This window comes from Mchenga conophoros, linkage group LG9 (assembly GCF_057382185.1).
Source record: "Mchenga conophoros isolate Kocher_MC1m ecotype Shallow Benthic linkage group LG9, M_conophoros_male_GT1.1, whole genome shotgun sequence".
Classification (NCBI taxonomy): Eukaryota; Metazoa; Chordata; class Actinopteri; order Cichliformes; family Cichlidae; genus Mchenga; species Mchenga conophoros.
Window position 1 is genome coordinate 30,425,525 of NC_140534.1, and position 288,358 is coordinate 30,713,882.

Here is a 288,358-nt window from a genome sequence, read left to right on the forward strand (position 1 = left end):
CTGGAATTGAGTGAAACACTTTAACCCTCGAGTGGTTGGAGCAAAAATGAAATGTTTGAAAGAACAAGTACAGAGATACGTGGTAATCTGTATCATGTGTGAAATTACTGTCACCCATCTTAAAATAATACATATTGATTTTTAAAAAAAAGTATATTTGCCCCTGCATGTGCCAGAAAGATGGAAGAACATGTTTTTCAGGACCTTCTTTATACGTAAAAGTGGCTTTCATAAGTTTTGTTTGTTTTGGGTTTCTTGGGGTAATCCATATGTGACTCGAACCTTCATAATGTGTGTTATGTGCGATGGTCACATTTTTGGGAGTCAGTCACTCCTGAACATCAACAGCTGCCATAATTTGCTAACCATATACGTTTGGGTCAAAGGGTAAAGCTCTTTTTACAATAAAATATGTATTTAGTAATTACAGCGGTGGTGTTTTCTTTTTCTTTTCTTTTTTTGTCAGCCAGCCCTTATTCTCTCCTTTTGCACCAGTTGAGAGAAGAATTGAAATGTTGCCAAAATGTGTGTGTGTTTATCCATCCAGTGGCCTTGGGCGTGTTTGATTAGGAGTCCTGAAAAAAGAGAGCACTGCTAGACGGAAAATAAACAGCAGTCTTCACAGCGCTGAGGCTGTCCTATTCATTTAGATCCATCGTGTGTGTGTGTGTGTGTGTGTGTCACATAAATACCAGTTCAGTTTTTCTAAATGATGGCATGATAAAGCTCACACCTGGTTCTTCCTCAGGCAAACCGCTGCTTCCCCTGCAGGGCTATTAAAGCATTTTTGGTCTGGATTTATATCCGGCTTTATTTTTTCCTCTTGTGGTTAAAAAGATTACTTGACTGACATTAGTGCGACTGCCAGTACATTCAGGACAGTGGTGTACTGCTGTTTTTCACACATTCATACAAACGCACACCCGTCTCTGAATCTCTGGTTTTAGCTTCATATCTGTGCATCTGGTTTTAATCCAGATTCAGTATCCAGTCATCACCCCGGAGATCTGTGCTCGTCCGGTCTTATTCACTCAGTATCGTGCTTTTAGCCCCTCTTAACCGCACGGCTCTTTTGATGTAAAGCACTGGATGATATGAACAATGCAGGTGTCTGTCAGTATTGTGGAAATATTGTGAGGCAAGTGTATCCTTTCATAGAGGTTTTATCATACCCTCTTCTGCACCTGCTCGCTTTCATTGTGCTCCACACAGGCTCCAAGGAGCTTGACGTTTTTCAGGCCTCATTCAGAACAAATAGACCTCTGCAGTTTTCACAGTTAATGTGTAGGCTTTTAGTCTAACAATCACATCTGTGCAAACTTTACAAAGTGGTTAGACAATGCAGTTGGACTGAGGATCATCCATCCGATCAGATGTTTCCCTTTCATTTAAAAGAATTGCACCGCAGTAGTGCTCATTTTATCGCCAATGTTGGTAGTGAAACCGTGGCCGCGGCGGTGTTTTAAGTAGCCTACGAACACGGTGAAAATGTTTGAGTCTGTCCCTCATTATCATTTGTGTTGTATGCGCATGTCTCCGGCGTGCTGTGAAATGACGGAGACTTGCCAGCTCAGCAGGAGACGGGCTGAGTGTGGCTCTCTCTGTGATCCTAATAGAGGTCCCGATATTACAGTCTCACTTCCAGGCGGGAAACCTAACGCTGGGCCAATTAGTAATTTGGTATTTCATAAAACTTGGCAGCTTGTGTGTGATGACAAACTGACAGAGCTCTTCCCTCCTCCGGGGAACCTTTGGTAGTGCAGCAGTACACACACACACACACACACACACACACACACACACACACACACACACACACACACACAAAGGACTACTAAGTTTTCTTCTACAGCAAAATGGCAAGTGTTGCGCAGATTGAGAGCATGTAACTCAATTGGAAAGAGAAAATTACTTTGGATGCTTTCTTGTTTGGCTGTAGATTTGAGTTTCACACAGACAAGAAAATTGGAGGAAAAACAGATGTTTTTTTCCCCTTTCTTTCTTTTTTTTTAAAGCCCGCCTTGCTTTAATACTGTCTTTGTATGATTGATGGGCAGCGAAACAGTCCATTAGAGGTTGAGGGGTCATGTTACGGGTTAAAAACATTAGTTTGCCATTACATACATTCGATGTGCGGCGTACAGAACTGCTTTATCGCTATGGGAAAGGCTATTCTCCTCCAGCTCCCTGAAAGGTCATTATGGGATGGGAAAGCCCAGTTGACCCAAGGCAAAGTACATCATTTGTCTTTTAGCACCGAGAGAACACACCTAACGAAGCCGGCTGACCCCTGTTAGAACGGTTAGGTTTTTTGCCATTTTTCAAAGCCACAGAGGAATTTGCCATCCACCGAAGTCAGCTATTTTATTTTAACTCGTGTACTTTTGCGTTATTTTGTTGTGCTGTCTAGTAATAAGTGAGTTTAGGTGGTTAGTTTTTCTTTAAACGTTGACAGGCTGTTTGAAATTCTAAATTTAAAGCAAACATCCAAGAACAGGAAACCGTTTCATTGTAAGATAAATGCAGCTGCAGTCATCTGGGATACTGCTTTTCTGTCTTTTTTTCCTCTATCCTTTACTCATTTCTTGTTCTTCATTTTACACCCTACACTTCCCAACACACACACATCCAACCAACCTCTGCTCTCGCACGGCTGAGGCCCTTCCTAATAAATAATGGGAGGTGTCCGCAGCTCATCATTCCCGCAAATAGGCTGCTATATAATATGCGGTCCACCTCAGATAGGTTGCTATATAATATGTGGTCAGACCGCGGATGGCCACATAGGGGAGTGCTGGCAGAGCCATTCATTATGGGTGCTATGTGTCAGTGAGGGCAGTAAGGTGGCGAAATGAGGGATATGCAGCTGCCCTCACACTGCTATTCACACACAGACACACACCAGATGACACAGTCCCTGTCATCGTGGGTTTAATGGGACACACACTCCCATTGTGCCTGTTGTGCCTCTTTTAAAACATGAGAACAACCTGAGGTGGAATAGGCCCTTTTCACAGGAGTCATTCTGAGAAGTCTATAAGCAGGGTAAACATGGGCGTAACTGGTAAAATGAATCAGTGTGTCGCAGATAGCTGTGCTCTAAGACAATCTTAATGGAACAACACCACCACAGTTAACGTTGTTAATTTCTGATGGGACAAGGGCCTGAATAACAGCAGTGTAACGAGATGATATGAAGATTGATTTCTAAAAGAAAAATGTATTTTTAAAGGAAACAGTTTAGCATTTGGGGAAGCAGCTTATTCTGCTAATAGTGCTCGTGATTGGTAAATGGACTGGCACTTATGTAGTGTCTTTCTACTCAGTTGAATAATCAAAGCATTTTCTTACTGCAAGGCACATTCACACACATGCATTCAGACAGCATTCATATATCTATGCCTACACACTGTAACGTTCACACATACTCAGGCTCCGATGGACACCACAGGGGCAACTCGGGGTTCAAGTACCTTGCCTAAGAAAACTCCGACACCGACCGTCTGATTGGTAGGATGAATATGAAGCTACAACTAGCAACTAGCTAGCAAGACTCTGCCCGAACTTAACAAAAAAGTGAACTACTAGCACCTTAATGTATAAAAACTTAGACAGTAGATGTGGAATGCAAAGCATGCCTGAAGCTTCATATTATTTCAGTGCATTTCCACAACCTCAAGTAGGATTATGTTACTATTTTTGGAAGAACATGCAGTACTTTCCTGTTTTGTCATCAGTGTGAGGTTGCCACAAAGCAGTGGAGTTTTTTTGTTTTTTTTCCCTTAATGCGTTTTCAAGGTGCTGTAAGGCAGATATTATCACCTTTGGACGGAGCTGACTAGCTGTTACTGCTCTTTGTGCTAAGCTGACCAGCTGCTGGCTGTAGCTGAAACATAGCCCCAAGGCTGATTCTCAGTAAAAGACCAAATTACATCTCCAAAATTCAAACTTCTGCACCGAATTAGAAATTTAAATGAGCTGAGGTTCGTTTAATAGCTTTCCCCCTTTTCTTAGGCCTTCTTTCTGTCGTTCTCTCTCATCTCCTCCTGATGCTCTCATTTCTTCTCTCATTATGTATCTTCTCTTTCCTTTCATTACCTTCCTTCACTCCACCTCCACCTCCCCACCTTTTCCTCCCTCTTTTCCTTCACTCTCCACAACAGCCTTGCTTCACACCTCTTCATCCTCCTACCTCAGACTCATTACACCCCACCCACCCGTACCAGCCAGCGCAAGAAGCTCTCCTCATATAATATGATGGCCATCTGCTAGGCTGAGCCATGCTTCTCAAAAAGCCCCAGGGCTGGATGTTTATCTGTCGTCCCCCTCGCAAACTCCTTTAAGGATGAGAAACATATCAGCAATCATCGCAGCTACAATTAGCACAGGTGCTCCTGAGCTGTAAAGTGATCAGGAGAAATGGGAGGAAACATAATTGAAGTGGATTAGAGCAGAGAAGTGGGAGGGAAAAAATGAAATAAAAATTCTGGAGGCTTGGACAGCAGCCCTCTTTTTTGTATACTGCTGTTTGAAATTCACTGTGCTGTGATTAAAACTGGTGCAGAGCGGCGGTGGAAGTCCTGGCAAGGAGTTTTGGTATTTAACAGCTGTCTAGTGTTTTTCTAGCCCACTGTTTTCTCAAATGTGGTCCTGTCATGTTGAAATATGGAGCTGGAGAGCGTGCCGGTGCCTTCTATAACCGAGATCGTGACTTTTTATGCGTGAACTGCATGTATTTTTTTTATCGTTTTACCTAAGGAGCTTGACAGGACTGTGCGCGTGTGTGTTACTCTTAAGAGTCTGACAAACCAAGCCTTCTTCTTGTCTTCATCTGCTGAAACATGGCAGCAAACATTTGCGCACACACTTACAAAACCGTACTGTACTGCGCGCACACGCACACACTCGCGCACACACACCATTTTGGTTGCTCAAGCACGGTCGAAATATTCCACAGCAGTCACTCATGAAGAGAAATTCTTAATAATAAATATCCAGCCAATAATGAATGTGCTGCTGGCTGCAGTTGTCTTGGGGGCATAATATCTAATTTCCTCCCAATGTTTCATATCCCTACTCCTGCATGTCGACACAGTCCATCATTACGCCCCAATGCAGGTTCCTATCACTTTTATTTATTTTTCAAATCAATATATAAATCAAAGCCTGGACAGATGAGATCCAATAAATTACAGAGTGCCGGACAAATGCAGAATGTTAACTGCGTGCCAGGAGAGGAGATTCCCATGGGTGCTGCCTGCTGCTGTTCTGTGTTGTGTGCTACAGCAAAATCTACTAAATGTCATATTAAATCACAGCTAACTTGAATATTACTCAGCGCTGTTTTTAATACAGGTGGAAAAACTCCTCCAAGGCCTTACGTGAATAAGTTTTGTGAAATTTCTTCCATCTGTTCTTATGATCTTTATATTTTATCTCATATCTTATTGAGTTAGTTATTTTATTTTTGCTAAAATAAAAAAAAATTAAGGATTAGACAAGCAAGTCACTGATGCTCTCTGAGGTTTAGGAGCAGTAGCGGAAACTGAGCCGTAGTGTAGCATTTGCAGCTGAATTGCCCAGTGAGGATCGATACCATTTTGCGTCCCGTACCGTCAGGCATTCGCTTAAATTTAACTGGGGGGATGCAAAACAGAGCGGCATAGTGATGATGCTCAGTACATCAGCCACAGTGTGTGAGTCACCTCCTCCTGGTCCAAGCTCAGCCACATGGAAAAACAGGAGGGTTAGTGTGAGAAGAGGACGAAATGGGGGCAAGTGCCCAGTGAAACAGAGCATAGAGAACAGTGGAGAAGACTCGCCTGCCCCATAAACCTCCGGCTGCCATGCTGAATTGTCACTGAGGACTCGCTTAGGTGCAGGGGGCTCACCAGTCAGCCGGGGTATAGACCCATAACATGAAGGGCGGGCTCACAAGACACACAGACTCAGAGCTATACCTGAGTGTAGCAATCTTCGCTATCAGCAGGGAATATGTTGCCATCAGGCCCCATAACATCAGAGCACACCTCGGCACTGACACCGCATGACATGCATATGTGCGGAGGCAGCGTGAGGTGATGCCGGGCCAGGCAGCAGCGGGGGTTTGAAGGAGATTCCCACTGACAGTGGTCCAGTAGAGGGGGATGGGGATCCCCACTACAAAGGAAAAAGCAAAGCCACATAGGAATTAAGAACGAGAAAGAAAGGCTGATTTAATACTTCCCTATAAATACATACCTCTAATATATAGCTGTTTCATTGTAGAAAAAAGATATATATATATATATATATATATATACACAGAGTACTTAATGTCGAGAATATTAATTATGAGCTTTAACAATAGAAACAGACCTCATGAGTCTATTACAAGGGATGGAAAACTGCAACAAATGCTTATTTTCCATCATTTATTATCTATTAATGTTTTAAATGTTTTCACAGTTGGTTAGCTTAATCATTTGATCATCTAGTCAAGGTTGTCTCAGAAACTCCCGTGCCATTCTGTTAATTTCCTGTCTTGCTAGGCCCTACTGTTAGCTCTAAAGCTAAAGACAATCTCTGACTATTACATGAATTTAAACAAATCCTCAGATGGTCCAGAGGCTTGAACTAGAAAAAAAAGTCAAATTGTCACTGTTACTTTGTGCCTCAGTCGCTCAATCTGATATCACTCATTTTGGCTTGCTAGTAGCCTTAGCTAACTTAATGGCTAATGCTAACAGAATTCTCTGACAATGTCAGTTGCGATGCTGATCCTGGACTAACATTGTTATGATGTCAGAACAACACCAACACAGGGATCTTCAATCTGCAAGGCTAATCAGTGCTATAAGGGTCTTGTAGGAATACTCAAATACACGAATACTCTTCGCCTGATGTGCAATTCATTTACAGTGTCCACATGTGACAAGACAGATCAGGATGGTGTTTTATGGGAAACAAAAGAAAAAGACAAGTTAAAAAAATTAAAAACTGTTTAAAACAAACATAAGTCTACTTAACTGAGACAAAACCCAAGGCTAGGCCCATTGTTACTGGACAACTGGCGACTGGGCAACTAGCCAGCACTTCAACCTTGCAGTACCGCCCCCGTCTCTTCATTATAAAGCTTTAGCTACTCCTTTCAAAACAAAGCATGAAAAATACAAAAGCTATCCTAAGATGCTCGATAAAGATTATTCGACGTAAACAGCAATCAGTTCCCACTCCCCACTTTTCAACCACACGTTGAACTCCCGACCCCTCCCACTAAAAAAAGGTTTGGAATCGCTCACTTTCTTTTCACCAAGATGGTGCCAACATAAAGCAGAGCGCCGAGCCCTCTGACACTACAGTAATGCTGATAATAGACATTAATTTGCAAAAATATAGGGTTTTGAAAGAGCAGGTCCTGTGTAGTTACTTTATAGTATGAAAATCATGAAAATAATCTCAAATGAATTCACATGGATTTAACTTGGTGTAGCTAAGATTTGAGGGAAATCAGTGAAGGAATAGTCAGGGTACTCTGCAATCCACCAATTTTCATGTCAATTTTAATAAAACAATCATACAGCCAGTAAACCCATATCAGACACACTCTTAATGAAAGTTTAAAAAGTAGAATAACAAGTAACAAGTAGAATTAGAACAAGAGTAATTTCCGCTAAAACACCTTCAACCATTTTACCTCTTGAAACAGTTACGTACAGTAGCTGCTAACGCTACACTAAGAAACGAGATCTCATTTAAAAACAATAGCAAAGCACAAGGCAGTTGTTCTAATATGGAGAGTATAAAGAATAAATAATCCAGTTGTCTGCAGTGCCCAACGCAAAGCAATTTAACGCATCAGTGGCAGCTGCCTATTAATTTCCTGTAGAAGGAGAGAGGGGGGAGTGTAACCACTGATTGGGGGGACAACGCAGCCCCATCATGTATCACTTCAGAGCCAAATAACACGCGCACGTGCAAACAATTGCCTGCTCGTACACACTCATACAAGCAAACACATGGGTGTCATGATTGTAATCGCGCCGTCGTTTTCCCTCACAATGTCAGCGGCTGCGTGGAAGCGAGATGGCACTATATGGCCCACAGTGAATTAAAAGGGAAAGCCTACAGATAGAGATGCCCATATGTGACTCCTGTCTTTAGGGTGTCGCATCAATAATGGCTCCCCCAGGGTTAGACGTCCCCGCTTCTTGTATGCATTTGTCGAAAATCCCTGTCTGCTTTAATTAGGCACCCGGATTCTGATCCCCTCCTCTGTTTCTCAAATAACTGCACCAATATTACTGTCTGGCTCTGGTCCAAACAGCAACACCTCTGACACGAGAAGGGGGGGGGGGGGGGACCACGATGCTATAAATCCAGAGGTATTTGGACAGGGGCCAGCACTTGTCCCAAACTACCACTGTGGTGGCAATACGCACGCAGGGGGCATGCTGGAAAAAAACAAATCCAAAGAACTTCCTACAGTTTTCTTCTGTCTCTTCCTTCTCGGGCCTTTTATTGTGAAAACGATCTCTGCTAAAAGTTTTAAATATTTCCCAGGAAACAAATTAAGTTTGCAGGTAACACACATATTTCTCATCCAGCAGCACTGACTGGACCGTCTTTCTGTCACTGCGCTTGCTATTCATTTGACCTGTCTCCTAGAATCAATGTGTTTTGTTTGATGCATGGTTTTTCATTATCACTATGGCCCATCATTACTTTCCTCTTATTATAGTCTGGGGACACTGGAGACAGTTCAGAAGAGCTGTGGATGAGGGACAACACACACACACACACAGAGTCATTTCTTTCTTTTGGGAAGAAAAAAATGTGCCCCACAGACATAGTGTCTATGTTTTCCTGCAATTAATTAATGGGTCCCCAGCTAGTTAGCAGTAGGCAGCACTTGTTTTACTGTGGCGACTGAGAGAGGGCGAAAGGGGTTGGAGCCAGGCTCGCCTCGGTAGCTGCAGGCTCATAGTTGTGAGCCACTGGATTTGGACTATTTTTAACGAAATCCTTTTATGGATAGATAAATCTGATTTTATGCAAGAAGAGTCTCCTGGGTTTCAATTAACTGGGGGTCACGCTGCAGATCTATCACAAAAAGAAGGAGGGAAGGGAAGAGGGAAAGAAAGGGGAGAGGAAAAGATGGAAGAGAAAGAGAAAGGCGAGAGGAAAGCCTCTAATTAATACCGTCTAATTAAACATTTGTGAAATGCATTATCTGCACTGTTTTGTTTGAGGTTTTTTTTAATGATGAGCCACGTTTGCCTAATTGTCCGCCCCCACCTTCCTCTCAAAAGTTGTTTTGCTGTTACATCACGGTCGTTAATAATGCAAAAGACGCTTTGGAGTCCCATTTAGCTGCAGTTTGTCTTTCCACAACTCGAGATTAAGAGGAAATTTGTAATCGGGAAAGCCGTAGCTCTCTGGGTGCATTTTGGAAAACATTTCGCTAAGCGCAAAGATTTGGTGGGAAAGAGCGGGGAGGGGTGAGGCCTCTGCAAACTAATTTGATTCCTAAAACATGCAAGATGACAGCTTCCTGCTGCACAGAGAAGGTAGATTTGACTTTGAATCATGCCGCACTGTTTAATCACGAGCCACGAGGCATGGCGAGTCGCCGGGGCTGAGGATAGTCGCATAAAGAGTATCGAGCATGCAGGGCGAGAGATAGTGAGAGAAAGAGTGAGGGCAAGAAAATCCATAACAGATTAAACAGTGTTTGGTCAAAACGCACACAGCATGATATGTGCGTCTATCACCTTAGTGCTCTCTCTGTCTCACTACAAAGCATATTTCTTCCCAGCCAGCCCGCACTCTCATTGCTAAACTACCCACAGGGCAATTCTTAATGTGAAGTTGATCTCAGGTTGTAGTCGCTTAAACATGCACACACACACACATCAGTTCCACCCAGCACACTCAACCCCCATTGCTGCCATGACATTTTTCTCCCCATTCAATTGCCAGCGTGTGCAGCCGTACCAAAGTGTATTACGTCCATCTTTTTTCTCTCTCGATCTTTGCATAGTGGAGGAATGATTCAGTTCACCAGAGCACAGAAATACAATCATATACTTTTCACTGCTTTTTTTGACAAACAGCCGAGCTAACACGGGGTATAGATCAGGCACATTACTCACCTTTTTAAACCTTATTAAGCTTTGAATTGGAGATACACAGATTGCAATTCCTGACTGTGTCACCTGCCACAAACAATTTTTGCTGAATTTAGTTTCTAAAAACAATAACGTCCATGCAAAATATTATTTTCATAATAAAAGAAATGAACAAACTTAACAATTAAACTGCAGTATTTTACAGGACCTTCTCTGCCTTTGACTGAAACAACTATAAAGTGCTCTTTTACTGGAAAGAGATACAAGTAATTAACAGAGAACGAGTTGCTCTACATCAACCTTAACCTCACCAAACTAAAGCAGGTACAACAGATATATGCAAAAAAACATATGTGCATTACATCATTTTTCAATATGTTTATAAATTCACACGATGTTTTTTGTCCTCTTTTTTTACTCTTATCCATTAGTTTGCTCATAGCTGTTTTGCTCTGTTGCTCATACCGAGGCTGCTGGCTTGTGGCCCGTGACTTTGAGCTGTGGATCTCGTTGGCTTTTGTCGCTTTCCCTTTTGTTAGCTTCCTTAAAATGTCCACGTTCAGCTGGGTGAGGGTGAGGTCAGGGTCTGATTAATCATCCAGTTCCTGTCCCTAGCCAGTAGATCTCTACTTTAAACAGATGTTGTTATTTAGTAAATTTGCAAGATTACCAACTGGTGACGTGACAACTTTGCCACGTGACGTGGCAAATTCCAATAATGTTATAGAAATAAATACAATGTAACTATGAATTTACATGAACTACATGAAGGTAACGATATTATATTAAATAGTATTTACATTGTCAGGATACATTTGACTGCGTGTTGTACTTGTATAACTATGCATGTGACAAATAAAGAATCTTGAATCATAAATCTTGAGTCATTCTAAAACCGTAACTTTTTTTGAATGTAAATGTAACATATCCACAACATTCCTGTGACTGGAGCTCTGTTTTTATGTTTTTATGTTATGTAATTTGAAATGGTTCAATAGTTTGTACTTCTGGAGCCTTTTAGAGCTTTTCTAACAAACAACCTTCCAAATATGGTGGCTTCCTGTGTGATTAATTGTACTTACAGGGCATCCAAGAAGTCTCCTCTTCAATTTTGGTGAGTAAAGTTCAAGTATTTTGTGTATGCGGATTGCACTCATAAAGTTTATAAAAGCAGCTTGCTAGCCAAGCTTGCTAGTGTTAGCTCATAATTTAGCACTCTACCCATGTGAGCATATAAAAATTGGCTCTGAAAAACCAGTATAGCATCTTCCAAATGTTAATGTTAAAATAATGAGCATGCAGGGCATTTGTTAGGCAGATAAAACGCTAAAGTCGAAGTTTTAAAAACGGGTTACTGCAATAGCTGATGTCATGTTGTCTACGCCCATCATTTTATGTAGTCTGTGTACACTTGGGGTTGCAGTACAGACCAAAGGTTGCAACCTGTTTTAGTTATGCTATGTTTTGTGCACTGGCACAGCTACAGGCAGAGACATAAAATCTTGAAGAAAGTCGGACCAAATTTCAGGAATTTACGAGCCACTTTAGATGGAAACATGTCTGCTACGTTTTACATAATTTCTTAATCTCCCTCCAATGAATCCCTTTTCTTTTTTTATGTCTCCAGTTCATTCTGTGGTGTCCTCACCTCCCACTCCTCCTCCTCCCTCTCCTATATTAAGCTTGTCACCTCTGATTCCAAGGTGTTCTAAGTGGCAGCAGTGCTAAGGTGACAGGAGGGTTTTAGCAAGATTTGCACCGAGCATGCCCAGAGAGCCAGCCTAACTAATTAGAGATCCAACCTTGATGAGTGCTCTCTCTCCCTTGCTCTCCTCTCTCTTTCTCTCTCCATAAGCATGTGTATCTCAGCCCAGAAATTACTTAATATGATATATTAACATATTTCTGGCAGGAGCGGCAGGAGGAGGGTGCTCGTTGGAGACAAATTATCCAAATTAATTTCTAATTTAAAATCCTATGCCTTTTATTATAATCTGTGGGCGCCCTTGGTACCAGAGACCAAGTGAGGAAAAGGGAATAAAGGCATAAGAGGAAGAGAAAATGGATAGTGAGGAGAGAATGAAGTCAAGGATGGAGGGATGGGAGAAGGAATAAAAGGATGTTTAATAACCTAGGCTGGTTTAAATGCCCACAAACCAATAAATGGAAGGGGGTATGAAGACACAGAAAGGATTTAGCTGTACACGGCCGGCTGAACTCGGCTCAGTTTTATTCAGCCATGAGAGAACGTCCCCGGAGACGAAGAAGCGAAAGAGGAAAATGAAAATGGGCCCAAAAGTTTGAGGCATACTTGGATCTCCTCTTTGCCCTAATTAGTGGCCTCACATCCTCGCTTAGCCTACGAGGGAGGGGAAGCCAATGGCCATGACCATGGGTCAGCCTTTTAGAAATTGTTATGAATCCGCACATAATAACTCTAGGTGCTTATGGGAAATACAGGCCCCAAAGCACGTCCACAAGGGATGGTACTATAAGTCTTCAGAAGCTCAAAATGACCAATTAGGCCGTCTCATTTTGGCCACTGAGAACGCTGCTGTTGGACATCCTCTGTTCATAATTCATGCCTATTACTGAGGATTATCTGCACCTCATCCTTTCAAGGCCTTCACAGCCACGGAACAATTAAATGATTCATTAAATTACAAGGCACGGGTGGAAATCACCGCGCTAGTTTGTAAAGAAAAGCAAAGCAAAACAACAAGCGGTCCTGAAAAGTGTAGCTGTGAAGGCACTTTTGTGTAATATATAGGTCAACATGCATGTCTTACACTTTGATTTTAATAAAACAAAGCTCATGTCTGGAAATCGAGTTAAAGTGAAAAAACTGACAGAAACGTCATTCCTCTACTAGAGGTATTATTAAGCATCGTGGTATATTGTTCTGAGTCGACCTCCTTCACTGTCATATAAGTGTCAGTTTGCATTTCTTTTATAGTGTGTTGATTCTCAAATGAAACAGGAAGCAGGGATGATGAGGTTCTGTCTGAAGTTGTGCCATTCTGCGCAAATACGTCTCATCCATCCAAAGATGAGACATGCTACTTTTTATATTCTATTGTTATTAACCAAAAAGTAATTTTAACTTCTTTTTTTAACACTAGCTGATTGCCCCCACCCTCTTATCACTTTCTGAAGGCCAAACTATGAGCGCAACTTCAACTTTAAAGGAGAAATGATAAGAAAACTTTATGGTCTACAAAGTATAAACCAAGTCATTCCCATCAGTATGTAAACACTCATTATATTCCTTATTAAGCTATTATCCGCTGTCATACGTGCACTTGTAACTGCATGTTTAATCACCAATCTACCCAGGAGCCTACAGCTTGTTTCAGCTTATATCAAATAATGGCACAGCTCACCGTGTAATGAACAAACACTCGCTTCCCTACACAAAGACGGGCATACGCAGCCTCGCTGCTACACCCTCCAAACATGGTGTGGCGGACACAGACGTGTGTCTTCGGTTTCGGCTCTCGGGGACAAAGAGGTTTGTGGTGCTTGTGTTTCAGCAGGGGTTTGCTGCGATACTGGGTGCTGTGTTGGCTCGGGGAGAGGCATAGCGCTGTAATTAAGGACAGAGGGAGGAGGATGTTCGTTAGATGTAGTGTCCTCATTAGTATAAGTTCCACCCGGAGGTGGTGCTGAGCAACGGACACCTAATGAGAGGCATATTGTAATGAAAGCGGGGAACCAACAATTGCCCAAGTGAAGACATGGGCCTTTAAATTGGCGTTTGTGGAAGGACTTCAGATTCTATTCTAGGCTGTATATTTTTATATCTTTGTGAGGAAGCTCTCATGGAGCAGGTATGAAACGCCATCTTCATCTCTTGCAGCAATTGGACCACATTTAAAGGTGTCCCGGTGTATCTGCATCAGGCTGCGAGGTGTTTGTGGGTACGTCTGTGCACATAAGAAACAGTTGTTTTACTTTTTCCCTCTTCCACTTTAATCAGTTCATTTAGGCCTCAGATTATAAGCCCCTCTGTGGCAGGCTACAAATCACTGTAACGCACTGTACTGTAAGCAGCCAGCCATACAGAAACTGTAGGGGCTCACCTGCCCTGTGGCTAAAGATGACTGTAGCTACTGTATCCCATGCACACACACACACACACACACACACACACACATACATTAGACAAACTGTCTCACAGCATGCTTCTCACACCAGTACTGTACAGGTAATCTCACTTAATCATCTCAGAGGTCACCGCAAAGCGAGGTGGGGCGATAATTGCTGTGCCGAACAGCCAAAAGTGAAGGATTGCAGGGAGAGAAAGAGGGAGAGGGAGGCAGAGATGAATAGAGGATGGAGGGAGGATGAGAGAACAGAGTGAAGATGGAGAGAAAGGGGCAAACTGTGCCCTCTCGCTAGAGGGCAGATTCATAGACAAAGCATATTTGGTGCTGCAAGGACAATTGTTGGCCCTGATGCCTGGACAGAAAATACTCGAGAAGAAGGTCCTCATTAGGAAGGAAGAAAGAAAGAAAGAAAGAAAGAAAGAAAGAAAGAAAGAAAGAAAGAAAGAAAGAAAGAAAGAAAGAAAAGGGGGAGAGTAATGTGAAGGAAACTGAGGGAGGCAGAGTGACAGTTCTCTCCCTCGGGGGTTTACAGGGTCTGGCCTTTGTCGGCCTGTGACAGCCGACCAAACAGGTACGCTGTGAGATGATTTAAGGCGATAATAACCTCCACTTTGGTGGATGGATGATGATGTCTCTCCTGTGGCTGCTGAAGCTTAATGAATGAAACATTAGTAAATACTACTAAAAACGTGATTAGAGGCCCCCCCCCTGCCGACAGCAGGCAAAGCAGAGAGAAAAAACGATGAGTTTGCAAATGCGTCTTCAGCACCATCACCACCTACAGACACACACGCAGAGACCACCTTCCTCTCCGTCACTTCATTCTGACTGGATTGTCCAATTCTTTTTATTCCTGCTCAGCACTTTTGAATAAAAGATGAAAGAACGGGGAGAAGACCTCAGGAGGCAAATATGTATCTCTGTGAATGTGTGTGTGTGTCTTTTTGAGAGTGTGATTTCTGTCTTCTGGCTCTGATGCCACCAGACCAAATGATATGTGTACAGCAAGGTGTGCCGCCTGTAGATATGCACGATCCATACAAAGTGGCTTTATATATAGGCAGTGAGAAAAGGAAAGCTCTACAGATGCAGGGTGAAAGGGGGGGAAAAGGAAATGACTTTCTGAAATAGATATTTGCTCTCACTGCAATTCTAAGCAGCAGGTGGAAATATAAAGTGGCAAAAGCTGCAGTTCCTCTAATGGCCCCTTGAGGCTGGCAGTCCCTGTAGATTTCAAAATGCCTTACCAAACTGCATCAGGAAAACATATTTACAGCCTGACACAAAAGCATTTCTGGGCTCTATGGGTAGTGTCTTTCTGTTTAACAACTATAAGGTGGCTGAATATTGTTTATAGCTTATCCTTTTGGGTACTTTTAAAGCTTAAGATTAGGGGTCTGGCTGCTCTGATTGGCAGGTCTGCCGGTGCAGGGTGCTATAGCCAATCACTGCCTGCTACGTGTTGTCTGCTATGTTTGTGCTGTTTGTGTTTTGTAGCTCGTCTAATAGAACTGTGCAGAAAAGAAAAGAATGGCAGCAAACAAAACACAAACATTTATTGTGTTTGTGTTTTGACACTAAGTTTCTAAGCTTTAGATACTCTTTACTTATCTTATATTTAGTACGCCCCCTAAAGCCCGTGAAGTCAGCCATTGGTTCACATAGGTCAGCTCAGAAAGACTTCTATAGAACCAGCAACTACAGCTATCGCCATCTGGTGGCCTTCAGACAGAACGCAGGTTCTGCATTAGCCTAATTTTTCTGACCCAAAAGCTATGTCCATGTTTTATACTGGCAATTGTTTGGACTGTGAATGCCACAGTGGCTGTCTCTATATCCACGGTCTATGAGCAGCAATCTGAGTTACAGAGAAATGAAATGTCACAGTTAAGGGTTAAATAATATTGTGCTAATTGTTTAAAGAATCCATTCATCAAAATGAAACTCTGACCCGCTTATTCCACCCTTCACAAAAAGATTTTCCCAAACAAATTTTCAGATGGAAAACAGCACGATGAATGTTTTAGAGACCGCAGGTGAATAAACCTGGTGTTTTTATAGTAAAAGAAAGATGTAATATATTAATTTATGATTTATTTTTTGCTTTATTTTCCTAGGTATGAAACCTGCACAGTAACTTTATTCCAGTACCATGTCATTCAGTAAGACAGCAAGACAAGTGTGCTCTTAATCCTGCTCTGAGGATGTGTTAGTTCTCGCTCATTCACCATGCATGAACAAAAACTTGTGGATTATGTTTCATATCAGCTTTTTTTTATGTACTGACATTGGTTTGTGTTTAACGCTCTATGAAGTCTGTGTACCTTATCTTTAGAGTAACTAGCTTATAAAGGTTGACTTGTGAGTTATAAATACTAGGGGTGCAACGATATTCGTATCGATATTGAACCGTTGGATACAGTGCTTTCGGTTCGGTACGCATATGTATCGAACAATACAACATTTGTAATTTATTTTATCAACTTTCCTTCTGACTATGCTGTCTGTGTTGAGCGCTCAGTGAATCTGCGTTCGACTACTCCGCCTAGGCTGCACTGTCGAGCGCAGATCCACTGAGCGCTCAACACAGACAGCATAGTCAGAAGGAAGAGCGCAGGGCACCTCCCCCACCCTCATTCAGATGTGGTGTTTGGAATTATTTTGGTTTTCATGTGGCGTATGACCCTGAAGGTAAGCGAGTCATGGACTAAAGTAAAACAGTATGTTGGATGTGCCACACAATGCTCAATTACATGGGTGGGAACTAGTGTGTTAGCGCAGTTAGCTCGTTAACGTGTTGGCCGTCTAGCCCCATGCACGGGGCGATCGGCGGTAGCTCGTTAACGGAGATTTGCCGTGTTGTGGCGTTAAGGTCATTTCAACGAGATTAACCTGAAAGCACTAGTGGGAACACAACGAATATGACTGCACATTTACGCCGACATCATCCTAGTGCAAAGACAAAAACAACAAGCATGCTACTAACTTTAGCCGAGTCATTTAGACAGCTGTTAGCACATGATTCTCCTTATGCTGCTGAGAATATAGCCCAGAAGAAGCGGATAGTATAGCTTTTATTTTGGAAAGAGACATTTCTCTGTAATAAACTCTCTTTTCCAAAGATGAGTGATTCCTCAATCAGATACAGGGCTTGCAATATCGCTAGCCCGACGTCCCGGAGCTAGCGATTTTTCCAGTCGGGCTATTGTAGGAAGAAAAATATATGTCAATGCTTTTGCATTCTTTCAGAAATGTAGCTGGGTAATTATGTCATTGGCATCGGTGAGCCACTGTCAATATGTGACATATTGAAATCGCGTTTGAATTTGCGCTTGTTTTTTTGCTTTCATTTTGCAATCGTGCGAACTGTGTATAGAGAGCGACAGCACTGATCTGTGAGTGATGATAATTTGTGCACCAATTCCTCTGACATCATCTTATTAATCGTTAGCTTACTATGCAAACATGACAAGTGAAATCTCCCGCAGCAAGCTTAAACATGTGAGAGGTTGATCGCGCAGAGAATCGCTGAGCTTATGTGAGTGAGTGTGTAAAAGCATTTCAGTTCTGCTGAGCCAAATAAGACAGGTCAGGGTGAAGAAGTGACAGCCAAAGAAAAGCTTACCACAAAACGGAGAAGTTATGACAAATCAGACTATAAGGCAAAAAGAAAGTGCAGCTTTATGGTTTCATGGACAAAATAATTTCTGTGGCTGCAATATGACGAGCTAAATAACCAGGGCTGCACATAAGTGGTCCGCAGGTGCGCATTCGCTGTCAAAATAAAAAACACGTACAAGGGTTAGGGTTAAATTTAAAAACTGTACTTTTGAGTTAAAATATATATTTATAATTTTAATAAATGACAAATTAAGAAGGCATGAACATTTTTTTTGTATCGAAAAAATATCGAACCGTGACACCAAAGTATCGAACCGAACCGAACCGTGAATTTTGTGTATCGTTGCACCCCTAATAAATACATATGCTGACATGATATTTCCAGGACTCAGACTTTCACAGTATGCTCCCCTTTTCCGACTAATTCTAAAAACAGAACTTCATCAGCTGTTAATCCTGTTAGATCAAATATTTAAACATAGAGTGTGTAAAGTCTCACCACTAGATTTCAGGAGACTGCAGAATGCAGTAAATTTAGTTCTGTTCTTTTACCTTTTAATTCAAATGCATAATCCTAGCTCCGGTACTCTGGAGGAGGCTGTAATACTAGTCGAAGAATCAGTGAAGCTCATTTTTAACTGAAGACAGCGAAACTGAGGAGAGTTGTTGAGGATATCCTGAACTTCTCTGTTGGTAAGCACTGCTGTTTTTGCTGCTGTTAGCCTCTGGTAGCTGTTGTTAGCCTCTGGTAGCTGTTGTTAGCCTCTGTTAGTCAGCATTAACTTTCTTTGAAGTCACTGTAACATTGTCACACTCACACACTTAGTGAATAAACTCTTGCACCATGTACGAATGTAATCAAGTAATCAGGGAAAGTGTGATTTTTAGGACAATCCAGCCTAGCATTACCTAGCATAATGTTAGCTTATAACCAGCTGCTCTTTAGCCATCTTGTCAGTTCTTCAGAGATGGGAGAAGCCCATGTCTAATCTGCTAACAGTTAACAAGTAACTGCAGCGATATTGTTTGGAATATCTCTAAAGTCAGAGGTATTCCCGCACTGAACACAAACTCTGTGGTGTCTAATTGTTCAATATGAGTGCAGCTGCTTAATTAAGTAGAAGAACACACACTGTTTTGGTTTTGGGTTTTTTTTCCAAGACAGAAATTGGGTTTGAGCTTTGCTGCATCACCATTAGAATCTTTACTGTGTCACTGCACAAATATACAGTAACCTAAATGCCTCCTCTACACAGACACACAAAGTGGCACGTTCACAGTAGACCAAACTATAAACTGCAGCCCGGCTCGGTGTGTGCAACAAGGTCGACAGAAACAGCAGTTTACTGTCACCAAGGGGAAACGCCAGAGTGATATTGTTGGCTAACAACACTAAATAGGACAACATTAAGTCAGAGGGGACACAACTAGAGGAAATGCTCGCTCACCTATTTCTAACCATGGACATGTCTTTGGCAGAGACAGAGGGACACACAAGGACACACAAACAGGCCAGACCTATCTTTGACTCTGGAAGGGACGATTAAAACAAACAAGGGCAGAGCAAAGAGACGGAGTACAACAGAGTTTGGTACACAAGGAGCGAAGGAGGTGAAAGTAAGGAAACAGTGTTTGTTCTTTTTACATGTCTCAGTTTGTATTTCATTGTGTGTCACTCATGCAGTACGTAAGACAAAAACAAGCTGAAACAGAGTTATCTGATAGAACAAGGGACTCAGTGCATGCTTAGGGTTGTGCATGTAAGCGGTAGTGTTCATTAATAGTTTTAAGTCCAGCCATCATCAGCCATAGATGATACGGCAGTGAGAAGTAAAGCTGAATTAGCATCAAATCCACTAATAACATCAAAGATAAAAAGATGAATTCCCACTGATGGTTACCATAATGCTTATGTATAACACAGTGTGACTTCAGAGTGGAATTAAGTTCACTGGGCTAAATTATGCCAGGCTGAATTTACCCATTTATATGACTCTTTTTATGGCTGATTCAAAGCCGCCTAGCTAATCAACACTCTATTACAAAGCTACTCCATGGCGGCAGTTTGATTGGCTTCAATTTACATAATGGCGGAACGCTGGGAAAGTGAGGCCTCAACTGCTTTTCCATTTCTCCGTTGTGCCGATTAGATAGGTTTATGGATTTGAAACATGTGTGAGGCATTGATTTTATTTATTTCATTATTCATTCACTGGTCTGTTGCACCCAAAGACAAGCAAGCTGTCGGTCTGTGACAATCACGGGAGAAACATTTCTCCTGTCCTGGACTATGCTCGGCGCCGGGAATCCAATTTACGCTGGGAATGAGAAAACCGTTTCATCTGCAGGTGTAGGCCTCTGGAAGCGATACACCCAGACACCCGCAAAAGCGCATCCACGCGCACGGCATTGTGGACACAATATTGGTTATTTGTGACACATGAGCTGTTTGAGCGATCAAATTAGCTTTTTTTTTTTTTTCCTTTCACGAGCAAAAATCACCAAATAACTGCTGATATTACATCGCAGTAGTTCCCTCCCCCGTTTTCCATTCTGAGGATTAGCTTGATCTATCTGTAATGGTGCTGTTATCACCTGTTATTATGTCGTTATGCTGCTGTGAAACAGTTGTTAGGTAGTTCTGCTTTCATGCTCACAGTGGTGAATACGTCCGTGTTGGGAAAATCTTCCTTTTTACTATGAATACAGTCTTCGTTTCTTGAGTTTGACTGCTAATAACAGCTAATTAGCCCTAATAAAAATGTCTTTAAAGCCATCTTGACTTATAAATGAGACATTCTGGCAAATCAGACTAAGAGTGGGATAAATGTTTGACTGACTAAATCTGCTTGAAAATGTGCTATAACCAGTCACTGGCTGCTAGATGTCGCCCCCCGTCATGATTACATGTAAAATTTCCATATAATCTTGTGACGTTAATACAATGTCAAAAGGAATTCTACTTAAACATGTAAGTTTACGGAGTCTGGTCCATAAACTCCGGTGAAGTTTACTTAAATGGTTAGTGTACTAAAAAAATACACAATAAAATACACAATAAAAAGAAATATTTGAGTTATATTTTTATATTTGAGGCAATGAAATGTTTTGAATGTTTCTCTCTCAGTTTGAAGTTCTAATGATTGTGCACTGTGTGTAACTTAAATCTGTTTTTTATTAAACGGGATTAAATCATTTGTTACCGGTTGACATATTACAATAATTTTCTTTTTTCAGTACAGGCAAACATTTAGATTGTACCTTTCAGCCATTCGCTGCTTACATTCAGCACCTGTGTAAAATCCAAAAAGGACTCAAATGGCTCGTCGCTGCTTAAAATTTCAGAGCAGCATTTTTGCATCTAACGCTTTTTTTAATCAGTCAGAGGACAGAAGGAGGGGGTCTAACAGCAGGTTGAACTACACTCCTTACATGTTTCAGTGTGCCCTTTGGAGTGAACGGCAATTGAGAAGAAAAGATAAGGTGCCGTCATTCCTGTTGCAGTAGGCCTTTTTATGCAAGATATGAAGTTTCAACAGCAGCTGCTATTGTAGTGTATATTATGGACTAGTAAAGAAAACTGGGTTAGAGAGATAATATTTCAATAACACAGTGGTCTGAACATAAAATACAGTGTGTGTGTGTGTGTGTGTGTGTGTGTGTGTGTGTGTGTGTGTGTGTGTGTGTGTGTGTGTGTGTGTGTGTGAATAGCTGCCAGAGGCACACCAGCAGGAATCTCTGCAGTCAAATGATTTCACATTCCCTTTTCTCCTTGGCTGCCTGTGCTGCCATTTACAAAGAGCACCAACAGAGGACGGTCATACATGTCGAGATTACACACACACACACACACGCACACACAGCCGTTTGTGAACGAAGCATTGTCATGAGGCTGGGGATGCTCACAGGTAGGCACACACATACCCTCACTGATTGTATTATAAGAGTCATTGTGGCAATGAGTCGATGCTTTCACGGGGTACACAACAGGAATTAAACTGCGGTCATTGGTCAGTTTTATTTAAAAAACACTCACCGTGGTCATAAATCATCTGTTAAAAGTCACGGCTATCGCACACGTGCGCATGCAGGCACAAACGAGCACGTGGCATCAAAGAGGGATGCCCGAGAAGCTGCACCTCTGCTTTGGTCTCTGTACTCATGAGCGAGCCCGAAGTCAAGTGGTGGGGGATATTAAAACGGGAGAAGAATAGCAAGAAGATCAAAATTACCAGAGCAGCAAAGCTGGAGGCGCAAAGCCCCAATGTGTTCCCCTCTTTCTCCCTCTCTCCCTTTCCCTCTCATCTGACGCCACATGAAGCCCTGGCTCAGGTAACTGCACTTTTTAATGATGCCATTTGCCTAATGCCTTCTTGTGCTTGTCAATCTATCTCACATTATCCCTCATCTCGCCTGTCTCACTGCATCACCCGCACCCCTTGACTTCAGCACACCAAAGAGCCTCGCCTGAAACGTCGCTGCAGCGGCCCATTAGGAGCATCCTCCAGATTAATTGGTGGGAGACGCCACTTAAAAAGGCGGGGGGAGAAACAACAACAGGCAACAACAACAAAAACAAGGGGAGAAGAGGACGGTGATGATGGGCAGATCTTTAATCCTTCTTCTTCCCCAGCTTCTCCTTTCGGCTGATGCAGGAGGTTCCACAAGGGCACAAACCGGGGATGAGAGAAGAAGTCAAAGACGGGGGGGATCTGTTAAGCAATAAGTTGACAGCTCATGTTGAAACTCTCGCTCTCTGTTGCTTTCGCGTCATCTCTCTTTCTGTCAAAGGAGTGCATCAATCTCTTCTGTACTCTCGTGCTTTCCCCTAACCTTTGGTCTCAGACTATACCTCCATCTTCTGCCATTTGTTCCTCCTTTAAATCCCTCTACGGCATCTTCCCCGAAACACGTCTTCAGTTCACGTGAGTGCCTTTTACTGATCTCTAACACGAGTCATCTGACAGCAGAGTAGATTTTCTTAAGAGAAGATGATAATTGGGATTGCCCCATTATGGATAAAGGATTTTTTTCCCCCCATCTGACACACATGCCGTTATGAGATTGGTATCCAAATGTTGTCACTGAGTTATGTTCCACTATGCCAGAGTGCAACATTTGCATCGTTTATGACTGTCAAAACGATCACGTCCTTTAACGTCAAGGACGGAGCGGCTGCTCTCACTTTCCAAGGAGTGACCACAGTTTGCAAAGTTACAGACACGCATAAATTCCTTCATTGCTACTAACACAAACATAAAGATATAGACATACAATCTCTTTCTTTTCACTACACAACGCAGCACACAATGAAAGCGCACCACTACAACCACGCACACTCACACATCCCCACCACCAACACGCACATAAACACTCCTTACGTGCACCGAGCGAGCAAACATGCACGTCTCCGGCACACATATCCCAACAGCGGCTTTTATGACAGGGCTGGGTGACATGAAGTTCGCTGGATGAATAGTTTGATAGCCCCGGGCGGGTAAGGGGAAAGGATAGGCTGTAAATAGGATTGAAGTTTAAATGGAATAATGCGGCCTGGAAAAAGAGCTGGGGCCTGAAGTAGGGGCAAACCCAGAGGTAACATAGAGGTGACAGGTTCGCCCGGAGAGTGACTCAGGCAATAATAAGGCTTCTTCTTTTTTGGATGGATGGATTGATGGATGGAAGTGAGAAAAAACAAAGAGGTGTTTTAGATAAAGTTAGAATATGATACAATGGCACAGGCGGGAGAGCAGATGAGAACGCTGGCTTGGCTGCAGCAAACCACAGAAATCGATGAAGACTTTTTCAGGTTTTGCAGTGGCGGGATCGCAGACAAAGAATAATAATCATAGCATAACTAGCGTGTTTTGAAAGACGAAGGAAAGGTTGTCCTTTGGAACTGATGAGTGGACAGCCTGGTGTTCGAGTATGGGGGTGATCCCGGTAGGCCCACATTAAGAACAGAGCATGCCTTCGTTACGAGTCATTAGACAGCCTTAAAGCTGATGGCATGGGCAGAGGGAAGATTAATAAGTAGGCAACAAGAAGGCCATTCGCGAGGATGTTTGTATAAGGTTTGCATGCATTATGCTGAATGCTTGAGTAAACATACAAGTGAATATCACCTCCTGGATGACTGCACTGTGTGTGGCATGGGCTCCATCACGAGAAGTAGAAATATTTAAAAAAACGAGAAGAAAAAAACACAAATTATGGGCGTAGTGTGAAATCCAGGAATATACAGTTCAAATTGGATTCTGACCTCACGCCAGATTTTGAATTGCTCCTTTTATAAATGAAAGAAAGGGAAAAAAAGTTAGCAGTCCTTTTCATTGCCTCACAGAAACTGCATATTTGTTGGATTTCTCACATATAAAGGCAATGGGAAGCTGGGAGAGATCCCTCTGTTATTTCTCCTACTTACACTGATATAAAATAAAGAAAAAACTAGCAGGCATAAAAACTATTACGTGTACGCTCTCAGCGACTATAGCTTGGGAGTAGAAGCTTCACAGTATATTAGCTGCAATTAGCGCTGCAGCAGACATCAACAAAACCATCCCTTGAATGCTATTAAATGCCCATCCAATCATAGCTGAGTTAGTACAGTCCACTGGATCATTTCTCAAATCAATGATCTCAGTGAGCACTGGGTTGAAAAAAGGAAAGGTCCACTATGCTTGATCAGCTGGATGTGGACAATTAGATTGGAGTTAGGGGACAGCCTTGATTAGCACTTTGCTGCAGGGCAGTGAAAGTCATTATTATGCAGTACTACACCACGCCACCTTGGTACTCCGTAACAGGAGGAGCTTAGAGTCCACAGTACGCAGGTTAGGTGTTTTTTATTTAACTGATTACATTACGTTCGGAAAGCTTAAGCTGGGGACTTTCTTTTCCTTCTCCGACTGTAATTTTAGGATTTGTTTGGTCATCTTGTAATGTGGCTGTTTCTGTTCTTCTTCCTAAGTTTTTTTAATGTACTGAAGCTGTCACAATGATGCCAGAACAAGAAGCAAGACAAAATATAACCTGAAATGTCTAGGTCATGTAACAGTTTCAGGCTATATGAAAAGCAAAGTTACTTGGGTTTTTTCAGCTTTGCGATCTGCTTTGAATTCATGACTGACTTCAACTTTTTCTTTGCATTTGTCTCTGAAAAACACGTTTTTTTTTTTTGCCAAAGAATAATTTCACATCTTTTTCTTGTCTTATTTTGAGTTGTCACTCTTTTACATTGAAGCACCGCATCTTTTCTACAGCGCCACTGTTCTCTTATTGTAACTGTGAACCTCCTATATTACTCGTTTCAGGGTTATGTCTCTACACAATCGCACTGTGCATTCACCCATGCCACTCAATACCACCAGCTGCAGCCAGGTAATAGTTTTAGTGCCCAAGCAGCATCAGCTATTACTCGCCTCCATGAAATTAGGCATAAAACATTCATATAGGTAGATTAAGTCTTAAAACCAGGCTAATGTAGCATGAAATGCTGCAGCCATGCACCGGCAATCAGGAACTCTGAGGACTGCCCTATTTTTAAATCAGCTGTCCAAAATCTAGTAGTTTGTGCTGTAATACACACATATGCACATATACACATCGGAAGGGTTATGTGTAGTTTGAATTATAATATATTTTTGGTAGTTTGTGAAACAGTAAACTTTTATCTCTTCATTTCCTAAAATTTATCATGCATATGGACACTAAAACGGTCACTTATACTCAAAGAAGAAAGCTTCACAGAAGCTTCACCCGATCAAAAACTGCATCGCAACATATTTCATTGTTTTTCATCCTTACTCACCCTTTTCTGAGATTGCTGAGAAGAAAAAATAGATCAAACGTTTAAAAATTTACTGTCACTTGGAATCAGTGATGTTGCTTTATTTGAGTCAGACAGCATTTGTTTGTGAAGGCACAGCGCTATCCTGAAGTGTGATTAGCAAGCTGCATCCATACTTCAATCCACATATACACATGCCTTCACAGAAATTAAAGGAGTGAGCAGCAGCCAGGTGCTGCTAATCAAATCCACTTAATTAATCATCATCGGTAAGTGTGAGCACCTTTCCAAACTTTTCCTGATCTGAAGCATTCAGATGTATGTTAGCAGAAGGCCACAGTCAGGATCAGGAGTGGATCTCTGCATAAACTGACCCCAGGTCAGACTTCAGTGCTTAGAAAACTAGCAAAAAAAACAAGACGTACATCTCAGAGTCTACAGGCCTCAGTTAGCATGATAAATGTTAATGTTCATGGCAGCAAAGTTAGAAAAACAATGAAGAAGTATGTTTTGTTTAAAAGGGAAGACCAGGAGAAAGCCTCTTCCCCTTTAAAACAACATGACAGCACAGCTTAGCTTTGCAGAGTTGCTTCAGCTAGCTTCCTCTGTCTTTAAAACTGTTAACTAAAGTGGCCACACGCCTAACTCTTAGGCTCAACAACATTCATATCTTTAAGTTACAGTCCCTCCCCTACTCTATAAATAGGGTCAGTGCCTAACTTCTTTACAGTTAAGCATCGATGCAGATGCTAGCATCGTATCAAAAAGTTCATGCTAACACAGGAAATGAGCTGAAAATCAATTATCGATGCACAATATAGTTTTAGCATTGCTACATGACTGGATCAGACCCACAAAATCAACTCAGGGGATAAACTGTCAGATTCATTTCTAAGAAGCTGTGGGAAAATTAATTGGATAGGACTTCAAATGCTACAAAGGGGAACAGACTAAAAAAGGTCAGGGTTTATTGATTTGCATGTTTCTATTTGTCAAGTATTTGTTTATCGTGTTATACTTTAGAGAGCGGAGTCTGCCCCATGAAGGGAAAGTGAACAAAGAGAGATAGGCAGTGAAGCAGGCAGCAGTACTGTCGGATGTGGCTGTTTATGCTCCCCGTCACGCACGCAAGAACCACAGATGCGCACTGCAAACACGGGGGGACACACAATTTGATATGGCGCTCGCACACACTTGCAGTGACACACACATCCCACACTCAGCAGTAGACAGCAGGGTCCTGTCTCCGATCACAGCAGAGCGTGGATCTGCAGCATGGTGAGAGCAAACGATTTGAGGCATATGTCAAGTCCTTGTGGATTCAAAACAAAGCACTGTCAAGAACGCTCTGCCTTGGCCGAGCAGCCAGCTCCCTGCTCTGCTGTGCTCGGCATGCAGCGGGCGATACAATCCTCCAAGTCCAAGACGAAACCCATCATCATCCTTTCACATCGTTCTGTTCTTTGCCCCTGCAGACTGCTGTAGACTTCGTGTGTGCTGCTCCCGTCTGAGCGGCTGCCGCAGATTTGCCTGCAAGGCTAGAGAGGGGGCCGCGACACCCAGGAGACTCAGTCCATTCACATTACCCACTGTGGGAGAAGCTGTGTGTCGGGCCGGGAATGGGAGAGAGAAGGAGGGTAAGAAGCAAAGAAGAGCTAGAAGACAATGGAGGAAGAAAATAAAAAGAAACTGTGTGTTTCTGTATATGAAGATATAAGGTCTGTGAAAGATTTTTTAAATTACTTCTAACAAGAGAAACAAGTTCCAGGTGTGTAGCTTCTCTTCATGCAACCAACATAGCTCTGACCAGGCCACGTATACAGCACTGTCTGTGGATCAGGCCTGTCCTGGGAGGCAAGGTAGAGTGCACAAAGGTTGTCAGCTTTGTATGATAAAAAACCGCCAAGTGGTCCAACACCCAGAATTGGAAACACAAGGCAGGTATTATAGCAAGTTTTGCTCGTGTTTGCACTCGTGTGTGCATTATGAGCTGAAGTTCTTTTTTCATTTAACCCTGCGAGGCCTGAACTGTGGAATAATTGCCAGAAAAATGAGTTTTAATTTGCTATCATTTTTACTATATCTGGCATTTTCATGCAATTTTTGCTTAAAGATCAATTGTCCAATTTATTCAGGGACTAATTACCATGATGACGTAGAAGTCTCAAAAACTCAAATATGACACACTTGGCGTTACAGGGTCAAAATATGAATTTTTATCTATAGACATTAGTGTCATTTCAAAGTGAGTCTACCCAGCCAACAATCAAAATTTCAAAGTAGCCAAATTGTGCAGGAAAAAGCCCTGGTACAACCCCGAAATGCTAGATGCTAGAAATGAGAAATGTAAGCAGCTCTTGTATAATAATTATGACACTGCACAGAGATAGGGAAATGTGAATGTGAATGTTGGAAAAATAAAATGGTCAATCATGTTCCAAGATATAAATTTAAATGAAAACCAAACTAAAAATTACAAATAAACCTCAGTGGTCTATTCCTCTCGCCCAGGAAAACTTCTTTTCTGCTTGTAGAGAGAGCCACGAGAGGAACATCAATTTTATTCTTTAGCTACAAACTATTCCTTTAAGGCTTGCTGCTTTACAATCAACTGGCAAGAATTATTTCATGTATCAGCTTTTTTTAAAGGTGCCTCTTTTTCATCATTACAATCAAAAGTGGAAGCGCGCAAGATATAAAGGGGACATAAATGCAATTTATAGTGCAATTAGTGGATACTAAAAATAATATGGATTAAGAGATGCATGCCCCACTAATGGCATTCCCTCTGTGTTTGGATCACAATGACAGTCGGCTGCTTAAATTAAAGTGCCCTTTGATAAAAGGGAATTAAATAATCTCTAATTGCAGTATCATAATAGTCTTAAACGTCTAATTCAATTATCCACACAAGTGGTGTAAAAAAGAGTGTAGAGGGGGGAATGAAATCTTATTGAACATGCAGTGCCATGTCAAATGACTGTCTCCATTATCCAGAGTCAGGAAGTATTTCCAGCGTGCTCCTGTGCAAAAACAAAATGGTAAAAAAGAGCTTTTGTGCGCGCGTGTGTGTGTGTGTGTGTGTGTTGCTTGCTCGAGGGCAGTGTTAGGCTCGAGAGTTTGCCTTAGATGTAGCTTACTAACCTCAATAATCATAATACAACATAAGCAAATAAACAGTTTCTCTATACAAATGCAAAGATATTAGTCAACACTATTTCCCTTATGAATCCATCCATGTGTATTTGTTCTCACCTGCCACTTTCCCTTTCCCGCTTTCCCTCGCCGGTGATCAGATAATTCTGCTCCTCATTTACATTATAATAAACTAAAAAATAGTCAAAGTCTAATTTTAGGAATGAAACAAAACATATAAATAAGCCCAAAGGTGCCTGAAGATAGGAAAAATGATCAAGGATATTGTTATGGCCCTTTCTTCTTTCCCTCTTTCCCCCAAAACATGATGGATGGTTTTTCTTTGCACCCCACAGGGAAATGTATAATGGAGTTAAAACCTTGGATTGTTGAGTACCATATAGACCTCTTCTCAAGACCCCGGAAAATGACTCTCATAATCCTTCACAGCAGGCAGGAAGGATCCACTCAGTGTGGACTTGTCGCTCCTTGAACCAATATGGCTGCCCAGACTTTTCTCTGTTTATTTACCAGTTTTCAACAGACTTGCAAATGAGATCAAAGCATTCGTGTTTACCACACACCATCCCACGTAACACGCATGCAGATGTTTTGTCCGCTACGCAGCCCCCCTGCCCTCCCTTAAACATGTTGCTAATAGTATTCATCCTCCTCGGTCTTTAGTATGTAAAACTGATATGATAGATGATCGCAGGAGACACCGAGCAGGCTGAAGCACACTTGTGGTGGCGATACACGACGCGCGGTTCACAACAGAGTCGACCCAAGGCCTCGGCTAACGACTCCTTGCCAAGTAAATGATGATAAACATAAGCTTCCCTTCCACCAGTGAGTGCGCATTACCTAATGATGTTCAATGGCGGTGGTGAGCAGTAAAGACAACAAATATATTATACCAATGCATCTTAAATGGGCATCCCTAAGGAAACCCATCTGAATTGTAAATTCATGCACGAGGCTCATTTTTCATATGCGGCAAGGGTAAAATTCCAAACAACTGTGTACTTAATGTGCAATGTTTTTTGCATTTTTACATCTTTATGGGCACTTACTGGCATCTGTATCTATTTATTTATATGAAATGCGCAGCACTTACCCATTGTCAGAAATGGACTAGGTTTAGATTGATGTTTCTATGCAGTAGTCGCCACAGGTCAAACTTCTCACAGTTTGTAACCATGTTCCAAATATGAGAAAAGGAAAAAAGAAATTAAAATGTGAAGCTTTTTTTAATGAGTCTTAATATATTCAGGCTACGCAGCTGTCACACTTTAGATTTTCCACCAAGGAACTGTATTCATTTGGGGCTCTGCCTTAAATTGGAGCAGCAACATCTCCTTTATTATTTTTCCAGTCCTCCATATTACTTTCAACACTAACTTATGTTTTGTCATGCATTCCAGTGCAGCGGATTGCGGTTTGGGTCTAAATCCACTTTCTTGGAATTTAAAGTTTAGTCAAGATCCATTACAGTGTATTTTGGGGGGGGTTAAGTCAGTTTGTACACTCAGGTGGCCACAAAGACCCTTTATACTAAGGGGCTAATGATTAGTCGGAACCAGAGACCTCGTGTAGGTTAATTTCAGAGAAATCAAGCTGCCTTTGAGAGACACAAATTACAAGAGACAGCAGGCCAGGCGGAGAATGAATGTTGGCTTGACTTGAAATGATTGTGAGATGGATACCCGGCCACTGCTTCGGTGTTGCGGCAGGTAAAGCCTCTCGAATGGAAGGAAGGGGGAAAGCTTGGGACAGAACAAGCATCCCAAAAGTGGAACATGATCTGATAAGCCTGGAAAAGGCTCAAAGTTGGTGACATCTCTGCCAAGGGCCTTTCAGCAGCTGCAATTGAAACTGCCAGTACGAGCAGGTCTCCTGGGACAGATGGAATGGAGTGTATGCGCACAACACCAACCGAGGCCATGTGCACGCAGCGCACATACATGACATTTACAGCTATGTACATACACCTCTATAGGCCACCAGGACACATAAACACAAACTTCCACAACTTTGGATATTCCAATCAATGATGTTCAGGTTAAAGTGTGAGCATATGTTAGAGTCAAACTACAGCACCTGAAATAGCTTCCCCCGAAAATCGTCTTCAGTTGTACGGTAGACTGCTGAGTTTCTGAACTCTGATCATTCATAAGCCGATTCAGATCTCAAGTCACTTACCTCAGAACGAAAGATAAAGAGAAAGGGAGAGAGAAAAAAGCGATGCTTTGATTCCCTCTGGGCCCACCCATACCAACAGCGTTGTAGGGACTGTGGATGAAAGCATCCAAAAAAGGGCACGTATATCTGCTCCTTAAGTCAAATATGAGAGAGCTGGAACCCATTCTATTTCTGACAATCTGAACTGCGGGTTGTCTGGGTGGGTGTAGCACTGAGAGCCTCTAATGGGGAGGTTTAAGTGCATTTCAAACACACACTGCCTCGTGGCCTAGCAGCCAAACACTGAAAAATAATTCAGTAAATAAAAGACAGCTGCAGAGCTGCCTTCTTACCAGAAATGTAAACTTGTGTTAAGATGGATATCTGTAACTTTCTGCTTAAATGACACAAAGAAATTCCTCAGCTGCAGAGGAGATTCTCCTGTAGATTTTTTTTGATATGTGAGGTCAATTATCTCCTCTCCTCCTTTCATAATAACAATGAATTAAATGAACTTGTGAAACAGGAGAGAGGTCACCCACAGTGAGACTTATCAGCTCTGCAGCTCCTTTAATCTCTGTGCCGTGTTTCTCTTTTTTTTAAAGATCTTAACGGTTTTAGTTAAAACTGCATCCTCATTTTCATCCACAAGTAAATATACTTGTTATTTGTGTATTATTTATTTTAGTTTAGCAAAAAAAAAAAAAGGAAGCACCAGACAAACATGGCTCGCAGCTAGCATAGCGGAGCCTTTAGCTATTTTTGAGTCAAATTTCTGAGGACAAGCGGAGACCAAAACCAGAGCTTAAAGGATAATTAATAATGAATTTACATCCACCACGTTTAGTGACCATGAACAAAACTCTAACTACATGTTCAACATTTGCTGAGGGTGTTAATGGTTAAGTATTAGCTTACAAGTTCAACATATTAGCTAAAAAAGGTCACAATATATCAGGCATATTTTCTGCTTTGTGAGGGACCAAAAACATGCAATAATGGAGAAGTTTAACAAATGGAAGTGTCGAAAATGATATATTTATCTACATTATTGATTTAATGTAGAGGAGATGGTGATAATGAACATTAGTTTGGATGAGCAAATTTCTTAAAATGCTAGTTTATTTTTTCTTTCGTCTGCTATAGCTTGTAAAACAAACTGAGACAACCCTTACATTCAAATGACCGTGAACAGGTAAATAAGCTAAAAAAAAATTCCTTAGTCCATCTTTTTTTTTTAAATATTACCTAAAACACATACACATGCATACAAACATATACATATTCACCTCTTCCTCTCTTCTTTTTCGAGGGCATGCCAGCAGGGGAGACCTGGTTTGTCATCTATGGTTCTGGGGTTGCTGCAGGGCTGCTGAGGCTTTCAGCCACCTTGAAAGTGCTTAGTATCGCCCTTCTGACACATAAAATAACACATAGGCACCCATACGCATGCACAAAAACACCTCTGTACTTTTCATTATTCCCAGAGTTGAAGGCATATCAAAGAAATACCAGGGGGCTTGCTGCTAGCGTGTCACCAGGGTGGACGCTGGCTGTCACACACAAATGCAGACACACAGAAATGGACGCCTGGCTAATGCCTTTTCTTTTTCTATCTGCGGGCTGCATGACAAACAAAGACCTTTACAAGAAAACAGAAGAAGGTGTGAATCTTTGTTGTCACTGGGATCTGTGTAGCTTGGAGAGAATCTGCTGAGGCAAAGAAACATCCTCAAAAGCAAAGAGAAGTCATGCAGCTCGTGTATATGAGTGTGTTTGTGTGAGCAGTGCATATGAGAAGGGTTTGCTTAAGACAAATTTCTCTTTTGCTACTTTTTTAAGTGTGTATTTCACAAAAATATGATAGGAGTAACAGTAATTTTGTTCCCATACTATTACAAAGAGAATCAAGCAGCATGCTTCATTAAATTATATGACAATGTAATCCCCTAGTGAATAATACTAATTACCCATGTCAAAATGTAACATGAAATGAAAGACTTCCAAAGTCAGAGGTTTGTGTACTCAGAAGTGCCTCAGGTAAATCTAGTAAACATCATGTGATGAGTAAACAAAGGGTTAATGAGAAGAACCTATGACCACCAGTTTTCATGCCAACATTTACTCCCTCCACCCTATGAAACATCCCCAGATGATGTCGTGTTGCTCCGTGTATGCATCCATCTATCCTTCTATAACTTCCTTCATATTTGCATCTCAATCTCTTTCATCTTGTTCGGATGGCTCCCGGTCTCACTTGCCTCGACTCCTTTTACCCAGCCCCCGTGGCCCTTGGATCTCCCAAACAGCCCTGCACGGGCCCTTCCCACCAGTCAGCCAGCAGCCATCTGTCTGTTCATCCGTCTCCGTGCCCGGCTCATTTGGCCGCTCAGTAGGACTGTGATGATTCTCCATCACTTGCGATCTCTTCTTATCAGACCCATGCGGTGGGCCTAATTAGTCGGTGGGCTTTTGGAAGTGCCTGGCGGGTCCTGGAGCAGCCTGACATACGCCAGAACTGGGGTTAAGAGGTGGCCAGCGGGGCCTAAGAGGTGGTTTGCTCTATCCCCTTCAGCAAAGCTAAATGGGAGTAGAGCAGATTGATATGGAAAGCATGAATATTCCTCATTCCTTCATTATGTTAAGAATGAAAGACAGAGGTGTGGAAAGAATCAGTTTTTCCACTTCTGCTTTTTCAGACATTTAGATTTTTGTGTCTTTTTTGCTCTAAGTGGGAACAAACAGTGTCCTTAGCAGGATGGTTCACTGCCCTGGAGCCAAAATAGCATATTGGAAAGGTTTTGTCAAATGATGGAGGTGTGTGGTGAAAAAGTGGAAGAACAATTGATTTTTGTTTTGAAGAATACTGCACTAGAATACCAGATAAACTGCCAATAGGCAAGTGTTTTGCTTTAACGTATTATGATTAAGTAATTACTAACTGTGCAACGTGATGGGTATAGAATAATAGGACTATTCACTATTGCTTTCACTATATAACCTACTTGTTATGAAATCTCTGATAATAGGAAGGCACCCAAAAGAAGATGACAATAGCCTTTTTATATTCTAATAGCTACCAGTAGCTTTGCAGAAAACAAAGAGACCTATGTTGGAGGAGCTGAAAAGGGTTGGTAATGAAAAATGAAACAAGACTGTGTTTCAGACACAGTCCAACTAATGCCTACTAATGTCTAGTATAATACAATCAGGCCTCGGAAAGCAATCCCATCTTTCCAAGGAGCGCAGAAGGAATTGGGGGCAGTGTCGATTGCCGCTTTGAACCCACAACATATTAAATTCATTCTTTCCATGTATACTCTATGTATGCATAAAGTTTTATGTTTTCTTGAATACTTGCATTTATGACATTTAAAGAAAAAGTGCTTTTTCATTATAAGCCAAAGGCAGTCTTTGTTTCATGTAGCTCAGTGGTGACAAGCCCTAAACAACAAACAGTTATTATAAAAAATAAAAACAGTTTTTGTCAAACCAAAATCCAGGAGCATGTTTGAAAAAGAAAAACTAATTACAGCTCATGATTCAGTAGTTTCTAAAACCACCTTTAGCAGTAATGCTACATGGAAGTATCTTTTGTGTATGACGTTATCAGCCTCTAACATTGTTGTGGAGTGATTTTGGTCCACTCTTCTTTACAGTGTTGCTTCAGTTCATTGAAGTTCATGGACATTTATTTATGCACAGCTGTCTCAAGATCCCAACACAGCATTTCACATACAAAGGAGTTCATGGTTGACTCAATGGCTACAAGGTCCTCAGGTCCTGTGGCTGCAAAACAAACCCAAATCATCACGCCCCCACCACTGTGCTTAATTGCTGGCTTAAGGTGTTTGTATTGATATGCAGTGTTTGGTTTTTGCTAAACATAGCATTGTGACTAAAGACCATTTTGATCTCGCCTGTCCAAAGGACATTGTCCCAAACGTCCTGTGGTTGGTTCAGATCCGATGGTGCTATGTTCTTCTTAGAGAAAAGAGGCTTTCTCCCGGCAACCATTCCAACTTTAAAATTTAACATGCTAACATGCTTGCAAATGCCTCAGTTAATTAAAATGCAAAAAAAAAAATTGAGCATGCCGTAAATTATGTGAAACCAACAAGGTGATGACAGGAGAGATGTATGAAGCTGGTGAAAAAAAGGGAAAGGGAATAACACAGAATAGGTGGAGGAAGACTCAGCAAGAGAAGAAAAGAAAAATAGAAGAGGACATAGACCTGACTGAATTATGTCAGTGAAGTGCCACGCAGACTTTGGGGTCATATTATAGACATTGACAGGAGTGTATTTATCAGTTACTGGAAATGATCACTGTAGCCTTTCACAAAAAATGAGAGGGTGTTGCAGGGCCTCCCATCCATGATGGATGCAGCTCGTTTGCTTCTCTTTCCAAGTCTGTGTGTGCGTTTTTGTTTTTTGTGGCAGATTAAATGCAGAGTTGTGTCCGTTCCTATCAGTGCTTTTTAAGTCATCTTTCTGAACACCTTGTGACACAAATCCAACAGGATCATCATTAGCTCCAAACAATTTTGAAGTGTACAGACAGGATTTTGACAGTCCATGTCAGCAAACCTAATGTGAAGTGATTACAGTAATAAAACTACTAAAACCATGTTAGCTTATTTTGCAGCATATAGACAGAGTATGTGCAAAGTGCATTGAAGTACATCAATATCTCAAATATTAAAATTTGGCGAAATCCAAGTCATAGTAGATGGCACTGTAAATTAAAGAAAGATGAATACGTCAGCTTAAAAGGATTCAAAAATAACATTCAAAACACGCCGTAATCATTTTCACTGAAGACACACAAAGATGCCGTTAGCCTCTTTCAGCTCTAACTCATTCACATCTTTATTGTACTGCAGACAAAGCAGATCTAGTGTCCTTAGGCGAGTTATGCATCCCTGGGTTGGAGCATCTATGTGGCACCATGTGTATTTGTCATACATTAGACAGCCTCTGAGCCATGACAAATTCTCAGATACACACTTACACACACACACTCTCTCACACAGGTAAACAGACTTCCTCCTTCGTCTGAGCCGGTCAGATCCGTGTTTGGCTTCCCCGTGACAGAGCCCAGGGTGAAATACAACACCGGCGAGGTAAATTAAAGTGTGGCTTAAGGTGTGTTTGTTCATGCAACAAGGTCGCCCAATTAAACCCCCGCCTCTCATCCGTCGCTCGATCTGCTTCTATCTCGCTCTCATTTCTTCTTCTTCTTCTTCCTCTGTTCTCCCAAGGCGGTCATTCTCAGGTGATTATCAGAGACCAGCTTTCCTCCAGTTTCAGAGATTCCCAATGAAAGATGACTGCGGCTGCTGAGGAGTTATAAGTGGTTCCTTTATCTTGGGAACAAGGGGTAGCTGATTTTTAAGGATTGTGGCTTTTGTGTCACGAGTGACACCATGATGTAGTGAGGAAAGCTGTAGGGTGAACAAACAATTGGGTGAATAAACAATGACAGTAAACTGCAGAGGTCTGTTATTGTGTTTCAAACCAGCACACACATACGCCGTGCTCACGGCATTTTTTTTTCTTTTTGTAGACTTTACTCATCCTCTGCACTGTCTTTCTCAAATCTTTTCCTTTGCACTGTGTGAAAGTTTGCTCCTTCAGATGTTTAAAGATAAAAGGGTTGCAGAGATCATGAGCTTTAAAGACACTCGGTGGATTTTACCTGAGGAACAAAAAAAAAGTTCTCACACCTCAGCTTTGGAAGCTGCAGCTATAAGAAGGACACGCGGGCACCATGCTGGCGAGGTCGGGATTGATTTAAAGGGAACGTCTCCCTTTCAAGCTTTCTCCACAAACACATGCGAGCACGCACAGGGAATCTACACGCGCACTCTCTTACGAGTAATCATTCAGCGGAGACGTGTGCAGGTGGCTCAGGAGAAGAGGCAAAGGAGAGAGTCAAAAGCTTGACTTAAATGAGAGAGAATGACCGCTGGCGCTGCTGTAGCGGTGTTGGGGTTTGACAGCAGCCCGAGCAGAGGCCACTTTGACTAATTGGGCTAATTTGGCAGCGAGGGAAGAAAAGGAGTCTCAAAGGACCGAGTGGCTACTCTTTTCATCATCTCCCTCGCCTCGTCTGAACTCACTCTCACTTTCACCAACTCTCCGTCTTTTCCCACTCACCGGCTCACTCGCTTGCTCCCCATTTCGCTTTCTCTTTATCTCCCTTTAATAACCGAGCTTCATCTTCCAATCAAGGGATAGATAAGCCATCTGAAGTCACCTGGCTGTCAAAGCCATCCCCATCCATTTCAAAGAGGCATATGGAAACGGCGCTCGCACCAGAGCGTGGCCCGCAGTGAGGATATGCTGCTCGGGGTATGTAGTTCTTCTAGCTTTGTGCCTATTTATCCTCCTTCAGTTTTTTGGGGGGGGTTGTTTTTTCCTCCATAACAAAGCTGCCAGCAATACCCCGCAAGCTCGGTGTTGATTGAAAGATTAGCAGGGCCAAGCCACCAAGTGAAACATGATACACAACAACATAAACAACAAAAAAGAAGCATAGAGAGATGCAAACACATACCCTCCTGGAAAGCAGCACCAAGTCAGAGTACATGCCAAAGAAAAGATAATCTGCTTTGTGAAGGTTCCTCAGGGCAGCGCAAAGACTATTCTCCTCCAATATCAATAAAACATACGGAGAACACATTACAGAGCCGTGTTTTAGTGGTGTAGGTACTCTGAATTTAATGCATTGTGGCTCCTCTTCTGGGTTCTGATGGGACGAATTTGTATTATTTTGCTACCTGACCGTGGAGATGAATGATAGTCTATGTGACATGTTTCCGGAACACTCTCTTCTTCCTCCTGCCTTCCCTCTTCATCCTCAGCCCTTGGCACTGGCAGACTCACTGGTCATCTGCACCAGTGGGATAAGGGGAAGAAGGGTGAGTCTGAGACACAACATATGTTATTCGCTTTTCCAATAGTGTGATGCCTCGCAGGGAAATTTGTGCTATCGCATTATGACACAGAAAATGAAAGAGGCTCCATTGTGCCCCTAAGATGGAGTACGGACAGCCAGAAATAATATCTAGAACGTAGACACTGGGGGCTGGTGACAGCCGGACTGCATGGAGACATCACAAACAATATATCTGACTTCAACTTCAAAAACAATCATGCCAAAGATAGAGAATGATAAAAAAAAACAACCAAAACAACACAACACTTGCAAGAATTATGCGTGTGTCTGTTTGGAGTCAAGGAGGGATGGAGAGGAAATTACATATTGAGTTCTTTTGTTCTTCTTTGCTCTTCTGCGTCTGTCATCTCGAATTTGTACGCAGATAAAAGAAAAAAAATCACATATCAATACGAGCGGGAGAATAATAGATGATGTAAGGTTTTGAGATAGGGCTGGAAAATGCCCGGAGCATACATTCCCAGCCCCAGCCAGTCAGTTTCTGGCAGATTGTCACTGTTTGCTATTCTTAGTGGTCGCTTTTCTAAAAGGCTAAGGAAGATTAGCCCACTTAACAAACAGACGCGTCTGCAGTAGAGCAAATGACTACATTTAAAGCATCAATTAAAAGCGCAGACCATATAACGAACAACATTCATAAATAAATATGTCGCTAAACGCATCAACCAACTATTGTCAGTCTCTATTCTGTCTTCACGCTTGTTTTGATCATAAAACAAGAGAAAGTTCAGAGTTGGGGGGGTGGCAGTCTGCCTGTATACTTTAAATTGCAAAGGCCTGCTATTGCATGCAAGTAATCCTCGTATTTTATGCACATATGTAATCAAACAGAAATGACATACGTGTACAACATGCAGGGGTTTTAGGATAATAGCTCATAATCACTCCTATTTGTGAGAAACATGGGGCGTGGTATGCGTTTACATATATATATTTATCCTTGGAATTGTTCACGCTCATGCATCAGAAAGCTCGACACCCGCACTCTGCATGTAAGCTCATTGTAAGACTGTCACACCCAGAAATTTACAATCACTTAACCGGATATTTCACGATGGTGTATGATCAGAGCGGGGCATTTACATCTCAAAGGTGGAGGTCTTACACGTGTGCGACTGCGGGGATAAATGCATGTAGAATTATTAAAAATGTATCTGCAAACAAAAACTGATCCACCCAGTGTGTGCTTAACTGTGTAGTCTTTGAATGCAAGATATAGCACCTACTGGTGTCTTCATGTTAAATAATATGCGCTATGAGAGTCAATCACACCCTGCATATAGCTTATCTGTCATGTGCATGCAGGGCAAAGGTCCTGTGTAGTATTACCTGGTCATTTTTCTATATTCTGCATAATTATTACTACTGTTCTTGTACAGTGTCTACATGTGACTCTGTATCTAGGTAGCTGTAAAAGAATATAAAAAGTGGAATCTGCGTGACCTCAGAGACACTTTCTAACCCAACACTGAAATAACATGTTTGTACACTAGCGCACAGGGAAGGTCAGGAAGGGCTGAGATGCACGCAGGAACAACAACACAGAAGAACACGTGTAAACATACAAGCGCAGGAGGTTCAGAAACAGCACGGGTCGTCAGCAGCGATCCCAGAGCTGCGCTGCCAGGGTTCTCGTGGCGGGGGATCTGCGGGGTCCGTTCAGTCCTCTGTAACAACACTATGCTGCCAAAAGTCTTCGTTTAGTGTCACAGCTCTGAATTTAGCAATGTCAAACAAGCAGGAGAGAAAGGAGAGGATACAGAGGGATAAGGAGAAGTAAAGAGGGAATGAGCAGAGGGAACCAAGAGCAGGTACAGAACAGCTTTAGCCTGATAGTGAATAAGGTAATAAGATGTTTAAATATTACTGAATTTCCAAAATATGGGATAAATAAAATAGTTATGATTATAATTCTTATTTTCTATTAAAATTTCCAAAGCAAGACAGGTTCTTTTACCATATATCTTTAACTAAAATGCCAAAAATAAAAAGTGTTGTGTAATGGCACTGACAACACATTACATGTAACTAATGATTTTCAGGAGCAGGACTAGAGCACGGGTTATATTGCTTCTTTAAATAAAATAAATAATATTCTGCATTTGTTACCAAAAGACTCAGTGTGTTCAAAATTACTTGAAAAAAGTAAAAAAATTAAAAAAAATAAAAACACTATGAAGAAGCTTTTTTTAACGCAAAGATAAATATCTATCTTCCAATCGCCCGGGCTGATTTTGGCTCCTGGAAAACTCAAGTATTAGTCCTGTGCAGAAGAGATAAGGAAGGATCTGGGGTGAAAATTTGGCTGCAGCTCATCAATTAAAGGAGCCAAAAAGTCAGGAGTGGAAAAGGAGCACAGAGAGCAAAGGAAGTGTTAATGGGAGACATTTCAGGAAAGTGAGGAAAAGGTTGCACACTTTATCACAGTTTATCAGACTAACTTAATGTGAGTGATACGTTTTTTACGGCTAACAATATTTTATTTCATAGCGAGCCTCTCATGTACAGACAGAGAAAAAAAATACATAAACATAATATTGCTGCCTTTTTAGTAAGAGAAGATAACCTGGAGTCTCTTTGAAAGGCCTCTGCACTAACATCACTATCAACACACACACTGAGTGAAGGATGCAGCTGAGCTGACACAGGCAGGTCTGGGTCACCCCTTCGCCCGGCTCCGCAGAGACGAAAGGGGCAGATTTGATTGGCTGTGACAGATCCTTGACGTGTAATTGCTCTAATCACTTGACGGCTCCCGACCGGAACCCCCTCTTCTATACCCTAATCTTCCTCACTCCCCCTGTTTGCTTGCTGGTCGGCGCAGCAGCATCACCAGGGTGTGAGCGGATAACTTCGCTGCCTTTCTGTGTTGACACTTATACACAAACGTCTCTAGTTAGCATGATCTCTTGGAGAAGGGTTCCCCTGTCACTCTATTTTTCCTTCTCTGTCCATCATCTTTTTCAGTCATCACGCCAGTTGTGTAGTTTCATCTTCAGGTGAATCACTGCCACGTTTTCCTCCATGGCTAAGATAATCTACTCTAGATCCCGCAAAGCTTACACAGCACTACAGTATCCTCTGTCTGTGGCTCTGTGTTGAGATTCAGCGCCTTTACCCACTCTCTCGGGCAAGAACAGAGAGAGAAGCAATGAGACAGAGAGAAAGAGAGCGATAAATGTGCCGGAGAAGCAGGACAACAGCCCATAATGCTAGATGGACCAAAAAGGGGGTGGGCTGACTGTCACAGGGAAAAGGGGACTGTCTAGATATCTAACCACCCCCTAATCCAAGGACTCCACGCACACCCATCCAGACCCACCCTCCTCAGAAAAAGAGACCATCAATTAGGGGCAGTGGGTTTCGTCCCCTAGCCAGCCCGCCGCTCCGCTGAGCTGCTGCTTAAACGGCTGCGGAGGAGCTGGAAGAGCAAAAAGGAGGAGGAAAGTAGCTATAGGTAGGTCTCTCGCTGTCAGCTCCACTCATAGGTAGCACTGCATTCATGGCCCTTAATTATATGTGGGTTGTCAGCACTGGTAGAAAATCCAGCCAGTGAGGAAGCAAGAGAGAGAGAGAGAGACTGGGCCACAGGAGAGTATAGTTAGTTAGATTGGCGAGCAAGTGATGAGACAGAGATGACAGGCAGGCTACCCGTCCTGCGACAACTCCTTTATCCATCCGATCGCCCCCTCACTCCATCCTTAGCTCGAATTGACTGAGAAGGTGAGGTGGAGCCTCCCTGCTCTGTCTTTCGGGGTAATGATGGGGGCTGTCTCGGTCATTTAGCATTCCCCTTCAAAACTGAAGAGCCCCAAAAACGAAATCGATATAATGCATCGCCATTGCAGTCCTTTTCTCAGATGATTTGTGTGCACTTAGTCACGGCCACTGCACACATCGTCTGGTTGTCTTCAGACAGGTCGTGGTGGATTTTTCTGGTCCAGTATTGCTTTATTGCTTCTAAAACACATGAAGGTTACTCTTATTACTGCTAGTTACTCTCTTACCCATCTCACTTCAACACAGGATGATATTTGAGTCGCAGAGCGGTGGTAGTGTTATTAGGCTGATGCTAACAAGACTGCCAATCTGGTTAACAACCAAAAGCAGGGTAGCTTAAAGGAGATTGTATTGTCAAGGATAGACAGCTGTGATCTAAATAATAATCTTATCTATATCCAGCTGGTGTTTTTATTGTACTATAATTACATTGGTAAATGAGACATTAGACCCTCTCTTTTTTGAATGAAAACTAAACATGGTCAAGAGTTGAATGCACACTTCTTCCTGTCCATAATCAGTCAAAAGCTAAACCATATTACCTGCAAATAGTAAGTGTAATAAAGGAGAGCTTTAACTCTATTTGACGCTGACCAATAAACAGGACATCCTGGTTATTAAGTGCCTGTAGGAAGTGAATATATATCCGCAGAGATAAACATCGAGACTCTTTGGCTATAAGTGGATAATGCGGATAGGAAATTAGAAGAGAGAGAGGCCCTGAATGCATATGTGTTTATGTTTTTAAGCTGTCTGGAACCCTCAGGGTTGCCCACAAATAGTCCTCAAGTTATTCCTACTATGTACAGTACGATTCACAGCACAATTTGAAGAGCATGATCTACATGCAGCACCGTAGTGAGGCTGTGTAGTACACTATCAGTAAAATCTACCTTAAGAAGTTAAAGCAGAGAAGTCCCAACATATCGGTTTGGCTTGGCTTTATGCTGTTTCCTCACCACTCTATGAAAAGAATACGGTGCTGCTTGCGGCGCCAGTGAAAGGTCCACAGAGCCACAGAGTTCATTTTCCTTTGCTCAAAGAAGCTACTGCAGATGTTTAAATAAAATGAAAATAGGTTACTTGTTGAAAACAATTTCTTTCCTGCCAAGCGTGAACTGAAAAAAGACCACTCTGCCTTTTCCTTTACATAGAAGCCTATACAGCCAGGAGGCCATTAGCATACATTAGCATGAAGACTGAAAGTAGTTGCTTGGGTCACCAACACGTCCAAAGCTTGATAATTAATGTGCTGTAGTGTAGAAATACAAGGCACTGGTGGGTGTATTTTTAGATTTATAACATTTCTGTTAAATTGTCTTTATTATATTTATATGTTTTATTTGGATAGCTTTCCCGTCAGTAAGCTAATCCACTGCTAGCTTGTTTTAGCTTGGCATACACAGACGTAGAAGAGGGAGCCCATTAATGTTCTCATGGCTCTAAAAAGGTACAATGGTGATTGGGCTTTTCAGACTGTGGCACCACGGTTGTGGAATTCTCTCCCACTGTCTCTTCGCTGCACGGACTCCATTGATTCTTTTAAAAAACAGCTGAAGACATTTTTATTGAGAAAAGCATTTGATTAATTTCTTCTTATGCTGTTTTTATAGTTTTATTGTTTTACATCGTTTTATTTACTGTTATATTGTTTTTATATTTCCATTTCCTGTGTTGTAAAGCACTTTGTGATTTTTATCTGTGAAAAGCGCTATATAAATAAATTTTACTTACTTACTTACTTACTTACAATAAGTTCCCAAAATCTCTGACTAACATTATTAACTGGTGATAGTTTCTTCTGTTCTTCTTTATTTATTCTGACCAGATTCTGTTCGCCATTCTTTTGTCGGACCTCCTACGCTGCTATCAAAAATAGCCTCAGCTGTTATTTTTAGTGACATAGACTAAAGAGTTACTCCTGCAATGCTTCCAAAAGGTGTTGAAGTTCATTTGGTGAAACTGATTCCTTGTCTTAAGCCAATGCGTCCAGCTCAAAGCCAGAACATGACCCAGTTGTACAAACTTGGATGCAGGTTTGAACGTTGCCTCTTGGTGGGTTTGGTTTGATCCAAAAAAAACATCTTTAATCTTTACTGGAACACACATTTTTTTGAGATAATAACTGATTTTCTTTATTCAAGTTAATATCAACCTGCTAGATACGACAGTAGCAAAGTAGGACCGCTGAACAGGGAATAATGATGAAAACAGGCATCTCTGCAGAGTCCAGTCAAAAAGGAAAGTTTCTGATAAAGGAAAGTTCTCTTGCAAAGAAATGTCTGAAGCCCATGAATGCGAACAACTTTGGTGTTTAAATCTGGTTCAGCAAACAGTTTACTGAGTATTCCCCCGGGTTTCTTCAGTAAACACCACTGGATCCTGCTGAGAGTGACGAGTGTGGTGATTCCACCTTAGAATAAATCTCCGCGCTCAGCCCTCCAGCCCAAACAGGCAATCTTCGTCATGTCCTTCAGGGCCTCGGTCCCAAAACAAAGAGCAGAGCACCTGGGACCCTAACAGCTGATTACGTCTACACACAAACGCACCATGCAAACCAGGGTCAACAACAAGAAAACAAGCAGGCACGCAAAGGCTGTGTTTCAGAAGCAGGTCACTTTATTTGTCAAATCGGTTGTTTGTCATCGTTTTCTAGGAAGCCTGGTTCCAATGTAGAAAGTAGCCACAAGCATCTTTCCACGAGATGTCCAGCAATTAGACCAGCTATGCAGCTTTGTTTTTCTTTATCAGTCAAGCAGACCCTTGTTTGAATAAATGTCTAGGACAGTTGACATTATCTTGATTACATCTTACTCTAAATAACCTACTCACCAGCCTTAGAAACATGTGGGGTGGGATAACTTTGATGTGCAAAGAAAGTCCACTAGAGACACACAAAAAAGATATAAAAACCGTATAAACCTTGAACTGTTTGATCATTGGTAATCTATTCTGTTAGTCCTAATAAAGCTTTTTAGCATTTGAGGCTAATAGTTCAAAACGCTGGAGCTGACACTGACCTCAATAGAGCCAAATGAAAGTTGTTAGTGCCGGGTCATTACACTGCTAAACTGGGGTGTCACACAGATGGCTATAGGAGAGATGACATGGGTGGACATGCCCTTCACTCTCACTCCTCACCCATGTCTGTCCATCTATCTATTTATGTGTACACATTTCTACACTCACCAAAGCATCTCATGGGTCTCAATGGATATATAACAGAGCTCCCGTCGTCTCCTGAGAAAAACAAATATAAAAACAACAGCAGCTACCCAAAATCAGAAAATAGCAATAAAAATAATGACGATGACGTAAAAGTCTGAGCGGGGTGGTGCTGGTGCACAAATGAAACTCGGTAACCCGAGGCTCCTTTGTCTTTTCGAGTTTCTGTTTTATGAGTCACCTTCTCTCAGCTGACATACAGTACGAGCCACAGATGAATCTCGTCTTTCGCCAGTGCTGTTGCAGCTCTGGTGGCTGGAACGGCTACCTGTAATGAAAGGCCTATAACTGTTCCTGCTAGAAATGAGGTGTGACAGTTAAATGACACAGACTCACAGTGAGGAACAACACATGTCTGCATTTAAACCACACAAACGCAGAATTCGTCACGTTTTCCTTTGCTTTCGGTGGTCAAACTTAGAACTACCTCGGGCAACAAGCATTGACGAAGGCTGATATAGAAAATGTAAAAACACACATTTTTAACTAACTCAGCACCCAGAAAACAAATTCAGAACTATTCTGTTAAACAAATCCATGTCTTTATAGCCTTACTGAAAGTTTCCCCCTCCTTTCCTGATGCTGTCCTACTTACAGATATCTGAGTGTATCATCTCAGGCTGACAGATCAGAAGGTCCTTGTGCTTTCACCTTTCCTTTTCTTTTTTCTTCTTCTGTGTTTATTCAGTGGCATCAACTGTCATCCAAAACCTTTTCTTTCTCTCTTTTCCTCCCTCTTGCACTGCAGTCCATGTGTCAAGCTTTTGATCTGTTTGTTTGTATGTAGAGAAATGCTAGCATGACAGCATGCTGATTACTAATTGCAGGCATTTAGAGTGATTCACTGACACGCGCAGCGGGGTGTATGTCTTATTAATCCGACTGTAGCTTTGCATGTGGACAAAATAGGAACGTTTTTTTATTTAACATTTTCTATTAGGGAATAAAGGCCCATTTTCTCACAGAAAGCCGACTCTCATAGAACGTTCACAAAGCAAATATTTAGTTTTTGTTTATGTAAATGAAAATGTATGAATATTTCTGTGCCTTCTATCAAAAAAGTTGGCCTTTTTATTTAAATAAAAGCCCTGAAATTTGTTTTAATCCCATTAACAGTCTTGTTGAGTCTGTTCAAACTTTTTTTTTTTGACATTACTAGGCTGGGTCATAGCCTGCCTGCTCATCACTGTAGCAAAGTGCACTGGCACAACTGTCCAGTGATCAAGATGGCGCCGAGTATGGCAGCCTCGTCGCGAGCTCCCCCAAGCAACGGCTTTCTTCTGTGTTTAATTTTACTTTTCCTTTATTTTTTCACGAGCAGCACTTGTCTCCTTGTGTACGACCGACAAACCTTACTGGACATAAAAGACGGTCTTTCTTATAACTTTCCGGAGTTCAAGTTTTGCAACACGGACGCTCCGTTTGCAGACCCCCCATTCATCTCACCTGAGACGCCTTTGTTCTCTGGCCCTGGAGGCCGCAAACGCCGACGCAGAGGGAGAAGATCTGGCGTTCTGGTTCGACTGAGACGGCGCACTTACAGACCACCGTTACCCAGTTTATTACTGGCTAATATGCAGTCTCTGGAGAACAAGCTGTGCGAGCTTCGGGCACGGATCTCATTCCAGCGAGAGATGCGGGACTGCTGCGTGATCTGCCTCACAGAAACCTGGCTATCGGACAAAGTACCGGACTCCGCAATACAACTGCCGGGGTTCTCTGTGCACCGCGCGGACAGGTCACAGGATCTTACTGGGAAAAGCAGAGGCGGTGGTGTGTGTTTCATGATCAACAACAGCTGGTGTGATTATGCGAACGTGCACCCGGTCAAATCCTTCTGCTCACCGGACCTGGAGTACCTGATGATTAAGTGCCGGCCATTCTGGCTACCAAGGGAATTTACAGCAGTGATTATTACGGCTGTTTACATTCCCCCACAAGCCGACACTGACCGAGCACTCAGGGAACTGTACAGCGCGATCAGCAGCGAGGAAACCGCACACCCAGAGGCAGCGTTTATCACAGCCGGAGACTTTAATAAGGGAAACCTGAAGAAAGTCTCACCAAAACTCCATCAACACATCCTTTTCAACACACGTGGAAACCGGCAACTCGACCACTGTTACACCTCTTTCCGGGATGCGTACAAAGCCCTCCCCCGCGCCCCATTCGGCCAATCAGATCACTGCTCCATCCTGCTCCTGCCCGCCTACAGGCAGAAGCTGAAACAGGAAGCTCCAACCCGGAGGGCGGTGCACTGTTGGACGGACCAATCGGAGTCTGCGCTGCGGGACTGTTTTGATCACGCGGACTGGGAAATGTTTCACGTGGCCGCCAGAGACATTGATGAATACACAGACTCAGTCTGTGGATTTATCAGGAAATGCGTGGAAGATGTCATCCCATCCAGAACAGTCAAATCCTTCCCAAATCAAAAACCCTGGATTAACGGAGATGTTCGCGCGGCACTGGCGGCACGGAACACCGCCTTTGCCTCCGCGAACACATCGGACTACAAACACGCACATTACCAACTCCGGAAGACGATCAAAGCAGCCAAACGTGAGTACAGGGACAGGGTGGAGCAACAGTTTGACAACCCTCGGAGTATGTGGCAGGGACTAAACACGATCACAGACTTTAGAGGGAAAACCAGCACACCGCAGACCACGGCCTCTCTGTGTGAGGATCTAAACGTATTCTACGCTAGATTCGACACAGCGAACACCATGAGACCGGACAGTGTGCGCACCGCGGATGACGTCAGTGCGCACACTGTGTCTGAGGAGGATGTGCGGAAGTGCTTCAGGAAGGTGAACGCACGCAAAGCTACTGGTCCGGACGGGATTCCCGGCCGCGTCCTCAGGTCATGCGCGGCTCAGCTGGCTGGAGTGTTCACGCACATCTTCAACCTTTCCCTCTCTCTGTCTGTAGTCCCAGCCTGCTTCAAAATGGCCACCATCGTCCCTGTACCCAAATCCTCCACCATCTCCTCATTGAACGACTGGCGACCTGTAGCCCTGACCCCCATCGTAAGCAAATGCTTCGAGAAGCTGGTCAGGGACTTCATCTGCTCTGCACTACCCGACTCACTGGACCCTCTACAGTTTGCATACCGCCACAACAGGTCCACTGATGATGCCATAGCCCTGACACTACACACTGCCCTGTCACACCTGGAGAAGAGAGACACGTATGTGAGGATGCTGTTTGTAGATTACAGCTCAGCATTCAATACCATCGTTCCCTCGAAGCTGGACAGGAAACTGCAGGATCTAGGACTGAGCAGCTCCCTCTGCAGCTGGATCCTTAGCTTCCTGTCTGACAGACGCCAGGTGGTCAGACTGGGCAGCATCACCTCATCCCCCGTCACACTGAACACTGGTGCTCCACAGGGGTGTGTACTGAGCCCTCTCCTGTACTCACTCTACACCTACGACTGCACAGCCACTAACAACTCCAACATCATTGTGAAGTTTGTGGACGACACTACAGTGGTGGGTCTTATCACCAACGGTGATGAGACGGCTTACAGGGAGGAGGTCAGCGCCCTGACCCACTGGTGTCAAGACAACCATCTCACCCTCAACGTCGCAAAGACAAAGGAGTTGATAGTGGACTTCCGGAGGTGCAGAGAAGTACACACCCCCATCACCATCAACGGCGCTGCTGTGGAGAGAGTGAGCAGCTTCCGGTTCCTTGGCGTACATCTGGCTGAGGATCTTACGTGGTCAGTACACACAAACAAAACAGTGAAGAAGGCGCAGCAGCGCCTCTTCTTTCTCAGGAGACTGAAAAGATTCGGCATGAGCCCCCGCATCCTCAGGACCTTCTATCGCTGTGCCATTGAGAGCATCCTCACTGGATGCATCACCACCTGGTATGGCAACAGCACCGCCTACAACTGCAAAGCTCTCCAGCGAGTAGTGCGGTGCTCTGAACGGATAATTGGAGGTGAGCTTCCCTCCCTCCAAGACATCTACAGGAAGCGGTGCCTGAGGAAAGCGGGGAGGATCATCAAGGACTCCAGTCACCCCAGCCATAAACTGTTCAGACTGCTTCCATCAGGAAGGAGGTTCTGCAGCATCCGGTCCCGTACCAGCAGACTGAGAGACAGCTTCTTCCATCAGGCCATCAGACTGCTGAACACGTCATAGACACCTCAGCTTCACTACTGGAACTTCAACATTATGCACGCCACACTGTATATAAATGCCACTTGTTTTGCACATATTCAACTCTGTATATTTTATATATTTTATTATTATTATTTTATTTTATTTTTTTACTATTTAATTTGTAAAAATGTGTATACACACACACACACACACACACACACGTAGGAAAATATTTAGTATACACATCCAGAAATGCATACACTATTATATATTGTACATATATTTATTAGTTTCAGGTTGGCCATTCTTGTATTTTGCTCGTTTGTGTTGTTGTGTTTGCACATCTCTGTTGCTTGTGGGGCTCGCACACAAGAATTTCACTCGCATGTGCTGTGCCAGTGTGCCTGCACATGTGATGTGACAATAAAAAGTGATTTGATTTGATTTGATTTGATTTGACACTATCAACAACAGCATATTTTTACTCTTAATTTGCTGGTTTGTTTGTGTTTGTTCAAGTCAAGTCAGCCAAGAGGACCTCAGTCAGATCCTGAATCAATAAGTCATACTAACTTCACCTTATTGCAAAGTCAGGGAAATAAAAACATTTCACTCTTGGCTATTATGTAATAAATAACTCCCATTCAGTGTGAAAAGCCTTGGAGTCTTATCTTTTGAAAAAATAAATAAATAAGATCTCTGGAAACAGAGCGGCAACTTTCAGTTTCCTTTATTGCTGCTGTTAGTCTACTTAGTTTGGTAGCCGTCCCTGTGAAAGCCCACAGCATGTTGGTGCTTTAAAGGCATCCCGGAATAAATCAAGACTACTCAAGATTAACTGTGGCAAATTATTCATGAAGCCAAGGTCTCCTGGCCGGGAATAGCACAGTGTCCTGGGTGACATGTCACAAAGCATAGGGCTTAGAGAGAACACGCACACACACACACTCTCAAAATCAAACCCGTCTCTCTGATAGCACTGCTGCCACCCAACACAGCTCCTGCTTAAATTAAGTGTTTTGATTATTCAGTAAGTGTACATACATTTCATTCCTATAAGCCAGAGGGAAGGAAGGAAGGCGTGAGTGACACCAGAGGTCAGCAACACTCACTGCAGCTATACTTACATTTTACAAGGATTACATCTGCTCAGTGATAAGTCAGTCTTTGTTTATGTAATCAATAAAGCAGCACAGTTTGGAACAGTGTGGGACTTCAGCAACCTGATTACCAGCTGTCTAACTGGCTGACTCGAGCGGCTGTGGGGGAACAGCAGCCCCAATAATGCAGTCGAGGCAGAGAGAGCTCGGAGGGAGTATCCGTTTAGCGGTGACCAGCCTCGGCCTGCGCTGATTCTCCCGTAATAGGCTTTGGGCTCGGCTCCCACCGGAGAGTTTGGTTGACAATCTGACAAAGTTATCTCAAGATAAATGGGTTACGGGTCGGAGGCGGCAGGAGGGGAAAGAGAGAGAGTGTGAGAGAGCGAAACTTGACTTCTCTGTCAGTGATGTTTTGATGGAGGATGTGTATAGCCGCGAGGGCTGGCACTAGCAGGTCCCCCCAGGTAGATGGGAAGATTGTCTGTGGCTATATCGCCAAACAGAGAACTGCTGTGTCTGTGTGTGCCTCTGTCTTTCTCTCTATTGGTAAATCTGATAGCTTCATTAAGAGGGAGATTTGCAAAGACAGAACACAGCTCATGTAAAGTGCCACCAGCAAGCCAGGAGGAAACCTGAGGCAAAGGTCGCCAAGCTGAACACTGCAAATGGACAGCAATGACAGATCTAAATAAGTGGGCTCCCTCTATCAGCCTATATGATAAGCCATTTAACTAATAACTAGGCCTGTCTCTCACTTACGTGCAAACAAATGCAGTTCACGCACATGCAGTCATAAAAGTTGTCCCTTTTCTCTCTCACAAACACACACGTCAAACAAGAGAGCACCTATCATTAAGCCAGGCCTCTTTTTACCCTTTAATTCCTCAGATAAACAGACTTTTCTCTGATCCTGTCAGTCCGCGTTATCTGCAACGCCGGTCAGCCGGTCTGCTACTGTGGAGCAAATTAGGCCCTTAAATGTCAAAATTGCTACACTTTATTAAGTTAATTAGGGGCTGAGTGTACGTGGAGGCAGGGAGGGAAAACACAGACGGGCAGAATGACAAACACTGAGAAGCAGTGACAGCCACTGGCAAGAATACGACACAACGCACAGGAGGTAAGTTTAAACCAGTTCAGACATATGGTATGCACGCAGGTAGCGGCGTATACGGTGCGCATGAATTCAGTCATTATATGCCGTATTTGTGAAATAAAGCAGATTGTCAAAAACATCAGCAGAGACCAGTTAGGTTATTGCAGCAGAGCAGAATGAAGCATTATAAGTGTGTGAGCCTGTGCACTGTAAGTGAGATGTAATGTGCAACGTTTTGGCTTACATCTACAGACCAGTATAATCAATACATGTGCGGTATGTCAGCTGAGTTACAACTGAAGAATACATTTTACATGTAAGAACATTTAACCGTAATCTCCAGTGTTTAAACAGCTGGAGCACAGTTGTTTCAATTAGCAGATCAAATGATGCATTTAAAGGTTTAAAAAAAAATGGCACAGCACCTCCGAGAGACATTGTGAAGCCTGGTATTTTGTTAACACCGGCTTTACATTCCTTAATGTTTAGTGTCCAGCAGTTGCAAAAACAATCAATCCATTTTTTTTCTTTAGTCTTATTGACCTCATTCAGCTCCAGAAATGTTTGTTATGGTAACCCTTCAGTGGATTTTAATAGTTGATTAAAGTGACAGAATGGCTTCCATATTTTGCGATGTTACGCATGCATTCAATGGGCCTCATTCATTTTGTGCACACAGTATGATTTCTGAAACACGCACTGTTCCCACTATACATGCACAAGTAAATCAGAGTCAGTTATAAACTGATAATCATGTGCTTGCTATCTTCAGTCTTAAATGCTACCATGCTATCCCCTTGGACACAGATGTTACAACTTAGACTAAAATTCAATTCAGTTTTATTTACATAGCGCCAAGTCACAACAACAGTGACCTCACAGCATTTTATATTATAAAGTAAAGACCCTACAGTAATACAGAGAAAACCCTAACAATGAGACAAGCACTTGGCGAAAGTGGGAAGGAAAAACTCCCTTTTAACAGGAAGAAACCTTCAGCAGAACCAGGCTCAGGGAGGGGCATCCTACTGCTGATGAGGGCAAAAGACAACCAGATATTAATATTAACTAATGATTAAATGCATGTATAAACACATGGTGAGTGATAAAAGAAATGAAGGAAGTATCCTCACCATAGCGACTCCAAATGCATCTCCCCTTCTTTGCTGAATTCAAAGCCACAAATGAAGATTTTAGCTTTCTTCTCTCTAAACCTGTTCGGCGCCCTTAAAATCTGCATTTTCCAAACCTTTCCACCGTCTCGACACTTGAAAGCGAACTGCTGATCAATGTTTTGCGGACTGTACTAATCGATTAGGAGTGAACAGAGGGAGACGGGTCTAATGGCTGTTCCTGACTTGAACAGGCCTCCCCCATATGAGAGCAATTGTTCATTACAGGGCTATTTCATGGTGTTCGTCACTTTGCAAGCTTCTGTCTTTCATTCAGCAGTGCGTTGGATGGAGGAATGGCCTCGGGATATATTGTCTGCTCAGAGCTTGAATGTTGTCATGCTAGTTCCCAGTGATTCGCCTGGTGCGATTCAGGACTTTGAAAAATGGGAAAATGTGTTTCGCAGACTTGGGAGAAAAAAGGGGGCTGAATGTGATATCGGTGTTACTCGGTGCAGAATGTTAAGAAGAGTCTGCGGGAGAATGTTTCAGTTCAGTCAGAATCAGAAAGTAATGTTTTAGCACTTATGGTGGCTTTAATGTTTTATTGCAATCATCCCAACATGCAGGACACTTTTTAACATTCCTCTGCGCTCGCTTGGAACAATACGCAGCTCATATGGCTCAGACCGAGTTTTATATTGTGCACATGCGGCGCGGTATTCGCTTTGTTATGAAATACGCATGTTCACAGCAGTGTTACTCCACACAGGCCAAAAGCAATAAGTCACGGACAGGTTCCTGACTGTTGCTCTGAGTTGAATTATTTACCCTACATTTCAACAATATGTAAAGTATCCAAAGCATCTCAATCGAAATCTGCCTGCAACACAGCTCAGTGATTCCCTCCATACTAAACAGAGACCTCTGGGCATGACAGCAGCCATACATTATTTCTACCACACACATTCAGGGCTCATACATCTACGGAGCACACACACATTGCACATAGCTCCACATATAACCTCTGATGCATTATTTCTCTAGCCTTCAGTGCGAGAGTCACAGGTGAGTCCTGGTTGCTTTCATCATAGTCTGCCTGTCCAGCTGGCTGGCTGGAGTCTCATCTGTCCCTGGGTTGAAATTGCCAATAAAGAGGGCCTCATATAGATCACCCCCAACGGGTGCAGGCGACCTGTCATGCAGCCCATGATTCCTAGCTCTCAGAGAGGGGAAGAGGGACAAATAACCCTCTGAATCTCCCTATATCTATCTCCCCCACCCGACCCCCCTCTTCTACTCTTCTTTTTCAGCCACACACACACACATACATGTCCCTTCCACCCCTCTCCAGCAGGCCATAAAGTGCCACACGAAAGGGATATAGTGGACACAGTCATAGGAGAGACAAGTGCCGGCCTGAGCTTTCACTTTCCCGCTCCAGAGGCAGTGAATCAAACTAATGGGTTAAAGACATGAAGACGGATGAGCGGGGAGGATTAGGAGCCGGTTTCCCAAATGCGTTCTCGCACGCCTGCGATTCTTAAACATTTCAAACTTTCCAATGAAAAAGACGGAGTTTCCTTTTAACCTTTCTGAAAATGGCAAAGGGAAGAGTCATTAATGTGCCCGAGTCAAGCATTTTATTTTATTTTTTTTACAAAAACCACAGAGCTCGTTCCTCCTCTGGTACTCCGGAAGATCGTGACGAATTGTGGTTGAAAAGGCACGCTTTCTTTACATTTTAAAATGCAACAATAAAGTTGTTTTAAGCACAATTATAATAAGTACAATATGGCAGGCATGTGGTCCATTGTTTTTAGTGTGGTTTCAATAAACTTCCTTAAAGTTTCAGTGATTTCTTCAGTCTTATCAGTTACCTAGCATCATATCTCCCTTTTATAGTTACTTTTTCCATTCCTGATAAAAAATAAAGAAAAAAAAGTTCATGTTTACAGGCAGTTCAGATGAAACTGGACTGTGAGCAGACGTGGACTTTGGGATTTTTCAAAGACCCACAGTGCTCCCTGCTGGTGAAGGACAGAACAGCAGCCAAACTTCAGCATGTGTGCGCCTGCAGCTTTAACCTCACGTGAGCTGCATGACTTTAAAACCTCCAACAACATGGGAGTCTCCCTCATCAACCTCCTGGCCACGACAAGGGCACCAGTTTTTCCTCCAAGATTTGGTCTGAATCATGGATGAGAGACACTTAAAGTAATCATGAGACAGAGGAGACAGAGAAAGATAGAGAGAGAGAGATGGAGAGAAACCTGCATGGCCAGTGGGCAACTTCAATAAAAAGACTATCTGACTTTTCAGAAGCTATAATAATCAAGATCCTCCCACCGAGGTTGTTTGTCTGAGGGGGACACGGTCGGCTATGAAGGAGGAAATTCAGAGCGGTAATTAATACTCCTAAGTGACTGCTGCTGGATGGAAGGCAGGGACGGGGTTTGTTGTTACTGTGAGCTGGTACTGTGACTCCCAGCATGTCCCACAGCTTTGTGGGTTGGCATGTACACAGAGGAGGAGGAAATGGAGAAAGTGCCTTTATTACTCGTTTGTTTGTCTGCAGGGCCCTTTTCTGATCTGGTCTCAAACGCCCTCCATCCACACACACACACACACCCAGAAAGACACACCGCGCAGCCTTCCAATGCTAATCTCGTGTCACAAATGTTAAGAGAAAGACACGAAATGCCACAAAAATGTCATCACTCTACCCCTGTCACTGGTTCATCCAGCCCTTCCCCTCCACCCTTGTAAACATATTCGAACATGCACTCATTTGCATGTGCGCGTGTGTCTGTGTGTGATGGAGTGTGGGACCAGCTTGTTGTTTGTAGCCTTTGGGTGCCCGCTCTGCGTGGAGCAGCAGGGTGGTTCCTATAATCCCATCACCGTTGTCGTCATGAAGGACCAAAGGCCGCGCCTGGAGGTGCGACATTTCTGGCATCCTCTGACTCTCCTTCACTACCAGAGCCAGCAGCTCCTGAGCCAAGCGGCACACTGTGCAGAATACCGCAAGTCATACACCGACTGACAGCGACTTACTGTATAGTGGGTCTGGCTTGGAAGTGAATAAAAGAATGTATGTCTTTGAGACGATATTTAGATTTTAAAGCCGAATATTTTCAAACCCCTTTTAATCGGTTTATTCAGTTATTTTTATTACCCGCCTGATCTGAACACATATGTGGTATTAAAAACACACAGATTCTTTGAGGTTTCTTCTTCTAATTGGAGAAAACAAGAAATTTAAAGAACATTTACAAAAACTTTTTAGGTATTCAATTATATTAGCTTTACTATAAATAATAATAATGATGAAAAAATATATATACCATCATTTTCCTTTTTGGAAGAGAGGATCTTGATTTTAAAGAAAACAAAACAATTCTAACTATTTTTCACAAAATTCTGCCACTTTTATTTTTTCCCTTTGGACAAGAAAAAAAAAATCATAAATAAAACCTGACAGGAGCCGAGGATACAGGCAGCATGCTGACTCCCATGCATCTGTCTGTCTTCATCTCACAGCTCCTCAACCTTCTCCCAAACTGTCACCCAGCCGCCTGGCGCCTGTCCCCATGTTCACTCTACGGTGGGGATCCGACCTAGCACCAATATGCAATTTCACCAATCTGTGCTGACAGCATTCACGTCCACTATTCACAACCAATTCCCCGCCCCACACCCCCCCACCTTCTTCTTCTTCTTCCGCAAGCATCTGTGTGGTTAAAATACAGTCAAAGAGCTTTCACAGGTCATGAACGGTAACAGAGGAGACAGGCAGGGGCCTGTAGGCCCCGCATCCAGCTAGACAAATCAGCATAACAGCATATTGTAAACTAAAGACTACGCAGATGGGGGGCGGGATACATGTACTAGGACTGAGGCTGCGTTTATGGCTATGCCAGGCTCAAGAAGCCCCACAGCACTATCTCTGACACCCCCCCCCCCCCGGGTTTCCTTACTAATGTGACCCCAGATTGTGTATCACAATCGGCAGGAGGAAACTCCCACAGGCTACAGTTAGTCCTAAGCACTAGGGATCGCTGTCCTCAGCCCGCCTGAGTACAGACAGAATGTGGCAGCTTCGAGGCATTTAGTTAAAGGAGATGCACTTTAATGCTGCAGGCATGCATTTATGGAAGCCCTACTAGGGTGAAAGCGCATGATGTGCTGGAGCCTATAAACAAACAGGAAAAAAAAAAACCACAAAAAAACCCAAAACAAAACTGAAAGGTTAGAGAATTAGGCTTACCTCGTTTCACGGCATCTAATCATTTGTGATAGTCTGCGTACTCATTCTTATAATTAATTTGTTTTCTGGGACAGCTTTTTCTCAGCAAATTGGGTTTAAAAATATCATCTGTTCTTCTATATTAAGCGTACGCAGTGAAAAGGAACATTGTGGATGCGCTGGATGTGCGAGGCAATAAACATCAGTGAAAGTAGTTCACATGAAGCACGGCTGCTGCTGCATGAGAATCAAAAAGGCTGTTGATATTAAAATACTGAAATTGGTATGTTAGACTACAGTGTGAACTTCTCTCAATACGAGCTTGACATCCACTCCTGATCTCTCTATGAATTTGATTCCTTTATGTGCTTAAAAGAAAGTTTAGCTCCATGAATTTGGGCGCTGCGTTCACTGTCTCCTTTGATTAAGAAGTTGATTCTTTCGCCCTGTCCTCCCTGTGGCTCTCTTTTATTATTGCACAGAAAACCACTGGTCGACTGTATCCCCACTTTGACGTGTCATTTATTGATGATTTTTATATTTTTTCTTGCCTGCGTATCTTTTAATTACTGCATTCAATGAATAGGAAGTAAAGCAAACGGATACTGAGTCACTGCCACTAAATGTAGTCCCAGACAAAAGCGGACAGCACTGGCTTCAGTTCAAAGTGGCAGCCTTTACTGCATTATCATTAAAGTGGATCAAATCCAGAGGAACAAAAAAAGATGATTTTGATTTGTATTGCTAGTCGCTGATGCAACCTTACGTCTTGTCATGGAGGTGAGTTGTTGCAGCGAGGATGTGCTCGAAAAGAAAAGTTTGCAGTGTGGCACCTCAGCACGGCTGTCACTCTCACTAAACACACGAGTATGTACTCAGACACACACACACACACACACACATAAACCTGCACAGTACATAGTTAGTAAGCCTAGTTTTGACTGACATGTGACATTTCATTATGGGTAAATCATATGCGCGCAGTATATATCCAAAAAGACACGCCACACACGATGTCACATCCAGGACACACTGCAGAGGCAGACGGACAGGACAGGAAAACTTTGCTGCAGGACTTCAGACTGGAACTCCAGACCTTCCTCTGTCATTCTGATTCTATTTGACCACATAGCATCACAAGAAAAGCTTTAGTGATAAGATGCACGCAACTAAGAATGGACAGAAGGATCATTTTTGATTAGTCCAACCTACATTGATGGGAGCTGGGAGAGTACACCAGGGGAATGCTGGGATACACAAATACTGTGCTTTTATTGAACTCAAACTACACTGAACAGCCACGCACTCATCTCTTTACAAAGAAATGCGCTTATAAATATTCAAAATCTAATAGTAAGGCACCAGCTTTCTGGCTTCAGCATGTACTCTGTTTGTAGTCTGAGTGGTTATTGATCATCGGACTAATAGTTTGGATTAGCTGTTTTTAATCTGTATTATCAATAGACTGGCTCAGAAAGCAATAAGTCTTAGACTCAATATCAGTTATCCAAATATTCAGATACACCAAAACATTTTTCACCTAGCACAGACTTATGAGTCATTCAAACATAAAAAAACACACCTAACCCTAAAGATGAACCAGTGTTGTGTCTACACATAACAGACAGCCTATCAAAGAACCAATTTTACATTGTATCTTCATTGGCAGCAGCCTGTCACAAAAACACATTGTTTGTTTCAGTTTCTTTAGTTGAATCTATGAAAACTACCAAAGATAACACAGTTTGACAGACATAAAACTACTTTATCAGCAATAACCGAATTTCCCAGAGGAACCCACCCGAGGGATTAATAAAGTTTTATCTTATCTTATCTTATAAGATGATAAAAAAAAAAGGTGAAAGAGCTGTTAGCTGAAAACGTCTTTCTCAGCATGGTGTGCACTGTGTCCTTAAATAGTTTGGGGCAACTGGATAAAAGAAAAACGGTCAGGCCTTAAAACTCTCTACAGCAGATAAACAGTATCTGACAGTCATGTCCTTAAGAAACAGGGAAAAATCCAGACATAGGGTCTGAGCATCTGGACCATGAGCTGATACGTCTACTGTTCACTGAAACCTCATCAGCCTCCTGGAGGAGGCCAGGACAGAGGGACAGCAGTGAGTTTCTGCAGCCATCTGTAAAACATGGTGGAGGCCGTGTCATGTTGGGGTAAGTAATGTATTACACGTCACTCATTACTTTTCTTAAAAGTAATGCAGTATGTTACTTAAATAAAGGAAGAAAAATGTTTCTTTCTAACTGCACTGCACAGAGATAACTGAAGAACCCTTTGTAAGGAAAGTAACAGCATAACTGTAACTGTAATCAAATTACTAAATTTAGTACAGTAGCAAGTTACATTACTTTGTTATTGAACTATGTAATGTTATTACAGTAGTGCACTACTATGTTACACCCAATATTGGACATGCGCCCATCGATATATTAAAAAAAAATGAAGGATGATTCAAGAATTTTGCACAATACTGCGGGTTGCCTTGTGATGCCATAATAGCTCTGGTCTGCTGGGGCTAAGACACAAGACCTCTGGGTGTGTACTATTGTGCTTGGCAGTAAAACGCTGGCATTCCTTTAGATCCTGTGGGTTGCAGGGTGGGGTCTCTACAAATCAGGCTTGTTTCATCCCATCCCATGAACGCTTGATTGGTCTAGAATCTGGGGAGCTCAGAGGCCAGGCCAGGCCAGGCCAGTGCCAGGTTCACTGAGCTGATTTTTAGCAATTTTTGCAGTCTGGTAGATGCACTCTCCTCCACCCATGGCAGCAACATTTATTTGGGTGTAAACGTGTGAAAGTCATAAAAACAAAATACCTGAACCCAGTGAATTTCATGCGACACCTTGCATTGTAACCTGCATCCACAGGTTGATCTAAAAAACATCTGCAATAAATCTATGATCAAATTAATGTATATGTAGGAATGAGTTTCATTGTTTCCTGAAATAAAAAATTATGTAATCTATTTGGAGATTATTATTATTATTATTATTATTATTATTATTGTTGTTGTTGTTGTTGTTGTTGTTGTTGTTGTTGTTGTTGTTATCATCATAGTTCCTTACAAAGTAATTTTATAGCAATTTTATATAATAGCCCTTACTAAATAAAACATAAAGGTATCTGTATTTTAATTTATTTTATTTTTTCACAGACTGGTTTCATCGGTTAAGTTGGGCGAAGCTCTGATGCAATACAATGAAAGGATTCGTATGCCAAGTTTTCTTTGGTTAAATCTTCAGTCAGTCAAGCGTGAGTGGGCGGGAATTGCGACTTTAAGCCAATCACATCATTCGCACATTACCCTGCCCGTCCGACAGTCACAAACATGGCGTTGCGGGAGCTATCTTCGCTGGAGAAATACCTTGGACAAAAAAAGGCGAATAAGTACAGTACGCAGGGGGATAAAAAGGTGATATAACGGTTCATTATTGTGTCATTTACTGTAGGTGATACAATTGCCATTTTAATTGAAAGGCGCCCTCCGAGCTGTTGTAACCGGGACACCTAGCTATAGCAGGGGAGTGCTAACACGCCATGCATGTGTGTTGGAAATAAAGCTGTGCTTATAGTGTGTCTATATCGGGCTGTTCGTCTGTTGTCAGCTAAGTTTCTCCATTACCCCAGGATTTCCACGCAGAGAGATGTGTTTGCCAGCGGTCTTGTTGGGAAAAGTCAGGATAGTGGATAGCATAAAGCTATAATAGACGTAGCCCCATGCTTTGTCTATAGCCGTCCATTGAAACTAAGCGAGGGGAGGAGTTAGCTGTCAGTACCATGGGATGGACAGAGCAAGTGAACTCTAGTAGTGTATAGAACTATGTTTAGAATAATATAAATTTAATTTGTAGTACTAATAATAGTAAATTCTTGTTATTTATTTTATGCAATTTATTTTCATTCAGGGGAAAATAAACATATTTGCGAAACGGAAAATTGCGAAAAATTATAGCTATTGATAATAATGTCTTATAAAGTATGAACAAATTAGAGTTTCAACATGAAGCCCTTATCATCGAATCATCATCACTCATTCATACACATTTTGCGTCCTCCTAAAAACCTTAAACCGTTTTTGTTGTATTTTTAAACAGTGTTTTTTTTTTTTAACATTAATTACTTTATCCTTTTATTCATATTTATGACCGGACGTATGTTTGTTTTTAAATGCAGCTACTGGATATTTGAATTTATCTATCTATATGTCAGTAAATAAAACAACAGTAAATAATGTTTTTGTAGAAGTGGGGGTAGCAATCTGCTCCAGATTTTTTTAACGGATGCTGTAGTGAAAGGTTAATAAGGAAAAGTTGTGAAAGTATTTTTTCCCACCCATATTAAATTCTTTCTTCTGGATATCAACCTAACCGTCCATCGTAATTTCACTAATCAGTATTTTCCAAATTACACATTGATAATCGGCGTGGATATGAGATCCAGACAGTCTAATAAAATAAATGCATTTATTAGGGACGTTTTGCAATCACTGGAAATGAAGCGTGTTATTTAGAAAGACAGTGCTGGCTTCTGATGCATTCAAATGATTGTTTGTAACTACCCCTCACTGTCACTCCTCGCCCTCCAGGTACCTGTGCTACAGAATAATAATGGTCCTCCGCTGGTGGGGTTGGTGACCATCGCCTGTCACCTGGCGAAAGAGGCCAAGCGCCCAGAGCTGCTGGGTGACACCGCAGAGAGCAGAGCGGTGGTGCAGCAGTGGCTCGAGTACAGAGTGACCAAACTCGACAGTTGCACAAAGGAAGACATCAAGACCGTCCTAAAGGTAAAAGAGCTGATTTTCAAGGAAATCCTTTCCTTTTCATTGAAACAGCATTTCTAGAGTTAAATGCATACGTACTTAAAATGATCCCAGATTTTAATCCTGATGTTTCCAAGCATGCTTAGAAGTCTTATTTTTTTCTTTGTGCTAAAATCAGTGTTAAAATTGTTCTCTTTCTTTGAGAGTTTCTTTGACAGTTTCTTCCACATTGACCTCCTGTGACCACCAGTTGGGTCAATGTGTGTGTCTCTTTGCCTTATTAAGGCGCGAGCGACAGGAATACGGGCTGATGTATGGCCCTTCAGTGACATGGCCCCACGCGACAGAGCAAAATACTCTAATGTGCCTGACGCCAGTCAGCGTGAAACGGATCGTCAGCCGCTGGTCGGCTGGATGCCGCGCGCCTCTTGGCACCGTCCTGTCAGCGTGAAGTGTCTGTGCATTTGTGTGTGTGTGTGTGTGTGTGTGTGTGTGTGTGTATGTGCGCACTTCTCAGCGTGACACGCTGTTGTGTCATGGCTGAGAAGTCATGCTGTGCGGCAGCATGTTATCTGGACAGGCCTCTTAAATATTTTAATGGTGCCACTTACAGACGGAAGTCGCCCTGAGCAGCTCAGCACTGGTGCCCGGTGGCCCCCTGTCCTGTCCTGCTGCTTGAGCCGCGTCCTTAACGCTCTCCTTTTAAGCACACCAGTCATCTCCCATTAAATTATGCTCAGATAAAAGTGTCATCTGGAGGAGTTTTTAAACTTTCTCACCCCAGGATGCAAATAAGACATTTTTGCTTCGCAAGCTGAGACTTGTTTCCGAAGTAAACATCTTGTCACTCATGTAATATGTTGATAAACAAGCCAGTTTGGGTTGGCCCTGAACCCAGAGACAAGCTGAGTGTTGGTGAAAGTCTGTCACTCCACTTTAAACAAATCAGGCCAGTATTGAAGACTTCCTGCTGCCACTCAATTTGACTATTATCTTTTGTTTCAGCATGCAAATGCTGTAGTATACAAATGATTGCATCTGCTAAGTACTTTGTCTTCAGTGAGTGGAGAGCACGATCATTCAGTTTTTGACAAAACTGTAAACTCTCAGTGTAAACAGAAATAATTTTCACTTATTCTGTTTTTTTGACTCCTGTTTAATGTTTTCAGGTGTTACAATTGAAAGTAAAAAGCCTCTCACACAGTGTCAGCCAGGACAGGCTTCAACCTCCCTCTATATCCAAGGCTGAATAGGCAGATAAGAAAATGGATGGATGGAGTACTGAGCAGAGTACTGACGGCTATGGTTGCCTGAAGGCCAAATGAAAGTGGTATAAACTCGAGAGATCACTGTGTCTGAGTCCAAGAATGGCAGCAACAATAAAAATAGCATCTGGAGCATCAAGTTTGTACAGAAATAATAAAGAAAAGGTGTGATTCATTAGTGCACCTGTATCTCCTTTTCTTAGTTATTCATCAGCTCGAGTTGACTGTTCTGTAGGATTTTTATCTGAATGCAACAACAGCACTGATGCACAGTTAGCAGGTAGCAAAGAACCCAGGTTTGAGCTCCATGTGCTGGGTGCAGGGCAGCAGGAGAGCTGCCTCTCCTCTGATGCTCGACTAGGCTTCAGCCTGATGGCTGTAGGCTACAGAAAAGCAAGGATCTGACTGTGGAAGGGGAGGAAGTCTGCAGTCTTCATGCCTTGTTTGGCATCACCCACACTTCCCGCACAATAACTCCATTTGCCCCCAAGATGCTCTGTGTGTGTTTGGAGTTTTCCCTCGCCTTCGCACAATGTACAAGTGCTAAAGATGGTCCCTTCCCCAGGGACCAGCACTTCCATGCACGACTTTGCTTGCACAGACACAGACTGAGGAGTGCACGACGTGCCGCCCAAGTTTAAGACGGCTTCATTAGATTTGCAAGCGAGAGTTGTAGTCATTTGGTTGAGAAGTAAACAAATAGCCCGTTTTGTACAGCATCTGTGCTAAGTCGCCAGTCATGGGGAGAGATGACATTCCCCCTCAGGTTACATATTATTCCTATCCACATAGCAGCACACAGACACGCACGCAAGCCATGAACCAGACTCGTGTACCTCACGCACCCACAGATATATAGGTTAATGAACCTGCTGATGTGCCCCCTTTAAGTCTATACCGTCCATCAAGACAGTAACATTTCGTAGTCCCAGCATCTCTTTTTTTAGGGATGCTTCTGATAGAGTTGTATTGTTGATTGTCATTCATGCTTAGAAACATTTACTCATTTATGCTTAGAAATATTTAACCATAGATGCTTAGAAGTGTATAATCAATTGTGTAGTGATAAGTTGTGTGATCTTTAACAGGCTACAGAGGCCTGGTGTGCATTCCACACTGGGAGCATGGGAAAGTTCGTACCTTGTTTAATTGTTATGGTAGGATTAACGTAGTTACATTTGTTTTAGTTTAAGTGCTTTTTTGTGTATAAATGAACTGCTAGACTTCCTTACTGTGTTATCTAGGATGAGGGGGGGTCTACCCTCTTCCTGACCAAGGATGTTTGCTTGTGTGCTTTTATGACCCTTTGATCAGCAGTAGCACACACACACACACACACACACACAAGGTACTCTTTGTGTATGTAGACGTCATATGTTAATGAACCTATGCATATTCATGTAACCTCAATAAAAGGACAGTGATACGGGAGAACGGACGAGAGCAACTGGGGCCAAGCGAAGGAACGGCGTTTGTCCGGTTCTCTCCCGTGCACGAGTAACATGAAGCTTGCCTACTTCGTGTCTTGCTTTGCGGTGTAATTATATTGCCTTCAACGTTCCAGCGAATAGGTTTATGCTACAAACCCATCAGCTTCATTAGTGATTCATATAATGTGTCCATCTGTCACATTAAGACATTTGTGTTTGCATTGAAATACTTACCATAATGCATAAATTATCATAAGAAATGACCTGATTTGCATAGCGTGTCTTATGCTCTTGAAATTTCCTCTTTCAGGACCTCAATCTCTACCTGCAAGACAAGGTCTATCTGGCCGGAAACCAGTTCACCTTAGCTGATGTTTTTATGTACTATGGAATCCATCCAGTCATAGTAAGTTACCTGTTTGAAGCTCCCTTATGTGCCGACTTCACTCGTAAGCCTCAATGTTTCTGCACATTTATCAACTTAATGTATTCTGGGGTGTTCACATTAACTTTGAATCTTTATAATGTGCTTCTAGGAAACACTTTGTAACAACCAAACATTTTAGAAACTTGTCTTTAGGTTTTTCAAAGTTATTTGTCTAATTACATTCTTACAATCATTTACCAAGGATTCATCTATCCACCCCATCTTTCACACTTTTCTCTCCTTATCAACAATCACTTCGGTCAAACCTCAACTTTAATAAGGAATTTGTCATCTTGCATAACGTACAATTAGACCAGTCACATGGCCACAGGGCACCGAGGTCAAGCTGGCAATAAACAAGCGATGTGGCATAAAGTGATGTCTTTACCCTCAGACCAGGGACAAGTAAGTTTGCTACGCCTTACAGGATAAAAAAACAAGCGAGTTCAGAAATGGGAAAGGCAGAATGAGACGGAGGCGGGGGGAGAGATCACATGTTCAGAGATGTCAGTTTTTGTGGCAAAGATGGAAGGCCCCCACCTCCTCCCACTCCACGCCACCAGGCAGAGGGGCGTCACTTTGGTTTGCAGTCAGTGTGGTTTTTAACCTCGGGGACAGAAGGTCAGCTAGTGCGACCCTTAACCACAGCCTGCGCTGATGTTCAATTCATGGGAAACTACTTTACACAAACATTAAACCTGACTGATGCTGGAATGGTTGTAGGCCGGATCGTTGTCCGTTTTGAGGAATTTCCATATTCCGCTTAATTATGTGATTTAAAAAAAACACGCTTAATAATGTTTTCCAAGGCCATTTTAGTGCTTCAAATATTCCCAGTTGTCCACCTGCATTATGCTGCAACTAAAAGAAAACCAGTGTAAAATTGGTTACCATGTGATTATCATCATGTGAAATCTGCTGAACTTTGTAACTGGTTTGTTTCAGGCTTTGATATCTGCTCAGTTGTGACAGCAGAGACAAATACATGTTTTATATCACATATGAGTGCCATATTAATCAGAGCACATCAAAAGTGCATAAAAAAGGCAGCCGTCATGAAGCTGTTCTTCAAGTGTAATTATTTTTAGATAAGAACATTCAAACCAACCTAAACCAGTGCATCAACACTTCTCGCATGTGATCTCATGAATGTAAGCATTGCTTACATGTAGCCTCTCTTTAGCGTTTTGTTTTCCTCATAAGAGTTTCACTAAAACTGGATTCCTTTTTTCCTTCTTCATTTAATGGGATTTCTAAATAGTGTAGAAGAAAGTATCCAGGTTTTCACCAAAATGAGAGTAAATTCTACTGATTGTATTCATCCTTATTTAACCAGGAAGTCAAACTCGTGTTTAAGAATCTATTTTGCGAGTGTATTTGAGACCCAGATAGGCAGCATTAACATGTTTTTGATAACAGGATAAAACTGAGGGAAGAGGGAAACGCACTGCTTTATACTTGTAATGGTTCATATTTGATTGTTTTTGGAGGAAACTCATGAATGTTAAACCATCTTTGACTGTGTTAAATAGATTTTCTGTCAGTTTAACTCGCCTTCACGATGCGGTTAAACGCGTCACCTCCAATGATCTTCTCTTTCCCAGGTTGACTTGGCCATCCAGGACAGGGAGCAGTATGTGAATGTTACCCGCTGGTTCGACCACATCCAGCGCTACCCTGGTGTCCGGCACCACCTCCCTCCAGTAGCTGTGCTCAGGAACAGAATTTACACCAGCAGACACCACTGAGACCTGACCACCACCCTCCGCCTATCCAGTCTCACTCATCACTATCCTGCCGCAGATCTGGACAACTCGTGTGCTCACCAAGACTGCGTCACATCACGATCATAACTTCCATACTGTAACACTGATATTCTGCGTTTCAGATTCTTATTCTCGCCTAGATGTTTTTGTTTTAGTCGCAAACCTGTACTCTTATCTTTGGTTATGTAGGATAGGCGAAGAACACAAAGTTTTTCTATGTTAGGTACTATAAAGGGAATAACTGCTACTACAAATGTAATTCAGTTCAATCATTCTTTCACACAAGGTCACTGTTTTTAATAAATATATTGCCTGATAGAGTAGGCTTTTTGTTTTAATGAAGCGTTAGGAAGGAAGGAAGTGAAGGAAAGAAGGGTGTCTGTCACTGTAACCCTTTGGTGACTCAGTAATGCTAACACTATGAGAAGTCTGGCACCTCAATGCTTACTCAGTGATGATGGGAGCGACGATTTGAGGCCGTTTGTTTTGTTTTTGACTTTGGAAAGTCTTGTGTGGCTTTGTGGGTTGCAGTAAAATGCTGCTAGCTTGGCTGAAAGGTGTTTCTATTTATGAATGATTATTTGTTTAATCTGAGCCTTGAACTCAAACATGTGATAAGTATTACAGTTTCAAAGAAGGTTTAAGATGTTACTTAACTGGAAGCACGTTATGTCCTTGGGGAAACGCTGCTTCCTCCGTGCAGCCTCACAGTCGGTCCCATTTCTAGGATGTTCCAGGTTCCATATCGTGACCCCACAGACTTGTGGGTATTGCCATCGTCTCCTTGTATCTGATGCTATTATGTTAGGATTTCGTTTTTCCGTGTGCATTTAGTGGACGGTTTAGTTTCTGTGTGTGTGCTTGTGTGCGTGTTTTTGTTCTTTTCCTGATTACATCCCCGCTCCGTGTTCCACTTCCTCACCACCAGCTGTGTGGGCAGCAGTGAGCAGTTGAGCGTCAGCCCCAGAGTCAGAGATCAGAGTGAGGCTCCAATCAGTCCCACTACCACCACTGTTGATGCTGCAGGCCAGAGAGAGGGCAGCGGGCTCACCAGCTGCCACACAGATCCAGCCAGCCAAGGCCAGAACCCAGGCCCCTGGGCGACAGTCAGCCACTGTGTGTCATTTCAACCCTCACGCTCCCATGGGGCTACTGAAGAGAGAAGGACGAAGGGAGGCAGAGAGTGAGCGAGGGAGGAAAGGAGAGAGGGCCACGCAGAGAAGAAGAGCACCCAGAGGCAGAGGGATCTTTTTGTGACATGTGAACAATAATCAGTGCCTCCGAAAGCCTCACTGCTGCTGACTGGCTGTTTGCTATTAGCACCATTTACAGGCCAAATCATGGCAGTGTTGGTCTAACCTGTGTTTTAGCATCATGAAGCTACGATAAAAGCAGAATGAGGTAGGGTTAGAGGAGTAACGCCATAAAATCATCCTTTACTTAAACCTTACAGCTCTTACATGGTGGGACTGACAACTTTATGTAATACTCTTCATAGCTTTATCGTTCTGTTTTTAGATGTTGACATTTCAGCCATGTTTTTTTGTTGTTTTAAATCCCCTTCCCGCCAGCATGTCTTGCATATTGTTCATTGCTTAAACCTCAGCGGTTTGTTATCCGGTGTAATCATGATGCTCATCCTGTGCCAATAAATCAAAGGGATCCGCAGCTCATGACCCCTGATTTCTTACAGAGTGTGCATATTCTTCATGAATTTGTTTTGCACAGCCAGAATACAGAGCTATTGTTCAGCAGGGTTCTGTAAGACTGCACGCTGTGTGTTTGTGGCAAGTGTTATAAAAGTAGATGTGAAGGATATAAACAGCTTGCAGTCATCTGAGTGAGCCTTGTGACTAGCTGGAGCATTTTTATGGTGTTCTCTACCATTAAAGAAGCCCTTGTCCTCCCGGTTATGTTAACATTAGATCGGAATGCAGTTTTGAACGCGTAGCATCTGACAGGCCTGCTAACTTCTGAGGTGTTAAAAAAAAAGTTATGCCCTCTTAACTTGCAGCTGGGCAAATCTAAAATTATGTGTGTGATGTTTCCATAGTTACAAACGTGGCAACAGTAAAATACTTTTATTATAAAAATAAAAACCTTTCAGTCACAGAGTTCGCATTTGAAATTGTTGTTTATTTAAATGCAGAATTCAGGGAGTGATGAGTGAACGCCCCTGTGGAGCTTACAGGTGCGAGAAGCAGGTTAGTTTGAAACAGAAACTGACAGCTGGCAAAAAACCCACTGCAGTTAATAAGGTGCATAAACAGCTTTGTTTACATAGTAATATATGAATCAAATTGACCCAAAAAAAAAGGCAGAAAATAAACCAATAAAAGTGACAAGCAAATGTTTCTGCACACGAAAGAGATGATCAAACATCACAGCTGAAAATTAAAATAACGTAATGAAATAAAAAGTGTTTTCATCTTGTGTGTTAATGCTGTGAGGTTGATATCCAGGTGATTCACATACAACCCAGTTTGATCTTAAGTGGGTCAGAGCAGTGAGACTTTCCTACCTATCGTTCTCAAGTAGTTGAACTGTACGTTTAATCCCTGAGATTTCTCGACACCAACAATAGTACGTCTCAGTTTTTCTACATGATACAGAGCATTGTCAAAAATTAAAAAAAATCTAAATTTACAGAAAAAAGTCTATCCTATTGTCAAGACTGTCCTGTAATTATAGAGCCAAAGGTTTTTTATAATTCACAAACAATGTATAATTCATCTTATTTTAGTTATTTATGTTACTGTGGACAGAGTATAAAAAATAACGATTTCTCTTTTAGATTGTGAAAAACATGAAACATTTATGTCATTAATCTGTTTATCTCCTACTTTGGTTTAGTATGAATGGCCATGGGGGGAAGTCGTTATCAGCAGGACAAGTTTTAAAATTTTATAAAGTTACAGTTAAAATTCCTAAATTTATGTCCTCCATATTTTCCAAAAATGTCCAGTTGGCCAGATTGAAATCTGGCAGTGCCAATTCTGGCCCCCTGGCCTTATGTTTGACACCCCTGAGATCTGTGACAATAAGGTGACTATCTATCGTTTAAAATCGGCATGGGATGGTTTTTAGTTTCCTGGGGGGGGGGGGTTTCTTAATCTATCCCAAGATATTTTTTGAAGCACGATGCTGACGAGTCAGTCATTTTTAAACTGTCTCTCTCGTCCTCGCTCTTTGCTCAAGCGGTCAGCCAAATCTCAAAACGCCGTTGTGGTAAGGCCTCACAGTTAGGCTCCTCGCTGATCAAACCTGAGTGCAGGCAGAGTGAGGGGGCCACAGCAGGTACACAGGACAGAGGCACCAATTAGGGACGACCTTCATGATGACTTCTGAATGCGAGGGAAGCAACTCTCTGCAGGGGTGACCCTCCACTGTGGCCCCAGATTGACAAGCTCAACAGCTTTCTACTATACCAACTGTCCCCCGCCTCTCCTGCAGCTTAATAATAGTGAAATACAATTTTCTTCCTTGTGAGGGACCAGTCAAAGGTCAATAATGTAAGGTCCTCATCAGAATATAGAGATGATTTATGAGCTGTGATAGGGAATGGCCCTGTTACCACCTTCTTTCTTTCTAAAGTCAGGCATAAAAAGAGCTTTAAAAAAGTAAAAAGAAAAATTTAAAAAATATAATATTTTGATTGGGTTGCTAGGAAACACGATTAGTTTGTTTGTTTTTATCTAAGATCATTATTTCTGCAGTGGTCCTGACTCCACAAAAGTCACAGTGTGCAAGGAAATGAAACACAAACTCTTTTTGGCCTTGCTGTGGCTCTGTTGCATTCCCTGCATCTGACATCATAAGCTCATGGCATGGATGCAACTAACATTTCACTAAAAGCTTGCAAGATGGTTTTGTGCAGGTATCTCAGAAGGTCTAAGACTCTCCACTGTTTGACATCAACATCTGTTGCCCCCCAATATTTTCAGTATTCTTCTATTGAAAACTTTGAAATAAGCTTGACTGCATTTGAGTTACCAAGCTGATGACTGTCCATCCTCTCCAGCCTCCAGAAGCTGCAGAATTACATCATTCACTGTATTGACTTTGTGATGCGGGGAGAGAGTCAAGCGTTTAGGTTTTACCTGTATCACCTCCTGCCTCATCTCCCCAACACCTTTGTCAGCTCAACTTTACGAACCGTACTAGATGGACAGCCCCCCCCCCCCCCCCCCCCCACACACACACACACACACACCACAGTCCACCTACGCAACAGCAAACAGCTACCCTTCATTAATTCTTATTAACAAAATCAGAGTGAGGGAACGGGATCGGCCACGACATCTGCTAAGAACAGGGCCCCGCCATCTCTCGCTGACTGATTCACTGGAACAATCAACACTGCGTGGTGGTGAGGGGAGCGTTAGCGCGTCGTAAGCTCTTTTGACAGGATTTATCGACCACGCTTCATCGTGCTCTTACACGCTGTGACAGTTGTACCATGCGCCTATAAAGATGGCATCTGATTGTCTACTGCAATTACATGAGTGCAGGAGCAAGGATGCAAGTATGAAGGACACAAAGGCACGGGAAGGGGGGCATGTGTTTTTCACAGCATGCTCTTCAATGAACTTAGACATGAAGGAGAGAAATGTGTCTTTGCCTTTGAAGGTGTGGGGATGTGTGTGCTCACGCCGGGGATTCACATACATGCCGCTGTCGAGAAAACCCACCAGTCACTACTTACCATCTGCAGTACAGAGAGACACATGTAAATATGCTTATACTTAACATCAGTTATGTAATAATAAAAACAACAAAATGTCACTTTTTAAAAAGCAAATTAACATTAACATCTTGGATGATTTGTATGACACAGCAAGCCATAATATTTGCTAAATAAGCACCAACAACATATAATGACTTAAAGTAGTGGATGAGGCCTAGCTGACACTAATGGACACCTTCTGCCTGTGTTGGGACACCTGTCAGTCAGTGTGGCCACACCCCTAACTCCAGCATCCACGTGGACGGGTTATTAAAAAATATATGCTGAGAGTTATGAAGGGAGAAACTATCCATAGGGCCCAAAATCATATTTGTAGCAGGCTGCAAATATGATTTTGAATGCTGTAAAGTTGAGCCGGTCTGAAGCAGCACCTTCAAGAACTGCAGTTTTTGCCACGTCTGCATTGTGTTTTTTCTCTCTGGAGGTTGCTTTATATGTTGCTGGAGTGTTTGTGACTTCGTTTCCATTTCAGCTGGATACTGAATATACTGAATGTAAACTTTTGGTGTCCTATTTACTTTGCATTCAAAGAATGGAGTTAAATGAATGTATACTGCAAATTAACTGGCAGCTTGTTGCCAGGTTTGCTGTTCAGCTCAATGCATAAAGTCTTACCTTAACTGATGGAAATGATTGCCGTAGATTAGAAATACTTTGATCAGGTGACTTCTATTCTTCCGCTGGTCCTATGGACACATGCCTATGTTGATCTCATGTTATTACCATCTGAGGAATTGGTGATATTTTACCACCAGGTGTGTCTATCACAAAATAATATTCATCCCAGGTTAAACTCTTTGTGTTCTCTCTCTTTTTTCTATTTCTGGTACGTCAGAGCCTAACCTTGGATTACATAAGGATCCCAGGTGTGCAGTTAGACCAGAGTTTTACGAGATGCAACCACTCAGCTCATCAATCAGAGAAATGGGTGGTTGATTCGGCACGTAGGTGCTAAACTACATGTGCGTGACCCGGGGCAAGGAGATTGCACAAGACTGCACCTTGAGTCTTTCTCTCACACACAGATGACTCTTCTTGAATTAACCGCCTCAATCGTTCCTCACCCTTTCCGCTGATCTGCCTCAGCTGCAGAGTCTTTGTATTTTTTCCATCCTAGGTACATGCATGCATGCGTGCGTGTGTGTGTGGTCATGCACCCGGTCCTGGGGTTATAGTTCTTGCTTGGGGGTTAAAAAAAAGCAAAGGGGAGAGTCGACCCATTTGGCTAATGTTGTGAAACATATAAAAAATTATAAAAAAGATTTACCCTCTCACTTATAGGGTCACATGGTTACGGTCGATGCAAGGACTTCTCTTTTGCCATTGTGTGGCCTTGTCGCACTACTCTTCCCTTTATTCAAATGTTCCACAAATTAGCCATACATTTATCCCCTCCTCCTGATCCAGCCAACCCACAGGTCATGCCACTTAACTTCAGCCAGCCCCCCTGCTGTAATAAGTTCTGATAGGAAGCCTCCAGGGAAGTTGACTTCTCACTGAGAAGTGATTCTAAAAGTAATTGCAGCTGAAACCCTGTGACAGCGGAGTGTGCTTCGAAAAAAGAGGGGGAAAATTGACAGTGCAGCACAGAGAGGGTGGCAAATGAAATGAGCACAGGGGATGGCAGAGAGGGGAGAGTCGGGACAGAGACCACTGCCCTCAGCCAATTCCTGTAATTTGACCTCCATGGGGGGGGAAACAGCAACAGTTTCCTCATTTGCATATTTCTTCAACTCATCTGCATACATCACCGTCTTTTTTTATTACAGCCGCTTGGTTTTAATTTGAAATGACTAATTTATTTAAAACCTAGAATTAATGCAGAGTACATTCTCTTTGTAATGCATCTCATTTCCCTAATAATTAACACAAAAAACAATTCATTGAGCATAAACAAGGTTCCATATCATTATCTTTGAATATGGGCGGCTACCTTAATGACCCCCTCAGTTTATTGTTCTTGTGTGAAAACCAGCTAGTTATTTTTAACGAGGACGCGGCTGTGGTGCCTGGTGGTTACGGCTGACACGGAGGAACACTGCGAGAAGCAAACTACTACATACTTTCACAATTATAAGAAAAGATTTTAGTCCAAACACCGACGGTTCCATCTGCAGACAATTTAAAACTGCACCAAAGTTCCCGTAATTTCAATCTAAACTCTCCATCGAGAATCACCGGTTTCCCCGTGGGCAGGGATTAATTCGAGAAGAAAAAGATTTTCTCTTAAACACGCTGTGAGCTCCTCTGTTTCCATTTTAGAGATTAATCTAATCACCATTATTTGCCAAACTTCTTCCCCAGCTTTGCGCCTCCGCTTCTTCTCTGCTCTTTGCATCGTTTTCATAAACAAGATTCACCCGTGTTATTTAACTATAATTCTATATTAATGCGGAAAGCAAAGAAAAGTAGGTTTCCCTTTTTTATTTTCATTGGAAAAAAACAAACAAAATGAGAACAGAACAAATGGGGACATCATGAACTTGCCTTGATAGAAAAATAAAAATCCAGATGGGCAGATGATTAAGTATACTGAAAATGTTAAATGCCAGCAGCCTTAAGCAATATCTGTTTGGCACACACGAGATAAAACCTCTGTGGCTGATAATTGAGTCAAAGTAGAAGTAGGAAACACTACACTTTCTTAAAATGAGCACTTGAGTTAATCCTTATATAATTTATAATGTGCCCACAGCTCCCCACCCCCACCCCTGCAGGTCCCACACCTGAAGTGGATAAGTAGCTATGAAGATATGAGTGTTCATTTACCCAAGACTTTTATGGCCTTGAAAAAAACACTGTCCATTCTTCATGAGGACTGTATTGTAGTATGATTTTGTGCAGAAGTTTTAAAGGTTTTGTGTGGGTGAAGTTCTTGTGTTTTAGTTGCTGCATTGCTTTTGTAAAAGCATGTAAAAGCTGGGAAAAAAAGATAGCAAGGTAGCACAATCCCTCACTTGCAATACAGTGTAATGCGTGTTTTTTCTGTGTGCGTGCTTAACCTCGCTGACACAGAGAAAGTAATTTCTTAGACTACATTCACCTTACTCTGCAAAATTACCTGAAACCTACTGTCTCATAATTACAACCTATCAGTCTAAACCTGACACTACAGTTTCACATGCCAACACAAATCGTACAACCTACCTTTTAGTTTTTAGGTATGAACAAAAATACCGACAACACAAAGCAAAGTTGAAAAGTAGCATAAAGAGACTCCAACGTGTTCACCACCACAGTAGAAACGGATAGAAATGGAGGCTGCAGCATGACTGCTCATCTCTTTTTTGTTCCCTGTTGAAGTTCGGGGTCTGGCTGCTGGGCTGGGGTCAGCATTCACTCAGTTTTAACATCATTCTGGGTTCTTGGCTAGTCTTGTGTTAGCGTGCAGAAGAGCTAAAGTTCTTTTAGCAAGCATTAGCTAGCAACTTAGCACTGTACCCTCTTCTCACTCGCAGCTCCAAAATACACACAAGGTGGCATCTGTCGCAATGCTACGAGGAACTATTAGGGCTAAATTAAGAAAAAAATACAGAATTAAGTGAAAAGTTGTCGTATATCCCCCATCATGATGTGTTGTGTAGATGAGTTAGTCAAATCGTACCTCAGAATGATTACCTTTTTTAGGGCACACAGTATAGTGATATACGTCATTATGAGCAGAATGACAGATCAGACAGCCAACAGTGCTTTAATTAATTTAGCATAATTACAGACCAGAGACACACAGCCCGGCTAACTCCTGCGTGTGCATTTGTGAGTTTGTGGCTTCACCGCTGACTGGTTTTCTACTGGACTAAGGGCATGAAGCTGCAATCTGGCAGAGCACGTCCCCAGCCAACACTGACTCACTCAGTCTGCTCAGATGACTGCCTTCTCCGTGCCTCGCTCTCATGAACAACAACACAGTTCAGAGATACGTGCACATGATACAAAACAGAGAAGTGAGGCAGTGTCATTACAGTCGTTTAGAGACAGAGATCAGAGAACGACTGAGACGTGCAAGGTGGGAAAGGACGATGAGGATAGAATACTTGCCCGTCAGTGAACCTGAATGATTTTGATTTTGATAAGTCAAGTTGAGACATAAGAAGATGTGCAATCAGTGAGAAGAAAGCTTTGTGAAGGGTCTCTATTTTCTTTTTGACTGTCTGAGTATTTGCTGCAGTTCTCTCATTCTCGAATCACCGTGTCTGGAGTGAAATAATTTGCTTTTATTACTGCATCTCACAAATAATGGCAGTTCTCAGCACTGGATTCAAACGCATGTCAAAAACCTTCAGTTTCTGGGTAGACTGAGACTTCTAGGCATTCAGGCGTGTGTGTTTAACAGTGACAGGCATGGATAAGCAGAAGACAAACATATTGCTGAAAGGTTAAAGGCAAACTAATTTAGCATTTTGTAGACTCTGCTGTTGAGGGATGCTTTTATTTTCTCCCGCTTCGTCCCATGAAATGAATTACAGCCCCGCTGTACAGTGCAATAGCCAGTGGGCCTCGTTATCAATGTGAGGGGGGCCAGAGGCCTCAATTCACACCCTCAAATCCAAGCACCAGTCTCATCTCAATACAAGGCAGTAAGCTCATAGCTCATTCACTAAGCTAATCAGCTGAATTGATACACATTTTTGATTAACTTCAAACGTCACAGAAACAATTCATGTCCTAAAAAACGCTTAATCTGCTGCGCAGTGTGACCCAGAGGGACAGTTCCTGATTTGTGTGTGTTTTTGCAGTTTAACTATAGTGTTAAAGCATTTGATCTCGGAAACCCCAAAAACCCTCCTTGTTCAGGCTAAATTTAACAGCACATGACACACAGCTGATCACTGGCCTCTTTGAAAAGAACCCACAAACAAGGGTTGCATGAAATCGACATTTGGACAGGAAAACACAAAGTCATCTCTGTATCTCCTGATCCTCTAACATTGTGCGTCTGAGGTTAAAACACACACACTACGCAGACTATCTATCCATCTCTAAGATGCCGCAACATTTCACAACTTTGACACAGCCAAAACCACCAGTCTTTGAAGTGAAATACTGAAGATATTAACACACAGTTTCTCACACACACACGCACACACACACTCTGCCTTTGCCTCAGGGGTGTAGGTGGGAGGATGAGCCAGCAATGAAGGATGCTGTTGATGAGGCGGAGGGACTGGTGAGAGGATAGAAGATGTGGGGCAGTGATAGAGTGCTGATAGTCTCAACAAGAGACTCCAGTGTGTTGCTTCAGGATGCCACACACACACGCACAAACATGCAAACACACAATGCATCCATATATCTTATCTCTTTTATTTTTGGGGTTTTTTTGTAAACTTGCATATGCATGAACTGTGACTGCACACACACACACATCCAGGTCATACCCCGAGGGAGGGAAACTTAGCCATTTTTATGGCCCTTGCAGACTCCCCTTGTGACTTTCACAGTTGTCATGCTCCTTTTTACAGCCTTCATTCATCCACTAACCTAAGGACAGGAGCATGTGACGGTGCCTCACACACATAAACGCCGACACAATTAACGTACACAAATGCATAGGCGCAAGTGAAGAGCCGAGGCCCTTGCCAAGTGCTGATACGGTCTTAATGTGTTGTGTTATTTGTCCTAATGTAATTTCACACTCAGCTCTGCCATTGCAATACTAATGACACGGGCTGTTACCAAATAGGTACTTCACGCTACGGCTGATTTATTGATATTGATGATATGGGGTTACGTTATAACAAGTTGTTATTAACGTAATAAAGGTGAGAGACCATTCGGAAACAATTCAAATCAGACTGATCTGATTAAAAACTTCTTCTTTATGTCTGAAATGTTTCAGGGTAAATAAAGGCAGATTTCAAATGAGGCTTGCAAGCGTTTGAAACTAGTCATATTGGATCACGTCACGAGGCTTTGATTTTAAAAACGCCCCTTTACGGCTAATGTGACACCACAGTCTTCGGTCCTTCAGTGACAGAGGAGGAACACAAAAATGAAAACGTCCCCTCTCTCCACGGCGTCTCTATAGAACAGTCGAGTAGTTTATTCCTTTTTTTTTCATCACCATAGCCAGAAGTGCAGATATGCACCCCGACAGTTGGTTTTTGTGCTTTTTATAAGTGACACAGTGTGATAGACCCTGCCCGCAAACCCTCCATTACAATCATATTGGTATCCTCTCAACTTTGTTCCTATGGGGCACTGTCACTGTCAAGACTGGCTGAAGTTTAGTCAAAGACATTAAGAGAGCACCTCCAGGGACAAACGTCGGCAGAGAGGAGAGCAGAGGAGAGGAATGCAATGCAGAACCACCTCAGAGCGGCAATCCATAACTTTCAGCATGCTCAACGATGACTGAGTATGCAGCATTTGTGAAGCTCCTTTTACATGCTGCTAATACGCAGTTAAAAACAATAAAATATAACTAAGTCATATACGTGCAAATGTTTATTTGTTAATGAAATAATCCCCACAGGGCAGCACAGACACTAACCACCATTCAAGTGACCTCTACAAGTTTCTGCACTGACAGGGAGAAGTTAAGACAGAAGATCATTTCTGCCCCTTTTTGGTTGTAGTTGCTTTTATACTGTTTGTCCACAACATTTTATGCCGCTGTCTTGTCCTGGTCTCCTTTGTGTAGTTATATCTGTGGATTTTATTCTGTTACCCTGTTGAAGATTCACTGAGAAGTGATGGGGATGGCACGTCATGAGCCTCAGATTTCTTTTTTTCCCCAACTTTATTCAATAGACACAGTCTAAGGAGCTTGGAAAGAAAAGCGTCTGGACTTCTTTGAGTTGCTTGAAGATGTTTCAGCTCTCATCCGAGAAGCTTCTTCAGTTCTAGGGTCAAATGGTGGAGAGTCCCAGATTTAAACCCAGTGGGAGAGTCCCCTCAAGGGGACAATGGACTCCCTAATGATCCTCTACCTAATCACACGAGCCAAGGTGTGAAGATGGGTGTAGGTCACAATCAGCGAAGGCTTCAGGTGAGCTCATTGTGAAACCTAACCCCACCCTATCATGTGATTTCCTGAGGTCAGATGACATCATTTTCATCATCCCCACTAAAACATCCACTTTACATTTCTTTGAGTGAGCAGAAATATTTGCTATGTTGGTTTTTCTTGGACTAAAACACGATCTCATGCCGAAATGTGTTTGTTTACCTTTTCAAACCTGAAGAAGTTTAGCCACCTCACACCCACCCTCAAATAAACATAAGAGAGTGACAGCGTCTCCCTCAAGCAGGGGTGCTGCCATCTCACGCCGTGGTGGCCATCAGCGCTAAACTCCTGTCAGGTTCTTTAACACACGCCCTCGTTGTGCTGTCTCGAGGCAGGACAGGCTCTCCATAGGGGTTAAAATGTTGTCTCACACTCACCAGGGAGTGACGCCGTTGTCGGCAGTCCACATTTCTTTACTGCTGCCGTTATGTCACCTCACATACAGAGAAGCCGCTGCAGCTATTAGTGGGTCAGTATGGCACGGACGCTTTGGGCCTCGAAGAATTTGGCCCTGGCTGAAACTTCACATGAGCTTTTTATTTATTTGTTAAGAATGGGTCCGTTCTCCTTCTGCTTAGTTTCCAGGCAGTGCCCTGAAGAGATCAAATAAAAGGTCTACAGTGATTCTGAGTTGCAAAAATTGATTAAAAAAAAGAGAACTCCATAATCTCATGAAAGCAAGTTAATTTTGGAGCAGTCGTAAAAAGAATAAGATTTACTTTCTGTGACTAGAGTTTGCCCAGAAATCAGGTAAAAGGGGAAATTCATATGAAAGAAAAGCTCCATTCAAATCTAAGCTGCATATTTATCAATGTCTACTTTAATAGAGGAGCGTGTATTTTTTCACATACTGCATGTCAAGCAGTGTGTAGATAAAGCAGACGCATGGTGAATGACCTCTCTTTAATGCAAATCTACAGTCAGCAAATCGCGTGGCAGCAGCCCAATGCACTAACACATAAAGTGAAGACAACCTGTTAAAGTTCAGACCGAGCATCAGAATGTGGAAGAAGGTGATTTAAGTGAGTGAACGTGGCATGGCTGCTGCAGCAGGTTAACACACACACAAAGCCCGAATCATCTCAAAATGTCTCAGAAACATTTCATGTCTTTCAGAATGAAAATTGCTGCACAACTGTAAGTTTTAATTGGGTTAAATCATCTTAAAATTTCTCATTCTTTGTATGAATTAATTACTTAGTTAACGATTTCCTCTGTGTGACATGACCACAGTATCTCTTAGCTGGAAAAGTTGTTGTTCTGCGTCTCTCAGCCGGAGAAGTCTCAGTACTGTCACGTCTATTCTTTGTGTTTCATGTGTTTTTAGTGTGTGTAGTTCCCCTGAATTTAAGTCGCTGCACTCCACAGTACCCCCGTGATCTAATTCGGGCTAATCTGACCCCTAAGTCTTTTTGATCAACCCCCTACCACCACCTTTTTTTCTTTTTACACATTCAACAGTTGCTGCAAATTTAGCTTTTTTAAAACAAGCTTTCTTCCATCGTTTCCCGTGAAGTTTCACTGTGGAAATGTTTGCTGCTTTGTTGAATGTCATTTCTGATTGTGTACCTGACAGCTGTCTAACAACTGGGACAGGAACAGATTTGAAAAAAAAAAATCTTGGTTGAAATGCCTTTCCACTCAGACATGGTACATCTCTCTCAGGTGACTGCTTAGCACTGGCAGTAATTGAAAAGTCGCCCCTGGCAACGTGTGTGCGCGCGCAAATCATGAGGCGTGTGAGCTTGCAGTGGCGTTCTTTTTGCCATGTTCGAGCATGTGCATCTGCTAGTATCAGCATGTGTGTGCGTGCATGCGAGTTTGTTGGTGCTGGAAAAGTGTGTGAGTGCTTCTTCACCACAGTGCTTCCCCCGGTCCACAGGTTCGCACTAGTAAGTCCACCTTGACTCATACGTTGTTGGAAGTTGAACCATTTTTCCCAACAGGAGGATGAATTCTAAACATTTTTTTAATACTCCCCTCCCCTCTTTTTGCTCTTCCGCGACGAGGGGCCAAATCTCTTCAGCATTTCCAGCCCTGTGAGCTAATTTGACAGCTCACGGGGGTGACGCTGATTCCACTTCGCAGAGACAGGTACCCTAGGGCTAGCCAGCTGGATCGCAGCGGATGCTTACAGATTTGGCTTTAGCTTCATGCTGGGTGTCATCTGTCTCTTTGGTCTGGCGCGGGATAATTTTTGTGTGTAAGTGTGTGTGTGTGTGCATGTGTTTCTGCCCTGACATCATGTGCCTGAGCAGTTTGTGCCTGGCAGGCCTTGTCTGTCCAGGTTGGCCATCAAACACAGCTAGCATGGCCCTAATCTGACGAGGCACTGCTCCAAACATGCCACAGCAGCCTGAGTGCATGTGTGTGTATGCGAGTATGAGTGCATGCTTGAGTTTGTGTGCGTGACCCCAGGGCAAACCCCCATTTTTCTACTCTTTGCCTTTCTCCTGAGTCCCACATCCAATATCACCCAGCACACACACACACACACACACACACACACACACACACACACACACACACACACACACACACACAACTGAAGAAAAACTTCAAAAACCATCAAGTGGAGCTGAGTCGATTCTTCCCCTAAACCTCACAGTTTAAACTCCTCCTCTGCTCAAGTTGTAGTGTGTGTATGCACGTGTGTTATTTAAATCTGTGTGTGTGTGTGTGTGTGTGTGTGTGTGTGTGTGTGTGTGTGTGTGTGTGTTCGAAATGCCTCCGACTGGAGAAGTGATTTGGTCCTCAACAAATGGAGAGATACCTTTGTCCAGTTCTCCCTCCACGCTACATCTGTCACTTTGATTGTGGACACTTTGCAGGAAGCTCTGCCTCAACAGGTTTGGAGCCTCCCCCAGCCTGTTGCCCTTGCTCGACCCCTTCACTGCCTCTTGGAAATAGAGGCGATCCCTACCCGTGCTCGGACGGGAGAGGACAGGGGGACAGCCCCCCATGGGAGAAATGACAGTGCAGTTGCCGTTGATCTCTGGGACGAGTCCCGAAATGGCAGCAGGAGCCTGCTGCAAATGCTAATCGCGGCCGACACACTGGTCGCCCCCTATCTACACACACACTTCCAGTCCCTGAATGTTTGAGTGCCAATCTCCAGCTGGAATGAAAAGAGGCAGGCACTGCAAGATGCATCTGACAATGTTCAGTTTGATTTTACTGCAAAAGAGAAAAGAAAAATCTTCTCCTTCCCTGAAAAGCGCAGAATGATGACTACATATGTTGATTTTCAGCCTGTAAGCCATGTACTGCCACTGTGCCTTCCCATCAGTCCACGGGACAGCGTGACAGCGGGGCAGTGTCATACTGCACACTGGCTTGTGACTTCTAAGTGCCACTGCATACATCTCCTAAGTGTTTTTATTTGGTTCTTTACCTTCCTGCTCTACTCCAGTCTTGCACTGCACTGACTGTCGCGCGTCTTCTCCACGGTGGACAGCTCTGAAGCATTCCACCTCCGAGCAAGCAGTCGCACAAGAGAGTGGTGGCGCCTGGACGAATGACCTGCTTTCTGCCCATGAACTGAGAGAGAGAGAGAGCAGCATTCAGTGGAAACAGGGTCTGGTTATGGAGAGAGAGAAAGGAAAAAGCACATAGGTGGGCTGCTGGGCAGCAGGTCCTCTCCTATAACCCTCCACCACCCCCGTCTTCATTCCAGCCCAGAGGCCTTAGCATCTAGTGAGTAGCACCCCCCCTTCCCTTCCCTTCTCCCTTTCCCATCAACCGCAGCCCCACCTGTTCAGAACTGTGTTGCAGTCAGTGGCATACAGCATGTTGTGAACACAAAGCAGCGGCCCCGCGGCCCTCCGCCTGGACCTCGGTGTCAAGACCCAACCAAGCTGAGAGAGAGAGACAGAGCGAGAGAAAACATGAGAAGGAGAGAGAATGGAGAGCAGCTAAGTGCAGGATAATTATACCCAGTGGGTAATGCGAGCACCGTTGTTACAGGGCCAGCGTGGTTGGTCCGGGAAAGAGAGAGAGAGACACAGAGGCAAGAGCGTCACCGGGGCGAGAGCTCGCAGGGCCAGTGGGCATGTTTGGTAAACCACACTCACAGACGTCCCACTGCACTGCTGAAGCACCGTTAGTGGAAGTGCTGCAGGAGATCATCTGGATACTGGCAAGCGTGCACTCACAGGAGGAGAAACACTGCTGCTGCTTCAGCCCTGCTTACTCTACACAATAATATGGAATACTTCAGCATCATAATAGAATATATAATATAATACTGAAGTGTAAAAAAATGACATTTATATTAATTCCTGAATTTAGTGTTATTGTATTTAAATGAATGATTATATTGAAGAAACACAATAATACATAAATACCTGATGGAAAGAGTATAATAATGTTTGATCTACTGATCTCCCTGCAATAGAATTCACTGTATTTGTCATTTACTGCTCAAAAGATTTGTGTGAAACGGCTCAACAATGTAAAAATGCTATAAATAATAACAGCTGGTTACTTTTAACCTGTGTTGAATAACCTCAAGTCCTGACATATTATTTAAAGTTTTACAAGACTGCAACTTTGCCTCTTCTTTTTTTTCTTTTTCTTTTTTAAGTGACAATTTTGGAGAGTGTCCCAGAAAGGCTTTGTGCTCTGCGCTGACTGGAGTGTCAAATAAAAAAGCAGAATTCCCTTAATAGACCTGCGAGACAGAAACACAGGGAAACCTGATCGTGCACCGAGCTCTCGCATGCAAACTGCGGCCCGGCGTCGCAGATAATGATGCAGAAGGACACATATTTCCTCGTTATGTTGATGCTGGCTGGGCTCTCCAAATTCTTTATTGTCGTAGCTTTTGACACGTGTTTGTTTACTTGGTATGATGGAACTTTTTTTCCGTGCTATCTACAGAAATGACCTCCAAACTCCAACATGTGAAATCTACATTAAACTACTAATAAAGTTAAATTATTAAAAAAATGTTTTGTTTTGTTTTTTTTACTGACTCCGAAAATCCAAAATCATTATATTAATGAATATAATTGAATCTGTTTTGGTTGCTCTGTTTATGTTTTTCTGTCATATGCTTGACTTATTAGGTGATATTTTAATCTAAACATAAAATATATATATATAAAATCTGAAAATACAGCCTCTCCACCATTCGCCGAGCTGATCTTAATGTTTTTAATTTCACCCTGCAGAGTCATGAATAAGTAAACAACAGGATGCACATTCCTGTCAGAGAGGCCTTTGCTGGTTCTGACATGTTTTGTTGTCACAGATCCTCTCAGCTTTTTCCCATAAACCCGAGGCGTCAGCAAAGGCCTTGTTTTTTTATCCCTCAGCTGTTGATCAATCATTTAATCTCTTTAATAGGCCCAACTCAAAACTAATGGTGCATGTAATGAGTGTTTAACTAAACAATGTGGACAGCGCTGGGACTTAAGTGGTGTCTTAATGTTTGTTTTCTCTTAACTGAGCATGACAGTCTAAGTGAATTTGGGGCTCACGAGCAAACTTATTTGCCCCCAAACAACACCTCTCCTCACTTCTGATGGAAATACTTTGCTCTTGCCACAAGTGCTGAGTTTATTAATACATTCATGCTCATATATTTGCATTTTATCAAGTGTGGAAAAAAGCATTTGCTTAGACAAGATAATTCAGGCACTGGTGTTTTTACCAGCCCTGGATTTTAATCATATGAAGGTCAGGAAAGTGGGAATGATATTTTTGGGGGGTTTTAAATTATTTTTCTACTTTCTGGTTTTTCTGCACATTTTCTTTGTGCATATCTTTTATTACAGGAGTTGTGAGCATTCCCCCAAAGAATATATAAAGAATATATATCAGGATAATCTAAATAATATTTTATCAAAAAGAACTATGGCTCTCCAATTACTAGACAAACTTAGCACAAACAAATTCAATGAAGATAAGTTGATTATTTTTTTTATTTTTTTATTACAAGCATTAATAGGAGAAACTTTTGGGTTGGTCTTGAACAATTCCTCTAGCTGCTGGGTATTCTTTCTCTTAGTTAGAACACAGTTACAAATATATGTTACTCAGTGTTTTCCACTCTCTAAGGTATATTTCTATAAATATGAATATGCTGTTAATAAATTTAACTGGGTTTAGCTAGCCTGCAGGCTTTCCAGGAGGCAGATCACAGAAGGTAAATTTGGGCAGTGTCTACCCAAAAAACGGAATACAGTTTAAGAATATTAAATCCAAATGTACAAACGAGCTAAATAGATTTTTCCACAACCTGGCAACCCGTTATTTTATTTATTATTATTTTATCACCGAGTAAAAGTATACAAGTACAGTCCTACTTAAAATCAATATTTTGACTGACTGAATTTTTATTTTATTTTGTAGTTGCTGCATAGATTTTGACATAATGAATAAATTTATATATAGCCTTTGTAACAGCCTGGCTTTTCTACTGATAAGGAACTGAGAGTCAAACAGCGATACTTAGAGCCGCTTTGCTCCACCGCAGAGTAACACTGACATCTGCTGTCCACAACCAGGCACCACACACCACACAGCCTCATACACAAGCCAGAGCCACTCATTGCGAGCCTGCGGAGAAAACACGTCATTGTCCTCCAACTTAGGTTCGTGCATCCACCTACAAAATTTCAAAAAAAAAATTGTAGTAGGAAGTCACAGTAACCCAACTATAACAAACCCTCAAGGAATGTAAATAAAATACACCTTTAAAGATCATGAACACCCCTCTCCGCTACTTTGATTCAGTCCAGAGCATTCCCGGAAGTAGCGTTTGTATTTTGAGTCATGTGATATGTGTTAGGATTTTGCATCGTTGTTGGTTTAAGGTTTAATAGCTAGTAGTTTTGCTATATTAACTACGTCTTCTGCTGTGAATTAGCTTAGCATTTGGAGGAAAGCTAGCAGTTGGTTAAGCTAACTAGCTGCCCCAAAGGGGAGGGATAAAAGGTAAAGGGACTCTGACAGGAGAGCTCAAAATAATGGACAAGATCGCTAAAGGTGAGTTAAACTCTTATCAGCCTCTCTCCTTGCTTTTTAAAGCACTTATTTAAAACCACCGCTGAGCTAATAAAGCACAGACAGTTGTTAAATGTGTCTGTTTTGTGTGAAGTGTGTTTATTCCAATCTGTGCTCATCCTGCAGATGTGGGTGATATCCAGTCACGACTGCTGGACCACAGACCGGTCATCAATGCAGAGATCCGCTACTTTATGAGAGAGTTTGAGGTACACTGTGAAAGCATGACAGAGTTTGATGACTGCTCTGCATAGAGTCACTCAGCCACACACTCCTCTGTGCCAACCCCTTGAAAACCTAAAAATGTAGCCTGGCTTGTTCCAGTCCCAATTATACCTGATATCAGCGATAAACCTTCACACCATTGTGACAGAGAACCAACACGAAGTTGCAAGTAACCAAAAACAATCAAAAGAAATACAGAGACTGTTTTCACATACAGAGCCAATTAGTTTCTACTGTTTGAAGCAGAGGTGGGAATCACCAGACAGCCTATGATACGATATTATTCAGTTTTGAAACATTTTGTAATATGCTGAGTATTGCATTAACACATACTCTTATTGATTAGCTTAGCTGAGATTGTTAAGGATACAGACTCTGTTACTAGCACCTGCTGTAAATGTTGCCATAAGACAGTCAGTCTGCTATCAGCCTGTGACTGAATGGGATCAAGTTGGCAATTACTTGCAGTCTGCGTCCAATATTACAGCAAATAATTGTCATAAATGGTCAAAAGTCACATATCTGTCGCTGTCTATGCAGACAGGAATTCAATTTTAACTGTCACATCTGCACTCAGCGACCTTATTTAATTATTTATTTCTTTGTTTTAGTGGCAAAAAACCCAGCTGCTGTGTAGAGCGTGGGCTGACTTGTTGTGCTGTCGTTCAGGAAAAGCGGGGGTACAGGGAGAGCCGTCTGCTGGAGAACATCAATAAAAGTGTGCTGGAAACGAACGAGCAAATGCCACCAGCAAATTTCGAGGACATGAAACATCAGCTGTCTGACATCAATAAACGGTGTAAGTTACTCCACCCGCAGCCACACGTGAAACCTTTTTTGTTTGTTTTTTGCTGAAATCTTATTTCATAGTTCATGAATCATTCACATAATTTAGTCGTTTGCCTTAATGTGTTAAGTATTTTCATTTTTTCTTTACTTTTCTGCAGCAAATTTGTTTCTGTGTTACCTCTTCATTTGTATCCATGGAGACAAGCTCTACAGCTTCAACGTGTGTGAATGAATGTTTGGAAATCCAAATAAGAAAATCTAGTCGAGGTGTAGCAGCAGAAGCTTGTTTGTATGATGTCTCCTCTGGCTGTTGCCATGACCACTCAGAGGAGGAAGTAACATTGTAACAAACATCATAACCAGTATTCAGTTGTTATCACCGTTGTACAGACAGATACTGTATCTGAGTTTATTCCATCCATGCTGTAGTTTACTGTGAACTTACTGTTGCTAAGATCTTGAGTCTCTAGGCATCCTTGAGAATTCAGTCTGACTCATGTGTGGAAATAATATTTTCGCACCTTTGTTTTGTTATGTCCAACAGTGGAGGCTGCTAATCACATGGTAGAGAGAGTCCAGCAGAGGGAGCTAGAGGCCCAACAGGTAAAGACACACACCAAGGCAACTTCTAAAAAAGTTGCTTTAAAGGCATTTAGGATAGTTTGAATTTCCCCTCCTTATACAGCACAGTGCATGATTCACTTTAACATTTAAATAAATTTTGTTGTGTTATTTTGATTTCCTCGTGTCATGCCAGGGCACCCGTCTAAAGGCAAACATGGAGCAGCTGAAAGAAGACTGGGCCGAGTTCCTGAAGGAGCAGCAGAGATTAAAGGAGGAGGTGGATGAAGAGCACGCACGGGCTGTAGGACAACTCAGCGCTAAATACAACGAAAAGAAGAAGGAGCTGGCCAAGTTTACCCTCTGATCTGCTGATGTTCACGTGAGGATGCGAGTGCACAATGTGCCCTCTCTTATTCAGTGAATACAGTCGGTCCTGCACGCCTGCGTTACACATGCTAAACAAAACTACTGACTTTGCTCTGTGTGCTTGATGAAATATGAAAGCGTGATTAACAACTTGTTGTTTTCACAGGCCCTCAAACTCAAGCACATGGAATATGTACAGCATTTAAAAAAAGAAAAGAAAAAGCCTGGAATATGTCATTTTTAAACAAGCAGTCATTTGATTGTTCGTTGGCTGTGAGATTTTCAACATTTTAGGGTTTTTAGTGGATGCCTGCCTGAAGAGTCCTGATGGTAAATTAACATCGTGTCGAAAGCAGCCTTGAGTTTGGCACCGCGGGGAGATGTTCCGAGCACTTAAAGCGAGGTCGTTAAACGCTCGAGAAGCCCTTGTGGGCAGGTGTGCATGAAGAAGAAACCGTCTCTCACCACCTCTGCTGTGTTTGGAACATGTGACCTCTCAATTTAGCTACAGGTCAACAAACTGTCACGATAAAAGTTTTTTGCTGAAACCGATATGCAGCAGCAGCTTATGTTGTTTTTTTCTTTCTCCTGCCACCTCAAATTGAATATTCTTATATGAAAACAAAGAAATTGTTTCTCTGGCTTTAATCTCCCTGTAGCCCTGTATGGTCGTCATGCCTTGTGTGTAGTGTTCCTAACAAGTGTAAGTTTGAGCCTATGAGCACAATAGCATATAACTGTAGTGATATTAACTGGAAAAGAACTAAAATACTTGACCGTGACCAACATGCTCTGCTTTTAATGAAGTGTTTTGTTTTCTCGCACGGTGGCACACTTCGGGAAAGGTTAATGGATGGGTGGGTGCACTTGGCACATTCTTGGCTTGGCTGAGAACAGAGTTCATCTCAAAGAACGTAGACGGAGAAATATTTAACAGAACCTCCCCTCAAACGCCTGCACTCCCTTCAAACTGCACACACACCGGACGTCTGAATAGCCAAGTCTAATGATTCCACGAGGAAGCGCGCTTGGACAACAGTTCACTCATCGACTGCAGCAACGCAGCGTTTTTGTTGGAACTTTTAAGAACTGAGACCTTCCGCAGACTTGTGACATTCTGGCATTCGGCTGGCAGAGAGCCGTCCCCACTGCTCTTGTGCAAGGACCCTCTCTGTGCTTTCTGCCCGAGTCTGTGCAAATCAGAGCAGGGCACTAAGCCGATGTTTGAGCAAAAGGCCGGCACTGCTCTGTTCAGTGCATGTCTGCATGCCGACGTATGCTTTCCCTCTGCCCCAGTACTGCAGATGTCCAACGCGGAGACAACCCATCATCAGCTGACAAGGAGTGACAGTACGGGAACGTGGCCGACCTCTGCCAGCGAGCTACCTTTTCACTGAGGTGTTTATGATCATGAGCTTACAGGCTCGGTATTTACACCTGCTGTAATGAGTTTTAAGCATTGTTGTATAATGTCAGGTTAAAAAATAAAGTTAATTCAACAAAACTGCATCGTCTCTTAAACTGACTTGAATGTAAAAAGAGGTTGCAGCCCTATAAAAGTCCCGTTGGCCTTGCAGTGACAGTCTTTGAACCCAGGCCTGTGGTAACACCAGACAGTTACCACTTTATGCTGGTGGAGCTCATCATGCTTTCACTCAGGATAAATGCAATGGTGAAAATTGAAGCCCTGCACCGCATGAGTCTGGTCATACCATATATGCGATGTGGGATTTGAACTTCATACTCCAGCTAATAATCATACCCCTGGATAAAAAGAGCAGTTCTGCCTGGATTTAAACCCAGATTGCAAAGATGCTCGTGTAGATTTAAGGTCAGACGTTTGACCATTCAATTGTCCATTGCAAGATTTGCTCTTTGCTCGTTCAAACCCACACACCCAGAACAAATCGGCCTGCTAACAAGGCTGAGACAGTGTGGGAAAGCTGAATTTACAGTAACTTTCTGCTGTCCCTTCCTGATTGTGCTAAAAGGCTGTTGCTGTCAATAAAAACATGCTCATTGCCAAAAGAAATGGACTTGAGGCAGTCTGGGAATTAGATCAGCAGCTGTTTGCGAATAAAGGATTGCAATAACACCGGGCTTTGACATTCATGGGAATTTTTGATTTTAAGTCAAAGTACAGCCAGAAACCTCAGCACCTGTCCAAGTAACTGCTTTGTCACTGCCATCGATCAGTGTCAATGAGTAGCTTATATTTCACGCTCAGGGCTAAGGCAAACAGAATTCTTCGATCTTTTTTTACACGGAGAAGATATGCGACAAACAACATTGGCCTATTAAGTATTCCAACCTCATAGGTTGCTGGGACGGAGAGATTGTCCACAGACGAGGGCATGTGTTCCAGTAAGACGATGCCAAGTGCAGAAACTGGCTGTGCACCAGCTCAAAATCTCCCGTTACCATCCTCCTCTGTCTGCCTCTGGATCGTTGCTGGCTTGTTTTCTGTCTCCAGTGTCTATCTGAAAGCAGTGCGTTCTTCCTGTTTTGCAGGCAGAGAAGTGCTCTCTGGACATGGTGGTGCTCCTGTCCGTGCCAACATAAATGGTAAAGGAAACAGCAGCACCCAGATGGAGCTCCTTTGAGCAAGGGACGGAGAAGAGAGTGTGCTGGTGAATGCAATCTGATACAGCATCTGAAAACGAGCTTTCCAACATCCGCTGGAACAGAATGGAATATTTCACAGGGATGACGTGCTCAGATAACACAGAGTGAGATTCACTAAGGAATGGGCTCAAATAAAAGAAAATGTCTCCAAGAATCAGTTTTCAGGATCTTGCTGTGTTTGTAAATCAGCCACTACAGAAAGCTCACAATGTCAGGGAAGGGCAAACTCTGTCATATCCAAGGAGTCTAGACTAATCTGATGTGGTGCTATTGCATGTAGGGAGCAAATCTTTAGTTGTTTTGCAAACTCACCATCAGTCTACACAACAAAACTTTAAGTCGAAAGGAAATTCTTCCTTCATATCTTGAGTCTGAAGGTGCAGGCACAATTAAAACTTGCCTCCTCTAGTCCAGGGGTGTCGAACTCCAGGCCTCGAGGGCCGGTGTCCTGCAAGTTTTAGATCTCACCCTGGGTCAATACACCTGAATCAAATGATTAGTTCATTACCATGCCTTTGGAGAACTTCAAGACATGTTGAGGAGGTCATTTAGCCATTTAAATCAGCTGTGTTTAATCAAGGACACATCTAAAACCTGCAGGACACCGGCCCTCGAGGTCTGGAGTTGCCCACCCCTGCTCTAGCCACATACATAAAACACAATTAGGTGGAACGTACCATCTCTATTCAAGATGGCGGGCAACATGGTGGCTTCCACAAACCGATGCCTGCTCCTTTTATTAGGGGATTAAGATGAGAACGAATCGGTTAGTTGGAAGATGTAATTACGCACTAATCAGTGTAGAGTACAATATTCTTTTCTTTTAAATAACACTAAAGAGAAAAAAGAACACTCACTTCTAAAGGTGCAGATATATTTTTAAAAACAGCATGATTAGATAGATATGCAAGAGGTGTTTGAGCTTCTGCTAACAATGCATATGTGGATTTTCACTAAAGCTCTGCAAATTGATTTGTAACACATATAGACTTTTAATGAGTGAGAATCAGATTAGAAGCTTATTTGCACATTTTCTCATGTACTGCTCTTTCTGGAACAAAATGAATGTAATGTAAACTTCAGCGAATCTTAGCGCTTGGTACAAATAAGCAATTTCTTTCTTTCAGTTTTCATTTTATTTGAGCGATGAGGGAAAAACAAGTCTGACATGAGCACAATTTCAATATTTTGTGCTGGGACAATAGAAAGTGACGAGGGAAGTTGCCCTCGCTTTCATGACAGCTTATGAGAATTTTCAGACTCTGCGGGCTCACTTTCTTTCTTTTGTGCAACATGACGGGCCCCCGTTATTCAGTCACTAAGAGGTGCGAAATGAAAATGCCAATGAACAAAAGCGCTGCGCTTCCAAGTTAATATCCTAACATAACAACACTCCAGGGAGTCGGTGATGGGTCTTGGGTGAATGGTAATTTAGGTGATAATATGAATTCTTTGGCAGTAGCAGACGTTCACCCAGCGGATCGCTAAATAAGAGCGAGAGAGCTCTCGAAGCTGCTCTATGAAATTGATATTTCTCTGAGGGGACTTTGCAAAGCATGCTGGATAGTCTCAGGCCCTGGCAGCTCTAGAAAATGAGCACTGGGTGACATAAAAAAAGCAATAATGGAAAGAAAGGGTTTGAAAATTAAATGCCTCACCTTTCAATAAAAATGCCAGTGCTCCTTATTAGCAAGCACTGACATGCTCTCCAGAGAAGGCAGAGACTGCAATATGCTGGCTTTCATTCTGTAAAGTGAGCAAAATCAGTTTTCTTTGCACATTCTTACAGTCGTGCCTGCTTTCTCTCTTTTTGAAAGAAACTTTCACCGTGGCCATTTTTTGAGAGTCTAATTAGCTGAACTGTACATGATGTTTTGCATCTGTTCAGTTTCATCAGACAGCCGTGCTAACGCAGCAGCCTCGCGTTCCTGCCAACTCCAAGAAACACAGATAAGGCTCCAGCAACAACAAACACCTTCCTCAGTCAATCACTTGCCAAACAATAGGCAGGGATGACGGGGAGAGGGCTGTCATCGACCAGCGGCTACCAGCAGCAAGAAAGGTTGTTGTCGTCTGGATTCTTGAACCTTTGAGGAATGTCTGGCTTCAATGCCAACAACATACCTCCTGAGTGGCTTTGACTTTTCCCTGTTTTCTGTACCAAGCAGGTATTTTCCTGATCTTATCTCTCTTGGACTACACAAACAGACGCACTCTTGAGCTTTCTAGACCTGGACTTGCATGGTGTATGTTAAATTTGGGTTAAGGGTTAACCTAATATTTTATCCAGCATGACACAAACCATGTCTGAACCCATAAATTTAACATGAAAGCATTTGGAGAGGTAGTCAGAAAGCTGTTTTCCTATAGTTCCACACTGGCTTTGCTTTTCAAACATTTCCATCTTTTATATACAGTCTATGATTCCAAAGAAATACTATAGAAATAATAATGCAAAGTGTTGTAGTTCAGCATTCATTTCTGGTTCACCGCTTTCACATATGTGGTCAGATACTTTAATATTAATATCAAAACACTTTCTATACCCACTTTTAAAAATACAATGAAGATTTAGCGGGCCCTATCTGAAGTAATCCTGTTTCCGTCTGTTCACCTGTCTCCATTGCTGACCTATTGCCAGCTCATTCAAGTCTAGACTTACATCTTTCCTCCCGTAAATGTTCCTGTTTTGACGTTGTGAAATAAAGGTTATGATTTAAATCGAACCCACTGGTCATGAGAACACATTTTCTCCTTTTCTCCCAGTCCTTGATTGGTAATTTATAACTCATTGTCTGGGTATTGATTTAAGGAAATAAGTTATGGAACAGAAAGGGAAATATAAAAGAAGATTCAAGGCCCCGGTGCAGTGGGTGGAGTTCTCTGCAGTGATTGGCCTAACAGAAACACTAAAAATACACCAGTAAAACAAAAACAATGAAAATAATGTGTTGTTAGTCTGTATCGGTGCTCAGTGTACTGCATTCCTGCCTTTGTGTGAACTTAAGCCATATCCCCAGGCTTGCCTGAGTTTTCATTTTCATCAATAATAGACGTACAGTAAAAAAAAATGATATAGCTGTAAAAGTTTAAATAGTACATGAAATCAGAAACCTTTCTCAGTGAAAAGACACAACATGTGGTCTCCAGATTGCAACCATAAGTTTTACGGATCAGCCAAACTGGATTGCCAGCATAGCGTCAAACCGCTGAGAAAAATGGACGAACTAAAGCTGTTAGATGCTTTTTCCACTGCCAGTATGTCCTTAAAGTGTTATGACAGACACCCCAACTTGAAAACTGAAATTATCTGTGAATGTCAGAGGACTACTCCTTTTTTCCAATATACACAAGGCTCTCAACCCCTTCAAAGCTCCCCGAGCTGAAAACATTTCACAACAGCAACGTTTCTCCCATTGTGAGTTTGGTGAAACTGGACTCAAGAAAGTGGAAATTCTCTCCTGTGTTGTTGTTTTTTTAAACCAGGGCTTTTGCTTTCACTAACCCACAATGAGATCCCCAAGGAGGATCTAATATTCCACCTACTTCAGCCCTCCGAAACCAATAAATCAATCAGCTTTGCTTTACAAACCCTGCATGTGTGTTGCCCATTCACGAAATAGAGATTCCCTGCTGTGGATCACAGTATTAAAACCATCCTGACTGACAGAACAATGAGTGAGGCAGGAGAAAGAGGAACAAGGTGCATTATTTTTTGTGCGTCAGTGTGTGTTTGGAGCAGCTCCAGCCAACAAACCCCCATCTGTATATGAGTTCAGCCTCTCATCCTGGCTTTCTCCAGGGAGGCCAGGGCTCTTGGCAGAGGAATGCATGGGAGTGGGCTTCTTAAATAAAGGCAACTCTCTCTTTCTCGAGGCCCCCAGAAAGCCCTGGGCTTTGCTTTTCATGGTTTCCCTCCTCTGTTCCTCCAAAGTGGGCTACCTTTTGGTGCTTCTTCTTTTCAAGCATAATGGCTTTACCTTGAGGCTGGGACAGAAAGACAGAGAAATGGAGAGGAAGCTCTAGAGCTGAAATCATGACTCATCTCCTGCATGCCTATGTTAAACTTTAAGTGTCATGACATCTTGTTATTTCTCAGTGTGGTGCTGTCGTTTATTCAAATACACACGTTTAGTCATATATTATAAGAAAAAGTCTGGATTTAGCACTATTTGACTTGCAGTAAGAGAGTAACCAGGAGGAAATACACAAGTGGAAGAAAGTTTGGCTTTACAACACAAGCATTCTTGTGTAGGCATTACCTTAAAGGGGTACTTGGACATTAAGTGTGATAAAAAAATTAAAAAAAATGCTTCCTTGCAAATAGTTATTTTTCGTCTTCACATTAAATTTAAAGCTAAAATTAGCAAGTTATTAGCTTCGTATTCATGGCTGAAAAAGGAACCAGATTACAAAAACCGAAGAAACAAACAAACCCAAAACTGTTTTTTCTGTCTCTAGTTTATTTTCCACATTTCACCTATAACAGGCAGCACGGTGGCACGGTGGTTAGCACTGTTGCCGCACAGCAAGAAGGTCCTGAGTTCAATTCCACCATCAGGCCGGGGTATTTCTGTGTGGAGTTTGCATGTTCTCCCCGTGTTTGTGTGGGTTCTCTCCGGGTACTCCGGCTTCCTCCCACCGTCCAAAGACATGCAGCTTGTGGGGATAGGTTAATCGGATAATCCAAATTGCCACTAGGTGCGAGTGAATGAGAGTGCGAATGGTTGTCTGTCCCTGTGTGTTGGCCCTGCGACAGACTGGCGACCTGTCCAGGGTGTACCCTGCCTCTCGCCCTATGACAGCTGGGATAGGCTCCAGCGCCCCCCGCGACCCTGAAAAGGATAAGCGGAAGCGAATGGATGGATGGATGGATGGACCTATAACAGCCTGGTAGGCCACAGCTTTTATTTGTATGTCACTTAGCCTTAATTAGCAGGTAGCTGTGATGCACCCATATAGTCTAATAGGGCACAGACACACAAAACATCTTCTGAAAGCAGTAAAGTAAAGGCTAGATGTGAAACAAGCAAGAAACTTTACAACAAAACACTGTTTGAGGTGAAAGAACAGAGACCACTTTCACTTAGTTGATGTCTATGTTTAGATGTAGCTGGGGAAGCACTGCTTGCCTTGCTTGTCCTTTTGATGGGACACCACTCCTTGTGGCTGATATATAATAGAGTAGTAAATACTTTACCGGTTTACCTACACTGGGGCGTGGAATGTCCACTAGTGACCAGTTGTCAGGTAAAAAGAGATGTGAAAGGAGCAAATCACATTATATGTGGACATAAATTAAGGATATGACAGGATCCATTCATTAACTATATGCTAACAAAGCTAATTAATAATTGTCAATAATAATTCTGCTAATAGCAATTGACACTCCACAAAATGTTTACCAGAATAACAAACTCAAGGCTCCAAAACAAATGTGTAGCAACATAATAGCTACATCCATCTTTTACAATCTAAAAGTAGCACCTCTAGGTTTCCTTAGCAACCATAAAGTTACAATGCAAAGTTTCCTGTCACTTGTAAAAGTCGCCAAGAAGTCACTTGCATACATGTGGTTGTTTAGAGTTGCTGATAACATTAAACTAAACATGGGCTACTGCCTGCTGGCCATAGCTTAATGTTATAATGTAGAGATAACACAAGAGACACAAGATCACACTTCTCATGTCACTCCGATCAAGAACAAAAAAGAAGCCCTTTTTTTTAATGTAACTCGACTTCTTTTTAACAACAGTTACACCGACCATCTTTTGAGAGCCCTGCCTACTAAATCTGAAAAATGTAATTGTTAGCAACTAGAAACCTGGCTTAAAGAAAGAAAACATAAAGGTTAAAGAACAACATTTAAACCCTACAGCAGAGACAAAGCAAACAAGGGCAGAGATAATGAGAATGGCACAGAAGAGGGAGGAACAAAGGGGAAGCAACAGGAAGACAGAGAAAAGATGGAAGGGAAAGTCACCAAGAAGGGAAGACTGGTCCCTGGCCTGTAGATCAAAGCAGGAAGGGGAGCAGGAGCTACAAGCCGGTCGTCCCGGCACCTGCTGCTTTGCTACAGCCAAGTCAAACACATTATTCCAGCAGAGGCACTGCTTAATGGCTTCTGTGGAGGGACCTTTACCCGGTCCATGACTACCTCTGCAGACGCATCAAAGCACATGCAAATACACCAAGGCTTCCTAAAAGTCATTCATACTCGCTGCTTATGCAGGGTGACACATCCAGGAGCGCGCAGACACAACTTTCCTACGTGTGTTTCATCCAATCATTTTTATTGCACATTTGCTTGAATTATGGACAAATCCGCTCACCTGTCAGAATCATAACTTTCATGAAGTTCCCATGGAATTTATGTGCATACAGCCCCACATTTACAGTGTAACATCATCACCTGGTTCAGCCATTGTGACCCCGTCTTCCCACTCTAACTCAGCAGGTGACCGAGGTTATAGCTGGACCTGAGTCAACACTGAGCAGAGAACAAATCATCTCTAGAAAAACAGTAAACATCTGTTTTGTGACTTGGCCACCTCTCACTGGCAATGACAGCCTGACCTCAAAGGCTGGGCCCCTTTTACATTTTCCATGAGAGCAAGCAGTAGTACAAGTAAGTGGGTGACAGCATCTGTAATTTTTTTTTAAAGTGGGGAAAAATAAAAACAAACCTTGATGCAATGAAGGAGGGGACGCGGGAGCTCTTAAAGTGTCTTGCAGCATGTCCAAAGAGAATAAAACCACAGACAGTCTTTATATACGGCTTTTGCTGAGGCAAACTGTAGCCTCTCTGGTTATTGATGACATTTATGGCTCGCCTCATATGAAATACTGTCTGCTGAAATATCAGTCTACTTTCCCTGTAACTTTAAGCCTTCCTGGCAGCTTCTTGATTTGTAAGTTGTCAATGATACCTGCGTACACCACACATGTAACAACAGCCACTTTACTTCTCTTGGAATCAAATCATATGTCGCTTTCTTCTGATCCTTCAAAGGAAGCCCCATTTTCTGCTTCAAACGCTTGGTCCAGCCACAAAGCACATATGGAGCAGGTAGTAATTCAATATCTTGCTCAAGGACATTTTGGATGTATGTGTATGCTTCACAAAAGACTGTTTTTGTTTATGCTAAAATATTATTTTGATAATGAGAATTATTGATTAACTGGACATAAAACACGCAAAAACGGGTTTCCAGAAGCATCGTTGGTCACACTGATCGACTAACTGAACCGCTAAGATGTCTAGGATGTCCATAAATCCCAGTTTTCTTTTCTCCTCTCATATTCCTTGCTCTCTTCTGTTTCTTTTTTTCTCTGCTGCACCTCAACTCCCTCACTCCCTGGTCAGTATATCCTGATGGCTTTACCAGAAGGAAGCGGGGCCTTTACAGAAAGGCTGTGAACCAAGAAGTGTCTGTAAAAGGCAGCCTCCTAGTCGGGTTTGGTCCCGTCATCACCTGCGATGTCTCACCTCATGTGACAGGTATAAATATTCATCAAAGTGCGGAGCAGTGTAGGTTCTTTCATCAGTTCAGACACTTTTGCAAATTAATCCAAGCTAGGAAAAAGCAACAGTCCAAAATAAAGCTGTATTGCGATCGGTCTGGGCAAAATTATCAGCATTTACACGGAATTGGAAATGCCGAGTTTTTGTTAGGTTTAGTCTAGGTTTACTCTGTCTAACTCCTCCCTTTATGACTGCGTAGGGACTGATCATGTTTACGGGGCAGGTGATTTTGAAGCATGTTAATGGCAAAATCTGACAGAAAGCAAGAATGCTGGTCATGTGTCTGTGCATTGCACACATGCAGAGATTCAAATTTTACAATAAGGTACCCAGAGTCAGATCTCCATCCTTTCTCTAATATAAAATTCATATTTAGAAGACTACAAAAGGACAAGTCCTCACAAATTTTCAATGGATGTACTTGAGGAGTTTTATTTATATATTGCCAAATCATAACAACAGTTGCTTCAAGGCGCTTAATATTTTAAGGTAAAGACCCTACATTAATACAAAGAAAACCCCAACAATCATATGACCCCTATGAGCAAGCGCTTTGGTGACAGAGGGAAGGAAAAACTCTCTTTTAACAGGAAGAAACCTCTAGCAGAACTAGACTCAGGGAGGGGCGGGGCCATCTGCTTCAACTGGTTGGGTGTGAGGGGAGGAAGAGAGGACAAAGACATGCAGTGTCTCTACTCTGAGCCATAATAAATATGATTGATCAGACTACTGATGATGTCATAGGTAACAGTTAGATGTTTAGCTGTGTATCACTCACCACAATAGCGTAGCATGTTGTCTTCCTAACAATTGCTAAATGAAGTTGCTGTTGTTTTGCAGTAACCCAGAACTTTAGAGAAATAAAAGTTTTAAAGGATCAACATAATTCATAGTAACCCGTCCAATTGTCCAGACATTAGAAGCGGCTGTGGTTCAGGTGATATACTCGATCATCTATGTCAGAATTAATAATTTAAGATTGTCATTTATGCTTAGAAATATATATTCATTTATATGCTGATAAAAATCATATCCTTATTAGGTCTGATTCTGTGTGCACTTGTGTACCATGAGATGAGAGGAAGCAGTCTCGACGTTATAATTCTATTAAAGCCTTTGAAACCAGACTGTTCCGTTTTCTTAAAGGTTCGAGAGGTCACACCTTTAAATATGTATTTGAGACATTGACCTATTGCAGGTTCCTGTTCTTATAGTTTAGCAAGATGCTTACTTCTGCTTGTCTGCATAAGTTTAGGTTCATTGAAAGGTCGTGTGTCTATGTATAGTATGGCTGGAAACACACACACACAGACACTGATGTTGTTCAGAGATGCCTGCTTAAGAATGTCACGTGTATTTGTAATTGCATATTCATGAATGATTGCTTGCTGACAATAAAAAGGGCTGTAGCGAAGGAATCAGTTGAAGTTGGTTGAGTTCAGGTGAATCTTTTCCTCAACTTTGACTGGTCATAAGAAGATGTTTACAGTAGTCCACTTTGTGTTCTTGGCTTTTCTCAATGAATTAATTTGTTGGTTTGTTCCTATATCATTTTGTGATAGCTGTGCAGCTCCACATCATGCTATTGTTAAGGTGAAATGAGCTCCTGTTTATTGTTTTATTGCTATTGGTTATATTAATTCAAACTTCATGTGGCCGTTTTTATGTAGATTCATTTTAATGAGATTTACTTGAAAAATCCTTTTGTCTGTCAAAACAAAAACAAAACAAAATCTTAGCAAAGACATTCTTGCTTTTGGTTTGTTTTGCCCTGTGATTGTTTCTTTTTTTGGAAAGCAGCAGTGATTTGCAGTCAGTATCCAACCTGTGCACAGCTTCTGTGTGGAGTTTCCAAAAGAGAGAAAACAGCTAGCCCTGTAAGGTCACAGGCAAATGATAGTATTTCCAGGCTGTATATTCCTCATGAGGCCTGGCACGCCTTTAGTCATCCGCCTGGATCCAGCAGAGAGCAGCAGAACATAAAAACACTTTGCATAGAGAGGGCGTTGTCATGGCAATCCACAACCACCACAGCCTCTCAGCCTCCTCTATCCTTTTATGCGATTTCTTTCTTTCCATTTTCTTTGCTTTCTTTCTTTTTGTTCACCTCTGACCTTCTCTTATGTCCTCCTCGCCCCCTTTTCAGCCACCCAGATGAAAAGTCAAGGTGCTTTCTGATTTCCAACTTTAATCTTTTTTTGTTTTTTACTGGAAGTCCGCCAATCATGTGGGAAAGCCCTTTCCCAACTGTTTTCTTTTCCAGCACAGGTGCGTGCGGCATGGGTTTAAGCATAAGCTGTCTGCAAATGACATTGGTTCCCCTCTGTTGGTAACATCCTGTGTCCCGGATATAATACAGCCATGAGTCTCAGTCTTCCTAATGGAAACACTTCTGGCTTTGGATTGCATCAGGTTCAGTAGTGGGAAGACAATGCTTTAAGCATTTTTACAGAAAGAGTGAGTGTCCAGAGAGGTAATTCCCATATGTTTATATGACAGAATTAGATTTGGTCAGAAATAGACTCTGAAATGTTCCAGAAAGTCTTCCTAAAGGGTTTCTCAGTGTTTCCCTTGGCACTGGTGAAAAGCAGACCCCAGTTTGGAACAGAAAGACAGTATGCACTCGCCGACCACATCACTGGATTCAACTGCTCGTTAACACAAATGTCCAGTCGGCCAATCGCATGGCAGTACGCCACTGCATTGAGGCATGTAAACATGGTCAAGACTACCTGTGAAGTTCACACTGAGCATTAGGAGGAAGAAAGGTGATTTAAGTGACTTTGAATGTGGCATGGGTGTTGGTGCCAGACTGGTGCTCTGAGCGTTTCAGAAACTGCTCATCTACTGGGATTTTCCTGCACAGTCACCTCTAGAGTTTACAGAGAATGGCCTGAAAAAAAGAGAAAATATCCAGTGACCAGCAGTCCTCTGGATGACAATGCCTTGTTGATGTCAGAGGAGGATGGCGAGACAGCTTCATACCAATAGGTAGGAAAAAGAAACTCCAACAACAAGGTATGCAGAAGAGCGTCTCTGAATGCAAGAGACATTAAACATTAAAGTAGATGGGCTACACTACACTTGGTGCCCTTCCTGCCAGCTAAGAACAGGTATGGAAAACGTTGTCTGGTCTGATAAATCTCCATTTCTGCTGCAACATTTGGACAGTAGAGTCAAAATTTAGTATAAACCACATGAAGGCATGGATCCATCATGCCTTGTATCAGCAGTTCAGGCTGCAAGTAGTGTAACAGTGTGAGGGATTTTTTTCTTGGCCCACTTTGGGCCTCTTGGTACCAAATGAGCTTCATTTAAACACCACAGCCTGCCTGCATATTGTTGCTGACCTTGTCCATCCCTTTATGACCACAGTGTACTATTTACTAAAGGACCAAGCTCAAATCATCTCAAACTGGTTTCTTGAACATCACAGTGAGTTCACTGTACTCACGAGTCATTCAATCTCAATCCAGCAGATTACTTTTGGGATGTTTTCAGCACTACTTTGAATCTGTGCAAAGAATTAAGGCAGTTCTGAAGGTAAAAGGTGGTTAGAAATCAGGACCAGTAGTGTGTTTGTAGTTTATAGGATATATTGATCATCATTTCACCATGCTGACTTTTATCTACAAGCAAGCCTGAGACAAAGACTGCGATTATGACAGGAAAAGAATCTGGTGTCCTCTCTAAGGCCTGTGCCTGACCAGCCTGTATTTAAAAACTGATTTTCCTTTGGTGTAGAAAAGTCTCAAATCCCCTGCCTTGAGTTCTTTCTCGCTCGTTAAACTTTGGGGCTGGGACAAAACGTAACTGTGGCATAAACAACTTTAAGTTCACACATGCAGCTTCTTTCGGTCACTTTTCACCCCGTTCACCACCTGCTGACTCTTTCACTCTCAGCCACCAACTTCAGGCAAATTAAGAGAATAAACAGAGTGTCCTTGGGTCCCCAGAGTCTATTCATCTTTCTTTTTCCCATTATTACGCTATGGCTGGCCTGGCAAGGTGCCTAGCAATCAACAATGGGTAACCAGCAGACACCCGCAAGTATGTGGCCTCCACTACAGCGGGATAAATGTAAAATATGTCGGCGCTAATTTGGTCATATTTACCACGGCTATATGACATGTTGAGATTAAATAGTGATGTGTGGTTGCTGGCTTGCCCTGGTAACAATAGAAGCCCCTTTGGGAGAGTCCAACCTGCACATAGAGGTTATTTATCATGTGTACAAGTCAAGGAAAATAACCTCATATATCATTTTTTTACTTTAAATTAACCATAGAGGCATTTGCGTTTCACTGAGTGAGCAACAGCTGGGACATAAGCAAGAGCAAGCGAGAGCTGTGGGTCAAGGCCATATTTTGATAAAACAGCTCAAATAAACTTTAGTGGGTGGGAGTTCTCATTCTGCCAACACCTTGGTGTTAGTACAGCAGACTAACTCATAGAAGGAATCTGATCAGAGCAATCATAAGAGACTAATAGGAAACATGAAAGCGTTTAGGATGGCAGCTCGCTGTGTGCGCCCAATCAGTAGCACACGAGGCTGCAGAGCGTCTTTCTTTTAAGAAAGAGTTTGACATTTAGTGTAATTTGCCTGTTTGCTCTTATGCCAGAAGTTCAGAGAGAAGATTGATACTCACGTCTATGGAAAGACATCCCTTGCCATGACAAGTAAATGCAGGGGGTACTTTTACTGTGAAGGGATAGATTTAAACCCAACCCACAATATTTTGCTAACCCAGCAGTGTTTGCTACCTAAGCCTAACTACACAGTGAGTTAAAGCAAGTAAAGCTCCCAGAACAGGAAACAAACTGCGACCTTGATGCATTTTATGAACCTGGATCTCGCCTATATTGCTGCCAACTGCTGCTTTATAAAAAAGGTGCAATCAAAAAGTTTTTCCTATAAAAAGATAACAACGTGCATTTCCTACCCCCTTCAAGGTTGTGTCCTTGGGAGGTAAAACACTGCTTCCAGTACTCCTGCTGCATTTCAATCACTGCCAATATATACAGGGTGTGATAGAAGGCAACAGGAAAAATCAAAACTGTTTTTATTCTGGGGAAACATTTGTTATATAGATATAGGTTAGTTCTGCTGCTGTTGTGCATTTTAAAGTGGGGGTCTACAGAGACTTGCTTTTGGAACCAGCCCAAGTGGCCAACAGAGGAACTGCAGTTATCTTTCTTTTTGAGCCGCGGAGCTTTCAGGTCATGTAAGTGCAAACTTGCAGTGGTCTCCTCTCAAAAAGGATGCAGCTGTCGGCAGACTGCTGACTCTTTGAATTTATCTGTTTTCTCTTTCTAAGGTAAGATATCTCCCACACGTCTTCAAAAAGATAGCCTAGTATATTTTTTACGGCCAAAGGTGAAAGATCGCTTCATGTCTGTCTTGAGGTCAGCGTACAAATCCTCCTGGGCAACGAGGTTGGCTACAAGTATGTGGCTTCTTCTTTCAGTGGATGTACTCCCTGTGGACAGAATAATCCTGTGTGTGTGTATTATTGGTGTTTAAAAGCTGGAAGTTCAATCATTGTCTTGGGAAATTACAGGAAAATCTCCTGCCACTGGCTGATTTTAAAGTACTGTCACACACACTCATACAGAGCACTTCATAAACACCTCAGCCTGAACTTATATCTAAGTTGTGCATGGCCGGATCATTTTCACCCATAGTAGACCATCTGAAAGAGCTCTGTCTCGCAGGCGACACCTCTGTCTGTTTCCATGCTGTGACCTCTTTGTTCCTTTTTCCATTTTTACTGTTGTCCAGATGAAAAGTTGGGGGTGTGGTGAGGTGGGGTGATTAAAGAGAAATACTGTTAATATGAAGGTTGTCTCCATTTGGTTTTCATGAAATCATGACTATAATAAAAGATGGGAGGACTTTCCAAAGAGCTGTCAGTTCACAGAGCCAGCAGGTACTTTCTACTCTGGGAACAGACACACGCAAGCAGCCTCCACCGTGGGAATATATGCATGATTTATATCCACTGTGGCCATTACGCAAGGCTGCAGCCCCCATGGGACGAGCTATTTAACCAGTGTAAAAAATTGGAGTAATTATGTTTGCTTAAAATGTTCTCACTTTAAAACATCATTTCCAGTGATGAGGAGGAGGCAACTCTGACTCATATCTGACCATCGGTGCAGAACACCAACAGTCTGTCTGCCATCTGAACCAGCAGCGATTTGACACCTGAGATGCTTTTTTTTTTAACAGCAAAAGCAAAAATATTAACTATTAATGTGGTCTATTTTCACAATATTTCATTTTTTTCATGGATGTCTTCTAGATTTACACCCCTGGGCATTAAGAGAGCAGCCTGTCTTTTCAAGAAAGAGAGCCTCAGGTGTGAAGGAAACTTCTGCTGCCGGCCAAGATGGAGCAGTCAACCCGAACTTACTGGACCATTTGTAATAGACCAATTTGGCTTTTCCTTACACTAGCAGAGGCGGAACAAACTCTCCTGAATGTCTCAAATTTGATTTTTCTACATGACTTCAACTTTCCTCTAACATTTAAAAATTTAACTTCACATTTATCATCTTAAATTTGCTGTCGAAGTGTTAGTGAAGTCCATAAAGTGCTGCATATGTTGATCCAAAATTTAAAAAAATATATGGGGATTTAATGAAGCTACACTCTCTGGACACTCTTATTAGGTACACCCTGCTAGTACTGGAGCCTCTTTTGCCTTAGTTGTTCATGGTACAGATTCATCTAAGCACTGAAAACATTCCTCAGATACTTTGATCCATGGATCCAAACCAAAAATAGCCCCCAACCATTGTTACAAGGTAAGAGGATCCATGTTGTTTACACCAAATTCTGACCCTATCATCCAAATGTTACAGCAGAAATTGAGAGTGATCAGACCAGGCAGCATTTTCCAGTCTTCTATTGTCCAGCTTTGGTGAGCCTGTGTGAACTGTAATCAGTTTCCTGTTCTTAGCGGACAGGAGTGACAGCCAGTGTGGTCTTCTGCTGCTGTAGCTCATCTGCTTCAAGGTTCAACATGTCATTCCTTTGAAATGCTCTTCTGCATTCTTTGGTTGAGCAGTTGTTTGAGTTACTGTTGCCTTCCTGTCAGCTCAAGGCTGATATCTCTGACATCAACAAGGCATTTTTACTCAGAGAACCGCTGCTCAGTATATATTTCTATGGTAATAGTGAACTCTTTGTTATACTTATTGTTATATATTATTATACTTGTTATTATATTTGCACACCTTTTATTATAATATACATATCCCCCCCCCTGGAGTCAGTAATACCTCACAGGCTTTCACACTTCTTTGTAAATTGGCACTTGTTTGAACCTGTCACATCTGATAGAGTTGCAAAGCGCTTGCGGGCCGCCACAGATCTACACAACACCGTGATTAGATGCCCATATGCTGCTGTGGTAAGCTCCATCTTGGAGCATCCCATCCAGGTCTGGCATTCTTTGAGTCAGAGGCTGCCAGAGGGGCGTGCTCGCAGAAAGTCAGTCCTTTCACACCAGCAGGGACACCGTTCAGCTGCCGAGATTCACCATGGCTTCATCTCTGCACCGCACACCCGTTTTGTTGCATTTTATTCACTTGTCGTTACTGCTTGCTGGTGTTTTATGCGAACTTGAAGTAGAAGAAGATGAGCATGCCAAGCACACGTACACGGTGGATATGTTCAACGAGGCGGTGCCCACTGCACCCCACTTTGTCATGTTTTACGCTCCATGGTAAGTAAACGCTCGCTAAGTTTTTCTTTTTTTACACACGGAGTTAAGCAAATTCCCCAAAAGTACATTGTCTATGTGTTTAATATTCTAATTAATACTGAAAACACAAAAGCGTTTCTGATACTGGATTGGAGCAAACCGGCAAATTAGCAAGCAAGCTAGTTAGCACGCAGGCTAGTTAGCACTAGCTCATTCCTTTCGCTCATTGAGTGATGTTAGCTTAGTTGCTAACTAGCAAAGCCAAAACAGCCAAGTGCAGCTGAGCGAAATGAAACGCATTTTCTTCTTTTACGCGGTTCTCGCTGTCGTTTATGCTAACACTTCGCTAGCTGCCAATATTCAGTGTGAAGGTTTGCAGTTGAAGGCTGTACTCAGACAGTTAAACAGCTTTTATTCACAGAGCAGGAGTTATTGAGCCTCCGTTCAAAGTTAGTTACAGGGCTGCGCTTACGTGGCACGCACTGATTGACTGATGTTATAACAGTTGTTGCAAAACTGAGGTTCACGGTCCCCCTAGAGGTCCTTTGCGGGTAACAAGAATTCATAATGCCATTATTGTTATGCAGTTTAATTTGGTCACCATGCACTGCATAATGTAAACAGGGAACTGACGCTAAAGGCAGAGATTATGAGATTATGTGAGTTTTTTTTTTTTTTGTACACGTGATCGTTTAACTTTTTCCTTAATGGAGAGAGGTTATGTAAAAGTGAAGATTATGCTAATATGTTATGGAAATTTGTCTATATGTTGGTTTTATTATCAAATAACAGGAAGCAGAAAATATTGAAGCAGTGTGCCTGTGTCTGCATCCAGAATACAGTGTTCACATACACTGTTATGAAAATATAAACTCTCAGGTTTCCCATAATGCATTAAATCCCCCCTGTTTGCTTCTCTTATGTCAAGGTGCGGCCATTGCCAGAGGCTACAGCCGACGTGGAACGAGCTGGCAGAGAAATACAACAGCATGGACGACCCCCCGGTGTATGTGGTAAAAGTAGACTGTGTCCAGGACACCAAATTTTGCTCCAATGACCACGGCGTTAGAGGCTACCCTACGTAAGTACTAGACTCACACAAGCTGCTGTCTCATATCTTGGCCTCATCAGCTTCACTTATTGATGTCCGATTGCTCCGTATTTCATTTTTGTCAGTTTTCCAGAAACACAACAGAGCATAACGCAGCAGCTGAAGCATTTAGGCTTAAACTCCTCTTAGATCATGGAAGTAAAAAGTCTTTTTCATCACTGATTGACAGAGGAGTGACACATTGACATGCATTTGGTGGAATATTCTGCCATTATCTTAATGGCTGAAACTTGGATGTTGCACCATGCACACTGTAACTGCAAATGCAGCAGTTTACTCCATAATCATTTACAGAATACCTGTATTTATGGGTAAAGTTATAGCTAAGATTTTCTTTAACTCTCTCGTCCAGCTGTAGATTTTAAATTATAAATCTGCCATGCCACGTCTCATGGAGTTGAATATATTGTCTTATGTGCAGGCTTAAGTTGTTTAGGCCCGACCAGGAAGCAGTGAAGTACCAGGGCCCCAGAGATCTGCAGTCTCTGGAGACCTGGATGCTTAAGACGCTCCAAGAGGAGCCTTCGGTTAGTGGTTTGGTGTTCATTCAGTCATAACCTCACGTCCTCAAACCAGTGCAAAACTGATGCTCATGCTTTTTGTTGCTGAATGTTTTGCAGGAACCAGAGAGTGAACTGGAGCCTCCTAAAGCCCCAGAGCCCAAACAGGGAATGTATGAGCTCACTGCCCTCAATTTCAAGACCCACATAGCCAAAGGTAAAGATGCATTAAAAGAGATGCTGTGTAGAGCTTCAGTTAGGCAACATAATTAGCCAAGCGACTTTGCGTATTTACGCAGCTGCATCCTGCTGTAACAGATAAGCCGTGTCTGTGTTGCCGTCATTTTTGATTCTGCTTTCAGTTTTCAGCCACACCGAGTTTCTGGATCTCACATTGGAGAATGGAAACACCTCATTAACTAGATTTACATAACTGACATTTCACCACCCGAGTACCCGAGCGTTAGTCAAAGCCAGCCGACTGTAAAAACCCTCGTCTCCCGTTGCCTCACGTTTCTGGACTTTGAGGCAACAACTGCAAAAATTAACGCTGCTCACGATAATTGTCTCGCTGAAATTACGCCTCTTGAGCTCCACTGAAGTTGAATGTTTTGGTTTTGAAGGAAAAAAAATAAATGATTTCTTGTTTGGAGATGAAAATCGGCAGGATATGACATAGGTATTTTTAAAACGGTGTTTATAGGTCCCCACCTTCACATCTTGGCAACAGGGCTGCAATAAACGTTGCTTAATTGGTTCATGTGAGCTGTAAGAGGTGTATATCCTTTTACAGTGTTGAGTTTGCAGTGAAATCAGCTTTCTTATGTTCATTTTCTGGACCAATAAACTTCAGCCTCGCTTTGGTAGATTTGTGTAAATGTATAAATTCCCTAAAAGCTGGTGTGCAAATGCTGCAAGGCTTTTCATGTTCTACCTTTCTTTCTTTTCTTCCTGCCTCAGGCGCCCACTTTATCAAGTTCTTTGCACCTTGGTGTGGTCACTGCAAAGCCATGGCCCCAACATGGGAACAGCTGGCCACCACCTTTGAGCACTCTGACGATGTGAAGATAGGAAAGGTGGGTTCAGATGTTAAAACAACAGAACAGATGGACACTCACTACAATGAAAGTTTACTTTCTTGAATTAGTCCCAGGTCCCCTTTGGGCAAACATTATTTACTCTTAAATGATTCCTGTCAGGATCCTGTGTGACAGAACAGATGTTGATCATATAAGGAGTTAACTATTTGCATACTGTGTTATAAAAACAGACCACAGAGCCAGTGTTTGCAGTGTTGCGACATTCCTGTTTAATAACACAAGTTTGTGTATTTGTGAACTAGGTGGACTGTACTCAGCACTACGAGGTGTGTTCTGAGAATGGTGTGAGGGGATATCCCACACTGCTCTTCTTCTACAATGGAGAAAAGGTATGCAAAAGGTTTGGGACTAGCTCTGTGTGTATGCATGTGCTTACACACATTGCTTAGGTGTTAGGTCAATAAACAGTAACTGTCAGGAAAATCAAAATATAAAAGGTTCAAATGGATGGTGCCTTAGAGACCGGCTGAGGAGTTCAGTCATTGAAGCTCAGAGCAGAGCTGCTAATCCTCATCGAAAGGACCCAGTTGAGGTAGTTTGTATCTGACCAGGATGCCTCATGGGCATCAGAATATTTTGTTAATTCCAGATGAAATTATGTAGTCACACTTGCTCCAAAACAGTAACTAACTAGACTAAATTCAGTAATACAAAATATATGCAATAATACTAAGTGCAATAATCCTTTCTGTCATCGTTGTATTTTTACTCAGTTGTATATAGTATTTGTATTTGTATTCTATTTTTATCTTATTGTATATTTATTTTATTTTATTCTACTGTATATAGTATTTTATTTTATTCTATTCTGTACAGTTGTGTACTGTATTTATTCTTATTGTATTCTAATTTTTGCCTCATAACTTTTGCACTGTCCACTCCTGCTGTGACAAAACAAATTTCCCACGTGTGGGAAATTTGGCACAACATTGAATATAGATGAAGTTGAAATTGAGGTGCCCTTCTTATTAGGGGTGCAACGATACACAAAATTCACAGTTCGGTTCGGTTCGATACTTTGGTGTCACGGTTCGATATTTTTTCGATACAAAATAAAATGTTCATGCCTTTTTAATTTGTCATTTATTAAAATTATAAATATATATTTTAACTCAAAAGTACAGTTTTTAAATTTAACCCTAACCCTTGTGCGTGTTTTTTATTTTGACAGCGAATGCGCACCTGCGGACCACTTATGTGCAGCCCTGGTTATTTAGCTCGTCATATTGCAGCCACAGAAATTATTTTGTCCATGAAACCATAAAGCTGCACTTTCTTTTTGCCTTATAGTCTGATTTGTCATAACTTCTCCTGCTGCTTTTACACACGCACTCATATAAGCTCAGCGATTCTCTGCGCGATCAACCTCTCACATGTTTAAGCTTGCTGCGGGAGATTTCACTTGTCATGTTTGCATAGTAAGCTAACGATTAATAAGACAATGTCAGAGGAATTGGTGCACAAATTATCATCACTCACAGATCAGTGCTGTCGCTCTCTATACACAGTTCGCGTGATTGCAAAGTGAAAGCAAAAAACAATCGCAAATTCAAACGCGACTTCAATATGTCACATATTGACAGTGGCTCACCGATGCCAATGACATAATTACCCAGCTACATTTCCGAAAGAATGCAAAAGCATTGACATATATTTTTCCTTCCTACAAAAGCCCGACGGGCAGGGCAGAGATAGATTTTGGTACCCCAACTGAAAAAATCGCTAGCCCCGGGACGTCGGGCTAGCGATATTGCGAGCCCTGTATCTGATTGAGGAATCACTCATCTTTGGAAAAGAGAGTTTATTACAGAGAAATGGCTCTTTCCAAAATAAAAGCTATACTATCCGCTTCTTCTGGGCTATATTCTCAGCAGCATATTAAACATATCAGGTCCCCATAAGGAGAAGCATGTGCTAACAGCTGTCTAAATGACTGATAAAGTTAGTAGCATGCTTGTTGTTTTTGTCTTTGCACTAGGATGATGTCGGCGTAAATGTGCAGTCATATTCGTTGTGTTCCCACTAGTGCTTTCAGGTTAATCTCGTTGAAATGACCTTAACGCCACAACACGGCAAATCTCCGTTAACGAGCTACCGCCGTTCGCCCCGTGCATGGGGCTGGACGGCCAACACGTTAACGAGCTAACTGCGCTAACACACTAGCTCCCACCCATGTAATTAAGCATTGCGTGGCACATCCAACATACTGTTTTACTTTAGTCCATGACTCGCTTACCTTCAGGGTCATACGTCACATGAAAACCAAAATAATTCCAAAGGCCAGATCTGAATGAGAGTGGGGAGGTCCATGTTGCAAGGAGAGCTTAACTTCTGTCTCGCTAGCTTGCCCTGCGCTCTTCCTTCTGACTATGCTGTCTGTGTGGAGCGCTCAGTGGATCTGCGCTCGACAGTGCAGCCTAGGCGGAGTAGTCGAACGCAGATTCACTGAGCGCTCCACACAGACAGCATCGTCAGAAGGAAAGTAGATAAAATAAATTACAAATGTTGTATTGTTCGATACATATGCGTACCGAACCGAAAGCACTGTATCGAACGGTTCAATATTGATACGAATATCGTTGCACCCCTACTTCTTATATACTGTGCATTAGATGGAGGGATTGTACAGGGTGATATCCACAGGCAGGAGTGATTTCCAGTGTAGTTCAGTGGTGCATTTGGGTAATCTCAACCTGTCACTGGATGTGCTCCTGTGACTGGCCAGCACGTCTTGGAATGGGTGGGAGGTTTTGTCCAGCATTGTCCTTATCTTGGACAACATCCGGCTCTCCAACATCACCTTCCAGCTACGTCCCCACAATGTTACTGGTCTTATTGTTGGTGCCCTCAACCTGCTGCCCCAGCATGCAACAGCATAGAGTGGCTTCATGAAGTGTGTCATGAAATGATGGTTCCCACATTTCATCTTTTATCCCCACGTTGTTGTCGTCTGCTCTGCTATGTTCTACACTTATTTCAATAACTTGATCAATAATCAGCGACTACTCAAGAGCACAGTGAAGTTTAAAAAGTCCATGCAGCTGTAAGGTCGCTGTTCGCTGCTCAGTTGAACCGTCAAATGTACAAAAATGTATGATTGTGGAATTTGTATAAAATAGTTGTACAGATGTTGGGAGTCGGTGTCATAGGCATTTGTTTTAGTGTCATTCATTCCACTTGTTTAGGAGACGTGGAACATGCAAACATACATGTGCTAAATCATTTCAGTGTGATGATGATGATTCATACTAAGCTGCTTAAATAGTTACAGAGACAAATGTGAAGGCAAGTAAAAACCCACCAATGTTATCACAGTGAAAATGGCTAATGTTTTTCATCTGTGGCATTAAAATTCTAAGTCAGAGTATAATCGGTCCATCAAAATGGTCTCAGAAACACACTATATATGCCTTTGATAGCTGGCTTGAAAAAACATCCTGCTTTTCTTAATAACAGCGTTCTGTTGAGGGGAACTCGTTCGGTTCAGAAGTCCTAGGAAGAAAAATAACACATTTGATGCGTACATCCAAGAAATATTCAAAATATTGTTACACTGGTTACAGTAACTCTTGTTTCTTGTCCTCTTGTCATAGACAGAACAGTACAAAGGAAAGAGAGACCTGGACTCCTTCAAAGACTTTTTGGACAACCAGCTGAAGGCTGCACTCACCGAGGAGGAAAAGCAGGAGGAGCAGAAGGAGGAACCAAAGGCAAATGAGATCCCTGCTGAAGAGCCAGCTGAAGAGGAAGCAAAGGTGGGTGTTCACAACAGAGAGGTGTTGTACTCGGATAATATTTTGGTCTCCTCTTTTTTATTTCCTGTTTTGTATTTTTAAGTGGGGACATTTGTGTGCCCCGTTGAACTGGTGCTCAGAGACCTTAGATACACAGCAGCTGCACATTGCAGTGATCGTTGATGCATTCAGTGGGGTCCTGGCACTGTAGCTGTAACGTTATTGTGATTCTTAAAGGGCTTGAATTGTGTATTTTTTACATTACACACACAGTGCACTTCTTCTGGATGCCATCACTGAGAATCTGCAGCACATGAGCAGCTGTTATTTCCTGTTGCAGTGAAACTGTTCAACACAACACATGTACACGCAGTAGTTACACTGTAGGTCTTTGAGCATGGCACCCATTCAGATTCCAGTTAGGTGAGAGACTGGCAGCTAAATTATGCCAGGATTTTGCATATCTTTTATTAATGAGATGATGTGGGCATTACTGGGGAACATAACCTGTGCACACAATTCAGAAGCTCTCACTCCAGTAACAGAATAATAAATACAATAATGCAATAATGTCGTCATGGTGAGGAAAAACACGGATCCATATAATTCCAACTTGTATTCCTGTCCTCTTTCTGTCTGTAGTCCAGTGTTTTGGTCCTGAATGAGGACAACTTTGAGGAGACTGTAGCCAAAGGATTCACCTTCGTCAAATTCTACGCTCCATGGTGAGATTATTGTTTGACATCTTCCTTTATTGTGTGTTGTTAATGCCAAATGAATCATGACGCCTCAGAAATTAGTTCAAGTATTAAATAATGCTGAACCTTTGTCTGCAGGAGAGGGTTTAAAACTACTACGAGTAAGATGAGTCGGAGTGTATCATTTTTAAACAAATATACGTTAAGTACCTGCAGATGTCTGAAGTAATTATTGTTCTAGTGACTAAAGTGATTAAACTCCTGATTTAAAATGTTGGCAGCCAGTGTTTGAAACACAATTTGTCAGTCAGTGAGAGTGATGTCACTCTTGTGTTATCCTGCTGTCTAGGTGTGGTCACTGTAAGAATCTCGCTCCAACATGGGAAGATCTTTCCAAGAAGGAATTTCCTGGTTTTACTGATGTCAAGATTGCTAAAGTGGACTGCACTGTTGAGCGCACACTCTGCAACAAGTACTCTGTAAGTGAAATTCTGTCCAGGCACTGAATGCTTTGCACTCGGAGACTGTTTCTGGCGCACGTACCCTTCTGTGAGCTTTATATTTCTGCAAGATTAAATGTGTTACAGTGTATGCAATAAACTAAAGTGGTGGATTATATCAAAGACATAAAATTCTATAACTGCTACATATTTTAATTAGATACTATGAAATAAAACCCTAAAGCAGATTTAACAGTCCTGGTGGTTGGTGCACACATGTTTTCAGCTTGGAGTGAAGCCATGGTTACCCAATGATGACAGTATGGTGATATTCTTTTTTTTTTTTTTTTTTTCTGTTATCCAGGTGCGCGGTTACCCCACCTTGATCATCTTCAGAGCAGGGGAGCAGGGTGATGAGCATCACGGTGGGCGGGATTTGGAGAGCCTGCACGACTTTGTGATGAAGCAGGCACGAGACGAGCTGTAGATACAGGCTAGTCGGCGCTCTCTCTCTCTCTCCACAACTCTACTCGCTCACACTGCATATCTGGCTAATAGGACACCACCGTCTCTCCTACAAAAGCCAGACCCCTACTCTTCCCCCTCTCTGTCAGTCATCCAATGACAGGCTGGCGCATTCATCTTTTTTTGGTATTCAAGTGCAGAATCATTCGGTAAGAGTGTTTGGAAGGTGATCGTACTTCTCATTGCTCTTGCTCAACCTTAAACCACGTGGCGACTGGTTGGGCCTGAAGATGAAGTAATATGTGCGACAACCACTTTGCAAGCTCTGCTCAGAACCAGAACTTTTCACAAGAATACAAGAAATGTTAAAACAGTGGCACTAAAGTTTCTACCTGTTTGTTTTTTAAATGAAGTGTTTCTGACGTCTCTGCCATTTGACTTCTTTTTTCCCCGATGCTAATTTGTGTACATGAAATTTTTTTTTTTTAAAATCATAAGCCATTAGTTTTCTATTACTGTCACTCACGAGGCTGTAAAAGTTTGTGACTCTCCAATGTGAAGCAAAGTGTTAAGTTGAGGGTGCTTCATAGTCATGCCAGTGATGGCCTGTCTGACTTAACTCTCAGGGAAGAAACCACACAGACTGGGAGGTGATGGAGAAGTCTGTGATTTTACTGAATCTGACAACTTTTTTTTTTCTGTTAATCAAGATTACCAGATCCTGACTGATTGTTTTAGTCTCAGTGATCGACCATCCCTTTCTACTTCTAGCATTGGGAGTGTTAGGCCTGGACCATGCTGCCCCATCACTCTGTTACTGATCTTTTGTGTTACTGCTTCTGTTTGGACAAGCCATCGTTGACGTGAAGTCTCCCCTAACATTATTAGGTGTCGATGTAAAAACGTGAATGTTTGTATTCTTCAGGCCAGGTTTATCCTTCCTATGTTAGAAGGATTTGGACACAGAAGGGTCGCTCATCGTCTGCACTGAAAGGTCGAACTGCTGCTCAGGGTGAGCTCAACTCCCATCGTATCCACGTTCTCACCGTGATTTCCATCTATTCTTACTGAAGCGACAGCCTAAGTTGAAAACATTGTATCGGGATGATTTAGACCTTTGGACACCAGAGCCATCGGCCTGAGTAAAATAGACGATGAGGTTCTGATTACAGTTAATCATTGAAGTGGGCAGGAACTGGCAGCATTAAAATTCAACACAAATAATTTTCGGGGGGATTCGAAGGTGAAGCCTTAGTGAAAAAGCATTTGCAGTGTTTCAGTGCACCTTTCTGCAATTAACCGCCGTGTAAACTGCACCCACCTGTTAGGCAAATGCTCTTTGACCCAGGTTACGTGGAAAGCATGTGTTGTGTGAATGCAAGGCACCATTTATTGTTAAACCCAGGTACTCAAACAGTCTGAGACACAGCAGTTTTTTCTCAGTAAAAGTTTTTATGGATAGCACATGGTCTAAGCAACTCCAGTGACAAAGTCATGTTTTTTTGTTGTTGTTTTTTTCCTTTTCATGGGTTATAGTTTGTGCACAACCCACAGATTTTGTACAAAAGAGTGAATAATGGCAAAATGTAACATGAGATTTCGTAATAAATTTTTCTCAAAAATAACTTTGCATTTTCATTTTGCTCTTGCATCTCTGTTAATAACGTATGTGATTTTTTTTTTTTTAATAAAAGGTGCAATAAATAAGCTGAGAATGTACAAGTATTTACAAAAAAAAACTAAACATGATCACAAATGTAAACAGCAGCTTACCAGAGGTATATTTTGTAATGTATGATTGGTTAGGCACGTAAGGTATTCTGATTCTTACTGGTATTAGTTTTTCATTAAAATATGCTCTAAAAGTACTCATGTCATTTAAAGCTCACAGTTACATACTCTGTTGGGAAGACGTTGCCACGTGACAGGTGACAAATTAAAAGAAAAACCAGGCACTGCTTTTCAGCAAAACTGCTCGAATGCACGTTTATTTTTAATTCTTCAGCTCTCTAAAACTTAAAGAGGTGATTGATTGGTCGAAAATCTACCAACCTGGGTTGAGATCTGGTGACTTGAGGGCCACAGGCTCTATGAAAAGGGCAAAGCTGTTATCCTAGAAGCGGCCATTCCCTTCAAGATTTAACACAGAACAAACTGATCCCGCCAATGAATGCTTTAAAAGAATAGTACGAGATACCCCCACTGTGCAGGGTTTGAGCATTCAGGTTTTTCCATTAATTTGTCACCTGTCCATATCCGAACACAGTTTCACCCTCGGGGTTGAAAAAGCAACCGGCTAATTTCAGAACGCTGACACAAACCGTTCTGCGGGATGTTTTTTTTCTCTACTATTTCATGATGGGCTGTCAGGAGTGGAAGCGTTTGTTAACTTTATGAGAGCAGCGACATGGAAATGGCCATTTGTGGTATGTCCGAGGGATAAGGCTGTATTCTTCAGTTCTTTGGAGAAAAACATCAGTTTAGCCACAACATGCATCATGTTGAACCAGCCTGGTGAATCGCAGCTCAGCCCCAGCCTGGCAAATATTGACATGGAGGAGAGGAGGTGGTGGTGTCGGGGGGGATATTTGGAGCGGTCCACTGCTAAAATAGCCTGCGGTCACTTTGGTTAAGTCCATATTATATTTTTGGGAAGGCAAATATGGCTCGAGAAAAAAAACAGCAGAGGGGAGGAAGGAAATATGAGTGTGCTGACTCCAAAGTATCATTCAGTTTGTATTAGATGGTTTTGGTTAACAACATTTTGCACAGAAAAAAGAAAGTCGGGCTGATTCACACCACTTGGAAATATGACGGGGGTGTTAGCCCTGCAGTGTCATGTGCTGTAGGGAAGCTGTTCATTATCTGAGCCTCCTGCGAGAACTGATGCACCTTGCTCTTTTTTTCTATGTTGGAGAGAAGACGGGAAAGAAAGCAGCACTCTGACTGGTCCCACGACAGTTCAGTTTCACCCTCTCAGGGAGGGAGAAGGTGCAGTAGCCTCTCAGGCATTCATACACACACTTCAGTAAACACATAATATACAAACTTAAATGCTTAAATGCCTCCCCCCACACATACACACACAGTCATTCATTCAGTTGCAGACCCATGAAGAGAAGACCCCCGTCCACAGCTAACAGGAAGGGTGGTAGACAACTTGGTGGCTCAAGACTGGAACAAGGTGAAGTTGCCTATGGATGATCCACATGTGGTGGGGAATACTTGCTACTTGATATGTTAGCAGGCTTAACAATTATGGAAATGGAACATGGGAATGATCTTTCAGGCTGGACGTTCCTTTGCATGTTGAAGATTTGGGCGGGAATCCGGTGTCTACCTGAGGTCAACGTACACCCAACTTTGACTGAAGCACTACCAGTCTTCATCTGTCTGTCAGTGGCAGCCGCAGGCCCGCACCACCATGTTCTTGTATTTCTTCAGTATGACGTTGGAGTTGTCGTCGAAATAGAGCACTGAAATGGCGTGCAGCTTGGTGGGGGCGCAGCACGGCTTGGGTACGTTCTCGGGGTTCATCAGGTGCACCTGGAAATAATGAGAAAGACCTTCAGCCTCTTTATGTGTCACAAATCCCCCACACCCTCTTTCTATTATCAGAAAAAGTAGCAATTAGAAATGGATGATAAACTCACAAAGGACAGATTTAAAAATTGATTTTATTATATTTTTTAATCATGCCAAATGTCGGATTATTTGACATTTCTTTAATGGCCACTGGAGACTGGTTATAAAATCCCCAACCCCACGTGGCCCAACTTTACAGCAGATATTAAAATGGTTTGGACTCTCTCAGTAGCATCTAAATTAAATTGACTGTGTAGGGATGCTCTTCTTAGATCATTCAGTCACTAAAATTATATAAAGGTTGCTTTAAGTGACAGGTAGACACAAATAAATGGAGGTATAGCCACTAGCTTTCTGCTAGCCCACACCTTGGCTCGAAGCGTACTCACAGCCCTTCCAATAAGGTTGTGCTTCAGTCTTAGTGAGTGAAAAGCTAATATTTGAATCATTCATTACTAAGCAATAACAAACATGTCTCTTTATCTGTCCACTGCACCTGTACAGCTTATAGATATAGATAGATAGCAACTTGCTAACCAAGCTGGCTATCATTAGCTGATAACATAGAACTCCACCCTCTCGTCTAAATATGGCTGACGTTATCAAGCTTGATTAGACAGTAGCAGTTATAAATGGTACAAACTGTACACGTACACATACCTGCTAATCTTTGTTTACCTATTATTGACAATCTCTTCCACAGTGTGTGTTTTGTCCCATCACCCCCAGCCTGGTTCTGCTGGTTTCTTTTTTATCAAAAAGGATGTTTTTCCTTCCCACTGTCACCAAGTGCTGGCTCATAGGGGTCAAAGCCAAGGCGCAATGATTTCTCTGTATTATTATAAAGTGTCTTGATGGGACTGTTGCTGCGATTTGTTGCTATATAAATAAAACTGAATTGAAGTGAATTAAGTTACTAAAATGCTAGGATGGTACTCAAGGAGCAAAAACTAATCGGATGGTCTGTCCCGCACAGACTACATTAAAAATCCTCCCAAGCACCAACAAACATGTCAGAGTGGTCCAGAGATTCAGTAACTCCAATTAGTATCAGTAGAAGCTGCTTGGCTATACCGTCTATGCTGCCACGCTCCTAAATCCTGCATCCAATTGGGAGTTATGAAAACACAAGCTATCATCTGTACAGTTGTTTAGAACAAGGAAACTCTTCACAGAGACCAACTTTTTTTGAATAAGACTGTATAAATATACATATTTTTAATACCATAAACATTTTAACATGGAAGTCTATGGGGACTGATTCCATTTGAAGGCTGCTTCAAGTGGCCACTAGAAGAAGAGCAGTTACTCCATGTGTGGATGCACCTCATTTGTCTCTTTTATGTTTCGACTGTCCATGACAAGTAAATTTAATGGAGTTAACTGAGCTTCACAGAACTGTAACGCTTTATATTCACCGATATTTATAACCCTAAGAAGGCCACGGCGACTAGATTAAAAATACACTGTCGAAACACTCTCATATGCTCCTGTGCTTATTTTTAAAGGTCATTTAGACACACAATAGACCACTATTATATCTCGTTGCAGTGTTGCTACAACAATCCTAAATCCACAGGAAAAACTGTATGAGCACCACCACAAAGTTCTGGCAGACATAAGAGACGGGCCTAAAATGACTTCTTCTTCATTGTGTTAAGAATACACACATACTTAGTGCGGTAAACCGTAGTGGGATGGTCTTACCAGCGTCTGCACAATGGCGTGGTTGGTGGCATTCATGTGGGCATTAAGGGGGAAGGAGCATTCTCCATCACAGTAGTTGGCTGCGTAGCCGTCAGGAGCAATAATCCAGTCCTTAGAGAAACACGTGAAATCAGTTGGTTTTGGGATGAACAGAAATGAACAGTTTTGTTATTATTGGTTCAGTACAGCTTCACTTTCCATGTAACCCACCTGACTGCTGTTGGTAAATTCAGAGTTAACGTTCTCTCTGCGGACAAATCCACAGTGCTGTCTGTGAAATCACTCAGAGCTAATCCCTCTCCTCCTTCCTTCCTTCCACTCTTTCTGTCTTACTGTTTGACTCTGATGAGGTGTCGACAGGTTATCCCCCCACTCTAATTTGTGTTTTGATCTAGTTCATCTTCCTGTCAGTGTCAATCACCTTTTCACTCTTCTGACAATCCCTTTCATTATTTCCAGCTCCCTTCCTCTGTCTGTGTGTGTGTGAATGATTGCTGGCAGTCTCCCTCTAGATGTCAGTGCTGTGTTAACAGCTGGTTGTATGTACCTCTGCCCTTCTCTTTTATTTCTTCCTCTGTATCTAAGTAAACACGCACACACACACTGTGATCTCCATTTAACCTTTTCTATGTCGCATCCTCTCTTGTTTCTAATGTGTACTGAGCAGTGTACTTTACAGAGTCATGCTGACAGGTTTCTTTCATTTACTACTTTATCGTGTAGAAAAACTGAGACGTGCTGTTGAAATTACACTTTTTTTCTTATGTTAAAGTATCTCGTGGAAAAAATAGTTATACTTTCCCACAATCTAAAGTGCCTTTCACATCCCTGCTCTGGGTGACGTCTGACTTCGAGGCCATGTATCTCACATCCCACCTCCCCTCGTCAGCTAACGGTTTACCTCCCCACCACCACCAGTGCATAAACTCTGGGGTGTTCATGCGACTCCACTCCATAATTTAGCTACTCATGCTCATTTTTTAAATATTAAGATATGACAATTTGTAGAAGGAAACCAGTCTGACAAGAGACGGCTACTTAATACACCTGATGGTGGCATACTGCTTTTGCTAAGAGTTTAAAAAACACACAAATCCCCTATTATTCCAACAATCATATAATATATATAATACTATACTCTAGTATGCATAGTAGGAACACTGATTAGAATTAAAAAGTAGTCCTGACTAGACGACTGATGTATTAGGAAACTTTTAGGTGAAGCTTAAGGAGAAAATACCTGCCAGCCCAGCTCTCTGAAGCTGACGTACAGCTCGTGTCTTCTGCATGCTGTCTTCTGATCGCTGCTGTTGTAGTCTGAAAGACAAAGAACAGAAACCATCAGGGTTCACATATTACCACGATCCTCTCCAGACACGGGGCCGCTCCACTTAGAATCATGATTAGCATCTGGCGTCGTTTTCCACATCGTTTGTGACCCTCAGCATGTGGAAAGTATGTCACAGCGCCATGATGATAAAACAAAGTGAAAGCCCTTTTCCTTGGGTAAATGATGTAAATATGTCCAGTGAAGTCCAGTGACACATTACATACTGAATCCGAGAGCAGAAGAATAACACAACACGCCTCGCGTAATGCACTGGGTGGAGAAACATGTGAGGGCGTAGACCGGAGCGCCGGCACAAGTGCTCATTACAGCGGTCGCTGCGCTGTACGTGCTTCACATTCATCTGCTGTCTAATGCACTTGAGCGCGTGCCTAATTGAATTCATTGGCAGTTACATATTATTTGGCACATGCAAACGCAGTGAAATAGTGACAAGTGTGTTTGTGGACTCTCCGCCCATCAGCTTGTCCTTAATCATCTGTGTTCGCCTCTGCGGCCGTACAGCAACGGCTCAGACAGTCTCAGGTATAGGTTTGGTTTTCAAACTAGAAGAGGTCATTGCTGCCATCGGTCACTGCACTGAAGTCAAGACGGTGACACAGATTTTCCACTTAGGTTTCAAGGTCTCCCTTTAGCTTATTTACTCTGTCCTTTCATGGCTTTGATTACATTTTCACAACTAACCTGTCTGTGAAACAGGCAAAGTGCTACACAGTGGCACTGGTCCCATGTTCTCGATGGTTCTATATGAGGCTCTATTTGAGGCAATTATGACTCTACAACCACACACACACACACACACACACACACACACACACACACACACACACACACACACACACACACACACACACACACGAGTAGCTTCTTTGAGCCCAAAACTGATTTTAATTGTAGTTAGTTGTTGGTCTGCACATCCATAATTATAAAACAGTTAACCAACTGTTTAGACTTTTGCTGAGGACCAGCCTTACAATCAAGCAGCAACCTCCAGGGCTGAGAAATAAAGCTAAGGTGCAATGCAAAGACTTGTAGTTCCTCTAATAGCCACTTGAGGCAACTCTAAAAGCATTTACAGTCTGGTATTAAATTTTTTTTTAAAAAAATCTCTTTTTACCACAGAAAAAACAGGAGATCAGAAATCAGTAGATGACGTTATTGTTGCCATCTTCTATATACAGTCTGTGGCTAGAATAATATTGTGATTATAATAAAACAATAAAAACTTTCACAGGTTTGAATCTAAATGCGACTGACCCTCTCATCCAAAACGCAGTGTTGACTTTTTCCAGTCTGACTCTTAACCTGTCAGCTCATGCACACATAGTTATTTATCACCTACAGGCAAATATAAATAGGTGTCATAGAATAAAATAAACAATAGAATAAATCAACTCTCCATCCAAGAAACTGGCATTTTATAGATTTTCTTGCGTGTGTGTGTCTGTTTGTCTGTCTGTTTGAGAGTGAGTCACAAGGCAGTCGGGGATTTGTCACTCAGTCACAGCCACCACCCAGCCACTCACCTCACCAAGTCACCGACAGCAGCCTTGTTTAGTCAGCTGGAGTTGGAGGGAGACGCACACAGACATATATACAAACATATTTCGCTTATGTAATGCTAATTGATTTTGGTTCCTTACATCCATACGTCTATCATTCATTACAAGCGGCGCTTCCACTCGCAGTACGTACACATAGGCACTCACAGATGACCCGATGTTTATCTGTTTAACAGCCAAACCCACTTAGCTACTCATTAAAGCGGAGAGTTGTAATTTAAATTCACCAGAGTTGGTTGCATTACCATTTCATCATCAAATTAAATTTAATTCTGAACAGACTCGCTGACTGCACTGCCCAGACCCGAGTGTTTTAGCTGGCCTCGTCTCAAATACAAAAAGAGACACAGACAGGGAGAGGAAGAGCAAAGCTGGGTTTCCTGCTTGGATTCATCGCAGACCATAAAGATGAGGTGACAGAGAGAGACGCATGTGAGGCCTGGCACTGCCTGTGTTTAGTCTTCATGTTTCTACCAACTGTACCATAAATGTGCAGTTGTACTTTATATAAGGACATCTACCAAACGGCACCAAAATAACTGCAATAACAAGAAAGACATACCTATGATGGGTATTTCTAAGAAGTAAAAGGCAAATCAAGAGTAATCCAAGGCACTATTTTTGAGACACTGTGTCAAGACATAATTGCTTCCCTATATTTAACTGAAATAGTATGAAGATGACACAAAGGTAGGAAGAGATGATCTTGAAAAACACAAGCTCCACGTTTGAAAAAACATCTGGACTGTGCTCCGTCACCTCTTCAATTTAATTCAATTTTATTTTTATAACGCCAAATCACAACAACAGTCACCTCTAGGTGCATGAAGCTGTAAGGTAAAGACCTACAATAACACAGATAAAGCCTAACGATCAGGTGGCCTTCTTTGATCTAGCACTTGGTGACAGTGGGAAGGAAAAACTCCCTTTTAACAGGATGAAACAGCAACCTAAGCCTATGGCAGCATGAATAAAGAAGCCAGCAGTGTGAGAGCAAAGAGCTCTATTGGGGTGATAGTCTTCTTCTTATCAGCACTATGTAAATGTTTGGGGAATGAAAGGAAAATTGTTGTTTGCTCTCACTCTTTTGTCATCAGACTTTCTGTGACAGCACGTCTGGATGGCAACATATGTTGCTCCCGATCAGTGCTAACAGAGTCGTCACAAGATGCATCTCCAAACTATCTGCCTCCCCTCTCCTATTCAGCTCAGAGGAAACTGTGTCTATGATTCACCTCATCTTACATGAACTTGGACGCATAAAACATCAAAGCTGGTTCTTCACAGCGCCACCTGTGGGATCTTTCTAATGACTGAATGCACCACAGTTTGATGTTGGAAACTGTTCAACTATTTATCCACACAGTCTCTCACAGACCGGTGAATCTCTCCTCATCTTTCCTCCATAATTTATCAGCCTCACTGGAATGCTCGTTTTAAGCCCAATCATGTTACTAATCAGCCTAATTAGTCCTGAGACGTGTTCCACCAGGTGGTTTTTTTGCACAACTTTTCCAGTCTCTGTGTGCCTTCTTTCCAACTTTTTATAAAAACATGTTACTGGCATCAAAATCAAAATTAGCATACAACACTCAAAGCTTTAGAAGTATTTGTACTGCACAAAGGTATAAAATGGTTTTCATCAATCTTTTCACAGCTTTGCAACTTTTTTGGAAACAAGGCTGGAAATTCGATGAATATTTCATCTGACTAGACGAGTTCACTCTGTGAGAAGAAACAAAAGGTACCACTGGCCATGACAGTCAGCGGCATAGTGAGGTCAAAGGGTCATGTGTAACGGTCAGTCAGGATGCGGTCAGGTGTTTCCCTCGTTTAGGCTTCCTTCCTTTCCAGTAGGAAGGGCAGCTCGCGGCATGTCTGCTAATGTGGAAATAAGTTATAAGTTTACATGTCTGTGCAGTCAATGGTACATCTCCATGTGCGCGTATGTCTCTGTGTACCTCTGCATATGTGCAAATGTTTTTCTCAGCATTCAGGCATGCACGTTTGGCTCCGTGTGAAACTGTGTGTGCAGGCTTGCACGCATCCATCCTGCCTTCAAACTGAACTAGTTAGAACTGTACATGGACAATACCAATACCTTTTTAACTGAGAATCGGTCACAGCACAGTGTACAGTGTTTATATACAGGAAACAGCCAAGGATAATGGAAGAGTACCATTGAAAGAAGAAATCTGATTGGCTATGAAACTTGGCTGACCTGATACAAAGCTGAGGTGATGTTTATAGAAAGAGAAAACGACACACCTCTGAGCTGAACTGCTACCCTGCAGTACTGCAGGATGGCAGAGGTCTCAGGGTTAATATACAGAAACATACCAATGCATACTGGAATATATTTGTGTACTACTTAAGGCATTTCTGCAAATAGTGTAGCATATGCAATACTTTAAATAGTGAAAAACGCACTGTTTCTAAGTACACACGCACCCTTGTTATTACACAACCTCTCATAGAGACCCCCCTACTTCCTCATCCAGGTCGAGTTTATGATGCGTGACATTCAGCTTTGGGTCAAATCACAGCTCAGGGTGGAGGGTGAATGTAGCCCGCCTGCCCCCTCCACACAGCATGAGAGGCCTTCGCACAATCAACCAGTCTAGTGATGTCTAAAGTTTGATAATCTCATTTTATTCACTGCTCTCTAAGGTGACTGTATTTTAAATATGACCTTGAGGGTTAAAAAGATTGAAGTCTATATACTTTTGCTTGCTAGAATGATCTAATGTGCCACCAATTAGCTAGATAAACATAATATGCAGTCAGACAGGCAGGTCAAAGGTTCAGTAAATCATAAGTAAATAAGTGTGGCTTTGCTGTGCAGTTCAGAGTATCATATTTAGCGACATGCTTCTTTTTCCCTCTTTCTCACTCATCTCCGCACAACTCCTTTTCCCCCTCGGTCTTCAAAGCCATCAAACATTTACAGTCTGTGGGGCTTTTTAAGAGGAATAAAGCTGATATTTACTGCGGGCTTTCATTGAGTGTAAAGGCCCAGATTTGTGGTGCCCATAAACCACATCTCCCCTTCCTGCCTGTAAAAATTTAATGCCACACAGCTACCACTGAGCTCCGGCTCCCATGAGGCTTCCATTCATTTCTTTTTCCTTTCCTTGACAGAGAGCAGAGGTGAGAAGAGACAAAAACTGACTCAACGTGTTATACTTGCTGTATTAATTAAAAGCCTTAGAGTGTGTGTGAGTGCTACTGTAGAGTTTGACATTAAAGTAGTCGGTTTAACTAAAATACTGTAAAAATACAATCATTTAGAAGCTTTCCTCCACATAATATGGAGATGCTAAGCTACGCTGGTTAACTTAGCTTAGCATGAACACTGGAAACGGGGAAAAAGCTAGCCTGGCCCTGTTGAAAGGCTAAAAGTTTGATGTGTAAGGTGAAGTCTGTTTATCCAAAGGTAGTGCTAGGCTAAACAGGTTAGCTTTTATGCTAAACAGGCTAATATGAAGATCTCTGCAAGAAAAGCTAACGAGTGCACTCAATATCATGACTGCAAGTTTAAAAAGAGGTATTTTGGTGTTTGTAACTTCTCTTGGCCCTTTGACAAAATTATGGACCTAAACTCTGAGACACAGTGCACTTACAGCCTGCATTACACATGTACATGTCACAGCTGTCTTTCACAAATTAAGTTGGAGGTGGCAAAGCGTTTCGATGATAACCGTGATCTTTGAAACATAATAATAACTACAATCAGAACTATGTCATAGCACAAGCCACAGCAACTATCTGACATAGAAGATTTGAGTTACATAGGGCTGTAATGTGGATATTTTGAATTCTAGTGGTACAGTAAAAACAGCCGTGAAATCCCTGGACTAGATAGACCGATAGGTGGATAGATTATCTTTAATGAAACTTTACTGACCCCACAAGACAATTATTGAGTCTGAGCAGCAGGATAAGAATAAAAAAGTGCAGTATGCAATAAATAAACAACATAGTCCCAGTAAAAGTGCCACATGCACATAGGGTAGCCCTTATACTTTGAGATATTGCAAAAATTCACATACACAACAGTGATAAAAAAACCCCAAAGAAACTAAAAAAGAAAACAAATGAGATAAGCTAAACAAGAGTAAACAGTAAGACTGAGATCATGTAAATTGCATTAATAAATAATTTGTACACTATAAGAATATGTCTTGCATTCAGTAGTAACACATAATTCATAAATGACTGATTTTTAGTGAGGGGGAGGTGTAGACATGGCGGTTAATTATGGAAAAATCACCTCAGATATCGCTTGCTATTCAAAGTAAATATCTTTGTCCTTTCAACATGACTTCAGAGGATTTTAAGACCCAAACCATGAACTCCACTTTCACCTTCTTGAACTACATTCAGGACCAAATATTTGAAAATAACAGGGAGAAAAAAAGCAGGATTTCCTCTACTGAGATGGCAATGTAAACGGACACTGTAGCACAGAGCTCCGCCGCTGTGTTACGGCAGCTTACCTAACAGTGTTTAACCTGGAAATGTTTCTCTGCGAGTAGACAAACATCCATTTGACCGCGTGATAGTAAAACTCTGCACTAAAACCGATTCACATTGAATTCATCAGGGTGGGGCTCCTACTGCCGGTTCCCACCCTGTCTATTGAATAGCAGGGGAAACACTGCTCCTTACTGAACATAAGCACTGTGGCTCTTTAACACTGAGACTTTTAATGTACTGTATGACTTCACTTTAACCCTTCCTCGCCACTCTTTGAACCTCAAACTCTGGAAAAGCCTGTAAATTATATTTATCTCCGGTTGTTCCAAAAACACGAGGATCTTATGGTGCCAGTTCAGATGTTATAACTGCACAGCTCGGATTCAGTGTTTCAGTGACATAAAAAGAGTCACAGAAACCCAAGCCAAAGCTTTTCAAGCCGCTCCACCTACAGCCTATGGTTTACTCCAGCTATTTCTTAATTCCAAAGCGAGAAAAAAATAGCAGGTTTTACAGTAGCAATTACATAAATTCCCATAGAGGTGGTGGCAGTGGTGGTGGTGGTGATGGAAAACTCAGTCCCAGTGTTCAAAATAAAATCCTTCACCCTGAAGGAGGAAGGAGCGTGTCCCAAAAGTTGTGAAGACATGAAAGGAGAATGTCACTGTTGCCTCTGACGTTCCTCCCCCTCCCTGCAGCCACTACTACTCAAGTTTATCTTTCTTCCTGTCTTTCATCACAGAGGTTATTAAACCCTGCGAGGGAGCTCCGCCATGTCTAATTACGCCAACGGTAAACAAAAGGAGGTCGGGTGGTGAAGGAGTGAGGAGAACGAAGAGGAGGAGGAGGAGGAGGGAGGAGAAGAGCGACAGATGAAAAAACACAGCTGGCTGAGCGCCGTGTTATTATAATTCTTTAAGCAATACTGTTAGCTTGGTCAGTCTTTTAGCTGTGCAACTAATGACTAGCTAGGCTTAATTACAGGCCGCTGGGGCTGTGCCGGGACGTGATATTCCCACCCCGGATGGTTGTTAACTTCCCCCACAGCCAAGGCCCAGCCCGACTCCCATTACCTCCCCAGCCCTTCCTCGCCCACAAAACCCCAAATTACCTTTAAAGGTGTTGTATTGTTCTTTTGGCAACATACACACCAGCGTTTTCCACTGTGCACACATCAGACACACCCAGAGTGGGTGGAAATATCACGGCTGTTGTAAAAGATATTCCCGGTCTTCCCCGCACGCCTCAGAATCTAAGGCGAAACTTTAAAAAAAAAAGAGATTTACCCCACTAAACAGGAAGAACAGGAAAAACAAAAACACTGGGATAAAAGTGGCTGGTCTGAAAGCTGTGTGCGTGTGTGTGCGTGTGTGTGTGCGCGCGTGCGTGTGTGTGTGTGTGTGTGTGTGTGTGTGTGTGTGTGTGTGTGTGTGCGTGTGTGTGTGCGCGCGCTTTCAGGAGCAAAATGTGGAAAACAAAGATGATTTGTTACACTTAGAATTACACCATAATCTCAAAACTATTGCTGCAGAAATTTTTTTGGCCGATTCTGGCCTCTTTTGTCATCTGGAAGATATTTAATATCAGATGTCGATTTAAACCCAGCTCGCTAAAATGGTGCAAATGAGAAAATAACAAGGTCCAAAACCTCACAGGGATTAGAGCTGGGAAAATAAAGTTGTCCTGGTTTAAAGGTTGCTTTATAGCCCTAGCAGACCGAGCAAGGCACGAGAGTCATTTGTGGCGAATTGAGGTGCAGCAAGGCCAAATTCATGAAGACCAAATCAAAATTGACAAAAATGTATTAAATTAAAAATGGGTCTGATGATGTCAGGGATTACTTTGGGATTAAAAACATGAGGCAGTGGAATCAGGTTGACCTCACACATCAGGGGCTACACTTTGGGAGGTTATTTTTAGAAAACACACTTGCTGAATTAGTTTAAAAAGCCTCTATGTGGACGCTACTGAACACATTCGAAACAAACACGTTGCTGCCGCTCGCTCTTAGATCTCCCGCTTCTTTGGAAAAATATCCGTGAGGGTGAATTCCCGGCCAAACAGAAACTGGGGGACAGCATCCACATTTTGTTTCTCCCCATGAGCGCTCCACAAGACGGATGCTCTCCCCATCCATCGCGGCCTCCTCCCCGTCTCTGAAGTGAGTGATGCGGTATTGAAACCATATGCCCTCCTGAATTCCTCGCGGATCCTCCCATCCCGTCCAATCCCTGCAGTCCTCTTGCTGGCCACGGACACACGGCTGTCGCGAGGGGGGCCTCCCTGCTTCCTGTGTAGGATCTAAATATTTACACTCCCAGTCGTCCCGAGTGGCGAGGCGGAGAGGGCTTGATGTTTTGGGTTATGTAAAGTCCAATCCTCCAGGACGCATATTTAACAGATTGTCGTTGTTAGAGCACTTTTTTCAGCAGACTCGCTCCGTGGAAAGTTTTTCATCCTCCCGATGCAGAAGGGGACACAAAAAGCTTTATACTGAAAGGGAGCAGGCTTTGAAATCCACGCTGTGTACCCCAGAATAACTTTGTCTTTACGACATCCTGCCTTAAAGTCTTTGGACGTCTCGAGCCAAAGGTGACAGCTGGGCGGTGGAGAATACAGGTCTGGAGCCAAAACTGAACATGTGGTGAGATCTAACTGTCCCGTAGCATAACAAATGATGAGTCTTTGTTCTGTGTCGTGTCAGCCAAAGCTTTCATCTAATGCAATTACTAAGAAAAAGCCCTGCAGGAATTTAACATACAACCTCTGGTGTTAACAGCAGTGCCGCGTAACCTGCTGAGAAAGTCGCAGCAGATGCTCTGAGCAAACAGAAGATCGAGCCAACAAATCTCAGCAGAGGGTTTTGCAGGGAGTAGCGATGAGAGCAAACCTGTCCTGGAAATGCTTCTGCGTACCGTACAGATGTTAGAGCCATTAAGCAGGGAGCAAAAGAAAGCAAAGCAAAGGTAAATCGCTACCTAAGTAGCCAGTCAGGATGGGAGGATTTGCAGCTCTATGTGAGTGCAGACAAGAGCTGTGATTAGACAAGAGGACCAAAGATAAGCCAGTTATAGCCAAGATTTGGGTTACTGTGGCACATCCTCTAACCTCTTTGGTCTGATCGTTAGCTTTAGTTGGCATCACTCTGTGCTTAGATACTCGCAGCCCCTGGAAGCACACTTAGGCTTACTATGGCTCATCATTTAAAGTCCAACAACGAGTGCAGAAAGCAGATGCACTGGATTCACGTACATCTAAAGGTTTGTGCGCGTAACTTGGCGAGGATAAGACCAGTATCAACAGCAAGCTGACTGAGGACTACCTTTACATACTGCAACAGTCACACAATGAAGCCTCACAGGAGCAGCTTAGCTTTAAGCACTATAAAGGTCCAGAATCACACAGCAGGCGGATTATGGGTTGATTTAATTTGAAAAGCTTGTGAGACTCATAACATCAGGCTCATACCTTCACATTACATCATCTGTTGAGTAGGAAGAGAAGCAAGCAGGGCTAATGAGGAGGTCCGGAGGATGAGGTCACCTGTCAAGATGGATTCACCGCCTGCGCCTTAATTCACTGAATATTCAGTAGCTCACAATTCTGTGAGATCGTGTCACGTTGTAAATCTCTAGCAAGACTTACTACACAGTTTACAGATGCACCAGAGGTGTGTCAGTTTAAAGTCATCTTATCATCATTCACATGGCCTGTTCTTTAATATTTGAGCCCAAGGTTCTTCCTCATGGACTCTCTCCCTGCTACCATGCACTTAAGTCACTCCTCAGAGCAGAAACGGTGTATAACCAATATAACAAATAACTATATTCCCTGCTCAAAAGACATGTATTGGGAAAAAACTGCAATACCTTAACCATACAAAGAAAAAAAAAAGGGCTACAATTCTCATCTGATCGGCACTGATTAAAGAGATCCGGCAAACGTCGGGTCTAATCTATCAAGAATTTCAAAGAGGGATAATAAAACCAGATTTCAAACACATGCTACCCATCCGCCGTTCTCTACGGGCTGGACGTCGGTGACATCAGTGGATGTAGATCATTTTTGCTATTATGTTACTTTTGAGTGTGATTGCATTCACGACTTCACTGCGTAATGAGGTCAGTTAAGGTTCAGCGTTCTTGCAGACTGACCTGCTGGGCCCGGCCCTCTAGATCCCTCTGGCGGTTGTGCGGATCGATTGCGGTGCGGCTGGCGCCGTCTCCCACTAGCGGAGCGGACGGTGCGGATGTGCACTTCACTGACTTTAAAGAAGGCCACCATGAAAGGCTGCTTATCCAGTGCACCGTCGCGTCCTACGAGCCCCGCCTCCTTGGAGCTGACGCTCTGTCCTGTTTAAAAAAAAGATCACAGTAAGTACGAACCACAGAAGATCAAAAACTTCCAGCAATGACTGCTGACCTTTACTTTGCTGAGAGAAAGTGATGCATTTTAACTGCTCCAACTATGGCTTTGTATTACAAAAGAGATGTGCAATTGGATCCCTCACCGCTGCTGGTCTCCACACTGATCTGCAGACCCAGGTTGTGTGCGGGACTCATCACCCACAGGTTACTAGTGGCAGTGATGTCAAACTCCAGCCAGCCCTCCTCAGCTGCCCACAGCCTGCGAGACTCCAGCAGGAACAGATCTGCCTCTCTGTGACATAATGGCAAACAAACACCAGAAGAAACTTATTACACGAAACATTAGTAATACTTGTGCCAATACTGGCATTTGTACATGGATGTACTGGAACGGTATTAAAAATGGTTGTAGTCATCTCATCTGACCAAAGAACGTGCTTCCAGTTTGCATAATCTTTCTCAACTCATGTCTTGGCAGTTATTCTGGGCTCTTTAGATATAATTCTCACTAGTTTTCTTCCCAGAGTCTTTGAAATATTTCCCTTCCTACCTCTGACAGGCTTGTTCTGCACTGTGTGGCTCTCTTTCAGTGTCTTGATGATTTTTCTCATTCCAGTTCTTCACATTTGATAACTTAATACTAAACTCACATCTTTTGTTTGTGGTGGTAAGATGCTTTCTCAGGTGACAGCTCAAACTGCTGCTGAGGTTTTTATACTGTGTGTAAATTGGAAGATAGAGTGTTTTAATGTGATTTTCCAATCTTTGACCATTACAAGGTTAAAGCACATCATTGCATAGCAGAGGTTTGTCCTTTATAAAAGTCAACAAGAACACCAGTTTTCAGGGGGGCAATGATACTGAGCCTGGTAATTTATGCTATTACTGAAATAATTCTGTCATTGTTCAAATAGAAATAAACTACACAAATAATTTTGTCCTCATCTGTATTAAGTCAATTAAATACAAGCTGCTATTAGATATTATACTGCACTGCTAAAAGTGCTATGATGGACCTAATGCCTGAACTATGCTTCCAGGTAACTTGACGTCCACCCCCCAAGAAATGTAACGACACATCTGTTTGACGCAGCCCACAACGACTGAATGTGGAAAGCTATAATGTGAGGTTAAGAAGGAGTTTCCAGTTACGTCGTAAGTCACGACATAGATTTCCCGCAGAAGTCTAAATTACGCTTAAGGAGTCCGCTGTGCTGCTTTTCACCGGCAGCAGATCATTTTGGGTCCATGCAGCTTTACATTTTTGCCTTTTCGATTCATGATTAATAAATTCTGACTCAGTAAAACTTGCTGCTGTGTGGCTCTCCCTCTTTGATGTCCTCAACAGAAATGACATTATATACGTTTGGTTTACTGCATTCAGTCTTATGTATAAAACAGGGGCACAAAGAGCATCACTGAGATCACGCAACGCTAGAAAGGTCAGATCTACCGCTTTAAGAAACCAAAGACGCAGAAGCTCTTGGTTTCTATCGAGGTAAGAGTATCATAACAAAATGACAGGAAGATGGATAGCGGCACTTAACAAAAAATGCTGGGATACTGTATTCTACTCTAGCGTAGATCTGACCTTAAAGTCTACATCTCTGAGGGACTACGAACAGGAAGGAATTAAAAGTATGATATCAGGCTACATGCATGTTAATATCATTTACAAAAAAATAACAAAAAGTGAGTTCATCGAATCAGGCTTCAAATGTGTCAAAAGAGGAGGGAGGTAAAAAATAGTGACAGCAGAGGAGATGTAAGGAAAAGACAGAGTGTGAATGATAAGAGGCCTCTGTCCTCCCACCGTCCCATTACAGCAGTAATAACACTGCGGCGGTCCTGTCAGACACTCCTCCACGAGACACATCAAAGCCTCGCAATCATCCAGGTGTTCAGAGAATGTCCCTGCAGTCATGCTTCAGCAGCCTCTCTTTATTGCTCATTAATGAGTGTTTCTGACGGCTTCCGTATGAGCACCTACACCCTGTTTTCCTACACGCATATGGTACTCCACCCTCCTGCTGAGTTTGCACATTTGTCCCAGGTGCACTTGTGTTTCTGCATCATTGTCACGTAACGCTCGCGTGACAGAGAACAGCAGGGAGTCGGTGAGAGAGACACCTGCAGGGTGACGGTCTACTGTACGAATGTGTTATTGACTGGCTGCTTTAAATGAACTGGAATAATAAGGTCAAGAGTCAAAGTCGTGTTTCTTTGTACCATAAATCCCCTTTATGAGTCTTGTCAGTGACTTGTTAAAATTGTTATCCAAGGTAGGAAAGTGTGACTCGCAGCTGGCCTGGTTATTTCACATGCTTTCGTCTTTGAAACTGGTGCAATGGCATATTTGTAAGACCTTAAAAACGATACGTGAGTCAGACATCTGGAGGAAAAGACAGAGATTGTAAGGACTAACTCTCCTGAGCGGGTACAGGACAGTCTTTGTCTTTACTCAACACAAAGTCAGGACGGCCACCTCTTTTTTTTGCATTGTAATCTGTCGCATTCCTCAGCCGGGTGTCAGGCTAATTAAGCGCTCTATCATTACAGCTCGGAGTCAGAGCACGAGTCAGGTTTTATGGGAAGGAGGAGCACGAGAAAGTTAACGGGCTTCCCGCTGATTATGAAGGGACGGTTTTGCAAAACGGGGAAAAAACAGTAATGTTTTTTCTCATGTATGTGACAATACCTCAGATGACATCTGCACTGATTAGATCGAATAATGTAAAACTGCAGTTATAAGGCGTTATTATGCATGCAGTTTATTTTCTCCATCTGATAACAAGAAGAGAAAGCGAGAGCACAAACCAGCCGCTGTAGGGACAAAGGAGAAAATAAATGTACTGTGTGTGAATCCTCTGACAGACTGAATTGGTTTTATTTAACACAAAAGAATTAATCAAGTGTAACAGTTTGTCATTCATCAATGGCTTTTTAAGGAGAGAGTTCCTTCGGCGTGTATTCACTGATAGACTAAATATATCGAGCTATGTAAGGCTAAAAACAGATATCAGACATTCTCTCCATGTTTGTGCTGGTCGACGGCGGGCGGGCTTGATAAAACACAAATGTCATTCAGAAACTCTGTTTATCTAGCCCTGCAGTCTTAATGTACAGTAAATGTTTAGCATGCATTAGCCGTGCTTTTTCTGGTGAGGATTTTGAAGTTGTGCTATTTCTGTAATGCTTGATTTTACATGATAAACACAGCAGCTGCCAAAAGTATGTGCAACGCACGGGGAGAAGGAAAGACGTTTTTACACCTCGATATCCAGAAAATGTGAATGTGAATGCTTTTGGAGCCTACAGGAACCTACCTGCAGGGCCATCGACGTGCACGTGTTTCACAGCTAAGAGCTGCTGAAACCCAAATAATTAAAGGAAAGTTTAGTAGCTCAGTCCCAATACATTGTTGCACAAAAGCCTTGAGCTGAACCTCATTTCTTAATATTTTGCTGCGCATCGAGTTAGTGAAACATGCAAACAAACATGGAAATACAGTATCCAGTTAGCTTGTACAACAACAGAGTTTGTACAATTCGATCTTGAAAGTCAGAATTTGGTATGAACTTCTTTATTCTTCAACAGCCTGAATTCTCCACGGCAGCTTCCTCGTCATTGCTTTAAGTAGTCTTCAGGAATGGTTCTCCAGGCATCTTCAAGGACATTCAAACTCTTCTTTGGATGTTGGCTGACTTTTGTTCTGTTCTCTGCCGAGATGTCAGATGCTTTCCAATAGCATTGCGTGGTGGATTAAAGTCTGATGGTATTTTTCTGCGTTCGTAATTACATCAACTTTGACAAGATCTCCAACACCACTGGCTAAGTTGCAGCTCCAAACCATGACACAGCCTCCACCCTGTTTTTCAGACGGTTGTAGACACTCACTTTTGTACCTCTCTCCTGGGCTTCCTCACATACTGATAATTTGGCTTCTTCACTCCATCAGACATGTTGTCACTGATTTTCAGTCCAGTTCTTGCATACTTTGGCATACAAAACCATTTTCTTTCTGTTTCCCTTCCTTAAGAATGGCTTCTTAACAACTGAGACTATTTCTGATAAGGCTTCAGATCCTGTCTCATGTCTTTTCTGGATTTTTTTTCCCCGTTTCTCAAGGACATGAGGTTCAGATACTGTTCATCTGCTGTAGATTTCCGCAAATGTTTCTAAGGACACACTGCACACCATGCTGAGATATGCCAAGTTTTTAGCTAATGGCTCTTTGGAAATGACCTTGTTTGTGCAAAAACACTATTTTATGTCTGTCACACTGTGTTATCTTCAGTATTTTTCATAAATTCAACTACTATTTGTGCTCCACAGATTTGGTAATAATCAAATATTCTCAGCTTCAGCCAGAGAGGTGGAGGTGAGTAATTTTATGACCCCCAAATCAAACCCACACATAAGTTACAGATATCTGCTCTGCTGTGATCTCACTGTAAGTGAGACGGATGTAAAGTGCTCGAGCCAAGATCGTGCACATTTAGCACAGATAAAAAAAAATCATACAACTGAAAACCAGTAAATGATTATTATTTATTCAAGTACATTTTAAGAAATGTGAATAAAAGAGTATGCAAGAAAACCAAAACTCCCATATTTAAGATATAGTGTGGTATGCACAATTCTGAGACTATTAACTTATTACTTCTTTTTGTTTTTCCCAAGTTAGTATAAAAATACTTTTATAGTTTTGCACAAACACAGATGAGACAATCAAGAGAAAATCTAACAGTGAATCGGACTTCAGCATAGACGTTGGAAACTCTGTAAAAGTTTATATGCTACCTGTCAGGGTGCTCCTTGACCACCTGGTAGACTTTCAGCAGGAAGGTGTCGTTGCGGAAAGCACGACTCACGCACTCCTTGTAGAGGCGAAACTCGGCGGCGGTGATGGCCTCGCCCTCTGGGATCTGCGAGAGGTTGAACTTGAACTCCTTGTGGTGACGCCTGTGCGGTGAGAGCTCCCTGTCGTACTCCACTGTGGGTTAGAAACACATACGCATGCTTTTAGGACCATAGCTCACACAAGGCGAGATATAAACCAGGGTGAGGAAAAAAGCTATTAACGTAAAGCTAAATGAAGCTAATGTTCATCAGAAAAAATGGCAGGTTGATTTGTGCTCCTACGGATCAAATGGTAATCATGTCTTTTGGCCCATATGCTCTCTTTCCAGCAGCTTGATTCAAGCTCATGATCCATTTTCCACAAATAGGATCAAATTATAGATCCGCAAACAGGGTTTCATCGTAAATCCGCAGTAGTGACCTTTTCAGACACGCCTTTAAAGTATGTCAAACATGTGATTTATACATAAACTCTAATAGGTTTCTTGGCTTCCACTTGCTATAAATAAATCCCTGTTATCATCAGTTCACAGCAAAAGGCCAAAAGCAGCAAACTTAGAGTCACTCTGCGACCACTTCTGACAGCGTGAAATGACGAAAACCAACAAAATTCTCTCCCTCCTATGTTTTAAGTGCAATATGCACCATAATGATAATGTGCTCTCCGGGGAATCGTTTCCGTCTCTGCTGGAGGTTTCTCTCCCACAGCGAAGGACCCGGAGAGTCGACAGACACGGGGAGTAAGATGGGGACAGGAATAAAGAGGACAATTAGAAGGCTGTGTATAGAAATACCCAGGCCAACACTAACAGTAGATGTTATACTCATCAACGCGCTATTCTTACCCCATCACACTTTAAATACTCTCGTACACCCCACAGGCATGCTCACACACACGCTCTCTCATCATCTGCAGTTACCGCTCAGTGCAGCGAGGTTCAGCAGACTTTTCACCCCCACCGACTGAGCGCAGACCAACTTGGTACCACAGTCAGACGTATACTACCACCTCAGTTTTTCACCCACTGTGAGATCGAACACAGGCCACGTTTTCACACGACTTAGATCCATCCTCTGCCTTGATCCGTGGCCAGTCTCACGCTCCAGTTTGAACTGGTCTCACTCCCAAACTGACCCACATGTGCAGCAAACACCTCCAGAGAAACACAGCCACCACATCTAACCCGCTGTTGGAATACAGTAAACATGGAGGGGGCTGCAATGAGCCTTTATGCTCTCATTTATACATTTATGTGCAGCTGAAGGCAGAAAATTTATAAACATGACAATGAGGATGAGAGGGGAGATAAAAAGAGTAATTATGGCTTTTTGCTGAGCAATGGCTGTATTCAGTTGTGTGTGGGCGTGTGATGTAAATAGCTTCATTCCTGCAAAATTTCAGGATGTGCACTTTTGTCACCGCCAGCCTGAAGGACTCTTTGGAAGGACGAATGATTTGTTCATTGTTCAGACAAATCAGAAGTTTACAAACACAAACCTGATGCTCCAAACCAGCAAACTGCAAAAACCACAAAAGCTTTTATGGAGGTTCTCACAGTTGATGATCAGTTAATGCATTTGAGTGCATCGATTCGCAGCACCTGGCTGCTACTTACTCTTTTAATTCCTGTGGAAGCAGGACTGCATCGAATCCTGTGAAAACTGCCTTTTTAACTGGATCATACCAAAGCTAAAGTACCAAAGTTTAACTTATTAAACTTAGTTATTGAGACTGTACAAAACAGGGGGAACACCAAAGGACCAACACAGAAGTCAGCACACACTGACTAACACCTCTATGAGGAAATGTTACTGAAATATATCAAATCAAAGGTAAAGGATAATACACTTGGTATAAATGAAGTATTTAACAATTAAGTAAATTACATTTGACTAGATTACATTCAATGTAACATTTTAAAATTCAATAAAATAACATGAAAAATTACTTAAAGTCAGCATTTAAGGCATAAATATTTATAGGAGTGCTGAATAAAAGTTAATTTTATTAATTATAACATAGAAACATGTTTCCCAAAGACTTTAATTTAATCTGATCAAACGTTTGCCCTTTAAACCAGGGCTTTTCCCAAGTTTTGGCTTCAGGGACTCCTTATAGACCAGCAGTCCCCAACCTTTTTTGCACCACAGACCGGTTTATGTTTGACAGTATTTTCACGGACCGACCTTTTACTTCCTAGGACCTGGAGTCCACGTATGTGGACATCACATTTTGGGTTTTCTAGACCAAAATACTTAATTTTTCTCTACTAGGGCCTGATATCCACTTACGAGGACATTATATTGCCGCTGTTCTATCAAAATTTAAAACCAATGTCCTCATATGTGGATGTCATTTGTCTCAGAAACAAAAAAACCCCTGAAAACCATAAATTTCACACCCGAGCCTCAACTCTCGCGGACCGGTACCGGTCCATAGCCCGGGGGTTGGGGGACCGCTGTTACAGAGGACAACATTTTCCAAGGACTTCCTCATAAACCCGATTCTGATTTATTTTCTTTGGTCTTAGCGTCCTTGAAGACGTGGATCTAAATATTTCTTTATGATCACCAGCTACCGAGTTAATATGCCAAACTACACAGTGACAGCAGGATAACCGACCAAAGATGACATGGGAGGGACTAAAGGACAAAGTATGCCTCCCTTATTGAAATATGTGGTCACTGGTCACAGCATGAATCAGTCAGTTAGATTTTATTTAAACAGAGTCAAAGATTAATTTTGCATACTTTTACAGTCCAAATCTTAGGTAAGAAAGTTACAGTTTTGTACCTGAGCCAGACTTGTTAAAACCTTCTGGTAATTTTTATGATGTGGGGATCCACCCAGAAATGGACCGATGACACATTTTCCTCGAGTCATAGCAGAAGAGAAACTGTGTTGATGTGAGAACACTGGAACTAATCAGACTCTCCCAGAAGTACCAGCTCCACCTTGTACCTACACCCTGCAAGGTCAAAGCTCCCCTCATCTCTGGACATTTTCAACTTTTACATGAATGTTGAATTTGAGTGAGCAAAAGGAGGACCACGAAGGAAGACGTATCTTTCTGGCTTCACAAAAAAAAAAAAAAAAAAAGCAAGCTGATGTGACTTAAATCAAAAGATTATAATAAAACGAAGCATCTCAGTTTACGTCTGTGCGAGGTCTGCCGATCTGTACTTCAAACACTTTCCACTGGAGCAAAGGAAACCACCTATGGAGAACAAGCTGTTATTCACATCACTGCGACTTTTATCAGATGTGACAGTGACCATTTCATCATCTTATTCCAGAAGCTGCCCACACACACACACACACACACACACACACACACACACACACACACACACACACACACACACACACACGTTATGTGTGATAACAGGTCTGCTCTTGTGTTCAAGGGTGGATAGATCAGAAAAGCGTTTGTGTCTGGACGCCTTAAACAGAGGTCATGCACCCTAAATGACTTTACAACGCTCGCTTCAACACCCCTGAGCTTGAATACAAATCGCTTGAAATGTGATATTCCCCGTTTAACTGTTTTTTGCTTGAAAGCTCTCTGATAGACTGCAGGTTGGTGAGAAGGTCAGGAGGAGTTTAATGTGGTGACTGTTTATTATATTTCCTGAAATAAATGGTAAATGTATAAAATAAAACAGCAGGAGCTCAAACAAAGGATTAAAAGCATGTGGAAGACAGCCCTAGTCTAACTGCGCTCAAAGCCAAATTATCTCATGGACGGCTGAACTACAGCCCTTAAAGGTGTAATCATAAAAGTGAACCTACATTTGCATATTTGGTATTTATTTATAACATGTAAAAAGACAGCTTAAGGCTACTGGTTAAATCAGCTGGCATTTAAATTATTGTGCCCATGTTAACGCAGGTTTGCTGCTAACTATGGGCAGTTGTGAGAAATTTCCCAGATCTTTATTTACGCTTAACAGTTTTTCCACCAGGCTGCTGCCTTCTTTCAAACACAGAGACACAAAATCATTTCATCAGCATAGCCATGGTGCTCCAACAAGCAGCTTTAGGGAAGCACTAAGACTGTTAGCCATAGACTGTATAGAATAGATGGACATAGGCCTTTGGAATTCCAGCTATTCCAGCCATCGTGGTGTTTTGTAAAGATGTGTTGAACCTGACTGGAAACTACATTCTTCTATCTCAGCTAACTGTCAATCACAAGCTAACTGGGACAATCTCTTAGAAAATGAACATAATTCTCCACAGATCCACACAGAGCTCGCACTCTCCAGGTGTTTGACTGAGGTAATAAATGAAGTTAGCAGTAGAGTCATTTTCTCATAACCTTACTTATAAAAAATGACCTTCATTTGGAATCCAGCACAGCTACCTTTCAGATGGCTACTTCCATCTTTTACATACAGTCTATGGCAATACTAAGCAGTTTCCTGGAGTTCAACTGTAAACTTCTTTGCGTTTCCTGGAAACTCCCAACAAAATTTACTACGATCACACAGGAGAAGTCTCGATCATTCCAGGCAAAGAAAAAAAACAGTTTTTGCTAAGGTGGAAAAAACCCTTATGCACCATTTTCAGAAGGCTCTGATGAAATTCACAGTTTTCACATTTATTTTCATCACTTCCAAACAGAATCTCGAGGCGCTCCTCAGCTCGCTCAGCCTCATAATGAGCCTGCTCAAATCAATCACATTGCTAATTTCAGAGAGGGGACTCGCTTTAAACAGCGTCTTTATGAAGACAAGCAATTAAAGGCATGAAATATGGAGACAGACTCAGCCTCACGTCTCAGCACAGCCCTTTGCAAAGCAGCCTGGGAGCCACAGTGTTAGCAGCTAAGTAGCATTCCAGCTGCTTCTCCACCTTCTCAGCTTGAAATTCGATTGAAATCCACTGAGCTTTCGCATCTAAAATCAAAGGGAAGCCTTCACACAAGCAGCATAACCTTTGCGCTAATCCACCATGACGAGGCTTTGAGACAGGAACACACAGAAAGGAAAAGGGATTTGGATTTGGGTGATTCACAGAGGAATTTATTCGAAGCGGTTCTAAAGATGGGAAAAGAGTTATAATTACAATATTCATAGTGAGGCATGGGTGTGTGACCTCGCTGTGTTTTCATTCCATCGCTTATCACCAGTTCTTGAGAAAATCAACACAAACATAAAGTGACAAAGTTTCTCTTTCATTCTTGCACAGAGGAAATTAAGGCTAACCAGAAAGCCTGACAATCCCGGGGAATTTCGCCGATGATTCACCAAAACACTGCAGGGAATTCATCTGTTACAAGAAGGGCAAAAAGAGCAGTAAGAGTGAGCAAGGGGAGAAGAGAGGAACAAATGATGACTGCTAGGCAGAAAAAGACTGAAACAATTAATGTTTGAGAGGAAACGAAAGAAGGCAGAGAAACTGAGAAAACAAGGAAAAGAAACAGGAAGAGGCTATAAAAGAGAGGCGAGTGGATTTAGGATCATTTTAAGGAAGAAACGTTTGTGAACAACAAATTAAATTGGATACGGTGAACAAAAAAAGTGATCTATAATGACACGATGACATGGAGAGAGACGTCGATAAGATTATGTGAGGATGGGGAAAGATAGACTCGGCTGTAGGAGAGAGGAATACGTAGAGACCAAAGGGACAAAGATAAGACAGGGAAGAGGAAAGAGACGGTCCGAGGTGATATGAGAAAAGAAGCGAGAGAGACAGTGACAGAAGGAGAGTGAGTTGGACGATTTGCAGATTCACTTGGACACTCTGGCGGGAGCTGTTCTCTCATTTCCACCTGCGCAACATCTGGCGCTGCTCTCCCAGCTCCTACTGCTGTATGTATTACAGCAACCCACACACATAAACACACACAGCACCACAACTTCACGATTCTGGGGATCTCTTACTTCCACACGCAGCCGTGTGGTCCACAAACACAGTCTACACTTGAAAACTATTATTAGCATATATCTAATAAATTGTTATGTAATGGCTTTGTGACTATGACTTGTCTGAAATGGCTAATAAATCAAGTTACATCAGAAATGCTTTCTTACATAAGATACTTTTCATTACATAATTTTGCTCCAAATTGCATAAAAACTCAAATTAACAGCTGTTGAATCAGGCTTCCAAGTCAAATTTGGAAAGCAAAAGTTCATCCCTTGAAAAAACAGACCAAAGAAGTCTGCCGTTCATGCGAGACTGACTCCTTATCCCGACAGACCGACTTTTTATAAACCAAGGCGTGCATCCCTTTAAGAAGCAAAGGAGGAAAAAGAGGAAAAGGTGTCGAAAGAAATTCTAGCAAGAGAAAGTTTGAGCCAGATGCTGATCGTGCAGGGAGACAGCCGGGGTGCACGAGTGGACAAACAGGCGAATAAATGACGAGAAAATCTGAATCTGACAATGACTGATGATCACAAAGATTTTAAAAAAACCAAAAAGATTCATCTGCCAAGAAAGTGATCGTTTGCGGACTTACACCACATTTGAAGGCGTGAGGGAGAGCAGCAGGAGAAGAAAGTATAAACAAGGAGAAGGAAATCTACTGCATGAGCAGAGGGACGACGGCAAACTAAGAACTAAAAGAAATGGGACCCATACCATGGACGCACCAACTGTTAAACCACGGATCTGTTTTTTAGCCCTTCAGCTAATTTTTTGAACATTTACCTCGGGCAAAATGGATGCGACACATCAGATAAATATCAGCCAGCATCGACGGGTAATTATCATCTTATATGCCGATATCGGTCAAAAAGGATCAATATCGGCAGATGCAAAATCGATATTTGTCTGCGATAACGATACATGCCTAATTTACAGTATAAACACTGACTGAAGAACTGCACTGTTCTTCAACATAAGGAAACAAAAATAGGGACTGTCCAGTTTGTGGTCAGCGGTCACACTCTAAATGCCACGTAGCAAATCCCTCTGAAGGACAGCTGGTTGACGGCCGCCTCTATCACATCCCTCCAACATCCTTCTACACGTCCTCCAACCACCGAGCAAGACAGCCACCACCTTCTCTCTCTACTCTGCTATTATCCTCAAAGTTATCGAGCACGTAAGGAGTTCTTATTCACAATATTTAAGGAAGACATCCTGAATCAAAACTGCATCGTCAGTTTTTCCATGTTGTAGCCTTACATGCTATAACCCGTCCTACAATATTACTGAGAGCAGAGCACCTGTGACCCAGATAATCTAGTCTTTAGGGATCTTTTATTAAGGCTCTCACTGAGATTTTACCATGTTGATGACAGGCAGAGAAATTTGGTTCGTTGTGCCAATTTAAACATTTTTATTTCTTATCCTCACAGTTTCAAACATTTGAGACCCTTTGTGTGAGCGATTTTACCCTCAGTCCTATGATGTTTTCTGTCACAGCTCCATTCATGCAAGACTGCTTAATTTTTTTCTGAGCAGCAGCCACACAGGGCCTTACGCAGACTAATAACACGTCCAATTTTCCTTCATTTCCCAGTTTAGCTAACATCAGCTGCTTATAGCAGACCTTTAAGTGTTTCTTTTCTACTGCTTGCATCCATCTGTATATTTAACTTTTCATGAAAAGCCTGTTCCATAATGCACATGTGTAAAAACAAAACAAAAAACAACCCAGTTACTTTGAGTCTTCATCCCATAAGGAAATAACCAATGCTGTCATTTGGTAGTCCTGTTTCAGGTACCAGACGATGCTTGCCTTTTTCCTCTCATGGAAGAGAACCCCCTTGTTAAACCTTGTTAAACTAAGCTGGGCACAAACATCCAGAAGGGTGTGTAAAACATGACAAAACTAGAGTAAATCGTTGTAAAAATAAACAAAAAAAGCCTTTTTAATCTACTATTTTCTATTAGCTACAAAGTATCTGAGTGAAATAGAGACTGAAGTACAGATAGAGTGAATAAGGAGGATTAAAAAGTGTGGACATTTTCACAAACACCCTTCAAAATGACCCTTTAAATTTTTGCACACCAAGAACCTGTCAACATTGTTAAAGACTCCGGACAGCTAAACCAATAAAAAATGATCTGGATGTGCAAGGCATGAGAAGAATCCATCTGTGTTTATGTAATTACAGCCCATAATCTGTCTGGTTTTTCTCTCAGACTTGATGGTTTCTGAGGACACATCAGATATGTCCATGCCTTCTATTTATCATTAATTTCTCCCAGCTCTCATCTAATTAAAGCTTTGGCCTGTCAGATTGACTTTTTCGGGAAACGTTTCTCTTCGGCGATTGCCACTATTTCATTCAGAAAGAAAACATCTCATTAAGTGGAAATCTTTATGCTGTAAACACCAGTCTTTTTGAAGAGGCTGAAGCCAGATTTTATGCCTCAAACTCTTTAACCTTTGGCACCGGTGCAGTGTGGAAAGATAAAACATTGAGACATCTGTTGACTTTGGTACAGCAGAAGAATACTGGCAGCTTTCAGGACATTTACACACACTGAAGCAGCATGAGTGGCCTGAGGTGTTACCATTATGCTTGGCTGCCACCAGGAGCTGTTTTTGCATTCTGCTGAGTAGTTTGGCTCTTTGTAGTCGGGCAGCTGGCAGCGCAGCTTTTGGGGTTGAGGTATGGATGAAGGGGTCCGCCGGGAGACATCATCAGCTTTGAGCAAGGGCATGTGTATATGTCTTTGGAGACTCATCCTGTGTTCTGATCTTCCCCTCTGACCCTGCATCAAAGCCGACACGCTGAGCGCCACAGGACCAGCCAAGGGCCACTGGCAAGAGCGCCAGTTTATATCCAATGCATGTAAGCACAACACCTAGACCTTTAAAAAATGGCTCACACACATCCAGGCAAGATAATTATATGTGCATAGGCACTGAGATATACACAGATCCATGGATGCATTAAAAATATTATGATAAAAGGTCTTTTAATTTAATTGAATCTGGCCAATTATGCTGTTGTGACATCAATGGCTTTCCCACTTGGGGAGAGAGACCGCACTTGGACGAAACTGCCTTTAGGGCTTTCTGCCAGAAGGCTTTTCTAACACATGGTCAAAGCTGTGAAAGGGTCTATTTTAATCCAAACCTCGACCTTTTCCAAAAACCTGACCAAACCTGTGGTTGAAACCAAACAAATAATAAAAATTCAAAAAATAACAACAAGTCCACAAAGTCTGAAAATAAGAACTCGACATTTGCTTTTGGTTTGACAAGGGACAAGAAGCCCACTCTTAAAAGCCCTGTGTTTCGACCGTTCATTCACCACAGGCTCACCAACACTTGGACCCTGCTGTGAGCACTTCTCACTTTAGTATTTTTCCAGTCGTCTGCACCAAACAGCAGTCCTATGACATCACAAAAACACCACTGGTCAGGAACAACAGCCTTGAAGCGGCATTAATGTGTCGCAGTAACAACACTAACATGTAATATCAGATATCCCCCCACCCACCCACGCAGTGGCCGAAGTCAACAGTGCGCGAATTCAGGGCCAGGCAGCAGCATTCATCCATAGCGAGGGTATGAGGCAGTGAGTCCAGCCCATTTGCAGACAGTCAAGCCCCATTAACAAACTGAGAACAGCAGCCAACAGCTCTACCCTGTGTGTCCAACAGAAATCAGTAAAGTGATTTTCACACATTAGTCTTTACTGATTACTGTTAAGTGTTGCTGACAGATGGGTGAAGACAGCCAGGGCATGCATTTAGTGCTGGAGTGGCCCAGGCACATATGAAACTATTGAGAATAGGTTTGAGTAAGAATCTACACGTCTTAAGGGATTTTTTTAAGTAACGATATGTTTCAGCTGTGAGTCTTAGAAGAAAATAATACCAAACAGAACTCAGAAGAGAATTGTGCTACTTAGCATATCAAAGCTTTACAATTATTGACTATCTATTGTCTTGGCTGCCTTTAAGACTGAGTTTAGTCACCTTTCTCACTCACTATGTGTTAACAGACCTCTCTGCATTGAATCATACTTGTTATTAATCTCTGGATCTCTTCCACAGCATGGCTTTTGACCTGTCTTTCTTCTCTCTCCCCAACCGGTCGCAGCAGATTGCCGCCCCTCCCTGAGCCTGGCTCTGCTGGAGGTTTCTTCCTGTTTAAAGGGAGTTTTTCCTTCCCACTGTCGCCAAAGTGCTTGCTCATATGATTGTTGAGTTTTCTGTGTATATATTATTGTAGGGTCTGCCTCAGAATATAAAGCACCTGTTGTTGTGATTTGGTTGTGTAAAAATACAACTGAATTCAATTGAACTTTAAGAATCTGAAGTTGAACTCTTTCCCTGTTAAAGACAATATCTGACGACCTCCCCTGTACCTTCAATAGTGAGTTTTGACACCTGACTATAAATCAATAAAGACGTGATTTGATGACCATTAGAATATTAATGGTAGCGGCAAGGGTAAACAGAGGCCACCCCTTACAAACTTCTAATGCAAACCAAGTCCTTTTGTTCTATAAGCAGCCCTGAAATATCACAGAAACTGTTCAGTTCAGAAAAAAGCTTGAGGCTTACTCCTAGTAGACTTTTAGTGGGTAAAGGGTAAGAGTTAGGGTTAAAAGTTTGAAAAGTTAGGCAGGTGGGCTTCACTGTCAGCTAATTTAAATCACTAAAGTGGACTTCTCGATTGTGTTTGTGGTGCTGTACCTTTTGGATCATTTTTAATGTATAATCTGACAAATAAAATGGTTTGTTGTTTGGGCGACTATTTTAACAGAAAAAGAAGTCTGTGGTTAAGTCTTTTGATGAAATAAATATTAAATATACAGTCTATGTACAGCTATAGTTAAACTATTCCTGATTTCTGGTCTGCACCATACACAGCACAAAAGACAGATTTAATGTAATTTTATTTATATAGTACCAAATCACAGCACGAGTCACCTCAAGCACTTTTTATTAGATCATATAGGAATCGAAAGATGAAGCTTCCAGGTCTGAAAGGTGCCTTAAATGCATGTCTTTTTAATAGCCACCAGGGGGTGATACTTGCAGTTGCAAAAAGACGTGCAGTCCTATGGAAGTCTAGGGGAAAACAACACTCTGACGTGATCTCTGCAAACACTTTCCAATGAGTTTGTGGGCTCAGTCACTCATTTTTGGTCGGACTGAGTAAAATACTGAGTATATTTTTGTAAATTATGGTCATTTCAGGATATCGTCATTAGCTAAAGCCTTGAGACTGACAAGAGGTTAGCCAGTGAATATGCCGTTTCACAGTTAGATCAAACATGGAGATGATGGAAATACTCATCCTGATGCTTCAACAAAGGACTTTGCAAACCAGTGGGTGACATCACAATAGATACAGACATATTTTACATTGCATATGATCTGCACAGTCACTACTTGTCACTAACAGACTAGTTCTTAGTTGGTGGTAAAAGTGAAAACACTAACTGCCTTAAACAATGATAGGACACATCCACTGATTTAGAATGGCAAAGCACACACTGTAGAAATAATACAGCACTTCCAGAGAGAGCTAGCTATTGCATATACACAGGCGCACATTCATCAGTGGCCTTGATATCGAGCCTTCTCCCCTTCCATTACCTCCCACAGGTTACAGTACATAATGATCTCACTGGACAGACATCCCCAGGAACAAAGGCCCCATTTGAACCATATAATCACATTTTTCTACAGCCATCATCTTCCACATAATCCCTGAAAAACCATTTGGGTTTTTCTAAAAACCCATCCAAAACCATGACACGTAATGTCAGGCATACTGTCCCAGGACACGCACAAACACATACACACACAAACTCACACTTATCCACCGAGTATCTGATTTCTGCTCCCACTATCCCAAAGCTCCATCACCACTGTGCTGCATTCCATACAAGATGATAAAATGAAGACTGGATACACATCTATCTTTTGTCGTTTTGAGATTTTTTAAATACGTGTGGGTTTGCATGTGTGTGTGTGGGTGTGTGTGTGTCCCTAACCCTGAGGGTAGAAGGATAATTTGCTGTAATTGCTCTTCTGCTGGGGCTTTGCTAACAGATAGATATCCGAGGTATGGCTGTTGAACTGAGCAGTATCAGTATTTTCCATCAATGTACTGACAGCTGAGTGGTAGCAGTCTCAAAACTCAGCTCTCTGTGGAGACTCCAGATGTCCTCCAGGAGCTGGATATGTCATACCTGTGTGTCAGTAGGAGATTTTCTTCCATCCCTTCAAGCACAATTTGTCAGGATTAAGATGCGAACCCACTAGCACGGATGTAGGGTTCATTAAAACCACAAGGTTATGTGATTATCTGTGTTTCTCTCTGTAGTTCTTTTCAACAGCACTTTACGGTTCTACAAGTTAATGTATGTTAATTTAAAGGAAAGTATAGTCTACTATCAAGGTAAAGTGATATAGATTAGGGAAAAGAAGGTAATAGTTAGCCAAAAGACAAATTAGAAAAACCAATATGAGGCAACTCAGACTGCAATGCAGCCGAGCATAAAGCAGCAGAAGTTTACAGGTTATGCTGATGGCATGTTAACACGGCTGGTTTCATGTATAAATGTGCACCCTAAGCACTGTTCTGTAAAAGTCTTACTTGGTTGGTCACTCTAACATTTGCGGATCTCTTTTAACAGCTCAGCATGACAGACTGACTTTCATTTGAACTCAGACTAATCTGATGAAAGTCTTAAAGCCAGTTCTTTATGGAAAATAAATACTAACCAGATGTTTTTCTGCACACAGGACAAAGTCTGAAAAAGTCCATCAACAATGCAACATCACCGGATTCAAAACATATTGTTTGTGTCGGTGTAGTCTCTGGAGGTGCACGGTAGCATCTCCAAAATCACCAAATGCTTTTCTTTTCCCCTGTTCATTTTCTTCCATAATTTCATATCCATCACAAATAAACAATATATAAAGACAAGGTCTGTGGCAGATTAAGGGAACTAATGATTGTAATCAGAGGTTTCACAAAATTATTGCTTCCAGCTGTTTCCAGAAGTCTTTCTCCTTACTTTATTACACACCTGCAGAATACTTCCATTGATATTTCCAAATCAAAGGAGTGTTTACGCAAGAGACACAAAACCGTCCATCCATCCATCCATCCTCTTCCACTTATCCAATTCAGGTTCACAGGAATCCTGGAGCTTATCCCAGCTCCCATAGTTCAAGAAGTGGAGTACACCATGAACAGGTCACCAGCCTGTCGCAGTGACACAAAACTATAGCTAAATTTCTTACAATAAATTCCCCCTAAAGTTGAGACCAGACCGATCAGGACCAAACAGCTTACTAACAGTACTCTATTTCAGACATGTGAGCTCCCACACAGAGTTAAAGGTTATACGTTTTGTTTTGTGTCTGATATCTTTACTAAAGTTTCCTTCCTTAATTACATACAGGTCGTAATATCTCATATTATCTAAGCAATTATTGAAATACAACCACCAATTTAACAAAACCCAATGCAGTTTAAGCACGGTAACCTGTTCACTTACCATAGCTCACTTCTTCAGCCTTATCTGAATGAAACATTACACACATCCCCTACCTAAAAGAGTTGTGTACCTTAAACTGCTTGTACTTCTATTGCCATCTGCTCAGTGTAGCAAGATGTTGATGCAGCTAAATCGTGTTTAAGTCACCCTGACACCAACTAGAACTTAGTACTACAAGTACATCTACACTACAAATACCATGAATGAGCACATTTGTTAGCAAGTTAGCAAAAAAGTATGTGGTGGTGGATAAATAACAACCATGCAAAAGGACATTAAACAGTGAATCTCTCGTGTTCCTGAATAATCCCAGTTCATAAAATCAAATAGAACATATAATAACACAAACTGCTACATGGTGTAGTGGTGGTTAGCACTGTTGCATCCCAGCAGGAAGGTCCTGGGTTCAAACCCACCATCTGCCCGGGGCTTTCTGTGTGGAGTTTGCATATTCTCTCTGCATCCTTGATGGGGTTAGGTTGATTGGTGATTCTAATAATAGGTGTGAATGGTTGTCTGTCTCTATGTGCTCGCCTTCTTGCTCTATGGGACCCTGAGTTGGATGAGCGGATGGAGAACAGAGTGCTATAGTCTCACATATTTATACATCTGGAAAGTGTCACATCACAGTTTTGCAGTCAAAACCTTTAAGAATCACTTTTTAAAAATCGGGATATTATTTCAGCTTACGCTGACCATTACGGATTGGAATCATGATTGAATTTATGAGAACAAGGCGAGGTTTGCGAGCATTGCTTAGAGATAATCAGATACGCCACATTTAAAAAAAAAAAGACTGCTTGCAAATTCCAGGGAAATCTGCAATTTGCTAAAGCTCTTGCATATAAAGAAAACTTGGACTGAAAATATGACGTTTTTAAAGCTAAGGAAAAGGGACCTCACAGGATTTACAAGACAAATATGTGTGTGTGTGCGTGTGTGTGTTTGTGTGTAACAAAGAAGCCTTGGGATTTCATGCACACACATTCACCCCTTACAACCACATCTATAATCTTGAAACAGCATTGGCGTCAATTTGAATACTTGAAATGGCTACAAACAATTGCCAAAATTAATGGCCAGTTACAGTTTCCCCTAAAGTCTGTAAAAACAAGTGTTCTTCTCACTGGACACCAATTCAGGCCAATGAGCTGTCAGCAAAAGACAGTGTAACATCTTTTTTACATTTATAAGGAAATTCCATCAAATCAGGACAGAAATGAGCTGGAAAATAAACCCCGCCGATTTCCCCCCCACTTTATAGGATGTTAATAAAAAATGTAATTCTATACTAACGCAGCTGTCACAACAGCCTCTGGTCAGGCTAATGGCGGCCTACACTTCAGTTCAACTGTGATCAGCGGTCTTCACACAAGGTTACGTCCTGTGGTTGGAGGAGCTGGATGCCTCGCTGGAAGTAGGACGCACAAACTGAAGTCGCCTTAACTTTGACATCCATCAGTTCAACCACGTTTAACGTGAGGTTTATAACCGTAAGCCGTAATGCGTGCAAGGCAGGCCTTTCAAAAACAAGAATTTTCTCCCTTTATTTTGGATTAATCAAGTCATTTCATTTCGACACAAACATGAGAACAAACTCAACCAAACATCGCTGGTTGAGATTGCAACAATCCTGCACTGGGATGATTTATCCTGCAGTACATGGCACCCAAAAAGATGCTCCATTTAAAGCTGGTCTGATTTTAAGGACTGGCTATCCTTTGGTTGTCATTAGATACAGGGGGAAACATTTCACTGGCCAGGAGAGAGGGCGTTTTTTTAAGTCCGTGACTGCGTCCTGAAAAAATATGAGACTGCTGCAAATCTATCAGCGAATTTTGAAAATAAAAACGTCTCTGGCTGTTGCCTGGTCGCGAAATGAGATCCCCAAACAGAGAACGACAGGTGGACCAGTAATAGTTTTCAAAGACACCATTAAAGTCAATATTTATTGGGGAAATCAGCGACCCCAAGCAAACGGAGGCCATGATCGTTTAAAAAAAAAAAAAAAAAAAAAACTGAGAAAAGGGAAAAAGAAGGAAAGAAACCTCTGATCTTGTTCCTTTTTTCTGCAATGCTCTTTGTCCTTGATGCTCGGCTCCTCTTTGGTTTTGGCTCTTCCTCTTTGGTTTATATGAATGATGATAGCTACCTATGGTCTTCCTCTTGGGTTGTGACCACAGACCCTCTCAGAAATTGCTCCCTCTGCTGCTTTATTAAATTGGCCACCACTCGGTGCTAAGTGAATATTCCATAAACAGAGACGAACTCCTGCGGTTTTTGATGGGCCCATTTTCAGCAAAACAAACCATTTCAGTGGCTTTGAATTATTACCAGGCCCCATTTTATTTAGATTGTGTCTATAAGGGACGGCGGCTGTCAAGAGTCCCCCCTTTTATTGGCTTTCTGAGGTCTAATTGCACAGACTGTGTGTAGTCTGCACAGCCGTCATCTTCAGGTTGCTGTGTGTTCCTGCTCGTACGTGTCTGCCTATATTTATGTGTGTGTGCCTTTTATAGACGTGCAGCAGCACAAGCAGCAAAAAAGCCTGCTATAGTGATCTGCCGTTAAAATCTGCTTTTGGGCAGCAGGTGTGCATGCGTGTGAGTGTGTGCGCATATAAGTGTGTGTGTGTGTCTGGTCCCAGATTTAGAGGAGGAAGCCGGTGTCAGAGCTGAGAGATGGATCCCTCCTCAGGGATCCGATAAATAAGGAAAAAATATCTTTGAAAAAGGGAAACACAGCTGTTTCCAAAGGAGAAGGCAAAATATCGGTGGCTTTGCATTCCACAGCCACAAGGTAGAAGGCCAGCTCGCCCCGTGATGATGTTTGGGACTCTATTTTCACTCCCCACTTGAACACCTCCCTTTTTTTTCTTCCTCTCCACACATCTTCTCTTCCATTATGTCGCTCCCTCCTCACCTCTCTCACTCTCTTCCCTCCACTCTGTCTGTCATAAAGACAGTCGGACCGCAGTGTGATTCCCATTGGAAGGTCCACGGTGACCACAATGCATTTCAGCAGCTTAGAGGCAGAGCACATGATCCACTGATAAATCAGTCTGGGCCGGCTTCAATACTCCCCCCCGGGCCGACTTACATGTAAGACCTACTGCTTGTTTTACACACAGGCATGGCTCCAAAAACAGCGATGGTAACAGGATACTTGGATATTCAAAAAGCAGGTGGGCCTTGAGGAAAATCGGTAGAAAAATAATCAAGGTTTCTAATAATAGGTCTGTCGACAGTGTCAGCAGAGCGCTGCAGAATGACATCCACTTTATCTGAGCTCGCAGAGAACGTTTAGAAACTCACATCGAAACAGTCTTTTATCATTTCAGTGAAGCTCGCCGGGAACTTCCTTTAACACACATGGATAAATGTGCAACACACTGCTACAAACACGAGAGTGATCAATGCTGTCACCGCAAACAGCTGTAGAAAAAAAGACATAAGTGAAAACTGAAGAGAGCGAAATGTTACAGGAATAATCAACACCGCAGTGATCAAAGAAGGAAATTAGCATACTCGATTATGCTCTTTTTTTCGTTTTAATGACAGATTACATACTAATCACGTGTTTTCATCTCGCTGTTGGAATAAATGATTTTAGAAGCAAAATCATTAGCAGGGTGTGCACGCACACAGAGAGTGGAAAACCACCCAAAATTAGTCCACATGGAAGGATGTTTCGTGGCCTAAACGAATCATTAAAGCACTGGGTGGAAGTGCAATACCTCAAAAGGAAACCACACGCCTCAGAAATCTGATTAAAGTGCAGTGCGGTGTAATAGCTCGCGCTGTCACTGACTGCTCAGTGTGCAAACAGTTGCTTCTAATGTTTCGGCGTTTTCAGGACTTCAGAGAGAAAGCTTATGGCTTCAAACAGGAAACCAATTGCATGTTAGTAACATTTTTTAAAAAAAGTTACTTAAATATTTATTACATTTTTTAACAAGCTTTTGCCTTCATTCTTAAGGTGGTTTTGAGTGTTTTGAAAACCCAAATAAAAAGTATTATTAGTATTATTATACAGCGCAGTTGTGTAATATAACTGTCGCCCTCACTCATATCTATTGTGTGAAGTTTGGAGGAAACATGGTGCCATTTTTAATAAAAGTGTCCAGACTGAGGAAAGTTGTGCACTCTCAACTTGTATGGGCAGGAGCAGAAACGCCACATATGCTACAGTGTTTAAAATATGTGAAATAAGACAGCGAGTCACAAAGTCTGACTATCTGAATGACTGTCAACACTTTCCCCAGCTTCCCACTGGCCACTTTAAATTATCTCATAATTTCACAGTGGTGCACGAATCCAACATTTACTGCAGTTACGGGAGTTATCTAAAGGTTCATATCCTTCATGTTCCTAGAGATATCTCTGTAGCACAACACTAAGCTGAGACGTTCTGCCTCTATGCAGCTGGTTTTTCTTTTATTTGGATGTGAAATACAGATAACAGGGAGAGAGGAATGCGTCATCAAAGACATGGGCTGGACACACGTCACGTAACCTGGATGAAGGGAGATCGGAGCATATTATTCGCAAAAAAACAAAAAAAACAAAAACAAAACAAATGGGAGACTTCCTCTTCCAAAAGGATTCATACTGGACATTTAAACATTGAGATAAGGTCTCCAGGAGACTGGCGGCTCAGATATGTGCAAAGTGTCAGTACAGGGGGAAGCACTGGGCAGAGTTTCCCTTGCACATCCTTAGTGATAAGATCCTTTAATCCAAACTGCCTCGTGGCAAGAGGAATGGATACATTTTTCTATGAGTGGCCTCACTTAGGATCTAAACCTCTGGCCTAATCGATTTGGTGGCACATATGTAATGCCTTATAAATTTGTAGCGTTTAGGATTTAAAGACATCATTTTACTTTTTTCTTTTCTAAAATGTTTTTGTAACTGATTGTAGAAAAAGATTAAACCCATCTTTCTTTGCTCTTTTTTTCTTCTTCCTCACCTGACCCACCGTTGTCATTCTCGTTCTGTAGAGATGCCTAGATTAAGAAATTTTAGATTTAAATCAAAAATGTTGTGCACAGCATATCGAGAGCACTTATTGCTTACCTTCCTCCTTTGCACTCTTTTTTTTCTCATCTTATTCTTCCTCCCCGCCCCAATTCATCTCTCCTGTCTCTGACTGTTTTCCTGTCAGTATCGTGTTTAGAAAGTCAGCCCGTGGGTCAGCCTAGGGCTCGTAAATTTGTCAGCAGCGGCGCTGCAGAAAGGGGAGGCTACTTGCTCAGAAGGGTCAAGAGCACCGGTGGTCATATGGGGCCTTTTTCTCACTGCGGACTCGTGGTTGTTGTTTCAGGCACGTCCTCTTTAGAGAGACACCCAGCCTGGGAACATGCGACGGGCAGCAGTGTGTGATGAAGACATCTTGTGTGATGAAGTTCGAGTTCCAAGTTGTCTAAAGGGTACATTCAAATACTCTCTGTTTACCAGAGCAGACACTCACGGTGAAAGCGCGAGTCTGTATTTGTGTATTTGTAAAGACTTGCGTTGCTACATTCATGTCGCGACCCCTGACCCTAACCCTGAAGAACGGACTCCACCCCGACACACTCATCGTTGTTGAGAGACCTTGCGTTTCTAAATGTTCACACACAAACATATGCACATACACAAGAAAATAAACCTATTTTCTAATGTTTTTAACAGGGATATAGGTGCTCCATGCTATAAATAGAAACACATAAAAGCTGGTAGGAAGACTTCTTCGATTACGGAGGACTTTACCAGTCCTCTTTAAGTCCATTAAAGTACTGCACTCTATTCTGAAATAAAAAAAACAGAAAACAAGAGACCAAGAGCATCAGCAAAACACCAAAAAGGTGCTAAACTTCTTGTTAACGTGTCCATTGTAAGAACAAGATCTAAAGAGACTGGTGTTAATGGAAAACCATCATGAAGAAACCACAGCTTCCTGGACGCCAACAGCAAAACCTAGAGGTAGCCTCATAGATTGATGCTATTTTTTCTTTAGACGTCTGAACAAATCAGCATCAAGATAAAAGAAGAAAATAATTATAATTGTTATTTATTTTGTTTGATTTATTTATAGTCTTTTTTTGCATGTCACAAATGTCCAAATAAAGTCCATTCAGTGACTTTTCACATATTTTTGACTGGACTAAACTGGTTTGGGCTGGAAATGATGCCAGTGTGTCTTAAAATCTTACTTGCACTGACAAATCTTTTTTGTCCTCATTTTTAAAATATCAGTGAAAAGCAATTTATTGTGGAATAAATAAGCAATAATGAATGCATTTACGCACTCCTTATAATGGTGCTAGCCTGCAAGCAGCCTGTGGGTCTCCCTTTCTTCTTTTTGTTCCTTTCCTTGTTCCCATTTTTTTAATTGATCGGAGATACATCCTTGCTTCCCAGTGGAGTCACAGAAGAATGTGACACCAGGAACGTTTACCGTCACCATTTACGCCATTCCCGTCAGCCAAGAATGAGTCTCTCTGACAGGGTAAATGATGGCGTCATTATGATGATGATGGAGATTACTGGGCACAAAAGGACATGCTGAGTTGAGATTTCAGCAGGAAAAAACCAACCAGCCAGTTCTTACTACACACAAGTGTAGATGTGAACTATATTGGTGAGGGCCTGATTTAAGGAGGGAACATTGACTAATTTGATAGAATTAAATGTTTTCACATTATTTTTGAGCTGAAGGTGCAGCTGTGGTCTTTGTCTTTGGATGCCATTTCTTCCCCTTCTACTTTTATTTTATTTGTAGCTACAAACTTGGGGAAATTGGAGAAATGCATAAATCAAAACAAAGTGAAACGTGTTCTTGCATCTTCACCTCTTTCCTTTGTCCGTCTCTTTCATGTTCACACTCTTCAGACATACAAACTCAGCCTTACACAAGCACAAAACCCTGATTCCTGGTTAATGATCTCCTCCTTGTAGACACTTAAACATGACACAAAGCCTGACAGTTTTAAAGCCCCCCTCGGGAGAGTGACGCAGGAGTTAAAAAATGTGCACAAAAAAAAAAAAAAGGCAGGAGGCAATGAAAGTGATTGTGTTTTCTCTCCGGGGTTTTAAATACAGCGTTCTTCTCGCATCGCAAACCCCATGAGATACCACGAAACAGTTAAAAAGTGACAAGCAAAGACAGATAGACGTGGAGAGGAATCGCAGATGTGAGAGATGCGAGCGGAGCTTGGCGTCACTTTCTTTTAAGCACAGCAGAGCAAACAGAACAAATTCCTCCATGCCTGCACGCAGAGGTGATAGATGGGAGCAGCGAGTCCCAATCAGATGTTCCGCCGGGGTTATCAGCTCATTTCAATAGATCGTTACCGGCAGGGAGTGCGCTGCACATCACCTCCTTATCTCGTCACACTCCGTCATCCCACGCCTCTATCGCTCCGAAGTGGAATGCCCAATGAAGACATGAAAATGGATGGGAGGCAGAGGGGAAAGGAGGAAAATGGGAAGAGGTGTAAGGGAGCCCCAAATCTCAGCTGCCATCTCTTCAAGCCTGAGAGTCATGCCGTGAGAGGGAGCGATATTATCGAGGGGTGGATGAGTGTGTGTGAGATTGTGTGTGTACATCCTCTTACCGAGCACAATACAGTCAGGAGACGCACTCATCAGCACTGTAATGTGCACAAATGTTCTCCTAGGACGTTCAACAGAGTTGTCCTGTAACACTCCATCTTTTTATGACAGCCTTCTTTTTTTTATGAAGCCTGACTGGAAAAGACATAATCTCGTTAACCAGACATGTTTCCCCCATCAACCCTGTTTGTTTCTTGAGGCAGCTGTGTGTTTTGCCAGAGCGCTCAACAACCAACTCAATCCAAACATGAGAAAAAAGAAGCGCGCTGAAACCCTGAAACTCAATAAGCAGAATTATTTGTATATCTTGGGCCATTCTTGAACATCATCGCAAGTTCAAGTGAATTTGTTGTGGCAGTGAAATATCTGATACTGTAAACAGATGAAAACAAACACAGAGGTTTGTACTATGTAATTTTTCTCACCGTTGAAGGAAGGCCTTCACTGCCAAGTTTATGTTTCAGAAAAGAGCTTTTATTCCACTCTAGCATATCTTGAATTCCTCGCTTAACTTCTGGCTAATACTGTTTACGGGGTTCTCAAAGTTGAAGAAAAGTGATGGGTGGTCCTCTGTTCTGGTCCCTTTGGCTTTGCAGGAAGTGTTTCAAGACAATTTAGTGAAAATTTTCCAATTTTCCACAGTCCGTGCCCTAAACAATCGACTCTTTGATCGAAGCCAGCTAATTATTTGATCATGCTGGAGCTCTGGGACACGTACTGCTGCAGAGGAAGTGGCTTACCTGGGCTTAGGCACTGAGAAACGCAGCCAGGCATCATAAGACAAGGAAAACAGGCATTTAATAAGGGCACTTCATTTGAGAATAAGCCCAGGGCTGTCTGAACCCGGCTAATCTCCCCAAAACCCACTTCTTAAAGCTTTCTGCCTTGTTTGCCTTTAAAGTGTGGGAGGTAGGTGAACGCTTGGCTGTTTGCTTAGTGACAGCTCAGGTATAACCATGCAATGAGGTGTGCAGAGACTGAAAGGACAGGGAAAAAGAGAAAATAAGGGTAGAAGCGATGACAGACAGGTGGGAGAAAGAAATTTCATTACATTCGAGCTTCGAGGGAAAGATGTGCAGTTTCGCTTTCTGGACACCGGGAAAAATGCCAAGTTTAAATGCAACCAAGATTAAATCAAGATGTCATGTTTGTTTGTTTGTTTTCAGACCTCCTCCAGAGAGTGTTAGAGATGCAGTCTACAAAAAGCTGCACGTGTTTTTTCCAAGATGAAGATCTGATGTGTACTTTTTTCTAAGTTCTGCTACACCGATGAGCAGTCTGTGCATCGAAATAGCCACTCTCCACACTACATATAAAAAAATCGATCTGAACCCTGATAAAAATATAAGTTGGACAATTTATTACTCAGATTTTAAGATTAAATCCCATCCCTCCTTCAAGGTTATGGGCACCTCTCATCTTTGATTGTGGGTTTTCTAGATGAGCTGTTGTTTCAACTAGAATGAACAGACTGCACTATTAAGCCTGCTTATTTTCAATTACATCTTGTATAGAATGGATCGGTGAGCATAAATGTGTCAAAGGTAAGTGTAGATACAAACAAGAAGTATTAAGGGCAGATTATTAAGACGTGGTTTCAACTGCACTTTAGCCAGCCGGTGAAAAATCTTCCCCCGAGACGCACACATAATCCTCTGTGCTCCCAAATCTAACCACAAAAATCTGATTTGTGATCTGCTTGACGAAGCAGCCCGTGACTAAATGTAAATGAATCTTATCTGGATGCTTTGTATCCTGAGAAAACAAGAGCAACTTGGGCCTTAGAAGAAAAAGTAGCTCCGAGGACAGGTTTCATCTCACCTCCAAAGCATCAGAGGGTATTTAGAACTCGAAAAAGTCAAACAAGGTTCAAAATCCCTGTGGGGGTTTTCCAGGATTATTATGGGACCTTCCCCTCGGTGCCTCCCAGCAGACAAACAGAAGCCCTGCAGAGCTATGCCAAGCTTTAGAGAGACCTCCGCACCTGCCTGCCTGTCTGTCTGTCGGCCACAAACACATCACAGTTAAATGAAGATGACACAGGAACAACATTTCTCGTTCCTGCTCGGCGACCCATGAAACCAAAGGCGTTTCTGTGCATCTCTCATTCACCATAACCACCAGGAAACAGCCTAACCGCTAAAAATCAAACCTGATAGGAATAGCAAATTTTCCCCTGCTGACTATTATAACCGTCACTGCGGCTTTGGGTATTTGCTCAGCAATATGTCACCGCTCATTAATTGAGTGAGCAATGACCTCTTGTATTTGTTTTCCACTGGAATGCAGCTTTACCAATACTGGTCACTTACTCCACAATATACTACCTTGTGAGAGATTTACCGAGGAGTCCAGTAGGTCATATTTTTTTCCCCCACTAAATATTAATAGTTCTAATAGTTCACTGCAAATGTGAATGTGGAAAACATAGCTTTGTACACTAAAGGATGAACACTCTTTATAGTTCTTGCTGGTAAAGGATTAGAAGCACTTGCTTTCACACGTGAAACAAGTGCTTCTAACAACCCCCGACTCCTGTTGTTCAGAGCGACCGTCACCTGTGGACCTCTCTGTGCATCAGGACGTGTCCAGAGCTGCAGAGTGTCGCACAGGGTGAGTCACGCGGCACACAGTGTCGCTTCACTCCACCCCAGTGGAAAAGCAGAACGTCCACAAGGCAAACAGTGATGAACGCGCTCCTCTAGGAATGAAGATGAAAAAGCAGCTGGAAAATGTGCTTCTGCTTCCTCCCCCCCAATTTAAAGTTTTCCACATCTTTTTTTCTTCTTCTTTTTTTCAGTGGGTCATTCTGAACAAGTGATGAAGGCATGGGAGAATGGACGACCAAACACAAAGTGTACATGAATCACGCAGAGGTGGGGGTGTGAGGAGGCATATGGTTTGCAGAGAGCGTATTTGAGACCGAATGTAACGCTGGGGCTCTTAAATCTGTCCGTGCCCCCGGGAGAATACACTCTGAGAATGAGACATCTATCTGTGCTGCTGCCACGGTTGGCTGTGAAAGCCATCAGCTCAGACCCAAGTTTAAATCACTGTCATTGTTTTGTTTGCTACGGGGCGCTTTCACCTCTGTGATTCGTACATCTGCACACATGGCTGGTTTCAAAACAGGTGAATCCACTTTGAAAACCATGTGACCCGTGTAAACCACATGTCATCTTCTTTAATTTGACCGATGATCTTGCTACAGTGTGTTTCACTTAACAATATTTGTCAGATGAAGGAGCTCGGCTGAACCCGAGTCTGTTAATCTGTCATTTTCAAATCCTTTCAGACAGATTGTTTGACTTCTCTGCTTTTCTTTCTCTCATTAATCTTGATTCCAATTTGTAGTTTTACTCAGGCCACACATGATATCCAGATTTCTGGGGCTACTTTTGAAATACACACACAAAAGGACCACCCAGAAGTGTTTCTTTCTACTATAGTTTTCTAAAAGAGAATCCACCACACAAATGGCTCCAATCGCCCAAAAAAACCCCAAAAAAGACACATTAAAAACTAATCGGACGGCGACGACACACGGTAGTCGTGCAAGGCCTTATTTGCAAAGCAGATGGAAAGCCTTGGCCTGTCCAACATTAATTACAATCACATTCAGGGAGGAAGCCATCCCTCCTCCAGGGCGGTTAGGACTCTGTGTACGGCTGGAGGAGATGGCAACCTAATCCCCTGGTCACCGCAGAAATCTGAGGGAATCGTCAAAGGATGGACAGGACATGATTAATCAAAGTGGAGAGCCAGATGTGCAACAACACGGGCGTATAAACCGAACACTCGCACAGCAAAGGAACACCAAAGCCACAGACGCACAAACACCATCGCATTCCCCCCACAGAAGCCAAAAGAGGGGCTCCGATATATGAGACTAAAACGACGGCCTCCTCCTGTCTGAATATCTGGTTTTCATCACTACAAAATTGCAACACCAATCCTCAGAGGTACAATAAGTAGAGAATAGTGCTCTACTTCAGTCACTCCAACCTAATTCACTTCTTCGTTTGCGGTACTGAGTGACTGTTAAATGGTTTAGAAAGGTGCGGGGTAAAAATATTTACAGGAATATTTGTTTTAAGAAAAGTTTGAGTGAGGGGGGGGGGGGGGGGGGTGAAGCCATAAGACTACATTCTTCTGCAGTGATATGTTCCCACTGCTCTCCTAGCCAGATCATGACAATGCAGCGAGTCCCCCCCCCAAAAAAGGACAATCAATCTGGATTTAAGCCTCCTTCTCCACCAGCGCCTGACTCTGGCAGCGCGTCTGTTTATCTTGAGGCGCTCTGTTTAGAGTCTCCCAGTAAACACTACAGCTCCTAATGGAAGGAAAGGCTTTGAGCTTTTATGTCCTAAACCCGTTATGATTAAAGTGTTCCTCTTTATCATCACTCGAGCTAATTAAAGACAAAGCTGCTTGGGAAACACAAACAACGCGACGCGATTTACGCACAGTAACCGCAACTCGCTGTAACGGAGGTCAACGGCAAGAATAGCCTTATATATATATATATTTATATTTGTGTGTGTGTGTGTGTGTGTGTGTGTGTGTGTGTGTGTGTGTGTGTGTGTGTGTGTGTTACACGCCAGCGGTGGTGGTTGATGGTTTGCTGAGAATACGAGGTTTATTTTTCCCGGGAAGACATAAATCATGGCGTAGATTGCACAGCAAGACTTGACCACAGAATTTCGGTCCTATAAATGAGCTGAGGAGGGCGAATTTACGCGGAGGGAGAGGACGTGTAACAATAAATTACTCAGAAACAATACGAACCTCGTCAGTTTTTCCTCAAACCGCACAGTAGATGAGTTTGTTATTTGCTCTCCCTGTGGTTTGCACAATGGGTTCGTTCATTATCCGGCGATAAAAGTGCGTAACTGTGTGTCTGCTTTGTGTGTCGCGCTGTGTTGAGAGCTGTAACCCCAAAGTTTAAAGTAGATGAGATAAAAAGAGCCAAGTTATGACCCTTTATTTTATATTTTACTTTTTTAGCATTAAATTCCGATAAAGTTTTCTTATTTTGTCTAATTATCCTCCGGTCTGCCCAGGCACAAGTTTCACTTGCTTGTATAAAACACCTGTTCGGTCTCATATAAAATAGACCCAACACAATCACAATTACGCACAGAGAAGAAAAAAATCACAGATGAAAAAGTTTTGTTTTGTTTCAATAACTTACCTAAATTAACGAAGCTCATCACCATGTCTGCATCATTTAGAAAGGCAGTTTCTTGATATGTGGCCAGGGGAGGGCTCTGGGTCGTCCGCATGGCCTGATATCGCTCCAACCTGCTTTCCACTTGCCTCTTCTCCTCGCTGGATATAGTGTTGTATAAGTCCAGCATGAAAAGCGGAGCGGAGTTGTACTTTCCGTTTGACAAATGTGGTCTCGGTCTGTGGGGCAGCCCCAGGATGGACAGGATCTCCTTCTGCATCTCCCTCTTCTCATGCGTCCTCAGCCGCCGGTGGGTGAAACCTGCTTGAACCTCGTTATTCCCATCCAGTGAATAATTACTCCCCGCGACTGTGAACATGCAGTAATAAGCGCTCCACCACAATCCGACCAAGGCAAGCCAGCGGATGGTCATGGTGTTGTCCCTCAGTGGCTCTCCGGAGTCCCAAGAGTGGCTGGCTTGGAGCTTCAGTCGCCTATCCGAAAGTAAAAATGCGCGTAATGGTAACCAAAGTCCGTCCGGGCGCGTTGTGATCTGTGGCAACCAAAGATCAAAAGCAAAGAAAGAATCGTGTATCAAGCCATTTAAAAGACTCGCCAAAGCAAAATGCGCATAATAGTATCGGCCCAGCTTTCATTTCTGATCGCCGTAGCGCGCTTGGCTCCTTCAGGATAAAGTGCACCATGTGAAACTTAATTCTGAGCGCTCCAGTAAGTCGGTCAACAGACACCGTCTGATGTCACATTTACCAGAAGAAGAACAACTCCTCTGACAGAAGCCATGTTACTTACAGCGGATATATCTACTCGCCTGGATTTATGGCTTTTCCAAAGCTGCGCACTGGGTCCTTAAACTGTTCGAAGCGCTCTCAGCGACAGTCACCTACTCCCACAGGCGGAGTGTCAGAGTCTAACAGGAATCAGCAGGTTGCAGTCCATAATATGCGTGCGCACGGACGTGTTCGGCGCTTTAACCGCCCACTCTGTGCGCTCTCAGCCAGAGGTGGAGCTCTTTTTAGGCTGCAAACACGACCTAACATCGTATTTCCAGATTTTACTTACAGCCTGTTTGTTTTAATAAAGCTGTCAGGTTTGTGAAGCACGAGATGCGGTCGTTATTTTACACTTTCCGTGTCAGGACTTGAGGGAAACTCTGCTTCTGCGTCATACTTCTACGTGTAACTAATAAATAAGACTGCTGGGGTCGATCTCACACTTCTGATCGGAGCACACCATACTCTAAAATGATCTGTTTTTAACGAGGTTTGAAGAGTTGCGATGCGGGAGCTTGAATCAGTAAATGTGCTAAAGCAGGGGTCACACATTTACACGTTGTCCTGTTGAGGCACGACCCCTGACGATGGAGACTGAAACAGCAAGTAAAGCGCTCACAGCAGCTACAAGCGAGAAGAGCCCGCACCTTCCTGTTACCGCCGCTGGAAATAACGCGAACAAATTGCGCAATGGGTAATTTGGCCGAGATGACCCTTGGAAAACAAAGTCCTGAAGTAAGAATTTTTACTTTTTTTCTTTTGCTTCTTTGTACAGTCTGCGGTCGTACATTCATTTCAAACTAAAACAATAAAGTAAATATTTAGTTCCCAGTCTCAGCTTCGAGTGGGTTTACAGGAAAATAGAAGTATCTGCGTGGCAGACACGGGATTTTTAAACAGCACAGAGTCCAGAGTTAAAGGGTTCAGAAATATTTGCATGAATAAACACAGATTTAATGAACATCTGAATATTTAACACTGGCTGTGCAAACCCACACACTTCCCCGCAGCTGGATCTAAATGGACTGGTTCTTATATGGCGCTTTTCTACTCTGAGCACTCTTCTCCTCGCTCACTTACCTCATTCATCCATTCACAATCTATGCTCTTTCTTTCAAAGGGCTTTTTATCTCACATTCACAGGCATTCAAACATGCTCCAGTTCTGGATTTACTTCACATGCATGGTCAGCTCCCTGCTCCTCATAGGACAGTAACTTAATGATATCTCTCACTCAGCTCTGTAGGCTCTTTTGTGAATGAAATGATGATGAAACAACAGCTGCCCACGGTCACAGCTAAGAGTTTGTTCTTAGAGGTGAACCTTTGCGATTTAACTCCCCTGAAATTCAAGTCAAAATTCAAATCAAAAGTGTTCAAAGACAGAGTATTTGTTGTGATTTGAACGATATTGGTCACTAATTACTTAAAAGTATTTTTAAGTGCCATACCATACACAAATACACTCACCTATTCTCTATTATTTAAGTTTTTTGTAAATAATAGTAGGTATGCTTCTTTTCTGGCACATTATTTCACTTCCTCACTTCAGATGACTCGATAAAGCAATTTTAATACTTTGCGAATTAAAGTCATACATTTAAACCCTATAAAATATAGTGCTTAACATTATACCTTAGCCACCTATGTCTCCTATATGTGTCACAAATTCACTGCAATGTGCTGCTGTAGTATTTAGTGCTTTTATAGTCTCTAATATTCCATTGAAAATAGCATGGACCTCATGCATTTGGATGTACTAAAAAATAAAAAATCTCACATGCTATTTTAGTGTACTAAATAATATGTTGCTGTGGTATTTCAGAACCGGCCTAACAGAACTCGGCTAAACGTGCTCCAGAAACGGAAAAGGAATTCTCTAAAATTCCTCTTCTGTCTTTTGCTGCCCTCTCTCCATTCCCCCTAACCTGTGTTATGTCTTCCTGGTCCCTTCAGTCTGTGATGGACCGGGTGATAAGGTCCAAAGGTGTCCATATCGTTCTGAGTCTCTGCTACTGCTGCTGCCAGAGCTTATCTAATCTGTACGTGAAGAGTGAGATCCAGCATCAAAGCTACACATACCACCACCACCACACAAACAGACACATACACTCACACATCTACTGCTGGGGAGCTTCCAGACTAAATACCACACCATCAATCCCATACAGCTGAAAGAAAACCTAACATTGGGGAAGGGCGTGTTTTTCAAATGTCATTGTCTATTCGCTATATTCACTCTACACAGTTCTCCTGATTGGAAATAGTTGAAAACACTTATCCCGCCTAATCAACATGAAAATAATCCAGAAAGACTTGTCACACATAAAATTATGTGTTTTGAAACGCAAACTGATCCATCTCTGAAATAACAGAAGCAGGGCTAAAGATGCTGTGCTGCGCTGACGGAGAACCAGCTGTCCCGCGGACGTCATTTATCAGCTTTTTTCAGTTTTTCTTGGAAACCAAGATCTCATTTATTTGAGCTGGAGCTAAGTCCTGATTTATAACACAGGCTGTGGGTTAAGCCAAGTTTGAGCACACAGACACATAAAAGTAACCCTTTCACTGGGAACGATTTTGTGAATGGTGACTTTTTTCCCTTCCAGTTTTTTTTTTTAAAAGATGCTTTTTTGGCTTGAGTGTTAAACAGAGAAACAGGGAACGAGTCAGGATAAAAGCATGAAAGGAAAGGGTTCATTTATGAATCAGCTGATGGCAACACCATGAAGTCCATGATTTAAAGTCTTTATGGACCATTAATTTTAGGCATGTGTCTCAATAAACAAACACTACCCTGCTCCCCAAAAACAATTCATAGCTCTTCTTGTCTTTCGCAGAGCTTTCATAGCAACCAGCATAACAAGCCGCACATGCACACATTTACTTTAAAATAATATGAAAAGATATCCCTTGACATGTTGTGTGTGTGTGAGGGTGTGTGTGCGCATTCCCCGAGGCAGCGCAGGTGATATGTGTGCATGCTGGGTGAATTGGAAGCAGAGGGAGGAGGAAACATTAAACAGAAGTTCTGTGTCCTGTCATCACACTGTCTAGACAGGACACCTCCTAGACCTAATGAGGTCTTTGTCTGTCTGTCTCTATTTTACTCTCGCACACACGCACATACACATCTATATACTCCTTTAAATCTTCCCATGAGACATTTTTATTTAAGAGGTCACTGAGGAGTTCAAACAAACTTTCATGCAGAGAGAACCAAGTTGTTTTTTTTCTCAAGAATCTCCAACATGCTAAATTAAGGGGAAGTATGCGCCAAAGCCACAGGAATGCTTAACCTGGCACAGACCTGATAATAAGCGCTAAATTTTCTGCAGTAATTGTATTGCTACAGTTGCTAAATCACACACGCACCCACACGCATGCAAGCAGACACCTTAACCCAGTTATCAAGTGTTTCTTCAGTCGAAGGAGCAACTGCGAGCTCCTGCAGGTTTGCTTCTTTCGACATCTTGTTAGTCTTTTGAGTTGGAGTCGTTTTGTGGTCATATGACTCTCCAGCAGTGGCACAAACAGTAAAGGTGATCTCAATGCTAAAAGACATCTTCCTAATTCCTCAAGAGTTGTCTGCCACATTCAGTTCAATTCAATGTTATTTATATAGCGCCAAATCACAACAAAAGTCCCCTCAAGGCACTTTATATTTTAAGGTAGACCCTACAATAATACATACAGAGAAAAAACATTGAATGTGATACATTGAAAATGTCTATTCCCCACAAAAATGTGGTTGTTCAGTGGTTTCTGGAGGTTTCTAGATGCAATTGGTCACAAAAAAGATGCTGTGACAAAAAAAACTCCTTATGATTGCTTTGGTCACTAGTAAATTCCTGTAGTCGCCCGTAGAGTGCGTAGAAGATGCAAACTTGTCTGCAAATAGCCAAGTAAGCTAGCTAAGATCTCGCCAAGTGGTAGAAAAAGTGCAATACACACTTGAAACACAGAACATTTGCCTTCAAAGCAAAAGTTGTCCCTCTGCGCTTCAGCTAACATGTTTTTTCCCAGCGATGAGTGGTTCTCAGAGGCTCACTGACTGGTCTCTAGGCCTATATGATTGGGACTACTGAATTCCCGGTGACCGCCATCAATCTCCAGCAACCATTTGCCAAAGAGTCAGGGATATATATTCATATTTTGGTTGGCAGATGGTTGCGAATTGGTCCTTCACGTAGAAATCAGTCCACAGGGTGTTAGAAACAACAGAGAAAATCAGGTAAGCTCTCATTTTATTAAAAGTAAACATTATATGTTGCTTTTCATACGACACAATTTTGAATTTGGGGGAAGTTTAGGGGATTATTGTGTTTTACATTGAGAAATGAAAGTCGAATTCCCCTCATAAACATCTGAAAACATCACTGAGGGAGAAAGTGGGCCGTGCAGCATGTGCACTTTGTGCATTTCAAATTACTAACACCAACTCTAAAATTATGTCTGGAGACAGTGCAGTAATTTTCAAAAACTTGTTGACAGCCACCGCTCCGCTGAGCTGCTCACAAGTGCAACTCACAACATAGTAAATTTTAAACCAAAGAGACGATATTAGTGGTAGAAAGATATTATCATTAGTTGTATTTCTTTTAAATTGAGCTTAATTATTGGGTTTCACTGCAACTGTAATTGCTTTTAAAGCAGATCAGAAGTGAGTACAGACATAAAAAAATACTTTCGGTTTGTGGTCACACTTCATAAGGTTAGTGCAAGCTAAATCCTAGGAGTACTTTCCTCCTCTTCCTACTCCAGAAGTAAATTTGAGTGCCCCGGCAACAGCTTCTGCTTGGATGACAGGAATCCCATGGTCGATTTCATACTGCATGGCCTGGACAACAAAAAAAATGTACATGTATTTACATAAAGGCATTTTATTCCTTTATACTACAACCCTTCCGCCATTAACAACCGTGAACTCATTTTAAGCTATTATCCCATCAAAATGTGTAAATATGGATCTGCCTACCTGTGTGAAAGATGGAGCGTCATAGCAGCCGTACATGGCTGAAGCACGGTCGGCTCGCAGACACTGCTGAGGGAAGGAGCTGATGTGCTCTGCTAGCTCAAGCGCCGCCTGTAAAGCTGTGGTTGCAACATGAACTCAATCAACACAGTGAAAACATGTGCAGTGTCCATATGTTAGGAAACGTGTCCATTCCCAACACAGCGAATACACAAAGATCCCCAACGTACTGCATTTCAATGTGTTTTAATGCTGCCACTGGGCCTTCGCGTCACTTTGCCTCCTCACTCACATGAAAGCACTGGGACACATCCAGATCAGCCATTTGGAAAAGAAACTACACCTCATGATGGCACACTCTGATCTGCCTCTCTACATGATGAAGTGCTACTTCTTCGCTTTCCTCTGATGTTAAACTTGAGCTAAGTGATCATCCTTCGGAGAGGCAATTGTGGGAAGAAGTGTTTCCTAAAAGAATTAGCTAATCTTCTTCTAACATCTAAGGATGGAGGAGGGGGAATCATGAAGACCACATGGAGATGCTTTTTTTGGATTTAAGCATAGAAGAGACTTTATGCATTAATATAACACAGGAAATGCCACATTGAAATGTGTGTGTAGCTTAATCCTGAAACGGCCGTTTGAAGGGAAGGAGACAGCACTAATGAGGATTTATAGCTCCAGTGTGGCGTTGAAGCCACAGCGCCTGCTTAACCTAACCCAGCTCCATCCATGTAGCGCGTTAAAGACAGAACCATAAGTTTTTGGACAAGGTCACTTTTTGCTTCTGTACAACAACACAATCAGATTTAAATCAGTCAATCAAGAAGTAATTAAAGCTTTAATTACGGCTTTAATTCAAGTTAAAAAAAATCTAATATTGAGTATCTGTTATCACTTTTAAAGCAAGAACTTTTCCCAGAGTTCCCAGTGTTTCCTCTTCCCTGAGCCTGGTTCTGCTGGATGCTTCTTCCTGTTAAACGGGGGTTTTTCCTTCCCACTGTCACCAAGTGCTTGCACATAGGGGGTTATTTGGTTCTTGGTGTTTTCTCTGTATTATTATAAGGCCTTTACAATAAAGCACCTCAAGGTGCCTGATGTGACTAGTGTGATTTGTCGTTATACAAAATTGAATTTTTTATAAATTTATGATTTAATAATAAAAGTTAAAAAACAATCACTTCAAGTATTTTTAGCAACATTTTGGTGCTTGATAATTTTAAATACTCAGTGCTGGGATGCTGAGGTCTAATATCTCGTACTAACTCACAAAATGATGTTGCTAAAACACTCAATTTACATACCTTGGCCATCAGGAACGACTCTATTGGCCAGTCCATATGCGAGAGCCTCTTGTGCTCCAACTGGCCGTCCAGTCAGAATCAGGTCAAGTGCTCTTGATAAACCAATTAGACGTGGGAGGCGCACCGTGCCGCCATCAATCAGTGGAACACCTAGAAAAGGATTTCAAATATAAAATATATATCTGAGCCTACTGTGCATGAAAGGCATTAGTTCTACTGCTGTGCTTCCTTTTACTTTGACAGTACATAACACCTTGTTATACTCATCTGATTACTCCTGAATAAGTCTGAAGAAAACTGATAAATCATTTATGTTTCATCAAAGAAACATTTCCTACTGTGACATTTTAAATGGTGCATTAAATACAGTTTCTTTCCATTTTTCCCTGACGTTAGACCAAATAAACAAAATCTAACCAATAAATTACACTGCTCAAAAAAATCACGTTAAAAAAACCTTTTAATACGAGTAAAGCATCAATCATTTAAACTTCAGGGATATTGGTCAGTTAAGTGGCTTGTTAATCAGTTTGAACTGCTTTGGTGTGAATGAAATTAACAGGTGCACTAGAGGGGCAACAACGGGACCTCTAAAACAGGAAGGGTTTTACAGGTGGAGGCCACCAACATTTTCTCCCTCCTCATCTTTGGGACTGTTTTTATTCACTAGCTTTGCTTTTGGTTAGGCTACTGTCACTACTCATACCATGAGGTGATACCTGGATGCTAAAGAGGTTCCACAGGCAGTCCAACATGCCATTGCCAGAAGGTTTGTTCTGGTTTGTCCCTCAGCAGAGTCTCAAGAGCACGGAGGAGATCCCAGGAGATGGGCAGTTACTCTAGGAGAGCTGGACAGGGCCATAGAAGGTCCTAACCGATCAGCAGGGCCATCCCATCAGCATGTACTCCTTTAGAGGAGTTGGACTGGAGGAGCTGGACTAGCTGTGCAAACGCTGTAGGATCCAGAAATCCACCTCATGCCACCAGTAGTGACAATGACTCTAGCCAAATGCAAAACTAGTGAAAAAACAGTCAGAAAAGCTCAACAGGGCCCTTAACCTATCAGCATGACCACTACTGCTCCTTTGTGCTTTAAGGAACATGATGAGCATTGCCAGAGAGCTACAAGATGACAACACACCACTGGTTTCAATATCTCTGTCCAAACAATCAAAAACAAGCTTCGTGAGGGTGGCCTGAGGCCCCGACGTCCTCTAGTGCAGCGGTCCCCAACCTTTTTTTGCTGGGCCCCCCTTTGTTTTACAAGAAAAATGTTCGCGCGCACGCACACGCCCTCCAACCACACACACCCATATTTTGCTCCATTGCGGTTTATTTCACACCTCAAATATTTAGTAAGCAATTAAGCAAATACAAGTAACCTGCAATAAATTACAGGTAGTAATAAAATAAACTACTAACTCTTTTACGCTGCGTCCGCACCTACACGGGGATTTTTGAAAACGCAGCAGTTTCGTCCACACGTAAACGGCGTTTCGAATCACCGAAAACGGAGATTTTTTAAAACTTCTTTTTTGCGTTTACGTGTGGACGAGGAATACAGAGTTCGTCACGCAACGTCAAAGGTATGTGCCTTTTTTCACGTCACGCTGTGCGCCACGTTATTGTTTACATGAGATGGATTGCAAAATGGCAGATAGAGACAAAATACTGTTACTGTTAATCTGACTGCAGGTTTTACAGCTTACATATAAACACTCAGTTTCTGTCCCTCCATTTAGAAAGGCAGAGGCGTCACGGTGTGATTATTTTACATGTAGTTGTTTTTTTCTTCTTCTGTGTAATAATATTCAACATTGCAATCAAATCAAAAAAGGCCTCTCTGTGCAAAATGGGTTTAAAAACATAAACAGCTGTGGGATCCTGTTTGTCCGTGATTTGAACCGGGGGACAAATCGTGGCAGGATCAGCCTGATGTTATTTGTATCCCGCTGTAGCTTTACTGTATAAAGAGCTAACATCTCCAAAATGTCAGGAGTAGTTAGTCATTACAACAAGGGTTTGTGAACTTAAAATCACAACTTTGTCCGTGATTTAAACAGCCCAGCGCTGCTCTCGACAAAGTGAAAACCAGTTCTGCAGGGGAGACCTACCTCGGCACTTGTGCAGGTGAAGCCAAAGGGCAGATTTGCTTCACCATATTTTCTAGTCTTTGGCTTAGAATGAAGTTGGTTTGGAAACATATTCAGCGATGCTTCATCTCCTGCTTTGCGTTTCTGTGGGCGCCCCGTGCTAGCAGTGTCCAAGCGTTTTCTCCACCCCTCCCCCCCTTTTTCATACCGTGCCCCCCCTGCCATGGCTCTGCGCCCCCACACTTTGGGAAGGTCTGCTCTAGTGGGACCTGTGCTCACTGCTCAGCACCATGGAGCACAATTAACATTTGCTATAGAATACCAGAGTCCACCAGTGGTGTCCTGTGCTTTTCACAGATGCGAGAAGGTTCACCCTAAACACACGTGACAGATGTGAAAGGGTCTTGAGAAGCCGTGGATAACACAAGCCAAATCCACTGAGGGACGCACAGACATCTACGGGGTAGGAAATGCCACCTGACTCCCTTCAGTATCGAGACGACATCTTTGGACCCATTCAGACTCTACGCTGGTGCAGTGGGTCCTGCTGCACGACAATGCCCAGCCTCATATGGCGAGATTATGCAGGCAGTTCCTGGAGGAGAAAGCAATTAATTCCACTGACTGGCCCCCACGCTCACCTGACCTAAATCCAAGACAACACCTCTTTATGTTTCTGCCCATCTGATGCCGTTCCTGCAATTACAATTTTGTCAAAATGGACTAGCCTGCTGCATCACTTTTCAACTTGATTTCATGGACGTCTTTGAGTTCAGCCCTCTGTAGCGTCATCATTTTCATCTGCCTAAAACAATGTGTCATCCTTTCATTCCTAACATATTACCCAGTCTATATTAGTGCAGATATCCAGCATGATTTTCTCCCACTGAGATCTGATAAGTTTTAAAATTATTCCTTTCATTCTTTTGCAATGAATAAAACAAATAAAAACAATACTTGAATGATAAGCAGTCTGGAGTAAAGCCTGAAGTTCCTGAAAAAAATGATCTTTAAATAAATATTAATTAACTGAACGAGATTAAAGTGAATGCAGGCTGCTGTGCCGTGTGCAACATGTTCATTAAAAGTCGCTCAAGTTGTGTGGAAACAGCTGATGAAACACTACTGACTTTCTTTACATCAGTGCAAGAAAACTCCTCTTTACTCTTAGTCTCAATGGACACATTTGCATTATTACTGCGTCCAGCGGAGAGAAATCGGGTGAAAATAAGAGGGAACGCTGCAAGGTACCGTAAACTTCTGGCATCAGTCCTAATTTCTAAAGAGCACCAGCTGCAACTGGCACACTTTCTACCATTCAGTTCTCCCAAGCTCCACACCACAATCCCAACTCCCTAATTCCTCCAAGTCACTGATTCTGTTTGACCGCCTCTTATTGAGAGCACATGTGTAGAACATGTTTTCATAACCCCAAATCATCGTGCGAGCTTTCAATTTTTTCTTCCTCCCCCTCTTTCATTCTGCAGAGAGTCATGGAAATAATGCGATTCTATTCATACACGGTGAGCTCCTCTGTCTCTCCGTGTCGTTCAAATAAATTAAACTGGAATACACGGAATACCAGCGCCAATACATGTGCGACCAATCCAGGGGCCTGGTCCAGGTTGAGACAGTCGGCACATATGGTGCTCTCACAGGCTGAAGACTGTAATTAGACGAGTGAGGGAGGGGGTTTCTACACTGTCCGCAAAGATGAGATTTCACTCAGTTCTTTTCAGTGTTCCCTCATTCCATGAGTTTGTGTGAAATGCAGGTTCTGAGTAATGCAGGTTGTACTGTGGCCGCCTAAACCTAGTTTGTTTTGATCTAAAAGTCACAGTCCTTTACTGAGAAGGCGTGTTGATATCCATTTTGCCTACTTGGATACATTTCTTTTCAACTAAATGAGCTCCTTAACAGTCTTTGCATGGGTTAAATGACCCCGTTGTTGGGAGTCACTGCTACAGTCCTCAGTGACGGAGAAATAACGAGAAGATTGTGCTGCTTGTTAACCCCAGTGTTATCAATCTGATTGCAGGAAAAGACAGAAACAGGAAGTCAGTAGAGTGACACAGACAAGCACGCTAGTCGAGAAGCACGCTGAGCTTAAATAAGGCCAGAAGAAGACAGAGCTCGACTCAAAGAAGAGCAGATAAAGACCAGGTTGACCCCCTAGTCTCTGTCTTTTGGTGCTGCTGTTGGCACCGCTGCTATCAGCTACCGGAAGGATCTCCCTTCTTATCCACAGCAGCCGTCTCCAGCACCTCCACCCTTGGCAGCCCCACTCCACCCCTCTTTCTCTGATAGTCCCGTCTCTGATGTGTCCTGTTTGACAGACCTGCGCTTTGTCCCACATGAATAGGAGCTCAGAAGCAGTTTTTAACTAAAAAGGTATGTTTGGCTTGAAAGAGGCAGGCTGTGGTGGAGATCCTCTTTAAAGGTGGTGGTGGGGGGGACGTTTGAGCAACGATCCTGATGCTGAAGATAAAAATACGATGTGGATTTGTCATCTTTGGTCCTTAGTAATGAGCCAGATGTTTGAAAAGCAGTCAGCTCCCTTTTTTGTTCAAAGCAGGGATAAGAATGAATCAGCAGTGCCTATTGTTTAATAACCAGACAGAAGAGTGAGTTCTCTTCCTGCTTATCTGACTGATATGTAAAAGTCTAGAGGACAGATGATATCTGCTCTTTTATCTTCTTGCTGCAGACTTTGAAATGTGTTGCCTTCCAGTCATCATAGTTTTGTATAAAAATGTCATAACATTACTTAGAAAAAGCAATTCTGAGTAATCATCGAATGTGTTCTAATGACACGAGGCAACATTTAGAGAGCGATAAAAATATTTTTCCGCTTGTAACTCGAGATGTTTCTGTATATTGACCATGAATTACTTAAAAGGACAGTTAACAGAAATGCACACTGACTTTAACGATCTGTGAACAACGGCTTTATATCTTTTCTCGTCTCATAAAAGATATAACTCTGGTTCAAAGCGTTAAAAGGACAAATATAAAGCACTGTTTAACAATCTTCAGCCACCCTTCGTTTCTTTGTATTTTGTTTCCAAGAGGCCAGACTTTGATGTCATTTTTTAAAGTGATCTTGAGCAATAGTTTTCCGGGATTTCTAAAGGCTGTTCGATGTTTTATATTAACAGTACTAAAGTGTTAAAGTCTGGATTTTGTACTTGATCATCAGAGAAATTTTTTTTTTTTTTTTTTTCGGTCAGTTAATAGTAGGGATGGGTATTGTTTAGGTTTTATCCGATACCGGTGCCAAATCGGTACTTTTGAAACGGTGCCGGTGCTTAAACGGTGCTCGAACCGGTGCTTAAAGAATGGAGAACACAAACTTTGTCCAAAAACCTCTCATGTTCAGCTGTTTGTTTGTTTTTTGTAAAAAGATAACAATGTTAGCCTTTTCTGCAGCTATGTGGCATATATGGCATCACTCTTGGCTGGAAGCAGTGCTTAAACAATGGAAAAAACACAAACTTTGTCCAAAAACCTCTCATGTTTAACTGTTTCCCACTTTTTCTTTGGTCATTTTAGCCTTTTTGGCCAGGGTGAAGGGAGTATCTGCCATAAAACAAGAAGACAGCCGCATGTAGCTATGATGATGTTTGCTAGTTCACCTTACATGCATTAATGTAATAACGTGGTTAGCCTACTCAACGTAAATTACACACGGACAACATTAAGCGACTCACGCAGAGAAGAACGGCTGCTGCTGCATCATCATCCTCATCATTTCTGCTACACTGGCAGGGCTAGGGGCCAGGACTCTATTCTTCGGGTTTTTGGGGGATGTTGCTCCGGGTCCGATAACTGGCAACCCACCCAACGTGCACAGTGTGAGGTCTCGCAGCAAGCTATCAAATACGGCGCATTTCTCGGCTTTTAAAAAAAACGCTATGCGTCGCCAGGTGTTTCATCGGATTCTTGGTGTTACCTCCTTAGACAGTATCACAGTATCAGCTTAAAGCACTTGTTGCTGCTGAGTTTGCATCTTTTACTGTGAAGTACAGCCAGACTTTTGACCGCTTCGCCTTGGACATTTTTAATCTGTAGCTCTGCTCTAACTGAACGTACGTACCTGGCCCCGCCTACTATCCTGGGAAACGTAAAATGATTGGCTAGAAGTGTATCACAGCTCAGGAAAAAAAAAGCACCGAAATAAAGCACCGAAATGTGCGCTGCTTTTCGGTCTGGTTACTACCGTTTATGTCAGAACCGGTGCCATCATGGCACCGGACACCGGTACCCATCCCTAGTTAATAGTGACCTATAAATCAATCAAGCATAAGAAAACATCTCAGACTCAAAGGACCAATTTTAAAAGAAAAATGAAAAAATACAATTTAAATTGTATTTCAGGCACTTTGTTACAAACACTGTTGTAAAAACACATAACTTGTTACCATTTATTTATTTGAATCTACAGAAATACCAAAGACAACACAGATTGACAGCAATAATATTGTTTACGCACTATCAAGCTATTACATTGGAGGAGGTGTGGCTATCAAAAAGCCATTTTTAAGGAAAGGAAACAGGAGGAAAAAGGTTTTAGTCTTCAAATTACACAAGAACTGGACTGAAAATTAGTGGCAACAGGTCTCATGGAGCAATGAATCCAAATCTGAAATGTTTGGTTCACATTGTGGGTCAGTATGTACAGAGGTCATTTTTCAGCATGACAGTGATCCCAAACACGCTGCTAATGCAGTAAAACATACCTGGACAGTAAAACAGATCAGTCATGGACTGACATCCCCAGAGCAGGGACTTCAAGATTACTGAAGCAGTGTGGGATCATCTTGGCAGAGAACAGAACAAAAGCCAGCCAACATCCAAAGAAGAGCTTTGAATGTCCTTCAAGAAGCCGGGATAAAGATTCCTTAACACTACTTAAAGAAATGAGAAGAAAGCTCGACTACAAGAGTTCAGGCTGCGTTGAAGAATAAAGTTGGTCAAATAAACATCGACTTTCAAGCTGGTTTTTTCTTAAATACTATGAATCCATGTATCCTTCCACATTTCAATACATTTCTGCACCTATTTCCCCATTTTCCAAACAAACTATACCGAAATAAGAGGTGGCCCATCACTCTTAAAGCTCTAGGCATCAACTCATCATCGTTAGCATGAGTTAGGTACCAGGTCCCACGAAAAGGAAATAAGGCAACACACCCACCACTCTTTAGCTGCTAATAACCCCAAACAGTGTGAAACGTGACACACTGGGGCATTCTGGTTTGCTCCTGGTGCTGCTGGCATCCTCACCACATCAAAGCAAAACCCACTACAATGGCCTCCCATGAGGGTAATGCGATTAAGTTTGATGTGGATTAACGATTTCCGGAGAACTCCAGACTAAATGGACAAGACCTTCAATCGGAAGCTCGCTTTGAAATACTGACTGGGAATCGAGGAAAATAACTGAGTTGGGCAGGGTCAGAAATGAGCACCACACAGCTAACTTGATTTCATGTGTTTAGCCCACTGATTTAATACCAGGGCTGCGTATTGTTTAGTTTGCAGAGGGCTATTACACAAGACCACCAAGGCTGTAAATGGGGCCTCGAGCCATGAAAATGGCAGAAGGTGTAGCAGCTCAGAAAAAGGGCGAAATCACATGTAAGTGCTGTGCACGATAAGATCTAACAGGGAACAAGCTTCCCCTTAACCTTTAACTCTCTCCACCCATAAAGACGACGTTTGACGACCTCCACTGGCACCTCAGTTTATATCAATAAAGATGTTGTTGGCTGAATATTAGAATAGTTTCTAGGTTTTTCCACCCTCACTATCTTCAGTGATTACTCCTAAGAGGCTTTCAGGGGGTATAGAGTTAAACTATTAACTATTGTGATAATGCATTTTGTCAAGCCTCATTAAATCTAGAGCTTCACTTTAAAAAATAAATCTGTGTCCCTCAATTATTGGCTTCTTGTTTCTTAATTAGAATCCGCCTTACCCATGCAGGAACACACAGGCTTAAAATGGATTGGTTTATGTGTAGGACGGGTCCCAAGTTAGTTAGACACAAAGACGAAGACAAGTGAAGTATTTTTATTTTCCACTTCCTACTCCAACTCTTTCTTTTTTTCCCTTTGTTATGTTCCTCTGGTTTAAGGAACCAAAATAACATGAGGGAATTAGGTAAGTGGCATGGTTTCTCATTCAGGGCTGAAAATTCAAAGAGCAGCAGACACCAACACCAGATTCCTGTGACGCAACCATCTCCTCCTTCTCATTTCCTCCTTGGCGGGGCAGAGGTGCCCCAGACAGGAAGCCACAGGTTTTGGCAGCCAATCACATGCCAGAAAACTGTCAGATCCTTGCGGTAACCGCTGGCCCACATCAGAGCAGCGCAGCGAGCCTCTGAGGGTTTTTCATCTCCAAAACCACCAGGGATTCCCTCCGGCTGCTGCCATCTGTGCCTGGCCCAAAAAACGGTTACAGAATTCGACCATTAAAAGGAAATAATCACTAAGAAACGCAGGATCTTTAAATAAACAGTGCGCCCGGCAGAACAGCAGTACTTTTGATGTGAAAGGCTTGGGAAGTTTGGTTTTTAAATTGTTTAGCGTTAGCGTTAGAAGATTTTTAAACTTTAATGTTAAGCCTCTTTTTTTGTGTGTTAAAAATTGAACTCCTAAAAAGCGGCTTTTTGTCAAGCCCCATTGGATCTAATGTTCCTTCACCCACATGTTCATTTAAGAAAAAAAAACAGACAAAACACCACCTACGGGTTTAAGGAAGAGGAAATGTTGGTAGGGAGGCCTAAGCTATGCAGAAAGTGAGTATAAAACTGGTGAAGCCACAGTAAAACCGCTCTTCTGCTAAACGAACATCTGAATGAAAAACCACAGCGGTTTCGGCTAAGCTGAAGGAAACGACGCTAATGTGTTGACAAACAAAATATGTGGCAATCAAATATGAGGCTCAGAATTAATTACTGGGAGGAAATGTGTAACTTAATGTGTCGACACCGCAGTAATGCTCATTTCTGCCTCCCAAACATAGTTCTGAGATGAAGGAAGAGCGCAGATGTCGGCTTCGTCTCGTTGCTGATGAGACGTGCAGAGTGGAGGCCGATATTTCTAAAAAACATTTAAGAAAGCTTGTTTTCAGAGACAAACCGAACCCACTGTTGAAATGACAACTTTTGCATCATTTCTACTCTTTACAATGTTTTTTTTTTCTTTTTCAGAAATTAGAAAATGAAATTTGCTACTTGCTGCTGCTTTACTCTCTGGGGTCACCAAAGAGGGTCACTCCATTTTTTTTTATGCCAGATGCCCTTCCTGATGCAATCCCAAACGTATTTGTTCACCCTCCTGCAATTGAACCTGGGATATCTTGTGAATGCATAAACAAGTAAACTATGGATCCAATGGATGGTTGGATGGATGCTGTGTAGTATTGCACAGGTGCCAATCTGTCTCCCGTAAGGCCAGTCCAGCCGACTCCATTCAGCATGAGTATATAAGCTGGGTATGAGGAGCTCCCCATTTAGCGGGTCAGCTAGCATCTCCTGCTAGTGAAGGAGCGAATTTTTCATTGAGTGTTTTTCTGCCATTTTGCTTCTTCCAGCATTTAGGGCTCAAACCTGGATGGATGCAGCGGCCGTTGATATGTGGGTTAAACACATCACCAGGACACTTGTGCTGTTGATCCGCTCATCACTTAGCCCAGTGTAACACTAATAAATAGTTTGCATGACAACAAATCTTGACAAAATGTTAAGCACAAGCAGCTGCACAGACTCCAACACTGAGTAACGTGAGAAGACATTAAAGGCTGCAGAATAATGACAGTCTATGGTAGTGCAGGCTCGCCATGAGCCTTGCTTTGACGGTTGCCTTCTGTCTGCCACATTTACCACGCTGAAGGTCTGACTGTGCAACCAAAACACGAAGAGGACAGTGCTTTTGTTCTGCTGGCAGCTATTGGTGATATCTTTTTAGTTTACTAGGTAACGCTGCTATTAAGCAAATTGGTCGGTGTCACCGGACACCACTTGTCCCTCCCATATCTACTAGCATGGAAGACTACATATATACATAGATCTTTTTATTTTTTTTATTTAATTATCATGTAAAGAAAAAAATTACTTTGTCACAACATGACTTATTTCAATGGGTATAAAAAATTTATTTAAACAAATTCAAGAGTCATTTGAAACAGAAATGAAAAAATAATGACAGTAAAATGGATCCAACACTAAAAAAATATGTATAAAAAACACACAACAAGTAGAGCTGAGTGTTCCCTACACTGAGGACATGGCACTACTCTGTCTGTGAGGATGAACTGCATAGTCGGTCAGCAGATGAGGGCACTGCTCCCCTGTTAAATTACAGGCTTGGATAATAAACCATGCATGTTTACACTCTAAATCTAGTACTCCCAGTAAATTATAGTACAACAGCTGTATTTATAAACACTATGGTTGGATTTTAAGCCGTCCGGCAGCACGGTCAGAGGAGTGACAGCTCTATGAGAGAAGCTGCGATGCTCCAACACGAGCCACTTTTACCGAGTGAAGCCAGCAATGGGATCAGGATTAAAGTGTTTACAGCAGATGCTCTAAAGTACTGCTTGGTCGTTTAAAAGTAGAATTGACTCAGCATGCAAACGTTGCCTGTAAGCTACTAGACGCCAAAAAGGGAAAATGTTGTTTATGAGGAAATTGTGTGACATAAATAATATGTAAGCCCTGTTTTGGCCCTGCAGTGGAAACCTGGCAGTTGGCTGCTTCCTCTTCTACTTATCAAGACTGCCCAGCAGACTCTGGCCGTGATGCCAAAAGGTCACGGTCACTGGTGTTATCGCGCTGCCTCCGTCCTCGCACACAAACAAGAGGAGGCTCGGTGATAACACAGGACAGAGTAACAGAGTTGAAAAATAGAAACAGTGTCAACTTCCTGGCATTAGGACACGAGTGATGTATGTCTGGATGCAAAGAAAAACACAAGGACACTTTCACGGGCAGATATAATTAGCTGAGCGCGCGCGCACGCACACACACACACACACACACACACACACACACACACAGAGGTAGAACAAAAAACAGAAAAGAAGGGGAAAAAAGAGATGGCCTGCCAAAAAATAGGTCCCCCTGGTTCTTGTGTTACTACTGACAGGCTTGGATTGGTATTATTAACAGCAGCAGGATTAACTGAGAGAAAGCATGGCTGTTAATGTCATTACACCTACGACTTTGGTAAAGCATTTAATAGATATAGCACTGCAACTACAAGTGGCAGGAAATTAAGAACGGCCAGCTGCAGCGCTTCTTTTGATCATTATATATTTTAGTATGAATACTAGTCATATTAAAGTAAAGACATCAGTGATATTTCTAATATTAGGCTTGTTGTGTACAAAAAGCACACAAACAGAAGTAGCACTACTAGCAGAGTAGCAATAAGAGCTCACTGGATAACCTGAAATGCTTTGGCTATTGTCTAATGACTCTGGTGACATCCATTGATCTATCCCTCCATCCATCCATCTTCTTCCCCTTACCCAGGGCTGTGTTAGAGAGGCAGCATCTTAAGAAGAGAAACCCAGCCCTCCCTCCCTAGCCACCTCTTCCACCTTATCTGGGGCTTAGTGAGGCATTCCCAGGCCATCCAAAAAATGTCATTCCTCCAGTATGTCCTGGGTCTACCCCAAGGGCCTCCTCCAAGTAGGACATGTCCATTTACCCAGGAGGCATCACGATCATCTCAGTCAGGAGGAGTAGCAGCTCTACTCCGAGTCCCCCTCAAATGACTGAACTCTTCCCCTTATCATTTCTGCCAATTGTATCCACGAACTCATGCTTTTGGTCACTACACAGAGCTCGTTATCATAGGTGAGGTTAGGGACATAGATCGAGTGGTAAATCGATAGCATTTGCATTTACACTTACTTCTATCTGTCAGTTTCCTGCTCCCCTCTTCCCTCACTTGTGAACAAGACCCCGAGATACTTTAACTCCTCCACTTGGGGCAGCAATTAGTCCCTGACCTGGAGTGGGCACTCCACATTTTCTGACTTCTAGGACACTGGCAAGTATTTTGGGGGTTCAGCGCAACCATCCAGACCTCTGGATTTGTGGATTTGTTCTTCAGACCATAGATAATAGCTTCGAGAATCCATTTTCAGCAAATTGACTATATACCTGCATGCAATCAAAGCCTGCTCGACTATAATTGTCAGAACCATTTGGACTAGAACCAGAAAGATTCTGGTACCAAAAATCTCCCCCCACTTCTATTATTAGGTGCAGTATCTGCCATGGTGGTATCTGAATGTCTGGATTGTGAGCAGGGCTCTGCTAAAAGGGTGAACATTTTAGTATCTAGTTTTTTTGTCAAAACAAAGCAGTAGTGGTGACAGTCGCCAGTTTGTTGACAGACCATACAGCACAGCACAGTAGTAACTGAAGCAGTAGAAGAGAGAATAGCAGCGTGGGGTGTTAGACGTACCAAACCTGCGGCAGAACACTCCCATGACGGCGCTCTCCTCCACCACTCTCAGATCTGCCAGCAGAGCCAGCTCCAACCCTCCAGCCACAGCGAAACCACTCACTGCTGCTATCAGGGGCTTTGACAGCTGTAAACGGGACGGGCCCTGGAGGAAACAGCTGGATTAGTGACTGCAAACATACACGCACACTTACATCGTACGCAAAGCCAAATGACTACAATCAACACACACTCAACGAGGAACAAATATTCCCAGAACTAAATGTGTAAATTGTTGTCTGTGTATATTTATGTATGTATGTTTTCACTATCCACTTCATGCTTTTTGGGGTTTATCCACTGAAAACGTTCCAGATTTTATTTGCCAATTCATTTCTCAAACTGTCAAACAAAGGGCTGAAATATGATCCGAGTTCTGGCCGTAGCTGAACAAATGAAGCACTTTGTATTGTGCACGAGATATAAGGCTATAATTTTCTGCACAGGAGGTCCACTCAATCCCAAAGCCTTTGCATGCGATCCTAACAGACCTTACAGACCTGCACTTTTCCTGGCTTACAGTACATCATTTGTGTTATGATTCGTCCTTTCGTCGAGTGGCAAGACTGTACGAGAAGCCAGGGCTTTCTGCTTATGCATCTGTAGTTACCGAGGTATTTCCATGATTCAACATGAGCCCCTAAATCTATTTTTATATACATTCTATTCAAACCCTTTAACATCATAAGGAAATATACATCTACCGTAACCCTCACCACTCACCATTGGACCAGGACCCTTTGTGACATCTTGCTCCAATTTCGAGGGGCCTGTGTGATTGGCCAGCTCTTTCAGATCATAACCAGCGCAGAAATTCCCTCCTGGAAGAGACCGCAAAATTACAAAGTATGGCAGCTGGAAAGTCAGAGAGGAAGGGAAAATGACGAGGATGAAAAAAACAACAAGTTGAGCTGGAGTCTGAGCGCTACAATTTGGACAGCACAGCTTGCTTTGGGCTGGCTGGCACACAAATGCTTCTCTCCCCCCTAAAGAAGCAGAATCTGATGCATAGGCACAGATCGCGCGTGTGCTCGCACACATGCAAATGCACACACATCATATTCTCATCGACAGAAGAGTAACATATTGCAACCACAGCCCCTTCCTGTTGGATTCATGTGGTAATTACAACATTGCCCGAGAGGCCTACAAACACTGTGTCACAGTTTCAGGCAGGGACTCATAAAATCCTCCTCCCTCTGTAATGTAACAGTAATGAAAACGAATTTAATGAATGCATGCGGAAGCAACACCCATCGACTGGGAGCTTTTGATTGCAGCTGTGGGTCAGCACAAGGCAATTACAGAAACACAGTGTGTCACCCTGTTTATGGGAGCAGCATTGTGAAGGAGCACCCTTATCTCCTTTGTCCTTGTAAGAGGAAATGAGCAGAAGCGACAGACAGATCACAAGGAAACCTTCAGGTTTGTTACCGAAGAAAGGAATCAATGTTACGAGAATTGAAACAGTTTTGTTTCCACAGAAGTTACAAAAAGATGCAGTTTCACAGGGATAATAAGAAGCTTTTTTTTTTCTATTTACTTATTTATTTATTAAGAATTTAACTAAAACAAAACACACAAAAACTCATCATTGGTCAACCTGATCAAGGCAAATAAATAAAATCCCTGAGGATGTCACAGCCAATATCGTATTATACACTAACATCTCAGCCTGAGAGCACACGAGCATCTCTCCTTAACTTCAACTCTTCTCTTCAGGCCATCACAGCCAAACCTTTCAATGCTGACAAATAACACTGGGCTACAGAAATGCAGCAGCCACCTCACTTTAACAAAACAAACAACTATAAATGGCACAAAAATGAAAAAAACCAACCTAAAAAAAGCCACCAGCCTCTAAACACAAGAGCCTTACTCCATTATGTTGGCTCCATAATCTGGCACGCCAACTCTTCTTTAGTGACTCCGAGCCAAATATGTTAGAAATCACTATATAATTGTGCGCTTACATTTTTATGAAGCAATTTTTTCGGTTTCAACATGGCATTTTGACATATCGCAGCAGAAATAAAAATAAAACGATTATTGATGGCTGAATTTCACTGAGCTCGCTGAGCTTTATGTTGCACATCCTGGTCCGCTGACTGCTTCTCTAGAACGCACCCGAAAGACGCGCATATGAGAGTGCGAATCAGCTGATCTCTAACTGCAAAGTGTTTACTAAAAAAGCGAATGGTCTGGTGCACTAACCACACTTCACTCTGCCCGTGTTCAGGCAGCTCTCTCACCTAAAACACATGGAGAACATCCAGTAGTGTTAAAATGCCTGAATCAGACAGTTTCCTTACTGTATGCAACACGTGAGAAAGGACAGCTGCAGAAAATATTGTAAACGGCTTACTGACAGTCAGCTGATAAGAGCCGCTAACGTGCAAACACCTGTACTTCACCTGCTGTGGTGTTCCATGCAGCAGTTGAACTGAAACAGCTCTCTGTGATAAAGTAAAACTTCCCTCTCTTTAAGAATAAAATCTAACTTTTAATGTCCTCCCTCATAAATCTGAATGAACTACATGAGCAACTAGTTAATACCGTGACCAACCCATAATAACCAGCTTTGCCTCCTTCCTCTGTCTCACTCTCTGGAGCTACTGCAAAATTAAAAAACATTCAAAGTGTCTTTCCATCTGTTCAGGTCTTACAGTGACACAGCTGATTGCACCTGAACCACAAACTCCCACAGAAATCCGAATCTCAAACACTCCAAATATGTCCGAGCATATTCAAAACCCGCTGAAAGCAATTACTCTTAATTTCATACGTTTAAAAACACACATTCGGACGCTGAAGAATGAGAGCTGTGTCGGCGCTAATTTGAGCAAAATGGATTCCTTATGTTTGCAGAACCACTACGTTGAAACTAGAAACTCCCCGCTTGTCATTTCGCAGCACAGACGCACTGCTAATCATCACTGAAGGTCAGTCGTCAAGTTATCCTGGAGCAGGAACACGGGACAGCCCGCTGACAGGAAACTGTGGTTCGATGATTAAAATCAGATTACAGATGTAGAGGGAATCACGACAGAGCGACTTTTACCCACTGTGCTGCTAATTGCTCACCAGTTTAATAAAAGCTAATTACTCTGTTACACACACTGTTTTCATTTCACAGCGCCATCAGCAGCCATCATCTGGAGATGCTCCGGCTTTTGGAGTGTACGCTCAGAGGCCGGAGCAGACAGGTTGATCCAGACTGAAGACATTATTTCCACCAAAGGAAGGAGTGTGTGGGATATGATTATTTTTAGAAGCATTAGGAGCTGTGGCATAATTTTGGATCTGCGGCTGACATAGTGCAGGCTACCTTACAAGTGTGGGTGTGTGTGTGTTGTTACCGAGTGCACTCTTGCCTAGTCATCTCACTGTTTGGTTGAGATCTAAGCAGCCATAGTAGCAAAGCTGGGTCAAGCGGATGTGAGGGAAGGTGGGATGAATGCTGAGGATGGAAGTAAGGAAGAAATTAAGGGCTAAGGCGGGATGGAAAGAAGTTACGTCCATTTTTAGTGAGTATCCCATTATATCCTACAGCTGCATTAGACTGTGGCCGGAAATGGCCTCCCTCTCTGATTTGCAAGGTTGCTCCTGATGCATTCATTGGAGTGTGAATGTTAGATAGAAGGTACTGAGGAGAAGAAGGAAGTGCTTGTAGAGTGATTCATCACTCCAGAGAACACGTCTCCACTGCTCTAGAGTCCAGTGGCGGCGTGCTTTACGCCACTGTATTCGATGCTTTACATTGTGGCCACATGAAGTTTGGAGGTTTGTAGTGATTGACTGTGCAGAAACACCGCTGTGCACTATGACCCTCAGCATCCGCTGACATTGATCCAGTTTGCACTCTTAATGCTAAGCTAACAGACTGATGGCTCTACCTTTGCAGTTTTTCTCCATTGCTTTGATGTAGTTGTCACATCACTCACAATCACAGCGACTGAGGAGAATTACCTCTACAGACACTGAGTGTAGTGTCAGTCTCATTATCTTCTCAGCAAGTTAACAAAGATGGGCATTTCTTTCCAGGCAGTGTTTCTTTAATGGTGGCCTTTAAACCTGGGGGAACTATTTCTTTATTTTAAAAAATATCCCATATGAAAAAGATATATATAAATCTTATAAAGTTTGGATCTGTCTTGTGTGAAACTTGTATGAAAAGCATATAAGAGTGAAAACAGATATAAGATCCCTTGAAAAATTATATAATGAAACTTGTATGTTTTGGATACTTACTAAAACAATGTATGAAAGTAATGAGAAAGTGGCCACTTTCATGAGTAATCACATATAAGTTTTTACTATTTCTTTTCCATATGGGATGTTACAACTCATTCCTAGAATAATTACACTCTAAGGTACATTAAAGTAGAATTTTAAATATGTTCTTTTAAAAAACTAATTTTATATCCAGCATATTTCTGTTACAGCAAATGAATGAAGAATGAAACAGTCGTGCTCTCTGTGAGCAGGAAGCCAAGTTTCCATTTTTAACTAATACATGAGACAAGGTATAAATACTGTTAAAACACAGAGAATGAATTAATACTAAGACTTTTTTTTCCTCTCTATTTCCAGTTAAAAGTTTGTTGGTTACTCACTCAGACACTGGTGCCACAGCGTTTTTTCCCTTCAGCCAAAATTATTGCCCGGCTTGAAAATCAACTCATTTTAAGGCGAAATGCTCACAGAGATATTCCTTAATATTCACGATCGGCTGTAAGCCTGACATGCTTAAGTATTAATTACAGATAAATAAGAGGATGAGAATCTGGGCGACACTTAGGAGGATTACTACTAACAAAATCTCTTAACAAGACTCTGTAACGCTTCTGCAAATATCTGCCTCAATTTAAGCCCCAACCTTCCCCACCCCCCATCTTACCTTTCCCATGCAGGATAGCCACGTTCAAGCCTGGGTCACTGTCAAAGGCCTTCAGCTCCTCCAGCAGACGCCTCGCTGTCTCCTGGTTCACCGCATTACGCACCTCGGGCCGGTTTATTGCCACAGTAACCACGGATCCCGTTCTCTCCGAGACCACAGTCTGACCTGCAGCTAATGACAGAGAACGAGAAAGATGCACAGGGAGAAACCAGTGCGGCCCACAACACTTAGAAAGAGGCTTACCCAGAGACGTTAAGCTTTAACTTCACAGTAGGCGGGATGGAGATGGGACGTAAATTGTCTTATGTGGACAGAGTTGATAAAATAATGACAGTGAACGAGGCTCTGAAAGATATCATCTGGGTTGAGGTGAGCACTTTGGGTCAGTGTGTGTGTGCCAGTGATTGTGGCCTTAACTTGCAGCAGGCAGTCAACCTGACATTGTTTAGGTTCATCCCGGGAAACCGAGCGTCAACCACACCCAGAGGAAACTACATCCAGGAGAGAAGCTACTGGATGTGTTCACCTCACAGGCTATTCTGAGGATGACAAAGCCCGGTGAAGTGAGGCGCAAAGACAATTTGTCTCACACCGCATTTTACACTCATACACTACCAGAGTGATTTCAAGGGAAAAGAAGCGTTTTAAGCGGTGTTGTGTGCGCTCAACCCCGCTTGCAGAGGTCATACAGAAAGCTGTTTTGCCATAGACTTATGTCTTTTAGCAATCACAGCTATCTGAAATAACTTCATAAAGTCTGGAGGCCGATTACTCAAGAAGAGCAATTTAAAATGACAAGAAAGTCTGGCTTCTTGGAAGGGAAAAAAAAAAAAAAAAAAAAAAAAAAAGCTCAAATTTATTATTAAAAAATTTAAAAAAATAAATAACATCTGCTGTGAACAAGGATTATAAAATAAATACTGAAAAATACCCCAAGATTAAATCACAGCTGTTCATTAGCTTGTTTCACCTTACATTGTAGCTTGCCATCACCAGTGTGTGAATGTGTGTGTGAATGGGTGGATGACAGGTTGTGTAAAGCGCTTTGGGGTCCTTAGGGACTAGAAAAGCGCTATACAAATACAGGCCATTTACCATTTACTAGCAGCCTCTACTGCCCCCTAGCGTCCATATCATGTGATTGCACTTTCCTCTCACCTCTTCCCGTGTCTTCGCCTCCATGCTGAGCGCTGTAGGATTTTACTGGAACTAAAATTGTCTTTATAGAGTCTTTTCCAAATGTTTTACTCTGACAATTAAACCTTAAAAGTGGTGTCAGTGTCCGCAAATGTTTTAGCGCCATTGCTAACACTCGCATGAAAAAACCTAGAAGGTCTAAATAAAAACTTTAAAAAAAAAAAAACCCGACAAAGTTCAGTGAAAAATATCTCAAAGCAAAAATATAACCTCAGCTGTACTTGACGAAGCTGGCTTCGATTGAACTGTGCTATCAAGGAGCAACTCTTTTACCTTCCCGACTGAAACAAAAACAAATGCAAAAGGTTCTGGGACGCACACAAGCTTGGTGCATTGCAGTGGTAAAAACCGGAAACACACAGCAGAGGGAGACACTGAGCCTTAAATCCAGTTTTCCTTGCAAAGCCAGGCATGCCAGGCTTTGTGAAGCTGGAAATAATGAGAGCAAACTCCACATCAGATTCTCTTATTTCTGTTTTTAATAAAAGATTTCTCTTTTGTGTTTTTTTCCTGTTTGTTTGTACACATTTTAAGGCATCATGCACAAAAAATAAGCTTTACTAAAGGCATTATGCTTACCCTCTACCAAAAAAACAAACAAACAAAAAAAACCAACTGTATGTTCTCACATTTGAAGATTTGCTGTTAAAAATAATTTTGTACAAATATGGCATGTAAGCTGGCATGTGAGTGAATCTCAAAGCAGGGCGTCTCCTGCTCTCACAGTTTTGTAAACATGGCTTTGAGCAAAATAGGGCTGAGGAAAAAGTCAAGAGAAAGGGAAAGCATGCTTCAATTGTGGGGTGAAATTTCCCTGAAAAGCATGCAATGCATTTGAAATCGTATTTACAATGCATTATTTCACTCTCGACTGATCTTTTTTTCTTTTCTTTTTTTAATGTAATCAATTAAAGTTAAGACATTTAATGTCAACATTAACAGACAGACAGAAAGACAGATGCGTCCATAATGTTCCCCCACACGGAGTCGCCGACACAGACAATGTTCAGATTGGTCAACAAACAAAAACACTACAAGATTTTTTTTTATTATTATATCAAGCATTTGAGTTATACTTCCAGATAAATGATTTGGAAAATAAACAGAAAAAATTGTGTTGTTAACTTTATAAATAAAAGTGAACCCCCCCCCAAAAAAACAAAACAAAAAAACAAAACAAAAAACAACAGCAAGGCATTAAAAATTTAAAAAAATCTTGCAGCGTCCATCATGGCAGACTTCCGGGAGGTGCCGGTAGCTTTGGCACAGTTGTGTCCAGTTGTGCTCTTCTGTGGTGAGCCGTGTATATTATACTATATTGAAGACCATGGAAAGATACTGTTCATATGAAACCTGGATCCAGCCGTCCTGATCCGTATCATATCGCCTGAAAACATCAGTCAACCTCTGCAAAAGCACAGAAAAAGGATTTACTGCAGATTAGCCAGAAGCATTATCTCATTATTATTAATACCATTTACTTCTTTAGGCTTTTTGTCACACTTAGCAGCCTCTTCTATAGCTGCATGAAATTACTGAGAAGGAAGAAACTGGCTCATAAAAATACATGATTGAAAGTCCACTTCAAGTCTTTTACATGCACACTACAGTCAGTGCGACTCTGTTACCTGCAGTACAATACAGCACTGGATGAAGTCATCGAAGGCCACCTGTCCCTTCCTCTGGCGGTCGAACTTCTCTATCAGTGTGCCGTAGAACTGGTCCGATAGACGATAGCCTGCACACAACAGTAACACAGCCGTCATTTCAAAGCTGTCCTACACATTCACCCACTCAGTTTGTTTTCTGATAAAGGATGATTTATAATGCATTTGATTTCTGGTCTAAACTCTGCTATGGCAGATGCTGGACGTTCACCTCTGGGTCTTTGTTGAGGTGGGAATCACCACGCACCCTGCAACATCATACGATTGGGATTTGTTTTCTTTACTTTTGCAAAATGCTATCACAAAAACATTTACTGCGATTTATTACCTTTTTTAATTGCAAGCTATGTCCTCAAAGTACAGCTTTCTCAGTATCTGTTTTATCCAATAAGATACAGCTCATTTCAGTTATTTCTGTGCTACAAAATGAAACAGTTTAGCACAGCAACATTGTCACTGAATAATAAAGTATTGATATTGGATGTCTCTATATCGATACGATATTGCCACACAAACTATCAGGATGCTATGCTGTGTCGATTTCTTTCCCCACCCCTTAATTTGTATCCTGGACCTTGAGACTGTGAGAAGCTCCTGGAGCCACTGAGGGCATGACAGCCTCTACATACACGAGGCTCCTGGCCAGGTAATGACTTTTAAGTGAACCATGACATATGCAAATTGACTGTGGCAGAGCTCCAGGCTGGGTGGAATGAACGCAGACTGGCTTGGGCAGAAGAACAAGTTGTGGCTGTACTCGAGACATGTTATGATACGGTCAGATTAAGGCATTCACGGGACAGCCGCCATCAGTGTGATACTGTACATCTGCTTTACTGAGACGCTCCTGCCACTGCCAGTGAAAACAATACAGTGAATATGAGCCTCTGTGTCTTCTGATCTTCAGGAGTCTCGTGAAGCAGATTTAGAAAATACGGAAACACAAAGAAACACCAAAAACATGCAAAGTAAAACAGCTATTTCGAAGAAATCTTTCTTTTTCATTGACCACAAACGTAGCCCACAGGCAGATTTCACTCTCATTTCATTCACAGGTTCTTTTTTTATTTATTAATTTGGTCACTTTACTGCTGATTAGTAAATTATTTAAATTGATTTTAATACTGACAAAACACATCTGCTCAATTTGGTGAAAGAAAATTGTTTCATAAAAGTTGGAGAAAAATGAGACTGAAAAAAGCTGCATAATGCTTAAACAGCACCAATGAGCAACTCATCAGGTTAATGAGCAACACGACAGTCTTAACAGTGTAAAGACAGCATAGACACACAGTCTAATAGCCGTATTTCTTATTGTATAAGTACAAAGCAGGTAATACTATCTGCTGTTCAAAAAATCCTTTAATATATGCACACAGCAGACAAGGCTGAAAACCAACAGTGAATGGCAATGATCTTCAGGCCTTCGGGCAGCAATGCATTCAAAACAATGCAACTTAAACTCCACCACTGAATGCAGAGAAAGTCCACAAGATGCTGCTGCTCCCTTCTGTGGCTCTAAACTCGTTTAAAATGGACTCAGCAGATAAAACTGTCTTGCTGTAGTTTGAGTAACGATTATGTTTTGTGTTCTCCCTTCGTCAGATCACGGAGAACTGGAACTATTCGGCATGTTTTCTGCACAGTTGGAGGCAGTGGAAACACCATTAATGCTGGCTTTGGAGTCAGGTGCCGTCGCCCAGATGACGTCTTATCAAGAAAGGCCAAACAACATTTTGTACTTACTCCAACACTATGTCAAGGTGATAAACTGACCTGCCTGCTAACAAACAGCCAAATCTCAAATGTTCAACACTTTATTAGTTGTCTGTAGCACTTCCTGTTGAATTTAGTTTGCAAAGCACCCCAACTTTTTCTGGCTTTTTACAGGCCAATTTAAAGTCGCAAATTAACATTTGTCAAAATATATGAATTGAAAGCATTTGTATATGTGGTGGTTAGTAAAAAAAAGTAGGATTAAAATATACTCATTTGGTGTCTAGCTGCTGTATCTAAAACACACACACAGAAAACTGAAAAGACAAAAACACTGACCGTGTAGAAACAGCCTAGAGACCATCGAGCCCTCCACCAGCACCCTAAATTTTAGTACACAAGCATACTTTGTTGCTCACCGAATCCAGTCAGTGCCTGCTTAAGCTCTTGTTTATCGATGAAGCCGGAGTTGTCCCTGTCGTAGTTCCTGAAGATGTTCTGCCAGTCCGTGATGTACTTCCACACACCGGCAAACTCGTTGAAGTTCACCCCGCCTTTATTTTCTCTGTCGAACATGGCTGAAGTAGAATATAACGCATATTAAATGCACCGGTACTGACAACATATATGCATATGCACGCACACTGGTAGACATTCTGGACATTAAATGTGGTTGGGACAGTTTTAAGGACACGAGAGTGAGTACGGCACCGCATACATCTTTGCAGGGCTATCAGGGAACAGCAGAATTAACAGTGTGGGACAGCAAGACTCACACTTGACTAACTCCTGCCTCATAAGACAGCGAAAGAAAACAGCTTGATCCCCCCCACCAGTACTCCACTCCTCACCCCCATGCGCTTCAATCCAATTACCTCCCAACAAAGGGAGTGTTATCACAGGATATGCTTCTTGCTGTGGGAGTACTAAACAATGGATTTACTGCGCATGGTGCAGTGGAAAGGAGAGGCGATGGAATTATACGGATTTACTTTGGAAGTCGCACAACAAACGGAGAGTGCAAAGTACATGCGAGACCCAGGGACAGACATTTTTTAACATACTTCTGGTCTTGGAGTTTAAAAATAAATAAGCCACAGCCATTCGTGTACAGAAAGTACAAAAGAATCGTTTAGTACAGTGTGATTCAGAGTCAGTGTGTTTAAAAGATCAACTACACTGCAAAGTTTCCAGTTTTTAACCTCAGCTGTATATTATAAAAGAGTCAACAGATCAATATTTGAAGTCTTAGGAAACTCTCAGCTGCCCTTTAGGACCAGCTTTTCAATTTCCTTGCAGATATTCCCCTCTTCCTGGTTTTATTGATGGCTGCAGGTTTCCACTAAAGCAGGAGAACAGCAGAGGCTTGTTTGTGTCTTCAGATTGCTCGCTGTTTAATGAACTAATCTGGTTGTCATGGCATGGAGGCAGATAAACAACCTGAATATTTCCAGAACAAGAGGCAGTGTGTGGAAGTTGGTTGTCTCACCGTCACTGGTCACTTACATATAATGGAGCGGACGGTCACTGGGTTGAAAGGAGTCCACGTGCCTGTGAAACAGAGGAGCGCTGGTTAAAAATACACCAAGACCTGCAGCAACATCCAGCTGCTAAATGCCCCAAAGAAACTGATATAATGATAACAGAGCTGAGGTAGCAGTAATGATATAATAAATCTTTAGGGAGTGCAGTAGAGTTTTGTAAGAGCCACAGCAGCCGTGGGATTTTTTGTTTTTTAACACCAACTGTGTGGAACTGCAGTTAAAATTGGCATCATCACAATAAACAGAAAATAAACACTCTTCTTGCTATTGGAGCTTAATTAAACATTTTCACAAGATTAGCATTTTAGCGGGGCCTGTATTTATTTCCTAAGATCACGACATACCCAAGAAAGAATCTGATTTTACTGCTTTTTAATGAGTTCATTATCTCGAGACGATAACTGAAATGCAACGCCCGGCTTCATTTGACCAAACATAACAGTACTGTAGACATACTTGACTGTACTATCTATAAAATGTACTTCCTGCCACTGTTATTATGATTATATGTGCACTGTGCATGAAATACATTGGTAGTGTCCATGTAAGGCAGATGACTTTCAATGCGAACAAGCCCACACTGCGGCGCTTTACGTTTCATAAATCAGAAAATTACCATAGTAACCCATCAAGCAGATGATAATGAAAAATGATGATCATTAGTGTAGTCTCATGTGCGTTATTATGAGAGATGTGAATGAGTGAAGAGGGAAGGATTTTGCAGACACACTTTTTTTCACAGCAGCTGTTGAGTTGCCGTGGCAGGGACCTGAAACCTGCAGAAAGCAGCAATCCCTGATATCACCTATCACAAATGTTACTAATCTACTGTGATTGTCCTTTAATGGCACGTCAAACCGTCTGCCATTAACATGATTTATTGTGCCTGCTGACTCACTATCACACCGTCATCCTCAAAGGACACTTGATTAGAACAGAGCCATTAATACTGTGATTAATTCCACTCCAGCAATGACAAATCAAAAGTTTATGCTGTGAAGACAGCCTATGTCTATGAGGCCACCCCCGATTTCTTTATGTTTTGCGCCCAAGGAGTCACGCTTGCTTGAAGTGGTCTCCAGTAACAGTTCTCCAGGCTTTTGAAGGTTTTATTTATTTAACACTGACATGTAAATCATTAAAAAATTGGCTCTAAATCAAGGGATGAACCAGTGTTGTGTCTACACAGAACAAACAACTCTGACTGACGAATGTGAAATTTTGGTTTAAATTACAATGATTATCTGGAGGAATGCAGGACAGAGGTACAGCAGTGAGTGTCTACAGCCATCTGGAAAACATGGTGGAGACTTTGTCATGATTTTGGGCTTTATTTAAGTCAGCAGGGTTGTTTTAATAAAGTTGGAATTGTTGGAATTATTAATGCAGAAAAAACCATTACATTTTGATCTATGGTAAATGGACTGATTCTTATACGGTGCTTTTCTACTCTCCCGGAGTACAATGTGCCACGTTCACCCAATCACACCCATTCTCACAAGCACTGTCTCTAAACTGAGAGCAACTTGGGGTTACTGACATGCAGACTGGAGGAGCCTGGGATCGAACCACCAACCTTCCGATCAGTAGGTGACCTGCGCTACCTCCTAAGCCACAGCTACCCTATCACGCAACACCATCTAGAAAGCATAACAGTGATCCCAAACATACTGCCAATTATTTTGGTAATCGAGTAACTGTATAAATCTTTCGTTGTATTTACGTGCCATAATAAATTTTAAAAAAAATTAAGTAAACATTTTACTAAATGCAAAAATATATAAATACTCTCAAGTACTCTTGGGCAGAGTTTTATCTCCTGGATGAGGTAGATATGTTGTGTCTTCATGTTTATGAGTTTTTGTGCATGTGTGCGTGTCTGTGTGTTTAAGTATGAAGAAGTCAAGCAAACAGTGAATTATGTCTGTAATGCTTTAACCTCCTAGGACCTGGCGTCCACATATGTTTAAATAACATTTTGGGTTATTTAGACCAAAATACTCAATTTTGCTCTTCAAGGGCCTGATATCCATTTACGAGGACATTATACTGCTACTGTTCTATCAAAATTTTAAACGAATATCCTCATATGTGGCTCTGGTTTTTCATAAAAACAAAAATAAGGTAATTCTTTGTTTTTACATTCATCGGGCCCCAATATGCCTAAATATCAAAGAGAAATTAAAAATGCATGCCGTGGAAAAGTCTGGGTCTTAGGAGGTTAAAGGAGAATGTGGTGGCTGCAATGAAGAAGAACGAGCACATCAGCATTCTGAAATTTGCCGTGAGCTTTGATGCATTGATGCAGACGAGCTCTTAGAAGCCTGGAGAACTGTTCCTGAAGAAGTGACAGGAAAGCTTGACTAAGACAGTTCAATCTGTGCAGAAGATTAAAGGTGGTCATATCAAATATTGACCTTAAGATTTTGTTACAATACTCTCTCTCTACATATCTGTTATTGCACCCATTGGCGCATTTTCCCAGCAAAGTACAAAGAAACGAGGGGTGGCTCAAGACTTTTGCAGTTTTTTTAAAAAAGCGGGGGTGAGTTTTATGACAATTTATGTCTTTTTTTTTCCAGCTACGCATCATTATTTTTCATCTAGAGGACAAACTTCAATTACAAGTGAATCTACCTGTCATATAGGTGGGCGCGAAAAAGAGCAATAGGTCTTTACTTCAGGTGAGTGTTTATACTTTTATAGCCTGCTTCACACTCTCAAGACAGTGAGATTTATCAGGCCATCTAAATAGCTGCTGATTCACCACCTCACTTTATTACAGGCAGGCTGGCAGTTCAGGACCAGGAATAAAGAGAAGCGTGTCTGAGAAGATGTAGAGAAGCGAGGGGAGGCAAGGAAACGCACAAAAGGAGCAGAGATAACAAAAGAGAAGCGACCCGAGGAGATGAGGTGAACAAAACATTTGCAGTTTGGTTCTCATTGCAGTACCTTGAGCTCTCTTGCCTACATTTGCTGACCTAAGGTTGTTTCCTGAAACTCTTTTTGCAGATCCTAAAACAGCCTCTGCAGAATTTCAACAGCTTGCCAAAACTCTGGAGCGTTTTTCACACCGTGCTGCTTGTTTTTGATTTTCCTCCACAGCTATGTCAGCACAGCAGTAAGCAGGTTTGCAGCGCGAGCCTCAAGAGCTTAGATAAGAGGATCTCATTTAAATAAAAAGGTTTCAAATCAAACATAACACAGAAATTGCTTTATTGTTGATTTATTCACACCTCGATTTTACTTGGGAAAGCCCATTAAAGCGTCTAAATAAATAATATGAAGCTGAAACAATTTCAGGACCTCAAAACTTTAAGATTTTGGTACACTAAGTACTGTGTGCTTCAGAGGACACTAGTCATTTCCTCCCTCTTGCTCAGTTTGTTTTATTGATGGCTGAGGCCGTCTAGGACTGTGGATAGAGCCGTTTTGGGACAGGCCTGAGGCTCTTACTGACGCTGGGATTTGGGCCAGAATCTATATTCCACTTTCATCCAAAACGAACTAAATAATGAACTAAAGCAACAATCATAAAGTATTATTAGCATATAGATGTGAGGGCAATTTGTAGAAGCGGGTCAGTGTTACAGCATGTCTCTTTGCTGCCATTTCTCACAAGTACTTTTTTCATCAAACCACATCTCTCATCGACTAAAATGAATGGCGTGGTGTCATTTATGACCATGTTAAAGGAATACTTCTTTAATCGGGCTACATTTCTGTTTGTCATCTCTATATATACTTCCTTAATGTGCAACAGATGCTTTTAAAAAAAACAAAACAAAAAAAAAACAACACACACACACACACACACACACACACACACACACACACACACACACACACACACACACACACACACACACACACTTCATTACAAAATGATTGCCTGTTACTTCTTCGTTTCAGTAATAGTAGCGAATTATGTGCTACAGCACATTTAAACACAACAATTTAGATAAACTGGAAACTCCCTAATACTTTGATCACCAACAATTCATAGTCAAAAACATAATTCATGTTTTTATGTTTGTATTACTAGTACTAAAACTATTTTTAATAGATAATTTAAAAAAAATCTGCAGAAACACTCGAATCATTCACTTCATTTATGCACAACTCTCTTAAGGCAACAGCATTTCAATCAGGTTGACTGGACTTTGAGCGGGTCACTGCTTGCTGATTTTGTTTTTCAGTCATTCTGTTTTAGATCCACTGTGAGCTTTAGCTGTTGGACAGATGGCCAACAGCTAAAGCTCACATTTGACTCTAGATTACTTTGGTATACAGAGGAGTTCATGCTCAACTCTGTAAGGTGTCCAGGTCCTGTGGCTATAAAACATGGCCAAATCATCACGCCTCCCAGGAAGACTGTGGCATTGTGTTAACACACACTTACATGCTCCAAACTAGCAAACAGCAACAACTTCTGCTTTTATAGAGCATCTGGCTGTTACCTGTATAGATAATATCAGTCTGCCGATAAACCGGTCAGAATCCAATATGGATATAGGATCATGAAAAATGCCGCTTGACGGTTAATCCAGAGTAAAATGTCAACAATTATTTTATTAAATGTAATAAGTTGACTGTAACAAATACCGAGGGATACTGGAATTTTCAGGAGCAAAAAAATTCAGATATTTTTATAGGCTGTTATTATAAGTTATAACTATAATTAAAAGAGTTTGTCACTAGTCCAAAAATAGTGTTTCTAATTTTCCTTTAAATGCATCTTTGATATTTCTATACTACAGTGTTACGTAGCTGTTGGCGTGAGCAGAAATTGGATGTTCAAACATGGATTCAGCTAAAACGCTGTGAATGCTACTCAAACATTAGAGCCAGCAGTAAAATGCCCAAAGGCAGAGCAGAGAACAAGCTGTGACCTTTCCAGACGCACGGGCTCTTCTACACGCATGCATGCACACGCACACACACCTCACACCAGTAGCTAGCTGTGAGGTCACCAATGTATGCTAGACACACTGCGGCTGCCCAGTGTGAAGCGGCCAGTATGGCTGAGATGTTTGTGAGCGTCTGATGGCAGACTGGGACAATACTCCCTCTGTCCTGTCCACACACTGGACCCCTCTCACTGGTGAACTGCCAATGGCGAGGTGGACAGAAGTGAGAGAATATAAGAGGTGAGGAGGGAGGCGGGCGAGTGGAAAAACGGAGAGCGCTGACCGCAGTGTATACGCATACATGTAACGGTCGTGATGGAGTTCAGGGAGTCGATTGTCCCCTACACGCCTGACATAAGCAAACACGGATTTGAACTTTTCCAAACACACTTTAAATGTTAAGCTCACAAAGTAGCGACACAGACTTGAAACCTCCCGAAACACACATCCTGTATTACTCAGGTAAAGGTTTGACCTTGAGAGCAGCAAAGGGACAGAGCTGCTTGATTATCGTTGAATTAATATAAATGTAAGTGATTGCAATTTAGCTTTTTCTGGGAGTCACTCAAACCTTGCAATTTGAAATCATGCAAAGAGTACAGTTATGTAGTATGCTGGGAGCTTATCAACAGGAGTATCCAAGCAAGTCATTGCTCAGAGTAAAGAGAATTATAATTAAAGCGACTGCTACAGTCAGCTCTGTGTGTTTTGTGGTCACATATAAGGAAAACGCATAAGAAGGAATCCAGTCAAAATGGCACCGGTGCCTCACGCCATTAGAAAATGACTGGATCTAACATATTCAGTGCATGACGCAGCTCCTTCACCAGAAGGTGGAAATGCTGAAAAGCTTAACACTGTCTGGGTAATATCCATGCCATCTGACTCAGCTCAGGTTTTACAAAAGTGTACATATGTACAAGTGTAACGGAAAGGGCTGCTGATTGAGTTCCTCAAGCCCGCTCTGCATGTCAGCAGTTTCAGTGGAGCTCTTACACAAATAACTCAAGCAGGAGAGTGGGGGGGAGCATGGAGGCAAGTTGGTAGGGTATCTGCTTACTGCTGAGCAAAGAGACAAGGCCAGAAAAAAAATCCATATTTATAGCAAATGGCCCGGCTAAAAGGCATACGGACAAAACAGACAGGCACGTGCACTTCCAACAGCACAGAGCCATCACTCTCTCAGTCCTGTAACACCCAGGACTGAGAGAGAGAGGAGGGAAGATAGTTTCACTTTCCCTCTCTGTGTGTCTGTCTAAGTAAGGGTGAGAGACAAAGAGACAAAGTCAGAGTAAGAGAGGACAAGGAGACAGAGGGCATGGCAGGAAAACAGCCGGTACCATATCCTCAAGAGAAATGTAAGAGGAGAGGAGATGTTGTATAATCCTATGTTTAAAATGCCTTTTTCTAGCCGACTGATTTCTTTTTTCTACCTGGAAAAAGAAAATACATGTAAAAAAAGCAGGAGATTAAAAGATTTCTGCACAAAGCAAAAGGAAAAAAGAAACATATGAAGTGAAGCCCGGATCATTTTCTATGTGCAGAAGACAGGTAGGCAGAGCGCTGATGGACGATAAGAAAACCAGAGTATGTGATGCAGAAACAGCAGCAGAGGATAAAAGAGTTTAACTGGCCCAGCCTCCCTCCTGAACCTTGATGCTCTCTGCTCTCCTCAGAGACAGGGGTAAAGAAGAATAAGTAGACAAAGCATAGTTGATGGCAGGAAACTGATTCAAAAAAGCAGAATGCAGAGACAGTAGAGCTGCAACAGACAGTCGAACGGCGGGTTGTCTTTAGGAAGCTGCAGGACAGGATGCAGTGCGCCGTGTTCGGCTTGACTGGCTCGGTTTCATTTCCCAATGAATCTAATGAACTAGGAGAGACTGGACCGGGAAACCTGCCGTTCGCCGCACGCATACGCAGCGAGGAGCACACAAACACAACAGCGAGTCCAAAAAAACAAGAAGAGACTCACTGACCCTTGGCAAAAAACCCAAAAATCTGATGAAATGAGCAACGCACACACGCTTGCCTCGCACAAACACACACTACACACTAATCAGTATGCTGTGCCAGAGTCACTGCGCAGCCCGATAACAGCTTCTTTCAGTGCTGCTGCTGGCTCTCACACTTCTTTTTTGCCTCTTTCTCTCTTTTGAAGTGCCCAGAAAAATGGGTTTCTGGGCAGCGTAATCTGCTGAAAAGTCTTTGAAAAGCTGCTGGAGCAAATCAAACAAAAGCTTGATGGGGGAAGACATTATATTATAATGAATATACAAACATCAACCCTGTGCCACAGTTTCTGGTCTAACGGTGTCACATTAATCGTTAACCCATTTTAACTGTGCCGTCTCACTTCAAACAAGGTCAAGAAGCGACGCAGCGATGAGTGTGGCAGGAAAATAGATGCCTGCTCTGTTGTGGCAGCTCTCCTCATCATTACGAGCATAAAAAAAATAAATACATAAACAAATAATAAGTGACTTCATTTTCCAGGATGTGAGCAGAGAAGATGGCCCGTATCATTTATTCAGTGCTTCTCCCGAAACCGCTGGGGAGGAATAACAAGCACTCTGTTTCTTTTCTTTTAATTTGTTAAGGAAATGAAGCCTCGTCCCTGTCTGAATGCAGCTCCTCCTGCAGAGCTACAAGACTAAGAGGGACTGTGCCTCCATTACTAGCAGCTGTAAGCCTCATGAAACATCCCTGGGTTTTCAATCAGATTAATACATTCTGCAGGAAAGAAAGCACACCCCTTATATAAAGTCACCCAGCCTCACAAACAACTTTATGAAAGACAAAAGCAAGAGTTTAAAAGTTTAAGCAGTTTATGAGCTGTAGCTAACTAGTTAATTAAGCCACCATTAGCCTATGTGGCACAGGCATGATTGGGGTTGTTATCCATGGCTGACATTTAATTGCTTCCAGCTGACTCACCTTTAAAACTCTGCTAAAGGGTTTCACTTAACAGTCACCTACAATACATTGCAAATTCACATTATCGCGCTAAAAGACTATAAGTGCTGAGTAAATGTCAACATCGTCAGCTGCTGATGAACCACACAGGATTCCTCCAAGTTTACCAGGGGATAGAAACTATGATGTAATTCTGTCATACTACTGTTTAATTGCACTGCATACATGCTTAAATAGTTAACCAGAGGCAGATTTATGCATTATTTTCCCCCCTTTTAAAACTCTGTGCTTCACTTTTAATTATACAAGAGCAAGAGAGAAGAGAAAGCACAATAAAATGGCTTTCAGAGTGACTTAGGTAAATAGAAATGCTTTATTACGCTATGTCAGTATTAGCATGTTTTAATCTCTGTCCACACAAGCATTTTAGCACAGCATCAGCGATCATCTCCATGTATAAAAGCATGTGTTAGCTCGTATAAATGGCAGGTGTTCATTGCCTTTAGAAAGACCTTTAGAAACTATTTGAGGTTTGGTGCCTTTTGGAGTATTTTATTGGAACTATTTGACCCATCATGTGACCTCCTGTGCCAGTTTTGCTTTCTATAGTTTATGGATTTGTTAACTTCACACGCTTTTGTATAAATATGGTCATTATTACTGGCGTCAACAAAACAAAAGCCAGTTTCCATCTTTTATAAGCAGTCTGTGCTTATTCCTATTACGATGATGTGAGAGCATTCATCTTGTTTGAACTTTTGAAGAGTGTGACAAAATCCACACCCACAGTTTCAGTTAGCATCCTGTACGGTGTGGCGCTGGCTGTCATTGCTGGGACACAGAAGAATATCAAAGTATTTTCTCTCGAGCTACGCCGTTAAACTCTTCACCTACTCCTCTGTTCTGGGACAAAAATAAAACTCCATTCATTTTTATCCGGTTCACCTGCTATCGATGGGATAAAAATAAAATCCCCATCCATTTTTCTGCTTTAACATGCCGTTGCTTAAATCAAAGAGTGAGCCAGTGACCAGTGGTGTGTAACGAGGAGATGGGAGACAAAGAGAGAGACACACAGGGGAGCAAAGAAGAACAGAGGGAATTAAGAAGAAAGGGAAAAATTATATATTGACATAGAAAAGGAGGTGAGATATATATAGATATTTATAGAACGGGAAAGAAAGACAATAACAGTAGTGGCAGAAATTCCAAGACACTGATCCATACCGTTCGATAAGGCTTGCTGAAGCTCCGTGTCTGATATCACTCCACTCCGGTCCTTGTCGACCCTGGGGAGGAAAACACAGATTAGATACCGCCTGCTTTAACCACTTCACACCAGGACACAATCCCAACACACAAAAGCAGCATGCACCAGCGCTCGAAAACTGAAACCTCATCCCGCTGATCATGTGTTAGTGTTTCAACAGTGCACAGAGAATGAATGGAAGTCTGTGATCAGGGTGCACAAGACAGTTTGTACACTCAGAGATCAGAGAAACCAGCCAGACAAGGTCTAAAGGTTTGTGTGTGTTAGTGTGTGTTGGTCCTGAGAATGCAAACTAAAACAGGTTGTTGCTTCGTAACTTTTAGTGCCCACAGCATAGTGCCTGCTTGGAAGATTCTTTTAAGTGATAGTGAAACCAAAAGTTAAAATTTCTCATATTTGACATATGTGCACAGCAATGCTATTTTGACTACCTGGCAATACATAAAAGAATGTATCAGGCTGCCTCCTGCCAACAACACTGACAGTTTAATTAAATTATATCAGAGAGAGAGAAAAGTCTTCACAAAACAAAGCAGAATTACTCAAGAAAATTAAATTAGTCTCTTTTTGTCCCAGATCCTGAAGTTACAGCTCATACAGTTAGTAAATCAACTGACTGGAAACTAGCAAGCAAAAAGCACTGCTCTTTGTTTGAGCCAGTTTTCTCAGGTCACTTTGGATCTTGGAGAACTTAAGTTTTCATTACTTGAATATGTTTTACAGGTGAAGTGACAACAAATCAAAGGGCTTTAAACTTAGGATTGATGTAATTATTATGGATCATTTCTACTTTAAAACGTTAGCAAATGGGTTAAGAGCTTCATAGACCAGGGTCATTGAATTTACTGTCACAGTTCACCAACTATTCAGGTGTTTTAGCCCTAATGGAGCCACCAAAGCTAGTAAAGCATCCAAAGGTAGTGCTGCTTCTTTAAGTACATTTCTACTCTGTGTAGGTATTTAAAGAAAGAACTGAAGGAAAGTGCTACTGATGTGGTGACTCACTGGCAGACTTTAAACAAAGAAAGGGAATGGGATGCGATGTAATTATTAATGTACACTTACAGTACCTTTAAGGAGAGCAATCTTTGTCATTTCTATGTCTTTATGCCAGAGTAGCTTTCCTGATACACAGATCATAATTTATCTCATAATTATGCTCCCTTCCTCTGGCCCTTTTAGAAGACTTTGTTCTGATTGGCTGCCCCTCATAAACAGAAGGTTTAAACACCAGGTGGGTGGGGCTTCTGTGCTCAAGAAGCCCTCACATGTGCACACTTCAGCCTTCAATTGCCCTTCACTCCTTGGGAATTAGGTTATGCAGCTTCACTTTCCTCCCACTACTTTGGAGCTGAAACATTGATAAAAGTTCAGCTTTTCAATTCCCAGAAGTTGCAAACATCAGCCAATCAAAGCAGATTTCAAATTCACCAGCGCTACCTCTAGCCAATCACATCACATCTTGAAAATATCCCAAGAGAGTGAGATAATAAGTAGACTTTGGGATCAAAATGGAGAAGTTGATCAATGCAGGGATCCATTACCATTTGAATGATTAGTTCTTGTTGCTATAACAACTCCTGCAGTCTACATGTTAAACAGCTGGTGATAGACCGCTGAAGCTTTTTTGATCTCAGCTTCTGCTGATGCTCTCAGCCAATCACCATTCAATGTATGCGATAACCATAGTTCTTCACTCTACAAAGTTAGAGACCCAAACAAACAGGCATCAAATCATAAGCCTCACCATGTTAGGATCAATTAGGAACTCGGCTCTTAGTGACATCACACAGAGCTGAGAGCAAATCTTTAGCTGAACATTTAGATAGTATAGATAACTATAAAGGACAAAAACACATCATAGTCTGCTTGAATGTTGCCACAAGTCTCTCTTTGAGATGCAGAGACATTATAAGGTTGGACTCTGGCACAAATATGAGGCCTTACACTTTTGAAATCTAGCTTAGTCAAAAATCCAGTGACTCAGTTGTTCCTTAGCAACCTGCCAGGCCCAACCTGTTGACGCAGAGCTCACTCAACAAACACAGTTTGAATACCAGCAGAGAAGAAGAGGGGAGGACCCCCCCAAACAAACAAAACAAAACAACAAAAACAAAAAGTGTGCTGGGTTTCTGCTCCCGGCTGTGACTCGTTTTTGTGCGGCCGCAACTCTATGACTGCAGCCATCGAGGCATGGTGATCAGCTATATGTTGGTGTGCATTTCCCCTGTTAAATGAAGAAAAACAAACACCCGGTCTCGCCTGGTCTTCCTGCTGGGGAAGGAACCGCTCTCAGCATGCTGCCATAAATGAGAGCCTTGTCACTGTGAAGGTGGTGATGGGTTGGGTTGGTGGAGGCAGAGGGGGTACCCAGCCTTTACCAAACACTGAGATATTATCTCAAAGAAGTATGTGTGTGTACAGTATAAGCTCTCTTTTTTCCCCGCTCCGCCTGTCTTCTTCCTACAAGCTCACACGCCCAGCCTTAGGCGAAGTTACCTCAACAGTAAAAAAGAAAAAAATTTGAAAGCATCATTAAAACTGCTTCTTGCCTGCAGAGGCAGGCAGTTAACCATCTGGTGTTTCCATATTCACACTGTCAAATACAGAACTTCTATGTAAAAGCTGCAGCGGGACAATATTAAAAGAAGGGGGGGAAAAAGGACAAAACACCATGACTGAGTCAGTTATTCTGCTCAGATTTTCCCATGTTTCACTGTTTCCTATTAGGCAATCAGGCTGGAATATAGCTTGCGGAACAAAAGTCCGTCCTACTTTCCACATAACTGGTCCAAAAGTAAGGCACTGGTGCTGTAGCTCCCAAGCTTGAAAATTCCACTGCTACTCTTCCTACTTTAAACCTTTTTAATCTAAGGATAAAGCAAGTCGCAGAAAGAATTACGGTTAGCTCTGCATGTGTAACAACTTTTGTCAGATACATTTGTTTCTGCCAAGTAGTTATTTGATTAAATCAATGTGTAATTTGATTAAACGCTGAGAATTGGTGAGTAGGAGCTACTCAGTCAAGTCTGAGTCTTGAAATGCAGGATTCAAACATTTTTGTCATACCATAGCCATCCATGAGCATGCACACAAAAGGAAGAGAGTGACTCATTCAGCATCTAGCCAGGCAGACGTCAAATAGCCTACTTTTCTTATCTTGTCGTGGCGCATCCACTCAGATGTAGTCATATCATAGCAAACATGTATATAAAAGCAGTCCAACAATGGGATGGTGAGTCATGGGTTAGTAGGTGCGTGCGTGTAAAAGGGATTGCAAAGCCTTCTGCGTCAACATGCTCCGTTGACTCTGACCACATGACCGAGGGAATTCCAGCAAAGCTCTGCCAGATATTCACCGAGGGGCAGCAGATGAGGCAGCGCAATGGCTCATGTGACAGATGACTGTATGTTTTTATGATAGTCACAATAACGCCTGGCATGACAATGATGCATGCAGCCACGAGAAGGTGCTGCTCCTCAAAGAGGCAAAATGTGTACATGTGATACCTTAAAGCTTTTCCACCATACATAAATAATTAGTTAAAGGGTGTTTCGAGCCTTGCAATGCCAGCAGCATCCTAATGTGAGAAAAAAAATCTTCTGCAGTATTACATAACTCTATAGCTTACTATTGCCAGGGGCCAAGGCATATGAACATTTCCCTCTCTGCCTACTACTCTATGACCTTCTTGGCTGCTGACACGCTTTTGACTCAGGCTGTGCTGAAACTGATGCCTATCAGTGGCTGACACTTTAACATCCAAATATGGGAGGGGGGGGAACATCCAAAAATCCAACATAAAACAATGTTTTTTTGGGAAATAAGCTCTCCAATGTGTTTTAAATAGATCCAGTTAGTCATATCCAGCTTTTTTAGAATATTATATCATTTCTATATGACTTCTTCAGACTCAAGTGTTGGTGGAAGATGGTTTTCACTGGAGACATAAATAAAACATTTTGAATGGAGCTGTGATTCCGTTGCTAGGATAAACCGGGGAGGGGAAACCCTTCAAGGACTCCCGGAGGTCCTTGAACCCAGGTTTGAAAACTCTCACTGAGCAAGCTGACTGACTTTGACTTCATTTCGGCACAATGTAACATCATCAATACAACTATGCGGCACTGCAGACGCGTAGTAATGTAAGGTAGTACATAAAGCAGCTACAGGCTGTGTACTGTGTAGTACTACTTCCACAACTGAGGCTCAACTGTAACACTGAAAATCAGTCATTTCACTCCGGGAAATCTGTCCCGAAAAAGAGTTATGCATAGATGAGAGCAACGACAAACAAAAACAGCGAGCTCTCAATGAAATATTTAGTGTCACCCCCACCCAGTCTCACCCTCTTCCTCCCGCGCTATTACACGACAGCAGTTTTCACCTCGAAGCAAAGTGAGAGACAGGCACACAGCAGCGAAACAACCCGGCTTTCCTGCACTTACCTCTGGAAGATATTCCACAGGAAACCCTGGTCCGGAGGAGCGTTGATGTGTGGGGGGGCTCTGTATGGACTGTGGTACGCCATTTTTACACGGAGCTCTCTGTCAGGTTTGCACAAGTATAGCTTGTGTTTCCTCCTCCTGCTGTAGTTTCTGCTCTCAGTAGCTTCAATCAGACTTCACCACCCTGACGTTCACGTTACAGCCTGCCTCCCTCGCGCACAGAGGCGTGGCCAATCATTCAACACTACCCATGAAGGGGGTGACGTCACAATTTCCTCTTATTTTCAGCTAAAGTGAAAATAGAAACCTAAAATTTTTAAGTAATTGTAAGTGTTGGTAAAGTGACGTCTAACAACAGTTTATCAAATTAATTTTTTAAAATTATTTTAATACTAAGTGTAAAATTCACGGGCGTTTCCAGGATTTTTTTTTAAATGGGATGAAATAGGGACCAGTCTAGAGAAGTTCCTGGAAAATCAGCAACATTCTCTGAGAAATAAAAGCCAAACAAAAGCATTTGAAAACTGACTCACAGTTCAGTTATATTGATTTTAATGTGTCTTCATATTAGGACTAAGAATAGGAATAATTTTTCAACATTACATGATTATATATTGCATTACTTATTACTTAATAAATTATAGAAATGTTAGCAGCAAAAGCATAATTAAAGTACCATTCTCTGAAAGAGGATAATTTTGCTCTAAAGCTATATTTTTAATCTTTATCAAAATAATGGCATGATAACTCAACAAAACTGAACTTTCTATACTTTCCTATGCTATGCCATCACAGTCTAGGTGCTATATTTTATATATTGTTTAGTAACTATGAAAACTTTATATAAAATGTTTTAATATTTTTTAAATACTAGCAAGTATACAGATAGGGAACATACAAATATACATGCATGTGCTACAGTGCTATTATACATTATGACACTTCATTCTGTGCTTGGTTGAACTGTTGTATAAAATGTTTGTATACCCCATATACCTGTTGGCACTCAGTGTGCCCTACACAGGGAACATACAAATGTGTGTGCTTCAGGCAATTATATTATGATTATAAAAAACACAAATATAGTCAGTTCAAATACTTTGCATTTTAAAGTTTTAGTGTTTGTAACTAGTATGGCTGTGAAATAAATAAAACAAAAATAAAAACAAAAAAATCCATTTGTTCACAAAGGGAGCAGAGTTATATAATATTACATTAAATGGGAACAAGTAAAACCTAAAGCCATATAGTACTTGAGTACTGCTATCAGTCTTAATCATCAGTTTTAGAGTAATTTGATGCCCTTTTTAATTGTAAGGCTCTATGTTAGTTTTTCTTTAAACGGGTAAAGTCTAACATAACTACTCATCTTACATTTATTTATGCAGCAATGGATTTATTTTTAGTACTTGAACGCATCATGGGTGTTTACTATCGTGTCCTGAATCTGAAACCGGATTGGTGGAGCATGTTTTGAGGCGGGAAACCGAGACTTAAATTTCGGCAAAGATTGGTGTTTTAATCTAGTTCCTAAACTTGGTCCTCTGTTCTTTAACTTCTTGCATTTTTATTGACAGATAAGACGAAATGTTTTACTACCCCAATGTGCTCCAGCGACATTCTGGATGTTTTTCCACAATTTGGTGAGTCTACATGTTGCTTCAAAGCCATTAGCAAGAAGTCCTGATGGACATTACCTCCCGACTAGCTAACTGTTATGTCTAAATTTTGTAAATGTGTTTTGTTATTCAGGTTAGCAGCCACTAAAGGCATCAGGGTGACCCGCAGAGAGCTTCTGAGAGTCAATGTCAAGCGGACCTGGTATGAATGTGCATGTTTTTGTATAGCAAGCCTGATAAAATTGCTAAAGTAGATTAGCAAAGGTTTAGACTAGTTTAGGTTACTTAGTTCAAACTTAGCACTTCACTACATCTCCATTTGCCAGTAAATTGTGCAGCTAAGTTTTACTGTGCACATTTAGTCAAGATTCATCTGCCTCATTTTGAATGTTTACAGCGGGGAGATTTTGGACTATGTGACGGCACAGGTTCCTCCACCACAACCCAGCCTGCCCAGGCCTCGGTTCTCTCTGTACCTGTCCTCTCAGCTGCAGTACGGAGTGGTTGTAGTCTACCACAGGCAGTGTGGCTTCTTGCTTGGTGAGGAACAAACAGCAAGACAGCAGAAACAAGAGAAACTGAAATCGTGTGATCAGCCATGACATTCCTCTGCTTTCCCTACACACTATGCTGCAAGTTGAGTCACTGCAGTAGTTGTCAAATTTGAAAGTGTATACAAAACACTGAGGAGATGACTAACATGGATTAAAAAATAAATGGGAATCATTTCATGGTAGATTGCTTATATAGGATTAGCAAAAAAAAGGGAGTTGGTTGGCAAAATGATTTTCAATTGAACCAAAAAACCCCAACAAAAAACACTAACTCAAATAAACCAAAAGCAAAAACAGAGCAGCTTCATTATTTTTCATGATTGATGTTAACTGGGGAAAAAAGCCCAGCTTGTTTACTTTATGCAAAACACATCAGACAAATTGTGTTCGTCACCTTCTCTCTGTGTCATGAAAACTGTTTTGGTGCAAAAACCAAAACAATGCTATCATCCCAGCTCCCCCTGATAAGTGTGATTTAGAAGCCAATATGGAACTAATGAAAGCAACATCATCAAACACAGCGCAACAGTCTCGATTCATCAGGTCTCAAATTGCAGCCTGACGATGATATTGCATCCGACAGATTCGCAATCATGCTGCTGTCATGGTTGATGAAAATGGTGAAACATAATGCAGGATGATCAGCAGGAGGAGATGCCAAGAAAGCAGCCATTGTCTGCAGTGGCATTTAATTTCACCCACCAGTACAATAAAACCTCCAAGTGTGTGGGTATGATGTTTATATGGCATTATTAAGCAGGGCTTAGTGGAGTTTGGTATGGTCATTGTAAAATGGGACACAAACATCCTCCATGCTCATTTTTATTTTTCCAGACATCCATTTTTTTATATGCTTATTCAGTTGAAGGTCCTATGAGGCTGGAGGCAATCCTGGCTTTGGGGGAGAGGTTGGGTACAGGCAACCTAAATACTCTTAGTACCTTTTATCAATGAGGATGTTGAATACACATGTTAGCTTGAAGTGACCTTTAGTACATTTGTCACTGTTAACTTAAATGTGATGCCTCTTCTTGCATCTCTTGTTTTTTTTTTTTTGTACGAGTCGTGTGCATAATTTTTCTGTTTTCCAGAGGAGGTTCAACAAACCATAGACCGCCTGCTGCGCTGTAAAAGATGTGTGCCTATAGACATGGCTGAATCTGGCAGGTCTGTGTATGCACGCACAGTGTGCTAATCCACAGGGGAAGAAAGTTTTGTCTCTTGCGGCATCTGAAAAAAAATTAGCAGAACTGTCAGGAAGTTTTAGCTGTTTGGGGAAGTGTGAGCTCACAGGCTTGTTGTTGAATATTTATGAGATGACAAACAGATTGTTTGGAGTAATAAACAGTAAAATGGAGAATATGGTGTTTAAATTAGTGGACAAATGGCTCTCCTTCCCTTTAAATAGCTTCATCAATGTTTCATAAGCCACATTATGGAACAGCAGTAACGTTATGCACTTTGCTATTTATTAATCCATTTTGTGCGATATGAAGGAGCTCTAGTCTTATTCCAGTGATATTTTATATTATTAGAAACTGCAAATTCTAAAATGTGTGCAGTGTTTGAATATGTTGAGTAATAACATTGGCGTATCACACTGTAGGAATGCTTTGGATATACCTGACATCCTGTACATGATGGAGGAGGCAGAAGGAGCTCAGGATCCCTTCTTTGGTATCATGGAATCTCACCAGCTACCCAGCCCATACAAATTACCCCAGGTACATACACCCACCATTATACACCAGTATTATATATGCATGCCTCTGTAATATGTCAGGTTTGCTACAGAGGGACTGCAGTCAGTGTTGAAGGTCACGCTCTGTAAGCATGCAGGTGAGAGGCAGCAGTAGCTGCTACTATTACAATAATGATTAGATTTACCATGAATCATAATAATAGAAGCTTGCAGGATTTCACACATGCAGGCGAACTCCTGTTTCCAAAGAAATCTTTTGACTTGTAAAGATCAGTTCAGTGTTGAGCTTCATATGCAAGACTATTTGTGACATTTAGTCCTTATCTGAACACACAGACAAACATCTGATGTCCTGAAATTGTGACTGGCCATATAAATGCAGAACTTACTGTTATTTCACACAGTTTTGTTTGTTTGTTACCACAAATTACACATGCACCATTTACTTGGATTATTGTTTTATGGTAATGTTTACAAATGGGCTTTGATCAGTGTTTTTTGATCAACGGTCATGACAATTAGCATATTAATGATCAAGGAGCTGCCCATTGTTCATTCAGTGGGCTGGTTTCAGTTATTGTGCAAATGTACTGTCTATAAGGTTGGGGAAACCTCCAGTCAGCTGAGACTGAAGAAGTCACTTGGATGAGTGACGAAACTGGGGGGGAAATGCAGTGATTTACAAATCTCATAAAACCACATTTTATTCACAATAGATCACAGAAAACATATCAAATGTTTAAACTAAGAGATTTTATTATTTCGTGAAGGATAACACCTCATTTTGAATTTTTACGGCAGCGACATGTCTCAGAGAAGTTGGCATGGGGCAACAAAAGGCTGGAAAAGCACTGAGTAAGTAAGAGGTACAATAAAGAAACCGCTGGAGGAACATTTTGCAGTTAAGAAGTTACCTAGTGAGCAATGTGACTGGGTATAAAAAATGCATCTTAAAGAGGTTTCTGCAGAACAACTTCAGAAAAAAAACTTTTCACCATATATTTCATCATCTACAGTACATAATCATAATACTCAAAAGATTAAGAGATCCTGGAGAAATCTGTGTGTGCAAGGGTCAAAATTAGTATGGGATGCCCATGAGATGATCTTCAGAGCCTCAGGTCTCACTGCATTAAAACAGGCACGTCTGTGAGCACAATTCACCATGCCCCTCTAAAATGCAGGTTAAAGTTCTTATCGTGACAAGAAGAAGCCCCACATGAACGTGACCCTGCGCTTCTCTTGGCCAAAGCTCATTTAAAATGAAATTATTCTGTTATAGATGCCCTATAGTTCAGATTAAAGAGAAGAGGAATCATCTGGGTTGTTATCAACACTCGGTTCAAAAGCCATCTTTGATGGCATTAGTGCCTATAGTATTGGCACCTTGCACACCTGTAAAGACACCATCAGTGTTGAAGGGTGTAAACAGGTTTTAGAGCAAATGGAAACATTTGGCACATCAGGAGAAATACGACAGAAGACCCCGGACTGTCAGGACTGTATTCCTCTCCAAAAAGTCCAGCAGCTGCTCTCCTCAGCTACCAGATGTTTACAGACTGTTAAAAGATGAGGAGATGATACACAGCGCTAAACGTGGCCCTGTAACAACTTTTTTGAAACATATTGCTGCCATGAAATGATTTTTTTCCTGAATTGTTGCATTCTCTCATTTTAAACATTTGGTATATTACTATATTACTGCTACTGTGAATAAAATATGGGTTTGTGAGATTTGCAAGTCATTGCATTCTGGTTTTATTTACACCCCGAGTCGTGTGGCAATGGGGTTGTGCACTATATTTCTCCCTGCTTACAATACTTCATAGTGTTGAGTCAGTTAAATCACAGTGAATAACTCCTTGCTGAGTGTGGGTGATGTAAATCTGGCAGACCTGGACTTGAACTTTGTCCTCATAATCTGTAATGAGTAGAATGAGTCAATGTTATATGGATTTAAAGGATTGCTGCACTGCATCATAAGTGTTTGTTACGTGTTTGTGATGTGCGCTTCCAGGCGGGGTTTGTGATTGAAGATGTTGGTTCACAGCACTCCCTGGTGCTCAGTCCCCACACCACACGAGGTGAGATGAAAACTCTGGCATTTTAAAAAGCTGTAGCTGCTCCCCATTTGAATCTCAGCTACTCTCACATCCTTGTGCTCCTAATTCCTCCTGCAATGTTAAACCAGGTTTCAGGTCACCTCCAGCTGCCATCACTCTAACTGAGAAGGAGCACTTCATCATCACCACTGCTGAGGTAAACTCTCTGTCATAGTGCGGGGACAAGAAACACCCCAGTCATCATTTTTAGTTACAGCAGGCGTCCTGGTGAATCACTGAGCCAGGATGTGGACCGTGTGCCCACAACATCTCCAGTTAACATCTTTGTCACAAGCTAGAAGCCTGCTTCCTGTGTGCCTCATGCTTTGTGACGAGGGAGCAGCATCAAAGGCAGAAGATGTAGTACACTGTCACATGCTCTTGTGAGAAAGATGTTTACTGTTAAACAAGGCCAGATATTTATAAGAACTCTTATTTTGAAGTGCTCAAACCAACCCAGTGTGTATAAGATAAAGTGAGGTGAGTGTTGTGAGGAAATGTGGATCAAAATGACAGACAGAGAAAAGAAGGCAGAGGGATGTGTTTCCCTACTGTAAGTCGAGCAGGACCATCACACAGTATTAGCCTCCTCGCTCTGTCACTTAGAGACTGCCGATGGCCCTCATGAACCGCATCAGCTGATGATATCCATTTTGGCTTGTTGAGATCGGCCTGTGTGCACAGTTTGCTCACAGAGACATGCTGCTCACATCCCTGTTGCACTGTCAGTCTCATGAGTTTAGTTTTGCTATGCAGGCAGAAACATGGTAATATCTGTACTCTCAGCTCTGTTGCTGCTGCTGTATTTTTATTTCTGTCTTTCATTCACGCGTCTTACATTTTCTGTGTCAGGATTTCGAGGGAGCTGATCTTCCTGAAGCTACAGCCAGAGAGATTGACTTGTTGATGGACCAAGCTGACCAGTTCCATAAAGGTATTTCTGTCAGACTCATTGATTGTCCTCTGTGATAAGCACTGTGCACATATAACAGGGTTTTATGTGTTTAGCCTGACATCATGTTTTAGCTTTGCAGAAATTCTTATCAGCTCTGCAACACGTCCCTCTCTTGCACAGGGTATTTTCTCTGCCTAGAGGAAATTTTTGGCACTGTCTTCTAAGAGGTTTTAGGAGTGGCAAAGACAGATCACCCTCATTTGAAGCTAGCTTCATTAATTCCAAGCCTTGAAGACGTTTTTGTTTATGAAATCCTGAGAAATAACAGGAAAAGGCATCGATTTCTGCCAAAACCGGAACTTATTTACTTTACTGTAAGCATGTGGTCACCTACAACAAGACCCCATTCTGAGTCAGGAGAAAGCCTGTTGTAATGTGACTGCCCCCATCAGCCGGGTCAAATTCTTTGTGCCACGGCTATAATTGGAAAAAGAGCCGCTCTGACCCCATGAGTGCTTTTGCTACCAGAAAGAAAACATTTATTTTCTGGAAACTGGTTGGTTTCATTGGAGAGCAGAGAGGCAGAAACTTTAGATCGCCTCTTCTGCTCTGACAAAAATTATAAAAGACAGGACAACATGTGAGTAGCTTGTATTTAGTTCCAATTTTCTCTGTTAAAACATGAGTGAGAGAGTAGAAAAGGATTTTTTAGGGTCTTATTAGAATAGATTTAAGCCACTTGATTCATTAGTTTGGGTCATTTGGTGAAAACTGTTAGTTTGTATGTGTCTTGTTTCTCTGAGCGTTGTTTACAACACGTGTTAAACAGATGCAGAGGAGCAGACAGAGGAGAGCAGCTGGAAAGGAGCCATGTCTTCTGCTGATCAGTGAGTCCTGGTTAGAAACAAAAGTGACAAACATGGTTTGTGTTTCCACTGGCTGTTACGGCCCGTGCACAGAAAATAGACCGCAGACTTACAGGAATATTTATGTGTGTCTCAAAGGTGTGATAACAGTTTTCGTCTCATGAACATTTTCAGTGTGGTGCTACGTGTGTGTGTTTCCAGGCTGGAGGAGGAGGTGGTGTTGGGGACAGACCGGGACAGTGTGTGGCTGCTGGACGAGGAGACAGGTCAGCCTATGGCAGTTCCTTTGGCAACCATTGCCCTAGAGATGACCCCTGTACAAGTTGCCATGCCATCTCCACCCTCTGGGGCATCTGGGAGAGAGGGGGACCGAATGACAGAAAGGCCCTGTGATGAGGTGGGATAAGGAGGACTGCTCACTTTTACTGTTTTGTGAGAAAGTAAAAGATTTCCGGTGTGTCTGTGTGGGATGTATCTGAAAGGCTCTGGATTTTGTTGATGGAAAAACAGCTATTAAAGCTATGTTTTATTTTTAGGCTATTGAACGATGATTGTGTAGGAAACACTGTGATGACAGCTTGTTTTTATGACACCCGTAGCCCAGTGACTCACGAGCAGTTTGTTTTGTTTTAGAAACAAATAATAGAAAGCATGTGCGGGTGTGTCAACATGGAGCTGCATATTTTCCAGTATGCGTACTCTGGACTGTTAAGTCATTGCACTGTAAACGTATGATTGTTGCTGTGCCACCAGGTGGCTGCTCCTCCTCTAAGGAAGCGCGGTGGAAGACGCAGGCGTCAGCTGGTCTTTGCAGACCCTCAGGTCCAGATATCTGAAAGAGTGATGGAGGAGCAGATCGGGAACCCGAGGGCCGAGACGCTCACACTGGTAGTTAGAATAAGATGACATCACTGAACTTTTAAAGATTTATCTGAATGAATTCAGTCTAAATATTTCAGATTTTGAATGACAGTTTGCGTCACATAACTGCTGGAGTTATGTACACATTTAACAGCTTCTTTTCTTCTCAGACACATGTAGACTTTTTCCATGAGTCTCTACTCGACTTGACTCAATCCATTTTTTAGGGCTTTCCATTAGGCTTTTTGTTACCTCCTGTCGGATTTCAGGTGATCCGAGGCAATCCGAAAATATGTCGTCAACAGACTGCATGCCAACAGTTGGCCAGTCATTGGCGTCACGAGAGCTACACAAAAAACAGTGCGGTCCCTGAGTCTGAAAAAGCCATACACTGAGCAGCAGGTAGATGATCATCATCCGCTGTTATTGTGTTTGTGTCACATGCAAATCACATCACAGGACTTTTGTCCGCGTTACTATAACGACCCACACGTAGCAAAGTGGTACTCGATTGTAGTGGAAAACAACCAAAATGGAGTTGAGCTGAGCAGAGTAGGTATTAATGGAAAAGAGGCAATAGACACAAAGACTCCATACTAAAATCCGTCTTCACTGGATGTTCCTGGTTCAGTTGACGGGGATCAGTGGTTGACTGACCGATTTTCAGTCTCTGCTGTTCTGTAATCAAAGTCTTGCCATCAAAGTGTCTATTCACCAGGGTGTCTGTTAATTAAACTCCTGCTCTCCACTTCTATTCCTTCTCTTCCCACTGGAATAGTGCTTATTGATTTCATTGCCTTCCTTCTTTGTTGCTCCCTTCCTGCCATGTTTAAATTCCTGTGATATGCTGAGATTGGTTTCCCTCCCTCGCTGCACCAGAACCTTCACTCTAAAATCTTGTTTTTTCTCTCAGTCAGACGTGTTGCTGGACTTCCTGTCTGTGACCACGCGTGCCACTCCTACTCAGCTCTTCAGCGCCCCCTGTGGATGTAAGTACCAGGAGCTACACAGTTACTGTTGACTGAATACGAACCATTATTTCTAAGCCTTTTATTCTCAGGTAATGAAAGCACAGACGGATTGAGCAGTATAAAATCCCTTAGAGAGAATCCTTGTACATCATGTAAGGAAGCCTAATAAATAAAGAGAAATGCTGCAACTTGTCTGTTCGCCACATAAATGTTGTGCATGTTTCTAATCAGCTTCAGCCTCACTGGGCCTCTGCATGCTAATAGGTGGGACTAATCTCCAACACAGTCATCAGCTATAGTGAAAAAAAACTATAGCTGTAGAGAAAAAAAACAAACTGTCGGCATAGCACCCTGTCTGCCTTTTGCCCTATCTACAGCCCTCCTTCACTCTGACCTCCAGACGCTATGGAAACAGCAGGCCTCACTCGCCGTCCTGCCCAAACAAGAAAAAGAGAAAGGGGAGGAGGAAGAAGAGGAGGAGGGGAGATTGGGGTCAGAGCAAGAGAGAGAGATAATGAGGGCAGAGAGGAAGAGAAGGGACTCATCCATGAAGGAGGTGGGTCTGCGTACATTTAACCATCGACGAGGAGGATTTTGATGTAAAGTAGTGGTAATCTTACCAAACTCCAGTGTAATGCCATCCTGAATTCTGAGAGGGTGTTTGTGGAGCCAGAGTTGTAATAATAAGGCTTATCTGGTATCCAGCTAGCCCGCAGTGGTAGCCTGCCAGCTCAGTGTGTTCAGCTCATTGGTGAAATAAATCAGATTATAAACCTCATTTCTATTTCTTTACTCTCTCTCTTTCTCAGATACCCAGTGATTTAAGACTGCAAAGCACAGAGGGCTCATGTAAGAAGAACTCTCATCTTTGACACAGACTACTTAGATTTTTTTAAGAGCACAAAGCCACTCACTGCGTGTTTGTGTGTGTCAGCAGCTGTGTCAGATATGATGCTGGACATGTCCAAAGAAGATCGATCAGTAAGCGATGCCGTTACTTCCATCAGCAGATGGTAAGTCTCAGATGGATAGAAAGATGGACAGCTCGGTGCATAAGAAACAGATCACTGTGTGTTTGTGTTTATGTGTTTGTGTGTGTGTGTCTGCAGGTCTCTGCAGGAGGAAGTCCAACAACCAATGGAGCCCATAGCAGAAGAAAGGATTGAGATGCCCGAGGCTCAGACTAACGCAGACAGCAGGGACATGCTGAGGTGCTCTAAGCATAAGCTAGCAAACACGCACAAACACACTCACACTGACACACAAACATACTTTGTAACTCCAAGAAATGCATGAAAGACATTTGCAGCTGTGTCAAACTCAGTCTCACTGATGCCCACTGTTTGAAATGAGAGTTACATTGTGGACCAGACCTATAGATGTTATTGACGTGCCTGTCTTTACAATCTGGTCCACGTGAATCCTGAACTATATGTTGTCATTATGGCGCCCACACCGCCAACTCCTAACAACCTGCTCATCAGCCTGAGTGTGACAGTTGCTTGTAGCACGAATTTGATTAAACAACATCAGTCCTTATGTAAAAGCAAAGTGGGAACAAAGTGCTTATTTGTAAGTCTTAACATGTTAGTGGCTGTGTGGGAAATATAAGGGGAAAAACGCCTCTGATCAGGTGGTTTGCATATATAGCACAAGCCAGGCAGCTCATATGAAAGTGGGCGCACAAGGAAAGGTTTTGAATTGTAAATTAAGTTTGCAGTTTATCTGGAAGTCCTCATCTAAATGGTCTACCTGACACTGCTTGCCTCTTATCAGCTCCGAGGGTTTCTTTCTCGTATATTCAGTATATCAATAGAAATGATATTCCCTGAAAACAGAGATCGTCTCTTGCTGATTACATGCGCAGGCCTCTCTGTACTCTTTATAAAACAGCAAACATCTTTTGAAATTGTCCACCTCTGCTTGCTTTGTCCCACTCTGTGTCGGGCCGCTTTTATGCTCGCCGTGACGCTTGTGTGCCGGGTGTTGTGGGATAATTTTTACATCTCATCCTGTGTCGTGAGACATGATCTTTGTGACACATCGGCCGGTCGCGCAAGACCCGAGTGTACGATCGTGCCCGTTTTTATGATTATTTTAATAATAGTTCTGCACAGTAGCTCAGAGACGCACAAACACACAGGGGGAGATGTTGCAACTGTTTAGAAGAATAACGCAGTGGCTTCTTGCACCTTAACAGTGGGGAATAAAGACGAGCGAAGCGACCACTGCAGAGGGTGTAGTGGCACCTTTAGCTCATCAGCTTTAAGGTGTCATGGAGGTGTGCCCACACAGCCCCGACTGCAGGAGTTTGACACGTGTTGCAACATAGGTAAACATGTAAGAGTCACTGTGATAATACAGGATGCTGAAGGATCTTTCTTTACTTTTTAATCCTTTCTGGCTCCTGAGTGCAGGCTCTTTGTTAATGCTGCCCAGCCTCCACATGCGCGTTAGTGCTCTAATATCCACTCGTGTTGAGATCTGAAGAGTCCACACTCTGCTCTGTTGCCAGAATCGCCCCAAGGTGATTAGTTTTTGTGGCACGACATGCTACTCTGCTCTTTGTATTTGAAGGTAGGCTGTGGCAGACTTTTAAAGGTGAACCATTAATGGCTACAGTTTGAAAACTAGGACAACTAGTCTATTTATTCAGAGTTTCAGCTGTGTTGGTTGAATTGCATGAAGAGAAACACAGTGACTTTCCTTTCCTAACACAGGCCAAAACAACGCTTAACAACACTCGTAATCTTTATCCAGTGTGTGCCAACAAACAGCATCTGAGACATTTTCACATCCTTGCTTATGTGACAGTGTTGGGGTCACTCGTCTTTTGATGCACACTTGTCTTCAGTGTTTTCAGGGATGTTACACTGAGCTGTCATCTACACACTGGGAGTCTCCCTGTTGGTTTGATCTGGTTTAAAACTCTAATTTTTATTCAGTTCATGCGTCAGACAGTGAAACTGTTGATCACAGTGCATCTATAATTATATTCATGTCCGGTAACATGTATAATTGCATATACACTTTTTGCCTCCAGCATAACAGGTTGACCTGCTTTCTAAGTTGTTGGACATTTGCTTTGAAATTCTAAACCGAAAGGAAGCAGCAGACCTGAGGGATGAGTCTGACACGTATCCCTGACTGATTTTGTTTAAATGTCAAATACTGTGAAAAAGTATTTGCTCCCTTCATGATTTCAGTTTTTGTAAATTTTCACATTTCAGATTTTAATATCTGACAAAAACAACCCAAGTAAATACAAAATGCAGTTTGGTGAAATTATGATTTTATTTATTAAATGAATAACTATCCAAAACTACATATCCCTTGTGTAAAAATGAAATAACCGCCTAAGCTTAACAACTGGCTGCACCACCCTTGGCAGCAAGAACTACAATCAGACATGATTGATAACTGATAGTGAGTCATTCACATCACTGTCGAGGAATTTTGGCCCACTCTTCTTTTCAGAATTGTTTTATTGGAGTGTTTTCCCAAAAGTCTCTGGGAACATCAAGATGCTTTTTAACAGATGTGAGTTGAGCCTTTGTGTTCTGTTTGCTCAGCAGTGGTTTTCTCCTTGGGTGCCATTTTTGCCCAGTCTCTTTCTTGTCATTGAATCATGAACTCTGACCTCAACAGAGACAAATGAGGCCTTGTCACTTTTGCGACCTCCTGGATGAATCATTGCTGTGCTCTTGAAGTAATTTTTGTAGACTGGCCACTCGTGGGATGATTCACTACTGGTACAGTTTTTCTCCATGTGTGGATAATGGCTCTCACTTTGGATCACTGGAGTTCCCAGACTTTAGAACTGGCTTTGTAACCTTTTCCAGACTGACTGATGCCAGTGACTTTTTTTCTTAGCTCTTTCTTTAGATTGTGGCATGATGTGCTTTTAGCCTACTTTACCTTGTTAGACGTGTTGGTTTAAGGGATTTCTCACATTTTTACACAGAACATGGATGGTTTGGGTAACTTGGTTTCTTAATAAATGAAATCATTGTTTAAAAAAACGTAATCTGTACTTCCTCGAGATATTTAAAAACAAAACATACGTTTCTTTTCCAGCTGGATCACCTTCAGCCTGCAGAGGTTTGGTGAAGTCATCTTTGACTCTCTGCTGCCCCCTGAGGCCAATCGCTCCACTGCAACTGACACATTCTACAAACTGCTGGGTATGGGAAAGACAGAAATGGATTTTATTGATTTTTAGAGCTTTGAAGAATGAGGTGGATTGATGTGTCATTAAAGCTGACCTTTCACAAACTTCCCTGCATTGTACAGTAACAAAGGCTGTCACAGAGTGCGGTCTCTGTAACATGTTTAATGGCCCTATTCTGTGACGCTTCCTTCCAACAGAGCTCCTGTCTGCTGGACAGGTGACCGTACATCAGGCTGAGCCCTACAGCAGCATCACCATAAGCTCTGCTAAGCTGACAATGGCTGCCTGAACACACCTACAGCATCCAGCTAAAACCTAGTAGAGATTCAGCTCATCTGAACACATTGTTAAATCCAGTTTTTAATCAATAGCATATGAAGATTATTAAATGAATTACTTTTAATTAAACATGACCCTTTTTAAAAAAAAAAACAAACAAACAAAAAACCATCAGCGTTTCATGTTTTTATGCTTGGAAATTCAGTATTTTTAAGGATATTTTTAAAAATGTTATCCTACTCATGTGGTTCAGATTTATTGCTTGTATGGTTATATTTTCAGGTGTTTAAACAGAGTGTTGCAGTTTGGACTGAGTGTTGTATTATTATAGCTTTTTTCTTTTGTTTTATATTGTTATTTTCTCTGTTAAAAATATTAAAGGATAAAAATTAACTCCACTTTTATACAGTTTGTATTTGCTGTGTTAAATTTTAGCTCTTTAAAGACTAAAATCTTTAATAAAATGTTACTTATTCTTTGCATCTCAAAGGACTGGACTTCTCTTCATTGTCATACGATGACTGAGCCTCTTAGAAAAAGCCTACACATCAGTCTCTCTCTTTCAGATTCTGCACATGCTGTAGAAACATGCTGCATATAGAAATTAATGAAATGTGAAATGTTACAGAGGCTTTATCTCCTGCCTGTGACGGGACCAGATGGTGCCTCGCTGGCAGAAAAACTCCTCTGTGACCTCATGGCTCAATAGCGATATGAGCGCTTGCTTGTCAAATACCTCGATGAGGCCAAGAAGCCCGAGCTGAGGTCAGGGCAGAAATCCTCATTCACATCAGCACACTGGAATGGGAATTTTGTTGCTATGCATTCAGGTGGTGACATCGTGCCAAGAAGTGTCCGTTGTACATAATGTTTGGTACAAGAATAGCCAGCTGACTGCTACGTTTTCCACTGTGTACAAAAACATTTATGGTGCAATAGTTTGCTCAACATTAGTTTTGATAGTTTGTCACTGTGGCCATTAACAGTGGAGATTCCCTGTCTAACGTCCCTGCAGCATCAAAGGAACTGACGAAAGTTTGCACAAAGGAAAGTGAAAAGCTGAAGATAAGTGTACAGGACAGCGCACAGTGTGCCCGGTGTGATGCTACACGTCATGTGTTTGTGTCCTACAGCAGCAGGATTGAAACTTTGAAAGTTGGAATGCATTTTTTTCTTTACAGCGGAAAATGTGACGCTGTGATGTGAAAGACTGCTGTCTCACCTCAGCTCTCAGAGAAATGAGACAGAGGGCACACGGGGAAGCCTGACGATGATAAGTGGAGGACTAGATATGGTGGATGGATTATCTCATTAAGCAGTCATGAATGTGTTGTTGACATTGAACCTGAAGTGACCTTGTCGCTTTTTCACTTCCTTTCTTGTCACAGAGTTCACTAATTTAGCCTGAAATCACCAATCAGTTAAAAAGATTAAATGTGTAACGCACTGCACAAAGATGAGGTCGCGTTCTACCTGATTTAAAAGCAGAAGCTGGTCTGCTCATACACCTGGCCCTAAAAACACCAACATCCATCCATCACTCTTGTGACAGTCTAATGAACCTAACATCTGAGTGACACATAACACACATTCACACTGGCTGCATATATCAGCCCGGGGGGCAGAGCAGAACGCTGTATGAATCAGACGCGCTCACATATTCAGGCTTTCCAGAGGCATTTACCATCAGAAGAAGCAGAACACTGAATCATCAGCACCCCGCAGAAGAACACAGCAAGCAACAGCTCTAACAATAAAGACGTGCTGGAGCCAAAAGGTGCAGATAGCAAGTTTTAAAAGATAACGCACAGGATCAAAGGGGGAGAGGGTAAAAACCCACTGCCTCCTGAAATACAGATCAGCAAGTCAAGCTGGCAGCAGACGACACAAAACGCTCTCTGGAGGAGGCGGCAACTGTGGAGCAGGCTAACCGACCGGCAGAAAGGAAGCTCCCGGGGTCCCACAACAAAATGTTGCGCGTCATAGTGGAGCGGGATATCCCCATGTCGGTGACACTGCCCATCGAGGTGCAGGCCGACCTGGCAAACCAGCCCTTCCCTTTCCTGGACACCACACTTGCTGATCTGGGCATCCAAGAGTGAGTCTCACTCCATGTGAGGAAGTGTTTTTATTTTGTTTTTAAAGAAGCAATCTAATGAATATTTATTAATGTGTGTGTATATTCAGGTCAGAGGTGAAGGAGAGGGTGGTTTGGGTTGACACCAAGAAGACCCAGGTGAAAAACAAAGCAGGGAAGCTGAAGGAGAAAGAGATCACTATCCTAGAGGTACAGCTGTGAGATCCAATTGCAGGGATGTGGTGTGATGGCAGTCTGTGGAAATCAGGTGACAGTGAGAGCAACTTGATTTTCCTGTTCTGTCCTTCAGGTACGCGTGAAAGCCCAGAAGCCAGGAGACAAACAGCTCCAGGAGGTCCTGTACAGCACCGAGGCCCACACTGACCGCTCCTTCTGCCGCACTGGAATGGATATCCTGCCCTGGAAACAGACGTGTGCAGGTCTGGAAGCAGTTTAAATCTCACACTTTTGATATGTGAGGCTCATAATCTCACTTCTGCTGCCGTTCAAGTTGGCTCGGGGTTTCTTGATTCAGATTTTTCTTTGCTGTGTCACTGTTAGCCAATATCTACATTGCCATGCCCCCCAAAAAAGCCACTCTCCCTGCAGTGCACAGCGACCTCTCAGATAACGGGTGACTTGTCAGACTCATGTGGATCACAGTGGTGTGCCACAGCCTGAGGCAATGACAAAAAAATCGTACCAAACATTACGTCAGCGTCCACATAAAACCTGACTTCTCAGCACTGTCAGGAATCAGGTCCACTTTTCAAAATGACAATTATTCATTTACTCTTGTAGGAGCAGAATTAAATGCAGAATTAAAAGCCCTCAGAGCCTCTGACGATATGTGGAATTTATGTCTCAGACATGAGTTTTCCAGTTAAAATGCCACATGGGCTCACAAAGATTCTTCTGTGTGCTTCTGTGTTTGCATCAGGGGAAAATGGACTGACACCCGTGCAGATGACTATGGCGCTGGACACTGAAAACAAGCTGCCGGGCTTTACTCAGGCTCAGGGACAACGGGAGATCTGAGGAGCAACACAATGAGTACAACTGAAATTGAACAAACTTAACATCTGATTACCTTTTTTTGTAAGAAAGTTTTAACATGAATGCTCCAGCGGTCCACAGCAAAGCTTATTATGACAAGACTGGTTTTATTTAGTGATAAATACTTCTGAACTGACATTGCATAACTTGTTAGAATTACATTACTGAAGCATTTGTAAAAAGCTTCTGTCCTTGTTAATTTGTGTTTTGTGAAAGTTTTTTGGGCTCTGTAAGGTCACAGGTTGTATTTCTGAGCATCAGCAGAGTACTAAAGGTAAAGTAACTGTTTTCAAAACTAATAACTCAGCATGTGTACAAACATTAAGAAATCTCTGAATAAGGCAGTTCAAAGGAGCAAGAACACACATCTTTCTCCACAGGTTAAATTGATTTATAGTAAAGCAGGAAATCAAAATAGAACCAGAACTCCTAACATAAGAAAATGTAAACACAGCATGCATGTTAGCAAATAAATAAAAAGAAGAGCTGCTGAATGTAATAATAACTTTTGAAGAATGGCTGAAGTGCTGCACTTAGATCATCCAGCTTAAACATGACACACAACTGTCCCATTTTCTACCTACAGTATAATTTTTCTGGTTGTTGAGTGGAAGGATGTATCTATGTGTGTGGGCTATGAGGCAGTGATGGCTGCGCTGAGACTATCCCTCTGCTCTGCAGGAAGTGAGGTCACAGCTGCTTGGAACTCAGCACTGTGGTTCTGGGCAAACTTTTGCATGAGTGCTACTGAAATGTTCTGGCTTTCTGTGGAGGAGAAACAAACAGAGTTAGAGGTCAACACTGGAGACAGATCACTACAAAAGAACGAAATACTGATGAGAGTGCTGTGCAGGATGCTAAGAAACATCAGATGTGAAGCTCTGAGTCACGAGGGTTCATTCGAGGGAATTTTTACATGCAATCTGCTATTCTGCAGAAATCTTCACCTTTATCAACATCCTTGTTGCCTAGGACATGACTGGAAGCAGCAACTATGGGTTTCATTAAATTCACGACCTGAAAGAGATAAAAAAAAAAAATACATAAACTTAAGGAAAAAAGTCTGATTCAAATATTTTTTACATTTAGGGACAAAATGCACAATGTGAAGAAATTCAAGATTTACATCAGAGCATGTCAAAGTTTCTGCATGTGTTAGATTGTAAGAATAAATGATTTAACATTTAATAAAAGATGATTGGTCAGAAGTTTTCCTTACAAAGCATCTTTCTAAACATGTGAACAGCTGCTCTTTAATAATCAATGTGGATCAAAGACTTCTTTCAACACAAAATAAATGTAAGGAAACACAATTTCCTGTGCAACACAATTGACAACGGACCACAGTGATCTAAACTCATCCTCTACATTGGAAATGTAAACAGATGTAAATGTGGTTTTGACTGTACCAGAGCAGGGCTGTGTGTGTAGAGCATAGCCAGGCAGCTGAACACTGTATTGTTCTCTTCTTGGTCCTCTTTGAGCGGGAGACGAGCCACCAAAGCTGGCAACACCTGTCAGTGAGCAAAGAGTCATTTGCTTGAAATTCTGAAAACATTTTTGCAGCACTGTTGCACTCAGCTTCCTGCTTGTGAAAATATGCTGTAGTTAAGTTTAGCTGAAGAGGTGAGAACCATTAGCTGAAATATTTAATATAACAAACCTGTTCCAGAGGGACAGCATCCACATTGCTCATGATCATCCTGCAGAGGGCAGCACACAGGTTATCAATTACCCTGAGGTCAGATTCCTTGGACAGCAGGTTGGAAAACACAGACAGCATCATGGGATAGTCTCTGAGACAGACTTTGCTAAGGACTGCAATGGATTTAATTTAGTCTGAAAAAACAAAATAAAATGTGTACTGCCAAACACAACAATTATTCCAAACAGAAGCACACACAGTTAAGAAGGATACGATACAACGATGGGTCCAGCTGCCTGAGCCAGGCATCCCAGTCCAAACACGCTGTTGTTCCGAACCTCAGGGTCACTGTCCTTCGCTCCAGCTACCAGTACAGGAAGCAACCGATTGGACAGGCGGCCTGCCACTCCCCGCCCCCCAGACACGCTCATGAGAGCATGGAGGATTTCTGCAATGGTGCCCACAGAGAAGGACCGGTCTGCCACGGTGCACGAGGATTTCTATGAAATTCAGTAAATAAATATGATTTATTAGGGTGACTCTTCCCAAAGGATTTCAAACCAGATTAAAAACATTTCTCTGTGCTTAGCAAAATCAATCAGTTCAAGAGTGACAGATTGTCAATGGAAAATTGTACTTAGTAGTCAGTATAAGCTTTTAATGATATAAGTTTACATGTGATAGAATACTGCATGATGACCTTTTTATTACTTAGAACTGATTGTTCTTTTATAAAACTTGTTCAGATATTTTTATCTGAATCTTCCCACAGCGATAGTAAGAAGCTGAACAAGCAGTTCTGAGCTCTTACCAGGAAAAGGGGCTGCTTCCCACATTCAAACACACACACACACACACACACACACACACACACACCACACACACACACACACACACGTATCAATATTCCACTGAACAAATGTTTTCATTATTGTATTACTTTTCTTGTGTATAAATAAAGACAAGTGCAAGAACAGAGCGCTGATCACAGGGCCCCCCACTCTCGTGTGAGCGCTCTGTGACCGCCCTTGCAAGTAAAAACTACAGCGTCTGTGTGTTTCTACCTTTCAGACTCAGCTGAAGAAGTGTCTTTTAGAATAAATCTCTTGACACAGATATATTAAGTGATATTTACACTATGGAAATGTTTTCTTTCTTTATTGATCTTAAACTTTGGGATATTTGGGTCAAATATGTTAAACCTATAAAATTGAAATTTTGGAAGTCTTCGTTAAATGACTGTGTGACTTTATTTATGTTCTCTTTTAAATATTTTTTCTTATTTATTTATAAGTTGAGATCTGTAACATCTACGGATGGCAGGGGATAACACATGGTACTAGTTCTGTTACTTGCTTTGTAATAAACTGCCATCTGAAAAAAGAAAAAGGTGCTGGGGTATAAAGTACTCCTGTCACACGCCTAAATGTATCAGTGCATTCGGACTCACAGCTTTGTTCATGATGAAGGGCAACAGGTCATTGAGGAAGGGGAAAAAGTTGTCTGCAGGAACGGAGGCGGCCACCAAGGGGATTCCCTCCCCTGCAAACTCCTGGAGCATGGCATCATACTCTGCCTGAAACACACAGCACATCAACAGGAATAATCAATACGGAGGGAAAAAAGAGATAAAAACTTCACAGACTCATATTGTTACTTTTGACTGCATTGTATTTAAAAGTGGGCCACAGAAAACACTAAAGCTCTTGGATCAGGACAGATATTTTCACAGCAAAAATTCAGCATTGTGTTGATCCAGTTTACTGTTTGATTTGCAGCACCTGTTGGTCTTCATCATCAGCTTCATCACCACCGCTGTCCTGACACGGGGTCTGAGAAGGCAGAGAAAACAACAGGAAAAAAAAAGTGGAAGGCTTTTAAAGCACAATTCATTCTAAGCAAAACAATCTGTGACAAATGAGTTTTAGCAAATAAAACCATCCATCACCCACACCCTCACCTTTTTCTTGAGCACATCGCGGATGGCATGGCTGATCTCCTTCAGGCGGGAAGGGTTTTTGAAAACCTCCTCTTTGCAGGACTTGATGACACTATTCATGCTTTCCAAGACACCCATCACAACATGACGCTCGGGCTCCCTTCGCACCGTTTCCAAAAAGCAGGGAACCACTATATCCAACAACTTCAACAGGGCTGAGTGTGGGACAAAAGATGTGCAGAAACATCGAAGAAGAAAGTTAAAATGTATGAAAAGCAATGGCGCTGATTCCTGTTATACACAAAAAGCACATTTCTAAGTTGAAACTGGATATAATTTTCCAGGATATAAAATCTATATGCAACTTTCTATCTCTGTTTAGAAACTTGTCTTATCCGCCTCGGCTGTGTTACTGAATCTAGAGCAGACAATACTACTGCCTAATTCAGCTTGCTGGTGCCCTGTAATACCCTGCTGGTTGGCCTCAGTGGGATTCTCCTTCCACACTTTGTGCTGAGCTCGGCAAAACTGCCCCATGGCTCCAAACGCTGCCCTGCGAACATCCTCATGGGGAAACTGGGGAGAAAAGTAAGAGAGAATACTACAGCTTACTGGGTGGGGCTGACAGACGTGACAGGTTCAATGCAAGTATGACCCTCCTGAAGTTAAAGGAAGATAAAGTATGAGGGACCCTGGCATTATGGCAGAACCAACAAGGATTGACCCCTAAAAAAAAGGGATACTGTAATGCCACATTTTTCTCACAGCAGTACCAACATATCGTCTGAAAAAGTAAGGTATTAATAAAATGATATAGGCACAACAGCTAGCAGGAAAACATTTGATCACCTTGCCAAAGCATAAATGTGTTTGTTTGTTTTTTTTTTAAGGAAAGGGTCTTTAATGTTTATTAGCCACAACTTACAGTCTCTTACAATGTATTTAGCAGTAGTCTATATACTGTTAGAAGATTGTTTTAGCTGCCTCACCTTTGTTAAAGCTTATCAAGGGAAATAGTAAAACATTTTTATATCTGTGAAAATAGCTTTTAAAACTGACCAAAGATAACAATATAAGGCAGGATTCAAATCAACATTATCAATTAACCTATAGACGGTCATTTATAACTAGATGCACAATTACAGACCACAAAGTGCCCTTCACAGCACATTAAACGAGAGGGATATTTGGTCAACCAGCCAACCGGAGCCACTTACATCTCTCATCTCATAAACCTGCTGGAAGCTGGACTCCAGGAAGGGCTGGAAGGCAACACTGTCAGGGGAAACCACAGCAACAAGAGCAAAAATTACACACATGTTCACATCTAAAATGTCTCGCATGGGACACAAGTTTTAGAACACTTCCTAATTTTTTATTCTTATTAAGTACATTTATCCATGTGTGTTAATCTCTGTAAAATTCCCATCACTGAAGGTTTAAAAAAAAAAAAAAAAAAGAAAAAAAAAAGAAAAGAAGAAGTTACGAAGTTTTACCCAGCATTGAAGGCAATCTCTCCTAGTGCCTCGCAGGCATCCTCCTTTTCGTCAATGTAGGCATTCTCCACACTGAACCTAAGACATGGACACATTGGGTTTTCAGTGTGAGTATTTGGATGAACATGAACTACGTGTGTGTGCAAGTATGTGAGCCTTACCCAGCCACATCATGGATATCTGTCCCTTTGTCATCTTCTAAAAAAATCTCTGTATCTTTTTCGTCATTTTCATCGTCATCATCGTCCAGCAGAACAAACGCCTTGTCCTCCTCAAGATGTGCCTGAAAACAACAAAATAGGAAGTGGGAAATTGAAACATTCGTTTTAATTGAGAATATTTCAAATACAAGTGCTACAGTAATAGTTTCTACCGTGACGCCTTCACTGGACTTCAGAGCATACAGCATTACAGTTGTTATGGCAGTGAGGTGAGGAGTCAGGCAATCAGGGGTGACTATGGATACAGCAGAATAGAGGCTGTACCTGAAAGATGGAGCGACAGAGAGGTGAAGGACAACCAACAGGTAAGCTGGAGCTTTTCTGTACTACTATTTATGAAGACCACAACAACACAATAATAAAGCTCTGACAGCAGGGAGAGATCTTTTAGCAGGGAATGAAATGAGGACTAGTTAAAAATGTGTTTTGAATCACAACGTTGACTTCTTGAATGTTTGCTTTGTTCAATAAAGAGTTGTAACATACGTGCAGCGTCTTAGGTCAGGGTCATCAATGGTATTGGTGAGGTTGAGGCCCAGTTGAACACACTCAGCAGCAAGAGGACTGAAGACATCTTTGCCAATGGTGCGGGCCAGAACAGAGAGAGTATCTGACAGCAACAATAAAACAGTGAGACAGAGCCTACAGAAACTACCAGGGAACGTGTGGTTAAAATGTTTCCTGATCTCAAAAGAAAACTTTTTAGTTTAGAGAGAATTTTGAAGTTTACCAACCCAAAGACTGAGTTTGTAGAGACCTCATTTCCTCTGTGGTGGTGGTCAGAAAGCCCTTCAAACTTTCAATAACTGGGGTGAAGTAGGGAACCAGCAGCTCCTTGGCAGCATTGGCTGTTAAAGTCATTTGAGGTAGTTGAGAGATTAGGTTAGTTTTCATTTAAGAGATAAGATTTAATGTCATAATAGCTTGTCTTTCTATCTTTCTGTATTTGACACTGGAAGAACAAATAATTGAGGATGTTTATTGAACTATTATCTTACACAGTCAGTCAGAAAACTAGAACTCTTTTTTTTTACTGGTTAATGTATAAAACCCTGACATTCAGTTACCTATGGCACCGATAGCAGACACTGCCAGTTCTTTTATCTTGAGGTTATCAGTGTTGTTCAGAGCAGAAAGCATCGTCTCCATCAGAGTGGGCAGATAGGGCTCAATATCAGCTCCTGTTTGTAAAACCAAAATGAGAGATGATGAAAAGAAGGTGACTTTTTGTTTTGTTTAACAATAGTTTTTGGTTTGCAGAACATTTTGGTAATTTCTCCCCTTGTAGGGAAGTTGTGTGACTTTTACTGTGCTTGTCTCTGGGGAGATATTTTACCTAGGTTCTCCATGAAGTTCTCTAGGGCGTAAAACGCTTTCGTGACGTGGCCAACCTTGGCCTGGTTCAACGAAGAAAGGTATCCCAGCAACAAAGGCATCAATTCTGAACAATACGTGCTCACTTCAGGCTGGAAAGCAAAGAAGGAAAATTTAGAAAAAGAAACTGAGAATAGTTCTTCGTTTTATTGTGGAAAAAACTATAAACATCCATATAGATCAGGTTTGAGATAAGTGACACTTTAAGTACATCCTATAGCATGCAACATCTTATGATAACTTCTGTCCATTCCTTCACACACAGTTCCCGTTGTAAATAAGGTCTAAACTGAGCATACTGTGTCACAAATAGAATAAAACATGCAAGCACTTCATTCCAGGTATAAACCCCAAAGAACCAGATTTTAAAGGCTTGAAAACCAAAAATAAACAGAAAAACAGCTTTTCCCACTGAGGTGTTCTGACTCACCTGTAAATGTTCAGAGAATTGTCCAAGGGCAAAAAGGCCTGCACTGCGTACCACCTCACTGCTGTCTGAAAGACTCTGACATACTGTTTGCAGCACTGATTTTAAAATCCTACCACACAGATACACAAAGAATGTTTAGACATTGTCAAAATCAAACTGCATGTATAGATTTGAACACATATCAACAACATATATACACTTATTTCATGTCAAGCATTCGTACTTAGTGCGTATGTGGTCTGCACACCCTTCAGCCAGCACAGCAAGACACATGAGGCCTCCCTTCCTCTGATATGGATTTTCACTGGCAAGGCAGGTCTGAGTAAGGGGCATCTATTACAAACAACAAAACAAAACAAAACAATTTAACACACTATCAGAAAGCAGATACAACAGCCAGGGATCAGAGTTATTCCAAATCTATATGACCTACCAGTTGTTGGAACAGTTTCTCTGGAGGCATATGAAGAGCCATAGTGTCAATAATCTGAAAACAGACAAAAGAACAGGTCAAATCTTATTCAAAATTACTTTAAGCTCCTGCAAAGTGAACTTCTTTGATAAAAAACAACAAAAAAAGCACAATTTATATCAAAATAGTTAAACACCTGAGCAGCACAGTGTTTGGGACTTTCATTATCTGTTCCATCTCCGCTGTCGTCCTCTTCATCTTCTGGGTCCTGCTCACCCGGAGGTGGAGCTGCAGTCAGTACAGGGAAAATGGCCTGCAGGATTGGGCTCAGGAGCTTCTGCTTCAGCACAGTCTGTGAAGATTAGAAAAATATATTATTTCAAATTTCGCATCCAACTTTTATATTCCGTACATTTTAAAGCTATGTGATACTCCACCAATAAGTATCCAATAAAAACCAAACCAGTTCCCAGCTGCTGGGAGTACAAGGAGTATCCATTATGTAAATCCGCTTTTATTCAGTTATGTGTCACAAGAGATTGCACTTTGTTTTTACAGTCAGTTTAATTCATTTTGCATAACTAGTCCCATTCCCAGAAAACACTCATTTATTCATTTTAATCGAATACAAAGAAAATCTTGTAGACAAACCGTCTCTTCCTAGAAGGTCCAAAATCAGATGACCTATACTTATGACATATATAATTTTGTCAAGTCACAGCTTAGTATTTTTAATTATTCTCTAAATTCTATAAATTATAATGACTAAACTGCACATAATAAAATGTGTGAGAACAGTGTTAACTTTAATTTGTGAATTTTGAATGTTTTCGTTGCTTTTTTTAGGATGGCTATCAGTGGTAAACACTACGTTTGGTGTCAAGAAAAGACAAGACAAGCAGTCATGTCTTTTGACAGACCCATAAGATTCTCATATGCTCTACAACTCCACATACACACACACACATAAGGCAGATATTTAAAGAGCTGGTGGATGACTCACCTTACTCTTCAACTTGATGAGGAAGGTGACGCAAGAGAGCGCTTTCACTCGCAGAGAGTCACTCAGATTGGTGTCACTGCCGACCTAACACAAGCAGAAAGCACATGTAAAACCCTCTGAGCATTCAGGTACCAAACATCACTTGTCAGCTTAAAAAAATGAATAAAATTTAGAATATCAAACAGAATTCACACAATTAGGTCGTACCTCCAAGAAGAAGCGGACAACGTCAGCAACATGTGGGACGATAACGGACACCTCACTCTCCATGAGCTCATTAAACACCTCCATGGCCTCACTGGCTTGGTTCTGTGAAGGGAGAGACAGAAGTAATAATTTAGTAGGTATTTATCAACACATTAGGTACAAAAGCATTTGCTAGAATTTACCTGATCAGCCTTGATGAGACATTTCAGGGCAACAATCAGATTTGGGAGGATGGAACGCATCAGGTGCTATAAGAGAGCAAGATGTTATTGAGTTGTGACAAAATACTTCTAGATTTTTGAAAATTATTTCAACTTAAGTTGTAACGGATCACATGCAGTGCAATTATAAACAAATCTCTTGTGGAATAGTTTCAATGTCTGCACATTGCCTGAAATGTTGTTTTGCCTCACCATCTCTTCTGTGCCAATGAATTCTGTTATGGCTGTGAGGGTGAGGATGCAATAGTACAGAGCTGTAGGGTTGTTGTGGTCTTCCAGCACACTACGAAGCAGCTGCAGGAGCTGGCAGTAGTGGGGCTTGAAAGGCTCAGCGTTGGATTCGATCACCTTGTTCAGCAGCAGGAGTCCAACCTGGCAAAAAAATTACGATATTTCTAGTGATTAAACTATGCACAAATTGTAATAAAATATGAGACTTTAACCCAAATGTTTCAAACATAAGGCCTGAGAACCAGAATTGGCCAGCCTAATACAGCTGAAAAAAATGTAAAGGGGGATATAAACTTTGCACTTTTAACTGTATGTTTTCTAACCTTTACAGACTTCACCCATTTATACTAAACCAGAGGGAAAAAAAGACAGAAATTGACCTGTTTGGAAATCTGTTTTTTGTTTGTTTAGACACAAGGTAACAAGCAGGGAAAACATAGAACAAACAGTATATTTTCTGTGAATTAACAAAAACTTACTGAACAGTCTGGGCAATGACCTACCATTTTTTACACATTTACTTCTTACAAATTAAGCCCAATGAGCTATACTGGCAATTGTCTTTCATTAACTAAAGCATCATTTGTTATTATCATGTAGAAAACCTGAGACATACAGTTAAAACTGCACTTCTTTTTCTTATGTTAAGCTATATTACAGATTAAATGTGTAGTTAAACTTTCACTGGTGTGTATCACTTAAAATCAAAGTCAGCTTTATGTGGCCCACAATGCAAAATGTGTGTGACATCCTTGCTTTAAGCTATAGCTAACACAGGTTATGAACTAGTCCAGACATGTGCATCTATCATCATCTACACTTGTAAATACATTAAACTAATCTGAACTCCTATCTGGTGCTTGATCAGGCTACCTGTCTGTCATGAGGGTTGCTGCTCTTGGTGGACTGATTGAGAAGCTGGAGCAGGGCAGGCCAACGGTCTGGTGTCTCATGTTTAACCATTACAGCGCACAGCTGGGAGAGTGAATGCTGCACCGTGTGCCTGCAAAGAAAATAAACAGAGAAACAACGGCTCATGACAGCTCAAATGTGTAGGTCTATATCTACAGAATGCAAAACAGTAAGTGCAGCATTTTCTTACTCTGTTTCCTGCATGAAAGCCTGCAGCACCACTGCCTTCAGACTGTGTGAATAAAACGCAAACATCACAGCAGAGTTTAAACTATGAAAGCTGGTAGTGTGAAAGAAAAGTAAAACTCAAACCTCTCTCTGTCATTAGGGCTGATCTTCTTCCAGTGTTTCTTCACCCTCAGCCTCAGCATCACTGCAGCTGACTGACGGATCTGCATGTTGGATGCCAAATGTTTACAAAGATGGGCATTCTTTTCACACACACACTAGAGGATAAAATAATAAAAGGTATATAGTACCTGAGGGTTTTGGGAGCCACTCATGACCGCACACAAGCCTGGAATAATAGCTGGGTCTTTGAACGCCTGTTTCAGCTGAGCTGTGGCCTAAAAGAGGACAAAAGAGATTGTCTGTGGTGGGTGCCACAAAGAAATAACAGCTCACCAACTGACTCACAACCTAAGCCTGGTTTTTAATTAAGGTACCAACTATTCAGGCAGTAAACTGCTAATATAACAACCCAGTGGTCCTAAATATCAGTACCAGTGGTTTAACAGTTAGCTAACCAAACCTTAACAAACATCAGCTAGCTTATCTCCAGCAGCCATTTCAAAAAGTTCACTTATAGCCGGGCAAAGTAAGGCTAACGTTAACTTTAATAAAATTATTTGTGACGTTACCTGCTGAATAATTGCATTATCAGGCTGTGTGAGCTGCGAAAGAATCTGCTCGAGCTCTTCTGTCATCTCTGTCACCCCTCAGATAACCGTTTTGTGAGCGGTACTGTTAGTTGACGTTGACGTTGACAGACTCGTACATAAAACGAGTTGTGTGCCTTCTTCCCAATGCGACACCTGTCAAATATGTCACTTGGTAGTTCTAAAAGCTAGCTACAGATTTTCCTTTTGGGAAAATTCGATTTTAAAGTGCGAAACGAAAAAGGAAGACTGATAGGTGACAATATCTAAGCTCGGTCCGGTCCACGAACGCTGCAACTGCCAGCACGCGAGGCAGAACCGGCCAGGAGTTCCATGTGAGTTGCGTTAAAGGGACCAGCAGATTTCAGGATTTTTCAGTATTACTGAAACAAACAGCGCCTTCATGTGGTTAGGAGGCCCAATACAACGCGTTCAAATCCTCATATCTGAGAAACTGAACGGGAATTTCTGGCCTGTTTGCAGTTCGATGAAATAGAACTGGGGAAGAAAAACCCAACTTCATTAAATTTGACACCACCGGCATGAAATGACTTTCTGTTTTCTGGGAAAATCCAGTGTTTCAAAGCACTCTGTCATTTCCTGGATGCAGGTGATGTTGTCTTTTCTGCATCAGATTTATATATGAAATGTTTTTATTTAAGCAAGAGTAAAAACAACGAAATAATTCAAACAAACAAAAAAAAAAGCAAAATGATGCGAAGCTGAATTTGAAATGGTACATCACTGATTCATCCCAAATTGGGTGTGACAGAGGGCACCGGCTTTTCCCACATTCATTATATTTAAAAAAAGTTTTATCATGAAGCTGTACAGTGTGTATATAGGCCTGTGAATGACTCAAAAGTTATGGCATGGGAGCATTTTTTGGAAATGCATCCTCGAGCTAATTTGACCAGAGAAGTTGTAGACTGTGAGCTGCAGCTAGTGCTAAATCATCCTTTTTTATTGATATTAGGTGTACGACTTCTTGTGTCCAGACAAAACATTTTGGCAAATGTGAGCCTGAGCAGAAATACGATTGTTGATCAAGTTTGTGAGATGACCACTGATTTAAGAACACGGTTGTGTGAAAGAAGCAAAGACTTTATTGCATACTCTTTTGCTGTGGATGAAAGTACAGACATGATGGACATTGCACAGCTGGCCATTTTCATCTGTGGTGTGGACTCCAATTTGCACGTTACAGAGGAAATATTGGACATCAGGACAACGACAGGAAAAGACGTGTCTGTGAAGGTTCTCAGTCATCCACGTCATCGTAGTCTAAGGAGCTTGGAAAGAAAAGCCTCTGGACTTCTTTAAGTTGCTTGAAGACGTGGTTCTAAACACAACAGATTGCCATAGTGATCGTTTGATATATATGGACCTGCAGCGGAGTTTAGACCTAGACACGGCTAGTGACGTCAGACTGAACAAAGAGAGACGAGACAACGAAGCTCCAGTTACAGCAGTGCAAGTAAACAAATAATATATATAAGAAGAGTAAGAAAATAAATATACACTTTAGGACTAGGGATAAAGGGATCAATAACAATTTAAAATTTACAGTTTGATGATTTAAAGTCTCACACACAACCGAAAGGGGAGGAGGGGGCGGCTGCTTCCAAATAGAGCGCATTTCATTCATAATGATGTAAATCCAAGCCCATTATGTATTCATGATTTGAATCCTGGGTTGTGTGAAATCTCAGAAATGCACCCTAGACAAAATGAATCTGTGAACTAAGGTGTAGGTGTGTTAGATCATGTTGTGGTGATCCTTGGGTTGAGGGATGGGTGTTCATACTGCAGTGCAAAATTAAAACCAATGGAAGATGGACAAGAAAAGTTCAAAGCCATCAGGTCCTCAGTTTAGAAAAAAGAGAAAAGAAGAGGAGGAGAAACGAGCAAAAGATACAGGTAAGCAGATGTGTCATTGGATAATGGCAGGTCATCCTGAAACAATCAGAATCAGAATACTTTATTAATCCCTAAGGAAATTATGTGCATTACAGTTGCTCCAAGAAGAAATGGTAGAAATAGTAACAGTGTCTCAGTCCCACGGGGAGCCCCAGCTCTACAGGCTGTATGCTGTGCTGGTTCACTCTGAATTGAGTTGTCATGCTGGACACTATTTCTGCTATATTAAGGTACTGGCTGTGCCCGAATCTGTTTGAATGCTGCTGTTGCGTAGTACAAACAAACACACACCATAAACAACACATTTCAGCAGAAAACTGAATGCAAACAGAGAAAAATACTTTGTATGCATTGAAAGAAAGAAAAAAAAGACCCCTATATAGCCATAAGATTCTTCTTTTTAGCTCAAATTCAATTCAGAAACTGAATCTGCTGTGTCACATCTCTCTCATTCTGTCTCACAGGCCAGCAATGGGCACTGGTTTCAGATGAATGACTCGTCCGTGTCAGTCAGTGACATTAGGACCGTTCTCAACCAGCAGGCATATGTCCTCTTCTACATCAAGTGAGTAAACATCGGTATTTTTAAACATTCTAGGCTTATTCCTTCAGTAGAACTTTTCCCATCATGATTTAATAATGTAGACATGTTTATTCCCACTTTTCTTGTAGAAAATGTATTATTATAACCTAATGTTATAATGTTGATGCTTTGTCATGGTTAATATTCTTTTTTCCATGTCATCAGGTGCACAGATGTGAAAAAAACTGGGGACTACAGCCACTTGAACCATAACGCTGGCATATCTGGTCAGTCATCTCCCCAGCCGGTGGTGATCCCACGCACCATCGCCACCATGCATCACAACAGTGTTGGCTTCATAGGTCCCCAGCTGCCACCACACATGAACAAGGTACTTCCTCACCTGAGGGTACTGATAATGTTGTTGTTTTTGTTAAACCCAGTGTTTCTCTTCTAAAAACCTGTTGTTGTGACTTCTTGTTCCTTCAGAGTTCTCTTCATGTTAATGGGAATGGATCTCTGAGGGACTATCCCACAAGCTCCAAGCCCAGCACCAGCGGCAGTGTGGTGGGGAAACCAAACCATGGACTAGCTTCTTCTGCTTCCTCTGCTTCCATCTCCCACTCAGTAAGCCGGCCCACAATGATTCCAGACAGCGACAAACAACAGAAGCTTTCATTTTCAATTGGGCTAAGCAAACCGAACCCATCTGCTTCTTCCTCCTCTTACTGCCAGCCGTCCTCCGCCAGCAGCTCCTCCTCCTCCTCCAGCTCTTTGTCCTCCTCACAGTCTACCTCAGACGTCCAACCAGACGTTTGTTTTATTCCGCGTGCACTAAACCAAGTCAGCGGCATGCCTTTCTGTAATGGGGATCAGAACCCTGTAGGAAACGGGGAATCAGACCAAGAGAACTGTGGCACTCTGGATAACGGCAGTTCATCCAAGTCTCATCCTAATGAAAATAAAGACACAGGAAATGTCTTTGATAATTCTCCCAAAACCGCCAATGGGGAGTCAGGAGTGCACCATCACGGCAATGGATTAAGTGGACAAGCGTATGGAGACTTCAAATCCAGCCAAAATGGGCACCACAATGGTCATCACAAAGTGAATGGACACAGCGGCCCTGACAAGGTAAATCTTGTCTTTACTTTTATAATGCTTGTCTGTTTGGGTTTTTGTTTTGTTTTTTTAAAGGGGCATATTATTAATATTTCTTTTATTTATTTTGGGCACATCAGATCTCTGGCAGTAATCATGGCAGTTTGACGTCTACGGCTCCTGTTGCTAATGGAATAGGCAGTGACCATAGCCAACCAAAGTAAGCCTAACACTGAACTAAAAAAAACTTATTGCTCTGCTGTCCATTTTATGCATTTAAATTTTTAAGTTTAGAGGAGTGATCTTAAAACTGTGCTGACTTTCCTCTCTGCCAGTGTGACAAAGCATTGCTCATATTGCTTTTGTATTTTATTTTTCCAGCAAAGATGCCTCATCCCAGGCTAGTTCTTCTCAGAGCATTCATCCTGCTGCTAATGAAAGCCAGGATTTCTCCACTCCTGTCACAAGGGCTAAAACTCCATCTGAACCCCTGCCTCACTGTACAGAATCCTCCGCCGTTAGCGCTTCACCCTCAGCTACTGCTACAACTACCCCTTCTGTTGCAGCTAAAGAATCTGCTTCCGCTCTTTCTTCTTCTGGGCAAGATGGCAACCCTGCAGCCTTACCCCCTCAGCCGGGCTGCTCTCAAAGCACCAGTGGAGCTTCTGCAGCTCCACAGAAAGTTAGCGTAAGCAAGGATGAAGCCAAGGATCTACCACAAGATAAATGTGCAACAACAGGGACTGAAGGACGTAAGGATACTAAGGAGCAGTATCAGTCCAAGCCTAGTTCTAGTTGCAATGAAAAATGATCTTCCCGAGACAGGGAACGGCTGTACTCTAGCTCTGGAAGAGATAGAGAAAGACACTACAGGGATAGGAGTCACGAACGAGAAAGCGACGACGATCGTCACCGGTACAGACGGGACTACAAAGACGGTCACCACCGCCAGTACAGGGATCGTTTCCCCCTTTCTGGACGTTACTACAGGGAATGGGAGGCCGATCGTCACCGGGAGCGAACCTTCCAGCACCCTCGGGAGCGTGATTGTGACAGGTGCTCTAACCATTACCATTACTACCGCTACCGGTCAAGAGAGGACATTGACCATGAGCGAAGGGGATATGGTTACTCCCACCGAGAGGAGTCTCGTGGCAGTCGGAGGTGGCTGCAGGATAGCAAAGACTCCTGGGCAATGAAGGATAAGAGTAATGGCAAAGAGAGAGAAAATTACTCCTCAAAGGAAGGAAATTTCTCACCTTCTACAGCACCAGAAACAAACAAGTTCAAGGGCTCCCCGCCACAGGCTTGCCTTTCCTCTCCAGACAAAGAGGATCAAAATTGCAAGAGGACTCTCAGCAAAGACAGGGACGACAGCTCTGAGGCCCGCCACACTAAAAAACACAAAAAGAGTAAGAAAAAGAAGAAATCAAAGGATAAAGACAGACACCGTGAGAGTGGGTGAGTACTGCCATCTTTTTCTCGATCCTTTAATGAAAACAGAAGGAAATGTGTTTGTTTGTTTTAAGCTAGATTTTTTTTGAAAATAATATGGGGTTAAAGCTCACTATCAGTATTATTATTTTCTTAAAAACGGAAAGAATTTTCATCATTTTATTGATAATGGGTCACTTTTTCTGTCTTAGGCTGGCCGTAAAGCTTGATCTCGGTTTTGTTAAACAATGTCATTGGTTCTCTATCATCCCGTAGAAGTTCTGACGGAGATTCAGACAGAGCTGCAGAAATGAAAAAGAAAAAGAAGAGGAGACTTCCGGTGAGCGCTCCAAGATGGCGGATTAACTTTTTGTCCGCTCCTGATCATAAGTGAGGAAAACTCCACAAACTCGATACAATAAACGTATTCATACTGATGATGATATACAATGCGTGGAGGCAGATGTAAAAAGACACAGGGGGGCTCCAAAAGTTACAGAGAGGCAAAAGACACCTTACAGGACGACGGCGACGGAGCTAGCATGAAGAGGAGCACGGAGCAAAGTGAGGAAAACGAGCTAACAATGGCTAAAGCAATACAAAATTTGAGTGATAACATCCGAGAGATGAGGAAAGAAATCAAAGAAGATCTGAATAACCTAAAGGCTGAGATGAATCAGAAGCTACAAGATGCCATCGTGGATATTCGTAATCACGCCACTAGGCTAACTGAAGCAGAACAACGTGTGAACGAACTTGAGACAGTGAATGTGGACCTGATCGATGCGCTAATTCACTGTCTGGACCAGCAGAAAACTCTCCAGACCAAAGTCACGGACCTGGAAGGAAGATCGCGCCGCAACAACCTCCGTATATACGGAATTAAGGAAGGTGCTGAGGAGAATGATATGATGGCATTCATTAACAACTTCATAAAGAAAGAACTTGCCCTTCCCGAAGATGAGGAGTTGCAGATTCAGCGCGCTCACCGATCACTGGGACCAAAGCCGCAAGACATAGCAATTGCAAGGTCTATTGTGGTTAATTTCCAGAGGTATGACATAAAAGACTAAGTCCTGAGAGCAGCTTGGGCTAAGAAAATTTCTTATGAAGGCAAAACTATCACTTTTACACACGACTTACCGACTGAGATTAACAACAAGCTCAAAGAATACAAGGACATTAAGAAGATCCTCAAAGAACAAAAAATTCGTTTCCAGACACCATACCCAGCTAAAATGAGAATTCATTGGGAGAGCGGACCACGCCTGTACAAGAGTGCATCAGAAGCGGCAGAGGATATGAAGAAGCGGGGTTACGCTGTGGAGATGCCACGCTGCGGGGACGTCAACTGGGAACAGGTTCTCACCCGAAGCGCACACTGGGAGAAAACGGATAGCTCACACTCCGAACGTGTTCGCGGAAGGCTTCATGGATTTCTCAGACAATAAGTATAAACTATCTTGTGTTAAGCCTCACTGGACTAAGCGGCTAAAATACCTGTTTTGGCTCTGTAAGTACTGTTTCCTAATCTCAGTTTATTATAATAGAGGAAGAGGTGTTTAGCCTTTCTATTACATCTTATTTAAGATTTGTAAAGAAATACCTCTACCATATGCTGGCATTGTACGTATTGCCCCCGTAACGTTTTTACTTTATACCATTTTTTGCGTTAGACCTGTGTCATGTAAAACAGACTATGTTGATCAGGACCGAGAGAGATACTTAAAATGCGCAGAGACAAGAGCAAGCTGCTGGATGCAGCGATGGAGCTACTAACACATGGTAGGATTTTTTCTCCAATATTGTAAGAATGGACACTATAGAATGACAGGGCACTATAAAGCCCCAAGAGTGGAAGTCAAGGTAACATATGTTCAGTTTTTGTGGTTATTTTGTTCTTATAGTTCTATGTTCAGAGTGTTGACATAAGTGGTTGGAAATACCGGTATGAGTAACCGTGACTTTAGAGCAGCTTCATGGAATGTAAATGGACTTAACAACCCTGTTAAGAGGAGTAGAGTCATGTCTAAGATAAAGCGGGAAAAAATACAGATTGTGTTTCTCCAAGAAACTCATTTATCTCAAACAGAGCATGAGAAGTTAAAGAAGTTTGGATTCACAAATACATTTTACAGCTCTTTTAAAACAGGTAACAAAAGAGGAGTTGCAGTATTGATACACAACTCCCTACATTTTGAACTTACCAGACAAGTAAAGGATAATGAAGGCAGATATGTGTTAATTCAAGGTAAAATAGAGGGTAAAATGGTAACTCTTCTTTCAGTCTACCTACCACCAAATTATGATTTGAAACTTCTTAAGAAAATCCTTGAATTGATCTCCTCGGAGTCTCAGGGTGTGTTAATATGCGCAGGGGACTTTAATACAATCATTAGTGATGTGCGATACCACTGATTTCCTTTCCGATCCGATACCAAGTAATATTCAGGGTGGTATCGACGATACTGATCCGATACCGATACTTTGTACAAAACGGATTTTATTTATTGTATCTCAAATTATAGCGTCATAATGATTACAGGACATCAGAATACCTTCTTCTTATCACTTAATAATGCAGAGTTCATCATATAGAAATAAAAAAACTAAAGTTGTGTGCTATTTGAACACCAGTTTTCTGTTTGAACACGTCAAACAGAAAACTGATTAAACAGAAGAGTTTACGTCAGTGTCCGGTTATATTTTAGACAGCAAGGAGCAGACGGCAGAGTTTCACTCCACCGAGGGAGCTCGTGACGTACTACCCGGCTTTCTTTAGACCGCGAAGGCCGGTCCTCAGGTGGAAGCAGCCTCTGAATTTGGACACCCCCGCTGTTTCCGGGCCGGCCAATAATAACGGTGACATTTAACGTATTTTATCCGATAAATAAACCCTGTAAAATATATTTATCCACCCAAACAGCCCTTTTGAATGTCTCCCTAATTCTGAGGTCTCAAGGTTGGCAAGTATGGCCACAACACCTCACTTTTTTTGCCACATTTATTGCAAACCACGGCTCAGCTGTTTGTGGAGGTAAAATACATCCGCACAATTACGCTCAGCCATTGTTGTGAGTGCGCACGCCAAGGGGCTGCGAGACATTTATACAGCCGTATTTCGCACATGACTATGAAAGGCGGAAGAGGAAGTAGTTCCTTTGAATGTAGGCAATCCGAATGTTATAGTTTCTTTCCACTGTGTTCCTGTTAATGATAAACTACAAATTTACTCTAAATTACTAAAATATCGATATTTTAATGTGAGAATCGATTCTAGAACATAAATGATTGGTATCGGAGGAATCGATATTTCAGGATCGATCCGCACATCACTAACAATCATGCATAAGGATGATACCTCTAATAATAAGAGGATAGTGACTTCACAGAGTAAATTGCTAAGAAAGGGCCTGGATGACTTGGGCTTATTGGATATTTGGTGAGAAATGCATCCAAAGCAATATCCATGCCGTATATTCAAGAATAGATCTTTTCTTTGTCTTTAGAAATGATAGACATAGGGTAAAAAGTTGTGACATAGGCACTAGGAATATGTCAATATCCGGTTGTTCAGTCTGACGTCACTAGCCGTGTCTGGGTCTAAACTCCGCTGCAGGTCCATATATCAAACGATCACTATGGCATTACTGAGAGTTGAAAAACTGTCTAAAGTCTTTCATCTTTAATAAAATGATCAGCGTTCTGCTCTACCAGGTGTAACAATTGAGTTTAACATCCAGGCATCCATGAAAACGGAATTTATGACATTTAACGGAGTTAGAAGTTAGCAGGGAGTTAGCTCGCTAGCTTCTATCTAAATACAATATAGCATGTCCTGACTGCGGGGTTTTGGAAACAAATTAAAACGTACAGCTCTGTTATCACTTCCAGCATAAATGAAGACAGAAAACTAAATAGCAGTGACGTTTGTAGGGTTACTGAAGTTGGGCTAGCTGGTATATAATGATTTGCTACGTGACCGCTAGCGACACAGCTATGTTAGCATAATATAAACAAGCTAACTTTTTTTCCACTCGATAAAAGTTAATGTGAGTGTTCTCGGTGGTCAGGAACAAATGTAATTGCATGGCAGGATGCTGTAAAAGGACCAAACTCTAGCCAGGAGAACAACTGAGATAATCCATCCACAATACGAGGTTAGTCATTCATATACTGCTGCATGGGCTGGGCTGTAGTTACATCCTAAGGTTTTAAAAACTGAGCTTAAATAAATGATTAGCGGTAATAAAAGCCGAGGGAGGTCAACAGTGGTCGCTGACTGTTTTAGGAGCTTTTTGAGATCAAATAGAAGAAAATACATAACATTAAACATGTTAACAACACAAAAGCCATATTAAACGCAGACTACTTTAGACCCGGAAGTAGGATTCGTCGCGTCATCACTGAACAACCGGATAGCGTCCTGGAGCACTTCCGTTGTGTTTTGGAATTTGCATGTGTTTTTGAGTTTGCAAGTGTTTTGGATTTTGCAAGTGTTTTGGAGTTTGTACGTGTTTTGGAGTTTGCATGTGTTTTTTAGTTTGCAAGTGTTTTGGATTTTGCAAGTGTTTTGGAGTTTGTACGTGTTTTGGAGTTTGCATGTGTTTTTTAGTTTGCAAGTGTTTTGGAGTTTGCATGTGTTTTGGAGTTTGCAAGTGTTTTGGAGTTTGTACGTGCTTTGTCTCTAGGGGGCACCGTAAAATACAGGTCTACTTAACAATAAGGCTATTATAAAAGAGATAAAAGCCGAAATAAAACATTTTCTAGAAATAAATGATAATGGCCAGGTAAATCCTAACATTTTATGGGACACCTTAAAGGCAGTTGTTAGGGGCAAATTTATATCACTAAGTGCAGCTCTGAAGAAAGCTAAAGAGAATCAGCTAAATGGACTTGAAAATACACTAAAAGATTTAGAAAACAGACACAAAAAGACTCAATCTGACCAGACCTTGAAACAAATTCAGAAAATTAAAAAACAAATTCTTGATATATATCAGGAAGAAGAAGAGAAAAAATACAAATTTATGAGACAATCATATTATGAAACGGGGCCAAGGGCAACAAAATTACTTGCTAGAAAACTTCGTAAAAAGCAAATGACGCATTCTATATGCTCAGTCCTTGATCCCCAAACCGGGAAATTACAAAGTGAGGAAGGAATTGACTTGGCATTCCAAACCTATTACAAAATTTTATACGCACAACCTGCACAAGCCAATACAGAAGATATAAAAATGTTTCTTAATTCATTAGATTTGCCATCAATTGGCGAGTGTCAAAATGAATGCCTAACCAAACAGATTCAGAAAGAAGAACTGGAAATGGCCTTAAAGAAACTAAAAAATAACAAAACACCAGGTACAGACGGCCTGCCGGCTGAGTGGTATAAAGCATTTGAGGTGGAGGTGCTTCCAGTTTTGCTAAGGTCATTGAACTGGACATTAGAGAATATGTCCACCCCCCCATCATGGTCTGAGGCAATCATAACAATTATACCTAAAGACGGTAAGAACAAAATGCTGTGCAGCTCATATAGGCCGATATCAGTCCTAAACCAAGATTATAAGCTTTATGCCTCAATTATATCTAATAGGCTAAACTCGTTCATCCCAGATTTGATTGATGAAGATCAAACTGGATTTGTTGGGGGCCGGCAAACCCAAGACAACATAAGACGCTCTCTCCACATAATCGATAATGTAAGAGAAAATAATCATAAAGCGGTACTAATTAGTCTGGATGCCGAAAAGGCCTTTGATTGCGTCAGCTGGACGTATTTGTTCTTGGTCCTAGAAAGGTTTGGTTTTGCTGAGAACTCCATTAACAGTATTAAGACATATTCAATGCCTACCGCGAGAATCAAGATAAACGGACGAGTCACGGACCGTATAAAGTTGGAAAGATCTACTCGTCAAGGTTGTCCCTTGTCTCCGACTCTTTTCGCTCTTTACATTGAACCTTTAGCACAGGCAATAAGAGAAAATAATAGTATTCATGGGGTCGTGGTTAATTCAAGAGAACATAAAATAGCATTATATGCTGATGATGTTCTTTTGTACTTGTCAAATCCAGACCAGTCCATCCAGACCCTTTTAGATTTGCTGGGAAGGTTTGGGATGTATTCTGGTTACAAACTCAACATAGGAAAAACACAAATTTTAAGTTTTAACTATAGCCCGTCGAATGAGGTTAAAAATTTTTTTTCTGTTGATTGGTCTCTGAAAGCAATTAGATATTTAGGAGTATGGCTGACTAAATCGTTAGATGACTTGTATAAAAAAAACTTTGAGCCCGTGAGCCAAAAGATTAAAGAGGACCTCACCCAATGGTCAACACTTGTTTTTGATTTTAGCGCGAGAATGGAGGTCATTAAAATGTCAGTCCTACCCAGACTACTGTATCTGTTTATGTCTCTGCCTATCAAAATCCCCAAATCTCAGTTCCATGTCTGGGACAAACAAATATCTCGATTTATTTGGAGGGGGCGGAAACCTAGAATTAAATATAGCACATAATTAATCCATAAAGATAAAGGCGGCTTCTCCCGCCCAACATTTGTGATTGACATGACATTGACCAATCAGATGAAGGGAAGAAAAATAGGGTCAAAAATCCGTACTTGTAACTTGCAGGGGGTTTTTTTCACACAAAGTCCACACACAAATCTTTTTTACACATACAAATCTTTTTTACGCACACACAAATCTTTTTTACGCACACACAAATTCTTTTTACACATACAAATCTTTTTTACAAGTACAAAATATTTATGACCACATTTTGAGCCCATATATCAAGGCTTGTATTGGAATGACCCCACACATATTCTCAATGTCTTTCCATCGGGCCCTATAAGTGTCATCACACCATTGTATAATTATTTTGAGTTGAGCAGCAAGGTAGTAATCCCTGAGATTTGGGAGGGAGAAGCCGCCTTTATCTTTATGGATTAATAATGTGCTATATTTAATTCTAGGTTTCCGCCCCCTCCAAATAAATCGAGATATTTGTTTGTCCCAGACATGGAACTGAGATTTGGGGATTTTGATAGGCAGAGACATAAACAGATACAGTAGTCTGGGTAGGACTGACATTTTAATGACCTCCATTCTCGCGCTAAAATCAAAAACAAGTGTTGACCATTGGGTGAGGTCCTCTTTAATCCACACACAAATCTTTTTTACGCACACACAAATCTTTTTTACACATACAAATCTTTTTTACACATACAAATCTTTTTTACACATACAAATCTTTTTTACGCACACACAAATCTTTTTTACACATACAAATCTTTTTTACACATACAAATCTTTTTTACACATACAAATCTTTTTTACGCACACACAAATCTTTTTTACACATACAAATATTTTTTACAAGTACAAAATATTTATGACCACATTTTGAGCCCATATTGATAGGAGATCAGAAGCTGGCAACAGCCTACCAGAAAGAACTGAACCCTTTCGCATCTTTTACATTGCTTATCTGGTTTGAGATAGTGAAAGAACTAAATCTAAGGAACCACATTCAAGTACTTAAGTGAGTGGCTTATGACTCTGAGTTTAAACCAAACCAATTGGATTTACAATTTAAGAATTGGTTGCATAAAGGCATTAATGTATACTGTAAAATACTGGATAAGAATGGCCTGCAAAGTTTCCAAACATTACAAGAAAAATATGAACTAGGAAAAAGTGATTTTTTCAGATACCTACAATTACGGCAGTATTTATCCTCAAAAGTGACTAAAGAAATTAATACACAACCCAATGAAATAATTAATCTGATTTCACAAACATACTATAAGCAGTGTTGGGAAGGTTACTTTTAAAATGTATTCCATTACAGATTACAGAATACATGCCCCAAAATGTATTCTGTAACGTATTCCGTTACGTTACTCAATGAGAGTAACGTATTCTGAATACTTTGGATTACTTAATATATTATCATGCTGTTTACAACTACGTGAATGTACTATTGCTGTGATTTATTACTGTTACTGAAGGTTCGCGGCTCCGAACCGTAGTAAAGGGACCTCTGGCTAATACATGGGTTCCGTGTCGGGCTCGTAGCCGAAAAATAGCTTTACTTTGTTGTCTGGGTCAACTTTGCTTGCGAGAAACAGAGAGAGGCGTTGAAAGACTGCTCCAACGGAACTTATTGTTTCGGAGGAAAACACGAACACTGTGTACAGTCGAGTCTTAATAGCTTACTTACAACTGGGCTCGTCAGGCACTCTTCTTGGCTGCAGTGGTTATTATTATATTTACATGCTTCCAGCTCCCGTTTTTGCTCGATGACAACTCGTACTTTTCCTTTTTCTCCCTCCCTCGCTCACAGACACATAACGGGTATGGCAGTCCATTCTCCCTGCAGCACAGACTACACTGCCTATCATGCTACATTCTTTAGAGCTATACCTGTAGCATTCTGCCTATTATCTTAACACAACAACAACAACAAAAAGGCGCTCTCTCACCCAGGAAACACAGAGAGAGAGAGAGAGCGTCACCCTGTAACCATGGCAACCGTAACGCTGCCACCTGGAACAACATAACGTAGCTGTCAAACAAAACCCAAACAGTCCTTACCCGCCACAATATGAAACAGGGAAGTACCGCTGTGTAATCCATTTATTTCAACAAAGTAACTGTATTCTAAATACCACCTTTTTAAACGGTAACTGTAATGGAATACAGTTACTCATATTTTGTATTTTAAATACGTAACGGCAGTACATGTATTCCATTACTCCCCAACACTGACTATAAGGGCTGCAAGTCAGTTATTTCTAAACTCTACCAGGGCATATTGAAAAGTAGGGGAACCTCAACAGCTTATATAAAGGAAAGATGGGAGAGAGAGTTGTCCTCAGTTATAACTTCTGAGCAATGGGACAATATGTGTGAGACTGCCATTTCAACCTCATCCTCTGCATACTGGCGAGAATTTAGTTGGAAAAACCTGGTACGATTTTTCATAACACCAAAACAACAAACACGGGGAAATTCTTCATGCTGGAGGAGCTGTGGGGAAACTGTTGCAAACCATACCCACATATTCTGGTCGTGTCAAAAACTTTCTAAATTTTAGGAAGATGTTATATCAAAGATAGAACAGACTATAGGCTTTAAATCAAAACAACGGCCTGTCATAACATTTTATTTAGGAGACCTACCCGAAGAATTAACAAGCAATGACAAATATCTCCTGAAGATTCTTACTGCTGCAGCAAAAAAAGCAATTACTTGTAAGTGGCTCTGTACTGACCCCCCTGTTCTGGACGACTGGTTGAGCGTTGTTGAGGAGATTCATAAAATGGAAAAACTTACCTTTTTGTTAAGACTGCAAGCTAATATTTATACCACGTGGGACAAGTGGTTGAAATATATCCGAAATTAGAATGTTGTTTGTTTTTTTGGAGTTTTTTTTTTAATTTAATTTATTTTTTCTTTCTCCTGTTTGTGCCTACTCACATCTATATAAACCTCTGTATGCCTCTCCTAGGCTGCTCTTACATCTGTAGATCTGCTGTCAATTCATGAACATAAAGTCATGTTCTCATTGCCAGAATTACTTTGTGGGAAAAAGCTGTGCTTTTCAGTCGACTGCTTGTTTTGTTATTGTTGTTTTTGGTTGTTTGTTGTTTTCCTTTTCTGTTGTAAAAATATGTAAAACCTTTATTAAAAACTAAGTAATAAAAAAAAAAGAAAAAGAAGAGACATCAGGACAGCGATCCCAGTGTGAGGGGAAGCTGCACAATGACCCTCTTCCACTATTGTAAACTTGTTAGCTGTCAAGCTAAAAATGAAAAAAAAAAAAAAAAATGAACGGGTAAAGGCTACAGCCATTATGATTTCCACACTACGTGAACACAATACAGAAAAAACAAAACAGTATGTAAATTATATACTATACATGCATAATGTGAGTTGCTTTTTTTGTGAAAAGATGAGAAAATAAATACAAAAGAAACAATCGCAGAGGTGGATCTTCACTATGTGAGTTAATATGATGCGTTACTGCTGGCAGGCTTCGTTACACACGACTTGGTTTGCCTTTAAAAAGGAAATCGAGCCCATGTTGAGTATGTTTGCATATACAGGTACAGTCACTTAAAGGCTACATCAATCAGACCAGCTGACTGATGAGCTTGAGGCTTTCTGTAGTTGCGAATTATCTACAAAATATTGTTGGCAGTTGTCGAAGGAGGTGAAGGTAATAAAACGCTGAGACCAGACAAGTTGGTCTGAGTGGCTGGGAGCTGGACATTCAGCTTTCAAATCCTCCCAATGTGTTGCAGCACCTTATGTGTCCAGCAGGGGGTAGTCTCACATTAGGGCATGATGAAAAGACTAATGATTACAGCTATGGCTATCTCCAGTTACATGAAGTCCTCATGCTGTTCTCCATCGTCGTCTAGTGTGGTGAGAATTTACCTTCTTTTTTTATTATATTTTTTGCCTGTAGCAGACTGAATTTGAATCTTTAATTCCCAACAGCCAAGAACTGAGGTGCAGACAAATCTTCAGGCAGAAGTAGGGATGATCCACGTCAGTCCCATATTTTTACTGCATGTCCCGCAGGGCTGACGGAGAACGTATGAATCGGACGCCTTTGAGACTCTTAAACACACACACACATACACACAAGGATTCCTCTGATGACAGAAATGCTGCTGACTAGGGCTGGGACAACGCGTCGACGTAATCGATTACGTCGACGCAAAAAATACGTCGACGTGAAAAAATCTGCGTCGATGCGTCGTCACTTTCAAAAAAAGACATGGCGGCAGCGAGTAGCGGAATCATGAGTGAGGCAGTTGCAGTCAACTTAAATCACTCCACCCGAACACGCAGTTCTACAGTATGGGGATATTTTAACAGAAAAGGAAGTGATTCAGTCGTTTGCCGGCTTTGTGAGGTGGAAATGGCCTATCATAAAAGCACGACGGCTATGCACCAGCACCTCAAACGACGGCATCCAGGAGCAGCTTCTGCAAAGGACAAACCACCGTAAGTTTTCAACTTTTTTACCAACGCTAGTTTTTACCCGTTAATTCATCCAGACCGCCCCCCCCCCCCCCCCCCCCCCCCCGTAGACGTACACTCACTCATAGACACAGATAAACACCCAACCTCCGTAAATGCAAAACTCATTTAAGCTGCTGAGCAGTAACATATAGCAGCTGCTGTTGTTATTGTTTTTTTTTTTGTGGCCCATGCTGGCAAAATGAGTCTGAATGCACGCAGGCTGATTATCAGAATCGGCGAAAGACAAAAATGTGAGACAGCGAATTGGCCGCAGGAGAAATGTTAACAAGGATAATGCACCACCTGCTAAACGTAGCCGTCGTGGACACTGTTACAACATTGTTAAAGTGCTTGCAAAAGCAAAATGACAATGAACTCTTGATTTGTCAAATTTAATGTGTTTCATCCTATTTGAACGCTGTTTTTATACATTATGCTTCTCCAGCTTGATCTTATAAGTCAAAGTTATGCCATCTAATGACTAGAAAGCAGTGCACCAGTAAAGGTGCCATCAGCTATGGCTGTTTAAACATTATCTTTTCCAGCCATCATGATTACTGCATATCATATGTTCAACATTGGGGATTATTATTAACCTCTTACTGTTATGCTATGAAAGCACATGGCATAACAGTGTGTGTGTATCTATCTATCTAGCTCAACCAGATCCTTATCAAATTATTTTGATATTATGCTTTCCATATAATTATTTTGTAATTATTCGAATTCATCTGTGTGCTGTGTGTGATTTATGATTTCAGGAATAAACAGAAAAGTCTGGAGGACTACTGTCAGAGAAGAAGTACACCATGCACCCCCCAGGAGGTGGCTGTACTTACTGAGAGCGTCTTAGCTATGATTTTAAAAGACAAGAGACCACTTGCTGTGGGTGAGGGATTCAAAGAAATGCTGACCACTTTCCAACCAGGTTACACTCTGCCGTCTAGGCGTCATTTTACAAGCATGATGGAGAGAAAGTATGAAACTTCAGTGGAGAAACTAAGGAATGAACTAAAAAAAGCCACATCCAAAATCTCCCTTACCACTGATGCTTGGACAAGTCTGGTCACAGAGTCCTACTTAGGGGAAACTTGTCATTTCATTATTTGTTCAAAGACGCCATTGCTGCTGTTTGTATATTATTAATTTTTTGCTATGATTTCCTTTGCTATGATTACATTTTGTTTGTTTAAAGACACCATTGTTGCTATTTATTTGAAATGTTTTGTTAACTTTTCCTTAATTTTATATATGTTTGCACATTTCATTTCTTGTTAAATGCTATCTCTATTGTATTGATTGTACGACCTCTACAACTTTATTTTGCAATTTTTTTATTTTTTATTAAAAGGTCTTCAAATGAATAGATTTGTGTTTTTCATTTATATACATAAATTAATAAATGTGAAATTGCTATACAAGTCAAATAATGGGGAAAAAATCGTTAATCGAATCGAATCGAAATCGAATCGGATTGAAAAATGAATCGTTAGATTAATCGATGCATCGAAAAATTAATCGCTAGATTCATCGATTAGGAAAATAATCGTTTTGCCCAGCCCTACTGCTGACACTTGACGTAAGTGAGGGTGAGTCATCATCATTTCTTGTTGGCTATCCTCCTCTTCCTGGTGGCCAGCATGTCGTAGAAAGGATCCCTGCTGATGCTTGCTCTGTGGAGGACAGGAAGGAACAGATTTAACAACGACAACACCTATTTTTAATATCAGCAAAACTGCTTCTATCTAGTCTGTCTGTGTCAGCCCTGCGACAGGCTGATGGTTTTTCCGGGATGTACCCTGCCTCTCACCCCATGACAGCTGGGGCAGGCTACAGCCCCTCCTGTCACCTTGAACTGGATATCTCTATCCTATCCATCCTGTTTTGTCTGTATAATTGAAATAAATCACCCATCTACAAGTTCATCAGCACCAAAATCTGGCACTTACACTGAACGCTGTTCTTCACACACACACACACTCGCTGAGCTAGAAATCTGTGCGACTGATAATTGTGTATCTTAGTTCAGTGGAAGTCAAATATTGAGTAACAGAATTTTAGGATGGAGCAGACATGCTGCAAGCTCATGAGCTTTTAAGTTGATGTGCATTTTTTCTTCTCCAATATTTCAGTGAGGTAGTTGCTAACTTTGCGTGCATTAAGCACTGCTGTGCTGTGAAGGTGAGAGACTGAACCAAAATGAGCTGCGGGCTATAAAGTCAGCATGAGCTAAAAAAAAGCTCCAACACTTCACGAAGCAAAGAGGAACTGTGGGTTAAAGTGCGAATCATGTGTGGGTTTGTCACAATGAGCATCTTTCACCTCGCACATGTGATACGGAGCTGCCATAAAATTGTACAAATTACAACTTCAAGTTTTTCATTAACGCAGCTGCTCGTCAACCACAGCGTATTTAACTTGGACGTCTATAGCAGAGTCACAGATTGCTGATGGGAATAACGCTGAGTAATTAGCCGCTTTCCCACCACCATGACGGCTGACATGTGTGCAAGTGCAGAACAGTTTCTACAACAGCAGTTTCCAGCCTTGCAGGTTGAATCAGGGCCGGACAGTGTGTGTGTGTGTAATCGCGTGCTTGTGTGAAATCTTCTGACCACAGGACAGTCTGCCGCCCCGGAGTGTGGTTGCGGCAGCACAGCTCTGCCCCGCTGAGTCTAATGTGTAATCATTCCACTGCCAAAGTGACAGGAGGAGACTTCATGATGTGCAGCCACGAGAAGCCAGCAGTCCCCCCCCCCATGTGAAATTTTCCAAACCAAGAAAATTAGCAGTTTTCAGTCTATTTAACCATACCCCAGGCCATGGCTTTTACACAGGCTGTGATGGAAGTGCAGAACCTCAGGCCAGCATACTGGAAGTTCCTGCTGCGTTTAACTCAGGACAGGTATGGATGTATGGACATTGTAAATGTCATCTTACTTTGAACCTCTGACCGCTTCTTCAAGGTCAAATAAGGTCATACTTAAAGTGTCTGTAAAAATATTCTTACAATTTTACTGAATTCGTTTGTATTGGCAGCATTTCAGAAATGATACTGGTGTGTGGGGATTCTAAATAGCACATTACAGTTTGCATCCAAATATCATGTCACATTTGACCTCTGACCTCACTTTTATATTTCTCATTTGCCTTTCTTTCAAGTTGACCCCAGTATGAGACGCATGAGATGCCTGCAAAGAATTGTGGAGAGAAAGAGAATGAGCTGGCTAGTTAGTTAGAAATGTAATGTAGTGTAATAATAAATAATAAACTCAAGTTATTCATGTCCAGTTATTTACCAATCAATTCCTGTTATCCATTACCTACTCCTGCAAAATGTTTGTATATTTAAAGTAAACCTTTGTCATGATGTTATCTGATTTTTGCTGCACTACAAACTTCTCAAAGTACGTTTAAAAATACCAATGAAAACAAAATGAATATATGAAAATGACAGTACTACTACCCTTAAGAGTAAATAGTGCCCAGAGATTGAGCTGCCTTGCAGAGGCCTGTGTACTTGGAGTGCTTGTTGTTAATCAGGCTTTGATCCAAACCATACAAGAAGATATCAAAGTTACTTTGCAGGAATCTCACATAAACGAACAATATTTTAGATAAGTTGTCACTTTTATTCAACATCAGCTTTGTTCGTATTGTCTTCAATAAAACTGTACAGGGCCTTTTCTCTCTCTGATTTTCTAGGTTTGCTCTGATGAACCGACAGGTGCTAGACATGTTTGGGACTCAGGCTTCCAGAGACTTTAAAGGCTTTGTGCCCAAACTGGACCCCCATTACACCACGGTGCCCAGCAAGACAGTGCTTCTACCGGGAGGTGACATCCAACTTGGATGATTTGGGACCAACAGATTGACTTTGGTTACCTCAACATGAAACTAACAGCCTGGTTGTTCTCTCTGAGGAACTTAAGGGTATTTTGTTTTTCTTTTAAAGGTGTGATGCTGCAGAAGTAGTGATGTGTTATGAAAAAGATATGCTTTGGATTGCACCCAAGTTCAAAACAGGGTTTCTTGAGGGTTAATTGTTGAGCTGTAGAAGCTCACTTACTGACAAAGACTGAACTTTACAGGTCAGTTGTTTGAAAAAAGTGAAACGTACAATTTCATTTTAGCTCTGTCATTTTTGTCAAAATTGACATGGACATTAATAAAAAGATTTGTTAGTCTTAATGAAAATGAAAAACAACGTAAATGATCTGAATGAACAACAGATTTTGCTAGATTGTCAGTTTGTATTTGACACGACGTAGTGATCTAGCAGCTGGGACAGTTCCTTCAATAACAAAATGCTTTTGAAAATAAAAATGATTGCGTGCGTTTCAACCACATTCTTTTTATCCTTTATACACAATCTGGATTTTGGCAAGTTACCTTTCAGTTTGCTCTGATTTTTGTGCTGTTCGAGTGGTTGTATTCACAGAGATTAAACCTCACAACTCCTGTTGGAGTAGCCACAACGATGTGTTTTGACACTGATTTAAAAGCAGGAAGAACGTGGGAAGAATTTTACACCCTGATCTTTTCTGAATGTGTGTTTAAAGGCAGGGAGACATATAATAATGTAGCCTTATTCAATCAGTTATCCATAGTAGCAGCGGGAGTTTTATGTAGATCCTCCAATACAAAACACAGAAGTACCATTTTAGCCAGATGGTTAAACTACAGTAGATAGTATTTATTTCAATTAATTTATCCACCTTAAGAGATACTTGGCAATTTTAGGAGTCATTTGTGGTCAAATTGATGTAGTAATAAATCTCACTGCAATTGACATTTACTAAAATTCACAGGTGGAAAATAAATCCATTCACACTGACAGCGTTAATTGACGCTGAGTAAGTTCACTTGTGAATCGCACTGAGACTCTTTGCTTGCACGTAAGAAACCAAATTATTACTTCAGTTGTTGTAGGGAGGGAAATGAACACATGCAATGTGATCACTTTAAACTTGCTTGGAATGTGCAAATTGTCTATGAACACACCTCTGCCTCATATTTTAAAAGGTGGGGTTATTTAAATGTATTGAATGTTACATGTAATTATGCTACAGTCTAAAGAGATTATTTGTTCAGTGCACTGACTATTGCAGTTAGCTTTGCAGTGATTGTAAGTTTGACTCAGTTTAATAAGTTTGGGTACTTGGATTTACATCCTCAGGCTCCGCATTGAGAATTTTAATCTAAATTTACTGGAAATTCCAAGTTGAATCCTGTCACTAAAATTCCACTTTGATCAACTGTGTAAACTGACGAATTTGGAGCATTTCCTTAAGGCTGCTGTGTTCTGTGAATAAAAAGAAACACTCAGCTCAATTTGGTTTTGATTTATGTATTTATTATTGTTTTTGGAAAGACATAATGTGTCTGCAGGAAAAGATGGTCGTTTACTGATAAATGAACACGTTTTACAGTTAATGAAATTCTGAGTATAAGGATACTACGTAAAGTTGTGAGTGTACAACACAAATTACATCATATCAGTATCAGAGTAAATACTTTACAGTATATTTTAACAGTAATCAGGAAAAATGTCATACCAGTGCAGTGTATCACATCCCAATTTACATTTATCAAATCTAGGAAGCAGACAGTATAACATTTTCCAAATATCATGCAGGGGACATTTAAATTAGCTTTTCTCTTGCAGCATCCTCGTCTAAAATTTGAAAAACTGTTTATTTGCACAGTCTGCACTTTGTCTGTGGAGGGCAGCAAAGATGCCCGCAGTGTTTCAGCTTAAGAAGAAGAAAGAATTAACGGAAGTAAGCACAAGCGATTTCAAGTTTTTTGAGAATGTGACTGCTACTGCTATTATGTGTATAGCAGTGTTTTAAAATATAAATCAAAATTTGTTTAACATTAATTCCCAAACGATGTCGCATGACAAGTGCAAACTTAAAATATTTTAGAATCCAAGCAAACCTACTGTATGACTTTATACTAATGTATATATATATATATATATATATATATATATATATATATATATATATATATATATATAACATTAAGATTATATACAAGCTAGTACATGCATATTATTTCTTAATTAAAAAAACATTTTTAGAACAACAAAACACCACAATCATCACCATGGTTTTGTTAATACACTCACAAAACCAAAGAAGAGTAAAAATCTATGATAGCAACAAGAAGTCTACACATGACTCATGATTACGTAGTGGCTATAGTAAAATGCTCCAAGATCTAACCCCATACTTACATTTTCTGTTTTCAGAAAGAAAGAATTCTTATCTGGGGTTTAAATTCACAACAACAAAGATACATACAGGGGGAGGAGATAAGAAGTATGACCACTTAATTCCGTAGATGAGAATTGTTCCAAATCAAGTCAAACTTTCAAAAGCTCTGTAAAACTCAATTTTACACTGATGGACATATCTGAGGGAAATGTCAGTCTTATCTTTGCAAATTCCTGCAATTAGTTTGTCACAATGCATATTTCAAGTACTTATTATCTATTGACTACAAAAATGCAAAGATCCTGTGACCATGAGCACTGATAATCCGATTGTTAAGTGATGACGTGACGAATCCTACTTCCGGGCCTAAAGTAGTCTGCGTTTAATATGGCTTTTGTGTTGTTAACATGTTTAATGTTATGTATTTTCTTCTATTTAATCTCAAAAAGCTCCTAAAACAGTCAGTGATCACTGTTGACCTCCCTCGGCTTTTATTACCGCTAATCATTTATTTAAGCTCAGTTTTTGAAACCTTAGGATGTAACTACAGCCAAGCCCATGCAGCAGTATATGAATGACTAACCTCGTATTGTGGATGGATTATCTCAGTTGTTCTCTTGGCTGAAGTTTGGTCCTTTTACAGCATCCTGCCATGCGATTACATTTGTTCCTGACCACCGAGAACACTCACGTTAACTTTTATTGAGTGGAAAAAAAGTTAGCTTGTTTATATTATGCTAACATAGCTGTGTCGCTAGCGGTCACATAGCACATCATTATATACCAGCTAGTCCAACTTCAGTAACCCTACAAACGTCACTGCTGTTTAGTTCCTGTCTTCATTTATGCTGGAAGTGATAACAGAGCTGTATGTTTTAATTTGTTTCCAAAACCCCGCAGTAAGGACATGCTATATTGTATTTAGATAGAAGCTAGCGAGCTAACTCCCTGCTAACTTCTAACTCCGTTAAATGTCATAAATTCCGTTTTCATGGATGTGTGGATGTTAAACTCAATTGTTACACCTGGTAGAGCAGAACGCTGATCATTTTATTAAAGATGAAAGACTTTAGACAGTTTTTCAACTCTCAGTAATGCCATAGTGATCGTTTGATATATGGACCTGCAGCGGAGTTTAGGCCCAGACACGGCTAGTGACGTCAGACTGAACAACCGGATTAAGAACTCATGCTTGGAAATGAGAACACAACACACATTTGGTATATAATATTAAGATAAACTTTAAGAAAATAAAATAACTTTGTAATTGGTACCTATCACACTAAAGTCATGTAAATGTGTTTTGTTTTATTTATTTTTTTCTAGTGCTGTCAGCGTTAATCTCGTTAAAATGACGTTAACGCCATAACTGCATTAACGCAGCAAATCTCCATTAGCGAGTTAACGCGGATCGCCCCGTGCCCTGCAGCCCCATTCAAAATCATCACGACCACAACGACCGTGAAAATAGTTGGATCTACACTGCTGCTCAATCACAGTGGCCTGATCATCAATGTTTTTCATTAGCAAACTAGCAAAGTTGATGGTGGTGGTGTGCGTGTCTGTGTGAGTGAAAGACAGAGAGAGAGAGTGAGCCACAGATTTTCTTTTATAACCTTCATTTTTTTGGACGCACAGTGTGAGCAATCGGGTGGCATCAGAGCATTGGGCCGTATAGTGTGAGACCCTGCATCGTGACCTACGAACTTCTAACCCCTGCGAGTCAATCGTACAGTTTGAGCAGAAGCTGAATAACGCACAGTGTATGGAATGCAAATTAGTGATGGGTCGTTCGCGAACGAAATGGCTCTTAGAGCCGGCTCTTTGACGTGAACGACGCGAGCCGGCTCCTTATCGCGAGCCGTCACGTGGGTTTTTTTTTTTTTTCTTTCTCTCAGCCTCTCTCTCGCACTTTTTTTCCGCTTCACTCTGCACGCGAGCCTTGTGCTTTACGCTGGGCAGAGGGGGGAGGGGCGGTAGTTACACTCAGTAGCACAGGAACAGAGCCAGAGAGAGAGAAAGAGAGGCAGGGACAACAACATTAGAAAGGTATAGTAATCATCCACAACTATTTTCGGTTGCAGATGATAAAGGATTGAGAAAGTTTATTCATGCAGGTCCATATGACAGAGAATATGCATGTTCTTTTAGTTTTCATATTATAATTTATATTTAATTGTGTTGTGGTTTGCAGTGTTTTGTGTTCTTTTCACTTTAAATTTGTGAAAGGAAAAAGCTGAAAATTTAAATAGTTAAAACTTGAAATGTGAATAGTTGATTTTTGTATTATATGATTTATTTATTACATTTTATGTGGAGTGAATAAATAAAAGTATATTTACGGTGGCCCCTAGAGACAAAGCACATACAAACTTCAAATCACGTACGAACTCTGAAGCATGTACAAACTCCAAAACACGTACAAACTCCAAAACACGTAAAAACTCCAAAACACGTAAAAACACGTACAAACTCCGAAGCACGTAAAAACTCAGAAGCATATAAAAACTCAGAAGCACATAAAAACTCAAAACACGTACAAAAGACAACAGAAGTGCTCCAGGATGCTGGGCACAGTGTTGAGCCTTTGTTATCTTGTGGCTACACAAGCCAGCAAGTACCAACGACCGGATTTGGTGTGTGGTAATAACAGGTAAATGAACTTTTTTTTAAATTATTTGAATATATATATGAGTGCCTGTGTATAAATACACAAACAATACACACATGCTTTCAATTGTGTAATTTAAGTGATCTAGTAGCTCTGCTTTGGAAGTTCAGTTCATGCTAGAAATGTGTTTTGGAGTTTGTACGTGTTTTGTCTCTAGGGGCCACCGCATATATTTATATATAAACATATATAAATAAAACCACTTTTTACGTTAGTAATTCCTTTTGTGCATAATTTTATATTATTGTTAATAATAAATTAATTAAAGCAACAAAACAACCTGAAGAGCCGGTTCGGAGCCGAAAGAGCCGGCTCTTTTTAGTGAGCCGAACCGAAAGAGCCGGATCTCTAAAAAGAGCCGGAAATCCCATCACTAATGCAAATAACAGAAAACATTTATGTTCCTCACATTGCTCAGTTGGGAAGCAGACATTGAATGCTTTCCACATATTGGCAGAAGTGTTGCTAATAATATAGTCTAGTTTATCTTTGATGTGTATTCGTCACATATAGCTTCAGATTTCTCACAGATTCTGTAACCAGTGTGTAATCCTTTGAAGTGGTCAAAGAAAGGCCAGCAGTTTGAATTTCAGCTGTATCCTCTCTGTTTCTTTAATTTTAAAACTAGCCAATTTAAAGTCTACAATTTGTTTTCTAGAAGCTTTTTCATACGATTTAAGGTTATTTTGGGGGTGCCTTATATGCATCCACAGGTGTGCCACCAATTTACTCAAATGGACTCTACTAACCTATCAGAAGCTTCTTAAGCTCAGAATGGAATTGTCTGGAGTTTTCTTATTAATTACAGACAGAATAAACTTAGTGTATATATACTATATGATGAAAGTGATCAAAAATAGACAGTGCTCTCTCTCCTTATTGTGACATTTAACTAATTCAGAAGATACCAACAGCCTTCCATTTCACAGTTTCTGGACACTTGTGCCGGGCAGTACAGCATGAATTGTCCAAAGCAGAAAGCCATCACAAATGCATTATTAAGTGACTTGATTATTGGTTGCAACCAGGTGCATGTGTCTGTGGGTTTATGATGGGCGTTGATGTGGATCGTTAGCCTTGACATTGTTTACATTGACTTATGTGGGTGATTTAGTGATTTAGTGTCAGAGACTTTTACAATGTAGAGGTGCATTTCAAAGAAGGTGAAACTACCATTTGCTACCTTATAAACTCAGTAATGTTCTCCACATGATCACAAAGATCTAAATTAGAGGTGTAAGTCATTATTTGTGTGTAATATTGGTATAATTTGGCTTATTTTAAAACATTTTACACATATAAGGTTTCAATACTCACTGAAACAATACAGATTTCATGCAAAAATATATTTAAAGAGCAGCTGTATTTGCTCTGAAACATTTGAAATTATAAACTATGTGCACAAATCTTCTGATAATAGAAAGTAAATCAAATATCGGTGCAAAGATCAAACTGGTTGCTTGTTTGAAACAACCAGAGCAGGAAGTTAAATCAAAATCATCTAACACAGATCTAGTTGATATGAAAGCAGAACAAGTTAAACTGTTCTCAACTCACCGGTGAGAAATATCCATAAAAATCATGATTTACACCAGCTGCAGCTCACAGTCAACAACTCATTAGTTTTGGTTTTTTTACTAGATGAGAATTTTTCACATCATATGTCCATCATGTATTTCTTTTCCCCCCCCTCTTTATTTATAAAGTTTTGCACATGTAATTTGACATTTCAGGACCAATACAGCAAGTACCAACCGATATAAAGACATATATCAAAACAGATTAGGCCATTAAAATTCGGATGATAACAATAAAACAGAAAAAAGAAAGAGAAAAAAAAGGAAGAAAAACAAAAAACAACAACCCACGCACAGAAAACAACAAAAAAAAAACAAACAAACAAAAAAATTATTAAAAAATCAACTCCCTCCCAGAACCAGAACAAAAAAAACCCCCATGGTACAAAAGTTTAGTCTGTTGTAAGTGTTTTCAATGAATTAAAGTAAATGATAAAAGGCTTATTAACATTTCCTCTGAGTCTAAATTGTATTTTCTCCATTTTTAAAAAGAACATAACATCTTCCAGCCAACGTGATCGGGCTGGAGGGTGATGAGCTTTCCAAAACAGAAAAATTCTATGTCGTGCCAGCAGTGAAGTGAAAGCGATAATATCCAGTTGCTTACGACTAAGGTTCAGGGTGCCGTCCTCAGAAACACCAAAAATGGCAACTAGTGGACATGGTTTGAGAGTAACGCTCAAAACATGAGAGAGCACTTCAGAGTAAAAAGTCCAGTATAATTGAAGTGACGGGCAGGCAAAAAACATATGAGTTAAATCACAGGGGGAGGTGTTGCATCTGTTGCACAGGTCAGGAATGCTGGGGTATATTTTAGATAGTCTAGATCAGTGGTTCTTAACCTGGGTTCGATTGAACCCTAGGGGTTCGGTGAGTCGGTCTCAGGGGTTCGGCAGAGCCTCCACTGCGGAGGTCGCAGAGGTCCAGCCACGCCCGAATTATCGTGTAAATTTGTGATGACACGCCCCCTTCTGGCCATCACTGGCTGCAGACGATCATGCTACACTGCTTGGCCAATCAGGGCTGCGGGGAATGTAGCGCGCGCAGTAGTCAACATGTGAATGTCGTGGTAGTACTTCGCGTGATTTTTTTTTTAACATTTTAATCCATACTAACTATGTCGGGCAAAAAAAGAAAGTGGTTGGACGAATATGTACAATATGGATTTACATGTATCACGGAACGTGATGGGAGTGAGTGTCCTATCTGCATGATTTGCAACGCCAAGTTGAGCAACTCTAGTCTCGCACCGGCAAAACTAAAGGAACACTTCTTGAAGCTGCATGGAGACGGGGAATACAAGAACACAACACTTGCTGAATTCAAGGTGAAGAGAGCCAGATTCGATGAAAGGCCCACTCTGCCTGCTCTTGGATTTGTACCCGTTAACAAACCGATCCTCACAGCATCGTACGAAGTTGCTTACCTGATCGCAAAGCAGGGCAAGCCACACACCATTGGTGAAACACTCGTGAAACCAGCCGCGTTAAAGATGGCAAATCTGATACTCGGAACAGCGGCCGAAGGTAAATTATCACAAATTCCTCTTTCAAATGACACCGTCAGCGACAGAATAGAAGACATGAGTAAAGACATCTTGGCTCAAGTAGTCGCCGATCTGATTTCAAGCCCGGCAAAATTCAGCCTTCAGCTCGATGAGAGCACAGACGTTGCTAATCTAAGCCAGCTTACTGTTTTTGTGCGCTATGTGAAAGATGACATGATAAAAGAAGATTTTTTATTTTGTAAGCCTCTTACAACAACAACTAAGGCAGCCGATGTGAAGAAGCTTGTGGATGACTTCTTCGGAGACAACAATCTTTCATGGGACATGGTTTCTGCAGTTTGTACAGACGGAGCTCCCGTCATGCTGGGAAGAAACTCTGGTTTTGGTGCGCTAGTAAAAGCCGATGCACCACACATCATTGTGACTCATTGTATTTTGCACAGGCATGCATTGGCAACAAAAACCTTGCCTCCAAAAATGGCAGAAGTATTAAAAACCGTGGTGGAATGTGTGAACTATGTGCGAAATAGTGCTCTGAGGCACTGCATCTTCAGTGAGCTGTGTAAAGAAATGGGCTCTGAATTCGAGGTACTTCTGTACCATTCTAATGTTCGGTGGTTATCCCGGGGACAGGTGCTGAATCGTGTTTTTGCCATGCGTGTGGAATTAGCCCTGTTTTTGCAAGAGCACCAACACTGTCATGCAGATTGCTTCAAAAATCCTGAGTTCATTCTCATTTTAGCGTACATGGCTGATATATTCGCAGCTCTCAATCATCTCAATCAGCAGATGCAGGGTGGTGGAGTAAATATCATAGAAGCGGAAGAACACCTGAAGGCTTTTCAAAAAAAGCTAACGTTATGGAAACGACGAACAGAGAACAACAACTTTGCAAACTTCCCCCTTCTGGACAACTGTGTAAGTAAGGTCGAAGATGTGTCTGGAATCGGAGATGTTTCTGTATCCACGGAACTGAAGCAAACAATTGCAACGCACTTAGATGAGCTTGCAAAGTCTCTCGACAGATATTTCCCTACAAGAGAGTCATATCCAGCATGGGTGAGACAGCCGTTCACGTTTGCTGTTGAGACAGCAGATGTCAATGATGAATACCTTGACGAAATCATTGAAATTCAGCAGAGCCAGGTTCAACAGCAACTCTTCAGAACAACAACACTCTCAACGTTTTGGTGTCGACAAATGGACAAGTATCCAATTATTGCTAAGAAAGCCCTGGATTTTTTTATACCATTTGTTACAACATATCTTTGCGAGCAATCAAGATTTTACGACTTGTAAAGTGTAACATGCATGCACTTTTTAACATCCTATCAAATATTGTAGATTATGATGTTAGAGCCAGTATTTAATCCTAGAAATGTCGTCATTTGTTGGAAGAAAATGAATGGCACTGACTGAAACATTTCCAACATATATAAAGTTGACTTTATCAGTCTCCTGCATGAGCCTTGATCTACTGCACCAACTCTGAGGAAAAAAGCAAAAACAGACGTACATTACATGTTAATTCTTTCTTTCTTTTTTTTACTTTAACTGAGATTCACTGAGTCTTGTCAAAACAGCCTATGTTTTATATTTAAATGGCAAGAAAATAAAATCTACAAGAAATAAACCTGTAAAACAGGATAAAACATGTATGTAGCTCCCATGTTGAAAACTGCAGATGACATGGAAGTCTTTTAAATCTTTGTGAAAACCACCAGCATGTGGTTTGGCAAGACCAAGGTGGAAGAAATCCTCATCTGAAGCTTTGCTGAACATAACGATTTCTCTCAGGTCGTCATGATTTGGTCTTTATCCTAATCAAGTCCTAAATGTTGTGGGACAAAGATTTGTTTGTTGCTTTATAAATTATGTGTAGAGTTCTGAGGTCAACCAAGTCTTTAAATTTAAGAGTATTTAATAAAAAGTGGATTTGATGGTTCTGTTGATGTGGTTTTATTTATGATCCCTATTACACTTTGTGTGTGCTTTACAGGTTATATCGATATATTCATAATGACCATGATGGTTTGTGATTTATTATCACCGGAAGAAGTTTGTTCTTTCAGATAATTTATTTTAATTCTATGTTATTTATCATCAGACTCCTGAATAGTATGAGTTTTGTTTGCTCAGATTCAGTGTTAATTGATTATAGAAAAACCAAGTCTTCAATTTCTTAGTTTTTTTGTAGTTCATTTAGAAGTTGTTCCAATTTACTTCCACAATAACTTTGTGTCATCTGCAAACAATATGACTTCTGTGTCTTTGAAATTACTTAGCTGAATGTACAATATCAATCCACATTCACTCAGTTAATGATGCATTCATTAATCTGTATGCCTCTTGTATTTCATTGCTCAAATTCAGGACATTGAAAAACACCTTATGTCATAATGCTTTTCAGAAACTCTCAAAGACAACATTACATGGATTATTAGACTCAGTGCTGCTCATTTATTGACTTGATTTTTCATTCCTGCAGCTTAGCTGTTCTGACAGCTCCACTCAGGCTCTGCTGGACACCACTGTGCTCCTGCTGCAAGGCGCCTGGTTTCTGGTACGCTTCCCAGTCATGATCATGGTGGCACTGTGAGCAAGAACCTGGCAACCTCCAGCCACCATGCCCCATCGTAACATTCCTTGACAGATCCCAACACAGCCCTGGTACAAACATACATGGCCATCAGGAGCATCCTACACTTTAAATGAGCTGACTTCAGGTGTTCAGTAAGGGGAAGATTTAATAACATTGCACATTTCATTTCAAGACTCTGTAGTCACAGAGCAGAGAGTAGAAAAGGTGACAATAAAATGTTTTTGGAGCTTTACCAAGTAATCAGCATCAGACTTGTTAACAATTAAAATAAAACCCAACATTTAGAGTCTTAGGAAGATAATCACAGAGGCAAAAACTTTCCACTGTATCGTCTCAGGTTTCTTAAAATGAAGTCTGAGGTAGGGTTGTTATTTGAGGTATTCCTGGAAAAATCTTTTTGTCCATTTGAAAGCTCCAGATTCTTTAGATTATCTGTCTCATACTTTGATTGTGAATATAGAGGATTGTAGCTCAAGTTAACATGGAAAGATAGAGGTTTAAAGTCTCTAAAACATTTGGACCCATATGGAAAAGATATATATAAATCTTATAAAGTTTGGATCTGTCTTGTGTGAAACTTGTATGAAAAGCATATAAGAGTGAAAACAGATATAAGATCCCTTGAAAAATTAGATAATGAAACTTGTATGTTTTGGATACTTACTAAAACAATATATGAAAGTAATGAGAAAGTGGCCACTTTCATGAGTAAATCACATATAAGTTTTTACTATTTCTTTTCCATATGGGGATGTTCAGTCTCTGACAGAAGGTTTGGAGACATGTAGAAAGTTCAGTTTGAATGGGTGAAACTAATATTTTATTTACAGTTTCTCACACACAAGGAAGAGAATTTTCTTCATGTACAATATTTTTTACAACAAATACAACAAAATGAAACAAAACACATTTTGATGAATTCATCTCTTAATCTTATATGCAGAATTTCTGATGGTGTTTTCTCTGATATCCCAGTATGTATTTTGGCTATTTTGACTATTTACAGTAGCCGGAGCCTACTGAATTCTAATATTTCTAAAATCCATTGGATATTGAATACCCCCCTCCCCCTTTACTGAAAGCGATCAAATCTGAGACTGTTGAGCTACATGAAGACAATAAAAATAATTTTTAAAAAAGTCCTGGGTTGTTTATATTCCATTCAGTGCTGAACTGGTGTTCAAATCAAATTTTATTAGTCAAATACACAGTCATACAAAGTACAACATGCAATGAAATTCCTGTGTCCTGGGGCTGCGGATGTAGCCGCACCAGGAAGAAACCAAAAAGACAGTGAAAATTCATACATCAGGGACAAGAGGAAAAAAAGGACCTCTAAAACAGTAACAGTAAAAAAAAGGTCTTGATGGGCTTTCCAGGGACATCGGTATGCAGGGGAGAGACGATGTTTGGGTTTGGTGCCTCCAATTTCACAGACAGTCTAAATGTCTGTCACTCGTCACCAGGTCTGTCAATTTCTTGTTGAAGAGCCGTGAGCTTCTCCAAGATCTTATCCATGTTGTGTTCAATGAGAACAGTCTGAGTACTCACAGCTCTTCCCATTGCTTCGATCATAGTGGACATTTTTGCTGGGTTTTGAACAGCTGTGTCGTATTCGTGATGCCCGTTGCCTGGTGGCATTGACCAGCCAAACATCTGAGGGGAGTCGGGGAGGGTCCATTGAGGTCCAGCCGCAGAATTGCCCACAGCATGAGAATAGTGGGCCTGATTATCTGCACCCATTCTCATTGAATTTACCTGGTGCTGGGTGTACCGCTCCCTGAACGGGGGCTGTCTCTCTCCCTGAAACTGAAGGGGACAAGGGGACTGTCAGTAAAACGAGAATAGTTGTTTTAAATTATTGGCATTACACTTTTTTAAATACAGTCAATTCCCCAGATAATGACAGAATCAGAAACAATTCTGTTTAATAATAGGAGATACTTACATGAAGTGGGACATCCTGATTCACATACTGAGAATGTGAACTCCTCCTAAACTTACTCCGTTTGTTTTGAAACCAAGTTTTTACCTAAAGATAGAAGAAAACAGAAAACATTTAATGAGTACAATGGACCCAAAATTCAATTTCTTATGTTGTAGTAAGTTGAAAAACACTCACCTGTTTGTAGGTCAGACCTGTCATCTCTGCCAACTGTTTCATCTCCCTTGGCTCATAGTAATGTTTCAAATTAAAGTGATGGACAAGAATATTCAACTGTCTCTCTGTGAACACCACCCGGGCCTTTCCTTTAGGTTTCTCTGGAGCAGTGCTGGGAGGGTGCAGAGTGGCAGTGATGTTGCCATCCTGGCTTCTTGGGACAGCAAAATCTTGTTTCTCTTCTGAGACAGCAGGAAAAAAAAGTTTTTAAAAAGTAAATTGCTGAGTCTGAAACACAACAGTTTCCCAGAAAAAAAGTGGGATATTTATACATTATTCAGAACCAAGAGTCACTTCTGCCATCAGGACTTACAACACAGAGTGAAAGAGTATTTTTGCAAGTTGTCTTAGAGGTTAGCCAACTCTATTCATGTAGCTCACCAGGCAACAATGCTGAGTACATACCTGGAGAAAAGTGCATCCCATGTTCCATCTTTGAAGTCCCAGTGATTAAAGCAGGAAAGCTGGAATAAGTATCTCTGATGAAAGGGCTCCAAACCAAGCAGGATAGTGCTGTGTATCCTAAGGCTGATTTAAGAGCAATTCTGGGCTTTTAAGGAGGTTTGTGGGTGTGGGCAGGATTGTGGGGGGTTGAGCTTCTTCCTTTGTGAGTCGCTTTACCCTACCAAGTTTCAACCAACTGGCATCATTTAAATTTCTTTAAAATGCTGTTTCTGAGGTCTGAAAACAGAAAGTACAGTTAGAAAGCAGCCGTACAAATGAGCTTTACCAAATCCTTCCACCTCACACTTTATAAAATCTCAAAAATGTAATGCCTAAAATTACTGTTTTACTTTCAATTTAACCTCTTACCCATTACTTTAGTGTCCGTTTTAACTGCTCTTAAATTAGCAAAAAAAAAAAAAATTCAACACCAAATTCAGTTCGGTGGGTCGTTCAATGGGTCGTTCAGTGCGTTGTTCAGTAGGTTGTTTAGTGGGTCTTTCATTTGGTTGTTCTTTGGGTTGTTCAGTCAGTGGGTGAGTGAAAGCAAGATTAAGTGGAAAGTGTCTATGTGAGTGGAAAGTTCTTTCCACTCACATAGATCATTTTTGCAAATGCATCCTCACACTAATTTGATCTCCAGGCGTTCAGTTGCACCTTTGTGTAAACCCCCAAAGCAGCTTTTTAAGGTCAAAACAAGTTTTTCAAACTCTGACAAACCATTAAAAAAATCTGACACTGAATATCACGATGACCACTGACCACTCGTTTTGTCTTCATTAACTTTATTAAATGAAACAGTTTAAAAGTGGCAACTGAAATTACACCAATTGAACTCAGCATCTTTGAAAATGTTTTAAAATAAGCAAAATTATACCAATATTACATACAACTAATGACTTACATAATTAAGATATTTTTGACCATGTGGAGAACATTACTGAGTTTATAAGGTAGAACATGGTAGCTTTCACCTTTGAAATGCACCTCTACATTGTAAAAGTCTCTGACACTAAAACACCCACATAAGTCGATGTAAACAATAGCAAGGCTAACGATCCACAACAACGCTCGTCATAAACCCACGGACACATGGATCTGGCCTCCTCTGGCTCATTCAGAATTAGAGACGCACCCAGTTCAGCCAGTGACCACTAAACATACGCTAATGTGTCTTTTAGAGTTCCTGTATCACACCCTGCTACCTCTGATTAATTATCAGGTCAATGCAGACAGATGGCACCAGGGCCATGAGAGATAAATAAAGGTTTCTGTGTTGACTTGAAGTAATTTCAAAGGCACAGAAGTCATATTATGTGCAAATGACACAAAGTTATTGTGGAAGTAACTTGGAAAAACTTCTGAATGAACTAGAAAATCAATTTAACTGAGTTCTCGGTTATTTCTATAATCAGTTAACACTGAGTCTGAGCAAAACAAAACTCATACTATTCAGGAGTCTGATAAATAACAAAGAATTATAAAAGTAATTATGTTGAGGTTCATTAAAAGTAACTCGTTAAATGTACATATGTTTTGAAATCTCATGTTGTTATCTGGCTGTGCCATTACCATGGTGACGTGGATGCCATGGCAGGAAATACTTGGTGGACGCTTCTCCTTATATGTTCACTTTAAAAAAAAAAAAAAGTTGCAGCTCGACGCTCCTATTAAAATAGAGGACGTTTTTGGCTCAATCAAGTGTATGCGAGCGGTAAGGCCCCAGGCTCAGACAGATTTCCAGCTGAGTTGTTAAAAAAATTTAAAGACAAGCTAGCCCCTCTCCTTCTTGATCTATATAATGAATCACTGAGAAAAGGCTGGCTGCCCCCCACTTTAACGAAGGAATCTATTTCAGTTTTACTGAAGAAAGGCAAAGAGCCTACGGCCTGTGAGTCCTACAGGCCCCTTCTCTATTTGCAAATTAGACTGTGTCTCATCACTGTTTCCAAATTCCCCAATTCTCCCTGCTGATCCATCATGGGTTGACCTTCTGGCTGTTACGCCTAATCAAAAATCACCTCTATCAAATATATATTGTATGCTTATGGTGACCGAATCTAATCCATCAGGTAAAATCAGAACCGCCTGGGAGCATGAATTAGGTGTTGAACTGTTTGAATCATGGTGGGATAAGGTGAATCTCATCATGCGTTCAAGTACACCATGTGCTAGGCTACAGCTTATACAGTTTAAAGTTTCCTTCAATTATAGACCAATGTGACAGATGTCACACCTCCCTTTGCGACCGTGGCTCAGGGGTTTGGGAAGCGTATTTGTAACCGGAAGGTCGCCGGTTCGATCCCCGGGCTCTCTGTCCTGGTCGTTGTGTCCTTGGGCAAGACACTTTACCCTACTGGTGATGGCCAGAGGGGCCGATGGCGCGATATGGTAGCCTCGCTTCTGTCAGTCTGCCCCAGGGCAGCTGTGGCTACAACCGTAGCTTGCCTCCACCACTGTATGAGTGAATGCGAGAGTGAATGAATAGTGGCATTGTAAAGCGCTTTGGGTGCCTTGAAAAGCACTATATAAATCCAATCTATTATTATTATATGTTTTTCTTCTGCCCAAGTTTGAACCAATTTTGGACTGATTTCTTTTCTGTACTGTCAGGGGTTCTTGGAAGTCAGATCCGAGAAGACCCTTTAATTGCCATATTTGGAGTTCCAAAGATCCCTCTTAATGTAACTCCCCAGCAAACTGAGATCTTAGCTTTTTGTTCCCTTCTTGCTAGATGCTGTATTTTACTTCCATCTGCATTGCAATGGCTTAATACTGTCCGGACATTCTTGTGGAATATCTCAAATCTTTTCCTTAGAACAATACAATTTACCCACCCTCCGAATAGATTGAAAAGAATTTGAAATGTTCTTTTTTTTTTTTTTTTAAAGGTAGGCATAGGATTTACCCCCCCCTCCCCCTTCTATTCTTTTTTAATTTAATTTAATTTTTTAAATTGTATTTATATAGTGTTGAATTTTAATTTTTTTTAATTTAATTTAATTTATTTATTTAATATTTTTTCTAATTTACTCACTTTTTTCTTCTTTTTTTCTTTTCTGAATTTTCTGTTCTTGTGTTGGTATGATGTTTTTTGTATTTTAATTTGTCTTTTGTTTAACAAGAAAACGTTAAAATGATTGGGAAAGAAATGTTTGATAAAATATGTCACGTAAGATGTATACAATACAACGTATATAAGTTTGTATAATCTCTTAATAAACAAATTTTTAAAAAAGTTGCTGTCCATACAAACAATACTGATTTGTAGACTTGTAATTGTTTAACTAACAATCTTGTCAACACAAAGTTCCAATCCAATTTTATTTATGAAGCACTTTAAAATACCCAGCACAGGAACAAAGTGCTGTACAGAAAATAAGTTAAAAACAATAGAATAACAGAAAACAGCAAAAATATAGAAATAAAACACATAATGCATAAAATTAAAACAGCCCTATATATATATATATATATATATATATATATATATATAACTATATATATGAGTTTTATTCATCTTTCTTAATCATTTATGGTTGTGGTGTGATCTTCTCCTGGTTCCTTGTTTCCCCGTGTGTGTTGCTGTGTCAGTTGTGCTGCCCCACTGTGCAATTTATTATTTTTAAACAATCGTATGATTTTTTGTATTGATGTACTTTTGTTAATTTCATACGTACAGGTGTTCCACACACTAACTCCTGTGATTGTAATGCTGTGATATTTTACATTAGTCTTTACCATTGGCTTGGTTCATCTACTCCCGCTGAGTTTGCTACAGTAATAGTTAATGTTTTATTTTTAGAAGGGTGTCCAGTTTTTACAATTTCTTTAGGTAAACCAGGACCAGCATTAAGAAAAAAAGTCATTAAAACCATTTGCAAATTGTTTTATGTCACTGATCAGTGTATTTTGTGTTTGAAAGTTATTGGGATATTCCAATCTTTTAGTTCCTTTATTTACAATATCATTTAGTACTGTCCACGCTTTTCATATTTTTTTTATCTAAAAGTTTACTGTAGTAATTTATTTTACTCGTTCTCATAATTATTATGAATTTATCTTATACCTTTTATAAGTTTGTTCTTGTTTAACAGATTCTTTTTCTTACATGCGTTTGTTAGCCATGTTTTCAGTTTTCTTTGCTTTATTCACCAGGGGATAGCGTTTATTGTAAAGACTTAATATTATAGATAAGAAGTTTACATATGCCACGTCAACATCTTGAACACAGATCTTTCTCTAGTCTTGGTTGTTACACTGTTCTTTAAGGTAGCCGATTTCTTAAGCCTAAATTATAGTATTTACACAATTTTCATTTCATTTACTCCCTGCTGCTCTCCACCTCTTCTCCCTCTCTTGTCTCTTTCTTCCTGCAAGTCTCTCCATTCCCTCAATCTGGTCCACATCTCATCACTCACTATACTTTTTCTACTCCCTCTCTATCACTTCCTCCATTCCCTTTATCTCTCACTCACAAACGCATGCATCCATACATGCAAGAAAACATAATTTATTAGCTCACCTGGATAAGACCCATGCAAAACAAACTGAAGGTTTTTGTCCGGAAACCCACCATCAAAGTACCCATTGTCTCTGATGTCTGCAAATAAGAATAACCAGAACTCCAGACACTGGCTGTGAAGAAAATGCCACCAGTATTCAATTCTTTCATTGGAAGTACTTCCTCCCTCCAGGTAACTCTCAAAGGTGTCGTAAGGAGCCACGGGCACAAGGAAACACTGAAAGCCTATAACATGGCCATTTTCAGTTCCAAGATCACCTCTGGCAACTCTACACCGCTGCACCGCTTCTACGTAACACCCCCCGATCACTTTCAGATTACTATTTGTTGTGTATGCATTAAGACAGATTATTTTTCTCGACAAACCATCAACACTCTCATTGATTGAGATGCCATATGGTTTAAGTTTGCCGTAGGAGTACAGGTGCCAGATGAAGTTCAGCCCTTTTGAAAAATAGTTCGCCTTCGCCTGAGACGTCTTGTGTGCCTCAATGCCACCCCTCAGGGATCCAACTCAGTCAACACCAAGTGCACATCCTCTTTCCTCACGCGTAGTCAATGTTCTCTGCATTTAGCATATATCCATCAGTACGCGTGAAGCTACCAGAGTACTGCAACTGGTTGTCAATGAATTCAACCAAGACTTCCAGGTCAGAGTACGCTTTTGTGACGAGTGTGTCCCCTAAGAACTCTCTTCAGATGTCTCTCACTTTTATAAAACTTGTGTGTACTGCCAAGCACTGTTTTAATATATTTATATATTAAAACAGTGCTTGGCAGTACACACAAGTTTTATAAAAGTGAGAGTCCAATCTCAAAATTAAAATCTACTTACTTTTTAGCCTTTTTATTAAATACTCTTAAATTTAAAGACTTTGTTGACCTCAGAACTCTACACATAATTTATAAAGCAACAAACAAATCTTTGGCCAAAACATTTAGAACTTGATCAGGATAAAGGCCGAATCGTGATGACCTGAGAGAAATCCTTATGTTCAGCAAAGCTTCAGATGAAGATTTCTTCCATCGTGAGTGATCATGGCTCAAGAGTTGGGTGTTCGTCTTGTAATCGGAAGGTTGCCGGCTCGGACAGTCTCGGTTGTTGTGTCCTTGGGCAACACACTTCACCTACCGCCTACTGGTGATGGACAGTAGGCGATGGCGCGATATGGCAGCCATGGCTACAACTGTAGTGAATGAATAGTGGTATTGTAAAGTGCTTTGAGGGGTCCTGAAAAGCACATTATAAATGTAATCCATTATTATTATTCAATCTTGGTCTTGCCAAACCACATGCTGGTGCTTTTCACAAAGATTTAAAAGACTCACAACTCATCTGCAGTTTTTCAACATGGAAGCTACACACATGTTTTATCCTGTTTAACTGTTATTTTTCTTGTAGATTCTATCTTCTTTCCATTTAAATATAAAACAGAGGCTGTTTTGATAAGACTCAGTGAATCTCAGTTAAAATAAAACAATAAGAATAACATTAAAATGTAATGTAAATCTTTTTTCCCTTCTTTTCCCCAGAGTTGGTGGGGCAGATGAAGGCTCGAGTAGGAGATTAATAAAGTCAACTTTTTATATATATTGTAAATGTTGCAGTCAGTGCCATCCATTTTCTTCCAACAAGTGATGACTTTTCTATGATTAAATACTGTCTGCATTTTTGTTTTGCTTTCATTGAGTCTCTAACATCATAATTTACAATATTTGAGGATGTTAAAAAGTGAAAGTCATGAAATCTTGTGTTTAACCTCTGACCCAGAATGTCACAGCAGAAATGGAGACTCATCAGACCAGGAAACATTTCTCCAATCTCTTATTGTCTAATATTTGTGAGTCTGTTTCCTCAGTTTGCTGTTCTTAGCTGACAGCTGTTGTAGCCAGTGTGGTCTTCTGCTGCTTCTAGCCCATGTGCTTCAAATTCTGACATGTTGTGTTCTCAGAGATGGTCTTCTGTATAGTTTGCTTTAAATGAGTGGTTATTTTTAGTCTCTGCTGCCTTCCTATCAGCATGAAGTCATCTGGTCTATCTCCTTTGACCTCTGACATCAAGAAGCTCGTTTCGCTCAGAGAAGTGCTGCTCACTGGATGTATTGCTGAGTTTTACATTCTTTTGTGCAGTTTGCATTAAGTTTATTTAATTTCTTCTCTTTGATTCACCACTCACTCTTTCAAATTGTTTTCTATCTCGGTGAATCACTGAGATTTAAAGAAGGTTCCACACAAGCCCTGATCAAGTCCTAAATGTTGTGGGTCAAAGATTTGTTTGTTGCTTTATAAATTATGTGTAGAGTTCTGAGGTCAGTCAAGCCTTTAAATGTAAGAGTATTTAATAAAAAGGCTAAAAAGTGGGTTTGGTTTATTATCCTAATTCTATGTTATTTATCATCAGTTTATTAATGATATAATTTGCTTGACTCCCAAATAGTATGAGATTTGTTTTGCTCAGATTCAGTGTTAAATCATTATAGAAAAACCAAGTCCTAAATTGATTTTCTAGTTCATTCAGAAGTTGTTCCAAGTTACTTCCACAATAACTTTGTATCATCTGCAAACAATATGACTTCTGTGTCTTTGCAGTTACTTCAAATCAAGACATGTTAACACAAACACCTTTACCCTCATTTATCTCTCATGGCCCTGGTGCCATCTGTCTGCATTGACTTGATAATTAATCAGAGGTAGCAGGGTGTGATACAGGAACTCTAAACGACACATTAGCGTATGTTTAGTGGTCACTGGGTGAACTGGGTGCGTCTCGAATTCGTCTCGAATTCTGAATGAGCCAGAGGAGGCCAGATGTGTTGATGTGGATCGTTAGCCTTGCTTTTGTTGACCTTGGCTTATGTGGGTCTTTTAATTTCACTTTTCACACATTTAGAGGTGCTTTTCAAAGAAGGGGGAAACTACCTTTTGCTATCTTATAAACTCAGTAATGTTCTCCACATGATTACAAAGATCTAAATTAGAGGTCTAAGTCATTATTTGTGTGTAATATTGGTACAATTTGGCTTATTTTAAAACATTTAATAAATATCAGGTTTCAATACTAATAATACACATTTTGTTTAAAATATATTTAAAGAGCAGCTGTATTTGCTCTGATACATTTGAAATTATAAACTATTTGCACAAATCTCCTGATAACAGAAAGTAAATTAATCATCGGTGCAAAGATCAAACTGGTTTCTTGTCTGAAACAACCAGAGCAGGAAGTTAAATCAAAATCATCTAACACAGATCTAGTTGACATGAAAGCAGAACAATCTAAACTCATTAGATTTGTTTGTTTGTTTTATTAAATAAATTCTTCACATTATATAGACCACCTTGTTTCGTTTTAAACACATGATCAACTATGCAGACCTTGATAAATTGACTTAATTTCACTTGCCACTTTCAGACTCATTTATTAAAGTTAATAAAGACAAAATGAGTGGTCAGCGGTCATTGTGATATTCTGTGCCACATTTGTGAGTACAAAAACCATTTTTGCCTCAAAAAGCTGCTGTGGGGGTTTACACAGAGGTGTAACTGAACGGCTGCAGGTCAAATAACGTGAAGATGTTTTTGCAAAAATGTTCTATGTGAGTGGAAAGTTCTTTGGGTGATCTAATACTGCGTTAATTGATGCAAACATGCAGTGAGTTCATTTCAGTAATTAGCTGCTAATTTTAGGCATTAAGTGTTTCATATTTTATAAAGTGTGAGGTGGAAAGATTTGGTAAAGCTCATTTTGCACGGCAGCTTTCTAACTGTACTTTTTTTTCCAGACCTGAGAATCAGCATTTTAAAGAAATTTAAATGATGCCAGTTGGTAGAAACAACCTGACTGGTTGTAAAGCGAAGAAGAAGCTCAACCCCCCCACATTCCTGCCCACACCCACAAACCTCCTTAAAAGCCCAGGAGAATTGCTCTTAAGTCACCTTCCTGCTTGGTTTGGAGCTCTTTCATCAGAGATACTTTCTCCAGTTTTCCTCTTTTAATCACTGGGATTTCATGGAAGATTATGGGATGCACTTTTCTCCAGGTATGTACTCAGCATTGTTGACTGGTGAGCTAATATGAACAGAGTTGGCTAACCTCTAAGAAAACTTGTAAAAATACTCTTTTACTCTGTGTTGTAAGTCCTGATGGCAGAAGTCACCATTTCTCCCTCCACAGCTGAACAGAGTCCACTTTAAATTCTTTTTGGTTTTAAAGAATCTACAAATATCCGACTTATTTTTTTATACTTTGTGGGAAACTTTTGTGTTTAAGATTCATTGTGTTGATGCTCAGTCATCAGGTAAGTAAATCCCTGAAGGTTGATTCAGTTCACCTGGATGTAATGTTTTCAATGGGAGAAATGTTTTGTGACTTCTTCAGTCTGAGACCTTTTGGGATTTAAGACTCATCAATTTAACCTTTGTTAATTTTTTCTGTTAGAAAGTCAGTCGTGCCAAAACATATCAGCAACTGACCCATGTGGACCATATAGACTTGTGCTTACTTGTCCTCTTGTCTCTTTACCCTCACAGACTCGTGGAGTTCAGGCAGCGGCCCTGAAGGGAGTCTATCCTTGGAAGAACTCGCTACATGGGCAGAGACTGCTCTAAAAATGGAGATGAGCAAAAAAACCGCTGATACCTCTGAGGCTGTTTCCAGTTCAGTCTCAGAGCAAAAACAAGATTTTGCTCTCCCAAGAAGCCAGGATGGCAACATCACTGCCACTCTGCACTCTCCCAGCACTGCTCCAGAGAAACCTAAAGGAAAGGCCCGGGTGGTGTTCACGGAGAGGCAGTTGAATATTCTTGTCCATCACTTTAATTTGAAACGTTACTATGAGCCAAGGGAGATGAAACAGTTGGCAGAGATGACAGGTCTGACCTACAGACAGGTGAGTGTTTTTCAATTCAATAGAACATAAGAAATTGAATTTTGGGTCCATTGTACTGATTAAATGTTTTCTGTTTTCTTCCGTCTTTAGGTAAAAACTTGGTTTCAAAACAGACGGAGTAAGTTTAGGAGGTCACATCCTCAGCATGTGAATCAGGGCGTCCCACTTCATGTAAGTATCTCCTATTATTGAACAGAATTGTTTATGATTTGATTTTATGGTATTTTTAATTTGGTTGTTGTTTTGATCTGTGTTGTTCAGCACTTTGGTCTGCCTGGGGTGTTCTTAAAGTGCTATACAAATAAACGATGATGATTCTGTCATTATCTGGGGAATTGACTGTATTTAAAAAAGTGTAATGCCAATAATTTAAAACAACTATTCTCGTTTTACTGACAGTCCCCTTGTCCCCTTCAGTTTCAGGGAGAGAGACATCTCCTATTAGAGTATCTCCTATTATTAAAAAGCACCGTTTCTGATTCTGTCATTATCCGGGGAATTGATTGAAGTATTCTTAAAGTATTCTTATTTTACTGACAGTCCACCTGTCTGTGTTTCAGTTTCAGGGAGAGGGACAGCCCCCATTCAGGCAGCAGTACACCGAGCACCAGGAGGTAAACCCAATCCCAAATGGTGGAAACCATCAGGGCCCCTATCATCATGCTGTGGACAGTTTTGCTCCTGGACCTCAGTGGACCTTCCCCAACTCGCCCCAGACATTTGGCTGGTCGATGCCACCAGACAACGGCCAGCATGAATTTAACCCTGCTGCTGGTATGAATGTACATGAAGAATACTATATGCCTTTTGTATGAGAAACTGTAAATAAAATATTTACACCCATTCAAAACTGAACTTTCTCAGCCCCCCCCTTTATTTATAGAGTTTTTACATGTAAGTTGACATATCAGGCCCAATAAAGAGGGTACCACAGACACAAAGATATATCTCAATACAGATTAGGCCATTAAAGTTAAATAAATAAGTAAATAAAATAAAATAGAAATGAAGGAAAAAGTGGGAAAAACACACACAGAGAACAATACAAAAGAAAAAGCAAAGAAAAAAAGAACAAACAAAAACAAACAAACAAAAAAACACTCCCCCCAGAACCAGAACAAAAGAAAACCCCATGGTACTAAAGTTTAGTCTGTTGGAAGTGTTTTCAATGAACTGAAGTAAATAATAAAAGGCTGCCACATCTGTGAGAACTTATTAACATTTCCTCTGAGTCTGAATTTTATTTTCTCCATTTTTAAAAAGAACATAACATCTTCCAGCCAACGTGATCGGGCTGGAAGGTGATGAGCTTTCCAAGACAGCAAAATTCTACGTCGTGCCAGCAGTGAAGTGAACATAACATCCAGCTGTTTATGACTAAGGTTTAGGGTGGCATCTTCAGAAACACCAAACTAGTGGGCATGGTTGGAGTGTAACGCTCAAAACATGAGAGAGCACTTCAAAATAAAAAGTCCAGTATAACTTAAGTGTCGGGAAGGCAAAAAACAGGCGTTGCATCTGTTGCACAGGTCAGGAATGCTGGGGTATATTTTAGATAATCTAGATGTGTAATCTGTATACCGTCTTAAACTGAATAAGGGAGTCTTGCACATGAGGCTGAAGAATGAATTCTGTCAATTACTTTGTCCCAGTAACCTTCCCCAAACGTAAGACCCAGTTCCTTTTCCCAACTCAAAGTAATTATTTGGTTGAGTAATTGCTCGATGCCATAATTAAAGTATATACTTGTGATATTAGAGCCTTACTGTGAGGCTTCAACTGGAATAAGTCTTCCCACCAAGGCTTGAGAAGCTGACTTGGAAACTCTGGCAAGATAGAAGATGCACAGTGTCTTATTTGAAAGTAGCAGAACAAATGATACGAGGGCAAATCATACAAAGAACAAAGGTCACTAAAGCTGAGAAAATGTTATCTTTAAAAAAGTCATAAAAACATTTGATACCTTTTCTTGCCCATATACGAAAGGAGGAGTCCACCAGCGATGGGGGGAAAAGGTGGTTGTTGCAGATTGGGGTCAGAGCAGAAGCAGAGACTGAATTGAAGTGATGCCGGAATTGATACCATATTTTTAGAGAGCCAATTAGAAAGGGGTTGTCTGTGAATCGTAACAGGGAAACAGGAAGGGATGAAAATAATAGTGCTGGGAGTGAGGAAGAGAAACATGATTGAGCCTCAAGGCAACACAAAGTAGCTTGAGGATCATTCAGCCAATAAGTATACTTTTGAATGTTGGCTGCCCAACAATAGGATCCTGTTTGTGGACTTCAGCTCTGCCTTCAACACCATCCTTCCAGACCATCTCCGAGGCAAGCTTTCCCAGATGAATGTGCCTGATCCCATCTGCCAGTGGATCACTGACTTCCTGATGGACAGGAAGCAGCATGTGAGGCTGGGAAAGAATGTCTCGGACTCTCGGACCATCAGCACCGGCTCCCCTCAGGGCTGTGTTCTTTCTCCTCTGCTCTTCTCCCTGTACACCAACTGCTGCACCTCCACCCACCAGTCTGTCAAGCTAATCAAGTTTGCAGATGACACCACTGTTATTGGGCTCATCTCGGACGGGGATGAGTCTGCCTACAGGAGGGAGGTTGAACGTCTGGTGTCTTGGTGCAGCCACAACAACCTGGTGCTGAATGCCCAGAAGACAGTGGAGATTATTGTGGACTTCAGGAAGCACACAGCCCCACTCCCCCCATCATCCTGACTGACACCCCCATCACCTCTGTGGACTCATTCCGCTTCCTGGGTACCACCATCACCCAGGACCTGAAGTGGGAGCCCACCATCACCTCCGTCATCAAGAAAGCCCAGCAGAGGATGTACTTCCTGAGGCAGCTGAAGAAATTCAACCTGCCAACACGGACGATGATGCAATTCTACACTGCAATCATCGAGTCCATCCTCACCTCCTCCATCACCGTGTGGTATGCTGGAGCCACTATCAGGGACAAACAGAGACTGCAGCGTGTTGTGCGCTCTGCTGAGAAGGTGATTGGCTGTAGACTCCCATCTCTGCAGGACCTGTACACCTCCAGGACATTGCGGCGTGCAGCTCGGATCTCAGCTGACCCTTCTCACCCTGGACACAGTCTGTTTGACCTGCTCCCCTCAGGCAGGAGGCTCCGGTCCATTCGCACCAGAACCTCTCGCCATAAGAACAGTTTCTTCCCCTCTGCTGTTGGACACATGAACAATAACCGTATGACTGTTCCCACCACTAACACATGACCCTACGCTGTGTTCACTGCATCATTCCATGTTTGGCACTGATCACCACCTGCACTCATGTATATATCTTTCTACGTAGCACTTTTAATTCTTATTCTTACTTTTATTTTTTCATGTCTATTTAAGCGCAATTTATGACAGTATGTTTGCACTGAAGCACCGCAGCAATTTCCTAATGTTGTAAACCTGCTCAACATTTGGCAATAAAACCCTTTCTGATTCTGAATAAAACATCAAGTTGGGCAGAGCAAGACCCCCACTGAGCTTACCCTGTTGTAGTGAAGTCATACAAATCCCAGGGGTCTTATTTGTCCATATAAATGATGAAATCATTTGATTCACAGATTTGAAAAAGGATTTAGGTAAAAACAGTGGGATACACTGAAAAAGATAAAGAAATTTGGGTAGAATATTCATTTTTATAATATTAATCCTGCCAAGAAGTGATACAGGAAGGTTTGCCCTCATTTGAAAAGCCAACCTTACACAGGTCAGCAAAGGGTTAACATTTGCTGTTCGCAAAGCTTTAAATGAACTGGTAATACGCACTCCTAGATATCTAAAGCCTGAAGAAGCTAGTTGGAAATCAAAATCGGTTTGTCTAAGCTCTTGTGCAGCTGGGTTTATGGGAAAACATTTACTTTTTTATATATTAATCTTGTACCCAGAGAAAGAGCCAAAATGTAGAAGTATTTGCATTATAGAGGATAAATGAATTGTTGGATTTGTAACATATAATAATAAGTCACCTGCATATAAAGCAACCCTATGTTCCGTACCACCACGAATAACCCCTTGAAACAGAGGCGAGGTTCTGAGAGCCACAGAGAGAGGCTCTATTGCTAAAGTGAAAAGTAAAGGTGAGAGTAAAATACTCCGAAATCAGTGTTAGTACAAACAGATGCCAGTGGCGTAGTATATAAAAGATGAATCCAAGATATAAAATTGTTACCAAAACCAAATTTCCTCAAGACTGCAAAAAGATACCCCGATTCCACTCAATCGAATGCTTTTCCAGCATCCAATGAGATCACCACCTCAGGGACGGTGCTATGATTTTTGGAGTATATTATATTAAGAAGGGACCATATATTAAAAAAGGAATGTCTTCCTTTAATAAAGCCTGTCTGTTCGTCTGATATAATAGAAGGGAGAACTCTTTCCAAACGGGTTGCTAGCAGTTTGGATAAGATTTTAAAGTCTACATTAAGAAGGCTTATTGGTCGATAGGAGCTACAACAGGTAGGATCCTTTCCTTCTTTATGCAGTAATGAGACAGAAGCCTGTCTTAGTGTCTGAGGGAGAGAGCCTTGTTTCAGTGACTACTCAAAAACCGACAACAGCAAAGGGGCCAGTTTTAAGTGGAATTTTTTTATAAAATTCGGCAGGGAACCCATCGGGACCAGGGGACTTTCCAGACTGTAAGGATGTGATTGATGACGTAACCTCATCCAAAGTGAGCGGTGCATCAATGTCTGCTGCTGTTGAGGTTGCGATTGTAGGGGTGTCCAATTTGTTAAGAAACTGGTTCATATCTATAAAATTAGAGGGGAACTATGATGCATACAGAGCACTATAAAATGGCTTAACAATTTAGTTGATTTCCGTTGGATCAGAAGTCAAAGTTCCTGATTCATTTCTAATTTGCAAAATTTGGCGAGGTGCCGATTGGTGACGTAGCTGGTGGGCTAGCAGACGAGAGCCTTTATCACCATGTTCATAATAGTTGCCACGGGACTGTAATATCAATTGCTCTGCATCATGGGTTGACAGGCGACTGAACTCAGATTGCAGGTTAAGATGCTGCTTATATATTTCAGGTGAGGGAGTTTGAGCGTGTTGCCGGTCTAGAGCTTGAATTTTGGCAGAAAGTTCATTTTGCTTAGCTTTCGTTGATTTAGATAGGTGAGATAAATAGGAAATTATTTGGCCCCTGAGGTAAGCTTTAAGAGTTTCCCATAGTACACTGGGGCGTGCAGCTCGGATCTCAGCTGACCCTTCTCACCCTGGATACAGTCTGTTTGACCTGCTCCCCTCAGGCAGGAGGCTCCGGTCCATTCGCACCAGAACCTCTTGCCATAAGAACAGTTTCTTCCCCTCTGCTGTTGGACACATGAACAATAACCGTATGACTGTTCCCACCACTAACACATGACCCTACGCTGTGTTCACTGCATCATTCCATGTTTGGCATTGATCACCACCTGCACTCATGTATATATCTATCTACTTAGCACTTTTAATTCTTATTCTTATTTTTATTTTTATATCTATTTAAGCGTTTATGACAGTATGTTTGCACTAAGCACCGCAGCAATTTCCTAATGTTGTAAACCTGCTCAACATTTGGCAATAAAACCCATTCTGATTCTGATAGTAGAGAATTTGAGATGTCCTCAGACTCATTCGTAGTTAAGAAATCATCAATTGCAGATGAGATATAGTCACAGAAAGCTGAATCAGACAAAAGAAGAGAGTTCAACCTCCATGGATGCTGAGGTCTATAGCCAGCAGACAAAGCCATATGCAGGACTAATGGAGCATGATCAGATATAACAATCAGGAGATATTCAGAGTTGCAAACTTTAGAAGCCATGGAGCCATTTATAAAAAAGTAATTGATGTGAGAATATGTGTGATGAACATTTGAAAAAAGGAATATTCTCTGGCTTCGGGATTAAAAAACCTCCAATCAATGTGTCCATTTTGGGTCATAAAGTGTGAGAAAGCCCTGAACATAGCAGATGATGCTTTCGAGCCAGTGGCAGATTTGACTAAAGCTGGGTCAATAACGCAGTTTAAATCACCTCGAAGATCAGGAGGGTGCGTCTTTAAGTCAGGAATCATCCTCAAAAGATTATTAGTAAACACAGCATTGTCAAAGTTTGGGGCATAGACGTTCACTAAGACAACTGGGTTATTCATGAGGGTCCCTACAACAATTAGATATCGTCCATTTTTGTCAGCAATCAATTTAGTGAGAGAAAAATGTATTTTATTCCTAATTAAAATTGCCACTCCTCTGGCTCTACTATCTACAGTGGGGCAAAAAAGTATTTAGTCAGCCACCGATTGTGCAAGTTCCCCCACTTAAAATGATGACAGAGGTCAGTAATTTGCACCAGAGGTACACTTCAACTGTGAGAGACAGAATGTGAAAAAAAAATCCATGAATTCACATGGTAGGATTTGTAAAGAATTTATTCATAAATTAGGGTGGAAAATAAGTATTTGGTCACCTCAAACAAGGAAAATCTCTGGCTCTCACAGACCTGTAACGTCTTCTGTAAGAAGCTTTTCTGTCCCCCACTCGTTACCTGTATGAATGGCACCTGTTTGAACTCATCATCTGTATAAAAGACACCTGTCCACAGCCTCAAACAGTCAGACTCCAAACTCCGCCATGGCCAAGACCAAAGAGCTTTCGAAGGACACCAGGAAAAGTATTGTAGACCTGCACCAGACTGGGAAGAGTGAATCTACAATAGGCAAGCAGCTTGGTGTGAAAAAATCAACTGTGGGAGCAATCATCAGAAAATGGAAGACATACAAGACCACTGATAATCTCCCTCGATCTGGGGCTCCACGCAAGATCTCATCCCGTGGGGTCAAAATGATCATGAGAACGGTGAGCAAAGATCCCAGAACCACACGGGGGGACCTGGTGAATGACCTGCAGAGAGCTGGGACCAAAGTAACAAAGGTCACCATCAGTAACACACTACAACGGCAGGGAATCAAATCCCGCAGTGCCAGACGTGTTCCGCTGCTGAAGCCAGTGCATGTCCAGGCCCGTCTGAAGTTTGCCAGAGAGCACATGGATGATACAGCAGAGGATTGGGAGAATGTCATGTGGTCAGATGAAACCAAAGTAGAACTTTTTGGTATAAACTCAACTCGTCGTGTTTGGAGGAAGAAGAATACTGAGTTGCATCCCAAGAACACCATACCTACTGTGAAGCATGGGGGTGCAAACATCATGCTATGGGGCTGTTTTTCTGCCAAGGGGACAGGACGACTGATCCGTGTTAAGGACAGAATGAATGGGGCCATGTATCGTGAGATTTTGAGCCAAAACCTCCTTCCATCAGTGAGAACTTTGAAGATGAAACGAGGCTGGGTCTTCCAACATGACAATGATCCAAAACACACCGCCCGGGCAACAAAGGAGTGGCTCCGTAAGAAGCATTTGAAAGTCCCGGAGTGGCCTAGCCAGTCTCCAGACCTCAACCCCATAGAAAATCTGTGGCGGGAGTTGAAAGTCCGTGTTGCTCGGCGACAGCCCCAAAACATCACTGCTCTCGAGAAGATCGGGGCCCTGTTTCAGGAAGCCGGTTTAGTGGAAAAACTGAGTAAGTATACCCTGAGTTAACGAAAACTCTGGGTTTTCGGTTTCACAAAGCGAGTTCAGCTGAAGCCTGAGTGAGTCACTATGACGACACACGCCGTGAAGCTAACCTGCCCCCTAGCAGGTTTACTACAACTAACCCTGACTGTCTCCGCCCCTTTGTCGGAAACCTGACAGTAGGAAGTGTCAGACATGGCGTGCCCCTTCCTTGAAGAGCCAGTAGATCGTGAAGCCCAAATTCTCCGCAGAGCTCTCCGCCGGGAGAGAGTGATCAGAGCGCGTTTGGACATTTTATCATGTCCTGATGATTGTCTGTGCGAACGTTACCGTTTCTCAGCACAATCTATAATTTATTTGGATAACATCCTCAGGCCATATATTACGCATGTGACACATCGCGGACATGCTCTCAGTTCATTGCATATTATTTGTATCGCACTTCGGTTTTTTGCAAACGGGAGCTTTCTGTATAATATTGGTGACGCTGAGCACGTTTCCAAGGCTACCGTCTGTCGGGCAGTCAGGAATGTTACAGTTGCACTGAAACGTCTCCTGTACTCGTTTGTGGTGTTCCCCGGTCATAGACCCACAAGATTCATCAAAGAGGGATTCCACAAAATTGCAGGTATCAGGATGACCAAAACTTAATTCATGATGTGGTGATACTTGAACTACTACTTAAATTTTACATTTATTCTCACGGTTCCCAGGCGTGATTGGCTGTATAGATGGTACTCACATTCCAATCATTGCTCCTTCAGTAAATGAAGGAGACTATGTGAACAGGAAGTCTTTCCACAGCATTAATGTACAGGTACATAGTTCCCTGTAGCATTTCAAACTAACAAATTATTTCATCATAGTAATGGATGCTAATTTGTGTTCTCTGCACTGTGAAGATCATATGTGATGCTGCCAACATTATCACAAATGTGGAAGCCAAGTGGCCAGGCTCTGTCCATGACTCACAAATATTCCGTGAATGTACACTGAGCACAAAATTTGGACATGGTGAGTTGAGAATACTTTAAAATATATAAAGACCAATTGCTACAGGGACATTTGAACTGAAGTGTATCCTTCTGTCTTAGGAGAGTTCACTGGCTACTTGCTTGGTGATAGGGGGTATCCATGTTTACCCTATTTGCTTACCCCTTACTCTGACCCTGAACCGGGCCCACAGCAGCGATATAATATGGCTAATTGCAGGACAAGAGCCAGAGTTGAAATGACTATCGGAATGCTTAAGGCCCGGTTCCAGTGCCTGCAAAGACTCAGGGTCACCCCAGAAAGGGCATGTGACATTATTGTGGCATGTGTGATTCTTCACAACATTGCCACAATTAGAGGAGAACACTGTCCTTCTGAACCAGACATCAGTGATCCAAACCATGAACATCCTGACCCTCCCACGGACATACAAGATGGAAGCGCAGTCAGAGACACCATATGTCACAATCATTTCTTTTGACCCATCACCTCAACATGTTGAAAGAAGAATAAACAGATTTTTTGTTCAACTGGCTTTATTGGTCACCTGTGTTTCCTGTACACAAAGTATTAAAAGATGTAAACCTCATAAAGTGTCTCTGTTGCTTCCTCCTCTGTAACAGCTGTCAATGTTTCTTCATTATTTTCCTGTAGTAAAGAAATAAACAACATTGCTGTTCTACTGTAAACTCATGTAATCTGTGGAGTATTACTCACAACTGCATGTTGGTCTGGCTCAACAGGAGGCTGCACCAGATGCAGTACACCATCACCATCAACTGATAGAATATGAGGTTTATACAGGTCACTTATAACTTACAAGGGACCAAATGGCAATTAACAAACATACCAATCACCTTACACTTCATTGTCATTATGCTCTCAAAGACAACCAAGACTGAGGGAAGGCAAAATCAGTAGGAAAATAACTTCACTACAAAATAATTCATTATGGTAAAGAGTTTATCAAATGAATGTGTCGCACTGCAAAGGTGACTGTGAAGAAAGGATGTATGCACATCATGTATTATTTTGAATTTACCCCCTATGTAGGCACTTGTGTCTTGCGGGGTTATTGACTCAGAGGATGTCCCCGCAGAGATGCCTTCGGCCACAGGGCGCCCACTGTTTTGGCTGAGGGCCAACTGCTCAGCTTCTGTGAGTGGTGGTGGTGGTGGAGGACCCCCACCTGTTTTTCGGGCCTCCGCTTTTTTTCTGTTGGCTATAACGGGTCACATTTGAGCATACAGAGTAAGCAAATATGTACTTGTAATGTGCTCAGATAATTTCAATAAGTGCTTACAGAAAGAAAATTAATGTAGCCTCTAACTGCAATTGATTTACAAACAGACCAAGCACTATGGCTCATAATACAATTACACCTTACCTGTTTGGACTATGTTTTTATATTTCATTTTTACTTGCTGCCAGGAACGTTTGGGGCCTGTTGGGTTGCACCTGCGCTCACATCACGTCACAAAATAAAATGTATAAAATAACAAATAAAATAACATATGATAAAATAACGTGTTAAATGGGTGGAAATCCCTAGATCAATGTTTAAATTAACACTCACGCATTGACTCTGTCGGCTATGTTTTGCCATGCATGCTCACTTTCTTTTGCAGCTGTCGCTGTGTTACTTTTTTCCGCGGAATTTGCATGTTATCGGCATATGCTGCCATCAGAATTTCGGCCTCAAGTGCTGTGAAATACATTGACCGCGCCTTCTTTCCCTCCGTCTCCATGGTGACTCGCTTAATCTGTGCTCCGCTTATCAGGGCTTTATGTATCCTCGTCCGCGCGCTTCACTTGGGGTTAAAGCAACTCCGCGTTGACTGAACTACTTGTTATCAGCCTTTCTGAAACCGAATATTCCGAGTTGGACAGTTCGGGGTTACTCAACCCTGCGTATCGTTTTTCACTCTGAGTTTTCTAAACCGGCTTCCTGAAACAGGGCCCGGCATGGAGGAATGGGCCAAAATACCAGCTACTGTGTGTGCAAACCTGGTAAAGACCTATAGTAAACGTTTGACCTCTGTTATTGCCAACAAAGGTTATGTTACAAAGTATTGAGTTGTATTTTTGTTATTGACCAAATACTTATTTTCCACCCTGATTTACGAATAAATTCTTTACAAATCCTACCATGTGGATTCATGGATTTTTTTTTTTTTTTTTTTTTTCCACATTCTGTCTCTCACAGTTGAAGTGTACCTCTGGTGCAAATTACTGACCTCTGTCATCATTTTAGGTGGGGAACTTGCACAATCGGTGGCTGACTAAATACTTTTTTGCCCCACTGTATAATGATATAAATAGCTCTGTGTCATTAGGCTATGGCACTGGTAAAAGATTTAGCGTCAAAAGAGGAATTAGGCAAGGGTGTGGAAGCCCTCCGTTGTTGTTCATAATGGTTGTGGAGATGCTCGCAATTCTAATTAAAAACAGCAGCGTTGCCGGAATTGAGATTATGGATAATTCTTTAATAATTAGTCAACTTGCGGATGACACTACTCTTTTCTTAAAAAATGAACATCAGATTCCCCTGGTAAAACAAATAATCACTACATTCTCAAAAGCTTCAGGCTTAAAGTTAAATTTAAATAAATGTGAATTATTGGCATTAAAGGAGTGTAATTCACAATTACTGTACGATATAAAGGTGAAGAAGGAGGTAAAATATTTGGGCATCACAATTTCAAAAGATCACAAAGTCTTAGAAAAAGTAAATATTTTAGATAATGTTGACATATGTAAGACAATCCTAAATAAGTGGTTACAAAGAGACATCACAATTTTTGGAAGAATATTATTAACCAAAATGGATAGTTTATCTAGATTTATATATCCAGCTTACTCTCTATCAATATCGAATAAAGTTATTAAAACAATGTAGATTCATCAGCCAGATGAAGTGTTTACTGACAATTGACAGTGTAAGCGGACATCATCATCACTATTCCAATCAATCTTCTCCACACAGACAAGCATAAACACACTCGACTATCACTAAATCAAATTTAACACACGTTTGTAATGACGCTCGTTCATTTTACAATACGGCTCATTCGCTCAGTCAGCAGGTGGCAGTATCCTCGTATACTGGGGAGTAAACTGCCATTAAACAAAGAGAAGAAGAAAACCCCTGTACATGCGCGGCACGGATCGGGGAGTCCTGATCCGTAACGATCTTTTTATTTTTCGTTTTTGTCTACATTATATTGAAATGCTTTATTATTGGAAACATGTTAAGAGATACTTATTATTCTTAACATCTTAACAGATACTCTGACCCGTAACTATCGTAAAACGCTTCGACCGGAAGAAGACACCTTTCGCGCATGCGGGGTACCGATCGGGTTTCCGGTACGGATCGGGTAGTGACAGTGACAAGGCTGTTTTGTCAGAACACCGGATCCTATGGCCGCTGTAGCTGAGCTCGCTTTTCTTACGAGCTTCACGGATTACAAGGTCTTTTATTTGGTCGCAGAATAACCGGAGCTGGACTCCGGTGCGCCCTGTCCAGCTCGGGCGGTGAGGGAAGCACCTGCGCTCCGAAAACATCGACGAGGAGCTGAAAAAAGAAAGCTGTCGGGTGTGGGCCTTCAATGTCCTCAGGTAGTCTCACAAGTCGTATTTTCTGCCTTCTGCTGCGACCTTCCAAGTCTGCCACCTTGGATTTTAGCCAGTTGTTGTCTTTGCGAAGCGTAGAGCATTCGAACTCTAATTGGTCCAGACGTTGGTCAAATTCAGTGTATGTCGA

General features: G+C 41.6%; 12 protein-coding genes, 3 long non-coding RNA genes and 1 pseudogene across 22 annotated transcripts in view; 12 read left to right on the forward strand and 4 right to left on the reverse strand.

Annotated features, from left to right (window-relative positions):
* The window catches only part of slc35b3 (solute carrier family 35 member B3), an 8,410-nt gene extending 7,791 nt beyond the window's left edge, over positions 1 to 619 (forward strand). For 2 of the 3 annotated variants that reach the window (XM_085287482.1, XM_085287484.1), the window contains exon 10: positions 1 to 619. This exon is cut by the window's left edge and continues 580 nt beyond it. The gene's annotated coding sequence lies outside the window, so the exon portion shown is untranslated. The other variant, XM_085287483.1, reaches the window with a different exon arrangement.
* A 16,182-nt stretch (positions 620 to 16,801) lies between these two features.
* On the forward strand, positions 16,802 to 27,334 carry LOC146567533 (uncharacterized). The gene is made up of 3 exons (XR_014893770.1): positions 16,802 to 16,909; positions 19,319 to 19,456; positions 27,104 to 27,334. It is a non-coding gene; the product is annotated as an uncharacterized LOC146567533 (long non-coding RNA).
* Positions 27,335 to 59,875: 32,541 nt separating this feature from the next.
* Positions 59,876 to 67,944, forward strand: eef1e1 (eukaryotic translation elongation factor 1 epsilon 1). The gene is made up of 4 exons (XM_085287485.1): positions 59,876 to 60,019; positions 61,193 to 61,390; positions 64,372 to 64,467; positions 66,093 to 67,944. The coding sequence occupies exons 1-4, from the start codon at positions 59,936 to 59,938 to the stop codon at positions 66,234 to 66,236; spliced, it is 522 nt and encodes a 173-aa protein (XP_085143611.1). The 5' UTR covers positions 59,876 to 59,935; the 3' UTR covers positions 66,237 to 67,944.
* A 16,797-nt stretch (positions 67,945 to 84,741) lies between these two features.
* Positions 84,742 to 89,689, forward strand: bloc1s5 (biogenesis of lysosomal organelles complex-1, subunit 5, muted). Of its 3 annotated transcripts, none has more exons than XM_085287488.1 (6): positions 84,742 to 85,003; positions 85,148 to 85,230; positions 85,916 to 86,045; positions 86,580 to 86,638; positions 86,793 to 86,978; positions 89,477 to 89,689. In XM_085287488.1, the coding sequence occupies exons 1-5, from the start codon at positions 84,985 to 84,987 to the stop codon at positions 86,961 to 86,963; spliced, it is 462 nt and encodes a 153-aa protein (XP_085143614.1). In that variant the 5' UTR covers positions 84,742 to 84,984; the 3' UTR covers positions 86,964 to 86,978; positions 89,477 to 89,689. The 3 variants fall into 3 exon arrangements, with proteins under 3 accessions (XP_085143614.1, XP_085143613.1, XP_085143612.1); XM_085287487.1 differs by lacking the exon at positions 89,477 to 89,689 and adding an exon at positions 87,132 to 88,469; XM_085287486.1 differs by lacking the exon at positions 89,477 to 89,689 and having other exon boundaries at positions 84,743 to 85,003; positions 86,793 to 88,469.
* A 14,872-nt stretch (positions 89,690 to 104,561) lies between these two features.
* On the forward strand, positions 104,562 to 114,500 carry txndc5 (thioredoxin domain containing 5). The gene is made up of 10 exons (XM_085287492.1): positions 104,562 to 104,848; positions 105,756 to 105,908; positions 106,360 to 106,465; positions 106,559 to 106,655; positions 107,399 to 107,514; positions 107,781 to 107,867; positions 111,132 to 111,293; positions 111,915 to 111,997; positions 112,320 to 112,449; positions 112,775 to 114,500. The coding sequence occupies exons 1-10, from the start codon at positions 104,664 to 104,666 to the stop codon at positions 112,895 to 112,897; spliced, it is 1,242 nt and encodes a 413-aa protein (XP_085143618.1). The 5' UTR covers positions 104,562 to 104,663; the 3' UTR covers positions 112,898 to 114,500.
* bmp6 (bone morphogenetic protein 6) lies at positions 113,271 to 161,969 on the reverse strand. 3 transcript variants are annotated; one of them, XM_085287491.1, is made up of 8 exons: positions 161,827 to 161,969; positions 161,022 to 161,550; positions 134,727 to 134,919; positions 130,067 to 130,215; positions 129,711 to 129,908; positions 119,408 to 119,484; positions 118,168 to 118,278; positions 113,271 to 116,421 (listed from the first exon to the last, which is right to left on the reverse strand). In XM_085287491.1, the coding sequence occupies exons 2-8, from the start codon at positions 161,428 to 161,430 to the stop codon at positions 116,272 to 116,274; spliced, it is 1,287 nt and encodes a 428-aa protein (XP_085143617.1). In that variant the 5' UTR covers positions 161,431 to 161,550; positions 161,827 to 161,969; the 3' UTR covers positions 113,271 to 116,271. The 3 variants fall into 3 exon arrangements, with proteins under 3 accessions (XP_085143617.1, XP_085143616.1, XP_085143615.1); XM_085287490.1 differs by having other exon boundaries at positions 161,808 to 161,967; XM_085287489.1 differs by having other exon boundaries at positions 161,022 to 161,967.
* A 2,687-nt stretch (positions 161,970 to 164,656) lies between these two features.
* LOC146567538 (uncharacterized) lies at positions 164,657 to 187,141 on the reverse strand. Its single transcript, XM_085287493.1, has 7 exons — positions 186,747 to 187,141; positions 185,589 to 185,759; positions 181,412 to 181,509; positions 180,650 to 180,794; positions 168,067 to 168,216; positions 166,766 to 166,881; positions 164,657 to 166,627 (listed from the first exon to the last, which is right to left on the reverse strand). The coding sequence occupies exons 1-7, from the start codon at positions 186,904 to 186,906 to the stop codon at positions 166,520 to 166,522; spliced, it is 948 nt and encodes a 315-aa protein (XP_085143619.1). The 5' UTR covers positions 186,907 to 187,141; the 3' UTR covers positions 164,657 to 166,519.
* LOC146567539 (uncharacterized) lies at positions 184,071 to 194,873 on the forward strand. The gene is made up of 5 exons (XR_014893939.1): positions 184,071 to 184,215; positions 185,602 to 190,215; positions 194,295 to 194,396; positions 194,498 to 194,625; positions 194,725 to 194,873. It is a non-coding gene; the product is annotated as an uncharacterized LOC146567539 (long non-coding RNA).
* On the reverse strand, positions 187,247 to 205,467 carry pdcd6 (programmed cell death 6). Of its 2 annotated transcripts, none has more exons than XM_085287494.1 (6): positions 205,258 to 205,467; positions 200,766 to 200,827; positions 191,675 to 191,719; positions 190,576 to 190,746; positions 188,414 to 188,523; positions 187,247 to 188,192 (listed from the first exon to the last, which is right to left on the reverse strand). In XM_085287494.1, exons 1-6 carry the CDS (start codon positions 205,338 to 205,340, stop codon positions 188,094 to 188,096), a joined length of 570 nt encoding a protein of 189 aa, XP_085143620.1. In that variant the 5' UTR covers positions 205,341 to 205,467; the 3' UTR covers positions 187,247 to 188,093. The 2 variants fall into 2 exon arrangements, with proteins under 2 accessions (XP_085143620.1, XP_085143621.1); XM_085287495.1 differs by having other exon boundaries at positions 190,588 to 190,746; positions 205,258 to 205,461.
* A 1,251-nt stretch (positions 205,468 to 206,718) lies between these two features.
* Positions 206,719 to 219,766, forward strand: rec8b (REC8 meiotic recombination protein b). The gene is made up of 18 exons (XM_085287496.1): positions 206,719 to 206,900; positions 207,010 to 207,078; positions 207,274 to 207,416; positions 208,522 to 208,597; positions 209,037 to 209,154; positions 211,150 to 211,216; positions 211,324 to 211,391; positions 212,087 to 212,168; positions 212,959 to 213,016; positions 213,197 to 213,392; positions 213,749 to 213,883; positions 214,770 to 214,845; positions 215,205 to 215,383; positions 215,637 to 215,676; positions 215,765 to 215,840; positions 215,937 to 216,038; positions 218,905 to 219,011; positions 219,196 to 219,766. The coding sequence occupies exons 1-18, from the start codon at positions 206,845 to 206,847 to the stop codon at positions 219,285 to 219,287; spliced, it is 1,740 nt and encodes a 579-aa protein (XP_085143622.1). The 5' UTR covers positions 206,719 to 206,844; the 3' UTR covers positions 219,288 to 219,766.
* A 1,158-nt stretch (positions 219,767 to 220,924) lies between these two features.
* LOC146567542 (uncharacterized) lies at positions 220,925 to 222,560 on the forward strand. The gene is made up of 4 exons (XM_085287498.1): positions 220,925 to 221,375; positions 221,465 to 221,564; positions 221,665 to 221,794; positions 222,295 to 222,560. Exons 1-4 carry the CDS (start codon positions 221,248 to 221,250, stop codon positions 222,390 to 222,392), a joined length of 456 nt encoding a protein of 151 aa, XP_085143624.1. The 5' UTR covers positions 220,925 to 221,247; the 3' UTR covers positions 222,393 to 222,560.
* On the reverse strand, positions 222,498 to 233,713 carry ipo4 (importin 4). Its single transcript, XM_085287497.1, has 30 exons — positions 233,362 to 233,713; positions 232,981 to 233,067; positions 232,814 to 232,893; positions 232,692 to 232,733; positions 232,463 to 232,592; positions 231,551 to 231,730; positions 231,320 to 231,385; positions 231,138 to 231,239; positions 230,931 to 231,014; positions 230,124 to 230,279; positions 229,949 to 230,002; positions 229,739 to 229,848; positions 229,516 to 229,624; positions 229,048 to 229,177; positions 228,779 to 228,892; positions 228,446 to 228,559; positions 228,198 to 228,321; positions 227,864 to 227,975; positions 227,652 to 227,773; positions 227,491 to 227,568; positions 227,212 to 227,269; positions 226,465 to 226,570; positions 226,016 to 226,209; positions 225,837 to 225,887; positions 225,506 to 225,631; positions 224,329 to 224,555; positions 224,074 to 224,206; positions 223,820 to 223,924; positions 223,358 to 223,427; positions 222,498 to 223,175 (listed from the first exon to the last, which is right to left on the reverse strand). Exons 1-30 carry the CDS (start codon positions 233,425 to 233,427, stop codon positions 223,045 to 223,047), a joined length of 3,261 nt encoding a protein of 1,086 aa, XP_085143623.1. The 5' UTR covers positions 233,428 to 233,713; the 3' UTR covers positions 222,498 to 223,044.
* Positions 233,714 to 235,409: 1,696 nt separating this feature from the next.
* On the forward strand, positions 235,410 to 239,430 carry LOC146567544 (uncharacterized; annotated as a pseudogene).
* A 21,657-nt stretch (positions 239,431 to 261,087) lies between these two features.
* On the forward strand, positions 261,088 to 263,983 carry LOC146567545 (protein FAM200C-like). Its single transcript, XM_085285855.1, has 2 exons — positions 261,088 to 262,530; positions 263,873 to 263,983. The coding sequence occupies exons 1-2, from the start codon at positions 261,088 to 261,090 to the stop codon at positions 263,981 to 263,983; spliced, it is 1,554 nt and encodes a 517-aa protein (XP_085141981.1).
* Positions 263,984 to 283,995: 20,012 nt separating this feature from the next.
* LOC146567546 (uncharacterized) lies at positions 283,996 to 284,794 on the forward strand. The gene is made up of 3 exons (XR_014893771.1): positions 283,996 to 284,416; positions 284,502 to 284,613; positions 284,694 to 284,794. It is a non-coding gene; the product is annotated as an uncharacterized LOC146567546 (long non-coding RNA).
* Positions 284,795 to 287,894: 3,100 nt separating this feature from the next.
* LOC146567547 (uncharacterized) overlaps positions 287,895 to 288,358 on the forward strand; it is a 10,340-nt gene continuing 9,876 nt past the window's right edge. Inside the window, exon 1 of the mRNA XM_085287499.1 lies at positions 287,895 to 288,213. The gene's annotated coding sequence lies outside the window, so the exon portion shown is untranslated. The remainder of the gene's footprint in view (positions 288,214 to 288,358) is intronic.

Excerpts from the sequence above, each read along its gene's own strand:
- eef1e1 (XM_085287485.1), top strand. The coding sequence starts at position 59,936 with ATGGCGTTGCGGGAGCTATCTTCGCTGGAGAAATACCTTGGACAAAAA. Across the intron at positions 60,020-61,192 it reads GTACGCAGGGGGATAAAAAG|GTACCTGTGCTACAGAATAA; the intron begins GTGATATAACGG and ends CTCGCCCTCCAG. Across the intron at positions 61,391-64,371 it reads ACATCAAGACCGTCCTAAAG|GACCTCAATCTCTACCTGCA; the intron begins GTAAAAGAGCTG and ends TTCCTCTTTCAG.
- bloc1s5 (XM_085287488.1), top strand. Across the intron at positions 85,231-85,915 it reads ACTTTATGAGAGAGTTTGAG|GAAAAGCGGGGGTACAGGGA; the intron begins GTACACTGTGAA and ends GCTGTCGTTCAG. Across the intron at positions 86,639-86,792 it reads GGGAGCTAGAGGCCCAACAG|GGCACCCGTCTAAAGGCAAA; the intron begins GTAAAGACACAC and ends GTGTCATGCCAG.
- txndc5 (XM_085287492.1), top strand. The coding sequence starts at position 104,664 with ATGGCTTCATCTCTGCACCGCACACCCGTTTTGTTGCATTTTATTCAC. Across the intron at positions 111,294-111,914 it reads CAGCTGAAGAGGAAGCAAAG|TCCAGTGTTTTGGTCCTGAA; the intron begins GTGGGTGTTCAC and ends TTCTGTCTGTAG. Across the intron at positions 111,998-112,319 it reads GTCAAATTCTACGCTCCATG|GTGTGGTCACTGTAAGAATC; the intron begins GTGAGATTATTG and ends CCTGCTGTCTAG.
- bmp6 (XM_085287491.1), bottom strand. The coding sequence starts at position 161,430 with ATGACCATCCGCTGGCTTGCCTTGGTCGGATTGTGGTGGAGCGCTTAT. Across the intron at positions 130,216-134,726 it reads GTCAAGGAGCACCCTGACAG|AGAGGCAGATCTGTTCCTGC; the intron begins GTAGCATATAAA and ends ATTATGTCACAG. Across the intron at positions 129,909-130,066 it reads CAGTGTGGAGACCAGCAGCG|GACAGAGCGTCAGCTCCAAG; the intron begins GTGAGGGATCCA and ends TTTTTTAAACAG.
- LOC146567538 (XM_085287493.1), bottom strand. The coding sequence starts at position 186,906 with ATGCGAGTGTTAGCAATGGCGCTAAAACATTTGCGGACACTGACACCA. Across the intron at positions 166,882-168,066 it reads AGTCGTTCCTGATGGCCAAG|CTTTACAGGCGGCGCTTGAG; the intron begins GTATGTAAATTG and ends TTGCAACCACAG. Across the intron at positions 166,628-166,765 it reads ACGCTCCATCTTTCACACAG|GCCATGCAGTATGAAATCGA; the intron begins GTAGGCAGATCC and ends TTTGTTGTCCAG.
- pdcd6 (XM_085287494.1), bottom strand. The coding sequence starts at position 205,340 with ATGGCGTACCACAGTCCATACAGAGCCCCCCCACACATCAACGCTCCT. Across the intron at positions 190,747-191,674 it reads GACCGTCCGCTCCATTATAT|CCATGTTCGACAGAGAAAAT; the intron begins GTAAGTGACCAG and ends ATTCTACTTCAG. Across the intron at positions 188,193-188,413 it reads AGTGCTGTATTGTACTGCAG|AGGTTGACTGATGTTTTCAG; the intron begins GTAACAGAGTCG and ends GTGCTTTTGCAG.
- rec8b (XM_085287496.1), top strand. The coding sequence starts at position 206,845 with ATGTTTTACTACCCCAATGTGCTCCAGCGACATTCTGGATGTTTTTCC. Across the intron at positions 213,017-213,196 it reads GCCATGTCTTCTGCTGATCA|GCTGGAGGAGGAGGTGGTGT; the intron begins GTGAGTCCTGGT and ends GTGTGTTTCCAG. Across the intron at positions 219,012-219,195 it reads CACATTCTACAAACTGCTGG|AGCTCCTGTCTGCTGGACAG; the intron begins GTATGGGAAAGA and ends TCCTTCCAACAG.
- LOC146567542 (XM_085287498.1), top strand. The coding sequence starts at position 221,248 with ATGTTGCGCGTCATAGTGGAGCGGGATATCCCCATGTCGGTGACACTG. Across the intron at positions 221,376-221,464 it reads GCTGATCTGGGCATCCAAGA|GTCAGAGGTGAAGGAGAGGG; the intron begins GTGAGTCTCACT and ends GTGTATATTCAG. Across the intron at positions 221,565-221,664 it reads AAGAGATCACTATCCTAGAG|GTACGCGTGAAAGCCCAGAA; the intron begins GTACAGCTGTGA and ends TCTGTCCTTCAG.
- ipo4 (XM_085287497.1), bottom strand. The coding sequence starts at position 233,427 with ATGACAGAAGAGCTCGAGCAGATTCTTTCGCAGCTCACACAGCCTGAT. Across the intron at positions 229,849-229,948 it reads AGAAACTGTTCCAACAACTG|ATGCCCCTTACTCAGACCTG; the intron begins GTAGGTCATATA and ends TGTTTGTAATAG. Across the intron at positions 229,625-229,738 it reads GCAGACCACATACGCACTAA|GATTTTAAAATCAGTGCTGC; the intron begins GTACGAATGCTT and ends TCTGTGTGGTAG.
- LOC146567545 (XM_085285855.1), top strand. The coding sequence starts at position 261,088 with ATGATTTGCAACGCCAAGTTGAGCAACTCTAGTCTCGCACCGGCAAAA. Across the intron at positions 262,531-263,872 it reads TTGAAATTCAGCAGAGCCAG|CTTAGCTGTTCTGACAGCTC; the intron begins GTTCAACAGCAA and ends TCATTCCTGCAG.